A 204,255-nucleotide genomic window follows, 5' to 3' on the forward strand; every position below is an offset into this window, starting at 1 on the left:
AGATTGATAATTTACAAGGCTGGTAATCCATTGCCCCATAGTATACAGTACAAACTGTATAAACATTAACTCACTTTATCTGTTCTATAATACTACTTAAATCAGAATTCCTTTATTGTTCAGCAATTGGGGACATTTCTTTGCCACAGCAGCCAAAGGACAGTTATATTACATTAAACAATAATAATAGTAAAACATAAACAGTATAATAAAGTACATTTACTGTCAGATACTTTAATACTTTTACACAAGCAGGCTACCATTCATGTGGGTTATGTTACCAAAATAACATTTTAACCCAAATATCTTTAGTTTTATTGAAGTAATAAGAGCTAAAGTCATCCCCTCAAAACCTTACCTAAGTAAAAATATGTTAGTAATATCACCTAAATGTAATTAAAGGATCAAAAACATGCAAGATAAGATAAGATAAGATAAGCCTTTATTAGTCCCACAGCAAGGACATTTGCATTATTACAGCAGCAAAGGGGATAGCAAAACAATATATAAGTTAAAAAAAAAAGTAGTAAGAACAATATAAACAGTATAAATAGGAAACAGAAACTCCAAAATATTTGCACCATGATACTGAAATTGCCCATGATGTTTTTTTACTTAAGAACTATTCATATTGGTTACCTTTACTCAAATAAAACTTTAACACGAGATCTTTAGTTTTACCAAAGTATGACTTTTGGGTAGTTTTTACAATACTGCCTATGACTCATACAAACTACAAGTAAAAGTGATGCATTTAAAAACTTACCTAAGTAAAAGTATGTTAGTAATATCAGCAACATTTACAGGAGCAAAAAATCATGCAAGTTTTAGTATTAGATAACAATATAAACACTATAAATAGGAAACAAAAACTGTGAGCAGCATTGATTGAACAGTCTGAAGAAAGTACCTGCTTAGTATGATGCTGTTTCTTCAGGTTGAGCTCATTTGAACTGTTTCAAGATTTCATGCATTGCTTTGCTGTGAGAGCCATGTGTCTGCAAAAAATAAACTTTTAATGAGCTTAGAAAAACAGCCTGTTCTCAGCGTTGATGAATGCACCCAAAGATTCATTATCCTCTCACCCTCATGCTCATGGAAAGTCAGGTGTCCAGTTTCGCAAGTCCGCAAGACATTTCTGGAGTTGCGCAGTGAAACAGCATTGCAACGTTCTCCTAAACAACTGAAGTAGACATACAGCTCATTTGGCGTACTCCAAGTTTCCACGAGGCCCAAGATCACAAATTGATTTGAAAAATATGTTAATTACTCTCTTTTTTTATTCCCAAATTTTCACTGTGGCTGCCAAGCTTCATGGCCACACATTGAGGGTTTAAATAACATCTTTTCAAATCAGTTTGGGATCTTGGAGCTTCCAGAGACTTGGATTATGTGGGACGAGCTGTATGGAGCCATCTCATGTTTTTTTTTTCTGTTGTTTGTTTACAATTTAAAACAAGTCCCCATCTACTTCAGTTGTTCCGGAGAACGCTGCAGCGCTGGATAACTGTGAAGCTCCAGAAATGTCTTGTGGTCTATCAAACTGTGAAACAGCATGAGGGTGAGTAGATAAGTACAACATTTGCATTTTTGGGTGAACTCATCCTTTAATGCTTCACTTTGTTAGAAAAATTCCAAAGCACCACATCTTGGGATAAAATGGATTCACTGGATAAGAAATGTTTTTAAAAAATTGGAGTCTGAAAAGTAACTAGTAACTAGAGCTGTCAAATAAATGCAGTAAAGCAGAAACTGAAGTTAAGTACAAGTACCTTGAATGTGTTATGTAGTACATTTCTGGATGTTTACATACTTTCAATAAGTGCATGATATGTGGTGCACGTTGGAAAAAGCGATGGACGTTGGAAATTATGTTTTCCTATAATCTATTTCCTATAATGTGTGTCACTGATACAAAACAGTACCAACATCATTCAACCTAATTGTTCTCTTATAGGTTTTTGATAATAATATCAGTAAAACTCCTGATTCTCAGTTTCTAGTGTCCGTATGATCTATTCTCTCTATGTTGTCATATTACTGACTGGATCTTCTCTGGTATTAAATAGTTTTGGTTCTCTGTCAGCTCACATTCCTGCTTGGATATGCAATGTTTTTGACATTAATAACATACTTGCTATCATCCTCAGTATATAAAACTCTAACAAGTCTCACTGTAGCTCCTCATCTCTACAATACCTTCCAGAAAGAGGCTGAAGTTCCCTGAATGCACCACCAGAGGGAGCAGTTTTGCACTTTATCTGTGCTGCATAGGTCCTTAAAGGGGCAGGATGTAGTTTTTGGAAACTCCAAACTCAGAATATTTACAGTATATATGAAGTAATAAGACAAACTCATGTCTTTTGCCATAGCTGAATAAACAAGCTGTTCTCAGAGGAAAATAAGGTCCCCAGAATGCTGTTTGAAGCCAGAAAGGTGACAGGGTCCACCACATATAAACAGTAAAATGGTATGAAATTGTGTGGCTCTTCAAGTTCAGTCATGAAATCAGTTTGTTTATTTAGTTTGTTTAGGCACACAAATATCAGTCGATGAAGATCTTTCTCCTCTCATATTTTCTTTCACAAAACTACACAGTGCACCTTTAATAAAAACACCTTTTAAAGAATTAAACCCTCTCAGACAAGTTACTGATATTATGTATTAGTATTGTAAATACCTCCGATAAACATGGGTGGTAAATGAGTGAATTTAAGATGTATAGTTTCATAGTGTAAATCATTATTCCATGTCTGGGAGATAAAAAGATAGAAAATCACTGTGATATTCTGGTAAGTTCAGAAGGAGTTTGTAGTAATTTTTACTAGTTCTACCCTCTGGATGATGATGGTGTGATCAGATTGCATGAGATATAGGAAACATCCTTTTTTTTCTCCTCCTGTGTTTACAAGCTCAAACAAGTAAAACTTCTGTCTGCATTGCTGCTGTGTTTGTTCTTCAGAGGCGCCTGTAGCTGCTGAAGCATGCGGTCTGAACTGAGCTCCTCTGGCTCAATAACGGGGGCCGTGTGAACTGCTGCAGTTCAGGCTGAGGGGGGCGCACCAAGCCAAAGGATTGTGTCCGGGACCCTCAAAGGTCACCACGGGTCAGAGCGCAGCGCCTGACAACACACACACAGAGTCCACACAGGCTGCTGTCACAAATTAGGCTCGGCTGGAGGCCTGTTTATGTTCTCCTGTAACGGGGCGGCGTACAGACGATAAAGTGACACCACAGAGACAGAGAAGTCTTTAATCGTGCTCTAGTGAGTTGTTTGTCTTTGGGGTTGTACGCACTTGTGGAGGAGCTTGTAATAAGGTGTCAGCCTGATAAAAACTTTTGTTTTTGTTTGTTTGTTTTCATGCAGAACCAAACTTTTCTGTACCAACAGCACATGAGTTGGCTCCAACTGTTATATAGTTATATAAGCAATATATAGACGTGCAATATATTGATTTATTCTAATATTGTGATTTACAGTACAATCTATTAGTAGTCGACTGCAAGTATTTGGGAAATTTCACTCAGTTAAGAAAGATCTGATGGTGTACAGCTGTAGTATTTCCATGTTTATGCAGATCAGTTTCAGATTGATTTCATTGTATTTGTACTACAAGTCTGAACATGTAATGGGAATATTCATGTCCTATTTTCTACCGCTTTGTTTAAGCAATATCTGACTTTTCACATTTTCACAGTTTACATACAAAATATCTTCAAGACCTCAAGTGACATCATGCACCAATAACAGGACCAGTGAATGTGCAGCCGCATGTTCACTGTAAAATCTGACAAAGACAATGATAATCGAGGAAACAGATGACCTCAAAAAGTAAAGTAGACTTATATTTTTAAGTTATTACAACTTTTCAGCTCCTACAACTTAAAAGTAATATTCTGCTTTAAGGGCAACATCAGCTTTTAAAATTCAGTGCAGCAGAAAGAATACAGGTCATAAATGCCAAAATGTGAAATTCAGAGGGAGCAGATTTATCTGCAAGTTCTCCTCATTATATTTATATTGTATAACATTAGTATAAAATGAAACGTTGAAACTGTTTTTTCTGTTAATATTGTCACTTTTTTTTAGTTTTAGTTTTTATTTGTTTACACTTTTATTTTTTCTATCCTTTAGAACTTTTAGATGACTGTACTTATTTCCATTAACATCTATTTATTAACAGGTTGAGTATACAGCGGTGACTCATTGTGATATTAGATATTCTACTGTACCACACTGTGCATTAGTGCTTTAAAGGGCCAAAACATACATTCGATATCGATAAAAGATGCGAATATTGACTCATCTACACATGCGCAAAAATTGCAACCATTCCGAATAACTCCAACAAAGTCGAGCAGTATATTGATATATCTAATGTGTAAATATTTGGAATGGCGCTGCTGCAAAACAACTCTGCTAAACAACAAGCATTTTTTTTTTTTTTAAAATAAAATTAAAAAAATGCTGCAATAAGAACAACATTTTATAGCAGGTAGCCGGAAACATATAAATATAAATGTGTAAATGTCGTGGTTAGACAAAAACTTGCACCCAAAGGAACCTTTCTATATTAATTGATGTATTCATCTGTAAAATCAGATACTTGTCAGATCATTTAACTAAATATTTTTAACGCGTTAATACAGTTTTCACATCACAGCTGTACAATAAATCCTGACGCATCATCTGGCCTCACTGGCGCACTTGACGTTACAAAGTCGGTCAGCAAAAACTTCCAGTGTTTAATTCAGTTTTTAAAAAGAAGCCACGGCACACAAGTCCCTCGATATTTCAAAGGACAAACACATAAAAAAGTGTTAAAACTGCACAGTCAAGTAATTGGATTTTATGCCCCCGTCCCGTCTCGCTCGCGCTTTTCTCTCCATGGTGCTCTAAAAAGAAGAAAGAAAAAAAAAACTCTCCAAACGCTTCAGATGTCTTGTGAGCCTTTTATTTCTCGATCTCCGCTGCTTTTTTATTCTTCGACATTGCTCGCAGGATCAAATATATCCAAGCACGGAGAAAGTATCGAGATTAAAACGTTCTCAGTGGGGGAAAAAGAGAGAGAGAGAGAGAGAGAGAGAAAAGAATCGGAGCAAACTGTTTTGGCGCATGAGAGCAGTGTGAGTCTGTGTGGAGCGCACACAATAAACCTGTTGTTAACCTTGCTGTGAAAATATGTTTGAAGAAAACAGCCAATTGTTGTATGAAATGTATTCAAGTATAAAATAATGCCCTTTGTTTGGGGGGAAAAACTTGAGCAATGTGAGGGTACAAAAGTCCCCTGTGGCATTTACTAGCACCCTTTGTGCAGTTTGCGCTTTGGCGTCTCCACTTGGCGCATTACCCAGGCCCCTTTAAACGCGATTGTTTCTTTCTTTCTAATGACATTTACCGGATCAAAACATGCTGTTAATTCGATCAGAAAGCTTCACCCTTCATAACAATGGCAGTATAATTTCTCCCAAAGTTTGTTAAGTTGACCGAAATTAGGCAAATGAATAGGGGTCTCCAGGCTACCCATCTTGCAGGTGACGGGGAATAATGCGCGTTCACACCAGCTGCATTCTTCTTTATTTCTCCCTTTCTTTCACAGCATTATTAAAATTTAGGCCAATGAAACTATTCATTCGACTGAATAGACATTTTCTTATAGGATAATAGGATACAAATTGAGCCTCTCCAAAGAGTCTCCAGTGGTGGGTAACCCTCGTGTGCCAGAGGCTGCTGGAGACGCTGGCCTTGACGCAGACGACGCTCGTGTGCCAGGGCTAATCACACACCTGCCGAGGAGTCCAACAAAATAAAGAATGTAAACAAAAAGCTTGCCATCTCTCATAAAAGATGGACGTGTCACCAAGTCGTGTGAGAAACGCCGAGAACAAACGGGGGGACTCCGTCTCCAAAAGATCTCCCCTGAACTTGGCGGAACAGCCTATTAAAGGCTTACTTAATTACTCTAATGACACTGGACAGGCCTTAAAACTCGGACCGGGCTTGGATGAGAGTTAAGATCGCTTGCTGGGATTTGTAAACAGGCGATCGTGTGAGAAACGCGAGTTGGAAGAAAGAGGGTTTCTTTTTTCGCCGGCTTTGTTTTCAGTGCGCACAGTGCGCCCCGCCGGATCAGGCGATCCCAACGCTCACTTCTTATTTCCCGCCTGGGTTGTTACTATGCAAATAATATTCCGAAAGTAATCACGTGTCTTTTGAACAGCCACGTGGATTAACAAAGCAGGTTTGCCCCCCTGCCAGCCCATGGCTTTAGATTTTTACTATTTCTTTAACTGATCCTAAATGCACACATTTACCCAATGCATGGCTCTAATCCCATGGAATAATTTACACCGTGAATGCCGGAGTCCCTTGGATGATCCCTTTATAAGGACCCGTTTTCCCCTCGAACGTCAGTCTGCTTCATCTCCTGCCCGAGCAACACATCTCTGCAACCTGCAGCTGAACTGATTTTTTAACAAGATTGACAGAAATTCGTCGATGGCATCTAAGATGAAGGACAGGAAGGTACGCGCTCCTTGTGCGCTCTGACTTTATGAGGACTGAACTGTTCTGGCAACGAGGCGCTTTTTGACACTTTTGAGTCACTTTATGGACTTTGGTATTTCAGTATTTGCGTCGAATATTGTTTAACTACAACTTGGAGTAACTGCCATGCTAGAGGAGGAGAGATTTATTGTCTGCTGCCTCTGTGGCGCGCGTTTCAGGATCACTTCGGCGCGCACTGATTTAAAAGTAGCCTGTCTGACGCTTACTGGATATTTGTAAACTAAAATATGCTAAATTTGGCTAAGAACACTTGAATATGCAAAATTAATTTTAAGAGTTTTACAGCATTTCCAATCAGGCTTCAGAGTTATAAAAACTGGCCGGAGCGCAGATGCCCGCCGCGCGCTCTGGAGCTGCTCAGCGCGCAGCGCGCAAAAACTCTCCGGGATTATAAATACGCGGCAAACATTTTATTTCTTCTCATTCAAACCTTCCTGACTATTTTGTCTCATAGTGTTTTTGATAATTAGCTTTAAAATTGGTGTAAATATTATTGTGTGCTCATGTTTTCTTCTTTTCTTGTTTCCACAGAGAACTCCCATCTCTCACAAAGTCATTGAGAAACGGAGACGGGACCGTATTAACCGCTGCCTTAACGAATTAGGAAAAACTGTTCCTATGGCGCTAGCAAAACAGGTATCGTAAAAATTAAAGTGCATATTATGTGTTATAGATATCTCACTTATTATACGATATTTGATATTTGGAAACACAATGTCCTTGGAGCAATCTTCACCAGAGAACATGGTGGTGTATCCGCAGCCAAACCGTTTTTAATGTTGGTTTTCTTGACATTTTTGGCAGAACTCTGGAAAACTGGAGAAGGCTGAAATCTTGGAGATGACGGTTCAGTACTTGAGAGCACTCCACTCAGCGGATTTCCCCCGCGGGAGAGAAAAAGGTGAGTCAACTTTTCACCGAGCTCCGAAACTTTACGCATCCCGACAGCTCATTTCTGTTAATACATTGTGTGAAAATTTCCACAATGTTGATTAAATATAAATATCATTTATCCATGCATTTGTGTAATTTATAGTTTGACCTCACTTATGTGTGTACAAGTCCCGCTTTACGCGGCGGAATCAGACCGCAACACGCTGCGTCAGACTCGTTCATCGTCTCGTCTCTTCGGGGTTTTAACCGCTGCTCCTCTGTGACTCCTTCCAGGTGAATTGCTGGCCGAGTTCGCAAACTACTTCCACTACGGCTACCACGAGTGCATGAAGAACCTGGTGCACTACCTGACCACGGAGGACAGGGCTGAAACCAAAGACATCAAGTACGCACGGATCCTCGCCTTCCTACAGTCCAAGTCCCGTGTGGTCACAGAGCCCGTGTTCGGCTCCGTCGGCTCCATGCCGGAACCGTCCGACTACCTCAGCCAGCTGCACTCCTCCCCGGAGCACCAAAGCCACAGCCCGTCTGACTCCGTGTACCAGCAGAGTCCTCCGGGACACTTCTCCTGGCACAGCTCGGCGCGCAGCCCGGGCATCGGGTACCCAGCGGTGCCTCTGTCCGCGCACACGCAGCAGCACGGTGGATACTTGTCACCGGTGCAGGGACTCGATCACCACTACTTCAACTTCATCGGCCACACGCACGCAAACACGTTCAGTTTGCACAGTGCGCAGCACGCCATGTGAATACTTCTGCTGTGTGTTGTTGTTGTTGTTGTTTTTATTTATATATTTGTGAATGATGGAAAATAGATCCTGTACATGGTGTAAATAAATATTTCTGACTAAAATTCAGCTTGTTCTGTCATCGTTTACGCTCATTTTTAGATGGTCAGGCGACGCTTTATGTGCGTAAATCCACCGATAAGAAGCAGTTACAGTCCCCGTGATGGTAACAGTGCTTAGAAAAACATCTTCACATGCAACTATGTGAGAAGACTTTTCAAAATTTTAAATCTTTAGGAAATTATTAATCATTTTACTGAGTAGAAAATTAACCAACATCGAAACAAGTAAAATCATGTATTCAGTCAATTATTTTTATGACATCAAATGGACTAAAAGTAGCTCAGTAAATTATGACTGTTTGGAATAATGTGCACAAGTCAAAAGCTTCACTGTTTGTGGTGTTCATCACTCCACCTCATCCACAGGCCTGTTGCTGAGCTGAACTGCGAGTCTAATATCTAATATTTATGATTCAAAAGAGAGAAAGCGCACAGCTAAACAAGAGCTAACACACAGTTTTATATCATAACCCTAACCCAAATGAAAAAAAAGTAGTAAATTGACTGTTTGGAGTGAAGTGAACAAGTCAGACTGGGCTCAAAACTTGAGCTACAGCTCCAAAAGCTTCATTATTTGTGGCATGTACCACCGTGTTTCTTCAGTCTCTCTCTCAGGCCTGTTTATGAGCTGATCTGTGGGTCTAATGTCTAATATTTCTGACTAGAAATAGAGAACATGAACAGCTAAACAAGAGCTTACATCTATTTATGATATAAAATTACACAAAAAGCAGTTCAATCATGACTATTTGGAGCTCAAACTTGATCAAACGCCACAAAAGCTTCACTGTTTTTCACAACTTTTCTTCAGTTTGGTCCTCGTGAGCTGTTTATGGGCGGATCTGGGGGTTTAACGGGTCTCTCAGTGGGTTCCAGGGGGCAGACATGAGCCCGACTCCCACTGGGCCACCCGCTCCTGACTTAAACAAACCTGCAGTTAACAAATCCATTGACACTCTCAGCAGTCCTTCCTTAAAATTCAAACCTTTCACTCAATTAAAAAAAAAACAAAATAAACCAACAACACATTTTTGGACATGATGAGCGAAAACATTCATTTTTTTGTGAGTGAAAAGTTGCATTTCTACAGAAAACAGGATAAAAGACGTTCTGCTTCTGAGCTTTGGCCAAGTTTGACTTTTTCCACATGTTTCGGGAAATAAGTTTGACTGTCAATCAGGAGGCGAGACGGACAGGGAAGTAAAAGTTGGTGCTTATTTACATGTAAAACTTCTTCTTTCAGAGCAGCGTTACATTAAATCTGTCAGATCTCTGAGCCCTTAAGCCTTTTAAACTTCTCAAGGAAGCCATATTGGGTGTAGTTACTGATCGAAAAGGGCCTTTTACCTCCCACAGAATGAGGATCAAAAGGGAGAATTGTTTCTGCCAAGCTTGTGTCCTGCTATACGTGAACCACACAGTCTCAATAAATGCATTTAACTGCTTCCAGGCTCTTTCCTTCTGTGTTTCTTTAAGTAAGTTGTATAAAAGAGAGAAGTTAAAAAAAGAGAGCAGGGAGGAGGGGGGGGGGGACTCCTTGTTGTTTTCTTAACTAAGCAGCCCCATTGTGGTGCATGTGAAAGGGGAACAATCTCTGCGTCCTTGTGCTTTATCCTTGAGTGATTGCGAAGAAAAATAATCAACACCATGAAATCAAAGTTTCTCTCTGCGTGGAGTTCAAGAAAACAGGTTTTTTTTTTTAGTCCCCCCTCCCAGTTTCTTTAAGAATCAAAGCAAAAATCATTGCAAATATCTCTCCGTCTTGTGTCAAGTGAGTGGATACACCTGGACGTGCTGCTACAAGACAGCAAGAAAGGTGAGTTGTAGGTGAGTTGACAGATATGATGGATGGAGGGATGGTTTCTGGGTGGATGGGTAGATGACAGATTGCATGGATAAGTCCACATTAACCGCCTGGACGGTTGGATAAACCCACATTAAACAGCCCCTCAACCCAGAAAAAAAAAAAAAAAGACAAGCAACAAGAGAGCAAATGAAAGAAATGAAAGACAAGCGTCCACGCAGATGGAAGAGAGGAGTGACAATACGATAAAAGGAGAACGGGCTTTTTAAAGGAATACTTGGATCCAATATTGGTTTAAATCCTGACTCCAGCCAGGAAAAGAAGAAGAAAAAAAAAGACTCATGTTCAGCCAGATGAGAAAGATTTAGCCGCAGCACCTCACATGAATAATAATAAATTGAGCACGGATAAAAAAAAAAAAAAAAAAAAAAACACAAAACAAAAAAAAGTATTGTCATGTAAACGGAGCCGCAGCTTCGGTTTGAGAATGTTTGTCTTTCGCATTAATATCACACGCTGAACATCAACAATCAGCTCTTTGGAAATATTATTCATCACCGGAGTGTCAAAGGGAGAACTCACACTCCGAATTCATACCCTGATGAGCATGAAGCCGGCCGAGTTCATGAGGAAACGTGTCAGGGTGTGGAAAGAGGAGCAGTGGTGGGAAGTTAGTCAGTAAACCACAAAAGTAAAACACATCTCTGTTCAATAAGTGGCACTATTTTGAGAAGACAACAAAACAGTTCTGTGTCGATTTATTGTGATATGACTTTTTACAATATTGTCCTGCATTAAGTCAGATATCTGTTTTTTGACTCTGCAGTTTTCTGCACCCACTGGATTCTTCACAGCACCACACGCCTAATTTTGTTCCCTTATAGAAATGTTTGTATTTTATTCTTAAATGCAACATCTGAAACGCTGACTATCCTCTTCTTGTTATTACCTTTGTCTCAATTCACTTTATAGGTACTATTTTATTCTGGTGTATTAAGTATTAAGTATTGTTTATTCAGTCTATATTAGTAGATGATTCAGTGTGTAACCGTTTTCACAGTCACGCTTGAATTTCCCTACATGGGATCAATTAATGCTCCTCTTAACTGATCATGATGTCTCTTAAGGTGCTTTTTAAGAGGAGGAGAAGAAATGATAAAACATTTAATGAAAAATGCGTTTAGCTTTCTGTGAGATGTTGCTTTTAAACTTTTTGAGCAGACATTTTGTTATTTTGTGTAGGAAACCGTTCTGGGTTCAGTTTTTGCAGAGTTTAATTTGCTCATCAAGTTTCAGAGGTGACGAGGAAGAGAGATGGAATGTTTTGATACTTTAGGTTCATTTTGCTGATAACATTTTTGCATTTTTAACCTTTTTGTGTGAAAACAGCACGTGCACAGGCACATATTGCAGCACATGTGTGTTTGTGAATATATACACGTACTGTAGCCGAGCTGTTCTCAAATTAAGGGTCAGGCCCAAAACTGAATCAGAGGGGTCACAAAATCACTTTCTACAGTTCTCAACTCTCAAATCTTGCTTATCACCGTATTACATCTTGTTTGTTCAATCTGTACAGGAGGAAAGAGCGTAAAAGCGTCAAATTATCGTGTTTTGTGGCTGACTGTTACTCGGCTGGAAACACTAAGTTTGTGGGATCTCTTCTGGAAATTGTCAGAGAAGATTCCCCTGTAAAATCAATAATACAATCATCTTTTGTTTGCACAAAATAACACACATATACACAAAAAATGATAACATATTTATTTTCACATTAAAGATGTTAATTGGTGGCTTCTGAAACCTTTGGAAACAACCCAACTAGCTGTTTTTGCCCCATTTCCAGTCTTTATGCTAAGCTAAGCTGGCCACCTGCTGACTATAAACACAAAACTGGCACCAACCCTCTCGTTTACGTCTCGGCAAGATAACGAATTCTTCTTCCAGCCTATTTCACAAAATGTTGGGCTATTCCTGAATATGGGACACTCCGCTGTCACCCAAAGAGCGACCCATAAGTGTCTGTTGGCTCCTGGTTTGATCTACGCGCCCGCACGAGCATCGATGTCAGGCTTAGACGGTTAGCTAAGCTTCTGAGAGGACAACAGCAAATCTCCTGTCCTCTACCATGGTGTATAGTGTGTTTGTGTTGCCCGTGTGTGTGTGTGTGTGTGTGTGTGTGTGTGCACGCGCAATTGTGTGTGTGTATGTGTGTGTGAAGGAGGGGTACAGTTGAGCTTTGGGAGCGAAGCCAAAAGAAAGTACACAAGCTGTGAGAAATCCAACAGTCAGCAGCGCTGGTTGGTAATCAAAGTCCTCCAGTGGCATCGGATCTCCGCCGGCTCACCTCAGGATGGGTCGTCTGATCTCCGGCATTGAAAAGACAGAGACAGAGAGAGAGCGAGGGAGGGAGGGAGTGAAGGAGGGAGGGAGGGAGAGGAACACTGAGAGATGGAGGGAGTGTTAAGAAAAGGGGGGAAGAAGAGGGATGAAGATCATTCCCACAACAGATACCACTATCTCGCAGGGTTGAAAGGGCCCCCTTTCTGTACAGCCCTCACCCCCACCATCTCCTCCTCCTCCTCTCCTCCTCGCCTCCCCTCCCCCTCCCTCTCCTTCTCCCCCCCCCTCTTCCTCTTACCAATAATGCCAAAACTTGGCAGCCAACCCAACAGCACATGAGCAACAGTTTCCCATCAGAGAGAGGCAGCCATCCTACTGCCTTGGCACCGGCGACGTCTGAAGAATGACGGGCACTGTAAGGAGAGAGCAGACATGAATGGAGTCTGTTAGGAGCAGAAAAGACGGCACATATCAATGCCTTTTTGATCGTCTGGTGAGAGAGCACATCACCGAGCGGAGCGTGAAGGGACGGTATCTGGTCTGATTTCTGGAGGCAGGCAGAAAGTCATCACAATTTTTCTTTCCTAACTTTTTTTTTTTTTTCCCTTTCTTGGCCAAAAAGGCATCATCTGTGAGAGCTGCTGTACGAGGATTTATTGAATAGTCCCCTCTGCCCCCTGCCACGGGATGAGGGCTTCACCTTTCTGCACTTGGCACGACCCTCTATGTGCTCACCAGCGATGCCATCAGATTATGCAAATCCATGGAGATGTCCCATTCAGCGCCACCTCCATTTAGAAAACTGAGATATTCGAGCCAAAAAATGAATAGAGCGATAAAAGAGGCAGTGTTTTAAAGGAGCCGGAGCAGCGAGGGGTCAAAGACATCTCCGCCACAAATGGAAACATGATGAATACTGTACAGAGCGTCCCACTGTGGACCGTCGTTTCAGTCACACCCTCGCCTTTTCTTGCTAATTGTCTCCCTTTCTGTTGTTTTTTTTTTTTTTTAATGGTGACAATCGGAGAAATATGGAGGCGGCATGGGAACAGTCCAATAAGCGTGCGTCAACACACTAAAGAAAAGAGCCCAAAGAGTTAAAGAAACAAAAAAAGGAAAAAAAATAAATAAAAACAAGAAACAAAAAGAAGCAAACTGGGACCGAGCTCTTTGTTATTCATGGGAGAAAAAAAAGAGCAAGCTTGTTAACTTGCACAATTAAGGCATCATTTGCCAAGAGAAAGTGCACCTCTTTGTTTTTGGGGGGACAAAAGGTTGAGAGAGCGTGTTTCAGATCGCCGCCGCAAGTTTTTTCACGAGGGTGGGTTTGGTTATCTGGCGTGCCACAACAAGGGGCACTTTTGTCACGAGCACAGACAGTGTGACATCGGAAAGTGCTCAAGATAAATCAGGTGATTTTGCATGGTAGTTAGACAAAGAGCGCCATACATTCCTGTGTGTGTTTGTAAAGGGGGTGTGTGTTAAAAGGAGGCAAATAATAACACCGTGTGAGTAATTTCACAAGACGTCTCCAATAGAGTGGCATAATTTGTGATTTAAGGCCTTTTTGTTCGAGGCTAATGGCATTAAGTTGGACAACATCAATAAATTATTCAGATTTGGAAGAATATGTTAAATTAAAGAAGGCTTTATGAAGATATTTTGCACTCGTTGACACTGTATTAAAAAAATGATCAGCAGAAATCCAATCTCTTTACACCGTGCAACATTTTTGTCCTGACTCATCAGACTTTTTTTAATCGAGAACCTTTTTCGTTAAGAGGAATTTCTTTTACTGCTGTTGTCAGAACAGCAAACTGAAGAGATGAGACTATAATGGCACTCAGTAGAGCGTATACCTCCACTGAGGCCAAACAATCCCCTTTTGTGCTCACTCGTAGATACCAGCCACCTAAATTTGCCTGATTCATTTCATCAAGATGCATGAATTATTCACCCTATTTCAAAACTTTAAAGAAACTCAGAAAAAAATCCTGAATGTGTCCTTTTATATGGATCCGCACCAAAAGTTAATATGGTCTGTTCTGGGCCGAGACCCCTCCTCCACCCAAGTTTCATGGAAATCTGTTCACTGGTCTTCGTGTAATTCCACTGATAAACAAACAAACAAACAAACAAACTGACACAGGTGATGAAAACATAAGCTCCTTGTTGGAGGCAATAATTACCACAAATATAGCATGAATTTTAAAATGACCATATAACAAACTTTTCAAAATATTCTATATGCATGTACTCTTTAACACGCTTTACTTGCTATCTAAAACTTTGAACTTTCATTTTTCACAACAAAGCAGTACATTATTTATGCTGCTGTCAAAACAATATTTTTTATAGTATTCTTTCCTTAATCTTTATTAGTCATCATTAGAAAAAGAACCTGCTAATATTATTTAATATATTATTTTATCAGGACAGAACCAGAAATCCCAAATTCTAAAAAGCCAATAAACAAGTTTGCTCTACAGTTCTTTAAAGCTGCACTATGCAACTTTCCCCCCCAGGCCTTTAGAGGGAGACAGAGCTATTGACACAGTGATAACAGATCGCTACAGTTTTGACATATTTGAACATTTCAGTTTGACGCAACTGCAACTTCAGCTCCACAAATTCTAAATGGAGATTTTGTCATTTTTACTCCACTGCATGACTTTGTCGGCTACAGTGCAAATTTAAATGATCAACACTCCCATAAGAGTGTGAAGCTGTGAGCTGCAACACTTGACGTGTTGCTTACAAAAAATAAGCTTGTTTGTCAAATTTGGGCGAACTAGCCCTTTAGATTATACAGCAAACATTTTCCGTGTTCGTGGTCAAACTGATTTTGAGTGACATTCTGCAGGCCTTGACAAGACTTAGAGCTTTTATCCGGAAATAATTCAATCATCCTGTGGACTGCTGTCGTTTCTGTCGTCACTTCACTTTTCGTTTCCCGGCATCGTGCACACTTAACTCGCCTCTTTCTCCTCTTTTCTGCACGAGGAGCTCAAGATCTCCGGCAGCACTGGAATTCCCATCTTAGGATTCAATGAGGAGGGCCTTCCTTTCAGCTTCAATCACTCTCGTGCTTGTGAGGCTGCATTCACGTGTGAAGGTTTCTTTGGGAAAGCCTTTAGGTTGTACCGAGGCCGGTTTACCCCTGCCAGATATCGTTTCTTGAACATAACGCTTCAGTGGCGCAAGGAGAATATGAAAACCGACAACGTGAATCGGAAGAATGCAACATGAAGTTCTTTGGGAATGTGAAAGGCTGTGTGTGTGTGTATGTGTGTGTGTGTGTGTGTGATGTGGTCAGACGGTCACAGCTGAGGCACCTGACAAACTTGACGCCCCAGTCGACTCTTTGCGGGGCCAAAAAAAGAAAAGGGTAAATAAAACCCAGAGGTCCTAATGTGCTCCCTGTTCGCTTGGCTGGACTCATGAGGGGCGAGCATGCCATGGTCGCCCTTTTGTCCGGTGGAGTTGACGGCCGCTCCTCTGTGTTGAGCTGCGTCCGGGGCCAGCGTAGGGCCAGCGAGGGGGGACCCCGGGGCTCGACGGGTCACCCTCTGAGGTCGCGATCTGAGAAACCAATCCAGAGAAAGAAATAAAGCAGAAATAAAGATTGGCAGCCAGCGAGGGTCGCAGACTTCACCTCAAGTGACTGCATGTGGTCAGACTGAATGAGATCCTGCAGATATATTTTCTCGTGTGAATGTCGATAGTGTGACTGAAGGCTTTTAATTTAGCTGAAAGAGCTGTGTGTTGTTGTGGGGGGGGGGGGGGGGGGGGGGAAGCAGCTTTAGGATAAATGGAGATAAAGAAGGAACCAATGAAAGACTTTCACACACGAGGGCAAAGAAACTCAGAGAGAATGGTGGCTAATTACAAAACAAGAGAACGTATCATAAATTCAAAGACTTTCCTTTGGTGTTTCGAGCGTTTAGCAGGCCGACCCGGTCGTATTTGGCAGTGGTCATCGTGGTGGTCATACCCTCGCTGACCTCAGGGTGACCTTCACAGCAGGGCACCCATGTCCGACACCGAGAACAACCGCATGAGGCAGGAAATCAGTCAGAAACAACACGAGTCAATCGTCTAATGAGACTGACGGAGCTGCCACAAAACAAAACCTTTATATACATAGTAACTCCTGATTGATCACAGAACATTTTAAATATATGAATGTATTCTATGTATCTGTATGTTTTGGTAAACTGTCATAAGTGTGAGGGTTTTATAGCATATACACAATTGCAGGTAAAAAGACAGACCAACAGCGATGTGTGCCTGTGAGACTTCGGGGTGTACTTATGCCATTCTCTAAAATTACCAACACCAAGAAGGTTATGTTTCCAGCCAAGTCCGTTTGTCTGTTTGTTGACTTGTCAAGAAGATTAGACAAAAACTTCTAAAAGGATGTCCACAAAACTTGGATGGATGATGGGTCTCAGCCCAGAATAAACCCTATTAACTTTTAGTGTGGATCTGGAGTCTTCTACGTCGCAGTGCTTTCTCTGGTAACATCGCCTTGATCTAGATGAAAAGAATCAGGTGTAAGGCCTGTTAAGGTCACTGGTATCTTTTAGTCGGTACAATTTGATGCAGATCCCGATAAAAAATCTGGATCTAGCATCTAGATATAAACTGGTTTTCATTGAGAGTAGTCTCTTTTTAAGCAGTTCAATTTGGGAACAAATAGGATATTAGATTAGGTTTTATTGAATTAAAGGGGACTGTTGGGCGTTGGTGGAGGTATGCACTCTAGTGGGGCAATTTCAGTCTGAATTGTTTTGTTTTAAGTGTGCGTTGAGCTTATTTTGCAGACACCAGTGGAGATATGACAGGAAATGGTCAGAAAGAGGTAGAGATGAAACAAATTGGAATCCAATCACCTTGATGATGAGATAGATGTCAAACCTCTATGCCACCAGGGAGCTATCATGATCCGGAGTCCTGATAACAAAATAAATAAATAAATGAATAAATAAATAAGTAAATAAATAAATAAAATTATTTATTCAAGTTTACTGAGCTTACTGTGAGTTTGGTGCATTTTAGTGAACATCTTGCCTGTAACTTTATACATTTATTGAAATGACCAAACTGCAAACATTTTGAGTGTTTTTATAATTAACATTCGGCCGTGTATTATTGTTATTGTGTTATTTGTGCGCCTTATCTACATGTATGTATAAACAGTAGTTTAATTCACTGTGCAAAGTTCATTATTACTTTTACACCTACAGTACAAGAACAGAGTTTACACCAGCTGATTCTTATCTTGTAACATCTAAACATCTTATAACTATGATAAATTTAATGCAGATTAAAATGATTCAACATTTAGTTCCAGTTGTACATTTTAAATTGACTTTTGTTTTTTTGTTGTTGTTTTTTTTACAAACAGTAATTGTGTTGTTTATGCTTACTGTTCCTAATATTTCAGATAAATGTATGTTCTTTTTAGACTATTGTCATATGAGGGTGCAAAGTTAATTCAGGACCTTGTGAACTGTAATGCTACAAAACAATCTTAATGAAATAATTGAATTTTAAGCGGTGAGACGCAGCTGAACGCTCCGGTCCAAACACGTTTACTGTAGAAAATTAGTTCTACTCCCACTGTCAGCACGGAGCCAGCACACACACACAAAGGAGTGTTGTTTTATACCAACATTAATTCCCATTAGGAAAACAAACAGGGGCTTGAGAGTGCATCATTCAGAGGTATCTGCTGCTCTCAGTGTTGGCAGCTCTCCCTGCCAACGTGCCAACATCGGGGGTGACTCTCAGGGCTTCCCGAGGCAGAGCCGGGCTCCATTCAGACAACCATTAAACAAACTGCTGCTCTGAAGAGAATGATTACATTTTCACCATGTTTTGTAACAGACTTTAATTTAGATGAAGCTTTTAAAGACTTTAGTGTCACTACATAGTATCAATACAGAGTAAAAGTACAGTTTTATGTGCATTTGCTTGATAAAGACAGCACAGCAAAGTTCTGAGTATAGGGTTAAAATACTGAATATGAACAGAGGATTTACCAGACACATTTCTTAAGCTCTGTGTAATTTTCTCATTCACTTCGAATAAAGTTTGATAAGCTCCCATCATGTGATCAGTCTCAGAGAGATAAAAACAAATACCACATTTTTTTTTGTTGTTTTAAACTTTTTCAAGACAGCTGCATAATAAGGAGTGGCTCAAAATCTTTGCTCTAAAATAAGCGTAAAATATAATTCCATGGCTGCAAGAAAGTTGGGATGCTTTGGCTCTGTAGCATAATGGGACTTAAACTCAGTTCCGTTTTGTAACCCTTGTGTTATAAAATGACAAACTAATGAACATTTAACCTTTTTGCATGTTGCCTGGCATCACATTTATGAGAGTATATTTATAAAAAACACAATAAAGTTTAGTGTTTACACATAGAATATCTTGTCTTTGTAGTTTTTTTAATTGAATATAGGTGAAAAAGGACTACAAATCACTGCATCGTATTTATCCGAAGGTCCTACTTGTAAAAAACTTGATTTTTGAATCTCATTCCCAATTTATCAAATACTGACACTTTGGGATTTTAGGTCGGGTCAGCTGCCATCTGAAAGTGTCTGTATTTGACGAGCTAGGAAAGTGACTCAAAAATCTGCTTTCTTACATAAAGGAGCTTTAAGTTTCACAACTTTTTTGGGTTGTAAGAACAAATTCAAAAAGGAGAGAAAAAAGCACAAAGATAAACCCATTTAAAACTTTCTGTCTCCTGAAACGCTGAGCTGAGACGCCCGGTCTATAGGTTTCGATTGTGCATTCTCTGCTGAAATCCAGCGGTCGACTGCGAATATAGGGGGATTAAAAAAGGCACGTCGTTTGTGGGGAGAAGACACCCGCAGATAACTTTCTGAATGGCCGCTTACGCTTCTCCCTTTCTCTCCCCATCATGGGATGGGAGAGGAGAGAAAAAGGACTAACAAGATGCACATTTTACATTGAAAACTGTTATTGTTCCCCTCCTAATCTGGCCCACCATCTGAGAGGAGGGCTGCGCTAAAGAGCGGGGGGCTTTAATGGGAGGACGAGAGCCAACTCAGGGGACAGGGGAGAGAAGGAGGGGGAGGCGGGAGGTGTGTGGGGGGGGGAGGGTTGGTCTTTGGCTTTAAGGAGGGGATCAGTTGGGAAGTGTAGAATGGATGTTTCTTTTTCTCTATGGGGGGAACTTTGTATTTGACTGTTGTTTGTATCTGTCTTTCAGGGGCCTGATCCCCGTGGGCCTGGACAGAGAGATGCCTCTATATGTGTTTGTGGAGGAGTGAGTGTGTCTGTGTGTGTGTGTTTGTGTGTGTGTGTGTGTGTGTGTGTGAGAGAGAGAGAGGTAGAGAGAGAGGTAGAGAGAGAGAGAGAGAGAGAGAGAGACTGATGGTGGGATCTACCCCTCTTCTTTCCTACAGCTGCAGCTCAGCGGATTAGCCGTCATCCACAAGGCAACATTACACAAGTAGCCTTTGAACAAAAGTCATGGATACTATTAATGATATGGTAATCCGTAATGGAGCTACCTCCCAGTAGTGATTATACTGACATGGGAAGAATGTCCAAGAGTCCTGGACGCAACTACCCAAACAACACTGTGGCTATTGTTGGCAGGCCTGGTCTGAGGCCTGCACCTACATCCACTGGCATCAGTCGACGAACAATCCCTTCCTCCTACACACCCACGCACACACACACACACACACACACACACACACACACCCACGCACACACACACACACACACACACACACACACACACACTAACTGCCCCCTGCTTTCTTGACACCCTTCCCTCCACCCCGATCACCCTATGAATAAAAATGAAAACCCAAAAATGGATGTAGAGAAAGAGAGGGAGGGAAAAGGGTGGGAGCGGAGGGGAGAAAAACAAAGTGTCTTGGCCGGGATCAGCCGGGGATTTCTCCCTATGTGGTTCCCACACACTGACTCGAGCTGGATCCCTCCTCTCCTCTCTGTCTCTGTCCCCGGTCCCATCCTTTCTCCTCATAGTCCGGGGGAAGACCACACAACAACTGAATGATTTCATGATTTTAATCTGGGACGGTGGTGGCGAAGAGGATGAGAGTTGAGTCAGTGTGCTCCTCTTTTCATTCCTGGGGTGCTACAAGGCAGCGTAGTGGGGTGTGTGTGTGTGTGTGTGTGTGTGTGTGCTAGGGTGGAGGGTGGAGGTGGAGGTGGGGGTGGGGGTTGGGGGTGAGGCCACTGTTTGCCTGGATAAATGTTCCCCGTTGGACAGGCTGGGTCACAGCAGGGGTGTTTAACCCTAAAAACTTGCCTCTTTTAAATACAATTAACCAATTTCTCTGTTCAGCGCAGCCACTAATCCACTCTGATGTTACTGAGGTGAACACACTCAGGGGAATCGTAACAACTGTGCATAATGTTATGAACACATGAAGCATGTATGACGCGGTTATGAGTGTAAAGAAATGATGCCCTGGATAACTGAACCAATAACATGCATTTGTGTGTAAAAACCAACAGATTAGATCATTGTAGCCTCTCGTACTCCCAGAGGCCCTGAGTCGTCTTCAACTCCCCCCCAAAAAAACATACTTACCTACGTAAGTCGTGACTTTTTTTGTCATTTCATTTGCATTATTCGTAAACATGATTTTTTTTTTAAGCGATGAAACCTTTCAGACGCCAGCTTCGTTCCACATGAGGACTTTTGAATCCACATGTGAAGAAAAGCATGCGTTTTTCCAAAATGTAACCACTAGCGTCTTTTTCATCAGAGCCACCCCTCCACCGCCGCCGCAACATGTGAGCGCCGCCCACTCCGATTAATCATGCAGATATTATGCCTCCCAAATGCCACACACAAACAGAACACCCTCCACCACATATACACAGACAGACAGACAGACAGACAAGATAAGATAAGATAAGATAGACTCTAAAAATGAAAAGAACCACATTTCCCATTAACTACATAATGTTTCAATCTGACCTGCTACTATTTCTACCTGTATTACATTCAGACATGTAGAATATGATACATGAGATAAATATTGAGGCATTTTGCTTTAGATTTGCTCAGGATTTTGAATGTGTGTCTGTGTGAATGTGAGTTACGTTTGTCAACATGAGTTAATAGTGTATATTCCTCCAGGATTACAATAAAATGTCTAATTGGAAAAAGCAAACTTTTCAAAACAGAGTTTAAGTCTGGTTGCCATGTGACATGTTGTGTTGTAATAAAATGTTAGTGAAAGCAGTTGAAAGTTTAGTAATAATGGCGTTTTCATTAAGGTTTAAATGTCAGAGATAGTGTTCACACTGACAGCGCTTAAAGTGAAACTCAGTCAGTGAAAAGTCAAACCTTCATGTAAAAGCATAATCATGACAAAAAAAGGCACTTTTGATATTTAAGGTATTTTCGTTTTCGGATCAAACTCATTTTCAATGGAAGTGCCACGGGCAATAGCATCAAAATCGCTATTTTTAAAACAGTAAGAAGGCTCGACACAACATAAAACTTTGCTCGTAGTATCACCAGGGTCTCTACACATGAACACGAGCAATGAGAACACTGGTTGTGTACACAGAGTTTACTAAAAAGAAGGTTTTTGAACAGCTCACGTTAGCAGTTGCTTGTTCCGTTAGCCGCTGTCCTGCCAGCGGAGACGTGTTGATCTCCGAATGCAACATAACATGGAGGAGAGTTGAGGTGGACCGCTACTGTCTTCCGGCAAAAACTATCCACAAGATATCTCAAGTGACTTTTCCGGCTTTTTATTTTAGTATTGTTTCTCATATGAGGCTCCTTTTTCAACTTCAAAGTCAATGTTGTTTTTCGCTAACGACAAAACAATGAATTATCCTTGCATTTATATGGAATTAAGCTTTAGGAGCCGTCCACCTTAACTGTAGAATGAGAGCATTAAGTCTTTATCAAAGAGCAACTCCACAGATTTGACCCATTAAAGGTCCTGTTTGTAAGAAATGTTGGTTTTTAAACTGATGCATCGGGGTGGGGAAGTGGGGAATGAGACTCAAAAAACATTTTTTTTTACAAATAGCACCTTTAAAGTGAGTTTAATGTGTGTTGTAATCAGATAGTCGCCTCCAGTGATGTCACTCAAGTTGCAGTTGTGGGTAATGTAGTTGCAAAGTTTTTAAAGCAGTCCACCGGTCGAACATTGCGCTCCTCTGACACAGTTGGACTCATTATGGACAGTTTTAAAACAAATGATCAAAACTGATGCAGCAGAATCAGAGATATTCCTCTTCCTTTTCAAAACCTTGTGCCTACATTACCCACAATGCAACTTATCCACGAGTGACATCACTGGAGGTAGTTTATCAGATCACATGCAGTACTTCCCAAGACCTGTAAACACACTTTAGTGAGTGAAAGTGGTGGAGTTGCCCTTTAAACACTTAATTATATGATATTACTTCACACACACAATATTTGGATTTCATGCCCTTACACACTCTCGTCCACACACTGTCCGATTAAACGACGCTGTCGGACTTCGGTGAAAAAGTTCTGTAGCGTTTTGAAGTGGCTCGTTTCAAGAGGGCCCGTTAATTTATGCAAATTTACAAACAACATTTAAAATGCCACTTCTTAACCATTAGCCTGCCTCTGGATCAGCACTCTTTGTAACAGCTCTGTCCTTGCTTGACTGATATGTCAAAGTTGAGGACACCGTGGAAAAGAAGAGAATGAAAATACCACACAGGCACTGACACAGGGATCAATCCGATTGGAATGATTTAGCATTTCTACGTTTTGAATAAAAATGAGTGCGCTAGACGGTGGAGCAGTTTGATTAGTGGGATCCTTAAGTCCCCCGGAGCCTTCACGGCCCTTTCTCTCTTCCGTCACTGCCAGAAGAAAAGTCCTCTTTCTCTCTTTTCAGAAGTCCCTTGGTACCCCGGCTTTTTCCTCACTGTTGGTATTACAAAATCCCCATTCAAAACAACCCTTGTCACCTGTCAACTAAGCCAGGCTGGTTTGCTAGGTCTTTATCCTCAGCACATACACTCACACGTACACAGAGACTGACTCCCAGCCCCCACCCCCACATCCACGCACATATCCCCTACATTCATAGAAAATACATAGACACAGACACAACTGCAAATCCCAACCGCACACACACACACGCCCACCCACTCACCCATGCTCACACACTAAAACCACATGTCTGAGAGCTGTTACTATAGCAGTTTAAAATTCATTACCCTGTTCGCTTTAACAAAACGTCCACACTGGGATGGGCTGCATTCAGCTGCGGCGCCGGACTTCGTGTCCTCAGAGGAATGAGCCTGATCCATCGAGGGGACAAAAATCTGCTGACCGATAAGACTGATTCCTACAATCAGGAGACGTTTTAGAATTTTATTAAATGACTTCATGATGACAGAACAGATCCAAAATGTATTCGTTTCTGCATTTCTGCCACTGTAGTTATTATTACGGTATTTTTGTATCACGATTCTTTAAAAATTTTATCCAACTAATTGTAAGTATGTTATTTAATCCTTATGAATCTCGTGCTGTCATCAAAGCTGTGGAATCTGATATAATTGTACTGAATATAAATTCCAGACATAACAATTTTTTTTCACAGCATTAATATATTGTCCACATCACCACAGATCTGGTGTAACTTCCCAGGAACAAATATTTTAGAATGGGATGTTAGTATTAATAAGCTATACATGTTTATTACATTATTACATCATTTATAACATTTACACAAGCAGATCTGATGGCCTTTATAAGGAGGGAAACAAATGATTGATTAATTAATGATGGTTCTAACAAGCCATTAAGTCTGCTGTTATAAACATTAAGTTGTCAGTAAAATGTTGTGGATTTTTCAACTTAGAGAACCCATTAAGAGCAGAGTTGTACATGTTAATAAGATAAAGACAATTATCTTGAAGGATGAGTAAAACCAGCCGTTTGGATTTATCACAACCTGGCAACTCCACAGTTCGTACTGATAGAGGATTTATTGAACTTTAATCCTTACGTTACAGCATAGAAACCCTTGAATAAATTCACCATATTGGAAAGTGTTTCCACATTATTTGCACATTATTATCATGCATCATATTAGCAATTAGTATACAGTTTACAACACACTACGGTATAGTTGTTAGCAGATTTAAGGACATTATTAAGTGCTCTTGGTGCGCATGAAGGGTCCACAACAAATCTGGTATAGAAATAAACCACAAATGTCTGATAACTAAACAAATTTACAGTTTTGAACCCCCTAGGAAAGATTTGTACATGTGTACAACAGTTAATTAATTTATTTAATATGACATCACACTTGATTAAACCTGACATTACATATGATTAAAGCTGTTATACTCAGTAATCAGGTATCCATTGACTGTTTATGCCGAGGGGGACCAGACTTTTTCCCTTGAGGGGGCCAAACCTGAAACTTTATGGTGGGACATGGCCCAAACACTTATTTCATCTTATTTCATTTCACTTCATTTCATTTCATTGTCTAGAAGTAAAACAATACGAAAATTCCATTAACTTTGACCTTCTGCTCAAAAAGTGAAAATAAATTATGCCAATAAATAAGACGTGGGTATCCTATGTATCAAAAGAGCATTTTACCTCACAAAAAATAAAACAGCATGAACAGTGATTCACAGGATAATTATTGGTATTCAAATGTGTTTGTTAATTCAACCAAAAACATCAGGAGGGCCAAATTTGGCCCCACTGTGCACAGCCCTGGTTCACACACATGTCATCAGTTTTTCATGTGATGAGTTAAATCTGCTGACAAAAACATCAATAAATACTTAAAACATTTCTTTATCTGCTCACAGCTGCATTATAGTGTGTTATAAACCATGAATTAGGTTTTTACTGCATGTGCTACTTGTACATGGAAATAAGCGGTTTTGAATTCAGGGTATAATTATTGTGAGTTTATAATTTAAGTTGTGATGAAGCACATCGTCTGCATTTTGCATCGTGTGGCTTTTGTGTGTGCGCCCGTGTTGGGTGGAGCATCACAAAGTTGTGCAGCAGCTGAACAAACCTGAGCTTAAGTCCTGATTTCAGCCTCACTGGGAGGGGGAGGAAGGATCAGGGGTGTTGGGTTGGCGGTGTTGGTGGAGGAAGAGGAGAAGGAGGAGGAGGAGGGGCTGTTAACTGATGTCCGTAGAGTGGCGTAAGGGTCAGAGCAGAGGGTGGTCATCCGGCCCGGTCACTTAGCCAAGGCCCAGCGTGCCCCGAGCAGCCGTCGCTCATTAACCCGCTGACAGGAGCTCCGGACACCGAGCAGCGTCACCCCACACAGAAAGGTCGCGGGGTCAATCAGCCCTCTCACCGGCCATCAAACCAAGATGGACGCACAAGCTGCGACTTATCCCCCAATCAAAGGGTCAGCGATGCATTGTCCGGCACACCAACATACAAGCACAACTCACACACACACACATACACACGCCAGTGCTCACACACACTGACACAGGAACACACAATCAAAACCAATTGATTTATCAAAGGTGTGAAAGCTTTTTTTGGACTAATCTACTTTTAAGTTTTTCAGATCATCAACTGTGTTTCAAGAGAGAGGGGGAGAGTATGAAGACATTTCATTTGGCTGAACTTGTCTGACATTTAGAAGGTGAATTTGAAAGATTTATTAGCGGAGGGTGTAAACGTCTAGGACACAACGTGTCACCCAAATGTTCATGTGGTGAAAACGATCTGAAAAACAAAATCACACTCCTGTTTTGTAGATAATCGATCAGTGCTGGTCAAATTACACAAACTGTATTAATCATTTTGGGCTGCAACCAACAACATTGTCACAATTGCTTTATTAGTCAGCTATTTATTTGATTATTCAATTGATAGGATACTTAAATGCCAAAAAGGAACATCTTCAGATAGCTTGTTAGTCTGACCCACAGCCCAAAAACCAAAATAAATTGCTTGATTGATGACTTAGAAAATTAAAAATGATTGTCGATTAATTTCAGGGTTTCCCGTTGTGTTTTCCTATATATTTAATGAAATTGTTTAACAATTGTTTAAATCTTTGTCTAATTAACTGAAACATTAAGTACGAGGCTTCAAGATCTCAGGGGCTGACTCTGTCAGATAAACAATGTCAGGGGAAACTGACTAACAGATTGTTTCCAGTTGTGCAATTTTACATATCCTTGAAAGAAATCATAACTCATGAAAAATGTAATAAGTACATTTACTCAAGTACTATACTTACGCACAAGTTTGAGGTAACTGTACTTTACTTGACTGTTTCCATTTGTTGCTGCTTTATACTCCTGCTCTTGACATTTTGGAGACAAATATTGTACTTTTTACCACCTTTTTTTGACAAATTTAGCCAGATGTTACTAACAGATTACATGCTGTATAAAAGCCAAGGTAATGGATTTCAAAATTAATCTGATAGCAAAAAGGCTGGTTCCAAAAATACAGAAATTAGGAATGTCAGATCTGATAATCAGCCAGGCCAATAATTGGTCAACCAATAATGTATACTGTATGTAAATACATTGCTTTTACATTTGATATTGATTGCATTTAACATCAGATACTTTGAGACTTTTACTTTAACATGTTTTTACATGCAACTTTTACCAAAGTGATATTTTAACATGAAATCTTTACTTTGATTAAAGTATGGGTGTTGAGTACCTTTTACAACACTGTTGTTGACTTCCTTTTCTTGACTCAGTGCCTTTTATATATTTCTTGTTAAACACAGCATCAACTAAAGATACCGTCAAATAAATTTACAGGAGCAGGTTACATTAAATTGTTAGCCAAAACAAAAGCACTGTAAAACATGTTAACAAGGCCTCAATGATCAGTGTCTGTTGATAATGTGACAGAGAGGGATTAATTCAGCTGTTAAGTAACTGTATTAACTGCAACATGTTTTTATTATTTTCGTTCTTCTGTATTCATAGCATTCATGCTTACTCAAAAATGTTATTCCAAAGATTCAGTATCAGTATCATTACGCCTTAATGTTTAAAGACATTAATTTAGATTTTCTGAGTAATTTGTGTTATACAGATAAGAAGTGTGAGTCTGTGTGGTTGGGTGACGTCACCCTGCTTCTTCTTCGTGTTTGAAAGTTTTCGCTCTGAATACGACACGCAGACAAAAGGAAGGACAACCTCTCCACGACATTATGCTCACGGTAAAACCAATACATTAACATACATACCGGCAGTGTGGCACAATACAGACGCTACAGGTTAAACTCTTGACGAGCCTCGTGACAAAGTCTTCCTCATTACACACTCTAATTCCAGATTAAATTATTTCACGGCTAAAATGACCCCACTAATTTGGGACCGAGGGCCGTCGAGAGGGTTCGAAATCCGTCTTAAACGGCCCTGAGGTTTGAAGAGGTTGTTGTCCTCCTGAGGAGAGCGAAGAATGGATGAATGAAGTTCACACACTTTCGTGAGAGGGACCATCATCTTGAGGGTGCTACAAATATATCACTCCTCTGAATTATGTAGTTTGTCTTGAGCGCCCGCCGGCCCAAGTGGAATTCTTTTCTTGCGAGCGAGAGTTGAGTGCTGCTATTGAAAGTTTTCTACACTTTGGTGTAATGAAAAAAGGTAGTGAAGAAGGTAAAGAGGACCAAAACCACGCGGCAAAGGAATGAGAGTTTTTGTTCTGGCTCCATGTTGTGTCGTGGGGGGGGTAATGCTACAAAATCCCAAATTGTGCACCTGGTATGAATATTTAAGATACACAAGGATTAAATTATTTAGGTGGTGGAGGTGAATGATTCCCTGATATCCTGTTTGCCAAAACTCCAATCTGGATAAACCAAATCATTCTCAATACAACCTCTTCCAGCTTCTTTGAGTTATGTCCACAACAGTGAACAGTAATCAAAGATGTTTCTTCCCTCAACAGGTTGTTTTATTTAATTCATTAACAGACAAGAATAAAAACTAAACACACTTTAAATCTGAAGTTGAAATAACACAATGTAAAAATAATTGATGGAGACACTCCGGCACACAGACACACATGCACAACATCTCTCTCCTCCTTTTTAAACTAATCCCAGTTATACCAGTTCTCCAGCTTTCCTAAACCCTCAAAATGGACTGTGAGCAAAGTTTACTTTGTCTAATTTATCCAATTTGGGGAACTTAATCTGTGGAGGGGCTCCACGCTCTGCTGCCCCTGAGTCCCAACCTCACAGCTGAAGAATAAACAGTGTCGCACTTTCAGCACCGGAAACCACCAAACTTTATCAACAAAGGCTGGACGCGCAATGTATGTTATAGTCGACATTATTTCCACGGACATATCGAGGAAAAGTCAGATGCAGTGTTATGGAAGTTAATTGCCAAGCCAGAAAAAGAAAAAATGATCATCTATAGGGTGAAAAGTTTATTGTTACTTATTACACTGTGACAAGAAACCTATTTGTTGTAAGTTGTCAAGCTTTTCTTTTTATAACCTTGCTTGATAGATAGATAGATAGATAGATAGATAGATAGATAGATAGATAGATAGATAGATAGATAGATAGATAGATAGATAGACAGATAGATTGATAGATTGATAGATAGATCAGAGTTTTTATTTATTCATCTTGTCTCTCTCTCTCCTCCTCTCTGCTCTCATATTCCTTCGCTCCAAGTCTTCAAGCTCTTTCTCACGAACCTCCTTTCTTTCTGCCTGTCTCCCTCACCCTCTGTGTCTCTCACCCTCTGCCCCCACCCCCACCACGTCCATCTCTTCGTCCCCCACTGACTGCGTGTCTCCAGGTCTCCCTGATTGGTCATGGGGATTTCTCCTCGTCCTCCACCGCAGTGATCCTATGTGTGTGCGTCTGTCCACCTTGGCCGCTCTGCCGCGGGCACTGCCCTGACCGCGGGTGAGAAGCATCAGCTGCACGACGATGTCTCCCTTCCTCTCTCTTTAATGCACTGACTCACACAGACATGTACTTCTCATTCGTTATGTCCGCAGTCAGCCTCTTTAGCATGACAGAAAAACAGGCCAACAGCCAATAATGGCACCGCAGAGAAAGAGGGGAAACACGTAAATAATCTCCTTCCCCCTGAGCCCTGGAGAGCTCAGTTTTTCTAAGTCAGCTCAGTGTGCCTCCCCGGCCTGTTGGATCTGAGGCGAGAGGATTGTACCAACGTTGTGACTTTAAACAGGGAGGGAGTAAACAGCTGATATGATCTTCTTTTAGATCTTCTTTTATATAAGGAGCTGAGCTTTTGTTGAAACACAGCCCTGTTGTTCTGTGCTGGATAATGCCGTTTGTATAATTGTATACATCAGAAACACACAATTTAATATGAAACACGCAGAGTTTACTTTGATAAAACATCCTATAATTATCTAAATAACTAATTGTGTTTACTGACAGGAGAGGAGCTCAAAGAATCTTTTTCAACTTTTGGGATGAAAATGTTCACAGCTGTTTATTAACCTGACTGCAGCAACAGTCAGGAGGTTACAGTCTTGTAGTGTCTGTTAAAGGATACGAGTGGTGTCATTTCATATAGTCATTGTCTTTAAATCCAATTTAAAGACTAAAACCAGCAATAAATTGATCGTTCCAACAGATATTATGTATATATTTGTTAGTGTTGACCCATTCTCTTGGATAAGGTGACATTCTTCATTAAAGTGAGCATGGACAATGTAGCATATTTTAAGCCTGCTCTACTACATTGTTGTTTTGGGCAATAACAAAAATAATAGAATAGCAGCGGTCAACAGACTAGATATCCAACAAAATAAAAAATAAACTAATAGATCTGAATAAACAATAAATGCAATATTTTACGCTTTCACAGAGAATATTTTTTTAAAGCACCCATATAAACAATAGTAATAGTGGTTTGATTAAAAGTTCAGCATTTTGTTTTAAGGAACTTTACAGAGGAGACCAAACTGTGCTGCATCAACGTAAATCTAAACTTGACTCGTTTCTTTCTGAGTTTGCCTGTTAGTTTAATTTTCCATAGCGGAATGAAATCCCCACCAGAAATTCAGTTTAAATCTCGTGCTGCAGTCCGAAGCAACCAGTGGCTCCATGCTGGTGAGTTTTGACCCTAATATCTGTGGTTTTAACCCTGTCTGACATTCATAATCTCTATTATCTTTCAGCCTCTACTGGTCTGAGACCTCAGGTCTGAGACAGTAGGGGACCCGAGGCATAAAAAGATGCTCGTCACAGTCGCTTCTTAACAGATAAAATCAGTGACTGTATTGATGTTGGAGTTGCGCGTAACGGCTTTGTGTATGCGTGTGTGCGTGTTTATGTGTGTGGCGGGGGGTCTAACTGTCTGACACCTGCAGCTCTTCATACTCAAAATGCAAATCCGAGCCCCTCACCCCCTCAACGACCCCTCCCTCAATCCGAGGTTACTGAGCAACGACTTTCGTAAATCTAGATCAGATTTAAATAATACTACAAAAGTGAGTGTCGACAGCACGAAACACAGAATTTAAAGCTGTTTTCTGGAAAAAATACAAGAGGGAAATTTGATCCGGATTATGTGAAGGCTAAGATACTCCGCAAAGTCTCCTCCAACCATGGAAATGGTTACTAGATATATCATGTTTAGATGACAGCTTTACATGAGTGGCTGCTTGTGAGTTTTTAAGGCCTGCACAAATGATTATTTTCATTTTGAATTAATCTGTCGATATGTTCTAGATTAACTGATTTGTTGTTTGGCCTATAAAAGAGTCAGAAGACGGCAAAAAATGCTGATCAGTATTTGTCTAAAGCCCAAGATGACGTCCTCAAATGTCTTGTTTTTATCCACAACTCAAAGATATTTTGTTTACCGTCAAAAATGAGTAAAGAAACCAGAAAATATTGTTAACAAACTACAATATTACGTTATTTCTTTAAAAAAATACTGAAACTGGTTATCAAAATACGTTGTGATTTATATAACTGACAACTGATCGACCACTTTGAACGTTTTACGAAATAAAATGCTGATACAAAACTCCCTCAGTACATCATCGCTAGTAATTCTACAGATTATAATCACATTAATTTTAATGACAATCTGGAGAATTGGAGAAAATGCTCTTCTTCTTAATAATAACTATTTACTGTTTAGCATATAATCAAGCAATCTGTGACAGCTCAGAAAGAAAGATGCTTTAGGAGAGAAAGATGTCAACTGGCCTTGCCAAGCGTTGAGTAAATGTATGTTCAGTGAAACAAAAACAAAAGAAACCGCCGACTGCCTGAAAGCAGGTGCAAGCCGCCGTGTCAGCGAGCATCTGCCTGACACGGAGTGCTGACGTGAACGAGATGCTGAATCGTTAACCAGCTCTGAGGATGCGGCCGTGCAGCTGAGCCCGACCTCTGACCTCGCCGCTGGGGGCTACTTCACAATGTATCCCTGTGGGGAAACAAGTAAAGTGGTGCATTATTTGCATTGTTGTAAGTGGAGTGTGGAGTAAAGGAGGAAAAGCACCTGTTTCACTGGGTACCACATTTGCACTCTGGGGATGTTGGTGATGCCCTTTAATGTAACCCAGCTCTCCAGTGCCACCCACTGGCTGGTAAAGGGAGCACAACACAGCAGCAGAGCGAAGGAGAGCTACAGCCTGTGTGAGCGGTGAGATCACACACTCTATTATTATTATTAGTGACATTTTATCAGTACTTGTTGCTGGTTTGATGTCAAGGGAATCACTCTGTGTAAAAAGGTGGTGGGGACTTGAAGGTTCAGGTGGCACTGGATGAGGACAGAGTAGATAATCACAGCAGGAAAATAACTGCATCAAAATGTATTTCATCTTATTTGTTAGTTAGTTTCTTGGTGCATGCTAGTTTTTTTTTTGTTTTTTTTTTTTGTCTCCAGTGTAAATGACACCTACTATCCTCTCATGAAGCATCCTGACATTTTCAAACTTGCCTTTGAATCAACTCAGTCAAGCAGCGCCACCCAGTGGTCAAAAGCTGGTGTGGTCCTGAGGACACCGGGTGGATCAGACCTCAAAAACATTTTTATGTCGTTTTCATTAAAAAATCTTCGAGATATGATTAAGCTTAATTTTTCTTTCAAAAATATCTTGTATGAGACTCTGATATGATGATTTTTATAAGTATTTTGTTTGTAAAGACTCAGTTCTAAATGCCTACTATTAAAAACATGCTTTCTTGGAACTTGGCACAATGCAGCCTACTGAAAGCTTTAGTTTTGTATTTATATGAATGAAGTCGTCACGGCATCATTCCCATCTGTTGGAGCTGTAGTACGTTATGTCCAACGTCTCTCAAGCCAACTTGGCTTCGTTTTGGATCACGCAGCTTTGGATCGTGTTGCTTTTTCCGTGTCCGCACTGCGCGCGCGGTGCACTTGTGCCATCCCACACGTCAAGTCAGCCGACATTTTCATTTCCGGTGCGATATTTCACAACAAAATCGACCAGAACCAATGTTGTGGCTGTTGGGTGGCATCTTATTTTGAAAGACGAACACTCATCTCTGTGTTTGCTCTCCGCTCCACATCGAGCTTGACGAGGAGACTCAACAGGTGCCAAAAATGAGTGTGCAGCAGAAGTGACAGTGAGCTGAGAGGAAAAGGCCTGAGTGAAATAAAATGATATGAAAATAAGATAACAGTAAGTTCTGTGTGCTGCTGTAACTGAATGACGTATTCTTTTATTTTCCTTTTATCAGAAAAAAGTTGCCCAATCATCTGACCTCTGACCCACAATCAACATGCGGTATTTCAACCTAAAGTGAAATCCCCTCTCAGTCTAATGAACAAAGGCCTTCATTTGTGCACTGTCTTTAGGCGATGTGACATAAGAAGTCCTTTTACCTGTAACTGTCAGGGTCATACTGTTGCACTGATGCTGTGAGATGTTTTAAATGCTTTACAGCTGGGGAGTAATTGTAAAACGTATCCCATGATTAAACCAATTCAATAAACACTCCAGGGAACTGCTGTCTTTATTTTAAGGTTTTGGAAACTCAGTTGTCCCATAAGTGAATGTCTGGATTAGTGATGAGAAGGCTGAGAGCAGCTGGATTTAAGGTTAAACACTCGACCACGATCAGGATTAGATTAAGTTACTAATAAATCTGTGTCTTAATAACAACCATATCAAAATATTTTGTCCTTTAAACGTCCCCGGCTTGGCCCACCTTTGACTTCAGGAACATGGCGCACGTCTTGAACTTCAACCTCGGATATTTATTCAGCCTCGTTAATCTGTTTGACGAAATGCAAATCCATCACTCAAAACTCTCGCGATACATGGCGCCGATATATTAGGGCGGATGGCGTGGGCCTCGTCCACTTGGAGGGGCGTTGGGTTTCCTTGAGGACCGTGGTGAGGTTTTTGGAACAGTCAAGGGTCTCAAATCTGCAACCATGTCGGACGCGGTGATTAGTTTCATGAAGGACTTTTTGGCCGGTGGTGTCGCCGCTGCCATCTCCAAAACAGCTGTCGCTCCCATTGAGAGAGTCAAGTTGTTGCTGCAGGTAAAGTAATTGAGCAACGCATGGCCGCGTGATTACCGCTTTGTGCGTAAAGTGTGCGTAAAAGTTGGGCTACTGATGAACCAAACAGTCAAACGCAAATCTGGAGTTTAAAAAAAAGAATTGGAATGTGCAGTGTGTCAGTTAGGAATGCTTGGTGCGTAATGTCAAGGGGCAAGTGAGCGGTGCCGCGTCAACGTGGGGATGGTTTTACGCACCGGCTATGATGGCAATGACGACAAGGTCCTAATAGGCAGCCTGGCAATAAAAATGCCTTAATACAGGGTTATGAGCCACTGGTGCGTTTCTTTGGCTGATTGTCACTCCAGCATAACGGGTGACCGCGGTAATCTTTAGTGAAATTGAATTTCTAAATTTAACTCCAAGACTGTAATCTAATACACTGCTGATTCTCAAGTGACAGCAGTGTACATCTAGAGGGCGATCACACGCAGCTATGCCGCGCAGCAAAATGTCACACACTAAAGAATATTATTAAAGTTATTAAAATGGAATAAAAATGTGTATTCTGTTGGGACAAAAACAGGCATGACAGGTCCCCTCCCAGAACGTTTTACAAGAGAGTTCTTCACATTTTTGGATCGTTCCACGCGTCTTTTTTTGGGGGGGTTTCAACTGCCTTTGTTTACAGGTCCAGCATGCCAGCAAACAGATCACCGCAGAGATGCAGTACAAGGGAATCATTGACTGCGTGGTCAGGATCCCAAAGGAACAGGGCTTCATCTCCTTCTGGAGAGGCAACCTGGCCAACGTGATCCGTTACTTCCCCACTCAAGCCCTCAACTTCGCCTTCAAAGACAAGTACAAGAAGATCTTCCTCGGTGGTGTGGATCCAAAAACGCAGTTCTGGCGCCACTTCGCTGGCAATCTGGCCTCTGGCGGTGCCGCTGGTGCCACCTCCCTCTGCTTCGTGTATCCTCTGGACTTCGCCAGGACAAGACTCGCTGCCGACATCGGCAAAGGCGCGGCCGAGAGAGAGTTCACCGGTCTTGGAAACTGCCTCACCAAGATCTTCAAAACCGACGGCATCAAGGGTCTCTACCTCGGGTTCAACGTGTCAGTGCAGGGTATCATCATCTACAGAGCGGCCTACTTCGGATGCTTCGACACAGCTAAAGGTGCGCACACCTGCTCGGTGTGACTTGCGTGTTTCTCATCGTGAGTTTGTGTGTTTTCTCACGACTTAACTCCTTCTCCATCCAGGTATGCTGCCAGACCCCAAGAACACGCACATCGTCGTCAGCTGGATGATCGCCCAGACTGTCACCGCCGCTGCTGGCATCATCTCGTACCCCTTCGACACAGTCAGACGTCGCATGATGATGCAGTCTGGACGCAAAGGAGGTGAGCGTCACTCGTCGCGTTCTTATTGTCTGGCACAGATTGCGCATTTTACGCGTGTGTCCATGAACATTGCGCGTCACCATCCCCATCTGTCTCCCTCTCCGCAGCTGACATCATGTACAAGGGCACAATCGACTGCTGGAGGAAGATCTTCAAGGACGAGGGAGCAAAGGCCTTCTTCAAGGGGGCCTGGTCCAACGTCATCAGAGGCATGGGCGGTGCCTTTGTGTTGGTGCTGTACGACGAGATCAAGAAGTACACATAATAAACTTTCTCATCTCACAGTCCCCGAAGGAAAGCCTTCACGTTGTTTAAGTCTTAAGTCATGTGATCGAGTGATAACAGCTTGTGGTGTATTAAAATGTGGGCATGCACCCCTCTGGTAGGAGCCGGGTCGCCATGCCTCTTCAGAAATCTGTATATATCCCATCTACGACGTGTCAAAAAAAAAAAAAAAAAGCCCAGCCAGTGTTGCAGTGAAGATGTGATGATACAAAGGATGACATCACTACCCTTCATATGCTCTTCATGTTAGAGTCAGTTTGTGAAGCAGTCGCTGAGGCCCATGTGTTGTTATGTTGTGACCACTCCTGACCCATGTGTCCCACCTCGCACATTATTTTATTAAGAATAAAAATACTTATTAGTCTATCAGTCCTGTCTTTCTGATGCATGTACCCGTTGTCGTGGCAACCTGTCATCACCTGCAGTCAAACAGGCAACTTTTCCCAGCAGGCATTTTGAGTTCTGCTCTGTCCAAGTGTTGTGGTATGTCATGAATGACACAGTGTCACAGTGAGACAGTGTGCACAACAACTGAAGCACCTGAATGACATCCAGCCATCGTTCCATTAATTTTGGTTTCAGACTTCAATATGTCCAAATGTCTCCAGAGAAAATCTTTAAATTGGACAAATGACATCCAGGAATTCCAACCCAATTTCCACTTGACACAGATCTGAAATATAACAAAGCTGAGAGGCTCATAACACATTTTAAGAAAAATGTGCAAAAAAGTACCATTAAATATTTGGAGTAGTTTCATATACTCCCCTAAGTACAAACTAGCTGTGTAACCGCAGACTGTTAAGAGATGTAAAAAACAAAAACAATAACAGCTTTATTTCAGAAGGAACAAATAAAAACGGAATGCCACAATAATATTTCAAATATATTTATTTCTCATTGATTACAAACATAAACATAACAACTCTCTCTTGCATCATTAATTGTACAAATGTGAGAAAATGAGGGCAACAAAAGCAAATAAAGATTTGAAGACTTACTAGAAACATCGCTCACTGAAATATTAAACAACTAATTGTTCATTATGTCATCATGGCTTTTGAAGAATAAGCAATACGTTGTGCAACAATACAGCAAGCTAAGTACTGCTGAGAGTTATTGCAGTATTTAGAAGCCACAGTTCAACTGATTTGAATTGCATTACAATAGCTCTGAGCGTCATTTGCTATATTTCATCACCGAGCGGAAAACAATCCATTTTGTTTATATTGTATAAGCATGACAACACAAATGACTAGTATGTTGATGAAGTCAGTTTATTTTCAGCTTAGTACCTTCCAAACTGACCCCTCAGTGATGACCAGACACCAACGATGCCGCTAAAGGGAGCCAGCGACGTGCTTCTTTAAAACAGCAGTGTTCTCAGCACCAGGCTGGTCGGGCTGCACCCAGTTTTTTGGACCTGGGAACGGGTTTGCTGGCCGAGTCACTGGTGGTGGAAGACGAGCTGTGGTGTGCAGAGCTGACTGGCCTGGAACCTGCTGGTGTGGACAACAGAGAGATATTTCTATCTCTAGAAAAACAATTCAACAAGTACATTAATTCAAATAACATTTAAAAAGGATAAACAACAATAAGTCAATGGGTCAGTCTTGCCAGTATCAGTCATCCACAGCCACATTTAACAGTCTGAAAGTCTTCTGTTAATTAAGTCTCTGCAGCCATCTGATGGCAGCAGGTCAGACAGTCTCAAGTGATAAATCTGCAGCCTTCAGTCTGAGAGGAGCATCGCAGTGCGCTGCCACACTGATCCTCTTCATTTACCGCAATTAATCGTCACATGGAACACAGGTGCTTTTCTGTTGTGCTGCTACCTCTCAAAAAGGATAATCTCAGCCCTCAGAAGAAGGCACGTGTTTATCATTTTAATATTTTTCTAAAATGTTTGGTTGAGGACCTTCTATAAGCTTCAGCTATCATACTGTCGAGGGGATATAAGTGATATAAAACGTGCACGTTACCTGAGTGTGTCTTGCTGACAGACCTCCCTTTCTTAGTGGAGGACACACAGACTGGGTACGATGGAGCTCCTTGGTATCCAACTTGTCGCTGGTAGTCTGCCAGCTGTTCTGCGCGCTTTAGGCCAGGTGTAGGCTTGACGGACTCCAGCCTCTTAAGAAAAGCCTCAAAGAACCAGAACCAGAACATGTTTTACCTGGTAAGTAATGCTTACAAACATACTACAAACGCTTACTCTCCTAGCACATTGTTAAAGCCAACATGACGTGCATCACTGACATGATCAGTCATTTTAGCTTGGAATGATGTCAGTAGGGCCGTCAGGCATGTCTCCTTTTTTTACATTCAAAGCTTCTATTATTTTTCTAAAAAAGAACATTTCTAAATACTACAAAATTCTCAATTTGAATAAACTGACACATCAGATTAAATGTAACATGACCAAACAAATGCAGATACATAACATCTATCTGTTTGTTTTGGAATGACTTAAGTAATTTATTGTAATTGTGTTTGAACCATTGTACATTTCTTGTTTTGCGGTTGTTTAAATGTATTTTGTGTTGTTTAAATGTAATATGCTGTTATATTATTGCTAGATTGCCCCATTAAAACAGGTGTGTGTCTCCCTTTGTGAACAGCAAGCAGGAGAGGAAACAGATTTTTACCTACGGTGGAAAATTGTTGTTTTCGAAAGGCTAAATGACAACAAATGTGGGAGAATATTTCATGAGATACAATCATTTTGTGAATCTTTGGAAATGATCATATCCACCTTTATCAATCAGTTAAGAATTTTGGACTTTAAAATGCTCTGATGAGTTATTAGAAATTTTTGGATCACATAAGTCAGAAACTATCTTCAGCAGCCACCACAGTGCTCTAATTCTAATACTAATAATATTAACGATCTACTAATAATGTAGAAATGCAAAAAAAAAGAACATTCAAACGGCAATGTTATGAATGAAGCTTTGAACAACCAGTACAGCCCTGGATGTGGGCATACTATGAGGTCAGTGTCAAGAGCTTTCTTGAGAGAGCCATCCATCAATTTGAATTTGAAGTGCTTCATCATATGTACTCTTAATGCAGCAAGGCTCAATGATGAGCATTGTGTGAATGTTGAGTGTTGTGTGAATAATGTCCTTTCTAGCATTTCACTTATTATACCATTTGCTGAATTTTACTGTCTTTAAACCAACAAAAACACATAACATTTAAAAAAGTGCTTTATCATTGATAAATATTTGCACACATACTTGATTGGAACAGACAGTCCTCATTCTACATAATCCCAATTGAATATGTTCCTTTACAGCAAACACAACCAAACAGCATGTGGTGTAGACAAGTTCCTGAATGTCATACATGCAGTCAGACACCCACACGCATGCTGTGCAGAAACGCATCAGTAGGCAGAAACCCCTCATGAAGCAACACAACAGGCAAAAAGCTCCACAGTCAAGAGACTGTTCTACTAAAGTTCACAAGTGCTCCTGAGGTCACAAAAAGACACTGCATGCTTCTAATGGCAATCAGACTGGTCACCTACTGTATTTCCAACGTATGGGTGATTTAAAATCTTTTCAGAATAAATCTATCCCTCCCTATTAACATCACTTATTTGATGGAAAATTAATATTTAATATTTAATGGACCAATCTCGAAATACAGAGTTGTAGCTCTACTTGTGCAGGACTAACGGGGTGTCTTACATGCGTGATGTGTGGGGTGGATACACTGATCACACGGCAGATTCAGTTACTTCACTCTAAGAATAGAGAAGGCACAGAAAAAGCACCCCTGAAAACGCAGAGAGATTGACTCAAGAGAGCGAACAGTCTGTTCTAGGAATGACTGAGACACATTCCCACATAAAAAAAACCAAAACAACAACAATCAGGATCAATGTAAGATCTCTAATCAGCAATTACAGCAAAAATATGTGTGATGATAACAGTGACGAAAGGAATGCATTTTTTCTGTCAACACCTAAAACACCTGTCAGAGGAGTCAATTAATCTCTGCGGTAGTGCTATAGTTTCATCAAATCAACACAGCTGCTTTGGTCGCCCTGTGTTTCTATTGTGAAGTGGTCAAGCAGAGTTAATACATGGGGTGAGAAGCTAAAGCTGCAGATGCCGACCTGTCTCATAATGTCACTCTGTGGTGCTGCTGCAGGCCTGCCACCTGCTGCCATCTGTCCAAGTCCATCCGTGTCTGCTTTCAGGGGTGGCACTGTTACTTACTAGTACCTCTCAAACTATAGCGTCCTTCTATAGATGGCAACTTTAGAGGGAAATAGCTTCTAATACAATGAGTGATATAACAAACAGACCAAGAGATCAGAATATTCAAAGAGCCAGCAGCAGTTATGTATTTCAGCGCAAGTTTAGATGACTAATTACATAATCATGCAAATGAGAATTCTGGAAACTCTTCTACAAACACGACAGCCCCACGTGTACCTACCACCTGCTGCTAAATCAATTTACTTTTTCTTTTTTTTTTTTACAGCAGCAAATGAATAGATTTATTTTGAGGTTAATTAGTACTTTGCCCTTGTTTACAGCTCAATATAGTGACAGTCACAGAAGTAAATGCCATGTGGAAAAGGTCTCAGCTGAAGGTTTGACTTGGTCTCTATGGATGGATGATATAATGCTTGAGCATAGGAATCACTTAGACATGAGTTACATATTGATAACAGTGACCGGAGAAACCTTTAAGTTGAAGCAGCTACAAGGAACATGTGCTTTGATTTGGAAACGTGTAAAAGAGAGATCTATTTTTCTTTGTACAAACAGTTGTGAGATCCCTCTTCTTGCTGATGGCCTTGTGCGCTTATGTAGATCATAAAGAGGCATTAGTACTAAATTAAGACAGCTTCTTAACCTGCTAAAAGTTGCTTGTCGATGTTTAAAAACAGGGAATTAGAGTGACAGGAATACATATGTACTTTGAATATTGATCTACACAGGAGATCAAACTCACCAGGTTCTCCCGCTCGATGCGTTGCTGTTCCCGCTGCCTGTTGAGTGCACTGTGAGACAGGCGATTGAGTGGTGAGTTGCTTGTCATGTGGGCTTTTTTCCCTGCTTTACTCCCTGGTCGTGGCCCTGGAGAAAGACGTGAAAGTGCCCGAAGAAGTCGCTGGTTCTCATGATCTATGGATCGGACCTCTTCATTGGTGAATGAGTAGTTCTTCCTGTTTCTTCCTTCGGAACCATGGAAGACCAGTTTACCTCCAAGCTGGCTCACGGAACTGAGAGAGTCTGATAGGTAAAAGGGATACTTGTTACAGTATCTTAAGTCTGAGACTTACTGTGTTTGGTGCAATGTTTTTTTTTTTTTTTTTTGATTGAACCAAGTGTGGTGGATATGTTGTTTATGAAACCACTAAAATATGGGGAAAAAATAAACACACGCAAAAAAACATATCCCTAAACATTGTGATGCCAGCATTTATAACTTAAATGGATATCTAATTTATATCTTAATATCTGGTTAAAGCTTAAGAATCAACATGCTCAGCAGCACAATTTGCCTGTTATGTAAGGAAAGATCTGTTGATGTTTGGTGCAAACATACATTAAAAACTTATTGTCGCAAAAATGGAGAGTGTGTTCAAGTGCATCACCTGTGGCTATAGAAACACGCAGGTTTACCGGTCTCCCTAAAGAGAAAAGGCTGTTTGTTACATGATTCAATTAAGACTAAAGATGAAGTCTATTAATGTCTTGTTCCTCAATACTGAATGCCTATATGATATGATCATTTAAGGGGTACATTTTTTCGTAAAATGCTCGGCATTTCTTATGAGTTCTTGTGGATGCATTAGGGGTGGAAACAAATTAAAGTGTTTTAAAAACAAGTGTAGATGCACCATGATGCATCAAAATGTGTATCTTCCAATGCGCTTTTCTTAGTCCGACCACTTGCTACTTTCAAAACATGGCATATCTGTAATGATCCATAAATAAAATAAACAGAGGAATTGACTTCTTTTTTCTTTGCTCATGCTCACCAAAACTCAAGATGTATCTTAGAACATCCATCACGTTTGTACATCTAACTTGTTCCCCCTGGCAATCATTATTTTGAGAACACACAGTATTTTTTTTAAGTATTTTTCTAACTATTTTTTGACATTTTATATACCAAATGATTATTTGTTAAACCACAAATCTGTTCCCCAAAATCTGATTGATAATTAAATAATCATTGGTTGCAGCCCTAAAAAGACAAGAGCATAGCAAACATAACTAACAAACAAGAAGGCCACAAGTTTACATACACTCATCTTCATCTGGATCTGAATCCTCATCCTGATGTAAAGTGCCAAGGCCACTGGAGGGCACACTCTCCTCCTGCTGCTGCTCTTTAAGGCTTCCCTCTTCAGCCTCTGTGCGGTTCAGGTCCAGTGACTGGAGAAGGCTGGAGTCGGGAGAGGAGAGGGGGCTCACATCTGTTATTGTATCATCTGACTCCTCTTTATGGCTGGCAGGCACATCCCTAGTCCTTGCTGAGCCCACTGGGATCCTGCTCCCTCCAGGGGACAAAGAAGACTTGTTGGGCCTGGGAAGGTTGGCGGAGTCTAAACTGCTTCTCCTGTTGCTGCTGCTACAGGAGCTCTCTGAGTCTGCATCCATGCTGGCCTCGGTTGAAGTCGGGGATGGACTTCGGTTGTACCGACTTCTTATCCGTTTTTTAGGAGTTTGTTTATTTCTCCCTTTGGAGTGTTTGGCATTGGATGATAAGATTTCTTCCTCAGACTCATTTGGACTCTGGCTGTACACATCCTTATCATCTGCCTCTCTCGCCCCAGCCGACAAAGCCATAAATGTCCCCTTAGACATTTTCGAGTGCAAATCAAAGTCTTCTTCGCCATCACTACTATTATTGACGACTTTATCTGATGTACACGAAACAGATATGCTGGACTCCCTGTGCCGCTCTTCCTCACCTGAATGACAGCTGTTCTCTTTCCTTTCTGCTCTGCTGCTGCTATTGTTTTTGACCGGCTTCAGGTGTTTTTGCGTCCCATCCGTCCTCGGAGACCAAGCCCCTTTTGTATCTTTTGTCTGTTTTGCATGTAGCCACTCATGTCCTGGCTTGCTTTGCTTATCTTTCCCTATCTTTTTCCCATCACCTCTGCCGACGCTGCTATCATCACAATCACTATCGAAAAAGGAATGATCCACTTCGCCTTCGAGATCACTGGGGTTGAACATGGCAGTCTTCTTGAACACACTGAACCTGTAAGACAGTGGCAGGCAAGATTTAGTGTGGTGTTAAATTAAAAATCAAAGAAGTCATGTTAAATTACAGACATTTAACATTAGAAGCCGTGCCACGATGTTGTAATTGGGATACCTCCATTGGGTTTCATTTTGTTCCATACAACATCAAAATAACATCTGCATTGATGAGTGCAACTAATACTCATCTTTTGGGGGCAATGTTTTAGTGGATATTAGGGAGTAAAATATTCCAATATTGATACTGATGCATTTTTTGCAATAATCCTTCAAATGCAGTTATCTAACATTTGTGACAAATATGTGTAATGAAGAGAGATATTCTAGAGTTTAACAAAACTCTTTGCTTAAATAAACATATGCACTGAGATAAAGGTAAAATTCTCGTGGAGTTTAATACAAGTCTTTTTTTCTGCATTATAATCCCTGAATAATAAAAAAATAACTATCGATAGATCATTCAGAGGCCAAAATCGGATGACAATATCAACCATCAGATAAGTCATTTGGGCTTTAGCATTTATCTTTGTGTCATGATCTGGTGAGATATCAGTTTCTACTTTTCAAGCTGTTCTTATAGCCTGCTTTACCACATAAATTCATTGCATGTTGGCAAAAATGTATTCAAACTTGATGCAGATGGTCTCGGGGATAGATAACACATCTCAAAGTAGGTTGCAGGAACACTATTTTACAAACCAGGAAGCCTAATGGAAACCAATGGCTGCAGGGAAAGTGTAAATTGAAATATGAAAAAAAGGCACAATGAGATGCCTTTGATAATGCTTAGAAAATGTCAAGTTCATGATTTGTAGTAAGGGAGCTAAAGTTTAAATATATTTGTATTAGTCTATTCGTATTACTAAGTCTGGTCCTTTTAAGAAATCTAGCCCATCTTTAAATCATAACATACACATAGGCAAGGTGGTGTGTATTCAAACTGATAGCTAGCATAACATGGTCCAACTGTACGTGTAGCTAACTTTAACTAGCTGAATGGTTACAATTTCTTACCCGGCGGAGGGTCTCACGATTAGATAAGATGTTTCAGAGGAAGAGGAGCTGTGTGAACCTGTTTAAAGAGGGTGTATTCCTGCTGGGAAGACGAGCGCATAAATGGCAACGCTGAATTAGCGGTTCAAATTAAAATCTCCGTTAGCGGGCCACATAGCTGCAGCTGTCTGCTGTGAGCGTGACAGTACTTAGTAACTATGCAACGTCACTTCCTGACAACCGTTGCTGCGCTGTGGAGCTCTACTGTAGTGTCTCGTGCGTAAAAGCAACTCGACAACAACAACAACTACAAAAGCGGCATGTTAAAAATACTATTCTATACTATAAATATATATAATTATATATTATATATTCATTTTATGCATATAAAATCGATACATATATTTTTCTGTCTCGTTAAATTTACAAATATTGTGTAAGTACTTAGACGAAAAAAATAGACAATTATACTATACCTATATATATATATATATATATATATATATATATATATATATATATATATATATATATATATATATATATATATATATATATATATATACACACAACTATACTATACCTACTCAGGCTCCATTTACAACCACAATGCAATATTGGGGTTAATTTGACATATACCTTATAATACATGTGACTAGTTAGTCAGCTGAACAATTGTTTGTTTTTATTTCTATTGAAGGAATATCATTATCACAGTCTTATATTTTGACTAATTCTTGACTAATGAGCACCTTGTCAGCACTATATGCGAAGTGCAATAGCTTTACCATTACAATAGTAAACAGACGCCAATTAAAATTTGTTTGTCTTCAAACTACTACTACTGCTACTTAGACATATTCAGAATTAGAACTAGCAGAAGAATAGACATGAGGTCAGTGTAGTTTTTCTTGGGGATCTTTTATGCCTAAGTAACTGCTCCCCCTAGTGCATACTCATTAACAAGAAAGGGGATTATCTGAAGGCGCGTCCCCTGACATCGCAATTTGTCACGGGCTCTCTCTTAATAACATTGTTAGACCTAGAAGTGACACACACAAACGAAATACCAATGTCCTGGGACAATAGGACGAGGGTGAATCTATAGTATGAACCTGTGTCTGGTCACTGTCATACCATTTACATGCCAATGCAGGATGGATAGTGATGGGAATTGAATGGGGGTATTTCTGTCTCAGTCTCATGCTTACACAATCAGGCCATGGATGAGGGGGACAATACGTTTCAGCAGTCTGAGCTCTCAAGATTTTAAAAGAAAATTCGCATTTTATTATGCCTACTGGTGAGATGAGAAAAGCATCCATTTGACTCTGGTTGTGAAAACTCAATTACAGGCAGTGATTGTTTTCCAATAATGGGCTTCGTCAGAGGGATCATTACAGATCAGACAGCTTCTTCTCTACAAGCGGTTCTCAGAGTGGGAACAAGGGGCGACTGGGGGTCCTTGAAAAAGTTTCCAGGGGGTCCACAGCAAAATGAGGATTAGTGTAATTTCACTGTAATTTATTCAGTAGCAAATATAAAGTATGTATATTACAAAATGCATAAGAATGAGACTAAATGTATCTTTCTCTGCTCATAAAAAAGTAGGCAAGGTTCTCACCCATTTCATTTGTTGGTTTGTCAGCAGTATTACATAAAAACTTGGGTCTTGGCCTGGAATTGACCCGATTAACTTTTGGCGTGGCTCCTGATAAAGGGACGGATCCAGGAATTACTTTCCTCTTTTTTTAACACTGTGACACAGGATATTTTTGTTCATTTCTCACAGAATAAATCATGAATGTTGATGAAAAAGATCAGCTTTATTTAGCTGGCTGGTATCTATGAGTGAGAGTAATTTTATGTGCGTCCTAGATCTGGTGATCCTAAATTAGCGGTTTAGCAGGTAAATTTAGAGTGCTACAGGGCTATGAATTTTGATATCAGATCCGGCTTGATTGAATTAAAGGGGACTGTTGGGCTTTGGTTAGGATCTGTGTTATTTGGTTGTCTGTAATGGAGCTGCAAATAATAGTTATTTATTGTTTATAAAATATAAACTATAAAATAGTTTGAAAATTTCTGCAAAGCCAAAGTTGAGGTCTTCAAATGTCTTGTTTTATCTGATCAGCAGTCGAAAGCCCAAAGAAATAAAGTTTACTGCGAAAAAAGTATAAAATTGCTTACGGTATAATTTGAGCATCTGGAGTCCACTGGAGAAGATTTGGATTAATTTTCCTTTTTTTCCTTTTCAAAAAAATGGCCATAACAATGACAAAATGTTTTCTCATCAGCTATATGTCAATTATTTCAGTTACAGTCTGTAACTTTTAAACATTTGAATACAGAAAGAAGAAAAACTGAGGACACTTTAAAATTTGTCATTAAATAATGGCAAGTACAGAAAGTTCAGTACATGACATGATCAGTTTCTCTTTTCAGTACAGAATTACATCCATCTCGAGTCGCCTTTGTTGCTAAAACAATAATTTATGCAGGATTTGACCAAGCGGAACATTAACATTTAGCATTATTACAAAGCTTACTCAAATTTGCCACATTGGGTGCATTTCTATAAAACAACCACATTTGTAGATGCCTTTTAAATGCCAAATGACGTGTGTCCAAAAGGCTGTGAGAGCTCAGATGGTCTTTGGCCTCTGAGGCAGACACAGATTATAATATGCAGTCTGATCCCAAAAATCTGGTCCTTTCCAGCCGCACCAGCCCTGAAAAAGACAACAAACAAACATACATTCAGCACTGTGCAGGCCACGAAAGTGTACACAATACAGAGACACATTCAGGTGTTTTATTACAGTTACCTTGTCTGTGATAATCTGTAAATCCTCTGCTCCGGTGTAATGTGGATCTAAGATGAGATAGCGGATCTGCCCGGTGGTCTCGCTCCATGCTACACCGAGAATAGTGTGAGCCAAAACTCCCCCTCCTACAGACAGACACAAGTGACATGAAGACACCCCCTGCATTTATCTGAGGGAAAAGCTACTACTTATTATGTAAAAATACTCAAATGTTGTGGTTAGTTGTTGTAATTAAAAGACAAAAATGCTTGTAAAATATGAAAGAAAAGTTCTGAAAGAATCCCAGTTTACCAATCATGACAGGAGTCCCTTCAGTAAGGAAGTGGTTTGCCAGTTCTCTTCCTTTGGAGGCCAACTCAGAGCCTTGACTACAGAGTAGAAACATTCATCATCAGGTAAACCCAAACAATATGTACACCATCATCGCACAAGGTGCTCTCCACAGGAATCATACAACGCACCTCACAAACATGATCTTGGAGGTGACCTCGAGCAGCTGGTTCAGAACAGCCTGAACCTCGATGGATCCGATCCACTGTCGTGATCCGACAAAAGACTTCTGTTTGTCCCCGACATCCACCAAAGCCTGGAGAGGAGAGAATTGGACATTTCTATAGTATTGTGACTGTTACACAGTGCATCATATCTACAGAACCAGCACCACTGTTCTGTACCTGTTGGATCTCCTTATGTGTGGGCACAGGCCGCTCTGTGTAGCCTTGCTGCTCGAACCAGGAGCAGATGGTCTGGAGGGAGCGATAGGCACAGCCCCAGCCGTTATCATCCATGTGGTCCTGCATGTAGTGGTGGTAGCTGTAGATCCCCTGGACCATGTACACCTTGAGAAAGACATTTCAAGGTGACTAGTTCTCACAAAGTACATCTAAGTATCTACCTTTGAAATAGGAGCTAGAAAGGGGAATGTGAAACACTTTAAAGGCCCCCAAATTATGCTCATCTTCAGGTTCATACTTAATAATAATTATAATTGAATCAATTTTTAAAACCTCTATTCACTCGCTGTCTGAACGATCATTTTTCGCGCCTCTTGCTTTAAAGCTCCTCTTTCGAAAAGTCCAGTCTGCTCTGACTGGTCAGCTCTCACAAAGCCCAGCAGGCAACATCTTCCACATAGCTCTGCTGTTTTTTTTATTTTGCAACCACAGCCATGCTGTGGGATTTAGCTGAGGGTGTTGACTGTAAAGTTGTAACTTCACAATCTTACTGAAGTCCTAATGGCTCATCTAAAGGCACAGTTTCTGAATATGGGCTTTACGCATTTTCATTCTTTTACAGTACTAATGAAGCACATAGACCAACTTTATAATCAAAAAATACATGGAAATCTCACTTTCTACAATATGGGACCTTTAATTTGGTGGTAAGCCGTACCTTTCCGTTGTCCAGAGTGGGATGTGTAAGGGCCAGGTGAGGGTTTCGTAGGTAACCGTCTTTGTAGGGCTCGTTGGGAAAGTGGTAAGCATTGGCCTTTCTGAAATAGGGCCAGTCATCTTGCAGCTCAAACTGTTGATGCAGTTCCTAAAAAGACAGAGATTTTGTGTAAAATAACATATTGTAAAATAAGTCAGGGGCAAAAATAATGCATGTTTCTTGCACAGTTAATTGGATCCACTGTCCATTGGATAAACAAATACGAATCTGTGTGCCACATGTTTTGTTAAGAGATAATAACAAATTCACAACAAATTCAGTGTCTGGGGGCTATGTGTTGGCTGCCTTCAATTCTGGATTTGTTAGCCTCACCTTACGTTGTGTCTCTAGCTGGCTGTCAGGCACTCCTGCTGGGTAAACCACGGTCACAAGTCCTTTTGGCTCTGGCAGGAGGAAGTGAAGCGGTTCAGGCACCAGCAGCATCGTCCCCTTCATGTGCTGCAGGATCACTTTCTCCATCTCACACAGCTGATGAGTGAGCGCCTCCACCAGGCGTTCACAGGCACTACAGCGACAGATACAAATATTTCACAGTGAGCAGAACTATTTATGGTCACAGCTGGTGGTGAGTTTGGTTAGTAAGAGCAAATCTAACATTTTTAAGGTGAGACATACTCTTTGATTGTGTCGTTGCAGGCGGTGCGGATCACACAGTCCATGGGAAGAGTTGTAGAGAGGAAGTGGGATTTCTGGATGGCTCTGGTGAGGATTGGGGGTGGAAGTGGGCCAGTCGTTGTTGCCTCCATCATCAGGTGAAGGTTTATGATGCTCTGAATAACAAGTGTGAAATTACATTCAAGCACAAGCACACACAGACACCATAAAGACAACAAAGCATAGGTGAATATCCTTATTATATAATTAATATAACCACTAAGATGCTGTGGCAAAGAAAAGAGAATAAAAATGATTTTTAATTAGCATATTAGTTCAGAATAATACATACAATAACAATACACATACAATCTTAACATAAAAAAACATGTACCTACCACTGATGAACTTTTTTTGTTTTTCTTTCTTGCAGATCTCTTGCCTGTGCTCTCTTGTTCATCCGTCCTGAAATAAATGAAAACTTCATCACAAAAAAGCCAAAGATTTAGTACAATTAAGAAAATGTCTTGACAGGGTGAACTCACTGTATCCATTGCTGTAAGTCTTCACACAGTGTGTTTGGAGTTATTTCATCAGGTGTTGCATGAACACCTCTGTTCGGCCAGATAATAACAGGACTGTCGCAGACGGCGAGAACACAGGCTTCAGATTTCACCTGAGAGTGAAGCGTCCCGAACGTTCTCGAGATGACTTTGTGCATGAGTGGTGCTGCAAGAAGACAAAAGGACAATATTAGTGATTTATCATTACACTCTTAAACACTTTAAAATTACACCTGACTGATATCATATGACTCTTGCTATATCCTTTCATCAGCACTGCACTCAACCAACATTAATCTTTCTCTATAAGCAGGAGTTGGAGTTTGATTTAATTGTCTTTGCGATCTTTCGTTCCTCAGTGTCAATGCCCTGCACCAAGATTTTTACATTAAATGACCACCATGAAGCAGGCCTGTAGCTACGAAAGTGGACACCTTACTGACGCTCTTGGTTTGGTTGGAGAATTTTAACTTATTTACACACACACTCAGTTTGTACGATTACTTCATTGACATTGCACATATCAAAATTCTTTTGAATTCCTTTGAGTTTTGAATTTCTTATCCAAAACTACATAGTGCCCCTTTAAGGCAAAATAAGTAAACGATAATAATGGGATTTCCTCCACAAACATTACATTACTACGCTGAGGCAATCCTTTAGGTAAATAACATTTACTAAAACATTATTCTAGCAGTTTAAACAGATAAAGTATGTACAAAGTTAAATTAGGTTTATTGGTTTAATTTGTTTCTTAGACTGTGTTTAGGTTGCACTGAGGGATTTTGGACTCTTGACCACAGTATTTCTAGAAGTCTGACTATGGTCCTGCAGGTAGTAGGTAGGGAGATTTCCTCTAATGTACCTCCTAGTTAGTAATACATAAATGATGCATCATCAGATATGAACACACAGCAGTAAGGAAAGTGAACACTGTCGTCATAAAAGGCACATTAATCATTCTAGTACAGTTAAATTGTTGCCGGGATCCCTTTAAACACCATCTTATCCAACTACGTCCAAACTTATCGGAGTAAAACGTCCGTGAACGTACCATCTGTGCTGTCCAGCTGACATTTGAGCCCTAGCGGCCCTCTGACACGAAGGATTGTCCCGGTGTCGGAGGACTGGGAGTCAGAGACAACCTGGAACAACACAAGAGATGTAAGAAGCCCGACAGAGACTGAACGAGTTTAAAACGTTGACGTAGATAATCAGTGTGGTGACAGCCGTGAAGAAACTGAGGAGCCGCTGTCAGCTAGCAGTAAGCTAATCTGCTAACTAACAGCGAGTTGAGTTTAACGTAAAGCTGCACAGAAAGGGACATAAACGATAGTCCAACAATAAACTTACCATCGTGGCGTTTAGTACAATAATGTTTAATTGAATTACAGACGTGTGTGCAGTCTGTCTAAACACTGTAAGCTGACATGTTGTAGGAAATATTCAACGTGTCTCTGCCTGCTGCATTCTATTGGACCACACTGGCTCCGCCCATTTGCGGTGCATTCAAGGCAACTCGTAATTTGAACACTTTGGTAGGTTTGCGAGGACGGTCAAAAACTTTTAGGCTTGTGTCAACAGAGAGAAAGTGAAGGAAGTGTTTCAGTCTTTTCTTAAGCAAAGGCAAGAATACCACAGTGCAAAAATACTCTGTTGGAAGTAAAAGGCACTGCAATATATCTGGCTTCATTCTTAGCCAAGATGACTACAATACATATTTATTATACATTTTTAATATTATATATCATTCATAACTGTTCTTATACTTGTTTTTAAACATGACACTTCTCCAAAACTCCATAGTGCCCCTTGAAGTAGAAAAAGTAAAAGTAGCCCAGTCTTGAGTCAGAATGGATCATTTCATAATAATTTATATTATATAATTAAATTATGATCATTGATGTATTGATACATCCTTGAATGTAGCAACTGGAAAAGGTGGAGCTATTGTTTTTACTATATATACTGCTGGGTAGCTTGTAAATTTCACCTTGGAGATCATTTTGTCTTATCCATGAAATTACCATAGAATCATAAACTGTACAATTAGTCTGGAACTGCAAAATAATAAATGTAGTCAAATGAATATAGTGGAGAAAAAAAGCAGGGGAAATGTACTTAGTTACTTTCCACCACTGGTGTCAAATTATTTTAAACTGTTCCAGAGGAATGATCTTAAAAAAAATTGAGGCAGTGACTGCCTCTACACAAGAACAATGTAAAAGATTGCCAAAGAAATAAAACATAGTGTTTTGTATCAGAAATATAATGTAAAACAAAGCAGTAGAAACACAGCCATATAAGGAAAGAAGCAGGTGCAATTTAAAAAAAATAAAACCCTTGAGGCTTACAAAATAAACCTTATCTCAGTGTGCAAGCAAACATAGGATCAGAAAACATGCTTAAGTTCAGTAACACAAAATAGCAAAAAATAAAATAGTATAATGAGGGTTTATATTGTATTTGTGTAAATGTAGTCAGATGTGATCAGTACTTGAATCTATGGAGAGTCTATGGAGATACAGCACAAATATTCTGGGGACATTTCCGAAAAATCTACATTTAACTATTTTTGAAAAAATACTCATAATGAAATACTGTTTCGATACTAACAGACAATTTGTACATGCAGACTGAAAAATGAGCATCAAACATATGAGCAAAATAACAGAGGGGCTATTCTCCCTCTTGCTCCTCTATTGTGACATGATGTGAGTTTAAAGAGACAGAGAGGAAAGGAAAAGTGAAATGCCAGCAGCAAATATATAATAGAGATGAAACCTGTTACAGGCGCTTCAAATATTCTGCAGTCAATCACACCGCTCACTGCTAAAGAATATAGACTACTATGAACTCTCCTGCAGTGGTGCTGTTTCATACAGTATTATGTGCGCCTCTTCTGCTGGTTCTGCTTTACTAGGACTGAGTGATGCATACTATATCTAATTATCCCAGCATCAGTGCACATGTCACCCGTCTTATGCAACACTTGAAAACATGCGTCAACGTTGTTAAATCTTTGTCTTTTAATTCAACTCTTCATTTGGATTTCATACAGTGTCTACCTTTCTACGGGGAATGCAATGAGAGGGGAATAAAATCCTAACTAATACTTGACAAAAAAACAGTGAAAGCATTTTCTTGGTGCATTGCATGTTTGCCTGAGGCTAATACATGGCAGCCATGCGTGTGAGACCAGGCAGGGTGAGTGGACACATAGTTAGAGATACTGTGTGTCATTGTTACACATATAGAAAAGGAAGCCATGTAACTACCATGGCTTGAAGCAAAAATCACCACAAAATGTCCTTGAACTTAAGAGAAAGAGAGGCTGCATTTGTAGAGAAATTTAGATACCAATGACTGCTTTCTGCTAAACATAGACACTTTCTTGAGCACATTATATTATACATTATATCTGGAAATTAAATGAAACAGATTCACATTATGGTCCTGTTACACTTTGATATGTTCAAACTCATGAATGTTTCTACTTCACTTTTTGAAAGTCAAATAAAGCACACGCCTTGAGACAGATTTGAAAATTAGGTCAGTTTTAGGCCGGTCATGGTTAGTTCTAATGTTGCTTCTGTATGAAATTGTCAGGGGTTTGTTCGGATTAAATGGTGGTGAAAATGTCATTCAAACATTTTTAAATCAATTGTCTGACACCCTTTAACAAGATCAATGTACAGTACATATTGGCTTGTGGCATAGATTTTTTTTTTTTTTTTTTACATTTAGATAAAAAATGCTGTTTTATTGTACCTTTAATAACATTTTTGGACCAACTTTGACCCACAGTGCTCAAAGATCCACAGTTAAACCTACTACAGTGCATAAATGCAACATTACCCGAGAAGATTTACTGCAAGTATCTATTTAAGGTCTTTATGTGCCTGGATGTTGCAATCTGCCTGGAATAAGTGTCTTCTTCTTGGACTGAGTGCAGCTGGAGTGTATACATTGTCATCGTCTGACGTCATGGCTGTTAAGTTCATGTGAACTGAGTGTGCTGGCCTTGATTTGTGGTGAGATTAGCTATCTCTCTGCGTATCATAAACAGAGTATTAGGATCTTTGGACGGGTGTGTGCAGAGATTGAGTATATGGCAAGCTCCATGGAAACTCACATTAAAAGAGCACATTCATCACATGGACAGAAGCAAGTTTATTCTTGGATTCATTTGGTTGTGTAATATCTATGACAACATGACATGAAGGGATGTAACAATGGTAATAAGAAAGTAGTTAAATACCATACATAGTTGTACAAATAGTATTTATGCAAGCATAACAGCCAAGTGCATAATTACTAGGTGAAAAGTTCACAATTTTTTAAATATGTCTTAAAACAATAGCAAGGAGCTTATTCTGTACACTGGAAAATGATACAAAAATCAGTTATTTTGAAATAGTTACACTGCACTTAGTGTTTCAAGCAAGATGCCGCTTAACAACACATGTCCACGGAGGCTTTTAAAAGTTATGTAACAAAAGAGAAAAGGAAATATAGAAGAATAACAGTACAATTACAGGAAGTGGTCTTTTAATGGCCTGTATGAAGAAGAGGAATGGGAAGTGGACCTGTATTTCTATAGTGTTTTTGCAGTCTACTGACCACTCAAAGCGCTTAAAAACACTTGTTACATTCACCCATTCACACACATATTCATACACTGATGGCAGGCGCAGCCATGAAAGGTGCTGACCTGCTCATCTGAAGCTATTTAGGGTTCTGTATCTTACTCAAGGATACTTCAGCGTACAGCTGAGGGAAATTGAACAAGCCACCTTCTGATTACTGGATGACCCGCTCAACCTTCTGAGCTACAGTAGGTACAGAATGATTACAACAAGAAAAAAACTGTTTATGCACAGGTTTCTCACAGATATAAGAAGAATGTTTACGCTAATTATTTATCCATATCAGGCAATGAAAGCCAGTATATGCACTACCATCATTGGAACCTCATTTATTTTTTTGGTGCTCTAATGTTTTTGTATTAGTGGAAGGATTACGTGTTCCTGCACAGGATGAGGTTACGTTACCCTACAAACCTTTCAGAGCCCATTAGATGATTAAACTGCACTGTCTATTTTCAGGCTTTTCAAAAGTCCAGAAAGTTGCCATTTTGGATATATTTAATTCAATGCCGATGCCAGATGTGCTATTGATAATTATATTACCATTAAAGGAACAGTGTGTTGGGTTTAGGTGAATCTACTGGCATCATAATCATGTTTGCATTGTCGTACAATCACCGGAAACTAAGAAACTTGTTGTTGCTATTTTTACCTTAAATTGTGGTTTTTATGTCTATAGTGGGAGCAGGTCGCCATGTTTCTACAGAAGCCAAGAACTGACAAACCAAACACTTACTCTAGAGAGGGCTTTTCACGTTTCACCATTTTTAGCGGCTGCCATAGGGAGGATGAAAGGTGCTCACCACTAGATTCCGCTAAATCCTACATACTGGACCTTTAATAGTGCAAGACAAATAAAATACAAATATGAGACAGGGCGGGAAAACAGAGGAACAACAATAAGATATGATAAATACAGATTGCCTTAGGTAATTAACAATTATATGTAAAGTTAGACAGATACATTTAGATTTTACTGTTTCACCATGAATGCATGTAGTTGTATGTGTGTGCATGTGTTCTGTGTATAAGGATAATGTGGGAAGTGAGAGCAAAAAAAAATAATAAAAGTGTGGGCATTAACAATAATAACAGCTGCTGTGTGTGTTTATTAATATATTTTAAAGCAGCAGGGAGCTGGCAGTGTGACTAACTATTAGAAGTGGAACAGTTTGGCCAATGGAAATGAATCAATGTAACACACATCTCTTTTGCCTCTGGATATCAAATGACCTCAGCTTCACACTGTGGATGGTGGTTCTCAGTCATCACTAATGTGTTCACCCCAGGACAACATCTGAGAGACAAACAGATCGTAGAACGAGTGATTACGGTTTGAATGTACTTTTTGTAACTTTACTCTCAATTCATTCAAGTGGAGATGTTGTTTTAACTCCACTACATTTGTCTGACAGCTTTAGTGACTGGTTGAAGATTCAGACTTGGAGCACAATCACTTTATGAAATATGCATTCTTATAGATTAATCTTCCCAATATACATACAGGGGAAAAAATGAGGAACCAATTGCGAGTTAACGCTTAGTTAATGAATAACCCCAATCCAATTTATACAGTAGTTAATGATTAGTTAATAAGAAAGTAAATGAGTAACAAATCAAGAACAACTTGATAATTAATGATCCATCATTAAATCCTTCCTTAATTGTTCCTAAGGAGGAATATATAGTAGATATTGATGAAATACTGGAGAACAGAGAGTTATAATGATCAAGTAATGATTAGTTCATGAATATATGTGAATCAATCATACTGACTATCTTTGTCATGAATGGTTCCTGACAAACTCTGAACCAATAACAACTAATTTGTTACTAATTACTTGAAAAATAGTTACTGTTTTTGTGCTCCACAAGCACTGATACATAAAACTGAGTTGTTACTAAATGGGTCCTCGTCACTTCATCATTATCTTGCAACAACCCAATAGCTAGATAAAGGTCAGCCAGGTATATTTCTGCAAAATCACAGACAACTTAAAACACAGCATTTCTTTATGTTGCAACTTCCATTTGTTTAGGTTGCATTTCTGTTTCTCCCTTGTGACAACGCTGTGCTTATGCTTTGTTAGTTTTTAGACACCAAAAGCACTTGGTAAGTGTTAGGAGAGCATCATGATTTGGCTTAAAATATGCTTGGTTGTCATGATCACAGATGGAGACGGTCCAACTTCAAGTGAAAAAGTGAACAAATCTCCTTTCCCTCTTGTTCCTTTTCTTGTTTCTTCATTACATAAACCATTAATTAATGATTGACTAATCATTTGCTACTCTATGAAGTCCGATTAGGAGTTACTCATTAACTAATGGTTAATTAGCAGTTAGTTACTAATTATTTCCTAATCTGTTCCCTAATATCTACTCTACTAAAGCTACTAAAATTGTGCATCTTTAATCATGAAGTGCTACCATTTATAATAGTACATGATGCTTTGACGATGATGCCTTTAGTTTTAATCATTTTAGTTTTTCTCCTGATACTCTTCCACTTATGTAAGCTTTTTAAATGTAGGACTTTCAGTTGTAACAGCCTATTTTTAGATCATAGAGAAGCATTGCTACTTTAACTTGAATTAAAGATCTATACTTAAACTACTTCTTCATGACAGAACAGAGAAGCTGTCAGACTTTCTCTTCCTTCGCTCTTTGTGTTTTCTTTTTATGTTTCATCAAGGACATTTTCTTGTTTCCTTGCAGCCCCAGACGAGAGCCGCCTCCTCCTTCTTCACATTGAGACATTTAAACGTCTTGTGCATGCAACCAGAAGTGACCTCTACCAGCAACAATTCAAGGGCTAATCCAGTCATCAACTTCAGCTCAATTTAGTGAGCAGGAAGCTGATACAGATGTTGTGTTGACGTAGATCTTCACCCATTGCCTGTATAGGAGGAGGGTTACTGAGTGCTTTCTGTTCGTGTCCTGATACTCAGTGCTCCTCATTTTGCAGGAAGGATGCTTCAGAATCCATCGTCCTCTCCTTCAGCTCTCCTCTTTACCTCTGAGAAAATACAACAATTAGACACAAAGCAACCCAAAGCCTAGACAACCACTACAGCTCCTCTTCTGTCCTGAAACTAAATTCACTGTCTCATCTTGGCACAGATCAGAAGGTCCGTGTTGTAGATAATCACGACAAAGAGGTTTCTTCATGCCAGTGCAGTTGATGCCATCTCCTCTGGGTCCTGGTGAGAGGCGGCAACAACAGCTGTCACCTCTGTGGTGGCAGATGGCTCTCTAAGACCTGAGGACAGCTCGAAAGATTTGCTTCAAGACGTCACAGTGATTCATTTGTAATCGGAAAAGCACTGAAACATGAAATGAAATGAAATGTGTGTTTTTCAAAAAGACTGACTTTGTTTTCACATTGTTATCAAGAAGTGACTATCGTATTTTATTGTCATATAAGTAAATAAAAAAAATCTGATGTTGGTATTCTTCTTCGTCTTGTTCTTTGACGCAAATGTGCTTGTAAAACAATGACCTCTTTAAATTACCTTCAAAAACAAGAGATGTCAAACAACCTTTATCAGGTCAGTGAGTTTGGATTGTTTGACAGAACCCTTAGATTTGGACACAGCAGGTTTAAAGTTTTAATGTCAGCTCTCTCATCTCCTCAAGATGAGATCAAAGCATGTTGAGTTACTGTGAGATCCTAGAGCGATTGCTCAACGAACTTCCCCTTAAGTCCCTCCTCTAAAGTGTCTTAAGGAGATTGTATTCAGAGCAGTCATACATACACAGTTCTACAGTAACATTTCAGTGGAGGAAAGTATTCCAACATGGTTTCATTATGTCTATTTGCTGCAGTTCATTGAAGAATGAACTGATTTATAAAATTGTTTAAGCATTGTGCCTGAAGGTCGATGTTATTTCCTCCATTAGTAAGTTATGACTAACAGAGTTACAGTCGGTCATTCTAATGAGTCATGGTTAAATTAAAACATTGCTGTTCTCACTGTTAGGAGAAAACAATGTCTGATGAAGGCGACTTTGATATACAAAGGGTTCATTTATAGTCATGTTTCACCTGTGCCCCTTTATTGGTTTGTTGGTTTTTCAGGCTGATAATACAAGAATGGGTTTGGAGGATGAGTCTCATCCCAGAATAGACCCCATTAACTTTTGATTTTAACCCAGATAAAAAGATGGATCCAGGGATTCTGTCTTACTTTCTTCAAGATTGGAAGACATTTTGATTATTTTCTCAGGGAATAAAACATGAATACTGATGAAAAAAACAGGCGCATTAATATCTTGCCAAAATGCAACCTAGGCTTTTTCTGTGAACGTACCCAAGTCAAACCTTCGTGTAAAAGCATAATTACTACGATAGAAGTACTTTTAAGATTTATCATATTTTTCAGGTCAAACTCATTTTCAATGGGAGTGCTACGGGCACTTTTGCAATAGCTATTTTTAAAACACTAAGAAGGCTCAGCCCTCTACATGTTTTTATAAATATGCTTTTACACAAAGGTTTGACTTGGGTACATTCACAAAAAAGCCTAGGTTGCATCTTGACAAGAGTTTCGCTTTAAGGTTGTTGTTATCTTTGATTGAGTACAATTTGATATGCATCCTTATACAAATCTGGATCTAGCAGGTTTTAAATATGTTTTATTTGATACTGGATTAAACTTGAAGGGGACTGTTGGGTAGTGGCAGAGGTATGTGCTCTACTGAGTGCTATTCTAGGTTATGTCTGTTATTTATCCATTTATCTTACATTGTTATTTAGATTTTAATGCCATAAAAGTGTCACTGACAAAAAGTACATTTTAAAATGGCCACTTCTTCAGCTAACACAACAGTTAAATGAACTGCACTGGTGGCGGTGACCACCCTGGAGCCAAATAAAAAGGATTCCCCCCTTAATCTCTAACCTATAAACTTGTTGTTGTCATGTAATAGCAACATCCTGTGCCTTGTTCTTGAAAGATAGCCAATCTAAGCAGCATGCACATTCAGAGCTATCCCGCAAGAAACCACAAAATCCCCATATGACAAGGCTGTTCATTATTTAAACTCTGAGATGGATTTATTATGTTAGAAACAAAAAAAGAGCTCTTTTCAGACCAAACAAGGCCAACAAGCAGAGCTGCAGCCTCATCACGGCCAATAAAAAAATCTATTTTGACATGATTTTTATAAATGATCACTCAACATGCAGCTATATTCATCACTGAACCATTTCCCAAACTCTTCTCCCAAAGTCTTAATAAAAAGAGTATGGTTCACTTCTTGAACTCACAGGGAGTTTTGTGGGACTTATAAGAACACGTTATCATCCACCATTCAGTATATGTAGCAACGTGTGATATGAAGCAAACACTGAGATACTGTTAACAACCACATCCTGCACACGCAGCATGAAGCAGAAAGACATAAACAGAGAACAGGGTAAACGACCAAAATATTAATCTGAATAAAATGCTAATGCATAAATGAAGTTTGTAAAATGTTCTGTATCATACGCGAAACACACAAGTCATGTCGCACAGAGTTACGAGGCACTGCTGGGACATTAATGATTTGCCACTTAATCGTCTGTCCACAGTTTCAAAATAAAAAAATGATCAGAATCGATCGCAGCAGAATCAGAAATCTTTCTTAATTCCACACATTCTTGCTCCCGGTCAATACCAGGAGCCTATACATTACCCACAATGCAGCTAGAGCGCCAACAGTTTGGATGTTGAAGCGGCTAATGTAGCCTGGTAAGGTCTGGTAAGTTCACTTCTTTCTGACTCCAAACCCTCAAGATTTCTTTTATCTTGTAGTCTTCAGAACAAAACTGGCATTGACTCGAGTGACATCACTCAAGGCAATCTATCAGATTAGTGCACAGCTCCCTCTGGAGACAAAGGCCTTTATACCACACGTGTCACGTCTGCAGTAGGCCTAGTAGCTTCCTCCCCCAGGGTATTGCTATTTATTAAACATCACACCTCAAACTTCACATCAGTTTACATGTATTACATAAAAGAAACACACTCAGGAAACACACTCAGGAACTCACACTGTAGGAGAGAGGCGCAGACATAAACAGACAAAGTCAGTACTCAGATAAAATTATTTGAAATTGAACAGAACTATTCTGTAATCAATTTAACACAAAGCTGTCACACCACTGAGCCTCACACACACACACACACACACACACACACCTGAAGTCCTACATACATATAAGAGGAATATGACCGTTGTGTTAATGGTGGGACCAGTGACTTGTGATGGGAGCCAGTTCATGGGCTGCTGTGAATAATAAAAAAAATCGCATGCGAGGAGTCGCCTGGAAATAATGTCTCCTCGCTGATAGGTTGTTCGGCCACACCGCGCCACACTTGCGCATGGATTGGCCTACTGCTCTTTTTTCTCCCAGTTTCTCATTGGCTTTTGGCTCACCGACAGTTCCCTGCCATCATTTGCCCGTGCACTTTTCAATGAATATTGTATGTGCACTCTGGATTTTTTTTTTTTCTTTTGGAGAGAGGGGGGGCTGATCATTTGAATCCGCGCGTCGCGACGAGGAAGGCACCCTGGATGAGCAGCAGCGCACCAGATGATGGCATTTCTCCCAGCAGAGACCGCGGCAGCTGCTCCTCTTCTCCCAGGACCGTGTCCCTCCGAAATTAGATAAGAGAGAAGAGCCAGAGGGAGAGTGTTTTACGCGGGGAAGATGTTCTGCGCGAAGCTGAAGGAGCTGAAGATCGCAGGAGAGTGTCCTTTCTCCAGCAGCGCCAAAAATAATCATGAGCTCGGAGACTTTGAGGAGCGCTCGGCGGATTTGCTGCCTATTTCTAAGGACGTGCACGGAAAATCAGGTGAGGATCTACCTCAGCAGAAGAGCAGCAGAGCCAAAGTTAACCTGCATACACTTGGGGAGAGCATCCGCAAATTGGCATGTCCTGAGGTGAGTTAAAAAAAAAAAATAAAAAAAAATAAAACATGTTTACGCATTAATATTCAGCTCATGCAACTAAAAAAATGCAATTGCTGGCGTCGCACGTTTTCCTCCATTCCTCTTTATCCACTTGAGGTACTAGATACGGTAATCCTGTGTTTCTATGTTTCATCTGTAATTGAAGCTTTGCCAGACGGTGACCTTTAACTCGCTCAACACTTCTGTCATACAGTTTCAAAGGCTGCACACTGCCCTGCAAGGAATGATGAGACTATCAGATCAAATCAGGGACTCTGAAAGGTAACACGTGTCTGTGTGTTTGTGTGTTTTCATACAGCTGCAACCCAGGCATCAATAACAACCACTCTGCTCCTCCTAGACTGTTACAAATAGACTACAATTACAGGCCCTCAGTGCCACTGTCTGCATCCCAAAAACAATCATGATGTAACAGATGTTGCAGCCTCATCCGGAGCCTTGAACATCCCTCAAAGATGTCTTTTCCCACCCTCGCCATACACTGATGATTATGATGATGATGGTGACAACAATGTGGTGTGGTGTAGACTCACGCTGCTATGGATACCCGGACATTCTGCAAAAAAAACAAAAAAACAGCAGACGATGAGACAGCCTCCATGCTTTTCTCAGAGTGATCACAGTCCGATGCAGAGCTAAGAAAGTATAATAATCGTTTAATCATTTCAGCTGTTTTTCAAGCGGAAATTGCCAAACATTCGCTGGTTGCTGTCTCAAGACGGTGGGAATTTGCTGCAAACAAAACAAGACATTGGAAGACTTGGCACTCAGGCTTCCAATGGCTTGTTTTACACCTTTTTCGAGGCAAAATACTCAGTTCATTCAGGAAATTATTTGGAGATTAACCGAGAATGAAGATAACAGTTGCAGCTGCCTTAGTCCGAGTTGTTTCTGTGAAAATGTGGCCCACTGAGCTGTGGTTGATGTGGCTGACTTTGATGCGTGTCTTCACAGTCCAATGATCTGCTGTACGGACCATCAGGGTTGCAGTGACAAACCAGAGCATTTAGTGGAAATGATGAACATGTACTCAGCCAAAACAGGTAATGTCATATCTGAAGCTCAAAATATGAAGCATTTCCACTTTCAAAAAGTCTGGTGTTGTGGGATTTAGTGGCATCTAGTGGTGAGGCTACAGCTTGAAACCAACAAAATACCCCTCGCGTCATCGTTCCCCATGATGGCCACTGAAAGGAGTGAAAAACGTGATGGTTCTCTCTTGAGTCAGTGGTTGTTTACAGCGCAGTAGTCAGGAAAAAAAATAACCCAACCAACAATTTCCAGCCATGTGTGTGACAACAATAAAAAACATCTTTTTTTATAGGAAACCTTGACAAATTCCAGTTGAGTTTGTTGTGACAATAATTTTTTTTCTTCTTCTTCTTTTTTTTTTTTTCTGACAGGGAGTCTGCACATGTCCTGCTTCCCTTGTGGCAACCAAAACAGTTATTTGAGACCAAAACATGATCTTTTCCTAGACCTAACCAAGTGGTGTTTGTACCTAACCAGTGTCACAACATAAAATTTAAAATTCAACATAAATAAATGTAAAGTTTACAGAAACGTATCCTTCCAACGTTTATTCTGGCACCTGAACTGTGGTTTGTCTTTTCTTGGCTACGCTAGATACATGTCTGACTCCATGAAGGACCCGCTCCCTCTGTAGATATAAAAGACCCATTCCATTGTAACAAAGACAGTTTTTTTTTTCCATCAGGTGATTATACACAAATAAAAACAATTATTAAAGCAGGGGTTGGTAAGACTGTAGAAACCAGCAAAAGCTGAGGAAAATCTAATGGAAGGTTTCCAATTGGAAAAATCACATCACAAAAGCTCCACAGCACCAGAGTTACTCCAGGTTTGTGCATTATGCTAACATGAGCTGCAGAAGGAAGCTATTGCTGCCACCGCAGCTGTGCTTCTTTTCTGCTCCTAAATCCCACTCAATCCAACACACTGGACCTTTAAAAAAAAAAAAAGTGTATTTTGGGTTTCACATCTTCACCTGTTTCCCCTCATGTATCCGACAGCAATCCAGATGGAAGCCGTGAGAGTGGCTCTTGGCGAGGAGCTCTTCAACATGTGTTATGAGGAGGACGGACACATTTTGAGAGTGGTGGGGGGAGCCCTCCACGACTTCCTCAACAGCTTCAACGTCTTGTTGAAACAGAGCAGCCCGCTGCCCAACCCGGACAGAGAGGATTGTGTAAACGAACCGTCGGTGCTGTGCTTAGACAAGGATCTGGGTCTGCTTACTGTCTATTTCTTCAATCCCCGCCCAACCACTGAGCTCTTCTTCCCCGGAGTCATCAAAGCTGCTGCCCGTCTGCTGTATCACACCACTGTGGATGTGTTGATGGACCCCCCCGGTGCTAAAGACTGCATCTTGCAGTCCAGCCCGCAGCCCAGTCTGCTGTACACAGTTGTAGTTAAGGATGCTAAAAATCTGAGCCCCAGTCCGCTGCGGGCGACCTCAGCTGGGACTCTTCCTACCTCGCTGTTCTCCACCATCTTCCCTTTCCATCTGATCCTGGACCAGGACTTGGTCCTGGTACAAATAGGACACGGGCTCAGGAAGAGACTGACCAGGAAGGATGGACTGAGGCGGCCCGCCCACTTCCAGGAACACTTCTGTATAGTTTCCCCTCAGATCAAATGCACCTTTCAAGGTATTCTGACCATGCTGAACACGCAGTTTATCATCCGGATCAAGCATGGCGCCTGCACCACAGATAACACAGGGAAGGTACGTTGACGTATCTAACTTGAAAAGTGACGTCACCGCCTAATGAGGCGGAAAAGGTCTTCCAGTCATGGTATAAAATCGAGTAAGACAGAGAGAGAGAAAAAAATCCAGCTGCTTATAAGCAGTCGAGCTTATTAGTGGTGGACTCGGGTGCACTTGGCTTGAGGTGGAGATCAACATTATACCCCCAGCGGAGATCAGAAGCAAATGTCAAACCATTTCATCCATCAAAGGCACAGCCACGCTTGTGCTATTTATGTGAGGGTGCACCGCAATCGGTCGCCATGACAAGAGAAAAAAAAAGTATCAGTGAGTAAACACAGCAGTGGTAAAATGACTAATGACATTCAGCCAGAGATGCCTCCACTCAGGCTTCTAATGGTAGTGTTACCGTTAGCAGCCTGCGAGTCCAATTAAAACAGGCAAAAAGTGAGCTGAGAGCAAGAGTCCAAGTCTCTTTTTTCCATCTGGGCCATATGATGTATTATTCAGCTGACAAGTCCACTCTGCACAGCCATCACTAATATGTCAACAGAAGCGGCACCTTCAGCATTAATTATCGCACATTTCAAAATGATCCTTCAGCTGTATTGTGAGGCTGTAGTAAGAAAAACAAAGTATTAAAGGGATTTTAATATTTTTGAAGCTTTAGCAGTCATGGTGATGTAAATGTAATGATTGGCATGAGGATGGGAGGATATAGGATTTTATCGCAGATCGGGTTAAAATACTTGTGGGAATAACTGGGAATATCCTCCCATGAGTTACTTTAAAAACCTGTCTACCTCGACAATGTGCAGTCCTATATTGGTTGCCGGATTTCTTTTGAATTGCCTGAAGTGGGGGCGATTATCAATCCAGTCACTCAAAATTCAAGAAGTTCGTCAACATGACGGAGGGTTCAGCTCGCCCATTTTAATCCCATACAGAAAAAAAGTTTAATTGGACGTGTGCAGAAACCAAAGAAAGACAGCTCGCCATCTATCCATTATTTTTTTCAAAACTTTATTTCATCACTTGTCAGTGACAAAGTACAACACTGATACATAAACAAGGAACATGAGCATCATGACAACATACGTAGCATACAATACATGTCTCTGTAGTGTAATTATGAACATTAAATAAGGTCAACTTTAAATTGTTGACCATGTCAACCATCTTAGTTTAAGGTTAACGTTCTTATATTAGCTGTAGATACAAAGCACAGTTAAGGCCAAAGTAAAAGTAATTCATTTTGAAGGTATTTAGTGCTGAACAGGACAAAATTAAGATTTTGACCTCATGATGGTGCCTGAGTAAAAGTCATGGGAAGTTTGCCAGTTGTGGTGGCACCAAAAGTCAAAGGGGTTCCAGTGTCATTGGGTTTCATCCTCTGGGAACCATGAATGTCTGTACAAAGTGTCATGTGATCCGTCTAATAGTTGTTGGTATGATACAAATGTGGCTAGTAAAAAATGTACTCGACTTCGACGGGATAGTTAGTTTTTCCAGTTGTGCTGCTCAATTAATCAAAAATATTATCAAAATCACGTTATGGCCAGGTGCAATATCCAAATCGCGAGAGGCAAAATGTGTGACAGCCTTATAATGAAGGACTGTCACTGCAGAGTTGTCCTGGTCTGACAAATGTCCCATCATCGGCATTTTAATAGCCTATTTTCAGTGAAATTTTAAGTTCTAATGCAAAAATTATCATTCCTAATAACCGTGAATCTAATATCCATCATATTATCGGTCCGAGTAAAAGCAACAAGATTTTTATTTACCCTCTTGTGCAGCCCTATTTTCCAGTTACCATCCCAGTTTTTGGAAATATAAGCCTTCGGTCTGTGTTTACTGGTGTGGTATGACAGAAAGCTGCATACAGTCGCCCTTTCATAAATACCAAACAAATGGCAAGTCTGCGTTTCTTCATGTCAAATGTTTAACTTCCATATATGTCTTGAGACAGTTTATGTATGTATAAACTGTATATTTACAAACGTGCTGCTGCCACTGAGAGAAAAAACTGTATTTTTCTTTGTGTGACTGTGGAGGATTTACACTTCAAATAATAACTTTAACTCCAGGATATATCTAATAAAGTTATTTAAAAAAAAAAGTTATCAACTAGGACAGACTAGACAAAAACGATCTAATCTCATTATCTGATTATCCCTTCAGCTCATGGATCTCAAAGGTCAGATGATCTACGTTTCAGAGTCTGACGCCATCTTGTTCCTGGGCTCGCCATGTGTGGACAAGCTGGAGGAGCTCACAGGTCGCGGCCTCTACTTGTCAGACATCCCCATTCACAACGCGCTGCGGGACGTAGTGCTTGTGGGTGAACAAGCCAAAGCCCAGGACGGTTTGAAGAAGCGTCTGGGGAAAGCCAAGGCGGCTTTGGAGCATGCTCACCAAGCACTGGAGGAGGAGAAGAAGAGGACAGTGGACCTTCTCTTCTCCATCTTCCCTGGCACTGTGGCACAGCAGCTGTGGCAGGGCCAGACGGTCCGGGCCAAGAAGTTTGAGCGGGTTACGATGCTCTTCTCCGACATCGTGGGCTTCACGGCTGTTTGCTCACGCTGCACCCCGATGCAAGTGATCACCATGCTCAATGAGTTGTACACCAGGTTTGACCACCACTGTGGAGAGCTCGATGTTTATAAGGTAGGTTAAAGGATCAGGAGAGCACATAGTTTGGATTTTTGTTTGAAGTTGAACATTGAAGCCCATGATTAAATGAGTCCTTTTTTTTAGCCATAGCCACTGCTAAGTTAAAGGATGATAAAGTTGATCCGAAAAGGAAAATGTAGTCATTATCTACTCACACCCATGCTGATGACAAATGGAGTGAAGTTTTTGTACTTGAAAAAACATTTCTGTAGCTTCATTAAAAAAAAGACACCACTGCAGCATTCTCTTACAGCTGAAGTAAATGGGGACTTGATTTGAAATGTTAAAAAACAGCTGATATAAAACATGAAATGTCTCCATACACATCCTAAATTGATTTGAAAAGACATTATTTACCCCCTTTCGTAAAGCTAAAGCTATTAGCATGCACCTTATCTGGCAAAGTGCAAATTACATGATGCAGTACGAAGTAAAATTTACAAGAATTTTCACGCATTGAAACTAAATTCAAACCTTGTGAATGTGTTTTTCTGCTGATATATTCTTAGTTTTTAACAATTATAGTTAAAGTTAATCTCATTGAAACCTTATTTTAAAAAGATCAGAAAGTTTAAAATTTTACTGGTTTATTTGTAACGGTAAAATTGCATTTTTCTGTCAATTTGATTTTCCATAGTTGTGTTGTCATGCTAGGAGGTATGCCATATATATTGCAGAGATTGAAATAGGTGTATTAATCAATTGCTTAAAAGTTTGAGTCAAAATTATATTTATTTTATTATTCATTTTTCATCAACTGATATTCTGCAAAACTTTGAAATGCTGCCTAAAAATATTTACATCAGTGTCCCTGATGACACAGCAACTCTTGTTCTGCCTGTGGCTCAATAAAAACACCCACATTTGCCTTTTAATTTATATTTTTTCTCAGGTAAGTAATAAAAAAGAAAATATGAAAGCATTAAGAATTAAAAAAAAAAAATGAAACCTACTTCAAACAGACACTTTGTCCGTCTTATGATGACTTAATATTTGAGAACATCAGGTAGAATCACAAGGTTTATATAGTCAAATAATTTGCATCTCATGCCTTCACATATTAAACATGTTTAACAAAATCGCTATTCCCCACAAGTTCAGAAGACAGAGACTATTGCTTGACCAGCTCTCCTAGTGTCTGCCAAAGGCTGCTAATCTACAGGGAGGTTGGATAATGTAATCAAAGTGTCACCGAAGCATAACAGAGAGAGCAGCCTGTTTGACAAATATCTCGTAAAACGCTAGGAAGTCAGAGGTTTCTTCAGGACCCTGTTTCCACTCCACATGTATGGGCCTAAAAATAGTTTCACTTTGTCTCTGCCACATAGCTGCTGAGTGCTCTCCGGTCCAGATTTACACGTACGAAAGAATATGAAGAAAAAAGAGAAAAAACACTTTTTAAAAATGACGAGGGATCAAGTACTTTTACAATTTAAGTTTTATGACTCCTCCGTTGTGTCGTCTACTACAAGATGGAGAGCAAGTCAGATTGTGAAGACATTTTGATGAATACCCACTTCAAATGTCTTTTTGCTTTTTTGTCTTGACATTTTAAATAAAGTTTAATCTTTCAGGTCAAACACTGAGCACTAGCCCTGATAAGGAAACCCTTGACTCTGGGCAGGAGCACCATCAGCTTTTAAAGCCTTTCGTCTTGTCTCAGTTGACAGGTTAGAAATCATTTTAACGACCATTCAATGTATTCAGGTGGAGACCATCGGTGATGCGTACTGTGTAGCCGGTGGCTTACACAAGGAGAGCGAGACTCATGCCCTCCAAATAGCACTCATGGCCTTAAAGATGATGGAACTTTCAGACGAAGTTAGGACGCCAACTGGAGATCCAATACAGGTGAGGGTCAAGTATCACTTGTTGTAATACTCATTTTTCAACTTAATGATGAAGCCTCCAACAACACACGAGTGTTTTCATACGACAACTCTCTTTAGGTTTTTATTGACAAAGAAAAAACTCATTTACGTAGGAGTGACCCATCTCTCACAGAACAGAAGCTGTCAGTAACATGAAGTTCATCGTAAGTTTCCATCAAAGTTACGAGACATTGAAGGGTTTTGCTAGGAAAGCAGTTCTGTTTTTGACTTACCAGTCCTTCTTTTAAACTTTTGTATGACAATTCCTAGCCATAACATTATAAAGTCTTAGAATTGTCATCACACTGGAGGAATACAATAATTTTGTGTAAAGTTGTCAAGAACCAAAAGTAATACACTTAAAGAATTTAAACTGTTGACTACATAGAAATCAAAGATTAGTCTTGCCCCCCAGCAAACATAGAGCTGCATTAATACCAGAACAGATACAAGTGAACACAATTACTTGTGCAATTAATTGTGCAAATTGTAGGGGAAATTTTCCATTTGATATAAACGTGCAGCCATAAAAAGTACCTTGGTGAAAGATATTTGACTATCATGATATAACAATGCATTTTTTTCTGCCTTTTGAATATTCAGAATGTGTTTATAACAAAGGACACAACCTCAGCGTCCTCCGTGATTTGTGGCCTGGCCTGGCCACCAAAACTAAACTAATTAAAGCCACCAAAATCTATGCTTGTATTAATCTTTATTCTAGGGGTAGCAGCTGACAACACTGGAAAAAAAAGTCAGTTGATTAGACATCAAAGACACTAGCGAAGTACACAAATCAAGTGCAGTAGAAACGTCAAAGAGGTCAGCCCGCCCTGTTTTACCTTATGTCTTTAAATGTTACAGTTAGTAACATGTCCACACCAACTAAATAAGTTTGCCGATTTCACCTGCGTATCCACACAATGCAAATTAATGGCCAGTCTTCCTACGTGGAAGTCAGAATCACAGTGAGCGTCGATGTTTAGCTTCCAAACCCACTCTTGAAAACACTGCTCCATAGCGCCATGAGGGGTCAAAAACGGCACGGGGTTCCTTTAAGTTTGTCTTGACTACATTCAGGTGCACTAGCGAGTATCTACAGCAACAGGATCCTGAAAAACATTTGTTTTATTATGTGAAACCGAAAACAGCTGTGTTTATGTTTATGTTATAGTACCAAGACTACAATCATGTATGGTTGAGAAGTGGACACCGTTCATGCGCTCCAGTGATACTATTGATGAATAAAAGACAAGCAGAAGCCTGACTCCTGTTGAATGTTGCATTTTTCCCACAGATGCGTATCGGCCTCCACACCGGTTCAGTGCTGGCTGGTGTCGTCGGGGTGAGGATGCCACGCTACTGCCTTTTTGGGAACAATGTCACGCTGGCCAACAAGTTTGAATCCTGCAGTCAACCAAGAAAAATCAACATCAGCCCGACAACCCACAGGTGAGGTGAACACAGCCAGTGAAGGTTACTTCTTTTACTGAAAGACACGAAAGCAAGTAAATGTCAACCACATGAAATCACAGTTGTTAAGTTTTAATGAGCCATTACTGTATACGGTGTTATTTCCAGCAGTGATTATTGCAGAGAAAAAGATGTGCTCTCGACAGGAAACTTGACTTTCAGACGAGCGCTGTGTTTCCTCTCGTGTCAAATAATTTGCCACATTGTTTTTAGATTCATGCTTTATTTGCGCGCTCTTTGTCTCAGATTGCTGAAGGATCGCCCAGAGTTTGTCTTCGTTCCCAGGAGCAGACAGGAGCTTCCGGCCAACTTCCCAGAGGACATCCCTGGTGTTTGTTACTTTTTGGAGGCCCCCTTCAAAACTTCAAAACTGACTCTGAAATGAAGTCAAGCTGCCGTGGAGCCCGAGTAACACATAAGATCGGAGGAAACATAAATGTATCCAGTGAACACAGTGCGAACACCTTGTATAGTTTGGTTTGGGTTGTTTAGATATTGATGATATTGTCTTTCAGTCAAACTCTCACAGCTGTTCAATCACAGCGCTGTCAACATGAGTCTCGTCTCTGTACAATTATCCATTTGTACAACTGTAGCTTTTTCTCTGCAAATTTATTTGATACAAAAACTGTCTTTCTGTCCAAAGACTCATCAGAGATCCATACTTACATTCACTGTCAATCAGAGGTTTCAAGACTGTTTTGTTGAAACATTCATCACAACTAGTCAATACTAGCTTCCTGCTTCTTGTGAAGACATTTGAATATATCATCATGATGTCGATATGATGCTGAAATACATTTTGGATGTTGATCCTGAAGAGTGGTTCATTTCCATAAATATCTGTCTGGTACGCTGACATCTGTCCAAACTGGTACCTGCTAAAGCACCTTGGCCTGTTGGTATGACTGAGGAGATCAAAACTGAACTGGCTTTGTGTGTTTCAGTTTAGATCATGTGACAAAGATTTTGGAAAAGCTGAAACAAATGATTAAGATTTCAGAGAGCAGATTCAGGTGCCTTATAGGAAGTACACAGGCAGGATTACAGATGTTGAGACTTTCCCAAAAAATGTGTTTAGTTATATTTACTTTGCTTTTTTCTATTTAGATGTGGTGGGACATAAAATGATTTCTTCCGGAGGTTTGTGGCTCCAACGCAGTATATATTTGTAATAACATGTAACTTAGACTTCCATTTATTAGACATTAAGCATTCCAAGATTACATTTTCCTAATATGAGTAATGTAAATGTATTTTTTACTTTTTTTCCACTGTACACATGTTTATACTTTATTTATTACATTGGTTTTGTTGCACTTCTTTCCTATACAGCAGGAATATGACACAACAAGAATATAATGAATGTTCTGCCATCACTCATAATAACGTGCTTTTATCATTAATGTAATGTTATTAAAGCACAATAAACAGTGACATTAACAGACTGAAGTGACTGACTCTACAGTGTATAGAATATATTATTCGGTATAAAGGACTTGCAGTGTTTAGGCTATTGACACAACCATCATGGTATGATATGATATTAAATTATGAACAGTAACTAAGTAAATTTGCTCAAATTAGACTCCATATTTGTTCAATTATTTTTTGGTTTACCACACTTTGCTGTAGAATTTTCTTTACAAAGGCTATATTCCAGAGGTAATATTGTACTTAATACTTACCTGGCAGCTATAGTTACTAGTTACTTTGGAGATTAAGTTTTCACATAAAAAACTTATGATCAGGTTGCCCTGATATATTATTAGTGATTAAACAGCCAATAAGGAATATAAAGCTAACTTTTGACCCGCCAAATCATTAGATTGTTACTTACATGTTTAAGCATAGCTAACAGCAATGAAATAATAAATGGGCCTATTTATTGTACATATAAAGTCTTTATGTATATGCCTAATGAAAACTGGATACTACATTCAACCAATACTTCTGTTTTATATATATATATATATTTTTAAAAGGGTTAAGAAGTAAAACATAGTTTTACAGTATGTCATTGCTTGATGGAATGTAACCAAGTACATTTATGGAAGTACTATATTTTAGTAAAAATGTTTGATATTTCTATTATTTTGTATTTTTACTTTCACCCAAATACTCTTTACTTTCTAGCTACTTTGCAGATTACATGCTGCATTACATGAGCCAAATTAGTGCATTTTTAGATTAATTTATTTTTATCAGCTAGTGAGTAAATTGATAAATATAGCTGATTGCTGGCCAGGCTGAAAATTGATAGACCAGTATACAGTATATATAAGTACAGGTATATTTATAAATATGAATATATGTATAATTTACTTTTATTTGTACATTTGATTGTAAAATACATTTATTGCCAGAATATTATTTTTAATGCTTACTTATTTACTAACTACTACTTAATATACTATAAGCGTTTGCACAGGTACTAAACATGTGGGTGACTCACTTGTTAGTAATGTTCCACTTTTAATTTTAACTTCACTTTAACTCAAACTTGACCCTTTAGTTCAATCTTCTTATAACACCGGTTATGGTGCTTTTATTGCACCGCCACTATACTGATGGGAAAATGTTTTCTTTTGCTTTTGCAGTTATTTGCTAATTAAGTTCATATATGTGTTACAGTAAGTAGATGATATCAGTTGTAAAGTTCTGGGCGTAAAACATGATGAGAAATGGCAGAAAATCCAGCTTCTCTCCTGCGGCGACTTCAGCTTCACCAGCAACGACTGTACAACGCAGCTGCACTCTGATTCGTCAGGGACGGCTTACGTAAGCCCGTCTCTGCTCTACTATTGGACAGACTAGATGTCCGTCAGCAGCTGAGGAGAAACGGGGGAGGAATGGACGCAGATAACACTCAGCATCTGTACCAAACGATGAATGTTGTGTCACATTAAACGGATTTTTCCTCAAAAATAAGGAGAAATAGAAGCAGCTGCCATCATGGTACGTACACGAGGACTTTGTGTGATGGTTTAACGCTGGTGAAATTGTCTGTTTGTGACGCAACGTGGCGCATTTGTGTTTGACTTTTCCGGATAGGAAACCGCGATGTAACGCAGCCGTTAATAATAATAATTTCTGTGTTTATTGTGAACTAACAGATGAACAGAATATTAAATGTCTTGTGAGCATATGCTATGTCGTATAAAAACACGTATACGTAGCTAGGCACAGTAAAACTGTCAGTTGGTGTGAGATAATGTTGACGTTGCTCGTGTTTGTCCATATATTTGCAGTATGGGTTTGTGAATCACGCCTTGGAGCTCCTCGTTCTCAGGAATTACGGCCCGGAAGTGTGGGAAGACATCAAGTGAGTTTTCTGGATCAAGTGTTTACTATTGTCGGTGTCACAGGTTACACTGTGTGACCAACCAGACCTCAGGGACACCTCTACTACTGTAGTGGGGCTCACAATCAGCTCACACACTGTCACTGTGTGTCCAGTGGGGATAGACATTTGCTTTTACTGTAATTATTAACCTCCATCTTCTGTAGGCTCAAACTGAAAGCCAAAACATGAAGGCATGAAACATTTGTTTAATGCTGGATTGGTAAAAGATGTATTCAGAGCCCTTAAAGTGACACTGTATAGCTTTCGAGAAGAAATTCAAACACAGAATTTTAATATTTACAATCTGAATTTTTTTCTTCCAGAAGTTAACTTAACAAGCTGTTTTGTCCTTTTGGTTTTTTTTGGTTGTGTGATTTGTTTAGGCATAAAGAATCAGTCAGAGAAGATGTTTCTCCCCTGATAAAAATGTATTCCCCCAAACTACATGGTGCACCTTTTATTAAGTAAATATACAAAGGTATTACCACCAAAATGTACTTAATTGTAGTTTGTTTGAAACAACTGTGCACACATTGTGTAGTGTCCAGATGTCCAGATATATCATAAATTAAATTTCTATCTCTGTACATGTATATGATTGACATCTAGCAACATAAAATGAGAAACAGCACTAATAAATACACCTGCGGGACAGACCCGTGTGTTTTCATGTAGAGGGACATTATCAGAATATATACTGAATTTTTGGGGCTGACGCCGCTATGAAGGCGTACAACTATTCCGATATTGATATATTGGCTGATATCCATAAATCCATGAACTTGTGACAAAGACACATATGCGACAGAAGCAGGATATTTCAGTTTCACAACTAAACTGTATTGTCCAAAATTACATCAGTGCACTGAAATGATTAACTTCACTGGAAGTGTAATATAGATTAACAAAAGCATTTTTTATGGCATAATTAGAAATTTAAAAAATTCAGATAAATATCAGATACAGATGTATCTGTGATAGGGCAATATCAGCTGATATTATTGGCAAAGTGATTATTTAGTTTTGGTCATAAGTGATTAAAACTAATAAGTATCTTATTATTATTTAATTATAATTACTACTACTACTACTATTACTTATTACTAGTCAATATTTTTCTGGTAGTTTAGGCCATAACAATTTTACAAAAAAAAACATCTGCAAAATAATAAATATTTTCAGCTGTCAAATAAATGTAGTTGGGTAAAACATACAAATGTTCCCTCTGAAATGTGCAGCAGAAAGTACAAAGTAAATAGAAACACTCGCGTAAAGTACAAACACCTCAAAAAAGGGCCGTAACCAGGGTTTTACAAAACACTGAGGTCATAAATCCAAACCCCCCTTGCAATCAGACATCTGAAATAGACACCTGATATTTATTTTTCATGATTAAGATATTTAATATTTTATTTATTCAGTTAACTGTCAAAGTTTTGATAACTTTCCCGACATGACTTTTCAAAACAAGACAACCCTTTGTCAGCTTTGTTACAGTGCATTTTTATATATATTAAGTTAAATCATGGGTTGTTAATTGGTTTATTCAGGTATAGTAGGTAGTACATCTCTATCAACCCATTTGGTAAAGCTTCATCCCTGGATTTTTCAGAAAAATGGAGAGACATGTTTCTTTTCACTGGACAGGAACTCTGTGGTATGCAAGAAAGACAATTCTGGTGGGAAAATGAAAGAATCCTTTATTTATTTGTTATTTGTGGGACATGACCTCAGCTGCAGCCCTTCCTAAAAAAAAGCACAATACATTCCACCACTGACGGGTCCTGCCAACCTATGTAGTTTTTGTATGATACAAAGGTAGAATGCTGTACATATGTCCCATTCTAACAAATACCCTCGGTGAATGCAGTTCCCTGTCCACCATTATAGTATTAACATGCCATTTTTTCGGCATGTTGAATTGTTTGGCTCAGTCTTCGTTTATTTTTCATGTGTAGTCTCAACTGCCCTAGACTTGACCCAGCCTAAAAAAAGAGGCATTAGAAAAAACCCCAGCAGCAGCTGGCTCGTGTAAATGTTCTCAAAGTGATCAAAACTGGAGCTCCCTGCATCATCTCTGAAAATGTACCTCATTGTTATTTATTGCGCAATTTATCATGTTTTTTTTCTAAAACAATGAGCTCTTATTTTCTTTAGAAATGCTTTTAAGGTTTGGTATGTTGTCTCAGCTGTTACACGTTCTGATAAAATGGGGATTTCTGATCAGGCTTGTAAATCATTTCTGTTTTCTTAGTTAAACAGTTGTAATCAGAAACTCATTATGCTTTCTGACAATTTTGGGTAAAATGGATTGTCAGATGTATAAATAGCAAAGCACAATGTGAGCTGTGTATTTTTTGTCAAAGAACCTGCAGTAAAAGTAAACCTGGTTGTCTGTTCTTGTTTATAACCATATATCCACTTTATAGCAACATTTTTATGTTACTGTAATATAAATCAAGATGGCTTACACTTACAGGGCACAAATGAGACCTAACAGTTGTTATTGGATTATTCTTGTGAACAGAAGTTGCCCTGTGATTTAAGCAACATCGGAAAAGCAATTCCAAGAAGACAAAGCCATTGGATGCCTGAACACATTGCCTGCAATTATTGTTTACTTCTCCCTTAGACATTTGCTGTAGCTCATGAGTGATGACTTCACTTTGTTTTCAGGAGGGAAGCTCAGCTTGATATTGAGGGTCAATTCCTGGTTAGAATCATATACGAAGATGGCAAAACATACGATCTTGTTGCTGCTGCAAGCAAAGTTCTCAGTAAGTGATCTTGCTTTTGTTGAAATAGAATTGTTCCATATGTGGTTTGTGATTTAAAAAAAAACTGTAGCTTTAGAACATTATAAGAATGTGTGTCACTGATGTGACCCTTCCTGTATTTCAGAGATTGATGCAGGAGAAATCTTGCAGTTGTTCGGGAAGATGTTTTTTGAGTTTTGCCAAGAGTCGGGATATGACACTATCTTGCGAGTGTTAGGATCGAATGTTCGGGAGTTCCTGCAGGTAGGCTGTCTCACCTCTTTGCATGGAAGAAAACTTGATGGTAAAACAAACTAAAATATGAATGTTGAATATGTTTAAAGGGGTACTCCACTGATTCTACATGAATCAGTAAAGGATTATCACATCTTGTCTTATGAACATTAGTCTACCCATTTCAAGGAGCACTGCTCAGTCATTGCAATACAAAAAAATATAGGTCAAAAATAGGTCCTTTTTACAAAGAGAGTGTGCAGTAACGCCACAGTTAAGACTGCATGTAAAGCTGTCTTTGTTTTTTTATCCTGAATAAAACAGTGGTGTAATGCCGGTCCAGTGTATTATTTAACGGGGCAGTATGTAAGAACTGGCTCATCTATGGGATTCATACGCAAAACAAACAAGCGGGAATCACATTACCAGGTAACAGCTACTAAGTGTAACTGCCATTATTTTGCTTACTCAGCTCTACAGCTAGCAGCCCAGACTTGGCTTAGGGGAACCGGGATAGTGTTGGTGATTACACTGCTAGGAGAGGAGCGTTGGCAGCTAGGGGCTAGCTGGTTAGCATACAAACTTTTGCAACACAACACACAGTCATCATAATGTCAAAACTGTATTTGTACTTGTACTCATTAAGAATAGTACATATTGTGTATTTAAGATGGATGAAATGAAATATGCTTTTTTGTTACATTATGGGAAGTGTCGGATGCAGAATTTGTAGATAGTCAGGACTCAGAGTCTGGATATCTTAGCCTTTACTTCTTCAGTTTCAAAGAGCTAAAAGACTTCTTTAAGGTCTCATGTAAAATGTACAGCTTCATCATCCAATTAATTATACCCTCAGCCAGATTCAGTTAACTGGACAGTGATTGAATGTAGCATATTTAACGTTTCAGAATCTGGATGCTCTACATGACCACCTCGGTACCATCTATCCCGGGATGAGGGCTCCCTCGTTCCGCTGCACAGATGCTGAGAAGGGGAACAATCTGATTCTTCACTACTACTCAGAGAGAGAAGGCCTGCAAGACATTGTGATTGGCATCATTAAAACCGTCGCTCAACAAATCCACGGCACAGAGATAGAGATGAAGGTCTGCTCTGCTGTTTTTGTTCTGTCTTCATGCACACTGAACCCGCAGCTCTAATGGCCCGCTCTGCTGCTCGTGATGAATGAAGATGACTTCACAGTTTTCCCCCATTTCTCTCTAATTTATTCTTTTCAACATTCCATGAAGCCTTTTAGTCCCTGTAATGTTTTGACTCGAAATGTGTGCACTCATGTCTGAGAATATAATTGAAGAGGTTATAATGTGAAGATTAAACAACAGAAAGTTCCAAAATAACCAGACAGGAGCAGTGCTGCGCTGTGACAACTGTAGTTCAGCGCTGAGTTTTTGGCTAATGTCTGTGAGTCAGAGGATATTTTTAGATCTAAGTTATAGAGTCCCGAGCTTGGGAGTCTTTCAAGGAGTTTTTTTTCCTCTACAGTTTTATTTTCACTTTGTCAAACTGTCGATGAATTTAATTTGTTTGTCACAGATCCACATTTTTTGCCTTAGCTCATTCACTCCACCACACTAATCAGATTTTGTCTAAACCAGTATGAATAACTCGATATCATGAACTGCCATTGGTATTTCTATTTGTATGTTAATGTGCAGCCCACAAATCATGGCCTGTAGACGTCCCCTGCACTTTGGCTGGAGTTTACTCTTTGTTTCATAAGCGAGCAACATTTTCTCCTGAACCTAATCATATTGTACAGACAGGATAATTTTTTTTCAGAAATTGTCTGTGTAATGAAAGAACAGTAAATGGCAGACGCTCCAAATGTGACACCCAGTTTCTGGATATATTAGCCTCTGTTGCTGTGGTAACAGGGTGCAGAGACAGCAGCTCGACGTCAGCGTGCCTTATGCCCACAAACCCACTGAATGTCATTCACCACTTTTTAAATTCTATATTATTAGACTTGAGGTCAGGAATATTATGAATTGGTTTATTTTAATGACACTGATATTTCATGAGTGAAATATTTAATCAAAAACAATGTATTACTGTAACCTGCTGACACAATACAAGCATTTTTAATTCATTTCAACTTAATTACATCAGCTGTTCAACTTCATGTGATGCAGATGATCCAACCCAAAAGCGAAGAGTGCGACCACATCAAGTTTCTGATTGAGGAGAAGGACTCAGAGGAGGAGGCTTTCTACGAAGATCTGGATGGCTTCGAGGAAAATGGCACACAGGAGACTCGGATCAGCCCGTACACATTTTGCAAGGCTTTCCCGTTCCACCTCATGTTTGACAAAGACCTGATGCTCACACAGTGTGGGAATGCCATTTATCGAGTCTTGCCTCAGGTGTGCATTTTGGATACAAAATGTTTTCATGCAGCAAAGACAGCACTGTATCATGTTTTAGTAACTCAGTACATTACAACAGTTTAGTACATACACAAAGCAATAATTCCTGATGTAATGTAACTGCAATGTATATATTTTATTCCCCAGCTCCAGCCTGGCACCTGCATCCTGCCTTCAGTTTTTTCTCTGGTCCGTCCTCACATTGACTTCAGTTTTCATGGCATCCTCTCCCACATCAACACCGTCTTTGTTCTGCGCAGCAAGGTAGATTCAGTTTTTGTCACATGGCTGTTCACATCAGTACTTTTCAGATATTATCGTACCTTTCCTTGAGGTTTATAGTCTTATACATATTATATCATATATAATTATTATTATATATGATATAATGTTTATGAGTTCACAGATATTTTTAGCAGCTACCTAACATTTTTGACTCTTTGTGTCTCATTAAGGCTGTTAGTAAGGATAAAATTGTTTACATGCAGGGATCACAGAGCTTGTAAATAATGAATAATTTAAAAAAAAATTGATATTCAGCTTTTAATACTGCAGTTTATGCATGGAGTAAAGAGTTTAAGGGTCTTGATGTCCTGAACATAAAGAGCTTTACTGACGATAATTCTGGGAGAATTGAAAAATTGGACAGAGGACAGAGTGGAAAGGTAAAGATATGTTTTAGAGTACTGAGAAATGAGAAATCAAATGGAAACTCAGGAGGGAGGAGTACGTAGTAAGAATAGGAAACAGTGAAATTTGCATTTTGTGTGTACTCATGAAACAGTAAGTGCTGAGGTGTTCCTTGAAAATCCATGAAAACTGAACTGTCTCCAATTGTAAATGATGCATGTAACTATAGACACAGAAAAACCACAGCTTAAAAATAAAGCATGAGCTGAACTGATGCCCAGTTTTGAAGCAGATTTGGAGAAGAACATGTAATGAAATATTCATAAGTGTGATGTAATCCTGACAGGAGGGCCTGCTGAATGTGGAGACTGTGGAGAATGAGGACGAGCTGACTGGGGTGGAGATCAGCTGTCTGAGATTGAAAGGACAGATGATTTACTTGCCCGAGGCGGAGAACATCCTTTTTCTTTGCTCACCCAGGTAATCCTGCAGTGCAGTCTGTCCTGACGGAAGCTCAGACGGAATTTTATAAACGCCAAAACGCAGATTCTATTTTTTTCCACTGAACGTAAACACACCAGTTTCTGGCAATTTAAATTCTGAGGTGTTGGTTTATGTTGATTAATGTCATGTGCATAGAGGAAAATGACATATATATATATATATATATATATATATATATATATATATACACACACACATATAAATAATACTTGAACAGTACAGTATTTATATTTTGTTCTGGACAACTACATTAATAATATTCATGAAGCCTTGATACTGAAAAATCAAGACACAAACACATTCGCTAATTATTTCAAATTAATGATAAAATCACTTAAACACAAGGAAATAAGGGACCATGTAATTTATGATAGTAAACAAAGACTCTCTGGGTTTTGGTCTGTTTGCTAGTTGGGTAAAAAAGAGATGAGTTGAAGAAGTCCCCCAGGGCTGTCTTATAGACTAAAGGAAGAATCAATTAATCATGAAAATAATCAGCAGATAAATTGTTTATAAACTTAAAACCTTAGACCAGCCCTACAAGGCACTTTTTGTGAGATTAGAATTAGAATTACTAAAAGTGACCCTTTAGAAGTCCCTTTAGTCCTATATTGTGTGTGTGTGTGTGTGTGTGTGTGTGTGTGTGTGTGTGTGTAGAGGATTAATCCTTTATGGTATATTTTTTTAGTAATCACAATATTCTGTCTATGTAAATACTGTAACGGCAGCAGATAAAAGTAATAAAATGAAGATAAAATGGAGGAAAGAGTCAAATTTGCTCAAAAGGGCATTATGTTTTTCATGCAATTACACGGTCAGATAATTAACCAGTTAACAGGTCCGCTCAGCTGTATTTTGCTTCTGTGCTTTCAGAATAAAAATGTATAGACACACGCTTACAGAAAGAAAAAACACAGAGAAGCAAAGACACCTGTGAGCTGGTAATTACACTGGTTCTGCTGCTGTGACCTCCATTAGCCTCTGAGGCCCTTTTATAAGCAGTGTGAAATATCGGACACAGGGGAGCAGGGTTCAAGAGATGTCGTCCTGCGATGTGGAGACAGCAGACTCATCCCTGAAAGAACAATGGTGATCTCATTGCCGCTGCTTGTTCTGTTTGATTTAAGCTTATTCCTGATGTGAGAAGGACCAAAAGGAAAAAGTCTGCAGTTTCCCATCTACCCACGGAAACAAACATTTTCAGCAATTTCGCTGTGAAAATAACACTGTAACACAAACAGTAATCAATGAGTATTTCATTGTTTTCTCCCGTATCTGCTTTTGTAGTGTTATGAACCTGGATGATCTCACACGGAGGGGGCTATACCTGAGTGACATCCCACTACACGATGCCACTCGTGACCTGGTGCTGCTGGGTGAGCAGTTTCGTGAGGAGTACAAGCTGACCCAGGAGCTGGAAATCTTGACAGATCGACTGCAGCACACACTGAGGGCCCTAGAGGATGAGAAGAAAAAGACAGACAGGTTGGACTATTTTTTTCTAGGTTTTTCCACTATGCTTCATGAAAATAAATTCCAGTGTAAGCTGTATTTTCAGCTTTAATTAGTTCCCAACTCTTTACTTATCTTGTGACAATAACAGTAGAAGAATTATGACCACACATTAGTGTTTTGTGCACATTCTCAAGAAATGTAAGATATTCATATGATCTTACATCAGCAATGCAAGATCCACAAATATAATTCAAGGGCCTGATCAGACAGAATGCAGTTTTTGTGCTGAGAGGTGTCTTTTCTTGTTGTTTTCCATTGGCAGTAAGCTTTTTGCTTGCTGTTCTTAGACCCCAGGAGTGCCTCACATTTTTGCAGAGGTATATATATTTTTTCATTTACACACAAACTTTTCCCTCGAGTAAACGATCGAGAAATATTGTGCATTACAGTTGTAATTATGTGTAATCATATACCTCAGCCATGTCATTATCTGTAGGTTGTGGGTCAAACTACAATACATGTATCACAGTTCTGCTTTTATCTTTGTTTTATTTTCCTTTATTGGAAAAATAGGTAGCAGATTTTTAATTAGTTGAACTTTCAGTGAGATAAAAGAGATGTCTCATTAATTATTCTCCTTTAAGGATGGAATTGAGACAAGAAACACTGAAGACACTGACAGGTTTCAGTCCTCCACCGTTGTTGTGAGGCTACGTTACAGGAGGACCACCTAAGGTCAAAATCTATTGTTGTCCTCAAGACAGCTACTTGCCTAAGCTACTCCTCTGTCTCTGATGTGGTGAAGACACCAGCTTTCAGAAAAGGGCCTGTCATAGTAATTTAGCACAGCAGTGTGCGACAGCTGGAGGGGAGCACAGAGGTGGAGCATGGTCTTTATTAAGACTTCTGAAGCGGCCCTATATTCTCAGAGGAAAAGACTTCCACTCCACTGGTGGATAGCTTTATTATTATTCTTACCATTCTCCTGTACCAGAGTGCCTCGAGCTCCGAACAATGATTAGAATTCATGGCTCCTATCTAAATATTTAAGAAAACTGCAGCTGCACCGTCACAGCCTTTGAAGAGCTTGACATCAACGTACATTTTCATTGTTTTTGCTTCTGTTTATGTGTGCTCCTTACTAAGAGAAAAACACTGTACCCCATGTGTGAGGATTGTCATGGATAATTACAGATAAATACTCTATCTACGTGTATAGTGTTGTGTGTGGTGACCATTGTCTCTTCTGTATGTGTCATGTGTATTCAAATTATGATGCATCATGGAAAGTATTTTGCTTTGAACAAACAGCCATGATCTAACCAGTTACCATAGAAACACCACCCTCCCATCTGAGACCAGCTTGCAAAGCGAAATGACCAAAAAGGTGGTGGGTGAGCAAATAAAACGCTGATCCGAAGGATGGACTTCAGTCTGGCAGCACCGGCCCATTACTCTGCCGCTCGAGTGCACCCTAACTGCGCCTTCGCTCAAAGTGTCCATTCCTCTTCTTTCTTTCAGATTGCTTTATTCTGTTCTGCCGCCATCTGTTGCCAACGAGCTGCGACACAAACGGCCCGTCCCGGCTAAACGCTACGACAACGTGACCATCCTCTTTAGTGGCATTGTTGGATTCAATGTCTTCTGCAGCAAGCACGCCTCAGCCGAGGGAGCCATCAAGATAGTCAACCTGCTCAATGATGTTTACACACGTTTTGACATCTTGACAGACTCTCGGAATAACCCTTATGTATACAAGGTTGGGAGAACAAATTTTTCCATGACAGTGTATAATACATTTGTGTACATTTTTCTCAGTAAAGGAATAAAAAGAGAGGAATGAGTGCAGTAAAGTGATCCTGATAGAAAGTGAGTCCATGATCTAAATTAGAGAACTGTTTTTTTCTGTTCTTTGAGTGAGGCACACCGACTCTTTTTGCGAATAATGTTGTGCAGTTATGCACATACAAATCCATAAGAGAGTATTTATATCAATTGACTTGAGTTTTTTACCATAAGAAGGGTAGTACTAACTTCTAAACACAGTGTAGTTTTACAGAGGCTCTGCACCACTTTATAGGCCTCGTGCAACAGATTTACACTCCAGGCTTTCAGACAAGAATGCACTTTAAGAAGTCAAACAGACCTCGGCACTTCCAGGGGATCGGCCTCAGGCACTGGGTCACCAAAAGAAGTAATATTTACTCTACGAGCTGAATGGCTTGGTGGTCCTAGGGTTTTAGCATTGCTCAAAGAGGCCCTGAATATCTTATAGCTGATGTAAGTGTTTAAGTGTTTATTTCAGGGTGTTTCAGTTTATTTCTAGCTGCACTGTGTGCAAAAAATCTCTTTGTACACAGTGGGAGCAGATGATTTTACAAGAACCAGAGTAAAGAAAAGAAAAGAGTTGTGATATAATTTATGTAAAGACTGACAAAATGCTTTTCTTTATACAGGTGGAAACAGTGGGTGATAAGTACATGACGGTGAGCGGCCTGCCAGAGCCGTGCACACACCACGCCAAGTCCATCTGCCATCTCGCTCTGGATATGCTGGAGATTGCTGGACAGGTCAAAGTGGATGATGAACCAGTACAGGTGTGAGAAGATTTCAGTGAAGTTCCCTGTATTTTATGGATAAATATTTGAGTATTACAGCAAACACCTGCTAAGTACAGACAAAATTAGTTTGAATATATAGCATATTATATTTCTTTGTCATTTCTGCAAAAAACATCCCAAATTTAATGTTGACCATTCTTACACGTCACACTAATGAGAACAGCTGCATGGAGAGCACAGTTATCGTGCTGAGCGATGGAGACGAGATGGAGACACGGCACTTATGCCCACTTGAAATAATTCAGTCAATCAAAGTATGTTTACGCTTCAGGTTCAAAGAAGTTGCTGATGTTACCACAGAACTTTTGGTTTGATTGTGCACTCTCCTCCAGGTGTAGCTTATTATAGAGGTACCACATGGCTGTCTGCAGTCTGCCCCAGTTTAAGGCTGTTTTCACATAAAGTCCTTTTACAATGAAACAAACCCTGTCTTATTTTGGACAGAAAAGGGACCCAGTTCCTTTTGTGTTCACATGGTTCATTTGAAAGTGTACTCAGTTCCCTTTTGTGTCCACTTCAGTTGAGTTTGGTCCTCGATCCTCTTTCTGTTTGAACTTTATGTCCTCTGGAACACAGATCCCTCTTCTTTGGATTATTGGTATTTTTCGCTAGGAACAAGATGGCTGTTTGTTCTACCTTTATTCCCATTTAATCATTTGTCTTAATGTGTCAGTTTTGTTAACGTTAATGGCCTTGGATCACAGCTAAAATGCAGTGACTGAGGGCAAAGTATTCAGACTCCCTCCTGAGGAGGCCTGAGTAGAGGTATTTTATTTTTTCCTCACATATTTAGATATTGTGCAGGAATGCGCCTGTTATTATGGCACAGGCAATTTAGGCATTTTGGAGTTCTGTAAATTTTCTGAAATTGCTTTGAAAATTCAGACTGCTTGTGCAGCTGACAAATAGCGTTGCAAAGATCATAAACGCTAAACCACAGATGAAAAAATGTGTATTTTCTCCCCACGGAACTTCTTTGTGTTTTTTTTTTTTTTTTTTAAGTAGTTGCTGCCTTTTGAAAAACAAAAATAATATAGTGGTCAAAGAACACAATTCAAAATAATTAAGAAAAATAAACAAAAATGTCAGGTCAAAGTGCATGTTCCTTATTTATGTGTTTATTTCTGTGCGTGTTTACTTATCAAGATTGCAATGATCCTCCTCCTTCTGTGTAGGCGTTTACATTGGAATTAAAGCCAAACCCTTCTGTGAAAAGTAATTTACAGTAGTGTCGCCTTTTATGAAGTGTGATGGAAAGACCATAACATTTCAAACCAAGTTAATGGTGATATCGGTTGATTGCTACATCCCCATTGATACTGTCATCCAGCCTAATATGACCAACACTTAACCCTCAAGAATGTTTTGCTGATTGATTTTATAATAATCTGTGCATCTGGACATATTTCCAGGCTGAGGTAATGAGCAGTGAAAAGTTGGATAAAAAACAGCAGACTTTTGTTTAACTGACTGCTGGAGATTGTTATTGTATCGATGACTGTTGAGACTTAACTTTGGAAAATGATGTCTGTTTAACAAAACGCTGTTTATTTTTGGACATGGCACTGGCTGAAGAGGACTCCGTTTCAGCAGCAGAAACAGACTCAAATCATCTCACGATTCTGTGTCTAAAAATAGATTCTCATTTGTCCCAGACACTCACAGCGTGTTCAGGCTCCGAACACAACAAGCACTGAAGTGCCTACAAGTTCAAGTGTAAATATTAGTCTGTAGATTGCCTGGAGCTACTTTTGGAATCGCTGGTTTATTGCAAATCAAAAAAAAGAAAAAGAAAGGAAATCTAATTTTGTGCGTGGAGCGCTTTCTGGCTCACTTAATCTCATATCCACCCACCATCTGTTGCACCTTTTCGGTCGATAGCTTTAAAAATTTGTGCCAACCAACTAAGAGAAGCTTTCAGCTGGTTAGTTCTTGCTGTCAGTGGAGCACAAATCATTTATCGAGACATACAATTTTATATCTACACAGGTTTATTTAAATGCTAGGACAGTTTTTCTCACTCAGCTGTGCAATTCTTGTTAGTGTAGTACTTTTGAAGTAGAATAAATCTGGTGCATCTTGGTGCTGGAATCAGTTTACGGCGGATAACTAATGATTGGTGCTATTGATAGCTTACAATAAATATTTAAATTTGGTTTTGCCAGTATTTGACAAGAAATAACAATATCTTTGCCTGGTTTATTAACTTTGGTGAAATTAAAACTGACATGTATGAAGAGTCTCCTTTTTCATTCTCCTTTCTCTCCAGATTACTATTGGGATCCACACAGGGGAAGTGGTGACTGGGGTGATTGGACAGAGGATGCCCAGATATTGCCTTTTTGGAAATACGGTCAACCTCACAAGTCGTACAGAGACGACTGGCGAAAAGGGAAAAATAAATGTCTCAGAATATACTTACCGGTAAGAAGAAGGCAAAGCAAATGTATTAATAGAACACCATTCAGACACAAGGCATTTCAAATTGTTTTGCAAAGGCAATGAAATCTACTACAAAGAATATTTAACTGCTGATGAAACAGTCTCAATTTACTACTGATGCCCCTAAATTACCTACATAAGTAAGTTAGACCATCAGGAAGAAGATGAACTATTTCTGTTGAGTTTCTCTTAATACCAGGTCGCCGTGCAGACTGGAAGAGCCTGTGTTAACATTTTCCCAGGCAAAGTGACAGTGAGTAGTATGTTAAAAAAGTAAAAAAAAGAAGCAGGAGGAGATTTTTCCTCAGATCATTTTATTTTTTAAATTGTATTTTGTGGATTTGACAGTTGAAACACTGCCACTTTTGTCCAGAGGGGGCACCAAATCCAAAAAAATATCAAAAAATTAAGTTGTTAAAACCCTAAACAAGCAAGTAAATAGTTAAAGATGAAAAATAAATTGCATTCACAGGGCTCTAGACTACATTTCTTCACTGATAAGCATCACAGCACATAATATAGGCACAGCTAATAATACCACATTTAAGTATATTTTCTTACTACATTTCTTAACACTTGTAAATGGTTATAAACAGAAAGACAATGCAGTTAGTGTTTTTCTTTATATAAACACAAAACGCATGACGAGAAATTGCAAATAAGGGCAGAAGCACTTTACAAGCTCTTATACTTGTAGTGCTTGTGAAAGTATTTCAGGATTTGTTTTTGGTTTTTTTTTGCATTGTTTATTTAAAAAAAAAAAGTATGCATATTTTTGATCCGACCTGCTGAATATCAGTCACCCCTGTGTGACCGATGAAAAATGTTTAGTCACACATGTCAGATTTTTTTGGTGCATGTGCGACCATAATGGGTGCACCCTGAAGCCCTCATTTAGAGGACAATAAAAATAAAAGCAAGCCAATAATTAGTTGTAGTAAAATGTCATGTCTTATACATAGCAAACATTGATGGATCTGGAATCTTTTCTACAGCTGGGGGAGCATGGAAAGTTAAAGCTGCCCCACCTTGCTTTGATTTGATCATGGGACTGAGCAAATCTATCCAGGTTGATCTGAGGGGTATGGATACTCTGCAATGCCCTATAGAGAAATTATACGTTTTTTTTTTTATTTGACTCACAGGAAGCCAGTGCAATAATTTATTGAACAGTGTAAATTACCTCCTTATTTCATATGAGTGACATATTGTCACCTGTTTAGATTTGATCAGAGGCTGGAGAGAAATTGTAGAAAAAGCAGCTTTCTAAGTTGTTTAAACAAATTCAACTTTGTGATTGGTTAAGAAGGTGCCAGTATTATACATGAAGGACAAGTTGGAATTCATTTTAGGCATAAAACAGGAGACATGTTGTTTTGATTTGAGTGAGTATAAGATACCCCCATGCAGCATGAGTGATTTGTTATGGTGTTGGCATTGTATTCCAGGTGTTTGCAGTCCGCTGAGAACGCTGACCCTCAGTTCAATCTGGAGTACCGGGGCCCCATCACCATGAAAGGAAAGAAGGAACCGATGAAGGTGTGGTTTCTGTCCAGGAACCCCACCGACTCAGAGTCCACCATAGTTAAAGCTTAACAATCGAGATTCAACAATAATACACAATGAGTGACGTCTAGACATCTAATGAGCTTCAGTACGACACTGTCTACAGTCCAGATGTCTTTATAATTACACAGATGAGCAGGGATGAGAAAATATCTTACTATAGATATGATGATATTTTTAATATAACGTTAATTTGAATTCTCTCCCTGCTTGTTTCTTCCTGACCACAATCTATCATGACCTCACTATATTTTTGTAGCATAGACACAATAGTGGAGTGTTTCATGAATCGTAGAAGTGCGATCGTACATTAAAGTTTGATACATTTTGGACAGAATATTCTCACACTGTTGTTGTATATATTATCACTAAAGTTTTGATAAGCAAAACATCTGTCCATCTATGTTTTTAGCTGCTAATTTTGTCATGTACTGTATTTGTTCCACAGCTTGCCAAAAAAAGTGACAATTTAGTACTAACCAGTTGAAATAACTAGTTTTACTTAACATGAATAAAATATATTTTACCATCGTCTTTTTCACTTTTAAGGGTGATAATGACATTTAAATTTAAAATGAAAGATTTGACTTAAGATTGATGTCATGTTCGTGCCATTACATTACATTACATTACAGTTTTTTTGCTCATTGGATGTAAGAGTTTTTGCAAGAGTATGAGGTTTTACACTGAATATGTTCTTCTGGCATCAATACCATCAAAAGAAATATAAATTTAGATATTACAGCTGTTGTATTTATATAGATCTATGTCATCATGTCCAAAAGTTCTTTGGCACACAAGCGTCACCAGATGTATGTATTACAAGTTTTGTCACTTTTTAAAAGGCACAAATGATATAGGTTTTGCCATTAGTAAAGCCCTTTCATGTATCGATCACTGAATTACTGAACTATTATATATATTTATTGCACCCCTCTACTTATTGCACACTCACTTTTTGTATGTATGAGAGAGAATACTATTTACTAAATGTCTTCTAAATGTTGTTGAGATATTCTCACTGATCTATCAGAGCATATTTATTGTTAACAATATTTTGATTGATATTTATTCTTTTTTTTCCATTATAAATGTTACTATGACCTTTAGAAAACAGAATATACAGTGGAAAAAAATAAAAGTAAATAAGTAATTATGGATACAACTACAGTGTTTTGCCTGTATAAGCTAAACTATGTGCTGTATGTGTTTGATTTAGTTCACATGACTAAATGTACCACGCTTTTATTTTTTCCAACCTCATTATTATTAAATCTTGCATCATGTCCTCCATGCAGCTTCCTGTGTCGAAAACAAACAGGTGCCTCTTGTTCTGTATGAGTGCATTTCTGTGCTTTTAAGACATGACTGCTTTATGTTAACAATGTTTCTGTTGGGAGCTATCTAATAAAATAGTCAAGAAAAGTGTCGTTTACTTGATATTTAAATGTAGAAGGAAATAATGTATTGTCGTTGCCTTACCTGAGAAGGTGTCAAACATCAGAAACATCAGTGATATAGTTCAACATGTACAGCAGATTATTTTGTAAAGAGCACCCTCTGTTGGCCAGTCAGAAGACTACACATTACAAACTATCCATACTTTTCTGAGTATTGTTGACAGTGATGAAATGTAAATTAGTGCATTTACTGAGGTATTGTACTGTAAACATCATGTTCTGTACTTACAAATACTGCCTTTACTAAGCACTTCATTTTTGATACACCTGCTGCTTTTACTGTCACTAAAGCAGGATTGTTCTCTTGTACATATTACTTAAAATATACAGAAGGGTAGACTTGTATCATGCGTCTGGGATTATATACCCTACTATCGAACGTATACAACATTGTGTGGTGATACATTCAAAAAATTTTTACAATGGAGATTCAGAAAAGAAAAATAAGATTGTCTCTTTTTTTGTCTGGCACAATGATTCTGGACCCTGTGTGAGGAATATGACAGTTTAAACATAAATATTCATAATACAAGCTGTTTTGTACACAAATTAAATGCAATATTAAGTTAGAACTTGAGACATTTTGAGTCTCGGCGGCTCCCGTCATTAATTGTCGGCGCGGCAGGTAAACTCGCAGCAAACTAACTGCGAGATCCATTATTAGCAAGCGTTAGCATGAATTTCAGTCACAGGGTTAACTAGTGTCTCTGCTAATTTACGAAGAAGGACGTTCATAAAACATTTCATGCTACCAGCATTTTATTCCAAATGGACTCTTCTGTCCGCCTCGAAGAGAAGTGTGGGAGGAAAAAAAAAAATACTTAAATTAATTTTCGAAGATGACGCCCCGTCGGCAACATCCATGACGCAGATAAAAACAAGGTTAAGTGGGAGGTGTTTAGCCGTAGCACCGATGGCTGACGGCTAAGTTAGCAAGTGGATGGCGAAGAAACTTGAGCCTCCAGCAGCTAATGAACAAGGAGTATGAGGGAGAGAAGTAAAAGAAGAGATTGTCAGTCTATTTAACTTAATCACGAGCTGGAACAGAAAGGTGACAGATGTGCTATCTATCCACAAGGCACCAAAGAGCTAAACATGAACTTAGTTAGATGTTTACATTTAGCTAACTCAAGAATAATATTTTAAAACAATAAGACTTGGTGGAGCTCAAAGAGCAGTGAGATCTCATTCAATGACTATGAGGAAACTCCAAATGAACTCTAACCTAGTGCTGTTCTGCATCTGCTGGATGGGCATGGATGACGTGCCCTTTGTCATTCTTGGAAACTGCCAATTACTCGTGGATGAAACTCATTTAGGGCCAATAAACAAATTCCAGTTCCCTGCAATGATGCATGGTGAGTTATTGGGCCAAGTTGAATTGAGCCATAATTGTTATAAATTACATTTGTCATGATAAGTGAAAATGTCAAGGCCTTAGTAGTGGTGGTGGCACAGTATGTTCAGGTCAGGCTGTTTTGATGTTTTCTTCCCTATAGTGGCAAAAAATACAAAAGTTGCAAAGTCTGCGATATTGCAGGACCACAAACTACTGTATTTTTGGTTATTATTCCTTGATTTATCCGGATTTGTTGAGAGCTGTGTTTGTTTTCTTCTTCAGGATGACACCTTTTCATGGTTGAGTTTGTGAGGGTTTTGTCTGAGGACCTGAGCACGTGCACAGGTAAGTAAAAATCAACTATAACATTTAACTAAGAGCCTTAAAAGTACGCAATAAAAACTTCAGTCCTTAAATGCTAGCAATAAAATATTTGAAGTAGTCCTAATTCAAATGGGGAATGACTGTAGTGATTTAACCACAGGGGCACTGAGCTTTAAGGCTTCCAATCCAAGTTCACCCTTCCATTCAAAACTCCATATGTTTGGAGTAATGCTAAAAACATAATCCTTTACAGTTTGTAAAATGTTGGAACCACGGTGCACAACACCTTTTTGGACTCTCTGCATTGACCTATACCACTCCTCCTTTCACACACCATGTTATTAGTTCACACATTCTGTTTTATCTGTTACTACAACAATGAGATAAGATTGTAGGATGAAATGATGATAAAGATTAGCTTAATCAAATAAACCTCAAGCTCACAGTCACTTTCAGCACTACAGTCCTAGTAGAAAGGTCTCTGTGTGATAAGAGGCAGATTCTACGAGGGGGAAGTAACGGTCAGGCAAAGGTCTCTTGTGCTGCATAATAAGATGAGATGAAACTGATACGAAGGAGAATTGGCACACTGCCCATGTTTTATGATATTCTTAGTGAGACTCTGGTGGGATTATTCAAGCAGCACTGTTTTGTGTGCATTTTTTGCAGCTTTTTGCTTTGTTGTTGACATTCACGCTAGTAGTTTGTAGTCAGTTATTTGTCATTACCATTTATCACTCTTTTATTCCAAATTGACCTTAAATACAACATAGAGAATAGTCAAACAACCAAACAAATAAAACATAGCCGGCTAAAAAACATTTATCATGTATGCACAAGCTTTGTTAAATCACAGACCCTGTTAAATACATCATAATCATTTTAAGGACACAAATTGGCTGACAGTGACTGTGTTCACGGTTGTTTGTGTAATACTACCCTCAAATATCAAAGGTCACGTTTATCACAATTAAGGTCAAAGGCCTGATTGGATACCTCTGAAGCTGAACAAAGCAATTATTGTTATTGCAAGAACATTTTGGCTGAGATGTTTAGCAAAATTACATTGGAAGTAATCAAAGTTAAAGCAGTGCAACCTTTGTGTTCACAATATGCTGCAACAGTTGTTTTTAGTTATTTTTGTCTCAGTTTGAGGTTCAGGTACCCAAATATACATTCAAAACGTGAATGTGTTTCAAGTTACATAAAAAAAGATGTGCTGTAGTTGTATTTTTTTGTGCATTGAATGCTGTGTGCTTGCGTCCCGTAGTTCTGCAGCAAATACTGTTGACCAGTTATGACCAACACCCTACGTAAACAGAGTTACAAGTATAACAGGATGTCAACCATTCTGGCAGGTATTTTTTTTTTTTTTTATGCCAACACAGGCACCGTTCTGTTCACAACCATGGCATTGCCCAATCAGATGCAGCTCTGGACATTGCCTTGAGAAAATCTGAGCTTTAAACGGCCACATCAGCATTCAAACAGATTGCGAGATAAAAGGGGTGTGTGGTTTAAAAGGAGCGGCAGACTTTGAGTAAGACACTCCTCGCTGCAGAGTTGTCCAGTTCACCCCTCACAGCCACCATGACCTTCAACGGCAACTGGAAAGTTGATCGCAATGAGAACTATGAGAAGTTCATGGAAAAAATGGGTGAGTGATTTAAACTGCTGATAAAATGCTGAAGACTATGCAGAATAGATTTTAAAAAAGCGGAATTAGATGCATTGGTAGAAAAGTTACAGTGTCTCTCATTGTGTATGTATCATGTATGCTCTCTGTGTAAAAAATATCAATGTCAATAATATGATATTATAATGAATATGATAAAGTACAGGTAGTCATTCTTATTGTTTTAGTTCTTTAGTCTTAGATTACAGTTGTTGAATAAAATATCGGTTATGCCTAAAATCTGATAATCATGCAAATGTTTAGTTTTTTAGATTATTTAAAATGAGCACATTGCAATAATCTTTAACGTATTTAAACATTTTAATGGGAGACAGAACCACATACTAGAGCAAAGGTCTTACTTGGGAACACTTGATGGCACAATGACCACCTTAACATATTTGTGATTGGCTTTTCAGCCTACTTAACCTCTACACACACTCAAACTAAGGACCCACCTATGCATGAAAAGTGGTTAAATCCTGACCAACTTCCTCCGATTGTTCAGAGTTCTATTGAATATATTCCATGTGTCTCTTGATAGGAATTAACATGGTGAAGAGGAAGCTGGCTGCTCACGACAACCTGAAGATAACCATCGAACAGAATGGAGACTCTTTTCATGTCAAGGAGAGCAGCAATTTCCGCACCCTGGAAATAGATTTCACCCTGGGAGTCACCTTTGAATACAGCCTTGCTGATGGAACAGAACTATCGGTGAGCAGAAGTGGCATCTATTGGGACACCATGTAATGACTCAGAAGCTTACCTTTACAAGAAATTAGATCAACATATTGGCTGTTTTCTTTATTCATTCATTTAGTTGTAAATACTAAGATGGGCTGGGCATATCAGTCCCTTTAGACTTTGAACCTTTGTGCCGCGTAAAATAATTGATTTGCTTGCAAAGAAAACAATCCACACATCAAAACGTCTGGCTTTTTTGCACTGTGCCCAGCTGATTACAGCCTCTAACAGTTCAGCTATGACTGTGACTGCTTGTGGCTACTACTATAAACAGTCACAGCAATAAAATGGTCAGCCACTTGCACTTTGTTGATGAATGAGTTTCATGTTTTACTCTGCAGGGCTCGTGGAAGCTGGAGGGAGACGTGATGACGGGGACTTTCAGCAGGAAGGACAACGGAAATCAACTGATAACAACCAGGATCGTACAAGGAGATGAACTTATACAGGTAGGATGATTTTATGTCTATGCAAATAATGGCACCAGTCAATCCCAATTTTATTGCCGTACACTTGAAAAGCTGTAGAAGTAGGTGATGAAAGTTCTTCTCAGCTGTATCTCTGTAATTCTGAGTTCCAAGTTACTGTAATACGATTTAAATACACAGTCAATATGTCTATTTACATATGTTGATACGCAAACCCACGTGATAATCCAGCCAGATGCAGACGCTATGATGACTTTTGTTGAGTGTCTCTGATGTCATCTTTTGCCAACAGAGCTACAACTATGAAGGTGTGGACGCTAAGAGGATTTTCAAGAGGGCTTAGACCAAACTGATCACGAGTAATATGTTTGCCTTCTGCATTACATACATTATTGTGTTGAATCATCAACTACTTATACCAGTATATAACCTTTAAAAGGTGCACTACTTGTAATGCCTGTACAGCGTATGAAACAGGTGTGAATTGCACAAGATTTTGATACTTGTAGTAATAAAGCCATTCTATAACTGCCTGTTTTCTGTGTTTTGTGTTTTGTGTGAAAACATGCGGAGGTCTGTGTAAAGTTGACAATAAAACATACACAGCCAAGAGACTAAATTAAGAGTGATACAATAATTTAAACTTTATTCAACAATGAAAAAAATAAATATATATTATCTACAAAAATATAAAGTGTAGACAGATTTGTTATGTTCCTTTAAATTGATCTGTACTTACATAAATCATGAAGCATTCACTGAAGCACCAGCAACTCAATTCAACAGTAATATCAGGCCAAATCCTAACCACACACATGGGCATGACAATAGGATTTAGTGAGGCATACAGTTCCAACACATCAGGCCACATCAGCCATGAACTTATCAGATAAAATCAGTGAGATAATGTGGCAAGTTTTCTTTTGTTCCTCAGTGGTGATGTAATACAGTCTAATTATGTTCCCGTATAGTTAGCGCAAGATAAAAGATATGGACTGATGCAATGCCAATTGTGACGTTATGTGACACAGGACAGGAAGACCTATTGTCAAACAGGCCTCTTGAGCATATAAGGTACTGTGTACTGAGACTACAGATGATGGGTTCAGGAGGAAAATCAATTAGTGGCCTCCTTTTTCAAGCTCACACACACGGACACACAGGCATTTGCAATGTGTAATTCTTTACCACAAAAAAAACTTTCAGTTTCTATGCATTAAGGCTCTTTCAAACCAGGAAGCTTTGCAGCCTAGAAGATGGGAAGCACTTGCCACACAAGAGCCCAGATTTTCACATTTTCTGCAGATTAACATGTCAAACTTTTGTGAATTGAAGCTGAATGGAGAATGAACTGCTGAGGTTCTGGCTGTGGTTGTAGCTTCCAAGTCTGAAAGGGCTTTTAGGAATACTAACACACACACACACACGCACACACACACACACTCTCACAACGTATAGTAAAATGGTGCAAACAGAGGTGTGTCATCAGATATGTCACTATTAGCATTGCATATTATAAAAATGTGCATTACATCCCTTTCATTTATCGCCCTCATTGTCTAATCGTGGTTTCAATCACAAAAAAAAAACAAAAAAAACACTGAAAATGCCAAGGCACTCTTGATACAACTGAAGACACAAAATTAAGAATGTAAAATACAACTTGTGTGAAAACAATAGAATTTCTGTTTTTACAGATGAAGAAAATAATGAAATAACAGGTCAAATACTGTAACTAAATAATAAAAAACACAAAAACAAACTTTGCAGATGAGGGTTAGAACATTAAGATAATCTGGTTAATATACTTTGACCAAGTTTCATCTAATCCAAGAGTTCAGCCATTTGGATTTCTTTATCCAGTTAATATATTAGATATATTAAAAAGAAGTAAAATGAGTGATTTATATTTACTGAAGCACAATCACCATATACAAAGGCATCCTTATGTTATTTGAAACAGTATACTGCTTCGCTACATGTTATGCCTTCTTTTTCTTCAATTTGAACAGTGACAATAAATAAATCATGACAAATGCTCAAATTAGTGTTACTCTCATACATTTCTGAACACCATCCTTTGGTGTCAGACAGCACAAACACAACACATACAAACAGAGCAATTTAGTGACTAAATGTGTGTGGTTAGAATAGTCTAGAAATACCTGGAGAAGAGGTTATTGTGGTGAAAAATGAATAAGTGTCAGGATGTTTTGGAAAAAAACCTGCCAATCTAGTGAGCACCAAATAAATTGTATACTTATGATGACAATTGTACAACACGCTGATATTTATGTGCCTTTGGGAATGTCAAATGTACAGAATACAAAGCCATGAAATTACCCAAATCTGCTTTAAATTGATCTTAAAGTATTTTTTTCATGAATGCATAGTATGTCTTGTCTGTCCGCTGTTTTCTAGTTCATTGTTTGCATCATATGTTTGTATTTACAATGAATGCATAATCAAATGTATGTGTCCTTGCATGAGCAAGAGGAAGAGAACAACATTCAAGTGTTAAAAAAAAAAGAGTTTCCAAATCAACTGTAGATACAAATTGCTATTTAATGAATTGATTTTATTATTACAATTACATAAAATCCAATAGAATTTATGTTTGTTGGACTCAAAGTCAACTGTTATCATGCTCATGCTTACGCTGTACACACAGCTAGTAAAACTTTGTAAAGGCCACATGCAGGTTTCAGAACATTAGTCTTATGAACATGAATAGCTGTTGTGTTGTATGGTCAATATCAGATAGGCATATTATTTATATTGGCATCATTATGAAAATACCTGCAGGTACAGACCTGTTTAAATCTGTCTACTTGAAAAGGAAGACTGAAAAAATACAATTTGACATCACTGTGAATTACAAAAAAGGATTACAAGAACCAGCACAATCGAAGGTAGAATACATGAGGTGACATGGTTGTACAGTATATAGTGACCCATTGAATAACCTGAGGGCTGCCTCAACTACACAGCGTCTTAGTCAACTAATTATCAGATATGTAGACTGCCTGAAACCAAACGCAGTCAAGCAAAAGCACAGTTCTCGAAATTGTGTGTATATGTATTTATGAATGAATGCATGAAAACTGCCAATGATTTAATGAGAGTTAACAATTCTATTGAATCAATAAGTCATTAAGAATTTTACAGCCCAGGAGACTAACTGGTACGTGGCAGCCCTCAGTCATTCAGTAACACATTAATGTTGTAAAATAACGTACAAATGATAAGAGTTGGAGCAAATCAGTAACTGAATAACCGTAAATGTTGCAATGTCAGTTCCTTGGTGACCTAAAGCTCTCAATATGCATAAGTTGGTAAGCTGCCCAGATATTACTCCTCTGACAGACGTAAATAAATGAACTACCCTTCAACCTGCTGCTGATGGGACAAACCTTTGGCCCTTTGGGTTTTTATTTTGTTGTATAGAATGACATCATATTCTGACATCTTATCATTTGTAGTCACACCTCCGTGTTTCATCTTCATATAATAACTGTACAGACCAATGCATAATCAATCCAACTGGTGCTCATCACATTGTCTCATGCCTTAATTGCAGTACATTAAAATATCTTAATTTCTGCAACACTTCTGCAGAACTATTGCACAAATAAAAAGACATAGACATTTTAAAAATAAACATTTTTAAACTTGACATATGGTGACAAAGAATAATAAAGACTCAAAAACCCTTTGTGCAAACTGAAAACAGTCCAATCAGATTTTGGTTAAAACAAAATCTCCTTGCAGCAACACTGCGGGACAATGGAAGACGGTACAGTATACGTGATAGTTTAGAGTCCGTCAAACAATATGCAACAGCATTTAGAAATAGGTTTTACTTATGTGACAAGCTTGCATAAATATATTCCACTCAGTCTGGAGATATCGTGTGTCAGAGCATATTTCCATTCCATTCTCTAATCTTTGGCATCCAGTTAGTACTCTGCTGACCACTGTTCATCCATGTAAACAAACCTTGCCAAGTAACGCTCATAAAAAACCACGTTCATCCAGTCCCTTGGCTGTCACTGGATTCCATTTTGCAGTGGGTTTATTGCTATTATGGCCTGTAAGGAAACAAATAGAAAAATATTGTTTAAATTAGGTTTCATGGTTAACCCTGTCTGTATATTTACACCACTTCAAAGAAACCAAACTAAACCGTGTTATTTTGTCTTTTCAAATATTTTATATTGTGGCATTAATACATATGGGGAAATAGTAAATTGTCTAGAAAATGAATTGATAAGGGTGGGTGATCTGACGATTTTAGATCATGATCGAACTTGAAGGTGTTCACAATCTACTTTTCAGGTGAATCATAGAAGATTTTGTCAATAAATAGCAACTTACTTCTGTTTCCAAATAATCTCACTGACTAGCAGATCGATACCATTAGAGTCATGTGGCCATCTAGATTGCAATGCTCACTTCGCAAATAACTTCATGTGGCTCCTCCAATTGTTAGGGACTTTAAACAATGCAACCCAAGTTAAAGTAAGTGAAATGGCAGACTTTGCCGTTAAAAAAAACAAAAACTGTCTTCATTGCAATATTGTGTTTCAGTGATGCAAAGGAATACATTAATAGGCTATTTCAAGTCTAGTCTATATGTCATTTCAAAATTACCTTAACTTAGATTGTGGATCATGATTCAGTAGATCATGATAATGTATTTTGGCCAGATTGCCCACACCTATGGTTAGGCCTACATTGCGGTTTGCAAGTGTATTTAGAGAGGCTTACTTGTTTCAGGTCTGGGTTTTGGCACATCTTGTGAATATGTGTCAGTGGGGAGTGTGTGGCTTGTATCTCTGCGCTCAGTCACAACCACTGTCCGTGGCACCGTGGCAGAGAGCACAAGAGGCCTCTGGTTGTGGTACTTGAGACGGTATGTTTCCGTCATACAGTTATCCACATTGAAGTATGTTGTCAGAGAAACCTCTTGAGCTGGCACTGCCTGCTCCACTCTGCAACCAGTTAGTCTTTCCTCACTTTCACACGATGATGGGGTGCTCCTCTCTGGGTCAGAGCCCGACTTGGAGCTCGCATCTGAGAAGGTTCTAAGGCCTGAAATGTCAGGCTTCCTGTGAGGACTGACATAGGATGTGGATGAAAGACGAGGGCTTGATGGATAAGGTTCTTGAAGCATCCTAGGACGAAATGCTGCGTGGCTTGTTTCACCCTGGTGCTGGGGGACCCGCTGGGTTGGTCGAAGGTGAGGAGACACTGTCATGCCGAGCTGACGCTGATTGTTCAGTTGGAGAGGTTCGGCAGTCACGTTGCTGGGAGGGTGGTATGGCAGCGTAATGTGAGGACACTGGGATTCGGAGGTGACAGCCTCGCAGTTGCTGGAGCGGTATGCGTTATCTCTGTCTTCGGGCTCAGAGAGAGCAAGATCATCAGAGCTGTTCCACTCTGAGCTGCTGGTTTTTGTGATGTGCCTCAGGGCAGTACTTTCTCCAGTGTGACCTCTACAGTTTGACAGCTCCTGCTGCTCACCCTGCCTGTTATCTAAACCAGTTGAGTCCCTCTCTGAAGACACTGCTTTTCTGGAGTTACTAGAAGTGTACTTTGATTTCCGTCTACAAGAGAGAAGTGTTGTAGAGAATGTTGGGAATAATCATGAAATATAAAAGAAATCCAATTTACGAGTCCTTATTTTACAATACATATTAGAACAAATTATATATAATTTATAATTGTGGGCACTACCTCGAACTTGGACTGCACTTTAGATGTGAATGTGAAACTTGGTCATGGTTCTTTCCCTGAGGTTTGAGTTGATGTTTACCTATAAAATATAAAACAAAGGTGATCAAAACATAGAGATAGAGAGCAAACGATACAATGTTAAATAAGGGAAAACATAAATACAAATAGCAGTCTTACTCTATTGTGGGAAGTAACTCTAACATACTGTGATTAATGCAAAAGGTAACATATTTTTACCCTCTGACTTTTCCTTTTAAAAAAGGGAAGATTGAAATGTAAACTACACTATGTCAGAAGATAAAAATACCAAAATACAACAAACAAGTAGACATTAGGCATAAAGAAGATGCTTGGAGCCTTGAAGATTTGAGTCCTGAGATTAATAGTTAATAGTTATATAATAGTTTTCTCAGAATTCTTTAGTTGAATTCAGATTCCTGAGAATTCTGCTAAAAGATTTTAGACTTTAATCTCATAATTCAGATTTCTTTTTCTCTGAATTACGAGATTAATATCAGAGCTCAAACAATTTTTTCACTGAACCCCTGATCTTCTTCCCTAATTATAAACTAGGCAGATAAAGATGCAGACAAGTACAATAAAGCAAAATTAATCAAAAGTAGAGACCAAATGGAGGCATAATCATCTACACATCTGACCATGAATCTGTTGTCCCCTTATGGCACAAGGGGGCAGCATTAGAGTGTTAATCTCCCTAGACTTTCTCACAGCAGGATGAGCCAGTCCGCATGCTTGCTCTGTGCACCAGCGCAGTGAGAGGCAGTCTGGTGCTGGATTCCTTCCCTTTAAAAATAGATGTGTCATTTTTTTCTTTGCTGTTGCCCTGGAGAGGTCCATGCAAGGATAAAAGCTTTAACTGTTGGTTGGTAACACTGGCTCGAGATGCACATAGACTCGATAAAGTATCAAGTGCAGCACACTCAAACTAGTGCATGAAACAGAAAGATATTTATGACAATGCTGGCAGCCATGTCCAGCTGTGCTATCTGAGTGAGCTTTGTGGGATTATCATCAGATTAATGCCTGTGCAGGGCTGACTGGGTGAAGAGGTGAAAGAAGCCAGTCCAAGCTCAGAAATCAACCCAGGCATCAGTTTTCAATTACTCTCACATTATCAGAGACAGCTCACACTTCATCTGTTAACTAACAGAAATATAAAAAAAGAAAGAAAGAAAGAAAAAAGATAGAAAAAAAGAAAAGAAGGGAACTTTGGAGGGATGTGTGTTTTGTATTTACAAAGCTGATCTAATGTAGGACCTCATTTTTCCTTGTAAATCTTTTCCTTTAAGTATTGCAGATTAGATGTGAGATGTAATCGACCGTGTTACATGTTCCTTTATGCTCTTAATCATGTTTTGATTTTCACATCCATTTACTTTTGTCACTGGCTTTATGTTTTTACAATTGACTTGATGTAAAACATTTGCATACACATTATCAGGCTGTGTATTTACTCAGGCTGGGAGACATGTCATTGTCACAATATGAGACATTATTTAGTCTTAGAATTTGAATATGTTCTGATATGGCAGAAGTGACTTAATTTTCTAAACTTAGCAGACTGTTGTTCTAATATTTGCCTCTACCCACTTAATTCTACATTGCTGATGAGTATTTTTTCAAAAATCTCTTTGTGTTAATAAACACAATTTTGTTTGTTGGTCATATGGTTTATCAACCAGTCCTTTCAAAAGACTGAGAAATATATTATGTATCACAATTAAGACTAAAATTGTTGTGATAGTACTGAAAGGCCATATCGCCATGCCCTTATATATAAATAAACCGTACCAATAGGTTACATGTTATTTGTTAGCCTTTACCCTAACCTGATAGCTCAGATGATTTGTTACACAGAATCATTGAAGAAAGCCTCCTTGGGAACTATTTGGAGAAAGGATAGGTGCTATCATCACAATATTTGTCAAATGATTGGATGAACCATCTATCCACCACAGGTTTACTTCAACCAATCAACAAACTGTATGACAATGTTGAACAGCACTACCAGCAGTTGGTAAATAAACTGAGCAGAGTGAAAAAAGCCTTCAATGTCATTCTTTGTCTAGATAATATACCAGCATCTACACTAGCCTCGAGGAACAGCCATTTTCACCCTATCATCACACCAAAACTACACCCCCAGCTGCAACTAGTTCCTCACTGGAGGCTGACAGGTCTGAACCACTGTGGTTCAGCCAGAAGTGCATTACTTGAAGACTGGCAAAATGGATTTGAGCGTGCTCTTATGATTCCAGCTACCTCTCAAGGTAACCCTGACTGTGAAGTAAAAATATAATCTGTGTCATAAGATATTTTGTTACAGAGGCAGCTTGGTCTGGGATGTATTTCAGCAGCACAGATGCGACTAAATAATAATACAAATACTGAAGGAATATTATAGAACACTACAGGCAGCATATGTCTCCATGATCTTCTCACTTTTCTGTGACTGCGTATTGCTGCACTTTAATCATGAATGTGAAACTAATCTAGAGTATACAGTAAAGGATACTATATTGTATATAATTGAGTTTTAAAGTGTACAGTTTAGAGAATATTATAGATCCAAGACAAACTGGCAGAGGGCCAGTACTGAGAGAAAACAGGCCCTTGCAAGTCCATCTGCTACTTCAGTGCCATGGATTTAGCACAGTTAGACTAATGATATCTCAGAGCCATTGAAAAAGGATAAATGAGCAAGCCAGACTACAATAACATATCCAGCTGAAAAACTTTGCCCCTTCCCTCTGCTAGTGATGGAGAGGGAGGATGACAGATGAACAAGAGGGATGCTTTTTTGTCACTTTTTGTAACAAGTAGCAGCCTCCCTTGTCCTTCCTCAAATTGCCCACTGAACCATACTAAACGTATTACAGTATAAAGACTCATAAATACCCAGATTGTCGAAAGAAAGCTATAACCAGCCATTTAATTCTGTTCATTCCAAACACATTTATTACATTTATTAAAAGCAAAAGCATTTACTTTTCCTGGAAAACCTAACGAAACCTTCGAAATCTTGGAACTCACCATTGTGTGTTGGTGAGGATGAGATACTTGATTTGGCATCTCCTCCTTTTTGGTGCAGCTGACTGAAAATAAAATACTAAAATTATTCAAAGCAAGTTTTAAGTCATTCATGAGAATAATACCGAACACTTGACAAAAATGAAGACTTTTCACATTCACTGTCTGCTTATGTTCAACTGGATTTTAATGTCATTTTACTAGATAAAAAGTCTTGTGTGGAGCTCCATGTATTGGTTACTGATTTTGTTACAGATTGGCTTTAAATGCTTGTTGAAGTTATAGATATTTGGAAATTTTATTTTGATTAATTATATATATATATATATATACACACACACACACACACACTGACATACATAATCTGAAAACTACAATAGTATCTTGTCCTCCATACACAATCCTCTCACAGCCACATTTAACTTCTTTTAACTAATTACTTATAAATCCCACCTTAATTACCAATGAATACTCATGTATTCTCTTTAAACTTTATTTACTATACCATGGACACTTTTATATATGCCCTCAGTTCCAGTGAATCATGAGATATTACAACTTACCTGTGTGCACAGTTTGTTGAACGTGCAGTGTGTATTATCTGCCCTGTTGTCCCTTTTGGGGATTGACTTAGTAATTTAGTTTTCCTTGTAGTGCTCTAACTTATTTGATGTCAAAACTTAATTTGAAAATGGCAATTGAACAATAAAGTTGTTTCTTACCTTTGCAACTGTGCCTCAGGTGTTGACCTCTGGTCTTTAACAATGAAGCCATCAACACCAGGTGAGTCAGGATTGGTGGAGCCACTGCTGAGTCTATCGCTGCTCTCATAGCCAGACTCTGTTCTTTGAATTGTCCAGGTATCACTACGCAGCAGTGTCTTGGGACCACCCTTAAGTCTGCTGCCCCTCTGTTGGTTGGCCCTGCTTTCTGACTCTACAGAGCTATGGCTCTCAGTCTCAAGCCGCTGCTCGTCCTCATAAATCGTCATTAAACACTTCTGCTTCCTATCCTCTCTAGTTCGTACATGCTCCTGCTCCCGGTCTCGGCTTTGTTCTGTGTGTACTCTTTCCTGCAATGAAGGCTTATTGTGCCTTGGGCTGTCGTGCTGCTGTTGACGGCGCTGCTCCAGTTCGTTCAGCACAGTGTCCACATTTAACACCTCCCGAATGGGTCTCCAAGTAGACTTAGATTTATTGCGACTTCCTTCACCTCCACCCTTTTCCCATTGTTCCTGGCAGCTCTCCTGATCATGGCGATTCGGGGAAGTGTTGCTTCTCCGGCTATGCCCACCACTCTGTGTACCAAAGGAGTGTCCACGTGGCTCCTGGGATCCTCTGCTTGAGTGGTTTGATGACTTCTCTGTACGTGGATAGCTTTTGAATTTTTGGTCCACAGGAGGCCTCGGTCCATTTTCTGGTGGAGATGAAGATCTTGCATGTGCCATCACTACAGAGAGTGGAAATAGATCGTTTTTAGGACGACCATTTCAAATATGACATACAGTGGTTGTATACACCAGCTTGACCTTGCCTGTCTTTGTGTTTGCCTTGTTATTGTTTAGATTCTCTAATACCAATGATGCAGACACAGTGCTTTACCTTTGTGTTGCAATGGTTCCGTTTTCCGATACACACGATCCTTCTTTGATGTTTCACTTGGCCTCTGCAAATTCTCCATGAAAGGTTCCTGGTATTTGTTAGGACTGCCAAGGGGATGTTTCACTAAGGGGTTAAAAATTATAGATGGTATATGAGTGGTTGCTCTGCAATTGTGAATTATTTTGTGGTTTCTAAATAGCCTTAGACTGCTGACATCAGAGAAACAAATCAGAGAGGGGATAATTGTTAGTTGACCTTAAAATCCCCTTTACATTCATAATGCATCACTGGGTATGAACAGCCAATTAGGGTGTGACATAACAGTTTTTTGTTATGTAAGCAAATATCAACAGGTACAGCCTGCTTTTCTACCACATATGCGATTTACCAGAGGTGTTAGAGCATATGTGATACATCTACACTTTGTCCTCAAACACTGTCACTGTGCACTGGAGGTATTTAGCTTTATATAACATGTTCAGCTCTTAAACCATGAAGGCTACCAAGCTATATCAGCAGACTTTGCTGCAAGCAGGGAAAGAAACACACATTGTTTTTTTTTTGTTATTTTCTTTTTGCTAAAGAACAGATGCCAGCACATTATTAGCAAAGTTAAAATACACTGGTGCTGCTGCTTTTGCAAGCCCTATGCCTCTGTTTCAGGCAGGTCACAGTGAGAAACGATGAGATGCCGTTAACTGTGAACATCTGCCTCCAAATCAACACATTCAGCCAACAGCTGCACTTCCTTGCACATTTAGTCCTCAGCTTCTCCTTTCAGCATGTGAGTTCGACCACTTTGTAGCACATTGTTCTTTATATTTGTGTTTTGATGCAATAAGCACTGTACTTCAAAAAGATTCTCAGTATTTTTGTCAGGATTTAGAGCAAAACCTAACACAACACATATTCTCCCGCAAACGTGAGGCGAAATCGCGTAAAGCTGTGTCCATGTGCATGGCTCCTGGATGTTACACAGTGATGAGTAATTGCAGTGAGTAAGCTGTAGTATTATGGATTTCCAGATTTGTTATGTAGCCTAATGCTGATATTAAAGTAGTCCCACTGAAAAAAAGAATACTAGATTTAGATGAAGTGCACTTACACAACTACCAAGTAATTAACCATTACTCTCTTTATGATGTTGCCTGAAGTTATACTGAGATTCTCAGGCTTAGTAATGCAGTATTATACTGAAGGGCAGTTAGTAGATATGATCACATCCACTGTGTACTGCAAAACAGTACTTCAGTTGATCTCAATATAAAGTAATTTAACAAAATAGACAACAGTAAATAATACATACAATACATTTAATAGTTTAAAACCAGAGCCATATCTCATTCTAAAACAAAACTAATGGATTACTTACACATATTTTCATAAAAATAAGAATCCAGTCCCATGCCAGTCAAAGTATCTGGATACAACGCTAAAACAGAACAATCCATCTAAGCGAGCAAGGTGGCATTGCCAAAAAAAACCCAAGCAGATAAATTAATGGAGGCAAACATCGGAAATGTTTAGGGGTGGAGTGAGAACTGCGGGGCAGGAGCAGAGTGCGCTTGGCCACAGAATCAGGGATTAGAGAGGAGGCGTGGGTGGTAATCTGCGTGCAACAGAGGCATCATCCTCATGCCAAGTTCAAGCCAGCACACTGAGCAGGACAATCTTTCTGCCTGCGGTTTAACAGCACTCTCGCAATCCCACTGCAAACCATAACTGTAATTTGTGGAGTGAAACTGTTGTTGCCATAGGTAATGACATTGTTTGATGTTTAATTTTACTTTGTGATACTTTCATAAAAAATGTCCAGATGCTATAAAAGACTAGGATTGATGGAAATGAAATTATTTGACAAATCAAAATTCTAATCAAAATCTTCTGATCACTATTGTAATGTCTCATTATTAAAGACACTATGTTACATGTTACATACCCTACTGAATATGTATACGATAATAATGACCACTCATGGCACCATTTTTGTGTTATAGTAAGACTAAGGAAATCTGCTTGCATGCTCAAGAAAAAATATTGTTCTATGGCATACTGAACAAACTGTTTCAAATGCAGGCAGACAGACATGGGATAAACAATTTAATCCATTCTGAAAAAAAAAACAAAAACAAAAAAAAACCTTTATGGACATGTGTCTCATGATTGCACAGTTTACTGTGGATTATGCCTATGTTGATTCAGCTCAAATTCTACTTTCATTCATTAATTTCTTGTCATGTTTTGCATGCAGTCCAAAGCTTTCAACAAACATCAGTGATTTAGTGATTTATAAACATTTTTTAGCAGCTGACTATGGTCTAAGTGGGATAACAAAAAAATGAGACATGTTTATTGTTTACATGTTTGAGTCTCTGTCCAGTCTTTTTCAGAGTTAGATCAACTTGCTTGAAGGGGATTGTGGGTCAACTGGTAACATATAAACTAGTAACTAACTGTAATGTTTTGCTGCAGTGGTTATCTGTTGTGTAATACACAACATTCATTGATTTAAAGCCATGTTCAAGTTGCCCAAGTAATAGTAACATGTACTTTTCAACCAATTAGAACCAAATTATGAATTTATTAAAATGAATAGATGAACAAAGGGAACAGATATTGCTATTGCTTAAATATACAAATATAAAATATACAAATCTTGAATGTCTTACAGACGTGCAAGGGTTAGGTGTGCTGAGTGATGACTGGAGGATTGTCCTACCTGTCGTGTCACCATTTACTTGGGCTTTGTAGCGAGGACACATGGTAGTTTGTCGTGGTGCATCTTCATTAGACACTGGAGATCCCTCAGGATTGGTGTAAAATAAAAGAAGTGGCTGGAAATGTCCCCTGATACATTTAGAAGCAACATCTTTCCATTTGGATCCAATCTGAGGAAAAAGGTAAGACATAAGAGCATGTAACACACAGTAACAGGTAGTTGACTTTTGAACAGGGATAAAGCAGATTTATGGCAGATTTCCTAACCTCCTTTACAGTAGCATCATCAAAAAACATCCATTTTGAAGATTTGGTGTGATAGGCGAAGGCTGAGTAATGTTTACTCGAAAAGCAGATCATCCCCACCAGATGTAGCTCACTCCGTTTGGCATTTTCATCAGTGACACGGTTGAAAAGCTGAAAGAGAACAAATTGAGACAAGTTTGATCTCCACATATTGGTTTTTGACAGATGTGAAATTAAATACTATGAGAATCAAATCTGTTTTATAGATAACCCTGAAGTGTTTTATTTATTGATTTTTTTTGGAGAGAGATTACAGCTCACTGACCTTCATCATTATATGGACAAAAGTCATCAAACAGCTGTGATCATTGAAATGCTTTAAATTAGTACATGAATCCTTTGCAGATTTTTGTCATTGTGGGAGCAAATCTAGAACATTTAAACTAGCAATCCCTTGTGTTGCATATACTAAATAACATGTTTGTCATCTGGTGACATTTTGCTTTGGCTCTTACCCCACATAGGTTCAGATTTGGGCCAAGTGACCGAATTACTTCATCCGTAAGATCAGACTGCTCAGCATCCCACACAAATCCTATAGTGACAATCTCTGGACAGTTCATGAGCACACGGCGGATCTTGATACTTTGACCACAGTTGCTCTACAAAATATGAAGAAAAACATATGCAGGTTCATAACAACATTACAGAATCTGTTTTATTCTGTTTTTTTAGAAAAAAAAAAACTAGTTTAAGCATTATTGTAAGGTATTTTTATTTCAATTTCTGTTTTTTGACAAACAACAGCTTGGCCAGTTACTTTAAATCAAAATGTCTGGCTTTTGTAACACTGATCAAAAACCCAGCAGACTCATGGATTTGTTGGCGATGAGATAAACAAACTGTAACATTAAAGAGACACAAATAAAACAAGACAGAAACCAGTGCACCAGACTTATCTAAATCTGAAAAGTGCAGTGTATTAACTTGATAGGATGTCATTTTGTTGAACCACAATTATGCTATATTTTGTTGGAAGGCATATTTTGTTGTTCACTTTTGGCAGTGGATAACTGTTCTCCTGCCTTCAGTGTTTGTGCTAATGTCAGCTAAAAACCTGCTAGACTGATCTCACAACTGAGAACATGGAGATGAGATCTTTAATTTGAAGTCTCAGTGATAAATAAATGAGCAAATTTGCCAAAATGTCAGAGAAGTGGGCTATGGCTCTCTCGCTCTCTCTCTGTCTCACACACACACACACACACACACACACACACACACACACACACACACACACACACACCTAGACATGTGACTTGACACATTTAAAGGATGATTGAAGGAAAGAACCAAACAGCATGTATTATCAGCACATCAGTATGATAAAGTTAGCACTGGAGCTCATTTTATGGGTTAAGAATAGTGGGCTAAGGGAACAGAGCTTCACCACACAGATGCACACTGAAGAGGAAGACAGCGGTAGCAAATACAGATGAGAGAAAAACAGTGGATATGCCCTTACTGCTATTTATAACTCAACACTAGTCTGGCACTGTCTCCTTCCCGCTGCTTCAAGTGCAGTGTCACAGCACAAAGCACAGAGTGTACTCTGCATAACTACAGGAATCGTCTTAATCAACCATTTTACAGTAATGTTGTTGTTCAGTTAAATTATTCATCAATAGCTGCTTGCAACAAATCTGCATTTATTTAAGAAAACAACAGAATGGTTAAAGGTATTGAGCCACTGCTTAGTAAACATGCCTCATTGGTTAAGAAACACATCAAATCAAAATTACAATAAATGACATACCGGGCAGCTTCGGAGGTCACCTGTGTTGTTTGCTGCCTGCAGCAATTCTCCAAACATGTCTGACCTGAGCCGCTCGTTTTTCCCCAACATGCGATCAACCTGTTGGCTGTGAATAAAAGCAGGGAGAGTAATAAGCGTAGATAATTAGATTTACAACATGGTGACAAAGTCCTAAACATTATATTTTCACTTTGTGGAAATACAGTATTCCGTCATCGCAACCCTTTTTTATTTGATGTAGGAAATGGAACAACCAACATAAACTGCATAATATACACTAAACATACCTGTTTGATTTAATGCCAATCAGTACAACTAATCTGCCAATTATACCATTAGGATGGTTCATAATGTTTTTGTTGACACTGTCAATTCAACTAGATGTTTATTAATAAGTTGATTTTAAGTGGTGGTGTTATATGGGACTACATTATATTGATATAATTTTGACAGAGCTCATGCAAGAAGTGAGCTAAGAATACATGGTGACATTTGTTGCACTAAAGAGAAAAGTTGCCACATATTTGAATTTTTTATGAAATTATGAGGGGTGGCTGTAGCTCAGCGGGTAGAGCAGGTCGACTAGTGAGCTCCGGGCAGGGCTGAGCTGCATGTCGAAGTGTCCTTGAGCGAGATACTGAACCCCACATTGCTCACTAGTGAGGGCCCTGCGATGAACTGGCGACTTATCCAGGGAGTACCCTGCCCTCGCCCTGAGACAAGGCTGGGATTGGCTCCAGCAGCAACACCCCGCAACCCCATGGAAAGGGATAAGCGGTTTGGACAATGACATGACATGAAATTATGAAAAAACATAAACGACAATTCAGGAACCTTAGCAAGGGAAAGAAAGCATGATAGTACTCAACATTAGGTGTTAATGTTTTTGATGCTGTTCAAAGGCAATACAATGACTTATTTAAAATCTTGATTGAATTGATTACTGGCAAAACGTGATACAAAACTATTTACCACAGCGGAATTTGTCAGTAATGATGATTTCCTTCAGTGCTACTATTTGCTACTTTCTACTGTGTTGATCAGGTGTCCAAAAAATATACTACCCGTGTCAAGGTAAAATTCATTATTAAGAATGTTCACATTGTAAGGCACAAATAATGAACACTATTAACAATATTTATTAAGATACTCAAGCTGTGCCTGTTAAAGGACAGGAAGGAAATAGAGTAAAAATTCCAATCAAATAATTTTCTCGTAACCTTATTTAGTACTTTGACATTTAAATCAGGATTAGCACTCTGGCCTGATTTTTGTATCCCATTTTTAAAGCCATGGCAGAAAATCAAGTACTCACCATAAAGCAGTAGTTGAGACATAATGTACGAATTCTGTGAATGGGTGTGGGTCTGAAGATGCACCACAACAGCGACACACAAACTGCAAAGGGAAAGTTACACATTATTCTACAGATCAAATGTTTATATTTCAGTAGTAATTTAGAAATGTTAGTAATGTTGTCTTTATTATTTTTATTATTATTATTATTAGTAGTAGTAGTATACTTGCAGTAATTATTCTTTCTCCAGTTAAAAAAGCCACATTTTATTACTGGCCCAATATATGTCACATTGATACACATCTTATTTAAGTATTGCATTGTTTTTTTTAAACGCCATTAAGCAGTTACAATTATATCATAATAAAAATGTAGTTACCTGTTCATAAAGCATCATTGCAAATTTCTGATGGGTGATGCAGGATTTGGATGAACAAGAATCAGTCGAGGCGTCTGAAACTATGTGTAAATGAATTCGCTCCAGGATGTTCTCCTAACATATAAGAGACAAGATCAGATACAGTACTAACCGTGAATACACGCAAACAGCACTCTTAAAAACTTACAGTAAACACCTACATATCTGTTTAACTCTTTAACAACAATGCTGAGGCACAACAATTAACAATGATCAATTTGCATTTAAAAGAGTTGAAGATTGTAAAATGGTGTGCCCGTTTTAAAACTTTTATAGTTTGTCATGATAATTTCAACACAGACAACATAAAAATCCATACAAATATGAGAATTCTGGATCATCTGAGCATTATGAAGACCAAGACCACACCCACAGAACTCAGTCAAAAGGCAACCTTAATCAACTAAATCCTAAATACAATCCTAACAGGACTTAAATATGCTAAAAAGCAAGAGGTCACATCCATACTTTACATACAAAAGATGTAAGAGGTGGTTACACAGAGCCAAGGTATTTTGTCAGTCTTTTTACCTTCAGTGTCACAGAAGAGGAAGCACCATAACATAATTTAATGCACAGTTACCGTGGAAAGGGCTTCCTCTGAGTATTACTTTGATTAAAAGCCAAAGGCACAGTGTCAACGTACAAAGCACTCAGCAGCATCATCCATCAGGCCAAGTTGGAAACGCTGCTCATCCTTAAAAGTTTCAGCCAGAGCATTGCGCAGGCTGTCTGAGGGGAGCACACGCTCTCTGCTCTGTTGAAACTGGCTGAAGATACTCTGGAAAAGAATAACAAGGGTTTGTTACTGTATTAAAAATAACCTTTTTTCCTCATCAAATTATAATTTGTGACCATTTTTACTTTTGTGGACAGTTATTATAGCATCAAATATTAATATGCTTATGATTAGGGATTGAATAGAAAAAAAAAATCAACAGGACTACAAATAATTCCAGGTGCAGCTCAAACCTTTAAAGCGCAGAAAATGCAGGCATCACCAAGACAGAAGTGACCTGAGAGCTGCCTCAAACTTCTCCTGAAAATGTCCAGTTGCCAAAGCACCTGTAAAGGTGTAACAACAGTACATTTAACAAAATACTGACAGTAACTGAAACCTGTTTCAGAAGCTCAAATTCAAAGAAAGATGTTTTTTGTAAAACATTTTTTGATATAATCGTTTTATTTAATGTAAAAGAGTTAAAGTACTGCTGAACTCACTGAAAATTAATACTCAAAACTGCAGCTTTCCTCAGCTTTGTGTAATTTTCAGCTCAATGATTACAGCTATTTTAGATGAGACGAAGTCCATTTCTTTATAAAGAAAGTTAATGGCTGTGTTTCCATGGAAACCGCATTAACAAAGGTCCCGCAAAACACAGCAGCTACAGTAGCTTTAAAAAAAGAGATATGGGGCACTGAATTTGATTAATTTACTGCTAAAGGCAGCGAGCTAGCATGCTATTTCCTTTTGGTTGTCTGGTGTTAGGTAATGGAACATTTTGTTAGAGTAATTACAGTCAACTAGCTAGAGTCTAGGGGTGGGTATTGTCAAGGACTTCACGATACGATACGCATCACGATACATGGGTCACGATACGATTATATCACGATACATTGCGATACGATGCATGTTGTGATATATTGCGATATTCCACATAGTTAACTGAAAATGTAAAAACAGAACTATATTATATTGATAATTCAGCAGACAAATTGAGTCAAAACAATGTAATTCAAAATGTCCTTTTTCAATTTATTTATATTTGGCAAATTACCAGACACACAGATCTAGCTGCCATTACATCAAAATGAAAATAAAGTGCACAGTGAACTCACTGGGGATGGTGTGGGGCTACTAGAGGACTGAGCTGAAATGTAGACATGAAAATAAAGTGCATATGCACAAGTAGTCCTTATTGTCATTCAACACAGTAAACTGAAATGTATGAGGATAACATAGTGCATATAAAATATTCCTATAAACAAAATGAAAAGAACAATAGTCAGTATGGTGTAAATAAACCGTAAAGATACTATAGTCCAACTCAGATGTTATTTGCACATGTCCACTACTTTAGAGTCAGTCAAAAAAGTTATATTAGGTGTTGGTTGGAAAATAAGATATTGGGCACAGAATTTGATGAATTTACTGTATACCAGACTACACATGAAACAATGATCAGCTACCTAGAGTTGACATGACAGCTACTGAATTAATGTAATGGGAACAGAGAAAAGAATTAGCTAGCTAGTGTGCCATTACCTAACTGCAAGTTCAGTGCGTGTCAGCTGTTGAGTAATGGGAAACAAGGCTTGAATTAGGGAACTAGCGTGCTTTGACACTACATCAACTGAAGGGCTGTAGTAGGAATGCAGTAGACAAGGCTTTCCATCATACAGAAGTGGTGGAGGTTTCGTTCAAAACAGCTTAGGAAAATGAAAGACATTGGCAGGTGGCAAAAAAAAAATAAATCGAAGCATTAACGATGTTTCTGATGACGTCGTCATATTAGGATAATGTTTCCAAAAATGTTTGCCAAAACAATGAGATTTATTCAGGTATTTTTAAAACATGCTAATTTGGTTCGGGTCAACTTCTGCTCTCTGGTGTTCAAAAATGTTTTATTTAACGTCAAAAATGTTTTATTTAACGCATTCCATTTCAACAGAGCATCGATGGTAGAGTGAGAATAATTTTTTAGCATTAGCATTGAGATGTAATTTAGAGCTGGTAGGAAACGGTTCTTACCTGAACGGCGCTGTTTAGGAAGCAGCTGTTTTGCCCAGGCTCATTCAGCAGGCCTTTGGTGAGTGCGAGAGATAGCATGCTCCCAGGCTGGTAGGATTTTTTCAGGCCTCCTCCAGGTTTTTTGAACATCTTCACCCATGACATGGAGTTACCGCCTGCAACTGATAAAAAACATTCTCCAGTTGTGTCATGTGTCACTTATGTGGTATTTAAACTCAGAGGGTGCTTGTCAGTGTCTTATTTAAAAGCAATTCACACCTCATGTGTAACCTTTAAAATAATATATTATATATGACATGTTGTGGATGTTTTTATTAAGATCTAATGGTCTAAACAGAAAAAAATGCTACTTTTGATTACCCACTCAAAACATACTGAACATGCATACTTAGGACACTTAGGATTCTAAATATGATTATTATTGCATGGTGCGGTGGAGGCATAATAAACAACCCTGGATGAAAATTTAGTTCATCTTGGACACCATTTCCATTAAATCACTAATCCAAATGACTGATCTGGTTGGACGCCAGATGAATCACGCCATCTACCTTCTCCAGAGTTGGGGGGAGACTTGCTGCGGCTGGACATGCTGGGAGGTGGGAGCTGGTGCGTTGGTCTGGCCATGGGCTCCATCCATTTCATCCCCACGCGCCTCCAGAGCGGTTAGTTGAAAGCATTGTCAAGATCAGCCACAGGGCAGCCTCAGCCATGTGCGAATGGACATTGAATAGCAACTGGATGAAATCTGAGGACATAAATGTACAAGTCCACAGTGCAGTCAGCCAAGAGCAGCCAATTAACGCTAATGAAAGCACTGAAGTAGACATTTCCTGCAGACTAACATACAGCAAACAATTCACCACAGCTGATTCTCATGTAATACACTGTAAATACTGTTTTATATTTTAACTTGTTCCGAAATGTTAAGACCTAAATGGTGAGTTTGTACAACACTTCTATAATCTGAAACCTTCAAAATCTTAATTAAGATCATAACGATGCCAGAAAATCCTCACACTGTTTTTCATACTTCAACATACTTAACATCTGCTCAGAGAGAAAAAACAACCTAATTAACTTTCGGTCTGAAAACATCTCGACATTGTAATTAAAAAGAACTTCAAAATACAGTTCAATATACAAATAAGGGATAATAAGAAGGATAAGAATCATGATGCAAGGGACAGAAATTACCGTGACTTCATCCCAGTCATTATTGTTTATAATGTATCTTTTATCATGACTATTATTTATTTATTTATTTATTTATTTATTTATTTATTTATTTATTCACAAAACCTAAAATAGTGCTACCAGTGTATTGCTGAAAATTCAGATTTTCCAGGATAGTTTTCCCCTGGAGCACATCATTTTCCACTGCATATGAAAAATGTGTCATCATCAATAAATAGCTGCATTAGGCGAACACTGTAAACAACATGTGTTGTCCTTGATGCTCATTTACATGAAACTACATGCCAGCATTTTTGATACAAATGTAAACAGGGGACTCAACCCACCACCCAAAAAAAAACAAAAAAAAAAACAAACAAATCTGAACACCGAACTGAAGCCAACATCTTGAGATGTGCAACAAGGTCCCACATTAGAGGGCAGCTGAATTCATTTTGATTAAATCTTAAGTTCTGCTTTGTTTACATTCGCCATGATCATGCATGGGGAGGGGAAATCAATATTTTCATTAATGATTAAATGACAAAGACACGTGACTGTTATTTTGTCTACAGAACGTCAACTTCATCGGGGATAGTTTGTTTCATTTTGTTGCTTGTAAATATTTGTCAGTGTCTTATTTGTGTGCTAAAATGTATATATTCAAAGAAGAGCTGATCACAGACCTTTATATAAATCTCAGAGTGATTTTAGATCGCACAACGACTCGTTTCGTTATAATATTCTAACGTTTTCATCGTAGGAATCCACATGTCAAAGCCTTTATTTGGTATCGTAGCCCACATGTGTTTCTGCACCAACCTCTCTGACACCATGTGATGCCCATATAGGCCTATACGGTCTGACATAAGCGCCCATCTTTTGCAGTAGGTTTCATAAAGAGGGCATAAATCCTATAGTGGACGAGAGTGTATGACCATCCCGTGTTTCCCTGCATCAACGAAAATAACAACAACACACCAAAGCCTCGACAAAGCGCGCTCCCACAGCAGACACACACACACACACACACACGCTGCCGGCGCTGCACCAGCCTGACGGTGAACTGTACACGGGAACAGCGCCCGGTCAGCTACAGTAGCAGAAATATGCCGCAACTTGCATTCAGGCATGCAGAAAACAAGTGCCGTGCCGACTCACCTTAAAGGGAAGCGGACACTTCGGTCGCTCGCCCTCCAATGAAGGCGCGGGGCGGTCCAGCTGTCAACGCGCAAAAAAAAAAAAAAAAAATTAAAAAAAACCCGGACACTTCTCTCCGAAATCCTCGCGAATGTAAACTGCCTAGAAATGACTGCAGATATGTCCAGACGCATGTAACGCACTATCTGTCATAGTGCAGCACTGCCCCCCCCACCCCCCTCCCCACCCCCCCTCGATCCCTCCGACACGCAACACAGGCGGCAGTCCGAGCCCACAGTGTGATGGCACACGGACTCGGTCGGGACAGTGTTATTTTCGGTGAAAATTCGTCCCTTTCTCCGCACAAACGGGGCCAGTGATGGCCTGTGCCAGAATTTACGACGCGGATTAGTGATGTTTTCAGACTTGAGAGGTCAAACTCCGCCCCTAGTGTAGCCTCAAGTGCACTGCTGCTGTATTGCAATCTTCAATTCCTGCATGGGAAACTGTGCGCTGCCTGGCGGAAGGTCAGACTTCCAACTTGTCATGATGATGATGAGAGAAGACATCACATGACCGCACTGGTTTCATAATCATGCAGCACTGTGGGGACTAAACCCTGCCTGTTTTTATTTATTTATTTATTTATTTGTATTCATTTTAGTTCCCCTTTTTTGCTCCTCATCGTCCACATGAAATACTAAATAGGTGAAAATATGTCACAATTTCCATTACAAGCAACACTGGACAAAGAAGTTGTCAAGTGTTCATCTTCTTTGTTGTCATTTTGTGCAAATAACAGGTAATGTCAAGCGTTTGTTTTGATCAAATGACAACACAAATCTGCCATGTCTGTCTCCGCGGTAAACAGGACATGAAACCACAAAAATCAGGGCAGATGGAGGGGCCTGGAAGGGGAACAGCCCGCAGAGCTGAGCAGGTTTTAAGTGTAGACAGGACAACTGAAAGAGGCTGATGGTGCGCACAAGCCAGAGTCAGCAGAAATGACAGTCCTTGTCATTGGTGTGTCTCTTCCTGTTTTTTAGTGGATCTGTCCAAAATAGAACAAAGTTTTTTTTTTCTGTGCAGCCTGAGCACATAGCCTCGTTACACAATACACAAATAATTCTGAGCTAGATTTTCCACATTTATTCCACAGTTTGGAGCTAAAATGACACAGTGAACAAGGGCTTGGTGATATGACCTGAGAATGTCCTTTTTTTAAAGGCTATATCGGATACATCATATATGTCTGGATATGGCTGGCTTGGACTGATGACAGAACCAAATATCACATCATTACTGACAAATACCTTGATATTGATATTTTATTCATGTTTTAGGGATTGTTTTTAGTACTTTTACAAAAAAATCACTTCGCTACTAAAATCACTAAATCAGGAAAAGACAACTCCCACTTATGTCATATCATTATACTTAACAATATTCAAAAAATAAGGTGATATATAGTCTCAGAACACAATATCAATATATTAACGATATATTACCTGGCCTTACAGTTAACCCAGCCTCATGCCAAGTGCTCATCAGCTACTGCCCTTCTCATTCACTTCCTTTGAATATAGTGTGTCCTAGTATGTTGTGTTTAGTACTACATATGCGCTCATTTGTGTGTGTGTGTGTGTGTGTGTGTGTGTGTGTGTGTGTGTTCATGTGTGTGTGTGTGAATGTGTGAGAGTCCACAGCATGCCAGCCAGCCTGTGAAAAACAGTGTAAATTCACTCTTCATGAGTTGTTATTCTGAGAAGTCCTCACTGCTTTTCAGTCCAAGATTGAAATCTGTTTCCAAATGTTAAACGTCTATCACAATCACAGAAACAACTGTCAGTGACACACTGTGACTGTAGAGAGTTAAAATAAGACATTCTAGTCATACGTGTTCTGATATATTTAATATATAAAGCATGGACCTTGTGCAGTCTATAGAATGTGTATATGAATACAGTGTGTGTGTGTAGCATTTCTCTGATCCCATCTCTGCTCTGCTCCAGCAATAGCACTGAAACCTCCCTTGAGACACATGAAGCGTTTTTGGTATTATTTATAAAATAGCCTGGAAAAAAAGGCTTCAGATTTCTTCCTCTGAATGTTGCACAGCTGAGTTGTGTTGAGATGAGGTGTCAAACCAGACTCTATTTTATGTTATTTTTAGAGTCAATTTTTTTGTAACTGTTTTGTTCTTGCTCTTTTTTTAGTTTCCAGTCAGCAGTAGTTTAGCCTTTTCTTAAAAATAAGTCACTTAGATAGACTTAGAGCAACTATAAATATCATTGTGTTACCACCATATTCAGACAGGCTGTGAGGACATTTTGAGTTTATTCAGTAGATTTATTTCAGTTACTTCTATCATTATTTGTTTTTTTGTACTACCAACTTACAGTTAACCTTCTGTATAAGACAAGATGTGGATGTCAGTGTCACATACCGTCCACTGTATAGATACTCGGCCATGAAATTTAAACATCACCCACATTTGTTGTTAAGTTATGATAAAAGTCAGGGAACAATGTAATCAACTGCTGAGAATTTCTCACATCTTTTAGGCGTGGGTAAAAAAAAAAAAGAAAAAGAAAAAAAATCACAAATGCGCTTACTTATTAACTGTATTAATGCATTTAAAATGATACAGAATTAAACAGCTGAAAAAATCAAATCACTTTTGCACATCTCACTTGATGGATTGCCCACATATCATTCTTTGTGAATTCTTTGGCTTACTGAGGTTTTGGAGAAATGATATGCATGTTTTAAGTTGACTCATAAGATCCCACTGGCCTTGAATTCAATCCTGCCAGAATGTTCTCTCCTACATTTCCCTCTCTTGTTTCCCAGCTGTCTGAAAAGCAGATTTTGTAAATTGTTCCTTAATCCAGGGCGTATGGGCAGTCACATTCAGATGCATAAGGATGATGTGAGTTAAATTAGTTGTTAAACATACAATATACAGCATGTAATATATGTATGTATGTATGCAGAAGAAGGCAATACACTTAAACTGTTTAGAGGTGAAATACACTAAAGTACAGCAGAAACATCAAATATCACTTGCAGACATTCAGTGAATTTTGCAATCATTCACAGTATTACCACCATAGGTTTTGACATCATAAAGTTACATAAAGTTTTTACTTGATCTGCTCCTAGAAACAACACAGAACAAACTTTGACATTTTTTTCTTCAGCATGACTACATCCATTTTGTATTCATGTAAGAATTAAAATGTATTTTCTAAAAAATGAGTGTTTGTATGAAGTTAATTGGTGGCTTAATTTTAAAAGCATAATCTTTGTTTATCACACTGAATGATTTTTTTCGTTGGATTATATATTATATATGATGATAGATAAAAAGCAATGAACAATTTCAGTTTGTTTTTCTATAACATCAATTTTTACACTATATAGACTTGAAATACTTACCAATAATAACTAAACGTGATTTACTGCATGTTCCAGTTTTGTGCCACCAATAAATACGTTTCATTCTTTATTTACATTACATATTCATCAGTTCATTGACCATTTATAAAAGTTACAGTTTTGCTTTCAGTATCAGTTGAAACTCTTAGACTTTTTGAATTATGCATAGCAAATTCATTTTGTTATTTACATGATTTTCCTTTGAATACAATTTCAGTGTACACAAAACACTCTAGCCAACAACTGCATTAAACATTTTGTGTCCACTGGCAAGAAATGAAAATGGGGGGAAGGAATCGTGACTGAGCTACTAATTGACTGTTTTGCCGTCATCACAGGCAGGGCCAACACACTATAGCCCACAGCCAACACCATGTTGCTGGATTCTACTGCTGCATCTACAGGTCATCAGACTCTGGGACTTTGATGGGCTCCAAGGTAATCGTGGGTAGGATCAGATGGGTGCCCTCAGATATCCATCCCTGGGCTGTCCTGTTGAAGGTGGGCCGTTTCACGCCTGGGTCCTGTAGTTCTGGGTAACTGGGCGGGTTCAGGTCTACCTCTGGGAGCTTGAATGTGATTCCTCTGGGAGCTTTGTCAAAGCCACCAAAAGGAGTAGCCACCCTGTAAATGATATTGAGCATGAATGATGCTCTTCATTGTACTATTTCTCACGGTGACATCTTGATAAGGGTGTTGTATTCTCACCGGTTAAAGCATCTGTACTCAGGGAGATCTGGACGTGGGTCTGGTGCTGGCATTGTCAGTTTGAGGGATTCAGCGAGGTCAGGGTCACTGAGGATTGCCTGTTCCCACGGGGAGTGGTAGGACTTAAGCATAGCTGATGCATTCTCTGGAGCTGTTAAGAAGCAAACGAAAACAAAAAAGCACACATGAACTTCATGTTGTGGAGGATTGTCCCAGCATATCGTAGAACATCTTCTACACCTGAGCCATACATTTTGAACGCTGTTAAAAACTGACATTGTGTGACTATCAGCACTATTACACGTAGTTACAAAAAACGCTACACCCTGCCACTCATTAGTTTTACTTTACAGCTGCATCACTGTATTGATATACAGTATCTCTAATGTGATATAGCACTTTCAGCAAATGTGCAATATACAGAAGTGCAATACCCTAGCTACTATTGTAAAATTTCATGTATATCATATTGTTTTACAGGCTATAGCAAATATACTATTTTTATACTTATACTTACTTCATGATCTGACAGTATGGTTTATGCAGTCAGGGGTTTATGCTGAGCTGTTTTCTTTAGCCTTTTTTATTTTGGAGGCTAAAGTTTTAGAGTGGATAGGATTATGAATAGAGACTGTGCTTAGAGAACACTTACACGAGGCAGACTGAGTTGTCCATCATTGCGATCTGAGGCCTTAAAATAGCACATAGTTGAAGTGTGCACTCATCATATAAAGTGTCGACATGGGATGATACCCTACTGGAGCATTTAAGAACAAGCACAGGACTCTGTTGGCTATTAGAATAAATTAAAGGTAAAATAAAATAAAGCATTTAAAGCTGCTCATCCTGTATGATTAATCATAGTTCTGTTATGGTGTCAAGCTATTAAAATTAGTTGCCCTAAGAGGAGACTGGCTGTTAAGACTGTATGATACCAGTTGTCATTATTATGACAGCATTACATAATCAGTTGCTCTTATTTCACTGTGCAGCGCAAGAGCTTTATTTAAAAGACAGTTTGAAAGTGAAAGAAATAGTTGATAATGGATTCCTTTTTCACTGACTCAACAGTCAGTGCTAATGTTCCTACATTTATTATTACTTAGGATCATAAATTAGTTCATATCCTGAATAATGTTTTAAATCATGATGCTCCATATTTGATCAAATCAAAATCAGCCGCTCTAACTGAACAGCAATAGTACCTGAAGCAGTGTTTTCTTGATTAGCAGCATTTCCATCAGCTGGTGGATCCACTTTAATTTCCACAGTGTGTGTATTCTCAGTTAAAATATCATTCTGCAAAACGGAGCAAAGTACAGGACATGTATTGAGTTTTAGTTATTAACTGAGTGACAAACCTTGTCACAAAAGTTGTCACATTCATAGCTGCTCTTGTGTTTGATGTACTCTGATACATGTGTACACAAACACTCGTAACTACGCAAACACACCCACACGCAAGCACGCACACAAACACACACACACACACACACATGCAGGGAACACATCTACAGGCACTGATAAACTGGGGAGCAGCTTCTCAGCAAAGTGCCTGAGCAGCCTCTCAGGGGATTTGGCTGGAGGATGGATAAGACACGAGGCACATATCTCTGTTATCATCCATGTGGTGTAACACTTTTTTTTTCAGGAGCGTATGTCCTGATAAATTTCCTTGATGATTAATAGACAGACAATTTTACACATTTTCATGCAGGCAAAACTCCAAATAGTGACAGTTAACATTGTTCAAGAGCCTTTTAGTGTTTTACACATCCAGTTAATCAAACTTAAAGTGAGGTAATTACACACACAAGTTGACTTACATTTAGCTGTGCATTTGCCTCATTTTGGATACTTTCAAATGTATATTTTTCAGATCTCCTCTGGCGCATCTTGAAAAGCCGTGAACCTCTGTTGGAAAGCAACGATAACTCCTCCAACATAATGTCTTTAGGAGTGCTGAGTTTCTTTCCCAGATCCATTATGTCCCCTGTCAGGCAAAAAACATAGTGAAAAAGTACATTTATTCATATGTACAGTTTATGTTTATAACTTTATAGCAATATAACAATAGGCCTATATAATTCATTATAATTAATTCATAATTATAATTTGCTTGATAACCAAGCAAAAACAGTAATAAGTCATTGATGTTATTGGGTTGGCAGTAACAAGCAGAAGAGGACAGCTTCCTCAAGGGACGAAATGCTGGCATACATGGTGTGGCAATCATAATAATTTGTAAATTGTAAATTAGTTTGGCAAAACAAAAAAACAACGTAGACTGAATTGTTGAGCACCTCAACGTGGCTTTTTAACGTCATCCACAGATATGCGTTTCCAAGTGGCACTAATTTTGGCCTCGCTTTTGCAACGACTGCTGGACTGCTCCTTTTCCTCAGAGCACAACTCCCAACAACACAGGACTAAAACATGGGTTTATTCATTCATTTTAGTCTATAAGGGAGAGGTGAGAGCAGATAGATAGACATGGTGCCAGGCTGCCATATTTACTGGATCCCTAGTAAGCCATTATTTTGTGCTTGCAATGGCAGACAAAATTGCATAATAGAAGTAAAAAGGTTTATAGGGAAATTACATGAATGCCAATGGTATCAATACTCTATAGCCATTTTGCAAATCAACAGTTACTTTTTAATGAGAAAGTTAAAGCAAAAAAGCTTGTCTATGGCCAGTTTAAATAAACTGACTATAATGAAATAATGTCAAACCAATAGGTAAGTTGCTGAGGAAGAGTGGCAGGCTTTGTTTTTGCCCCAGGACCCAGTGAGTTACTCCAGCCCTGCATTTAGAACTTGAAAGTGCTGGATACAGAATATAAATATACACTCAGAAATGTCCCCTGATATCATTTCATCAGCTGAACAGGTTTCAGGGAGCATCCTTAAATTACATCAAAGGTGTCAAAAATTCATATTGTCCGTTTTGTAATCCATGTCATGGAAAATGGGTTATCGTTGTACTTGAAAATTAGTTTCAGATGCACACGCTGCTTCCTCATCCACCATACGGAATGTACCGCAGCTGTCATGGACCTTCACATAACAAACAGCTACACGGTCCTCACAACTTCCCGCCCCTCTCCAGAAATAGACTTTTGAAAAGGACAACGACAAAAGATCAGCCACCATAGGTAGTAAATCATCCCATTAGCTTATTTATGGTGAGTGCTAGAGAATAGCCCTGACATTTTGAACCCAGAACAGAATGGATATTCTCTTGCAACATTGTGATCGTCCTCTAAGCCTCAGCTATAACATCATACCATTGGTACCATGGATCTCTTGGCAAATAGCTGCTGCACACTTCTTCCTCTGTCCAATTGGCATTGTACAGAATTGTGACATTGTGGCTTTGGCAAGGTTGGCAGAGCTCAGGAATACTGGAAACACATACAGGACACAAGATGTAGTTGTTTTGCCCAAGTCATAAAACTGTGACCCCCAACATCAATGCTCATCATGTTGTCTTTCATCAGTCATAAAGGAAAAAAACCCTAAATCTGCAATGTTGAATTATTTTCAAAATTACACATTAAAAAGGTGACAAGGAAAGAATGAAAAACCAGATCCACAAGTGGCTTTCTTGTGATAATACCATATTAATTGCCCCATTATTTTCCGTTACGTAACACTTTTTTGAGACTATAAAGTCCATCTCCCATTTGTTGTCATCATCCATCTGTATTTGAAGACTATTTCAAACGTTCCCCATCAAATAAATCTGCCATATCAGTGTTTGTCATGTTACAATAATCTCTTTAGAGGTTACATTTCACAAATAACAATGGATTGCATAATCCTAAAGCCCCATTGTACTCACATTGGTACCACACTCATAATTCTTAAATCTGGACTTGTCAGTGGATCAATTTTTGCGTATGTGAGCTAATGTTAGTGGCATCTCCTGTTAATGTCACAAGATGAATCGCTAGTTTAAAGGTCATGGGTAAATATTGTGTCTGAAGTTTTTGTCAGTGACTAGACATAGCAAATGTCCAGCAATGCAAAAAAGTGCTCTAACATAATAACTGAAATATCTTACTCACATTTGCATTGGTCAGCACAATCATATATGTTTAGGCTTGTAGTTAAATGCTGAACATGATGGTACAACACTACATAAAAAAAATCCAACATAACTCAACTATGCCTATCTGCCAGCTCTATAGCTATATGTGTGACAATTTTAAGATTATTTCCATGCACTCTAAAGCGAAAGCAAATCAATATATTACTTAAGACAGAAAATGTATGTGATTTACTGATAATCTGGCAAAAGTTGCCATTCTTTTAAAGTCATTGGAAAGTGACATAAAAAATATTATTGTTAGATTTAGATTTAGATTAATTTATTTTATCGCAATACAGTGACTTGTATCTTCTAACATACAGGAATATAATTCAAACATAAAACATATTTACAGAATACACCTTGACAAGTCTCACACGTACCTGTGATGGTATCCCTAGTGTGCAACCTGTATCCTTGAAGGGGGGACACGGAGGCTCAGGGGTCAACCTACAGTCGGTAGTTTGATCTTCCCTGATCTTCACACTCCTGGACACTAAAGCCAAACTGTGAGTGTGTCTCTGTGTCTGTTGTGAATGGAATGCAGCTTACATCAATAGGCTAAATTTAACCTGCCAAACACTCAAAACCACTCTCAAACACCATGGGGCATGGATAGCTACCAGAGAGAGAGAGCGCAAGAGAGTGAGAGGATGGACAACACACACATGCCCACTGATGTTCCCTTAGGCAAGGACTCCCCTCGAGAGACATGTTCCCCTCCTTGTGTTAAATCTTCAAAGTCAGCTTGTCTCTGTAGGTTGATGTAACCTCCGAGCATTCAACTGAGGGAGGTCGTCAATTCTGGGCACAGCTGCAACCTGTAAACTCCTCTCTTCGACCGAGTTGTATTACTGTTCTTATGTGTGATTACAGACTGTGGATAATGATTTACAGACCAGTGAGGGGCAAGGGGAGTGTGGTCTCATCCCGGAGATGATGGTCAGCCAAAAAGATTTTTATGAAGTAACATCGAGGTCATTACCCTGGCTGTTGAACCTGTTCTCATACTTCAGGCGTACTGAACATTTAATCCCTTGTGAAAAAATACTCTTGATGCATGATAAGTTGTTCAAAGTTTAGTTACTGAAAGTTAGTCAAACATTTACGTACACTTGTAATGAACATGTATATCCTGGCAGTCAGTTCCGATGATTACTACAGTTGTCTCTTCATGGAGTTTGGTTCAATAATTCATTCATTATAGGTCTTGTGAAAATCTGCTTGGTCAAAACCAAATCTGCTAGGTCAAAAATGTACACACAGCAACTTAGATAAAGTTTGCAGACTGCTAGCTTACTTAGTTTTAGCAACCTCAGAAAAGACCACACGATAACAATAGAGTGCAGTAGAGTTCCGCAGTCTCCTCCAAATAGTTAGAAATGCTCAATTCCATTTTATCCCTGCCCGTGTATGAACTTTGATTGCATTTCCATGGAGTAATAATCATATAATAATAGTAATAGTAATCACTCGCCAGGCTCCCCCACAAGGGTTACTCTGTGTCACGTTGTGTGAGATCATGGATTGAATTTACATTGGTATATCTCTTTAAATGTTTAGTTCTGATTTATGTTCTTGACAGTCATGCAAATGCAAAAGTGTATTTGATCAGGTATTACCTCATTTGCATGTTTAAAAATAACATTTGAGAAAATGTGTAATGCAAAGAATCTTGTCTTAATGCAAGAAATCAACGGGAGAAGTTTTGTGGTGATATCTGTTTAACTGTTCCCTGTCCATTCAATTTTTAAACAGTAATATGCATTGTTATTGTTTTAGCATAATGTCAATGGACTTCAAGCTTTGACATAAAGCCACCCCAAAAAAACACTGTAAGATTTTCAGGTATTTTTAATTTTTCAATTTGTGTGTGAAAGGTGTGAAAAATAACATTTTACTCAAGAAACTGATCAACCACAAGTTAAAATGTCCAAACGTTTAGCCAGATAGGATAGACAAATGACAACATCAATGGCAGAAACACCACACAGTGTATGATGAAATGTGGGACACTGCAACTTCCTTAGTGCAGATAGAAATAGTATTTATGTAATTATTAAAGATAGATAAATAGAATTGTTCACTCTTTGAATATACTTGTCATCACTACTGCTATAGTAGTGAGAGAAAGAACAAATATATGTATTTTGTAATATTTGTAATGGTTATCATTGTATGAAACATTTAGATGTAAAAGAATATGCATAACTCCAACCTGAAAGAGTGATCACAAAGCCACAGTGAGTTACAGATACAGCAGCAGTTAATGACTGAAAAGCCACACATAAGATTTTTTGAAGTGCCTTATTTCTCACCAAATATTTATAGCCAACAATGTCAAAATTAACAGCATCTTCAGTGAGCAACACCACTCAACTCAAAAAAGGCAATCCGCCAAACATTTCTTTCGTCTACTTGTACTTCAACTCTCATAACACATTGCTTAAACTTTTCTTGACTGTAGTGGTCCACGTCTGTCCTAAATCTGTCTCTCGCTCTCTCTCTCTCAAAAAAAAAAAAGAAAATCACAAAAATTATTCTGAAATGATTGCTTACAAAAACTCCCATCAGTGCTTCACTGGGTAATATCTCACATTCAACAACACGGCACAATAGTAACAGTGTTCCAAAGTTACTGTGTCCTTCAAAACAGGTCACCACTCACACTATGAAGAGTGACTTTTTTTCATGCAAGACCAGTCACTGCCATTAATATAACATATTATCTAAAATAAAATGATCTAAAATATCTGAATAAGTCTGAAGCAAAACAAGCCAAAAAAAAATTTTCATTGCAGAAGATTGAACATATTCCGTCTCTTTTGGGCAAGTTTACTTTATCTTTCATCCTTAGCATACTTAGCATTATCTTCTTTCCCATATATTATTTATGTTGGTATAAATGTATATTTCTCTTAAACTGATATAGTGGTCTTAACTTCTCTAGATTGCACTATGCAAGGGAGAGTACTTTGTTGTACTCATGCCCTTTCCCATGTATCCAATACTCGCCCTGCTGGCAGGCCTTAAAGGCTGGGCAGGTCTGAAGGGAGGCCCGAAGAAGGCTTGTTTCTCAGGTGAAAATGTCCTGCTCATGGACGGTGCCTGAAAAGCTGGGGCCGCATGGTAATGACCCATGCCAACAGCTGCAGGATCAAGAGACACCCTGCGCTTCCATTCATCAGGAGGCTCTGGCAGAGACCTGCGGTGTCCTGCAGCTTTGACATTGGAGGCAATCGATGATGGGACAGTCTGAAACATAAAGGCCTCATCAATGGAACCAATGGGGCTTCTAGATGCTGCCTCCCATGGTGATGGTGCCTTGTAGACTTTTTCTTGAAAGGATGTTTGCCTCTGTGTAGGTAAAAATGATGATTGGATTCCAGGTGTGCTCACAGGGGACAGAAGTCCATGCGAAGACAGCGAATTCAATCGCTTGGGCAGGCTCAGGGAGCGGCTTCTACCAAATCCCTGAAAGAAAAGAACATCTCAGCTGACTGGTGTTACATCTGTGCAGACTTTGCTGCCACCCTCTGGCTTCATGGAAGCTTGGATAGTTAATAATGTTCTGAATTGTTTGTTTTATTTCAAATTAAATGTTGAGTTTTAGAGAACAAAGGGGTGCAAACAAATAATAGATAATTCTGCCATCATAAAATGTACAATTTCTTGGAAAGATTGCCTGCACAATGACTGAAAACGTAGAAAATCTTAAGATGCAAAAGTATACATTTACTTTACTTAAAAAGTGACACTGTTAGAAAATGTGACAAAAATAAAATGTTCAGAGAAAGGACTATTGTGTGTACCTCTTAGATAGACAGCCTCTTACTTCCCTTCTCCTGATTGATTAAGTATGGGAAATGGGATGAATATGAAATGGGACCGCTGATTTTTGCTACACATGTCTAATTTTCTAAACTCTGGTGTCAACAGCAGAAACCCTCTCACAAGTCATTGTGAAAAATATCTTCTAAAATGTCTGATTTCTAGACCAGAGTTTAGAGTGATAGAAATATATGGGGTCTTATGTAAATGTCTTGAAGCAACATTTGAGATCTCACGAAATATTGAAAATAAGTGAAGTTTTAAGTACTTACCTACAGTTGGTTCAAGAAACTTAAAGTATGTACAGCGGCAATGTTACTGCATTAAAGACATTTAAAAGATTGTAAAACATAGCTTGGAACCATATCTATGCCAGCTTGTCTCTGCTTCATCTGCTTCATCTGCTTCTGGGAAATCCACCCTAAAATAGAACATTTTTAAAGGCCCTTGACACCCACAAAGGTGTGTTCACTTTTTATGGCTGATTAGACCTCTTCTCATGCTGAAGGCAGGAAGGGCAGAGTTGGAAATTATTTGACATCTCAGAACTCCCTGTTCCAGTAATAAGTTTGGTAAAGGTTTATTTTTTCTCCCACTAACATGACCTCCAATCAGCCAAAAGACAATGAATCACCTGTGTGGGGTGTGGGTTTAATAATGTTTGAATAAATACTTGACAAATTGCTGTAGGCCTGTTAGTGTTGGTTGAAAGTTAGAAAATAGTGATAGTAGATACAGGCATGGTATAAAAAAGATTAGAATAGTGGAATGGAAATTCTGCTTAATGGTGGATTTCCCTAGGATGTGAGCGCTGTCCTAAAGCAGTGTCTTTTGAGTGCCAAGATCATAGTTCCAAACTTTTCAGAGCTAAAGGTTGAGGGAGATGCTTTGAAAACAAATACACAGTCCAGTCAAGTTGAAACAGTCATATTCGTCAGTGACAGACTTAACCTTCAGCAGTTTATCATTTTGGATTAATTCAAGCAATCAATGATTGAAAATGGCCAATAAGTGGATCTTCGAAAACTGCTATTGCTGAAGGTGAGTAAATTCTGTGACAGTGTGAGGCAGTGAGAGAGATGAAGGAGGAAATATGGGTGACTCAGAAAAAGTATAAAGACAGTACGTCTGTACAAAAAAATAGAAGTTCATGACACACATAAGAAGTACACGAGAAGAAGGAAAGAGAAGTTTAATAGCATGATTGTGCTGAGTACAAGAAGTGCAATCAACAGTGATATGTTCGAAAGACAGAGACAGACAAACAAGACAAGTGTTTCCTATTTCCATTTTGAGAAGCTTCTGGTAATGTGAATCAATAGCGGAATAGTCAAATCTATGCGATAAGTTGCTATAGTGTTATATCAAGGATGAGGTTACAGAATGTCTGATGACTTTGCTGACAAATAACTGGCCATGACTGACAATTGAATAAATCCACATAAAAAAGACATTTAAAGTCATCAGGGTTAAAGATCACAATTTGCTTGCTTTTAGCTGTTGTGATACCATCAAAGTTTGGAATGAGACTGAAGGAATTGCAAATTGAATGCATCCAAACAAAAGAAGTGCAGAGACAGTTTCTCCCCAGACACACTAAATGACAAAAATATAGTAGTTGTTGTTATCCCAGTTATTAATTTAAATTTAATAAATAAATCTGTAATAAATATTATTGTATGTAGTTTTTGGGGTTAGTGGATATTACGCACATAATCTTTTTTCTTACAAAAAAAGCTAAAGGAAAAAAAAACAACAAAATAGAGACCTTAGTTGAAGGCTCTTTGCACACATTATTGCACATGTAATAGCACTTCCTGAGAATCACTCAACAATATTTAGTCTCACATTTCCTTTTTCAAGCACACATGCACCTACAAAGTCAGAGGAAGATGATATAATGTGCTAAGTTATTTATTTTAGTTTATATCCCATTATTTTACAATTTTAAGCTAGCTTTGCCATCTCATGCGTTCCTCACCATGACAGATCAAAATATCCTTGTAGCAAACTGTAAATTATTTTGGTAGTGGCCTACATTTAGACAGTGCAAAAGTCTATACATTTCCACCTGTTGAGTAAGACATTTTAGATGCTATCAAGTTGCAGATGTGATTGTGCTCTACCATCTCCATGTTGACTACACCAAAGCATGACCATATACAGTATTAGAACTAATGAAACATAGCAACAGGCTTCCACTGTGTGCCTGTCACCATTGGCTTCTTAGCAGAAAATCTTGGCCTTGGTGCCATTTGACGTGCGCCTCTAGCAATAAGAGATGCAGGAGAATAAGCTGAAGCTATGCTGTCACCAACAGATGACTGCTGGGAGGATGTGCTTGCGGGTCGGGGGCTGGGTGCTTGCTTGTGATGAGCTGCAGGTGTGACAGTGTGCTTTTCATCCAAGCGCTCGCCCTTAGCAAGAGGCTCAGCTGAGCTTGTGTCTCGGTGGGCAGAACATTTTTGGGAACTTACCGAAACGGAAGACTTAGCAGGGACTTCTGCTTTGCTTTGAGCTGCAAGCTCAGGGGCAGTATAAGTAGAATGAGAAGGGGCAGATTTCTGTTTACGGCTTTTGGCAGCCTCAAACTTTGATGCTGGAGTTGGTTTGGGGCTGGGGCTGGGGCTTTTGGCTTCAGGGGCTGAGTCATACTTGAACAGTGATGAGTCCAACTGATAAGGCTGGTGCTTCATAATATCTAAGGCGTTAAGGTGCTTTGGGGGAGCTTTAGGTTTTTCTTTGGTCTTAGGCTTGATTTTGGGACTTGTGGAAGGGGGTTGCTTGGCTGCTGATGGAGGATAGAAAGGAGCAAGAAGGGGATTATATGATAAAGGAGGTGGGGCACGAATATTAGAAGAATACCTCCAACTGTTAGGGAGAGATGAGGTTGGGGAGGGTGATCTCGTTTTGTTAGCTTGCACTGTTTCAGCATCAACAACAAACTTCTCCATACGGGATTGTCTTTTGGCAAACAACTCTGCACCTTTTCCTGCCATTGTTGAACCTTGACCAGCTCGATCGATACCTCTGTCTGAGACTCGACCTTTAGGAGAAGCCTGTGGTGCTTTGGATGCTTGGATGTATGGCTTTCCTGCTTGTGGGGGGCAAGAGGTAACTGAGTGGGGTGCACTGTCTGGTTTACTTCTTGAGGGTGAAGGTGGATGATGTGGGCTGTAAGTAGGGCTGCGGGCGTGCATACTCACAGGGGACAGTTGTGGCTGTTGACTCCAGCTATTTGTGGTTGGCTGAAGATGAAGCTGAGAGGAGGAGTTGACAGGAGCCCAGGCATTGGCAGGTGTTTGAAGTGTTGCCTGAGTTTGATCTGGTGCCCAATGGTTGGCCATCTGTTGACGTTGAGCCCAATCTCGCTGCTGTAAGTAATGCTCACTATGAGGCCCTGCAGGACTGTGAGAAGGTTGTGAAACCGGACTTCTTGGGGGAATATAGGGTTCACCAGATGGGCTCCTCCTCATCCAAGGTGGACAGTTAGGATCAATAGTAGGTTTTGGGGCAACTGGAGGGGGATTCTTGAGTTTTATTGTTCTCGGTTGCATGAAGTTACAAGCTTCAGCACCAAGACTAAAACAGTCTTCCTCTGACTCAATATAGGACCTCCTATCCCCTTTGTTTTGAAGGTGAGCATCTTGTGCCATCATAGATGGCTGTTTATTAGCGACTTTCCGCTTTGACTCTGGTAGGATGCCGGTCTTGATTGCTGGCACGGATATTCGCTCATCTCTTGAGGCTATGATGTCACCAGTTGGGGACCAAACCTGTGGGTTAGTATTGATAGGCACAGGTACTCTGAATCTTGGTTCATGGGTCTTTGTCACTGGAGCAATGCCACCAGGCATGACAGGAGCAGTCATGCCATCTTGCAATCTTAGGAAAGGCCTTGCAGTTCTGTTTGGCACCAAGGGTCTTGACACATTGGATAGCTGGTTCATCGGTTCCAAATTTTCTTGGTATTCCATGTGCTGTTTGACATTTACATCCATGTAGTTAGCCTGGTCAGTATGCGCATACATTTCCTTAGTGTCATATATATTATGTGCTTCTTTAGATTCAGGTTCTGTTAAATTCTCCACAGGATTTCCTTTATTCCTCTGCTCTTCACGCTCCGACACAATTTCATCCATCCGTTTGCGGCGTTGGGCAAACATCAAAACACCCTTCCCTTTAGTTTCTGGTAAAGCTTCCATCTCTCGAACACTTCCCCAGTTCAGACTCAAATTATACTGCTGGTGATGAACAGAACACTCTTCTTCTAATTCAGAATCACTGAAGTTATACCCAGCTGATCTGACTTCCTCAGTTTCCTCCTCTATTTGGTCTTCACTGTCGAGCTTGTTATCACCAGTTCCGTAACTCACAAGTGTATACTTCTTGACCCTCTGGCGGCGTTTCTTAAACAGCAAGGCTCCCTTATTTTGAGGGTTTGGTGCATTTGTCAAAAGCCGAGCAATTCGCTTACATTTAGATTTGGTCTCCTTGACCTGTCTTTCTGATTGGCTCTCGTTGTGACAGAGCCCTGAGACAAGAGAAGAGAGTGAGAGAGGGATAGAGAGAAAGAGAGAGAGGGAGGAAGATGAAAACATTCAAATCTGTACTTAAGCAACCATTGTTTTATTTAGATATTTTGTCAGTCAGTTGAAATGTTAGAAACAGTTTTTAAGTAATTTATAAGTTAAATAACTGTGGGACAAATTACATTTGCTTAACATTTTGCAGTTTTCTTTGAAAGCAATCTAAACACAAGAAAAATAAATGTTGGAGCTGCCCCTGCTGAAGCAGGCACACTAATAAAAGCATCATATTTACTTACAGCTAACTTGGAGGGGGGGTCTATGAGGCAAGAAAAGTGATCAGCTCACTTTCCATTGCAAGTCTTACGATTGGAAAAGGGATCGGGTAACAGGCCAGGGTAACACATGCTGGTGTCCGTCAAGTTTGCTTCTGCCAGACTCATCATATGGTCATATTTTATTCTTATCCTGCTCTGACTATTAAAGCCATGGGAATTCTCCCTCTAAGTCCACCTCAAATAGAACATGCATTACAGCATGAAAATAACCAGCACCCATAGTGCTTTGCACAAGTTATTTTTCGATTTAAATAAAGTCTCTTGCTTCAAGTAACAACTGTAATGATTACAGGCAAAGTAAATGTAAGGTTATCATCAAAAGTTAATTTGTGCCATTGAAGCAAACATACATTTGTATCTCATCTATTAATGAATCACATATTTTCAATTTAGAAAAAAAAACAAACATTTACTATATTCTGTACAGTTTGATCTGCTAGCTTCATATGTCTATAAGTATAACAAGGGAGGGTACTTACGTGTGTGCCTTGCTCTGAGCCTGTCCGGTCTGCACAGATCTGTGTCAGACTCCGAGTTCCACTTCTCTGCCTGCTCAGCACCCTCGTTTGAAATTCCAAAGAAGACAGAAGCAGGAGGTGCTTCACTGCTCCCTCCTTCCTCTGAGGATTCGACCCTCCTGTTCCCAGTGCCCAGGCTGTGTCTATTACTGGCTCCCAGGGGTTGTTCTGTGGTCAGGGTCAAGGCCAGGGTCATATCAGCAGCATGGCCAAGAGAGGAGGAGGATGACTGGGAATGCGGCCTTGATATCTGGCCAGCTTTAGACTCTCCATCCGGGTGCAGTGGGTGTTGGGACAGTGATGTTCGTGGGGTTTGGATGTGAGGAGTTTCTGTGATGGACTCAATTGATTCATTAAGGTAGATGTCATCGTCTTCTTGGTATGCAACATCCTCTTCACTTCCACTGAACTCAGGCAGGGACTGTTGCTCACCTGCAGATTCCCAGTCATGTGATTGAAGGTGGTCTGTGGACCCAGAGTTGGAAATATGAGCAGGCTGATGGTCCAAAGGGTACTCTGCATCACTAGCATCATCTTCATAGAAGGACTCTGCCAAAGACTCAGAGACACACAGTTCCTGGGAACCATCTGAACCTGACCAAGGGACCAAGTTATCATTGTTGTCTGGGTCTTCAGCTTCTGGTTCCATCTCTTATGTTGTTTCACAATGTCTTGGGTATCACCAATATTACCTTTATTGAAACAAAGACAAAGAGAGTCAGGCCAGGGAGCCCTGGAATGTAACTGTAAACCCTTGATTTAAAGAAGTAAGCACTTCAGTGCTTTTACAAAAATTCTCAAATTATAACAATTGTCACTGTAAATCCTTTTGAATTTGAGTGTTTACTGTTCAGATCAAGACATTTCTGCATTAGTACACTTGGTAATCTTTCTAACTATCATGTAATTGTCTAAGTTATTCCTATCCCCAATAGGAAGCAGAGCTTTGCTTTGGCAGTTGCATCAGGGCTGCCATCGCTCTAAATGGAATGGTATGTAATATCAAGGGGGAAACAGCATGCACATCCAAGAGCATAAGCAAAACAATTGGGTGGCTGTTTTCCGAACTCCTGTTTATACAGCAAGCTTTCTTCCCCCCCTCCGCTCTCATCTATCACTGCAACAAATATCAGCCCTGCAAAGGCTGTCAGCATTTCCATTTAAGAACTAAATCTGTAAGACTACTTATTTTATACATTGTAGAAATATTAGGCCTTTACTCAAAGCCAGTGTTTGTTTTCCCCCCGGAGTTAAATTATATCAACATATCCAATTCTCTCAAATTATTCGTTGTGTCAAAGTCACTGATAGAATAATATTTATCCAATGCAAAATGGCTGTCAGCTTTTTCCCCCATCTAATCAATAATTTAGGGCATAAATGACAGTTTCAGCAGTTTTCCTGCATATGTCTTTTTAAGGTTGATGAATAGATATGAAATGAAATTATGAATTTGTAACCTAATATGAAACTGGTCAGCAGTTGGCAGCAGTCAGCAATATTCTTTTGTCTCACGAGCAGCACAAAGTTGAAAACATACAGATTTTGATGCAAACCAAAGCCCTTTTCTTTCAAACACTGCATTACCAAATAAACACCACAAGGTGGTGCCCTAATACAATACACCAAAGAGCACTCTCACATAAGTTCACCTCCTGATGGTTCACCAGATTATAACTTGAGACATGTAATATGCTGTCAGAACTTGACAATGTGTATTTTTGCTCTCTATATTGTATCTGTTCATATCATATTCCTTAATTTCAATTGTCTGCAATAAACAGATTTCATGTGTTTGCAGACATGTGTTATGTGTTATGTGTAGACATAAAGATCAGAGGCGATAATGCCGAAAGTAACTTTTGCTAATCAAAGATTTTTTGCTGTACTGTGAAAACACCATTTTCTTTCTGTGGTAGATTCCTACCACAGTTCTTAACACTCAACCCTGGAAGATAAAGGCATAATTCTTGCTGAAATCATGCAATCCAGAATTTCTTAATAGAACCTTGTAAACACACACAGCTAAATGGTTCAGTAAACTGATTTGTTGAGGAAATAAGCAACCCAAAAATTTCAAAATGGCTCAGGACCATGCCCACTATAATTATCTGAAATAGAGGATCATTTAACTAAAGGCATTCTGGTACAACACATTTGCCTTAATTTAGGAACATGAATGCATTCAGTCACCAGCAATCAAACGTCTAAAGCAATGCAAGCTGACCTTCCATCAGGTATACAAACTGAGCTGGCAGGTTCATATTTGCGAGTCATATATTTGATGAACTGATGTTATCCATTGGAACTGAAACTAGGGATCGACCAATTATCTGTTTGGCCGATAATATCGGCCGATATTTGGCATTTTTACGATCATCGGCATCGGCGGTTTTTTCACCGATAACCGATAAAATTAATTAATGTATTTTAAAATGCGCTCCTTCGGCTCTGATGCAGCCGTCTCCGCCTGAAGTCACCACTCTCTTGGTTGTGTAACAATGTCCTGCCCACATCCCTCACTGATTGGCTACTTGGCACAAGTGAGCCAGTGACAGCCAATCAATCAACACTGAAGGAGACACAGAGGAGAACAGAGGATTGCCCGGTGGCTGCTCCAGCAGAAAAGGTAAGGCAGTGTCAGTCGAAGTTTCAAAGCCCTTTGATGAAGTTTTAAAAATACCACAGCCTTGACCAATATTAGTGATAACATTCAGGCCCAGAGTCGACATTTCACCAACCTACTTGTCTAGTCGCATCAAGCATACGACTTTGCAAGATAGGACTAGCATCACTCACGACAAAAAAAAAAAAAAAAAAGTTGTTGAGATCAAACTTTTCACAACTTCAACACGGGATAGGCTATTTAATGATGGCTCACCGCTACATTATGATTGACACGACCGGCCGCTTTAGAGCTGGGGCCAGATGCACAATAATAATAGGAGACCCTTACGGTTATCATTACTTTGTGGGAATAATTAATCTCCTAACGTGTCTCAGCCCGTGGGGCGGCTCCTGGTTTGTCAATAAACAACACCCGAGGCCATTATAGCCTATAAGTTTAACACCACACACTAACGTGTCCTCTCCCTCGGTGCTCATGCTGCCACTACACAATGATCACACAGAATATGTGTTAAATATTCGTCTCTTTGCCGGTCACTCGTAAAGTCCAGGGAAATGATGGGCCATTTCAATGACTCAAGCAGAGAGCACAAGTTTTTTCAATCAATAAATTTACCGTCGCGTCTAGAACCCACGTGTGTAAAGTAGCCTTTATTGTTTGCATTTACAATTGCCAAGTGCCTTATTCTTATGTAATATGACATACAGTTCTAAGCACAATAGTGTACATTTAATGTTCTGAGATTCAGAATATGAATTCATTTCTCTAAATAAATAAATATAATAATAGATAAGGAACTGTAAGTGAAAAACTCTGGTGAGCACTGAAAGTTGTGTCTTTATTTACTCCTGCTGTTTTATGTAAAAATTTAATCTGAAAAGTAACTATTATATCTATAAAATAGGCATTTTAGTTAAGATTATGTGTTCATGTTCATGTTATGTGAAAAAATTAAAAATTAAAGGACATTTTTTCAGTGTAAACAAACAGTATACTGTATTCATTCTAATCCCAGGTGTGTTTCTGTAAATTCTGACGCCAAAATTTTCATTTTTACTGCAAATAAATATCGGTTATACATATCAGCTATTGGTTTCGCTTGGTTATCAATAATCGGTATCGGTATCGGCCCTGAAAAATCCATATCGGTCGATCCCTAACTGAAACAGTAGGATATTGTTGCTGTTGCTTAATACCATAATGGCTGGCTGTCTGTTGGATGCTTTTGCCAACACCACTTCTAATGCATTTCTACTATGCACTTATACAAAGGCCTTATGACACATGCAGATGCAGGCTTACTAAAAGTGGACTCTGGACACTTGGAAACTTGTCCCATGCTCACGCTTCTCTTCACACTTGGTTCCACTTCATTTCGACACTCAGCCGTCATTAATCCGTACTTTGGTGCTCTGGGAGTTTCTATTTCCTATTATGGCAATAACTTCAGCATGTTGACTGATTACCATGGAAACAGGCAGTCAGCATCCTTGACAGATGAGTGAACTCTTGGTCTGGGGGATGACCCCCGCGAGGACTGGGCTCTAGCGGATTAGATGTTTCCATGTTCCATGTTATTACATAATTAGTAATAATTTTTCCTCAACAGCTATTGAGAAGCATTCACAGGAGCCATAGAACAGAGCAAACATCAGCGGAATATATCCCAGATAGATGTTACAATCAATATTTATAAAAAGCCAGATTTTTTTTTTAAAATTTACATTATAATGTAATCTGTGCAACCTACTGTAGGATAGTTGCTCATACAGAAGATAACCATAAAACATGAAGAAGCAATCAAAGCTATTACCAACAAAATTAAACTATGATATTAAAATTTAACCCAGTCTTTTATTCCAATACATAGAGGAAACCATCAAATCCAATAGCGTGCAGACATTAAGAAAAACTCACTAACTAAAACTTTTAGGGTTGATAAAATAAAGAAATATGACTTCCCAGCAATGGAAATTTTACAAGAAAAATGCTGCTCTTGAAGGAAATATGGAAAAAGTTACACTACTCACAGTATTCATCCTTGAATCAAGTGTAAAAGATAGAATGTTTGTCCAGAAAATGCCTCATCGATATCCAGCATAGTCAACTACATATCCAGCTGGTTTCGGTGCACGACCATGGCAAAGACAATCTGAGCACTTGTTATGGGTTGCGAATGTTCAGGTTACCTACCAACTTGCTCAAAGGATGGCCTTGCTCATTCATGTCTGCCACTGTATTTAAAGAGAGACCAGAAAGGGTATTCCTGCCCCCAGCCCCTGTCAGACAGAGCTCAGTTAGCATCGTGCAGATGCAGCAGTTTGACATAATGAACCTGTCCTTAGAAAACTTTAAAGATATTTTTAGAGTGATTTGAAATGCTTGTTCTTTATGGAGGTAGTGTGCTTTTGATGGTAATTTAATGTTTTAACAACACAAATAAATACAAAGAAATGTACATACTACCTTACACAAACTCAATACAAATATACTTTTTCAACCACATTTGCATCAACAGATATTTTGCTAATTGCTGTCAAATTGGGCTATGAAACAGAGTCAATAAAATTCAAGGTAAAATTACACAAAGCTACGGTACAGTAAATAGATGAGGTAAGACTGCTGTTCTCTTTGACAGGATGCCCGTACATGGAACTATATCTGACTTTAGAAAAACCCTGGTCTGCAGAGATGATGGGAATGGGAATGATTAGGCCACTCTACAGTACAGACATTGATATTCACATTAGTCATTATTTCCAGTAGATACGATTTAGATTCATTGTTTATTTTACTAAAATGTGTCATTCATGTTCAGTCTTTGGGGCCATCTTGAAGTAGTGCTGAGCATGTAAGACAGAATTTAACTTAAAATTCCCACAGCCCATCCAAATATGAAGCGATATCTGAATATGAATGTATTAACCTCTGAGGCTCTTTGACAGGAACGGTGTGCCAAGGTCACAGCAGCACATGAAACCAAGACCAACAAATTATCCTGCATTCTTAGCATATTGTGAACTGGCTGCTACTTGACAAAGATTGCCAAAATAACATGCTGCAATCCAGAGTAGCTGCCAATACAAGCACTATCTGTGCTTTTCATGATATTTAGTATCCGTGCAATATTGAGCTTATTCCATACTCTCTCCCTCTTTGGAATCTCCCCCTCTGGAAATAATGTAAATGAATGTGAAATGTTGCTTTTGTTGGATCATAAACACAAATGTATGTGTATGTGTCTTGATTAATCAGGTTTTTCTGTGAAATAAACCTGAAAATAGGACACAATACTGATGATGATTCCAGAAGTTAAGTACTGTAGATAAAAGTGAGGTATTTTAAAACAAACATGAACTATTTGTCAACAGCGTTTTGCTTGGTTGCTTTCTGGCAAAAGTGGTGTTTTATTTTTAGGTCTTGAAGGGTTTCATGTAAAAAACATCATACATTCAAAACACCCTAACAATCACTCTGACAATTGAGTCATAGAAATAAAGATAAAAAATCTTGATATGAGTTGGAAGTACTGTCCTTGAGAACGCATTTATAAAAAGCTTAAGAATGTCATGTGATCTACTAGTTCAGTGCACGACAATAACAAATGTTACTGGGAACATGACAGAACATTGTAGATGACCATTTTATATATTATAATTCACTGTTCACAGCTAATGGCAGTAACTGAGTCCAGTGAAATGCAAATCTTTTTTTTGCTGAATAATGATTAACAATGGTGTGAGTAACTGTGTATGTTGTCCAGCTCCACTTCACTGTTGCAACATTTAGCTTCCTGTCAACTCTGGAGAGCAGAGCAAAATGAAATTCAGCAGCATACTGTCAGAAATCAATGGGTTTGGGAAATTCCAAATCCAGCTAGTTTTGATTCAGCTGTTCTCTCGAATTACTCTGCCATGCCACTTCCTGCTGAATAACTTCATGGCAGCCGTTCCCTCTCACCACTGTAACATCACTGCACTGGATGATGGTGGCGACTTCAGGAATTTAACTCTGGAACAGAGACTGGCTGTTGGTATACCGACAGAGTTAGATGGCACTCCAAGCTCCTGTCTAATGTTTTCTAAGCTGCAATATCAGCATCTTTCAGGCTCGAACAGTAGTGAGGATACATTTACTGTTCAGTGTCAGGATGGATGGGTGTATGACAACAGAACATTTAAATCTACCCTGGCAACAGAGGTATGTGTCTTCGATAACAACATTATTTCATGTTACGAAGCCTGTGTTTTATTTGAATGTTATGTTCTTATTTGATATTAAAGACAAAAGATCTATTTCTTGATATCATGTCAAGTAGTTGTCTGTAGCTGAAATGTTTGAATGAGATCAAAGTTAAATAAAATGGAAAAAGAAAATGTGATTCTGACACATTTCAACTTCAAGGACTGACAACTGCAAAATGAGTTACTTTAATGCTTTCCATGTTGTTTTTCTTTGCAGTGGGATCTGGTTTGCAGCAGAAAAGGGATGAATAAGGCAACAGCCACCATTTTCTTTATTGGTGTTATGTTAGGTGCCCCTTTATTTGGATACCTCAGTGACAGGTACGATTGTTAATGACAAAAGTCAGTATGTCTTCCATTAGTCTACGATGTCACTCCAATCTATATCAAATGAGAGATGAGATTGAATATTAAAGTAAAGTGTGTAAAAAAACAATAGTGTTGTGTTAATAAACCGTTTATGCCTGATGTTAATGTTAGTGATAATGAGCCAGAAAGTGTGCAATAAAAACTAAACAAAACATAAATTATAACATTTATTTACATAACGTTAAATTGTGACCGATAACGAGACCATATGTTTGCGAACTGAAAACATTTGTAAGATGTATCCCAATACTTTTGGACACAGTCACTGATTTGATCTTTTCTTCTCATGACTAGGTTTGGCCGTCGGCCGCTGCTCTTGGTGTCTTATTTGTCATCCATGACCTTTGCAATCCTAAGTGCATTCTCTACATCATATATAATGTTTGTCATCATGAGATTTTTCACAGGGATGTCACTCGCGGGAATAAGTATCATCTCTATTGTTTTAAGTAAGTATGCTAATGCCAAAACAATGCTCATCTCTGAGATGAGAAAAATAGAGTATGTTTAGTCTTTGATCACATTTGTTCTTACAAAAATTTCCCCAGATATTGAATGGTTCAGCGTTGAACACAGGACCTTTGCTGGTGTAATTATAAGCCTGGATTGGACAGTTGGAAACTGGCTTCTGGCAGGAATTGCGTATTGTATTAATGAATGGAGGATGCTCATTCTGGCAGTGACCTCACCCCTCATACTGTCTGTTATTGCTTGGAGGTATCTAAGTGTCACATTTTAAACACTGCAGCATTGAAGCTTCTATCAGAAGACAAGTGAGACATTGAACTCACTGTGTTTTTTGCTTCAGGTGGCTTCCAGAGTCTGCAAGGTGGCTCTTGGCAAATGGGAAAGCAGAGGCTGCTCATCATTACATCACGAAATGTGCTGAGATGAACAACAGAGCCAAGCGTATGGCCACAGTCACACCAAAGGTGCATTTAATTTATTTGTTGAGACTTTGGTTAACCGGAAATCCCACAGTCACGTAAGGACAGAAACTACTGTAATGTTAAGAAGTGTAATGAATGAACAGTTTGTCTTTTCTGCTTTCTCACAGGCATTACTGGACTCCACACAAGCTGAAACTAAAGATAAAAAGTACTCATTTGTAGATCTTTTCAAGACCCCAAATATTCGGAAACGTTCTGTTTGCTTAGGGATTGTATGGTAAGTATCAATTTCATGCCATGGGTTAGAGGGATACTTCAGGATTTTAATAAATGTGCTCAGCACACACCATATATCACACATACACACCCACATACCTTGCACACGGTCTTCTTCTTTTTCTGTGAATTCTTTTGTCATTATCTCTTATTTATATTTAATTCTTGTTTATAGTATGTAAAAAAAAATTTCTATTTAAATTGAAGTCTGTTATTTTATTCTCTTTTTAAGTCTTTTTAATTTTCTGTTTGCACTTTTTATTGTGCACAGTCGAGTGGTTGAAATTTCATTTCACTGCTGCTGTACTTGTATAATTGCATGTGATAAATATACCTTTGAATCTCTTTCAACTGGTTACGAAACAGTGTCAATTTAATACAAATGCTGCCATATGACCTACATTAGCAAACTAGTCACCAGTGAGTAGACAGTAGGCTGTTTCTGTATATTTATAGGTATTCTTATTGAAACCTTCCATTTTGCAGGTATGGAGTTGCATTTACGTACTATGGGATTAGTCTGAACATCACAGGGTTTGGATTAAACCCATACCTCACGCAATTAGTATTTGCGTCCATCGAAATGCCAATGAAGATCGGTGTATATTTCTTCCTGGAGAAAGTTGGTAGAAGGCCTGGAGAGATGGTAGCCCTGCTGTCAACTGGTCTCTGTATTTTCATCAACATTTTTGTCGCAAAAGGTTTGTTTCTTTTATAAAATCTAATAATTTAATTTGAGACCTTTTAGTCAACCTTTCTGAATATTTTTGATCAAATATCTAAAACTGTTTTCTCAGATAGGCTGGTTATTCGTACTGTTGTGGCAGTCCTTGGAAAAGCCTTGTCAGAGGCGTCTTTCACAATCGCATACCTCTACACAACTGAACTCTTTCCTACGGTCGTACGGTTAGTCAACAACAATCTTATGTTGCAAGATTGACCACAATGATCTTCTATTTAGTTGTGACTCCATGTACTAATTTATAGTTTTACATTAACCTCAGCCCTTTGATTTTCCAGACAGAATGCTGTAGGCTACACTTCGTTTGTGGCACGGCTGGGCGTGTCCGTATCTCCGCTTATCATGCTATTGGAGGACGTGTGGCATCTCCTCCCTGCAGCCATTTATTGCACAGTGGCAGTCGGATCTGGTTTAGTGACCTCACTCCTGCCCGAAACATCAAACACGAGATTGGCTGAGTTCATTGAGGATATTGAGAAACCAAGGTAGGGAGGAGATGTGTGAGAGAAAGATTACAGAGAACTCAATATTTAAGCTAAAGTAAACTGTCAGTAACCTTCACTGCTAAAGAATGATCTACTGAACCTTGCAAAACCAAGTTAACTTATTTCTGTACATCATACAGTTTGCATTACATCTTCCTGAATCATTTACGTGCTTAAATCATTTCTCCTAAAACAAAAATAAAAGGTTTTTTGTTTTGTTTTGTTTTTTGTTCTTGCCTGAATTTAGAAATCCATGGATGATAAAATGACTAATCTTTACTCTGTCTATATTTCAGGGAGCAGTCAACAAGAAAGAAGGAGATTCAATGAAAATCACACCTGTTGATACAGAGAGTGATATTTAACCGATCCACGGTATATTTGTTGCACAGTTTATAGACATTTTGATTTCAGCATTTAAACACTGCTGAAATCCAAATAAACTGCCTTTCAGTATTTTACAGATTTCACAGAAAGGTGTACTGTTGAAATCAGGTACAATGACAGGGAGGTGTAAATGTAGATGTGCCTGTGTTGACAATAAAGTTGAATTAAATGAGAATACAACTATTGATTGTATTGGAATTAGACTTTTTATAGTCACATGCATGATTAAGTGTTATGTCCTGCTTTCATGGTACAGGGTATACTGTATATCAGACTGTGCAGATACACACTGGTGGTCCGCAAAGGATAAGCATATATCGATAATGGATGGATGGAGGGGTTGATGTAATTTGCCTGATTATGTATGAATACAATTACAAACACATGACTGAAATTGTATGTTCTTATGACAGTTTCCCTAATATTTCAGAGTGAACAATCAGATCAGATTAAGAGTACATTGTGTAGCATTTAGGGGGTTAGGGTTATGTTGCAATACTACAGAACAGGCAAACTAAACTCTGGCTCTAGAGAGAGCCTGTCACACACAAACTGGATCTTTACACACACTGTGAGATATTCATATGTAATGACAAGAGGGCAAACAATGATTATGGAGAGAGTGAACAGTCCATAGACGCTGAATCTGTTTGTGTAGCCTGCTTGACTCGTTAATCCTTTATGAGGTTTGTGAAAGTCAGAATCTATGGCCCCAATGATGGCTCTGAAATATCAATAGCCCGACTGTGCTGTATATTGATAAATCCATTATACTGTCCAATGTGCTGAAGTAGCATCAGATTTGCAGTTGTTCCTTTTTCTAATAGTACCGCCCTTCTGTCAGTTTCATGTTAAACACATTTTCTGAAAGAGTTTTTGAGCAATTTTTCAGTACTCTAGTCAAAACTCCAAAGATTTCTTGCAGAATAAAATGCTGCTCTTAAAACCATGTTATCACTTGTCAAAACTGATTCTTTAACCCCAGAACGACACACACACAGCTATTACAAGAATATCTCTTATTGAGCACCAATTTAAACACTACCAGCATCATAATTCTGACATATATATGTTTTGACTTCATAAGGTCATGTCACATATTCAAATATATATAAAAAGAAAATTGTTTTCATCTTCTCCTTTTTCAACATTAGCGGGTCAGGGGTTCATCCCAAAAGGATGCAATTTCATGGCACAGATATAGTATAAAGACGGCTATTGTATTGTAATACAATTATGTGAATATATTCAATAAATATTACATAGACACAATCATAGCAAAATAGGCTATGATACTAATTTGCCTATCCAGTGAGCTCAAATAGGGATCAACTCACTCCTGCTTGCCAGAGTCACACTGTAAACTTATAGTGGATACTGCAACTTCATCTTTGTTGCTGGACTCCATGATGCTTTTTTTTTTTTTTTAATCAATTGAGGCCTCTTTTATAATCTGAAAGGTGTTAAGTGTTAGTGAGACCAATTGGTCATAAGGGTGTGGTATTTTGAAGGCCAGGTTTTTTGCTTCTAATTGAACAAAGTGTATTGAATTATGATGTGTGTTTAGAGGTTTGCAAAAGTATCTATATATCTCAAGTATAATTAAAAATTCTATGAGTCGGAACAGTGTGATGGAGAATTTTGTTTTTGATACATGAGATTTGATTTTTCAGGTGGTGTGCATAGTTCCCATTTTTTCCCAATGGAGAAAAACTGTAAGTTTGGTTACATGTTAAGGTAATGTCCCTGTTATAAATTAACAAAAGATTCCTTGTGAGACTGCACATGCAGCCATTCACTGAGCAGACCACTGACTAACAGCGTTTGACAGAGTACAAAAGTGGCTCCTTCTCAAACTAACATTTTGCACTTTTGTGCTTTGTGATACATATTTGTTGATATATTTATGTTTCTCTGCGCTTCACTCCAAATTGAAAGTGTTGCATTATTTTCAAGATGAAGTTTGATAATATCCTGGCTGATCTGAATGGCTTTGGGAGATTCCAATTAAGGACGATCCTGTTGATGTTAAGTTCTCGCATGACTTTGCCTTTAAACATGATGCTGAATAATTTGATAGCGGCTGTTCCCTCTCACCACTGTGACATCGCCTCTCTGGATTATGGAGACGCTTTTAGGAATTTATCACATGAAGAGAGACTTAATGTCAGTATTCCACTTCAGGAGGATGGGACTCTAAGCTCCTGTCAGATGTTTGCAGAGCCTCAGTATCATCTGCTGATAAACTCCTCCAACATCACTGACCTACACACAGTGCCGTGTCAGAATGGATGGATGTACGATAACACCACCTTCAAGTCTACTCTGGCCACAGAGGTGAGTTTATTTTCTTTAAAATTGCAATGAATTTAGTGATATCAATCCCAAGTTAATCACTTCATGCTTCACTTTTCTGTATTTTTCCTTTTTTGTGTGTGTGTGCTTACCTCATAGTGGGATCTTGTTTGTGATAAGAGAAGACTGAACAAAGCCACGGCCACTATTTTCTTCATTGGGGTCATGCTTGGAGCAGTCGTATTTGGTTATCTTAGTGACAGGTATTCATGCCTTTAACTTTAAGGCTCTCAAATCAGACTCATCTCCACTTTGGGGTGTTTGATTACATTAATTTATTCTATTTTTTATACAAAAGAGAAAAACCTATACACTGAAAGTATTTTTGGTATTGTATAGTTATTGTTGTTATAGTTTTAGATTGCATCAGTTGATATCCTTAAAAATTCACTTAATATGCAGACAGGTTGCTTATGAACAGATGAGCTTAATTTGGCCAGTGTGCTCAAAATTTAGATGCACCAAAGAAAGAAGCAAATTTAGTTCTTCTTATTTGGAAAGTCCAAAGTTAAAACTCATCAATTCACTGACTGACAGTTGATGGGCAGTAAAGTAAAATTGGTTGCAAAATCTGTGCGTATTTCTAACCTTTACCACAGCCATAAAATGAATCCTGACACACACATTTAATTACTTCTGTATGAACTACATTTGTTTTATACAGAGTAGACACTGTATAAACAGGGATGTATTGTCATATATCATGATAGAATGTTAATCACCTTCCTCTGAACAAGATATCTTGTCAGACTGTACATGACCTTTTCCATCGATTCATCTGTAATTTTCTCTCACAGGTTTGGCAGGAAAAGAGCACTTCTCATGTCCTACATAACAACCACCGTCTTTGGATTTGCGACTGCCTTTTCATCTAGTTTCGCCATGTTTGCTGCTATGAGATTCTTTGCTGGATTTGGACTTTCTGGAATAAGTATAATCACCGTGGTCCTTTGTGAGTTTTATGTCTTAGTATATATCTTTAGTATAATTGTCAGAAAACAAGGAAGATATGCATACAAACACATCCATCTTGTATTTTAACTTACATTAGTATTTATATTGTATTTGTAATAAGAAACAATATAACTTTTTGATGAAGTGTTAATTTATCTAGAATAAGTAATGTCAGGTATGTTTAAATAGACTTGATTCATGATTGTTGCTTTTTATAGGTATTGAATGGGTGGACATTAAGCATCGCACTGCAGTAGGATGTTTTATAAGCTTGGACTGGAGTATTTTTTCTGCTCTTCTACCTGTTGTGGCCTATTTTGTGAATGACTGGAGGTACCTGGTGGCCACAGTAACTTCTCCACTGTGTCTGGCCATTATATGTTGGTGGTAAGCAAAAATACATTTCCAGTCTTAGAGTTATTACAGTGTGAACATGCCAAAGATATATGTATTAAGTTGTTTAATGAGGAAGAGGTCTGACTCGGATTTTTCTATGTGATTTTCTATCACAGGTGGCTCCCTGAGTCTGCCAGATGGCTGATAAGTAACGGAAAGGTGGAGAGTGCTCATTTTTACCTGACCAAGTGTGCAAAAGTCAACGGCAGAGAGCAGTTCATGGCTGACCTAAAGCCTGAGGTATAAAACTTCACGGTTATTTCTAGTCAGATATTGATAGAAACTTCCATTCTGACAAAACGTTTGCGTTTTACTCTTCAGGTTCTGTCCAAAGTAATACTTGTAGAAAATGAAAACAGAAAATATTCCTATTTGGACCTCGTGAGGACCCCCAGAATGAGGATATTGACTCTGCTGACTGGCATTGTGTGGTATATACATTTGTTTGTTTTTGCTTTTAAACAGATGAGATTTTCACCTTTTAAACCTCTTAAACTTCATGTCAAAATAATGTATAATCTGAATTATCCACTGTCCATCCATCACTTGTTCAACCCAAGAACGGCACATTTTAACAAAGGGATGACAGCTTGAACACAGCTCCTCTGTGTTACAGTTACCATGTTATTATAATGTCAGACAGTATGATGGTACACTTCCAGATGTCCTCACAGAGAAAAATCTTAGCACTGTTATCATGCAGTATTAACTGACCCACTTGCAGTGACCTTGCACAATGATTTTGAACAAATGTTCAACTTTTAACGAGTGAAGTAATCGGTTACAAATACTGTAATCAGAAACAATAATTTTTTCAAGGCAATTAACTTCTGTAACTTCTCCTCTCTTTTTGTCTATAGGTTTGCGGTGGCCTGTACGTATTACGGAATCAGCTTGGATATTGACGGCTTTGGTGTGAACATTTATCTCACACAGTTCATCTATGGAGCAAGTGAAATACCAGCAAAAGCCTTCATCTATTTCAGCTTGAAAAAAATTGGCCGAAGGTTTAGTCAAGCTGGTTCACTCATTCTGACTGGACTTTGTCTCTTCTGTAACATGTTTATCCCTCAAGGTAAATTAGTACCGTATCGAGTATGTATATCTTTAACCATGTTTCCACTGCAGAAACTTTCTCCAAGGACAAGTAACTATTAGAGGAACTCAGGGTTATCCACCACAGGGACCACAGTCTAAATTAAATTTGTTTTACCCCTGAAACTTTTTGATTGGTCAAGTACTTGAAAACAGAAACATTTATTTCACTCACCATTTTATAAAATCTGCAGCGTGATGCCTTAACAGAAGAAAGAATATGACAGATGGACTGGCAAAAAGGTCCAGGCATTGAGTTTAGTGGTGAACAAGAATGGCAAGTGAAAACAGACATCAGGTGACTTAATTGCCTAAACTTTGCAGGTCTCAAAGGGATATTCCGATGTAAGTTTAATCCATGGTCTAACACACTGTGACACCGAGTAAGACCCCCCCCTCGAGAGATCAAGTTTGCAGACCTCTAGCTTACATAGTTTTAGCAACCTCAGAAATTACCGCATGATAACAGTACATTGTAGTATATGCCTCCAGCAAAAAGCCACAAATGATGCTCAGAACAGCACCAAACTTAGTTTTCCCCTAGTGGATATTTGGCATCATTGTTTGCACTTTGCCTCAGTGAATCGTTTGAAGCTATGGTCCTGAGTATCGTGCTGATCAAAGTTACGGTTACCAAAGATATGCATCACTCCCTCTTTCAACTGCTAGCTATGAGAAATATTTGCTTCATAACTCAGGGAACTTTAACTTGATTATAGCACCACCTGCTGGTTGGCATGTCTCATTTCTGTTGACTGAAATATGTGCATCTGCAGTTCAGACAGTTTGGCTTACGTAACAGTAACATGTGCAGTCTGCAGGATCAGTTTTATACATGGAGAAAGATAAAAATAATACAAATCAGAGTGATTTCAATGTCAGCTTGGACTCCTAAGAAGTTGAGGTTAAAATGTCCTTTCACAACTTTTTCTTTTCAGATAAAGGGTCATTTCGGACAGCTGTGGGAGCTTTGGGAAAAATGTTTGCAGAGGCAGCTTTTACAGCTGTATTTCTGTACACAACAGAGCTTTACCCCACAGTAATGAGGTCAGTAAGCTACAGAATATTAAGCTTAGATTATCTACATTCACAAACAGCATCTATACAGAGGACTTGTATAGAAGAGCCAAGTGTACTGAAACACCTGGATTACTCAACACCCCGATCAGGTCTTGATCCGATGGAGTCGAATTCTGAAAGTTGTGTTTCTGATTGTTACCGGAATGTGTTTCTGGTTACACAGGCAAAACGGACTGGGTTACTGCTCCTTTATGGCCCGTACAGGCGTGGCTTTGTCTCCCTTGATCATTCTTCTTGGAGAAGTATGGGGTCATTTACCAAGTACTGTTTTCACCCTGATTGCTTTTGCTGGAGGGCTGTCAGCTTCCCTCCTTAATGAAACCCGAAACGTCCGTCTGCCAGAGACTATTGAGGATGTGGAACAGACAAGGTACCAAGCCTTGTTTCTGATTGTATCCAAATATTTGAATAAGAGATTTGTTATAAAATAAAGATGTTTTTTTGTGTTTCAGAAGGAGATCAATCTCCACACCGGAGGATAAATCTCAACTCTGAATTTCGTTTGATTGCAATTAGAAGACTTGTCATTTGAGTTGCAGGGAATGTAAGAAGAAAAAAGTAAACAGTGTGACCTGGAAAAAAAAACAAACAAATGCCTATATAATTATTTTCAACTGTTAATGTCTGTCCTGTACAAAATACATTGTAAATGCTTAAATGCCCATTGCTTAAAATGCAGAAATTGCCTCGCAAGAATAGTCAAGATTCGAATCACTGATCTTGCAGTATGTCAGTATGTGTGTATAAAGCTGAATAAACATCATGATGTGTGAGTCATGTGGCCTTTCATGGTTTTATTGTGATAGGACAAGAAATAGTGACAGGACGTGGACAGAGGGAGAGAGTTTGTGGTTGAAATGGATTAAAGAGTTTCAGGATAGAGTGAAACTATTTATAGCTAATTTCAACATTCTGTGTCTTGATTACAAGTCGCCCATATTACATCTCACATCACCTGTGCTCTCTTGCTGCCTGACACATTCAATTTACATTTATATTTTTACATTTACATTCAAAATCACTTTCTGTGATTCACATCTAAACAACATGGCTGCCCACTAATTAGCGTGAATGCTGCAAGCACAAAATATTCAGCTTTTTCTACAAAGTTTTTCCCAGTCATCCTTATGGGGAATTTTTTAAATTTTGTTCTGCTCTTTATTCAGAATACGTTCAGCTAGAGAAACCATCCAACCATCAAAATGTTCAGCTTTTAAAGCTATGTCAGCCTTTTACATTTCAGCTATCTGACCTTTCAGCTTTTAACTCTCTATGGCACCGTGTTGCCCTTTGGAAGAGTGTGAGGTTTGAAGTCAGACACAAGGTGTTAAAAGATTTTTATTAAATTATCAAAAACAAAACCAAACCACTTGCTAAAAACCATTACCATTGCTGATCACTGGAAACCAAATACCATATAGCATTTCAGAAATGGTGTGTCAGGGCTTCTTGAAGTTGTTTAACTTGTGTACTTCATCTTTTCCTCCTGATTTTTGTATCTGTACTGTGGTTGAGTAGGCTACGTAGTTAAATATATGCTAAATAATGCCAAACAGTTATGTCTGTAACACTTCTGCCACCGGCTCATAAAATGTGGAATCACTTCACATGTTAATGAATAAATCATTAATCCCCATAAAACTCAAACACGTAATCATCTGGTAAAAGAGACATCTTTGTGTGAAAAAACTGTCCAGGGTAACTAATATGACTCTCACTCCCAAGTAAATACATTTAAACACTGTCAGGATTTCTCTTGGTTTTGCAAACCTTTATAAAATGTGAACACAAATATGGAAATGATATTATTAACTAAAACATCAAGCAATGAGACACAAACTGATTTTAAATTTCATTTTCAATTTTTATTTTCAGTTTTATTTTCAATTTTATTTTCAGTTTTATTTTCAATTTTATTTTCAAATTTGTTTCCAAATGTATTTCCAGATTTATTTCCAGATTTTTTTTCAAATTAATTTTCAAATTAATTTCCTCATTTTTTTCCAAATGTATTTCCAAATTCATTTCCAAATGTATTTTCAAATGTATTTTCAAATGTATTTCCATATTTATTTTCAATTTGTATTGGTTTTTGTGGTGGGAACTGGAACACCCAGATCGAAGGGGTCACTGTCGATGTTTTTGGGAGAGTCTCCTCAGGGACTTGATCTTCCTCTGGGAGTTCAGGGGCCAGTGTGTTATTGGTGGACTTCAGGGAGCGATTATTGCTGCTCCACTGGCTCGCCCTCGCACTTCTCCTCACGCCTGGCTCTCACATCACCTGTGGTCTCTTGCTGCCTGACACTGATCTCCTTTGCCATCTTTTGACAAAGGGTGTCTAGTAGAAGTAGAAACATTTTAAAATGCAACTGCTGCCTTGGGGCAACAACATACTATTATGGAAAATTGCATATGTTGCCTTGAGGCAACAGTGAACCATTATGGAATCAACTTGGCAGCATGAATTATTGGTAGAGTGTGCTCAGCTATATATAAGAGAGAAAATGTTCAACTATCAAAATGTTCAGCTTTTTAAGCCCATTCAACCTATTAATTTTCACCTTTTGAAAACTACAGCTTTTTCTGCAAAATCTTGACCATTCTTTCCTGTAGTTTTATGCAATTCAGGCAAGTATTTTTCAGTGTATTCAGCAAAATCCGTTCAGCCATCAGCATTCACACTGAGTTTGGCAACTTATATGAGGAAAAAAATATTGCAGTTATATGCGGAGAGGTGTCTGTGCCCTGTCTGTCCTACCGACTCTTAGTCACATGTCTGCCAATCTTGTTACATCCAGATAGCCGGTATCTGTTTGCATTTGCATTTAAAGGCCGGCGACTGGCCTGGACCCACTTGCCACAGGGTTATGTTGAAAGTATAGACAGTATACGTTGCAGCACTGAGACACAATCTGCAGGATTTGCACTTCTCTGGTGGAAGTACTCTGCTGCAGTGCACTGATGATTTGTTGATCGTGTCTCCATGTAAAGGGGCCCACCACATTGGCTCTGTTTTGTTGCTGAAAAGGCTGCCCGAGTGTGGCCACAAGGCTTCTTTACAGAAATTGCAGTATTGTCAGCCTGAGGTCACCTATCAGGGTCATGTGTTGAGAGACGGTCAACAACTGTTGTCTGCTGAGAGAGTGAAACTTCTGATCAACATGTTATTACCACGAATAAAAAAACAGCCCCTCCTTTTTATGTCTTGGCATGACTAACTACTGTCGACATTGGATTGGTGAATACGCTGCAGTGGGCTCTGTGTTATGAGCAGCCACAGTGCTAAACTGTTGTGCTGTGGAATGAGAAACATGAGCACTGCCTTCCAGGATCTGAGGGATCTGAATCTGAAGTCCGCTGTCCAGGTGGCACATCGAAATTTCACCTTCACGGCTATGAGAGGGGATGGCTTTGCCTCTGGCGTCTCGTGGTTTTCAGGGCATGCCGGGATGTCTCAGGTCGGTGGCTTCTGTTGCAATCATCATAGATAAATCTGCTCCTGTTAAACTGGCCAGTGACTGTGCGTTGCATGTTCCACATTCCGTGCAACACATTTTGAACACTTGCGCAACACGTGACAGCTGCACATCGTTCAGATGATGAAGCGACCATTTTGTCCAGCCCACACATTACTGTAACCTGCTCACCACCTCTACATCCAGCCATATTTCCTGTCCCTTACATAGAGAGTTTGAAGTTGAACAAGACTGTGATCTAGTGATTGAAACCAGCACATCTCCCAGACCAAATCTCATGCAGACACCAACATGTTTTGATGAGTTTGAGAGAAGCTTATACAGCTTTTAATTTTCATGTGCCACTATCAGGCTAGTGCCAAATGTTTGATTATGCATGACAGTGAAAATGCAGTGTGGGTTTCATTCTGTTTGTTGGCGCTCAAAACAGGAATTAGTTATCACCCTTACTGTCCTCTTAATCAGTAGAATGACCATACAAGAGTTGCCTTGACCACTGAATATGTTTATTGTCAACATGGGCAAGTCCACATTTGACACCTTCACAAAAACAACCCTGTTATGGGCTGATGAGTACATGACTGAGTTTGTGAAACAACTAACAGACATATTAAGGAGATTTCATTTGCAGGTATCTGGCAGGCTCCCAAAAGTCCAAACTCCTGTGTGATGATTATGTGTTAATAAAATCTCTGAAAAAAGAATCTCTCTCTCCTAGGTGGAAAGGTCCTTTCCAAGTTCTACTGGTCACACAGATGGCCCTAAAGGTTGAGGGCATAGCAGAATGGATACAGATGCCAGCTGGCTCCTTCATCGGGAGGGCTAAAAGGCTTCTTCTACTGCTGATCAGGCAAGAGGAGGTCAAGGCGACCCTGGAGCTTTAGGTCAGGGGACAGAGCGTGAGGAATCGGACGAGTCTCACGGCTAGTGTGAGGACTTTTGTACTCATTCCAGGGAACAGGATGCCAATCCAGCACCACATAGGGTTTTTGAAAACAAACCGTATCAAGATTACATTCTCGGAACACAGGGAGGATGTAAGATGCACCACACATACACACACACACACTCAACACCAGTTGACAACTCCACACACACAGAGAGAGGCCAGGAGAACACACACTGATACAGAAATGACTGGTAAACATGTTTTGGTCTCATCCCTTCACTGAGATAAGAGAGATGGTGGCAGAGTGGTCTTTGATTGTCTTATTCACAGATACGAAATGAATAGCTGTTTCATCATAACACAGGGGGAGGATGGACACATGGGATATTATTGATCCAAATCTAGTAGAACTGAGACATGCATCCGCAGAATCAACGCGAGGGATTTACGCTCCCAGACGCTCAACAGAGGAGGTACCTGATCTATGGTGCATCACCAAACAGCAGCAGCCAGAAAACCAGATTGAACTAAGTGGTCTTCAAGCTATCTAAGCGAATCTCGAAACATAAAAGCTGTGTTTCCCTTCTCATCAGTTAACCTACAGCACAGAAACCGCACTGCAAAAAAAAAAAAAAAGATTTCTAAGAATGTAAAAAGGCCTAGTTTCTAGAAGATTAGTATTACATTTTTGTCTTAATAGAAAAATAATCTTGTCAGGCATTTTTTTTCCATAAGAAAAATAGTCTTATTCAAGAACCATGTATCTGTCTTTTTCTTTTCCAGCTAATATCAAGCTGGATTTAACCAGTAACAAGTTATGGCAATATTTTGCCGCTGTTTTCCTTATTTTAGGACTAAGACTACTCAATTTCAGAATCTTAAGAAATTAATTCAAGGTTTTTCCATGTATTCACTGTTGTGAATTGTAAAAACATGACAAAAAAAAAGATAACATGGTTTAACATGAGCTTGGGCTGATTTTATATCTCTCCCTGTCTTTACTGTCTGCTACACATTTTCTTTCTATCCCTCACTTGACAAGAGGTGAGAAGCTCTGCAGTAACTTGTCCTTTCCTTGTTGTTAAACAGGTAGCCATGTAGAGATGGGATGCTTTCTGAGCTGTGGAAACATTGGAGAGGCTGGGGAGGATTAACATGGCATCACTCTGTGTAGACAGATGTGCTGCTATTCAGCTCCTCCATGATCATGTTTTATAAACTATGTCATAAACTAAGTCATCTGCATCTCTGAGTCACCAAGTACCACTATGTTTATTGCAGTGCCAAAAGAGTTAACTCAAACAACCATTTCATGGCAGTCTATCAAGTATTTCTCCCGACAAAACACAATATGTCAGTTTTTGAACCCTAAGATAATCATTTCTTCCCCAGTGTTAACTAAATTTCAACTAGACAGGTTTTTGGGTTTGTTTTTTTTTTGCGCTTTGGTGTAGTCGGCTCATTAGCAAATGATTTACCTTTCACAACCGGTCACAGTGACCTGCAGGTAGATGCAATCTCCCAGATGACCCCAAATAAAATACGTCATCTGTGTGAACCTGCAACTGCTAGTAGCAGAGACGGAGCAGGGGCAGAGACGTTATTCAGATGGATATATTTTCAGAGTTAGAGTGTATAGACCCCGTGGCTCTTAATTATAACTAGCCTAACTGTGCTTTGTATTGATAAATCCCCACAGATTTGTAATTGCCCCCTTTTCTCTCAGTCCTGACCCTCTGTCACTTTTGTCTCAACTCTAATATGACCTATATGGCGCAAATGCTCAATCCGTTACTATAGTATAGCATATATATATATATAAAGAGTACTATCATTTTCACTATCAGAGTGACAAGTAGCAAGGTGTAGTCGCACAAGAGGAAAAGAGACACACTGTCGCCTGCGGCATTCCTATAATATTCCTACGATGATCTGTAGCATCCCTGTGGCTGATAACACATCCCCAGGGCAATCCACCTCTGTTAGTAATAAACTTGGTTAAAGTTTGGGTCCTACCACTGTAATAAATTAACAAATAACCTGCTGCCAGTCAGACTTGAAAAGCACATGTTATATCAGCTGAACAGTGACTAACAGTATTTAACAGAGCACAAAAGAGGCTCATTTTCATCTGTAGTGGGAAAATACTGAACATGTGACAAAGAGTGAGAGTCTTTACATCAGGTATCAGGATTCGGTGCAATGTGGGACGCAAAACTCTGGATCCGTATGGACGTGGGTGAGGAGTTTTGTTCTGGATGAGCTGGTTGGGGTTGTTTTGCTTGTTTCTTATGTTACCACCCCCTCTTGGTTTGAAGCCACTTAAGGTATTTGTGTGGAGAGTGTTGATTTCCTTGTGTGAGTGAATGTGCCTGTATGAAAGAAAAAAAAAATACAAGAAGGCTTTTTCTCTCCTGTGTTTCGTTCTGTGTTTCTCAGAAAAGATCTGTGCCTCTATGTGAAATACAGCGTTTATAGTCCCTTATATATTGTTTGGCCGAACAGCTGATTGGTTTGGATGTTGACGGAGCCATGTGACGTTTTATAGAAGCAAGTTGACGTCGAAATCACAGGTCGCCTGTGTAGAGGCCCACTAGTCTGCGGTGTGGCGATGATCAACAGCTGAGGACAGTGTACAGCCTGATCAATGTGTCTGATAAGATTTAGATCGATCAGGGTGTGATGTGTGTGCGCAGCTTTTTTGGACAACCGCGTGGTCTCGTCCGCTGTCCAGTCGAGGCCAGTTCACCTCCAACGAGCCTTTTTTAAAGATTTTATTTTATTTTATTTTATCTATTTATGTATTTATTTTATCGAGGCTTCATTTACACCAAATCCGGCGCTGTATCAAAAACGCAGATTTCCCTCAGTGATTTTAATGAGGGCCGGCATGTTTTACCTCCTGTGGCAGAGGCATGACTGCAGGCCAGTGGCAGGACATGTTTATTTATTCAGCATATACAGCTGCGACGTCTCTGTGTGCCTTAAGTTTCACTTTCACTTCGGTTTGGTCCTTTGCCCCAGGTTTAACACACAGCAGTGATCTCCATCCCTTCCTGGCTGTTGACTGTAATTTTAAACCCGTTGATGAGGGATGGCAATCACTACTAGTACATCTCCGGGGAAGGGGGGGGGGGGGTCGGGTGTTGTCCTAGTCGGAGGGTGGAGCTGTGGGGGGGAAAAAACTGAGGGTCCGAGAGGTGCTGTTGGAATCAAAGGGCAGTCTTCTGCTACTGTACCCGACTCTGGACACATGGCACCAGCAGACTGAGCAAGCCCTGGGAGAAACATGCACCAAAAAATCTCGGTCAATCAATCATATCAGCGCTAATCAGTGATCCCTCCTATGAGGGACCGAGCTGCGATCGTGAAGGAGATAACTTCAGTCAAGTTATTTTTTGTTTCTGCTTTTGGAAGCTCTGGTGAGTTGAATCAACGTTCCTCTGTGGTTTTTGCTTGAGACTGTGAGTAGAACAGACCATTCATGCTGCTGAACTTCAGTGAGAATAGTGAGAAGGTTGTCTCATGTTTCCAGTGCACTTTGGTGCATTTTGTAGCTGATGCTGATCGATAAGATAGTTACGAATTCTGGTCTGAAGTCACCGCATTGCTCAATTCGGAGCGGAGGTCAGCGTGGTCAACTGGTTAGCTCCGCCCACTTTCTCCACAAGAGCACATGGACCTAAAAACATACAATGCCACAACATTGGAAATATAAACATTGCCTGCATATAAAAGAATAAGGATGCATTTTCACACTGACCTGTTAGGTGTATTTAATAAACTACTCAAAGATAAATGTTGAAACTTAAATCAGATGTATAAAGTGCCTTTATTGTATCAACTCTGTACTGATGTGTTCCAGTTATTATTGCGGGGGTCTCTGAAATGATTAATATCATGATATTGATATGACATGAGAAATTAAAAGAGACAAAGTCGAAAGATGTAAATTATAGATTAGATAGTCTAATTACAAGATAAAAATGTAAATTATAAAATAAGAGTCAACAATTTAAAGTGAAAAGTCTTTACATAAAAAAAAAAACTTTTTATGAGAAGAAAGCCAAAGTTAGGTGATAAAATTTCGAAATTATGAGATTAGATCATTAGATAATAAGACACATTTACAAGGCAAAAATCGAAATTATTTGGTAATAAAAATGTAAATTATGAAATTAAGTCATCATTTGAAAACAACATTGACAAGTGTACATTGAAGTCACTTCAAAATTAAAAGCTGACCTACACAATAACTGTACTGTATGTAATTTGTAATATTAATTTAATTCATAGTCGTGCTCTGAGTGTAAAGAATTACAAATGTGTATAGTATAAATAATTTTTTATTTTTTTTTGTTAGAATACCCAAACATATAGTAACTCATGGCAAGTAATTCAATTTCTTTTTGTTAAAACACTTTTTGTTGTGAAACATGGCAATTTATTTCATTGCACTAAAAGTATATTCTTTTTTGTTTTTGGTCGTACATTGTAAAATGCACTAAATGGAGAAAGAAGTTAATGAAAACATACAATTCTGCACTGTTTTTGAAGGTCGGTGTTTTGGAGGACCAGATTTAGTGACCAACTTGGTGGTGGCGAGCCCAGACCAGCGTGGATGTGGTGTGGCCTGACGTAGGACCTGCTGGCAGAGGACATCGGATTTGCTTTATTCATTCACTCTGATGCTAGATAAGAAGATGTAGATACTATTAACTCTACCTGGGTAGTAACAGTAACCAACACTGAACACACCTCAGGACACCAAGAACGGATCTTTTGAAGCTTTCATGACTAAGTCGAAGGAGTTTTTGAGTTTGAGGGTCTCACTCAGAGTGACTTGTTCTTTTATTTTTGTTTATTATTTTTAAAGCACTCAGTATTATTTTATTTTCATACAAACTACAGTACAGGGAATGTTTTGCTTATCGCTGAAGATGCTATAAGACTGTCAACTGTTCAGCCCAGTACCTACTTCCTTTGTGAGTTGTTTAAGGATTACTCCTAAAGGACCTAGACAGATGTTTGTATCTCCTGCCCCACCCAGTTAGGACTTGAGGTGCTACATGATATTTTCTATCATTTCTGCACAGTTGCATCATTTATTTTCAAGATGAAGTTTGACGATATTCTGGAAGAGTTGAATGGCATGGGGAGATTCCAGATAACGACGATCCTGTTGATGATAGCTGCTCGTATGACTTTGCCTTTTCACTATCTGCTGAATAATTTCATAGCGGCTGTTCCCTCTCACCACTGCGACATCACCTCTCTGGATTATGGAGACGCTTTTAGGAATTTATCACATGAAGAGAGACTTATTGTCAGTATTCCAGTTCAGGAGGATGGGACTCTGAGCTCCTGTCAGATGTTTGCAGAGCCTCAGTATCATCTGCTGATAGAATCCTCCAACATCACTGACCTACACACAGTGCCGTGTCAGAATGGATGGATGTACGATAACACCACCTTCGAGTCTACTCTGGCCACAGAGGTGCGTTTAATTTATTTCCATTTACAATGACTTTAGCTTTATCAATCCCAAGTTAACTTTCTTCTTTACTTTTCTGTGTGTTGTCTGTGTTTACGTCATAGTGGGATCTGGTTTGTGATAAGAGAGGACTGAACAAAGCCACGGCCACGATTTTCTTCATTGGCGTCATGCTTGGCGCAGCAGTATTTGGTTATCTGAGTGACAGGTATTCATGCTTTTAACTTTCAGACGTGGTGAAATTAAGCTAATTCATTCTGATTCGATTTACCGTGAAAAAAGAGAAACTTGTACACCGAAATACATTTTTGCTATACTATAATTGTTAGTATTGTTTTAGTTAAGTCTCTGTGCTTTCCTTAAAAACTCTTCTTACTATTATGACACTTACGATGGTGGATAGAAGCTTAATTTGTCCAATGTGCTAACCAAAGAAAAAAGCAAATCTAGGTCTTCTTATTTTTCAAAGTCCCAAGCTAAAACTCAACCATTGACAGACAGATAAGTTGATGGACAGCAAAGTATAACTGTGTTCATCTCCACAGACTGAACCTGAACATATTTCTAACCTTTACCCCAAGCATTAAGTGAACACTACCGCATGATTTTAATATCTCATGAACAGACTATTTTACAGTTTAGACGCTGTATAAGCGGAAATACATTGTTAGATATTATTATTAAGTGTCACTTCACCTGCGATTTTAACGGGATGTTTTATCAAACTGAGTGTTTTTACTCTTTTAATGGAGATCTGACATATTTCATAGATTTATCTGTAATTTGTCCTACAGGTTTGGCAGGAAAAGGGCACTTCTGGTGTCCTATGTGACATCCACCGTCTTTGGATTTACAAGTGCTTTCTCATCCAATTTCATCATGTTTGCTGCCCTGAGGTTCTTTACAGGATTTGGACTCTCTGGAATAGGTTTAATCACTGTGGCCCTTCGTAAGTTTTTTTTTGTCTTGGTATGTGCCTTGAAAAAAATTCAGAAAGCAAGGAAAAAAGTAATGGTAACCTTGCAAACAAATATATAACAAGTTTTTTTTAATAACCTCAGAGTCACTACAGTCACTACAAGCGATGTATGTAGTAAATACATGGTTCATCTAGGTGTGTATATTCCATAAGTTCCATATCAGGTATGTTTTAATCAATTTTATTCAGTATTATTGACTTTTTTTAAATTTTATAGGTGTTGAATGGGTGGACGTTAAGCATCGAAATGCAGTGGGCAATTTATTGGGCCTGGACTGGAGTATTTTTACTGCTCTGCTCCCTGTTGTGGCCTATTTTGTGAATGACTGGAGGTACCTGGTGGCCACAGTAACCTCTCCACTGTGTCTGGGCATTATCTGTTGGTGGTAAGCAAAAACAGATTTCCTGCCTTTTAGTTATTACAGTGTGAAGCTGCCCTTGCATCAGTCAGATGTATTTACCGTGTTTAAAGATGCTTCTTCTCCTTGATAGTATGACTTGTAGTTTTAAAGAAGCAGCCATCTGACTCACGAGTTTACTTGACAAAACACAGGTGGCTCCCTGAGTCTGCCAGATGGCTGATAAGTAACGGAAAGGTGGAGAGTGCTCATTTTTACCTGACCAAGTGTGCAAAAGTCAACGGCAGAGAGCAGTTCATGGCTGACCTAAATCTTGAGGTACACAATTTTACAGAGTCTGATCATTTCTACTAGGTATTGATATCAACTTCCGCTTTGACCAGGGTTTTCTTCTCATTCTCCAGGTACTGTCCAAAGAAATACCTGTGGAAAATGAAAACAGAAAATATTCCTATTTGGACCTCGTGAGGACCCCTAGAATGAGGAGACTGACTCTGCTCACTGGCACTGTGTGGTATATACAGTTCTTTTCTTTTGGTTTTTTTCACAGCTTAGATTTTTTTCCCGTTTTAACAAATCAAATAATGTGTAAACAGTCCATTATCCATATTATAATGAAGAAAGACAGATTGGTTCACCTCAAAGTGTCCTGGAATCAAAACATCGCTGCACTCTATTATCATGGGATATTAATCCACTTACCCACAGCCACCTTGCACAATGATTTAGAGCAGAGGTTGCCAGCCAATCAGAGTCTAGTATCTTTAGGGGCAAATGTGTAACTTCTCCTCTCTTTTTGTTTATAGGTTTGCAGCGGCCTGTACCTATTACGGAATCAGCTTGAATATTGACGGCTTTGGTGTGAACATTTATCTCACACAGTTCATCTACGGCGCAATTGAAGTGCCAGCAGTTGTCTTCGTGTTTTTCAGCTTTGACAAAATTGGTCGAAAGTTAACTCAGGCTGGAACACAGTTCCTGACTGGACTGTGTATACTCTGCAACATGTTTATCCCTCAAAGTAAATGGGCAGTAGTCAAGTGTGTCTCTAGCCACATTTCAACCACACGAACTTCCCCCAAAGACCTGGAAACTCTCCAGTGTACAGTGACTTGATTAAAATCCAGGTACATTAATTTATGCCCCAAAGTACAGGAACTTTAAGGGCTCGCAGTGCTCAGTATTTCTGATTGGCGGTGTACTCACAGCATTTGAATTCTGTCACCATCACTAAAAAAATCTGCAGCTGCAAAAAACAATTTATTTTTTGTTCATTGTGCTTTTACACATTAAAAAGTAAGTAAGGTGACTACTTGCCAAAAGGGTCTTTGAATACAGATATTAACATTTGAATTTTCTAATTTCCTCAACAAAAAGTAAATGAGATGATTTACGATTTCTCTTTTCAGATAAGGGGCCATTTCAGACGACTGTGGGAGCTTTGGGCAAAATGTTCGCAGAGGCAGCTTATGGGAGTGTATTTCTGTACACAACAGAGCTTTACCCCACAGTACTGAGGTCGGTAAACCATCTAAAATATAGTTTAGATTGTATTCCTAGACCCTGCTTAGGCAAGGTTAAGAACATGTTTTATAAATGAGGCTCCGGGTCTTTAGACATCAGGAGGTTGCAGCCATGTCCAGAAACCGATTGCCCCTAAATTTTACAAATTTGTTGTGTTTTTTTGGTTACGCAGGCAAAATGGAGTGGGTTTCTGCTACGTCTTGGGCCAAATCGGTGTGGCTGTGTCTCCCATTATTAGCCTTCTTGATGAAGTGTGGGGCCGTTTACCCAGTATTGTTTTCATCTTGTTGGCTTTTGCTGCTGGGCTGTCGACTTTGCTTCTCAGGGAGACACGAAACGTCCGTCTGCCAGAGACTATTGAGGATGTGGAACAGACAAGGTACTGGTCTTTGTTTTTGATTGCCTCCAAACATTTAAATGAGAGATATGTTATAAGATAAAGATGTTTTTTTGTGTGTTTCAGAAGACCAGTCTCCACACCTGAGGAGAAATCTCAACTCTGAATTTTGTTATTTTGTACATGAGCAGGACAGCTATTTTTATGTCCGTATGTGTGTATAAAGCTGAATAAACATCATAATGTGTGGGTGATGTGGCCTTTCATGGTTTTATTGTGATAGGACAAGAAAGAGTGACAGGAAGTGGAGAGAGAGAGAGAGAGGGAGATTTTGGTTGACATGCAGTAAAGAGTTTCAGGATGGATTCAAACCCTTTGTACCCTCTGTACATGGGGGACATGCCCTAGAAATCAAGCTACAGCACACTTTAAAATGTGAAATATTCAAACATGTATGTCAGCCCTGTAGTGTCTGTTGAACTGGCAAAGAGGGTCAGCTGAGGGTCTGACACAGGGCTTCTCCAGTTGTAGAAGTGCCACTAGCAGCAGTAATAGTACAAGTAATAGCAGAGGTATAATGTAGTAATGTAGTAAAAATAGTAGCGGAGTGTGAATGCTTCAACATGTAATAGCATCTTTTACCAAACACTGATTGATGATAATTATGTTTACATGACTGGATTAAACAGTGGAAGAGGTGCAAACGGGAAATTTCCTCTTGTTACTGAAGGGCAACACAATAATCAGCCATAAATCAAAATTTGTCGTCACATTTATTGAAAAAGTTATACATGTTGTACATATTTGAGTTACACTTGCATGTCCAGTCTTTTGTTGTCTAAACACATTACTACTACTTATATTTCCTGCAGCTCAACTCATAAGCCTTTTGGTTGAATTAAAGACAAAACTCAGGATGGAGATTTCTCCTCAGTAGTAGAGATTGACCTTCTTCTGAAAGACAAAAGACATCTTCATGTTATACCATAAGTCTCGTTTGACTGGATGCAAATCGAATTAAAGCCAAGTACCTTGTCTGTTCGACGTCCTCAATGGTCTCTGGCAGGCGGACGTTTTTTGTCTCAGGAAGAAAAGAAGCTGACAGTGCACCAGCAAAAGTCACAAGGGTGAAAATAGTGCTTGGTAATTTGCCCCACACTTCTTCAAGAAGCTGGATCAGGGGAGACAAAGCCACACCTATCCGGGCCAGGAAGGAGCAGTAACCCATTCCATTTTGCCTGTGGTACCAAAAATATAACATCACATTAACATTTAAGAAATAAGCATCTCCAGGAAAGAACCGCAACTCTTTTGTTTTCTCTGTATAAAGACCCGCTCAGTGTGTTCAGTTAGATGTGTCTTCTTGGGAAAAGTCCTCTGTATAGATGTTGATTGTAAATGTGCACTATCAAAGTATTAGTTGTTATATTAGTTTACCGACCTCATCACTGTGGGGTAAAGCTCAGTTGTGTACAGATATAGAGCCGTAAAAGCTGCCTCTGCCAACATTTTGCCCAAAGCTCCCACAGCTGTGCGAAACACCCCATTATCTGAAAAACAAAAAAGTTGCATGAGGACATTTTAACTCAAATCATAGTGTCTATATGTAAAACCCCTATGTGTAAAGGTAGTTTTTAACTTACCAGTTGTTGTTTTTTTAAGACATCAAAAAGTTTTTAGCTGACAGGTGCCAGAAGCTGATCTTGTTCCCTCAGTCCTGTCAAGTTTATAGCTAAGGCTTTTTGTATTTGTGCTTAAATGTGCCATGATGTTTGCTATGAGCATGGAAATGCTTAAAATGACTGAAAGCAGCCTCTCTGATTGTTGAAGCGGGGTGCATGCACGTTTTGAACCCATCTATGTGGGCACATCTTGCCCTTCAAATATGAGCTTTTTTACAAAGGATAAGTACTGCACCTTTGACCTCAGACAAGGTTTTTGTTGGTCTGTGGCGCAGTCGCTTTCAGCTGCCTCAAGATAGCAACGCGGCATCAATGTTTCTGACCGCACCTCTCATCGAGACCAACACATACAGGGGTGCACAGATGGGCACAAGTGCTTTTGATACTTGCATAGTGTGCACTGGGTGTGAAAATGACAACTGCATCAGTCTGAAACTAACAAAGACATTTGCCCCAGGTGTGAGATAGGGCCCTTACTGTTTCTAAAAGCCACATGTTTATGCAAGGCACCTGGAACTTTTAGTCTGAGAAACTACTTTTCAGTTAACTAAAAGGTTGCACTGTGGTCCAAAGACATGCATGGTTTAGCTCAATGAGTCGTCTGACGGCTGTTTTCACTTCATTTTGGTGCACAACTATACAAAAACGATGCCCTGGATTCAGTCTTGGGTCCATCTATCATATTCTTTCTTCTGTCATGGCATGTTGATGTGTCGAAGCACAATGAACCAAAACTGAACTGGCATGTGGCTGCAGATTTTGTAGAGGTGTTAACTGAAATAAATGCTACCCTTACTTGACCACCTTACTTGCTGATCACAAATGTTCAGCACTGCCCGAAAGTTCCAGTGCTACTCCCGAAAGTACTACTTGAGTAGGAAGATGTGGGGGGGTTAAAATACAACTTGATTAAGACTCTGGACCCTGCAGTGGAAACACCCTGAGCTACTCTAAAGGTCCCTGGAGAAAGGTCCTACAGTGGAAACACAGCTTATGAGCCACACACTGGAGCTGATTTACCTTGTGGGATGAAGATGTTGCAGAGTACACAAAGTCCAGTCAGAACGAGAGATCCAGCTTGACTGAACCTTCGGCCAATTTTTTTCACAGTGAAATAGATCAAGGCTTTTCCTGGCACTTCAATTGTGCCGAAGATGAACTGTGTGAGATAAATGTTCACCCCAAAGCCTTCAATATTCAAGCTGAGTCCGTAATATGTACAGGCCACTGCAAACCTGTAAACAAAATTAAAGTTTTTGTTTTTATTTTCAGTTAAAGATTCATCCCATGAGATCAGTTGGGTAAGTGGGTTCAGTACTATCATGTGATAATACAGTGTTGCACATTACCGGTAATCTAGAGTAGTAGTTAAAAACTTATAAACTGTATTGTTTCTAGTTTTTGCCTAATTTGACAAAAAGTACTCGTCAAATTAGGCAAAAATTATAAACAATACAGTCTTTATAAAACAGCAAACAAAGACAATCATAATCATCAATCATCAATAAACACATTTTCGATTTTTTTTCTTACACAAAGGTTTGACTCATATACAGTAACAAAAAAGCTTAGGTTTCTTTTTGGCTTTCTTTTTAGCCTAATTTGATACAAAGTGTGGCTTATTGCATCATACGAGTGTAAAATAAAATGCCAAACCAATTTAAGGAAATCTTGAAGTGTATAATCATACTGTCTCACTCAATGGTAATTTACTACTGCCACACAGAGGAGTTCATACTGTCATCCTGTTCTTAGGTTGAGTGAGTGATATGAAGCAGATGGATTGTACAGATGATATTTTATATGTATGATAGTATATAAAACAAAGAAATCTACTATATTTACCACACAATTCCAGTAAGTAGAGCCAGTCTCCTCATTCTGGGGGTCCTCACAAGGTCCAAAAATGAATATTTTTTGTTTTCATTTTCAGCAACTATTACTTTGGACAGAACCTGCAGAGGAAAAGGAAACTTTGGTCTGAATGGAAGTTGATATAAATAACTTACTAAAAGTGGTCAGACTGTGTACATTTTTGTACCTCAGGCTTTAGGTCAGCCATGAACTGCTCTCTGCCGTTGACTTTTGCACACTTGGTCAGGTAAAAATGAGCACTCTCCACCTTTCCGTTACTTATCAGCCATCTGGCAGACTCAGGGAGCCACCTGTGTTTTTTCATGCAAACTCATGAGTCAGACGGCTGCTTCCTTAAAATTCATAGTCATACTATCAAGGAGAAGAAGCATCACACACCATAAATACATCTGGCTGATGCTAGGGCAGTTTCATACCTTAAAAACTGAACAATCAATTGTTAATTCTTCCTTACCATAAACATATAATGGCAAGGCACATTGGACAGGTTACAGTGGCGGTCAGGTACCTCCAGTCATTCACACAATAGGCCACAAGAGAAAATAAAGCAGTAGAAATACTCCAGTCTATGCTCATTAAAATACCCACTGCAGTGCGATGCTTAATGTCCACCCATTCGACACCTATGAAAAATCAGCAATAACAGATATCTGTTTCAATCTTCCTACAAAAACATCACATTAACAAGAACAAGTCATTTCTTTATTTAAGTTAAAACACAATATACTGGCAAAGAAGAAGATTGTGTCACCTCAACTTAACTTTACAAGTGAATTTTATTTTGCTAAATTTCCCATCGTTTTAGTGACTTTTTTTCTCCTTCATTTTACTGAATTTCTTTAAGAAAAAGACTGGCATATAAAACTCACTAAGGACCACGGTGACCATACTTGATCCGGAAAGTCCCAGTCCCGTAAAGAATCTCATGACAGCAAACATTGTGAAATTAGATGAGAAAGTACTTGTAAATCCAAAGACGGTGGATGTCACATAGGACACCAGAAGTGCTTTTTTCCTGCCAAACCTGTAAGACAAATTATAGGTAAATCTATGGAATAGGTCATATAATTTATATGTCATATCATTTATAGTTTGATTTAAAAAAAAAAAAAAAAAGGTCAGAAGAAGGTGCAATGATACTTGATATTAACATATAACAATATAATCCTGCTTATACCGTTTCTACACTATGTAAAGTAGTCTGATCATGAGATATTAAAAGCATGCGTTAGGTTTTTACTTCATGGTTGGGGTTAAGGTTAGAAATATGTTCAGGTTCAGTCTGTGGAGATGAACCACTGTTAAACTTTGCTGTTGCTTATTTTCGGTCAGCTGAGTTTTAACTTTGGACTTTCCAAGTAAGAAGAACTACATTTGCTTCTTTCTTTAGTGCATCTACAATTTTGAGCACACTTGACAGACTAAGCTCCTCTATTTATAAACACACTGTCTGCAGACTTAGCAGATTTTTAAAGACCTAACCAAAGTAAAGTAAGACTATATTGACAACGATTATACTATTACTATTAAATACAAACACATCAGTGTTATTTAATGTACCATGTACCCAAAGGTTGGAATGTGTTTAAGAGTCTGAAAGTTAAAGGCATGAATACCTGTCACTCAGATAACCAAATACTGCTGCTCCAAGCATGACCCCAATGAAGAAGATAGTAGCCAATGTTTTATTCAGTCTTCTCTTATCGCAAACCAGATCCCACTGTGACGTAAACACAGACAACACACAGAAAAGTAAAGAATTAAGTGGTTAACTTGGGATTAATATAGCTAAAGTCATTGTAAATGGAAATTAAACTCACCTCTGTGGCCAGAGTAGACTTGAAGGTGGTGTTATCGTACATCCATCCATTCTGACACGGCACTGTGGGTAGGTCAGTGATGTTGGAGGATTCTATCAGCAGATGATACTGAGGCTCTGCAAACATCTGACAGGAGCTCAGAGTCCCATCCTCCTGAACTGGAATACTGACAATAAGTCTCTCTTCGTGTGATAAATTCCTAAAAGCGTCTCCATAATCCAGAGAGGTGATGTCGCAGTGGTGAGAGGGAACAGCCGCTATGAAATTATTCAGCAGATAGTGAAAAGGCAAAGTCATACGGGCAGCCGTCATCAACAGGATCGTCATTATTTGGAATCTTCCAAAGCCTGTCACCTCTGCCAGGATATCGTCAAACTTCATATTGAAAATGAATGATGCAACCTCGCAGAAGTTATAAAAAAAAAATCACAGAGCACAAAATATGAAAAGGAGCCACTTTTGTGCTCTGTTACATACTGTTGGTCAGTGGTAAGCTGAGAGAATATGTGCATTTGTAGTCTGACAAGCAGTACGTTATTTGTTAATTTATAACAGGGGATGACGCAAACTTTAACCCAACTTAATATTAACTCTAACCCCCGATCTGCAGTCAGAGGTGGTTTGCTCTGGGGCTGTATTTGCAGACGCGGGGATGCTTAGTATCATCATAGAAATATTATAGCGAATGATGGACAGGGAAAGTCACAGGCAACAGTGTTTCTCTTCTTACTCTTCTGTGACCTTGCTAGCAAAGGACTGAGCATTTGCACCATATAGTTCAGATCATATTGGGGTCACCTGGTTAACAAGGGTGATTGCATTTGCCCTCAAATCACTTACATCTTGATGTATTTTACAACAAAAATAAATCATTTGCTAATGAGCCCACTACACCACAGTGCAAAAAAGCCTGTCTAGTTAAAATTTTGTTAATGCTGACACAGAAATGATTGTCTTAGGGTTCAAAAACTGACATCTCATGTTTTCTTGTGAGAAATATTTGATGGACTACCATGAAATGGTTGTTTGAGCCAACAGTATTGGCATGGCAATCAACATTGTTGTACTTGTTAGAACTTGTTTTGGTACGTTCATAGTGCAGGACAGGCAACTTCAGATGAGCTACACACATTCGATTGAGACCCTCAAACTCAAATACTCTTTCGACTTAGGAGTCATGACTACCCAGGTAGAGTTAGTAGTATCTACATTTTCTTATCTGGGATCAGAGTGAATGAATCAAGTAAATCTGACGTCCTCTGCCTGCAGGTCCTACGTCAGGCCACACCACATCCACGACTGTCCACAGTCTTGCTGGTCTGGGCTCGCCACCACTAAGTCCGTCGGTAAATCTGGTCCTTCAAAACACCGACCTTCAAAATTTGTGCAGAATTGTATGTTTTCATCAACTTCTTTCTCCATTAAGTGTATCTTAAAATGTACAACCAAAAACTATGGATATACTGTTAATGCAATTAAATAAATTGCCATGATTCACAACAGTAACTATTTTAACAAAATAAAATGAATTACTTGCAATGAGTTACTACATGTTCAGGTATTCTAACAAACAAATGTATTATTTATATTTTTACACCTCCTTTACTCCTTTTTAACTCTTACATACACATTTGGAATACTTTACACTTAGAACACAACTATGAATTATATTATCGTTACAAATTCAATTAAGATGTGCATTTCACAACCAGAAAAAAAACTAAATCCCCATATAGCTATACTACAAACTATTACAAACTAATGTGAGTCAATTACACTAAAAACCCAGTGGTTTAAAGTCAGCAGAGTATGTGAACTACTCCTTTAATGTATCACCATAATATGTGCTGCTCTGCTTAAGTACCCCTGGCTTAACATGTCTTAATAACAAATGTAACCTTCAGGAGAGAACTATTATTATTATTATTATTATTATTATTATTATTATTATTATTATTATTATTATTATTATTATTATTATTATTATTTGAACAGGGACAGTGCACAATAAAACATTAAGAGAACTCAGTATTGCATTGTGGGTGATAAGTAATGTCCTAGTCCACCTCCTCTGTTCAAAGGCGGTCGTTCAAGTTCAACATAGATGTATTCCTTCACTCCTTTCTACTTTCAAACCATCTGTCTTCTCTGGCCAAGATGTTGACAATGTTGTCCTCTAAAGAATGATTTTTCTACTTCAGATTTAAGGTCGTCTGTTTAACAACATAGAAGGGAAAAGTTACTGCAGAGCGTCTCATCTCTGGCCTTCTTTTCATGTGATTACAGCATACCTGGCGCTCAAGAGCAAGAAAACTTTAGCCACTGACAACAAAGAGTCTGTTTATTGATGCAAGCAGAGTATTGTCACAGAATTAAGACATGGTAAGAATGTAGAATATCTTGGGAAAAAGTTTGCAGCTTGAGAATTGTGAATGAATTTTCTATATTATCAAGAAACTGGTGCCATCTTGTGTTTTCCATGTGTAAAAGTTGCAATAAGTGCATCCGTCAAGACACACTTCTTGAGTGTGTCAGCACGAAATATAATAGCAGCAATCTGAAGAGATTCAAATCCAGTCACAGGCCACAATAATAATTCCACCATTGAAGAAATGTACTTTCTATTTTGTTTTGGAAGATAAAATGCAGGCAGCATCATTGGTCAAGCTCTGTGTAATTTTCAACATTGTCTCCTGTTCATAACGATCAAGGTGTCTTGTATCCATTAAGAAATCAGCTAAAATGTGTCTGGATCTGGTGTGAACATTTATCAATTGCGCAATGAAAATTCTAGCAAAAACCTTCATCTATATAACTTTGGACAAAATAGTTAGAAGGTCAAATCAGGCTGGAGCACACGTTCAGACTGGGACTGTATAATTTGCTACATGTTTAATTCTACACGGTAGATGATCATTTTACCCTTGTACCTTTCGCAGTACATGTGCCACTCCCTAAAGATGTCTTACATAATTTTTTTCTTAAATCTTTTTGTCTGACCCAGGACCAGTTTTCCTTGGGGGACCCCTCAACAACCGACTCCTGGGGTCACCATAATGGTAGGTTATCTTCAATGGTAAAATGGAGGATATATTTTTCCAATTTACAAATGATACCCATGTCCAATATTATGTTTACTGAATTATCTATAAGCTTATATAAGCTGCTTCATTAAAACAAATCCCTGACTGGTTTGAATGTGTCTTTGTTTATTAATCATAAATGCTAAAGAAAAGCAACAATTCTTTACATTTAAAGGTAGGGAAGGCAAATGTGGGGAAAGGTAGTTGAAAGTTGAGTCTCATTCCCAGGTTGTCAAAAAACAACACATTGGGTCAATATACGGCCCAAAATTCTAACCCAAAGCATCAGTATTTGATGGCTGGGAATTCTTCAGAATCACCTTCCATAACTTTAAGAAACTGGAACCAGCAAATATTTTATATGGTTTGCTTCAAAAGTAAAAGAAAAAATTAACCAATTACCAAATAAGTTGGTGTTTTTTTGGTTTGTGTAACTCACTGTAATCAACTAATGGTTGCAGCTCTAATCGGCAGTGACATTCTCCATATGAATATCACAGAAACAACAAAACGTGAACGAAAAAATACATTTTTCCAATAAACTATTTTAAAAACAGATGTAAACAGAATATGCATCACACTGCAGTTGATTCATGGCTACTTTTTGTGCTGTAATGTGATACAAAGATGATATTTTTTAAATGAGGTGAACTAAAATGACGACTCATGTCACAAACAGAGAATCCTGCGCTAACTTTTACCACACTTTCATGCTGCTTCACATTCAAATAAAAGTTATTTTAGTGGTTAGGTGTAGTAAAATATTCACCAATTTCAGCTGTTAATATTCAGCCCCTGAAATGCCAACGGTTGCCTTGTGCAGGTCTCACAGTCAGATTTGCCATCTGTTTGTTTGTGGTATACGTGAGTGAAGACAGAGGAATTGTTTTTTCAATTTCAAGGAAAGACATTCAGCACATACTGGGAGGCCACAATGAAGTTCGAGAACGTGCTCGCCGATATTAATGGATTTGGAAGATTTCAGATAATGATTATTGTCATCAGCTTCATCGGGCGCTTCACTCTGCCCTGCCACTTCATGCTAAACAACTTTGTGGCGGCTGTTCCCTCCCACCACTGCGACATCAGCTCTATGGATGACGGGGGTCTTTTTGGGAATTTGTCCCACGAAGAGAGGCTTATTGTCAGTATTCCAGTCCAGAGGGATGGAACTCCAAGCTCCTGTCAGATGTTTGCAGGGCCTCAATATCATCTGCTGCTCAACTCCTCCAACATCTCTGAGCTACCGACCGTGCCGTGCCAGACCGGATGGGTGTACGATAACACCACCTTCAAGTCTACGCTGACCTCAGAGGTGAGCTAAATTTCTTATCATTTGTAAGACAAAAGAGTCAAATGAACTTGTTCACCATCATGACCACATGTCATAGAGAAGTCACTCTTGATCTCTTTATTGTTTTTTGTACCAGTGGGACCTGGTGTGTGACAGACGAGGGAAAAACAAAGCAACTGCTACCATCTTCTTTATCGGAGTGATGTTTGGAGCCATGACCTTTGGGAGTCTGAGTGACAGGTTTTTAACACTCTGCTTATAGCTTTGATTAAAAACTCTCAACTTCAAACAATCAAAACAAACATTTAGAGACTCTTGACTCTCTATAGGTTTGGCCGAAGGATCATGCTGCTGGTGTCGTATGTGTCAGGGATGCTTTTTGCTGTTGTAAGCGCCTTTTCTACAACCTACGTGATGTTTGCCGTGCTGAGGTTCTTCACGGGGTTTTGTATCACTGGCATCGTCATTGTCTCATCAGTCCTCAGTAATTATATATTTTATTTTACAAACTGCTGCCTCAGAAGGCTACCTAATGTAGGCCTACAGAGAATCAAACAAGATTTCAACTGTTTATCAATTTTTTGAGTGTTGATCCTCGCAGTCGTTGACGTGTTTGTCCTCTGCAGGCGTGGAGTGGGTGGACATCGAGCACAGGAAACTGGTGGGAGTGATCGACAGCTTATCCTGGACATTTGGAAACACAGTTTTTGCACTTATTGCCTACTTTGTTAATGACTGGCGGTGGCTAATTGTGAGCGTCACCTCACCTCTAATCTTGGCCATCATCACATGGAGGTACGACTCAAGTGGGCAACAACACAGGCCCAGTTGTGAGGGACTGCTTAATACAGGGATGCTTCAGTTGAGGCCCGTAGGTCAAACTCGGCCTGCCAAATGGTTTGATAATGGTCCACCAGATGTCCTGCTTAAAAAAAAAAAAAAAAACATAATCTCAATGAGTTCCCTGTTGCTGTTTAATTATTCATATTTTTTTTATAAGCCAGCATGGCTTTTGGAAGTGAGTCAATTAAGGACTGAACTTTGGATCCTGGTGATCAGAGAATGTGTCCTGAACTGAGATGAAGCACTGTCTAAAAAGAGTGCACAGTCTGCGCTATTTTTTTTTAAATTTTATTTTCTACATGTTGCCTTAAAGGAAGGACACCACTATGACTCATTAAAGTCTTCTGACTCTGTATTATTATTATTAAGTTTACAGAAGATGGCAAGAGTTATGGAAATGGACTCTGGTGGGTCATATTGCCAGGTGAATCTGTTCAGAGCACCTGCATTTTTGAAATGAAAATATCAATATTTGGTGCCAGTGTATCAGCGTTTGTATCGCAAGAGGATATGTTTTTTTTTTAAAAGTAAACATGCAATGGAATTCATTACCATCAAGAATACAGACTGTTTTTACTTTACAATCAGGTGGATGCCAGAATCTGCAAGGTGGCTCATTGCCAATGGAAAGCTGGAGCAAGCTCAGATGTATCTGAAGAAATGCGCCAAAATGAACCAAGCAGAGAAGTCTGTTGATAAACTCAAGACAGAGGTTAGCTTACATTCCAGATGACTCTTGGGTCCAGAAAACTAACGATGAGTTATGTGACTTATAATCAACACATTGTTTAAAGATTAATTCTTATTTGCATTCTTTCAGGTGTTATCAACCATTGTTGTGACTGAGAAAAGAGATCGGGCCTATTCATACCTCGATCTCATGCGCACACCCAAAATGAGGAAACTGGCCCTGTGCACTGGCACAGTGTGGTCTGTATTCCCAATGTGACTGTGCTCGAGCATTTTAGATTGTAAAATATCTTGTGTTTCGATCATTGAGTCAGTTTACCAGATGATCCAGATGAAAAGTCCTGACTGGATCTATTGTATCCACCCTCTCCACTTTTCCTCCAGGTTTTGTGTGGCAACCACATTTTATGGCATCAGCTTCAACATCACAGGCTTTGGGCTCAACATCTATCTCACACAGTTTACCTACGCTTTGATTGAGCTCCCAGCCAAGGTGTCTGTTTACTTCTTACTGGATAAGATCGGCAGACGATCCACTGAGGTGGGAGCTCTGCTGTTGGCTGCCATCTCTCTTGGAATCAACATTGTGGTACCTAAAGGTAAACAGCTGTTAACAGCAATTCCACATGGGAATATATAGAATTAAGAAGAGTATTTTCATTATTGGACAATAAGAAGTCACCCCTCAGTTACTGGTGTCCTGTTTTCAGACATGTCTGTTGTCAGAACTGTGGTAGCCGTCATTGGAAAAGGGTTTTCTTCAGCGTCCTTTGGAACTATCGTGCTCTACAGTTCTGAGCTCTATCCCACTGTAGTGAGGTAACACTGCATGCCATCCCTTCTATCCTTGCTGTTTTATCCTGTCTCTCCTAAAAGTAATAAAACTCCTCTCTGAGAGCCCTGAAGTGAGTACACGAATGAATGTTTGTCTTTAGGCAGAATGGTATGGGCTACAATTCCTTCATGGCTCGACTTGGCGTAGCCGTGGCTCCGATGATCCTCCTGCTGGACGAGGTGTGGAAGGACCTGCCTCAGGTCGTCCTGTGCTCTGCAGCTGTACTGGGGGGATTAGTGGCAAGGACGCTGGCAGAGACTCGCAAGCGGTGCCTCCCAGAGACCATAGAGGATGTTGAAGAGCATTGGTAGTGTAAACAGTTCCTGGCATCAGTGTGTGTTCAGTCATGTGGTTATTTCAAGTACTTCAGTTTGTGTCTGTTATTTGATCTGAGTATTGGTTAGTTTGAAGGATTTTTAAACTGTAAGGAACACTGTGCTCTTTCAGTAACACAGAAGTTTGTAAATAGTAAAACAGACTTTCAGTAAATAAGACCTAGGATAACATAATGCTTTATTAGTGCCACAACAGGGAAGTTAATATTGTTACAGGAACAAAGGGGATAGCAAATGGTGGTATAAGACAGTGGTTCCCTACCTTTTATTTTACCCTGTATAACAGACCACATGGTGCCTCATGGTCCAAATGCAGACCTTTGATCATTCTGTCAGTAGTTTGATCATTTGCCGTTAGTTATGACTGTTGTTTGTCCAAAAAATATTTGTGAGTATTTCTGAGAAAACTTTTTTTTTTTTAAAGTGCATTGTTTTAACTTTAAATTCTGAGCTTTACAGGTAAAATAGTCTCATAATCTGGCACTTTTGTTCAAATCTCGCCCTTCCAAAAGAAGTAGTTGGACAGACCAGCTTTCCAGTTGTATTTATGATAACTCGCAAACTTTTGTCAGAGGTTACAGTCAGTACATCTATGAGTATTTTAGCCTCAAGAGTGATGTTTTCTTTCAAGACAGTATATTTTTTTTATTTTCTGTCCCTTTGAATGCAACACTATCCAGTGTTACAAAATCCAAGAAAAATGTAAACACAATTTTGTACAGCAGTGAAGTTTTTCTCTTTCAACCACTTTTATCTTGTGATCTTTCAAGAGGGAACCTCCATTTTTAGTCCAACTGTGTACAATATGAGCTATTGTGATAAAGTAGTGTTTTAGAGAAAAGTGCTTCCGACCTGATTTCATTACCTGCCAAACTTGAACCAGAACACACTGTAAATTGTTTATCTGTACAATGTGTCATATACTGAGCTCCATGTTGGGCATTGTATAAAACTTGGGTTGAACTCTAACAAATTGACTGCTGAGAATCAAAGAACTACTCGAATGACGCACATAACTCCATCAGGGCCAACGGCCCCCACAATTCAATCAATATGAAATAAAACACTGAAAACCACTATGTCCAGATTTTCATTTGGATCTGCCTAAAATTGTACTCACTTTTAGATATGAGTCACCTAAACACAAAAGATTGCATTAATAGCTGGGACATTTTTGAAAATGTTGAGAAACACTTCACTTTGCAGTGGTATACAAAACAAGGAAAAAAATCTTTGATCAGTGAATTCATCTGATTATTATTTGGTCCATTCTGGGCTGAGACTCATCCTCCATTCAATTTTATCAAGACCTGTTCAATAGTTTTTGTGGAATCCTGCAGACAAATCAGTAACCGGACACACATATTTAGAAAATGTACTATTGTTTACTGACTCTACTGATAAACTAGTGTCTTTTCAAAATGTATTAATTTTCTTAATTTTCTTAATTAATCTAGCAGATTGTCAACTCTGACTCATTAAAAAAAATTCCCTCCAGATTCCTGGAGAGAAGACTCCAATAAGGAAACACGCTACTTTTGCAGTAACAGGCTTTACTAATTAATATGTACACAGAAATTAAGTCAAAGCTCCTTTATTAAAGAAACAAAGCAAGCACAAATCTTTTTTTTATGACTCAGCAATCCCCTAAAGGAAGTCAACCACATCTAAATGACATGTTTCTGATATTCCTTTTGAAAATCTTTATAACCAGTTTCTAATATTTACTGCTGATATTTCATATGACATAACACTTTAGTTACATAATTAACATTGATGGGGAAAAAGAAAACAAAAAAAGCAAACAGAATATAAAAATCAAGATGCCAAATTTGAAACATTAAGATACAATGATACAGAAAGATCTAAAACTATTGAACGCAGTTGTTTTCCAGGACACTTCTTGGCTATTGTTCAGTACTGGGAATACTCCTTGCTCTCTAGTTTGGCAACGATTCGCTCCAGCTGTCTTTTAGCTTCACATTGTGGGAAGTTACTCATTTCATAGTACTGGGGCGCAATCTTCACCAGCCTGTAACAGAGGAAAGAACAGGATGAATTTAACATGTCAAGGAATCATTTACAATCAGAGCTCTGTGATATTCTTTCATTCATCTTCATGACCCTGTATTTATTCATTTTCAAAACGTACCACTCTGGTTTGATGTCTGTGCAAGTGCGGATGTAGTTTTTGGTGGTGAGGACAAATTCGTTGTAGAGCACCCACTCAGGCTTGTGGTCCAGGACTGTAGATGGATGCAGTTGTACCACTTGGTTGTCTTTGACTGTGAGGTAATGACCTGTGCGCTCCAAATGTGCCACCTGGAGGACAAAACAATAAACACATTAATATAAAACAGCTGCAAACCTAAGTTGTGTCCTGTAAAAACATCTTGTACCTTGTCACTGGATTACTGTCTTACCAACTATTCAAACATTTACTGCCACGTGTTTACCTGCATGAAGAAGCCGGTGCAGAGCGCCCTGCGGATGTTGATGTAATAATCTCTACTGGTGAACTCTGTGCTCCGGCGGGGCAGATTGAAGCGGTCCATGATCCTGGACAGCTGCTGCCTCACGTTGTCAGCAGACATCAGTGAACGGTAGTTGACAAAGTTGTCATAGCACCACTGGTTGGACTCGTGGTCTGGAAAGGGTACAAAGAAGGATTTAGATACAGTTGGTTAAGTGTCAGGTTTATATACTTTCACATACAGGTTTGAGAGGTCCGATTTAGAGAACAGATTTAAAGCTGGATTTATCAATATTTTTTTCATATTAACAACGGATCAAATGATGAGGTAAAGTAGTGCGAGTTCGCCCCCTAGTGGGGCCCTGAAGTTACAGCAGCAGGGGCACTGCAAGGTCAAACAAAATTATGATGAGAGATATGACAAGATTCCCAGGTTAACTTAAAGCTGACAATGTATCCATACCAAACATGGCCAAAACAAAGACAAGAGAACAAGATGAAGCATTAATTTACATAAGGTCACTTATAATAACAAACCTGCTGAGAAGTAAATATGTGGTCATATTGTCTTCGGAGCATTTTAGTGTATTTGGGGGAGGGATGGGACAATGTCATATATTGTCTTAATAGTGGCTCGAAAAAGAGGTCTACACTGTCAGAAAGGCAACTCAACTTTTATTGTTGAAAAAACTTTTTTTTAAAGGATTTGATAATGTAAATGTTACCAGTGCATAAAACCCAATAATTTATTGATCTTTACAAATCCAGAGTCTAAAAAAATAGCAAAGCTGGCATTGCTGAAAAAAATACCAGTTACATTGAAAATATAATCAAATCGTTACCTTATGACTCAAAGTCAAATCCTATTTAAAGAATCTGAATCTAAAATTGAACACTCACTTTGTTTGAAGGCGTGGTAGACGTTGAGCAGCGTCAAGTGGTCTCCATCGATGTGAGCGAACCTCATCTTGGACTCGTCGGCTGCCTTCTTAGCCTCCGTGGGGCGGACAAAACACTGTGGGACTAAACAAGGTTGGTATGGGCCCCAACAAAGCCGCCCATAGGGATGAGTCAAACATTCAGAGAAAAATGGAGCAAAGCCTATGATGCTAGGGCACTCGACACTGCGTTGGGACAGGGCAGGACCACAAGCTCTATCAAAGGGGGGGGCTGCAGTCTTTTCTCATGGTCATTCCCAACTGTAATGGCTATTAGCTCGTAGAGAGGGGGGTCATTTAACCACATCTGTAAAACAAGAGTTTTCACACAACTACAGAGTGTTAGGGACATCAGCAATGCTTTAACTTTTCAATACTCAGAAAATTGTACTTGATTTTGCATCAACATGTAATGGTTAAGCCTTTAAGAGAGCAGATAACTCAGATACTTCCACACTACACATGAGAACTAACATTATGATAAAAGTTAAAAATTCACAATGCAATATTTCAATGAAAAAAAAAACTGTGATAAATGCGATGAATGTGAAGAAGTTTAAGTGGTGCCTGCCCTATCCACTTACTTTGGTTTCACTGACCATATAGTGCATGTTATGGCCCTAGACTGCCCCGAGCAACAGGGATTTCAGCTGAAAACTGAATTTGTGGATAATTGATCTTTTACAGAAGCCGATACGCCGTGGTTGCAATAACTGTCCCCCCCCCCAAGAAAATCCTTGAGTTGATTATTCTCTCATCTTTAGATAACAGAAAATGCCCTCAAAAAGTTTGGAGAATCAACCAAATTATGTTCACGAGTTTTGCTACTCAACTTTTTTTTTTTTTAAAAGTTCTATGAAAGCTGCAACTCTGTGTGTATTCCCAATCAGGAAAAAAAATCTCATATTTGACATTTTCTCATATCTGGATATAACTACAATTAAGATTGTCTCTTGATATAATGAAGGATTGTCACTTACTGGTTCAAAGTAATATAAATAAGCTAATTTTTTTTTGCTATATTTTGTTCGTTTGCTAATTGTTTTGTTTTTAATGGGAATCAAACACAGGAAAATAAATTACAATTACATGAAATTAAACATGAATGATTAATAGTCCTGCCTTCATTTGTTCCATGATGCTGTGCACAAGCTATGATCTTGGTGGGACATTTTTTTTTCTTTCTTCCAAATACCACCCGCGAGTAGTGGTGTGTTTAACCCTCAAGAGATTTGGCCCACAGAAGGCAAGGAAGATGTCAGCCCAGTCCTGGGCATTACCTGACAACATGGCAGTAATGGAAAGGATCTCATTAGAGCAGTTAAACTCGCAGCTGGCAATGACCATCTTAGCCAGCTGGGGGTCCAAAGGGAACTCTGCCATCATGGAGCCCAACTCTGTCAGGTCGCCGTCGTCGTTGAGAGCCGCCAGGTAATTCAGCAGCTCGAGGGCCCTCATCAGTGTCTCAGGAGCTGCAGAGGGAGAGAGGGAGAAGACAGAAAGGCCAGAAAGTCACACCTCAGCAGAGATTCATAAATTCAGAGCTCTAACAATTAGTCGATTAATCAGTCAATCAAAAGAAATGTAATCAAAAACCATTCTGATAATCAACTAATCATTAATTTTTCAAAAAAATTTGCTGATTCAGGATGGGTGGTTTGATAAAAGCAGTGATCTGAAGATGTCACTTTGGATTTTTGGAAATTGCGATGTGCGCTGTTCATGATTTTAATTTTACAATTCAGAAACTTAGTTGACGCTTCAAAAAACATTTTATCGCTCAATTTAACAAGCGCAAAACAACTCACCTGGTGGATCCATGAAGTCAAAGTGCACAAGATCATCAATACCCAGCTTTTTCAGCTGCAGCACAACAGATCCCAGGTTGGATCGAAGAATCTCAGGGTATGTGTTATCCTAAGATGAGGATGTTTACAATGTTCATAAGCAATAAAAAGACAATCATGATTGTGCAGTTATCTTTAAAACAAACTAACAACCTCCATATCTCATTACTTTAAAGATGACGAGAAGCCTTTCTAACTGTCACTTGCCTGCATCTCTGTTTTGTAGGCCTTCTCTGTGTAGAGGCGGAAACATTTCCCTGGACGTGTTCTGCCGGCTCTTCCCGCCCTCTGCTGGGCAGAAGCTTTACTGATGGCCGTGACGAGCAAGGACTCAACTCTGATACGTGGATTGTAAACCTGAACACAGATTTAAAAGCATGGTTTGTTGAAACATCTGAGCATTTTGTACCAGCATTTATATGAATGAGTTTTACAGGATTGTCCAACTGCAAGCATTTTACAGACAGGAGTAAATGCTCCAGAATTCCAGTGAAGTGAGTTATGCTTCGCCCACCTTTTGCTTTGCAAATCCAGGATCGATGACAAACACAACACCATCAATTGTCAGAGAGGTCTCAGCAATGTTTGTTGAAACCACAACCTGAGGATGAAGCAACAGGCAGTCAGATACCCATCATCAATGGACACATGTTGCCATCTACAGAGCAAGATGCATTTAATCTAGTCTATTAAAAGTTATTTAAAAATTTCTCTTTTCCATTATTTACAACATACCTTTCTTCCTATTGCACCATTGGGCTTTCTTGGAGGAGGCGGCTCAAAGATCCGTTGCTGCTGCTGGGGTGGCAATGTGGAATACAGTGGAATGATTTTGATGTCTCCAACCTCAGGTCCAAGGTCATCGACCTCACGCTTGATCCGTTTGCAGGCCTCATCAATTTCCTGATGGAAAAATTAAGATTTCAGTTTGTGTATTCAGGAGAAAGAACAATGCAGCCATAATGAAAAATCCACTGTCCACAAGTTGCTTACCTCTTGTCCAGTGAGGAAGAGAAGGCAGTCACCTTCTTCTTCCTCACACATGTGTATCTGGATGACGGTGCGGATCGCTGCCTCAAGGTAGTCTCGCTCTGGTTCGGGTGTGTAGAAAATCTCGACAGGGTGTGTACGTCCAGGAATCGTCAGGAGAGGACAGTTGTCAAAGTAAACCTGGAACTTCCCGGCATCTAGCGTGGCGCTCATGACGATCACCTGCGCACAAAGGAAAAAACTTTTCTGTATATATTGTGTTTCCAAGCATGAAGCAAAGCACCTGTTTCTAGCAAATTAACATATAAACTGTGATAAAAGCAAGCAAATAAATAACAGCTCTTAATGGAAAAAAGAATACCTTGAGATCCGGTCTTTGGCGCACCACCTCCTTGAGTACTCCCATCAAGATATCTGTGGCCAGAGTACGCTCGTGGGCCTCGTCCAGAATGATCACACCATACCGTTCCAGCAGCGGGTCGTTCATAGCTTCTCTTAGCAACATACCGTCTGTCATGTACCTAAACAAATGACAGACATGCTTTGTAAGTTCATCATTCTAGACTGATAGCACTGTACCTATTAAAAAGCCATTTTTGTGCATTAGAATACCACTTGACCACAATCACTTACTTGAGAATAGTCTTGGCAGAGCTACAGTCCTCAAATCGGATGGAATAACCAACTTCCTGTCCAAGCATGACGTCCATTTCATCGGCCACCCTCTGAGCCACGCTCATAGCTGCCACTCTCCTGGGCTGAGTACAGGCAACCGCCCGCTTAGGACCAGGCTGGCCCCGCACCATGTCCACACACCACTGTGGGATCTGGTGGTAAAAGCAAAATTTGCAGTTTATTCAGATAAAATTGTTTAAGTGGAGGGCATCAAATCATTCCCATTTTGGGCCACAGCAACATTCTGCCATCATACTGATTGTGATGAAACTTCAAAAGTTTTAACATGCACTACACAAGTATTCAGTCAACACATTAGAGATGGGTGGATTTTAAGTTTTCACACCTGTGTTGTCTTTCCAGAACCGGTCTCTCCGACAAGGACAAAGCTCTGATGACGCGTGATGATATCACTGAAGCTTTCCTTGTACTCCCACACTGGAAGCTGTAACCTCTTCTTCAGGATCTCGTAGTAGCGTGGTGTGTGCGGCAGGTTGGTGAACGGGTTGATCTGCTGCTGCATGGCCATCTGCTTGATTGTTGGCATGCATGGCACTGCTGCCGTGCTGTTCGACGGGGCAGGAGTAGGCTTCGGGTCTCTGTCCCGGTCTCTGTCCCTGTCCCGGTCCCTATCTCGGTCCCTGTCCCTGGAGCGGTCCTCACGGTCCCTGTCACGGTCCCTGTCCCTCCTGTCAACATCAGAGTAGGGCATTAAAATAAATATATAACAATGCAGAGTAAATCCTGTTTTGTGATTTTCTGCCTATATTACTATGACATGGACAACACTACCATGTCCACTTTAGCCCATCTGATAATAGTTCTTGGAGGCTAACACTGATACTGATATGACTTTTTCTAAAGTTCCCATAATAATAACGCTGTCTATCACATTCTTCTTTTAAAAAGTGTGTTTTTTAAGGATTAAGACCATACTGTCACTTGGAATTATTGTAAATTTGATGTGCAGGTGAGAGGATGTCACAGCAAGAAGAACACCCAGAGAAAACACATTGTTATAATAATTATCATTATAATACGAGGAGGTCATTGTGCAACAACACATATTTTTTTTAATTACATTACATTACATTAATAGTAAAAAGATTCATCCTGTGCTAGCTTTGGTAAGAACTGCTAAATCTGCAGGTATGAACGTTTATCTGTATTCACTTCTTCTCCCTTCAAGGGTCACTGACTCGACAGTGCTTTCTGTTGGAAACATTATTCAATGGTGGCACTGATTCTAGACTACCTTAAAATCTAATGAGCAACATAATTAGAGATGTTGGCATATCTGCATTGCTAATCTTAACTAATACATACACACATCTCAAATACGATGCGACACCCCCAAAACAACAGCAAGACTGAATCAACACCTTATTAAAAAAAACTGTTTCAACTAAAGCCTCCAAAGGATAGTATTAATTGCAAGACAGTAGTTCTAGCTGAAATGTTGATTAACCCAACAGGATAAAAGTTACACTTAAAGTTTTGGTAAGCATGCAGGCTAGCGCAATGCTAAGCACAAGGTCTGGTGGGTGCCGATTGTATGATAATGACTTGAATATAAGAATTGCAGAACATTATTTCTGTTAAAAGTTTGCTTTTACACATGATATGTCTGCCTTTCAGAGTGTAGCAAAGGTTAGCTGGCTACGTCAACTTCAGCTCGCTAGCAAAGGTTGTTAGCATTTCGCTGAGTTAACGTTAGCCACACACGTGCCTCAATAGTGAGGGTAACGTAGACGCTTCGTTAGCCAGAGTCGTCCCCAATGGCTAAATGAGGTTATTATCAAAATGTGGCTGAACGTTTTACATTTATAGTGATGTATCAGAGGACACTCGGGTGCAGTTGAGGAACACCGGCTGGAAGCAGAACCACAGCTTATGATTATATTGTCTCGGTTCATCTAATACATCCGTAGTGGCTGTTAGCCAAAATGGCTAGCACCAGCTAGCAGTTAGCCAGCCAGTATCTAACGGTTAAAGCAGACACGTTCACTTCAGAGCTTCACCTACCCGTCAGATCTCTTCTTACTGGTGGAATAGTCATCACCCAAATCCAGGCGATGTCTTTTGGACATCTTTAGGAGGAAATGTAGCTTATTTTTAATCTATTAACGTGAACACTGTTCTACCGGGTAATATGGAAGTAACTTGGTTTCCAGTTTCCTGTCAGGATCTTCTGTTTTCCTCCGTTCAAATCTGTTTCACAGCGGCTGCGCAGAACGCGTCACCGCCCCCTGCTGGCCTGGAGGGCGTGATGACATTAACACCCACAGGTGCTGCAGAGGAGCAGGCTGTGTTAGTGATCAGATCAATGAAAATGTGCAGAATTTGAATTATTCAACACATAATATGTTTACCCATCCTGCATACGTTTACAAGATACCTAAAATTCTTAAAGACCATGCCCAAAATGTGGCATATTTGGAGTGTGAATCACAGAGTAACTCACAATACAATGATTTTGATTCTGCAACAATTGAAACATTGCAAGATTATCATCTAACACCTCTTTATCATACACACACTGACTACACTCCACTTATCCATGTCCATGTGTGTTGTCATTCCAACATTAGCTCTGAGGAGGAAGGAATTGTTCTCCTCCCATCTGGTTGGAGATACAAAAAATGTTCCATGTCAAAAACTGCCTAAACTACCTAACTGTATAAAAATACATCACATTAATATTACTTTCAGCTTTCACTGGGTTACATCTTTCAACCAACATCGAACATAATAACAACCAAATATTCATTCATTTTCAGGATTTTTACCCTTCAAACACCAAGTGGTTTACATGATACCACTGCTTTTATAATGAAATAAAACAAAAAATATTAATTTCCATATCATAGTATATATCATTTTATGGCAGTTTTTGGCATGGCCATGGCCAATATACAGGTAAACTGCCCCATCTGGTGTAAAACACTAAAGGACCACAGAATGAATGTCTGATGACATGGGATGCATAATTTCATACTGCAATAATAATAATAATAATAATAATAATAATAATAATAATAATAATAATAATAATAAAGTTTGAATGGGTTTTGATTGTACATAATATTATACATTTATTTTTACTGCTCTTAATCTTAGTCTATTTGTCTGTTTTTAATTCCCCCTTAACCCTCTTTTACTTCCTTTATTTATTACTTTTTATCAATGTGTTGTCCCTCATTCTTTTAAATAGGTAGTTTCCTGCTTTGGCCTGATTGTCAGAGCACTTTGTAAACTCTGCTTTTGAAAGGCGCTGTATGAACAAAGTTTATTATAACATATATGAGCTGAGGTTGAAATTTAAAAGAAAAAGAAAGGGCTTTGACAAAATGTATGTATGCATGTTTGCGACATGCATTAGTACAGCCAAAATGATCCAAACACAAGGTGAATCAACAGCTGCATTAAGGTTAAACTAACTAACTAAACTGAGCTTTCAGTGTTACTAGCTGGCCTTTATATATAACACAACATTTGCATTTTACCAGGATATTGTGGAGGGGAACGACCTGAGGGCTAACAATAGAGCAAACAAAGTCCTCGTAGTTTGTGGACGCATCAGCTGTTTGGAGAGTGTCTGTGCGTCAGATGGAGCCTGATCAACAACACGACGGCTTGTTTGTTGCATGTTTTTGGGACTGAATCGAGGATTCAAGTGCGACAAGGGGCTGAACATAATAAGATTTAGCTGTTAAAAAAACAAAACAAAACAAACAAAAAAAACAAAACAAGAAACAGCAGCTGACGTTTTAAACCATGAAATTATAACCAGCTGACATCCCCAGTAAACCTTGTGTGTGATCATCTCAGCTCCACCCTCTTGAAACGACGCCTCCAGACACGCTTATACAAGACTTTATGAAACATCTCAGCTCCACTCCGTCAGACGATCCGCAGGGAGAGAGAAGTGGTGATCATGCGTCCACACGGGTGAGTGCGCCTCTGCTCTGCGTCCGCGCTGTTTCACTTTGTTTTGCAGGATGACAATACTGCGACATCACGTTTGTGCAGTGATGAGAACAGACTGTGCTCTTCTTTATCCCCCCCTATTCTTCTCCAAGGAGGTAAACGCGCTATGGCCACTGCGTAACGTTGTGTGCGTAACGGGAGTTTGTTTTTTCACTCCTTTGTGACAACGGAAGGACAATTACAGCTGGAAAACCAACTCAGTCACTGCGCCGCGGGCCATTTCTGAGGCAGCATTACATAACACTTGTGCAACTTTATGTTTACAGTTGAGGGAAAGTCGCAGACCACATTTGACTGATTGGCTTGAAGTTGATAATTGTTGTTGTGCTGCTCCACACTTCTCGGATGAATAATATACGTAAAACACACAACTAGATTATGATGATCTTCACAAACGGACCCTCTCAGATGATAACAACACACCCTGGAGAGAGTTATTCGGTGTAATGATAACGTCTGCACGTTTTTCTGATGATGCCTCCAATGCAGCGCTTCACTTCACGATTGTTACGATGTCTATAGAAATACAATAAGAGCTGGCGATCAAATTCCTCTTAAAATGTGTTGTAGTGTGGGTGTGTGTCTCTTTCTATATCTTGAATATTGTGAGATTCCAACACCTCTAACCTGTAACAAGGTAGTATTTGGGTGTAGTGTTAATTTTACCTAAACTACCTGTAACTTTTAGGTTATACAAGTGTGGCTCCAGAGGAAACTTAGCTAGTGATGTCACTCCGTGGCTGTGTTGCATTGTGGGTAATGTAGGTGGCAGGGTTTTTTTTTTTTTAATAAAGGCGATTTGTCTGCCATGTCGATTTTTTGATCATCTGTTTTGAAACTGTCCCTAATGAGTCCAACAGTGTCACAGCTGTGCAAGGATAGAGCAGCGGACTGCTTTTAAAAAAAACTGTGTGCCTACCCATCATGCAATTCAGCCATTGATTGACATCACTCGAGGCAATCTATCAGATTAGGTGCAGCACCATTTGGAGTGGCTTTATACTATGTTTTTTCACATACGTAGAAGTACTTTTAAACAGCTGAAAACACACTTTGATGTGAAAAATTTACCATTTTGTGTAAAAGAAATAAATAAAGAACTGTCCTAATAAGTCTTATATCTTTCAGGTCAATGAGTATATTGGGAGCACTGTTGGTTCTGCTGGCAGCAGGTCAACAATGCGTCTCGGCTACCACTGACACTTTGGCTCCACCAGAGGTCTCGCAGCACAATGGCACTCTGTATGCAGCCTGCAAAATGAGACCCAGCACCTCACTAGCTGAGGGTCTGCCCAAAGTGTACGGTCAGGCGCTGTTTAAGCAGGATTATCCTCAGGGAAAACTCAAAGTCCTGCTCCGGTTCAACGGCTTCCCCACAGAAGGTGATCCTCAGCCCAGAGCGGTGCACATCCATCAGTACGGAGACCTGAGCCAGGGCTGTGACTCCACCGGGGGCCACTACAACCCACATAATGTGCATCACCCCAACCACCCCGGAGACTTTGGTAACTTTGAGGCCCAGCAAGGGAAAATCAACGCCATGATGGAATCAGAGGCAACAATGTTTGGAGGGATGTCTGTGATTGGACGAGCAGTGGTGATCCATGAGAAGATAGATGACTTAGGGCGCGGTGGGGATGCCGGGAGTCTGCTGCACGGGAACGCAGGAAGGAGGCTCGGCTGCTGCATCATTGGGATTTCATCCCCCAAACTCTGGAATACACACCAGAAACTGTATACCAGGAGGCTGAGGAGTAACTAATCTCACAACAGTGGTCTAACTGCAGGCCAGGGAAAAGATTTTTCCTTTGATTTCATTCATTCATTGTACACATTGTATTTCTTAACATAACAAGAAATACAAAATCAGCAATTCAATCAAATAGCTGTCTCAAACATTCAACAGAGGTTTCTCAAAAGTAAGTTAAAAATTACATAAAAATTGACGGCCCAGTCGCCAGGATAAAATGTTGGCATCTAATAAGTGCAAGTGACAGATACTTTCACATTTGTAGGTGTCATATGTACCGCATTTATATTTCTACAGAATGTGTCATAATCACGTTGACGCTACATGTTTATGACCTGACTTCCATATCAGAAGGTTTAAGGGAAGCCAGTGTCTGCAGCTGTTTCTACATTTTGTTAAGTGTGACACCACTGGATATTTTTAAGGAGATCGCGTCACCATTGTGGCAACAAAAACAGGTATTTTAAGACTTATCATGATCATTTCTGACCCCTAACCAAGTGATTTTAATGCCTAAACTGAACCAGAACATAAGCACAGCTTACTCAAAAGAAAAAATTTAAAGTTGCCACAAAAAGAAAAGTTTGAATGTATCTGAGGTTTCCGAGACATACTGTGCATTGTCAACAAGTACTCTGGCGACTGGGTTCAAGTTTTTTACAACTTTTTTCCAGACTCACTATCTCAACATCTATCTGCATACGTTTGTGTAGAAAACTATGATTCCTAGAGGATGATTGCTACTGACTTACTGAGTCACTGATTCTTCTATAGCGCTACTAAGGGTCAAAAGTTAAAGCAACATTTTGTAGAAATAGGGATTTTGTGTGACTTAGTGCCCCCCACAGTCCCTGATCGCAGCACATACCAGTGTGATTCTACTCTCTCAGTTACACAAAGCAGAAACAAGTGACAGCTGCGACAAACACTGTTCACCCTGTTACAAGACACTGTACCATCAACATGATTTTTAATCTGTTATTTTAATTAAAAAGGCACATAATGTTACTTTGAATTCGACCAATACTTAGTTTAGGACCAAATACCTGCAAAAATGTAATTTTCCATCAGCCTCAGCTGTAGACTTGCTGCTAACTTAAAGTACTACATATGCACGCATCATCAGAATGTGACCATTGTTGCATGTTAGCACGCTGATATTAGCATTTAGCTTCAAGAACCTGCATCCCATACAACAAAACCAGTAGTTGAAAATTATTTATTTTGCAGAAATAAATACATTTTTTACACACTGAACACAGAAACACACATGGCTCTATGTCATTTCTATCTGGTGAGCAGATAATATTTTTCACCACAAACACACATCAGTGCTGGTAAATCTAGAGGCTGTGGCCTTGTTGTGTGACAGACTAATAGCTGGAGCTGTAGATGTATTCTTAACTAAGATCTTTTGGTTCAACTGACAAATTCTTGTAAAGTGCCAAATGTTTGTCCGCCTGTCAAAAAATGAAATAAAAGCATGGAATAAACGCAATAATTTCTCAGTGATCAATGATCAGTACAATCGTCATGCAGCATATTATACATTTTTTGTAATATTGTGTTGTTGTGATTGAAAATAAAAAAAACTCTCAACAGGTTGTGTAGTCTTAAACTAAATGACAGCAGCTCCTGGACAAAATCTTCTGGCAAACAAAAGCAGGATGGGTAAATTTACCATGCATAAAAGAAGCTGTTTGGAAAAGTTGGCACTATAAAGCTGCTGCTTACCTTAGAGGATATTTACAACAACTGAATGTCTATTTGTTGATGTAGTGATCAATACAGTATGGTTGGTAGGTTTCTTTAAAGTCAAAGGGGGGGGTGTGGACAGAGGTAGAAAGATAAAGGACAATGTTTCTGCCGGCATCAACTGCACTTTGTCCTTCTTAATCTTGAATTCATTTCTGTATGAAACAGAGCTGGAAGGAGTGTCTTTCTCAAGAGTCAACAGCAGAAATATAACGCTTATCACATTCTCCTTCACTGTTAGGTTGTGGGAAAAGATCGAAGACTGACAGGAAGAAAAACCTAATCACCACAGCCACATCAGCTACAGTCCAAAGCCCTTTTCTGCTACTTTTAAATCAATGTAAACCACCGTGTCTACACCTCTTACACATCCACAGTGTTTGGTGTCCAGCGGTTTGTGTTTGACCCTCTCCTGTTTTTAACATGACAGTGAAGGAAATGTTTACCAGTCTGGTTTGGAAGAACTTGACTGACCTGCACAGACGTCTGACTTCTTACCATTTTTTTGTGTATGAACAATCCCAGCAGAGAGCCGGCTGTTGTAGCAGCATATTCATGTTGAACAATCACATTATTTTACATTGTGCTATGTTCTGGTGTCCACACACTTTGGGCCGTTTATCCGATAACAGGTTAATCTACACGAAGCTCTTAAAAAGTGAGGGCACAAGTTAGAAACCCAGTTATCAGTCGGTTAACACTAAGATTTTTTTAGGCATGTTACGAGTCATTCTTCCTACTTTAACATGCTTGATTAATGAGAATAATCCCACTAAAGCATAAATAAACTGTCCCAATGACTGGTTTTCATATTTGCTGGATTTACAGTACATTATTGTGTAAAGTAGTGTCCATTTCTCCAGATAATTTTCATTATACCTAAAACGAATAAAGTGGCATCATATTGTAAATGTGTCGTTCATCCCTTTATTCTGTCTCCTCCGAAAGCTCTGTCTCCTGGTGTGACTGGACGTCCTCTTGCTCTTCAGGAGAACTCACGGCAGCAGCAGCAGCAGCAGCAGCAGCAGCAGTGATATCAGTATCTTCCTCTGTAATAACATACTCCCTCTCGACAGTTTCCCCCCCATCAGTGCATTTGTCTGACTCACCCTCTCCTCCCCCTGAGTTCTCTAAAGTTTCCTGTAAGTGGCTGAGGTCTGACAGTTGTTGTGTGCTCACGTCGGGCGCTGGGGGAGGACAATCGCTCAGACACTCCTCTTCTTTCAACTGGTGACTCGTTAAAGCCGTTGAACCGATCATGACCTGTGATCGATCGCTGTCGTTGCACACTTCGCTGTCTGGCGTCTCCGGCTCTTCCTCAGCTGACGGGTACGAGGAGCTCTGCTGGCACGTCCCCTCACTGGACGGTGACGGCTCCTCCTCGCTCAGTTCCTCTCCGCCACCTGACACAGCTGCCGGTCCGGTCTCTTGGTTTGGGACTTCTGTGGAGCTCTGCTGATCGACAGCTACTTTTTCAGTCCCTTCGCCACCTGTAAGAATGGAAGATTTTAATGTCCAATTTTTCTGGTTCGTACTTTTATTCAAGGTGAGGGAATAGAAGAATAGAAAATGCCCAGTGAAAACGCCTGGTTTCAATCCAGTGGAAGATCACATTTTAAACAAATATTCAGAGAATTTCTCAAAGAATTTATATTCATTTCCAATTACTACTGTTATCTTTTTTGCAAATTGTAGGATTTGGTTCTTCGAGACAACAAGTAGGCAGCGCTAATACTCCAGTGCAGATCACCCAATAGACTACTGCAGAGGAAGATGATGCGGTTAAAGAGCCCCAACAAAACCTCAAATGCAGGGGAAAAAACACAGAAGAAAAAAAGAAAACATGATGTAAATAAGGTATATATGTATGTATGTATGTATGTATGTATGTATGTATGTATGTATGCTTGCAGTGTGTATTAATTTGAAGAAGACATCTTAAGTGGAGCTCAACCTGAAGTCAAATGCTTCATGTAAAGACAGGATAAATTCGCTGTTTCAGTTGAACTCTGTTGCAATTTTTTTGTCAGCAACTTTTCCACTTCCTCAAGCGAGTAATCTTTCATGCACAAATCTAAAAATTTGCATTAAAAACAGGTGAAATTAAAACCCACCTTTTGAATATTCACCTTCTTGTCCCGGTGATGGTGTTGACTCCTCCAGCTGAGGATTCAGGATGATGCTGTCTTTTCCCCCTAATGTGACAAACATTATCCAAAGTCAGTCTAAATGTTGTTGTGTCACGACACCAATGCTAAAAACTGCTGGATGGGATAGAAATGATTAAATGAAACTTGTGCCGATATGAGAGGTGATGGAAGAAGGTTAAAAAGTGGACGATTATGTGAGGAACATACTTCCATATATTCCCAAAGACACATTATAAGTCAGGCCTCCAGGTAGCAAGAAAGAAAAGGACAGAAGAAGAAAAGCATACAGATGTCAAGTTATTGTAAACAGTATGTAGAAAACAGGCTTCAATGAAAAGCACTGGATTCAGTCAATTCCTTTATTTTTACCTGGCAGGCTCCATAATCCGGACATTTCTAATGTTTTTAATTTCTTCTCCAGCTCTGCTACTCGAGTTCCCAGAATCCTAAAAAGACAAATAAACAATGAGCGTCCGCCCTCTCACTGATGCGCCCAAAATCAGAGCCAAGAAAAAAGCGAGTCTACAGAAAGAGCGTGAGTTATGAGAGGGAGTACTTGTTGATCTGGCGTTGGTGCTGAATCACCATGTTCTTCTCGTGGATGGTTTCCAGCAGAGCTGTGGCGAGAGACTTGAGGTCCGAGATGGACTGAGGAGTCACCGGCAGACTGCAGCCGTTTTCTTCAGACAGCAGCAGCTCCTTCACTGCAGACACACCATCAGTCACAGTGTAAGTACAGACATCGCACTCTTTTCCTCCACCACAATAAACTGTAAGAGCTTTTAAACCCTCTGACCTTGTTTAGCGGAGAGCACACCAGTCAGTGCACTACTGTTGGCTTTCCCTCCGATTTTAGAGTTTTTCCTGCACTCCAGGGCGCTCTGAAAAAAACATTAATGAGCATCAGAGGTTTCTGTTTCAGGAAATCTAAAAATGCAACCGTCTTTACAATAAATCCACATTCTCAAACATTTACAAAAAAACTATAAGTGGTAATGTTTTCATGGAATTGAAAAAGGAATACAGTTAAAAAGAAAAAAATTGCAAAAAAAATATTAAAAATGTAGCTACCTTGTACTTCATGAGATTCGTCTTGAGTAGGTTGATTTCTTCTTGCAGCTGACTGAACCGCTGATGCAAATACCTGAAAGATTGTTAAACTTCATCACTTCCAAGCCTTCGCAGTTATGACTCCATAAAGTTAAAATACGAAGTGATCTCTTTTATGTTATAGCTATAAACAGTACTTGAATACTGACATGAATATATCAGTTATTTTATTGAGCATCATGTCGTAGAGGGACAAGTGTTCAACTGCATACGCAGAACTTAGAAATTGTTCCTTTAGCTTAGGCATTGCTGCAGACACTCTGATATTTCAAAAACTGACGGACCTGTTCTCCATGCAGAGAGCGTCGATGTCTAATACCCGTGTCTCATCGTTGCCCACGATGTGGTTCATCTCCACGTTGAGGCGATGAGCCTTCTGCTGGAACACGTCTCGCTCTGCCCGAACGTCCTGCAGCTCGTCTGTGAGCGACTTCACGCTGTGCTCCAGAACCTCGTTCTACAGCAACGCAAAGCACACCACGTTAGTACACAAGCTGCGATTTTAACAACTAATGATACAGGTTCGTCTCGATCATTATCGAACAGAAATTTCTTTCTACATCTTTGTGACAATTTTGAAGAAAAATATCACCTGAATTGCTTGTGGTTTCATTCTTTTCTCCATACAATGTGACCTAACACAATATTTGACACGCTTTTCACTTAGAAGTCATTAATAAGTCATACATCACAAGTTCTGAGAGAGCCTTTCTGTACTTATCTCAGAAATAGGGAATCTTTCAAGGCTGGCACAGCATTTTACTTAAATAGGTTTTGAGTTTGATGTAAAAACAGATGCCTGAAACACAAATTAACTTGGAAAAAAATATGGTCAATATGACAAATTCTCTGAAAAAAGTTTAAATCAAAACAATGTGATCATCCCGATCGTCATACAAACCTCAAATGTAGAGAACACGATGTAAGTTACTTACTCCAAATATATATTATTTAATATGGTGTTTTATTACAATTTCAAATGTGTAACAGTCTATAAAATTAAAGCAAAAGTTGTATATTAACAGGAATCTGTTCTGACCTGCTCCCGAGCTCTCTCCAACTGTTTGACCAGATCCTCCCGCTCGTGTGCAGGAAAGTGTCGAGCGCCGACCTCCTCGTCTCCCAGCCTCTGTTTGGTGATGGTCATTCGTAGAAGCTGTTGGGAGAAACATACAGCACATCATAAACATACAACCTAATTCAGCTGTATTCAGAATGATGCACAGCGTGACACGGTACCTTGTTATCACCCTGAGCTTCTGCCAGTCGCTGTTTCAGCTCCCTCACCTCCTCAGAAAGTTGACTGCTTTTCTCTCTGGAGTCTCTCAGCAGCTGAGCTAAATTCACCTGAACGACACACAGATATGAGGTCACATATGGCGAGACCACACAGGCTTAATGGCTGACATTTAAAGCTGCAAACAACAAGGGCTTTGTGTAAATATGCTCCCCCTGTCTTTTAATCTAAAAAAAAAAACAAAAAACAAAAAACAAACATCTGCAGGTTAAAATCCACCTACCTGATTCCTTTTCTCGGGAGGCAGCGAGGGATCTCCATCCTGTTAGTTGTACAAACAAGGGAAACTGTCATTAAATGTGGACAACAGACAAAGACAATTCATATCCTTTGTTCTGCTTCTCCTATTATAACGGCAACAAAGCATCTTTAAGAGGCACAGGGGTGGCTTACAATGAGTTCTCTGTACTTCTTCTTGAGTCCTTGGTGTCGCTCTCGGAGCTGGTTGGCCATCAGTTTGTACTGATCTCTCTCCTGCTGGCAGGTGTCCAGCTCTTTGGACAGAATCAGCAGAGCTTCTTTCTTACTCTCCAACTTACGCTTACATATTACAAACTGCGTGTAAGAAGGAGAAAAAAAAGAAGAACATTAAAAGGGGATTGTTAGAAGAATATACAGGCAAAGAAATCTCCCAAAGCCCAGAAACTTCATGTTAATTTGTCTGTTGTTTATTAACCCTCTGGCATCTAAGGCAGATTTTTACACATCTTGTTTTGAACGGTAACTGCATGTAACGTGACAGCCGTGTGTTCTGTATCTAAAGTCGCAGGACAATCTGAGCTGTCTGTGCAGTGAGGCATGCATTAGTCCTGGAGCAGTAGGAGAGAAGAGATAACTTGGCTGTGAAACTGAAAAGCTGAAGCCTAGTTTTGTTGAAATTGCTCCACTCATTGTGAAAACACCTTTACTCGTGTGGACCAAAGGTTTTTTTGATGCTAGTAATGGGTTAACTGTTGTCTTCACAGATGATTCACAAGATTCACAAAAGCAGACAAATAAAACAGACAAATTAGAAGAATTTATGAAAGTGTTGTCTGTCGCTTTACTTTCACCAAAGAGAGATTCATATCAAGCCTCATGGGATGTGCGCAAATAGAAATGGGCATAGAATTTTTTTTTTTAAATGTATATAACAAATACACAGATAAAAGTTATATACATAATTTACAAAAAAGCCTTTGATAAATCTTGACATATGGTCTTGATCAACCTGTTAAACCTGAGCGGAGCATGACAGTCGGCAGAGGTAATGTTCAGATGTTTTGCTAGCGTTCACTCGAGATCTGGTGCTGCAACCGCATCATTCCTCAGGGATATTCATTCCAAAGCTGTAATTGTTTTTCAGCTGAAACAAAATCATTTGTTTATGCTTTGTGCCAACTTCACTCAGACCAAGTGAAGTATGTACTTATACTGACACATCTGAACATATCGCTCAAGTAAGTGTTCCCTTTATTATGATACCTTGATTATTCAGATAGACCTTGTAGTTGCAGAGATATTCCCTGTTAATTATGGGCAAGTCGTTTTCCAGCAGCGACCCCAAACAGAGGCTAATTCTTGTCAGGTTCAAGTGGCAACCGCTGATTATTTTCTTACTGATTAATGTTTAAACCATGTATTTTTTTAGTTGTGAAGCCTGACAAGTGTTGGAAACATTTAGAAAAACTCCACATGCTCTCACTGTATATAAAATAAAGGAAAACACAGCTGATCCTCACATCTGAAAACCTGAAACAAGTGGAGGCTTGGCCATTTTGCGCCATAAACTAATTACAGGATTAATCAAATTATCAGGGCTGGTGTCAATCAAGTGTCCACTTATTGATTAATCATGTGTGACTTACACCTGAGCAGTAGGCCTAGTTTAAGAATCATTCTGGTAGAAAAAAAAAGGCGTTTAATTCAGATAATAAAACGTTGTGCTTTGCTTTTATTACACTATATTGGATCTATGTTGTTAACATATCATCGGTTGTCGTCTAAATGTATTGATTGTGACATATTATCAGTAACACGCAGTGAACAGACAGCACACCTGCAGTGTGTTACACATTGTTATTGTTTCACAGGTCTCTGCTGCAGGTGCAAGGGGGGGGGGAAAGGAAAGAAAAACAAACCTACTTCCTCATCTACATTCCCTTCAGGCTGTTGACACCAAAGCAGGTTTAACAGTTAATCCTGTTGACTTTGTCTCATCTGAACCACACTGTAAACTCGTCTGCAGCTCCAGACTGGAGGCCGAAACAGGAGATTTGTAGACAAGCACATCTACAGCTGATGGAGCACAACCTGAGCAGGGCGATAGTGATGATAATTATCCTCTGTAAAGGTCTCCACAGTCTCACCTCGTTGAGCAGCCCCTGCCAGTCACTCTCGCTCCTCCTGGTCGGATCCATCTCCGCACGAACAATTAAAAAAAATAAATAATGTTTTATTAAAAATCACGCAAAGTGAGTCTCAAACAAGCATCTCCATGTAGGTTTTCGCTGGCCAGGTTTCCAGACATTTCGCATCATCAAAACGGATTAGCCGATGGAGGAAAACACCGTCTGCATCACTTCCGCCCGTCATGACGCCAGAGACGCGTCATGACGCATTTGGGAACCCTCGTTAAACTGGGAACTCTTTTTTTTGGGATTCATTTATATGAAGTCTTTCTTTTTTTCTTTTTTGTATGTGTTTGTTGTATTTCACTGTAGATGTGTAAGGTTTAGCTCTCTTTAATAATATTACATACAACTGAAAGGTTTAATCAACAGCACCGCATCATATATTATAGAACAATCATATGTTGGTCGTGTCACTGTGCTGTGAGAATTACCTGCGTACTGTGTGTCACGTGCAGCCATGAGACAGTGTGCATGTCCGAGCATTAAGTGCTTCATTGTCTCGTGGTGTGCGTGAGAATGAACAACAAGCTGTAACATTTGGCCTTTTCCATTACATTCATATTTGACAGTGGATACAATCATGCTGTTTGTGCATTAGACGTTCTCCCAGAATGTGGTGAAACTTGAGAGTATACACATCCTGCCTGCTCTGTAAAGAATTGCTACTGTCGATGGGACACAATGGATGGTAAATACAGGCAGGCATATTTACCAAGGCTTTACCTCAAGAGGCTTTTACTTTGACATCGATCACTTTATAGTTCAGCACTGAATGACAACAACAGACTCTGTCTTAAAAGTGTCAGGAACATCCCCTCTCGACAGACTGAATCACAACAAACTGTGTAACCAGCGAGTAAAAACCTTACTCTCCCGTTCTCTTAAATAAGCCATATAATTACGTCTGTTGTTGCAGCTGAAAGAAATTGCTGTCTCAGACGCCAGATGCTGACATGACTATCAATTTCAGACCTGCTGGCTGAGGCACTTTGTCTTTGCTTTATGGTCACGTTTCACAGCATGTGCATGTGCCAAGACTGGAAGACAGAGTGAAGAACAAGACAACACATGTAGTTTAATCGTCTTTAATGCAATTGAACAAACCCATTCAATTATAAGCCTTAAGGTTGACGGTGAAGCGTTTTTGTAAAAGTTCAGCTCTTAATGATTAGTTTATGTTAGCAGAGTGGAAAAGATTTACAGCATTGCTAGGCAGGACACACGGACAGATATAAGTGCAATACTGTATTTTGTTTTTAAAGAAATCTGACATGGTAACGAAAACATATTGCCGATGCTAGCTCTTGTTAGCATTTTGTTATGTTCAGCCGATAAAAAAGCCAATCATGCCATTGTTATGTGTGTGAGAAAAGTTCATTTCAAGACTCTGACTGAACAGACTGTGATTAAATGTGTACAATACATGAAAAATATCCAAAGAACAGTAACAAAAAGAGCACACATTTGTGTCCTAGGACCAAGTAAAGGTCATTCCAAAGTCAGATAGCAGCACACAATTAACCTCATGATTGTAATTCAGAGCAACAATCAGTATTACATAGTTTGCATAGGAATCAGGAGAAAATTACATTTTGTTTTGCCACTAATCAGGCACTCTGTTCATCCAGTAGCTAGCTACAAATATTGTACAGTTAGGCTTAAAGCTCACGATAGTAAGTCAGCTAATACATTCTGCTGTAAAAGAAATTTGAAGAAAACCTGTTTCATGCACATTTAAATCACCAGTTGTGACAGTTACGGAGATGAAATGTCATCATAATCTTTACTGGCTGCTCAGAAAGACAAAATCCCAGTTCTCTTAAAGGAGACCGATTATGCTTTTTCCTTTTTTTAGTGTGTTATATAGATTTTTTCATGTCAAAGTTGTTGTTTTTTTTAAGTTTAAAAGAGCCCCTCTCTCTCACGGAAAACACTGTTCCTGAAACGCCTCACCAGTAGACCCGCCTTAAATTCTGGGACTCTGTGACATCACTACCTCACCATGTCAAACATTTGCATAATATTTGTTGATATTCACGATACAAGTGAAGCAAACTAGAAGCTGAAAACAAGACAGAACTGACTGGATACATTGTTAGCAGTGCTGGCTCAGACTTGTGTGAGCCGACCAATCAGAGCACTCTGACTGAGTATTGAGGTTTAGGCCTTGAAGACACAGGAGTTTAGACAGAGCATTTCAGACTAATGAGGAATACAGCGCTGCAGCACTGGGCAGTATGAGGGAACTGATGTGTTTTTTGAGCAGTAAGACATGTAAATCTGTCCTAGAAGTAACCTTAAAATAAAATCATGAACCTGTAAATCAGCTTAGTATGTTGCCTTTAAAAAAATCATTTTGGATTTCATTTTGGACCGCCAGGCTGAGCGTCTGAAACCTCAACCTCCCAACATCTCATCAACACCCATTTTTTGCTTTACATCTGTCAATTTCTGTAATTTTCCAAAGCTGACAATCCAACAATCACCTTCTCCACTTTGGCAAGGTGTGGGGAAATGTGAATGTCAGAGGAGCTTGAGCTCTCTTTTTTCGTTTTCACACAACTACTTCAGTCACTCTTCTGTATCTTTACATTTCAGGCCAGGCCACAGTCTACTGTGGGGCGATGGACATCCCTCGGCATGGCCGTAGTTTGCTTGACAGAATTAGCCAACAATTCTTTAAAGATAATATCTAGCATTAAATTAAAGCCTTGTCATGCTGTACATTAATAAGTTTGACATTGTTTTATATTTCTGTCAACATTCAGTTTTGAGCAAACATCTTGGGGTCTGTCATAAACCATACCTCCATAATTTCTAGAAAAGCATGAGTTGCAGAGAGGAGTTTATCTCAAAACAAGAAAAGTATATCTACTTGCATAAGGAAGATATACAGCATTGAGACTCCTTTGTAGCATACACGCAATAGTGATGGAAATGACCCACTGATGATTTGATTAGTCATCATTTTGCGATGCATTATAAGCTTAAATCTACAATAATATGCTCGAAAACCATGGATTTGCCCTTGAAGCTGGAGGAGAAGATGAAATTCCTCCGGTCGGTGGTCACTGCTGTAAATGTACGGGGCGACTGCACATAAATGTCCTTGAACTTGTGAAACTCTTTGGTCTCCACATCCCACAGGTAGATCTGTGTGAAGGAATAATCGCTGCCCAGAGCAAGGTAGTGCCTGTCTGTGAAGGTGAAAGGCTGGAGGATCATCGCTCCTCGAGAGGGCAGAGCCTGCACCTCAGTGAACACCTTATTGGCCCACTTGAGGACTTTGGAGTCACCGATGTAGCACGTCATGGCCAGATACAGCTCGTTCTCCACCCGGAACGCTTTGACCGCCACCACGTCGTCGACTTGCGGGATTTCACCGTGAAGTATGAACTTCAGGGTGCTCTTGTTCCACAGGAAGATGACAGGTGGCTGAGAGCGACTGGCTATGATGAGGTAGGACTTCCCATCCACCTCGACAAACTCAGCATCTGTATCCCGAAACCACTCGTGGAGGAACTGGTACGAGTAGAAACCAGTTTCATTGCGGTCTGGTTGGTCAGTCCACTTGTACAGAGTAGACAAACCTGCCTTGGAGCTGTCCACAATCACAAAGTACCATCCACCGTCCATTTGGAAGACCTCAATGTCATTTGGCTTTGAGATGTTGAAGACCTCGATAGTTTGAAACTTTGTGAACTTGTTTTGCTGATCGTCAAACTTGTAAATATGGGAGCCTCCAAAGAGCTGCGTGACAATTATCAAGACGTGGTTGTCGATCAGAACCGACTTACATCCAACAACAGACTTCCCTGCGAGGATAAAAAAAAAAGTTGTCACAACACAAAAAATCGAACTTGAGTGGATCATTAAAGGAATGCTTCACCCAAAACTGACAACTCAATCTACTCACAGCCATGCTGGAATGGAAAGTAAGGTGAAATTTCATCCCTATGTATACCTACGCATTATCGAACTGGCCAACAGGTGATCTGCGAGTGGCGAAATACAGTGCGAGGCCCAGCTGCTGGACGACGGGTTTACTTTCGATACAAATGAAATGTAACTCTCCGTATCCCTCCACATTAGCGCAACTGCGTAGGGATATGGAGGTTCTACGGTTGAGAAAATGTAGTGAGTTTATGACTTCATTTAAAGAAGCAAAAAGGGTTAAATTACTTCCATAAACAGCTTAAGCAATACTTTAGTAGGGGACAGTATTTACAGCACCAGGACCTTGTTTTTGGGATCTGCTCAAAAAAAAAAAGTTAATTCAGTTCATTTTAATGAAGCGTTATGTGTTTTTGGTAATGACTAAGGGGAATAACCTGCATCAGGCAGTCTGAAGGATAAACTCATTGCTAGATTATCTGATTGTAAGAAAAAAAAATATATCACCAGGCTTGTTTTTTTAAAAGAAGTGTGTTATCAAACCTGTGATATTGTCAAATTTCCTGAAATTCATTTCGATGTGATCCCACTCCATCACCACACAGCTGTTAGAGTTGGGGGCAGCCATCGCCACGTAGATGTCCTCTTTAAACGAGAAGATGTCCGCTGACATGGACTGAATGGGAATGGACTGATGACGCACAAAGTCTGTGAAACGCAGACAAAAACAGAAACTGCTAGACCTGCTGACAAAGTGAAAGAGGTGACGTTTAGATGCTCGCTGCTAAGATTACAGTTTTCCTGCTGTGAAAAGCTTCTGGATGACTCTGTGTAGAGTTATGAATATCGTATTTTCTGTTTAATAACTGCTTTTTCGTACAGCATACCTTTTAATGCTGTTCTTGTGAGCTAAGTCAGTGTAATGGAAAGGTGTTCCTTGTCTGTTCACAGTGCATTGATCATTGTTCTGTCCATGATGATAAAATAAACAGAGATGTGACAACTGTGAAAATAACACTTGTTTTGTAATATGTGTGTTTTTCTCAATTTCTGACATTCATTGCTTCTACAGAAATAAACTATTTTTGATCCTCATAGCTTTTTACAACAAAGTAATAATACGTTTTATTTTATATGACACATACATGGAAATATACTCTGTTTTCTATTTACTAATAACAATATTATGCTGAAGATTAACAACTGAGATTTCTTTCGTTTTCATAACTTAGTATACATTTCTTTAGCCGTATTAGCAGCAATCTTGTCCATACAGAAAAATCTTGATATTTTTTAGTTGATTAAGATGATGTTTGTTCCAGATATCTGATGATGCTCAAAGGACAAATCCTATTGACACTGGTGACTTTTCCTCAGCCTCACCATGAGGATGAGATTTGTTATTTTGGTTGCCATGACATTTGCTGCACACATTCATATTCACCTGCAGGACAAACTGAATTAACATCAGTCATCCTCTGACATCTCCTCACGTGCCCCTCATCAGGTCCAAGTGTAGCTGTCCAATCATTTATGACGTACCCGCAGAACTAATGGCATTCCCATCAGCCTCAGCTGTACTTCCTGTTTAGTGCTAATTAGCAGATGTTGGCATGATACCTGCAAAACTAAGATGGTGAACGTAGTTTATATGACACCTACTCAATATTTCCTGTCAGAGTTAGCTTGGTGATGTTAGCGCTTAGCTCAAAGCCCTCCTGTGTCTCACAGAGGCGCTGGTGTGGATGCTTATTGTGTTTCAGTTTTGTTGTTTGTGAGTGTGTGTAGCTTAATTATGCATGGGTGTCTTCAGAAGTAAACATGTAACGTTTGTTTCTGAGTGCAGAGCAGCACATGTCAGTGCCTTGTTGAATTATTTAACAGTTTTACTGATTTCTTTCTTTCTTCCTTTCCTCCGTTTTTTTTTTCTTTATCAACATGACACGTTCGGCGTTCAGCCTGTGGCTCGTGATAATTGATTTTGAATAGCACGCTTCTCATTTCACCTGTGGAGATGCAGCCGCCCGGCGGAATAGGAAGGTCATTGAGCCGCTTGCCCTTCATGTCACTGGGGCCTGCGCAGAAGACATCTGATACTGTGGCGTTTGTGTTTTTCAGCCATGTCATCAGCCACTTGTTCTCGCAGTTGCACTGGAAAGAGTTGCCTCGCAGATCCCTTAATATAAGACAGAGGGGGTCATCAGTGTCTGCAATATCAGCTTGGACACATCAAGTGCACAAAAAAAAAAAGTAATATGGTTTATTTAGAGCTTGAGGCGGGGCAGTGAGTCATGGTGTTCATGTGTCTCCATATGGAGAACACAATGGTCTGAACACATTACGCTGGTCTAAATTATATAAGTTTTAGTTCTGCAGAAAAAGTATATATTGGTTCAGCCTGATTATAAAGCGTTACAGTTTAGAGTTTATTCCCGACTATTTTTAACAGGCATCAACTTGTGCCGTTTCTTAATAAAATGTATCTTAAGTGACAAATGAAACAACAATTCTATCAGCAAATAAAAATAATTAGTAGACGTGAGGGGGAGAGAGACACAATCTTAATATTAATGAAATCCACTGTATCACTCTTGTGGGGTTTAATGCTGCCAAACACAAAACACAGCCTGAGTCAGCTTCACTTAGGAATGCAGTATGGAAAAAGACACACACATACACACACACACACACACACTGCTGACACCACAACTGCTTACTCACAGTTCCAGCAACGAATCCAAGTCAAAAAACAGATCTCTTGGCAGAAACCTCATCTTGTTGTTGGCAAGTGATCTAAACCAGAGAGAGAGAGACCAGAGAGACGCACATTACTGTCTTCTTTTAGCCTTGTTTTGATCTTCCAACTTGTAACAGGAGTCTGTTTCTGTGATATTAAGGTGTCGATGCTGCAGATTGCTGCGTGGACGGTGGAGAGGATGACAGCAGACTCACAGATGAGTCAAATCTCGCAGACCGCGGAAGGCGTTCTTGGTGATTGTCTCGATCTTGTTCCCTTCAATGAATCTGTTCAGTGAGTCAACAAACAGGATCGTCAATACGAATACATGTCACATACACTTTATCAACTCAGGTGGATGTATATCTGTATCTGTTGTTAGTTGGGCATGTCAGAATATTGTGCTTGTCACTGTCATTTCAGGCCCACTGATGGGGCTGGTGGGGTCAGACTGAGATAAACAACATGATGTAATGCATTTATTCAACATACTTATTAGGTATTATATGGTGTAATCAAGTCAGCTGTCTTGCAGTGAATTGTAAACATATTTATGCTAAATGATTATGAAGAGAAGCACAAAACATTATTTAATTATGTAATTATGTTGCATTATGTTACATAAAGAATGCAGAAAAGTAATCAGACAATACTCACAGATATTCCAGATGTGGAAGGCCAGAGAAGGCGTCATCTTTGATTGTGGTCAAAGAATTTGCATTTAGAAGTCTGTAAAAGAAAAAAAAGAAAAAAAGAAAAAAAAACAACCTTGACAAGTGATTAAACTGAACATTCAAACTTCTATCTTTGGCACTTTAGCCTTTTTTTCTGACTGAGAATCTGTGCATGATTGACTTCACTTGAAGTTTTCATCTGTACAACCCAGCCCTGAAATGTCAGCTGCTGATCAACCGATTTGATTAACGAGAGTTTCACGTGCACTTACAGCAGCTGAAGAGAGGGCATGAGTGCAAACATTCCCTCAGTGACTTCAGAGATAGATCCATTTACCATGCTCCTGTTGGAAGAAACACATAAATCAGAGTCTTAACTAGGAGCGGGACATGCACACACTCTGTACCAGACACATCAAGTGCCAACTCTGCAGGGAGGCACGGGAGCAGCAAGGAGAAAAAAAACAAAAAAAACGTCTCCTTGAACGCAGCATTGATTGCCCTGTGCTTTATTGATGAGATATTCCAAAAACAGACACCGACTGGTTACTCACAGGGAGTTGATCTCGTTCGGTATAGTCCGCGGGATGTGTGAGGTGCCGACGCAGATGATGGTCTCCTTGGTACAGGAGCATCCTGAAGGGCATTTGAAAATCCTTTTGGATTCAGCCGCTCCAGAAATGAACAGAAGCGCGATCCCGGCCAGAAGCCACTGCTGTGTATGTGCCATGTTGCGTCTTGGACATTAATAATTGTAAATGAGACGGAGGTCGGCGCCGGCAGCAGCTTTAACCCGCCTGGGCGACATCAAAATGCAGCAGTACAGAGGAAAGCCCTGACACAGGCTGATACGGCTGCAGCTGCGTCCCGGAAGGCTGCTTCAGTTTCGGACAGGGGAGGGAAAAAAACAAAAAACAAAACATCGACTGATCAATAATCACAGTGGTAAGGGGGGATGGCTCTGAAATACATTCACGTATGGACATGTATTTAATAACTATTTGTGTTTATAACACAAAACGTCACTTTAAAAAATAAAGTAAAAGTGATTTTCGGGCTGGTGGAGGTCAACACAAACAGCGCAGAGCAGACTGAAACACAGATTTGAGGTTATTTCAGCACCATGGAGAGTTAACGTTGTCTCCAA

At 39.3% G+C, this 204,255-nt stretch overlaps 19 protein-coding genes across 40 annotated transcripts; 10 read left to right on the forward strand and 9 right to left on the reverse strand.

Annotated features, from left to right (window-relative positions):
* Positions 1-4,912: 4,912 nt before the first annotated feature.
* Positions 4,913-8,211, forward strand: helt (helt bHLH transcription factor). Its single transcript, XM_037107629.1, has 4 exons — positions 4,913-6,526; positions 7,100-7,204; positions 7,373-7,469; positions 7,736-8,211. The coding sequence occupies exons 1-4, from the start codon at positions 6,500-6,502 to the stop codon at positions 8,209-8,211; spliced, it is 705 nt and encodes a 234-aa protein (XP_036963524.1). The 5' UTR covers positions 4,913-6,499.
* Positions 8,212-33,809: 25,598 nt separating this feature from the next.
* On the forward strand, positions 33,810-36,024 carry slc25a4 (solute carrier family 25 member 4). The gene is made up of 4 exons (XM_037105086.1): positions 33,810-34,008; positions 34,658-35,144; positions 35,230-35,370; positions 35,478-36,024. The coding sequence occupies exons 1-4, from the start codon at positions 33,898-33,900 to the stop codon at positions 35,633-35,635; spliced, it is 897 nt and encodes a 298-aa protein (XP_036960981.1). The 5' UTR covers positions 33,810-33,897; the 3' UTR covers positions 35,636-36,024.
* An 887-nt stretch (positions 36,025-36,911) lies between these two features.
* Positions 36,912-44,119, reverse strand: cfap97 (cilia and flagella associated protein 97). Of its 7 annotated transcripts, none has more exons than XM_037105041.1 (6): positions 43,914-44,119; positions 41,936-42,897; positions 41,279-41,284; positions 40,633-40,913; positions 37,638-37,800; positions 36,912-37,189 (listed from the first exon to the last, which is right to left on the reverse strand). In XM_037105041.1, the coding sequence occupies exons 2-6, from the start codon at positions 42,870-42,872 to the stop codon at positions 36,996-36,998; spliced, it is 1,581 nt and encodes a 526-aa protein (XP_036960936.1). In that variant the 5' UTR covers positions 42,873-42,897; positions 43,914-44,119; the 3' UTR covers positions 36,912-36,995. The 7 variants fall into 7 exon arrangements, with proteins under 7 accessions (XP_036960936.1, XP_036960922.1, XP_036960960.1 ...); XM_037105027.1 differs by having other exon boundaries at positions 41,279-41,314; XM_037105065.1 differs by having other exon boundaries at positions 36,912-37,154; positions 41,279-41,314; positions 43,914-44,118.
* Positions 44,120-46,069: 1,950 nt separating this feature from the next.
* On the reverse strand, positions 46,070-50,826 carry ufsp2 (ufm1-specific peptidase 2). The gene is made up of 12 exons (XM_037099639.1): positions 50,683-50,826; positions 50,384-50,474; positions 49,312-49,495; positions 49,165-49,231; positions 48,788-48,942; positions 48,485-48,677; positions 48,113-48,259; positions 47,395-47,559; positions 47,182-47,306; positions 47,012-47,088; positions 46,721-46,845; positions 46,070-46,624 (listed from the first exon to the last, which is right to left on the reverse strand). The coding sequence occupies exons 1-12, from the start codon at positions 50,683-50,685 to the stop codon at positions 46,538-46,540; spliced, it is 1,419 nt and encodes a 472-aa protein (XP_036955534.1). The 5' UTR covers positions 50,686-50,826; the 3' UTR covers positions 46,070-46,537.
* Positions 50,827-59,954: 9,128 nt separating this feature from the next.
* Positions 59,955-71,131, forward strand: gucy1a1 (guanylate cyclase 1 soluble subunit alpha 1). Its single transcript, XM_037099616.1, has 8 exons — positions 59,955-60,909; positions 61,133-61,200; positions 61,894-61,982; positions 62,973-63,688; positions 65,855-66,340; positions 68,054-68,197; positions 69,515-69,669; positions 69,937-71,131. Exons 1-8 carry the CDS (start codon positions 60,676-60,678, stop codon positions 70,073-70,075), a joined length of 2,031 nt encoding a protein of 676 aa, XP_036955511.1. The 5' UTR covers positions 59,955-60,675; the 3' UTR covers positions 70,076-71,131.
* A 1,357-nt stretch (positions 71,132-72,488) lies between these two features.
* gucy1b1 (guanylate cyclase 1 soluble subunit beta 1) lies at positions 72,489-89,056 on the forward strand. The gene is made up of 13 exons (XM_037099627.1): positions 72,489-72,648; positions 72,942-73,015; positions 75,713-75,813; positions 75,938-76,056; positions 76,935-77,132; positions 78,180-78,410; positions 78,561-78,677; positions 79,390-79,523; positions 80,835-81,032; positions 82,524-82,761; positions 83,459-83,599; positions 85,893-86,047; positions 87,514-89,056. The coding sequence occupies exons 1-13, from the start codon at positions 72,646-72,648 to the stop codon at positions 87,659-87,661; spliced, it is 1,857 nt and encodes a 618-aa protein (XP_036955522.1). The 5' UTR covers positions 72,489-72,645; the 3' UTR covers positions 87,662-89,056.
* A 3,197-nt stretch (positions 89,057-92,253) lies between these two features.
* fabp2 (fatty acid binding protein 2, intestinal) lies at positions 92,254-94,137 on the forward strand. The gene is made up of 4 exons (XM_037108209.1): positions 92,254-92,411; positions 92,974-93,146; positions 93,518-93,625; positions 93,897-94,137. Exons 1-4 carry the CDS (start codon positions 92,345-92,347, stop codon positions 93,945-93,947), a joined length of 399 nt encoding a protein of 132 aa, XP_036964104.1. The 5' UTR covers positions 92,254-92,344; the 3' UTR covers positions 93,948-94,137.
* Positions 94,138-94,255: 118 nt separating this feature from the next.
* Positions 94,256-115,814, reverse strand: usp53b (ubiquitin specific peptidase 53b). Of its 2 annotated transcripts, none has more exons than XM_037108026.1 (17): positions 115,580-115,814; positions 113,794-113,990; positions 113,243-113,397; positions 111,463-111,555; positions 111,137-111,271; positions 110,452-110,565; positions 110,091-110,173; positions 108,776-108,881; positions 107,475-107,621; positions 106,981-107,130; positions 106,715-106,883; positions 103,996-104,118; positions 103,117-103,843; positions 102,398-102,459; positions 99,344-99,422; positions 98,375-99,213; positions 94,256-97,695 (listed from the first exon to the last, which is right to left on the reverse strand). In XM_037108026.1, the coding sequence occupies exons 2-17, from the start codon at positions 113,885-113,887 to the stop codon at positions 97,619-97,621; spliced, it is 3,153 nt and encodes a 1,050-aa protein (XP_036963921.1). In that variant the 5' UTR covers positions 113,888-113,990; positions 115,580-115,814; the 3' UTR covers positions 94,256-97,618. The 2 variants fall into 2 exon arrangements, with proteins under 2 accessions (XP_036963921.1, XP_036963910.1); XM_037108015.1 differs by having other exon boundaries at positions 113,243-113,403.
* A 2,072-nt stretch (positions 115,815-117,886) lies between these two features.
* Positions 117,887-124,400, reverse strand: myoz2b (myozenin 2b). Of its 2 annotated transcripts, XM_037108191.1 has the most exons (6): positions 124,186-124,400; positions 122,997-123,113; positions 121,534-121,700; positions 120,913-121,006; positions 119,708-119,858; positions 117,887-119,623 (listed from the first exon to the last, which is right to left on the reverse strand). In XM_037108191.1, exons 2-6 carry the CDS (start codon positions 123,076-123,078, stop codon positions 119,398-119,400), a joined length of 720 nt encoding a protein of 239 aa, XP_036964086.1. In that variant the 5' UTR covers positions 123,079-123,113; positions 124,186-124,400; the 3' UTR covers positions 117,887-119,397. The 2 variants fall into 2 exon arrangements, with proteins under 2 accessions (XP_036964086.1, XP_036964091.1); XM_037108196.1 differs by lacking the exon at positions 122,997-123,113 and having other exon boundaries at positions 124,186-124,397.
* An 820-nt stretch (positions 124,401-125,220) lies between these two features.
* Positions 125,221-135,184, reverse strand: synpo2b (synaptopodin 2b). Of its 3 annotated transcripts, XM_037107991.1 has the most exons (4): positions 134,661-135,176; positions 132,980-133,710; positions 130,111-132,167; positions 125,222-127,276 (listed from the first exon to the last, which is right to left on the reverse strand). In XM_037107991.1, exons 2-4 carry the CDS (start codon positions 133,665-133,667, stop codon positions 126,749-126,751), a joined length of 3,273 nt encoding a protein of 1,090 aa, XP_036963886.1. In that variant the 5' UTR covers positions 133,668-133,710; positions 134,661-135,176; the 3' UTR covers positions 125,222-126,748. The 3 variants fall into 3 exon arrangements, with proteins under 3 accessions (XP_036963894.1, XP_036963886.1, XP_036963877.1); XM_037107999.1 differs by having other exon boundaries at positions 125,221-127,276; positions 130,840-132,167; positions 132,980-135,184; XM_037107982.1 differs by having other exon boundaries at positions 132,980-135,175.
* Positions 135,185-136,824: 1,640 nt separating this feature from the next.
* LOC119024917 (solute carrier family 22 member 7-like) lies at positions 136,825-144,007 on the forward strand. 5 transcript variants are annotated; one of them, XM_037108157.1, is made up of 11 exons: positions 136,825-138,846; positions 139,048-139,847; positions 140,109-140,212; positions 140,555-140,709; positions 140,809-140,977; positions 141,069-141,192; positions 141,318-141,427; positions 141,913-142,127; positions 142,224-142,332; positions 142,447-142,653; positions 142,950-144,002. In XM_037108157.1, the coding sequence occupies exons 2-11, from the start codon at positions 139,467-139,469 to the stop codon at positions 142,981-142,983; spliced, it is 1,608 nt and encodes a 535-aa protein (XP_036964052.1). In that variant the 5' UTR covers positions 136,825-138,846; positions 139,048-139,466; the 3' UTR covers positions 142,984-144,002. The 5 variants fall into 5 exon arrangements, with proteins under 5 accessions (XP_036964052.1, XP_036964061.1, XP_036964044.1 ...); XM_037108166.1 differs by having other exon boundaries at positions 136,825-139,847; positions 142,228-142,332; positions 142,451-142,653; positions 142,950-144,007; XM_037108149.1 differs by having other exon boundaries at positions 136,825-139,847.
* Positions 144,008-144,850: 843 nt separating this feature from the next.
* On the forward strand, positions 144,851-149,693 carry LOC119024888 (solute carrier family 22 member 7-like). Its single transcript, XM_037108091.1, has 10 exons — positions 144,851-145,377; positions 145,495-145,598; positions 146,193-146,347; positions 146,568-146,736; positions 146,862-146,985; positions 147,067-147,176; positions 147,606-147,820; positions 148,779-148,887; positions 149,084-149,290; positions 149,373-149,693. Exons 1-10 carry the CDS (start codon positions 144,997-144,999, stop codon positions 149,413-149,415), a joined length of 1,617 nt encoding a protein of 538 aa, XP_036963986.1. The 5' UTR covers positions 144,851-144,996; the 3' UTR covers positions 149,416-149,693.
* Positions 149,694-153,115: 3,422 nt separating this feature from the next.
* LOC119024895 (solute carrier family 22 member 7-like) lies at positions 153,116-162,255 on the forward strand. 5 transcript variants are annotated; one of them, XM_037108120.1, is made up of 11 exons: positions 153,116-153,433; positions 157,843-158,782; positions 158,884-158,987; positions 159,574-159,728; positions 159,976-160,144; positions 160,312-160,435; positions 160,522-160,631; positions 160,924-161,138; positions 161,527-161,635; positions 161,814-162,020; positions 162,105-162,232. In XM_037108120.1, the coding sequence occupies exons 2-11, from the start codon at positions 158,402-158,404 to the stop codon at positions 162,142-162,144; spliced, it is 1,614 nt and encodes a 537-aa protein (XP_036964015.1). In that variant the 5' UTR covers positions 153,116-153,433; positions 157,843-158,401; the 3' UTR covers positions 162,145-162,232. The 5 variants fall into 5 exon arrangements, with proteins under 5 accessions (XP_036964015.1, XP_036964008.1, XP_036964024.1 ...); XM_037108113.1 differs by lacking the exon at positions 153,116-153,433 and adding an exon at positions 154,131-155,524; XM_037108129.1 differs by lacking the exon at positions 153,116-153,433 and adding an exon at positions 156,448-156,707 and having other exon boundaries at positions 162,108-162,255.
* Positions 162,256-162,735: 480 nt separating this feature from the next.
* On the reverse strand, positions 162,736-168,001 carry LOC119024874 (solute carrier family 22 member 7-like). 3 transcript variants are annotated; one of them, XM_037108081.1, is made up of 10 exons: positions 167,356-168,001; positions 167,152-167,255; positions 166,405-166,559; positions 165,990-166,158; positions 165,702-165,825; positions 165,506-165,615; positions 164,681-164,895; positions 163,420-163,528; positions 163,010-163,216; positions 162,736-162,929 (listed from the first exon to the last, which is right to left on the reverse strand). In XM_037108081.1, exons 1-10 carry the CDS (start codon positions 167,734-167,736, stop codon positions 162,890-162,892), a joined length of 1,614 nt encoding a protein of 537 aa, XP_036963976.1. In that variant the 5' UTR covers positions 167,737-168,001; the 3' UTR covers positions 162,736-162,889. The 3 variants fall into 3 exon arrangements, with proteins under 3 accessions (XP_036963976.1, XP_036963968.1, XP_036963959.1); XM_037108073.1 differs by having other exon boundaries at positions 162,737-162,932; positions 167,356-167,999; XM_037108064.1 differs by having other exon boundaries at positions 162,814-163,216.
* Positions 168,002-169,658: 1,657 nt separating this feature from the next.
* Positions 169,659-175,511, forward strand: LOC119024865 (solute carrier family 22 member 7-like). Its single transcript, XM_037108052.1, has 11 exons — positions 169,659-169,737; positions 170,360-170,414; positions 171,341-171,753; positions 171,869-171,972; positions 172,062-172,216; positions 172,359-172,527; positions 173,164-173,287; positions 173,396-173,505; positions 173,650-173,864; positions 173,976-174,084; positions 174,201-175,511. Exons 1-11 carry the CDS (start codon positions 169,735-169,737, stop codon positions 174,409-174,411), a joined length of 1,668 nt encoding a protein of 555 aa, XP_036963947.1. The 5' UTR covers positions 169,659-169,734; the 3' UTR covers positions 174,412-175,511.
* Positions 175,512-176,013: 502 nt separating this feature from the next.
* On the reverse strand, positions 176,014-183,560 carry LOC119024858 (pre-mRNA-splicing factor ATP-dependent RNA helicase DHX15). The gene is made up of 14 exons (XM_037108039.1): positions 183,384-183,560; positions 181,705-182,047; positions 181,317-181,510; positions 181,045-181,204; positions 180,687-180,905; positions 180,429-180,596; positions 180,208-180,294; positions 179,901-180,050; positions 179,655-179,763; positions 179,127-179,318; positions 177,809-177,931; positions 176,892-177,082; positions 176,588-176,757; positions 176,014-176,467 (listed from the first exon to the last, which is right to left on the reverse strand). The coding sequence occupies exons 1-14, from the start codon at positions 183,446-183,448 to the stop codon at positions 176,350-176,352; spliced, it is 2,289 nt and encodes a 762-aa protein (XP_036963934.1). The 5' UTR covers positions 183,449-183,560; the 3' UTR covers positions 176,014-176,349.
* Positions 183,561-184,919: 1,359 nt separating this feature from the next.
* On the forward strand, positions 184,920-188,596 carry LOC119022957 (extracellular superoxide dismutase [Cu-Zn]-like). The gene is made up of 2 exons (XM_037104463.1): positions 184,920-185,309; positions 186,477-188,596. The coding sequence occupies exons 1-2, from the start codon at positions 185,296-185,298 to the stop codon at positions 187,108-187,110; spliced, it is 648 nt and encodes a 215-aa protein (XP_036960358.1). The 5' UTR covers positions 184,920-185,295; the 3' UTR covers positions 187,111-188,596.
* On the reverse strand, positions 188,304-196,001 carry LOC119022941 (coiled-coil domain-containing protein 149-like). Of its 2 annotated transcripts, XM_037104426.1 has the most exons (13): positions 195,759-196,001; positions 193,804-193,965; positions 193,634-193,672; positions 193,353-193,460; positions 193,153-193,269; positions 192,398-192,570; positions 192,075-192,147; positions 191,800-191,884; positions 191,560-191,707; positions 191,373-191,449; positions 191,211-191,246; positions 190,968-191,048; positions 188,304-190,343 (listed from the first exon to the last, which is right to left on the reverse strand). In XM_037104426.1, exons 1-13 carry the CDS (start codon positions 195,807-195,809, stop codon positions 189,781-189,783), a joined length of 1,713 nt encoding a protein of 570 aa, XP_036960321.1. In that variant the 5' UTR covers positions 195,810-196,001; the 3' UTR covers positions 188,304-189,780. The 2 variants fall into 2 exon arrangements, with proteins under 2 accessions (XP_036960321.1, XP_036960330.1); XM_037104435.1 differs by lacking the exon at positions 191,211-191,246 and having other exon boundaries at positions 195,759-195,999.
* Positions 196,002-196,716: 715 nt separating this feature from the next.
* Positions 196,717-203,838, reverse strand: LOC119022951 (leucine-rich repeat LGI family member 2-like). Its single transcript, XM_037104448.1, has 8 exons — positions 203,663-203,838; positions 203,381-203,452; positions 203,092-203,163; positions 202,650-202,721; positions 202,419-202,490; positions 201,704-201,873; positions 200,241-200,405; positions 196,717-199,618 (listed from the first exon to the last, which is right to left on the reverse strand). The coding sequence occupies exons 1-8, from the start codon at positions 203,836-203,838 to the stop codon at positions 198,783-198,785; spliced, it is 1,635 nt and encodes a 544-aa protein (XP_036960343.1). The 3' UTR covers positions 196,717-198,782.
* Positions 203,839-204,255: the final 417 nt, after the last annotated feature.

Source organism: Acanthopagrus latus, chromosome 1 (assembly GCF_904848185.1).
Source record: "Acanthopagrus latus isolate v.2019 chromosome 1, fAcaLat1.1, whole genome shotgun sequence".
Classification (NCBI taxonomy): Eukaryota; Metazoa; Chordata; class Actinopteri; order Spariformes; family Sparidae; genus Acanthopagrus; species Acanthopagrus latus.

Excerpts from the sequence above, each read along its gene's own strand:
- gucy1b1 (XM_037099627.1), top strand. Across the intron at positions 76,057-76,934 it reads ATGTTCGGGAGTTCCTGCAG|AATCTGGATGCTCTACATGA; the intron begins GTAGGCTGTCTC and ends TTAACGTTTCAG. Across the intron at positions 83,600-85,892 it reads TGGATGATGAACCAGTACAG|ATTACTATTGGGATCCACAC; the intron begins GTGTGAGAAGAT and ends CTTTCTCTCCAG.
- LOC119022941 (XM_037104426.1), bottom strand. The coding sequence starts at position 195,809 with ATGGATCCGACCAGGAGGAGCGAGAGTGACTGGCAGGGGCTGCTCAAC. Across the intron at positions 193,461-193,633 it reads CTCCCGAGAAAAGGAATCAG|GTGAATTTAGCTCAGCTGCT; the intron begins GTAGGTGGATTT and ends TGTGTCGTTCAG. Across the intron at positions 192,571-193,152 it reads TGGAGAGAGCTCGGGAGCAG|AACGAGGTTCTGGAGCACAG; the intron begins GTCAGAACAGAT and ends GCGTTGCTGTAG.
- LOC119024865 (XM_037108052.1), top strand. Across the intron at positions 171,973-172,061 it reads TTTGGGAGTCTGAGTGACAG|GTTTGGCCGAAGGATCATGC; the intron begins GTTTTTAACACT and ends GACTCTCTATAG. Across the intron at positions 173,865-173,975 it reads CAACATTGTGGTACCTAAAG|ACATGTCTGTTGTCAGAACT; the intron begins GTAAACAGCTGT and ends TCCTGTTTTCAG.
- LOC119024874 (XM_037108064.1), bottom strand. The coding sequence starts at position 167,736 with ATGAAGTTTGACGATATCCTGGCAGAGGTGACAGGCTTTGGAAGATTC. Across the intron at positions 166,560-167,151 it reads TTTGGTTATCTGAGTGACAG|GTTTGGCAGGAAAAAAGCAC; the intron begins GTATTCATGCCT and ends TTTGTCTTACAG. Across the intron at positions 165,616-165,701 it reads TGGCTGACCTAAAGCCTGAG|GTTCTGTCCAAAGTAATAGT; the intron begins GTACAAAAATGT and ends TTTCCTCTGCAG.
- LOC119024888 (XM_037108091.1), top strand. The coding sequence starts at position 144,997 with ATGAAGTTTGATAATATCCTGGCTGATCTGAATGGCTTTGGGAGATTC. Across the intron at positions 146,986-147,066 it reads TGGCTGACCTAAAGCCTGAG|GTTCTGTCCAAAGTAATACT; the intron begins GTATAAAACTTC and ends TTTACTCTTCAG. Across the intron at positions 147,821-148,778 it reads TAACATGTTTATCCCTCAAG|ATAAAGGGTCATTTCGGACA; the intron begins GTAAATTAGTAC and ends TTTTCTTTTCAG.
- gucy1a1 (XM_037099616.1), top strand. The coding sequence starts at position 60,676 with ATGTTCTGCGCGAAGCTGAAGGAGCTGAAGATCGCAGGAGAGTGTCCT. Across the intron at positions 68,198-69,514 it reads CAACTGGAGATCCAATACAG|ATGCGTATCGGCCTCCACAC; the intron begins GTGAGGGTCAAG and ends TTTTTCCCACAG. Across the intron at positions 69,670-69,936 it reads ATCAGCCCGACAACCCACAG|ATTGCTGAAGGATCGCCCAG; the intron begins GTGAGGTGAACA and ends TCTTTGTCTCAG.
- synpo2b (XM_037107991.1), bottom strand. The coding sequence starts at position 133,667 with ATGGAACCAGAAGCTGAAGACCCAGACAACAATGATAACTTGGTCCCT. Across the intron at positions 132,168-132,979 it reads GCTCAGAGCAAGGCACACAC|GGCTCTGTCACAACGAGAGC; the intron begins GTAAGTACCCTC and ends CTCTTGTCTCAG. Across the intron at positions 127,277-130,110 it reads CTGCTAAGTCTTCCGTTTCG|GGATTTGGTAGAAGCCGCTC; the intron begins GTAAGTTCCCAA and ends CTTTTCTTTCAG.
- LOC119024858 (XM_037108039.1), bottom strand. The coding sequence starts at position 183,448 with ATGTCCAAAAGACATCGCCTGGATTTGGGTGATGACTATTCCACCAGT. Across the intron at positions 180,295-180,428 it reads ATGGTGCAATAGGAAGAAAG|GTTGTGGTTTCAACAAACAT; the intron begins GTATGTTGTAAA and ends CTTCATCCTCAG. Across the intron at positions 176,468-176,587 it reads ACAGACATCAAACCAGAGTG|GCTGGTGAAGATTGCGCCCC; the intron begins GTACGTTTTGAA and ends CCTCTGTTACAG.
- ufsp2 (XM_037099639.1), bottom strand. Across the intron at positions 46,846-47,011 it reads AGGGACTCCTGTCATGATTG|GAGGGGGAGTTTTGGCTCAC; the intron begins GTAAACTGGGAT and ends GTCTGTCTGTAG. Across the intron at positions 46,625-46,720 it reads TACAGATTATCACAGACAAG|GGCTGGTGCGGCTGGAAAGG; the intron begins GTAACTGTAATA and ends TGTCTTTTTCAG.
- usp53b (XM_037108015.1), bottom strand. The coding sequence starts at position 113,887 with ATGAAATGGATGGAGCCCATGGCCAGACCAACGCACCAGCTCCCACCT. Across the intron at positions 108,882-110,090 it reads GTCTCAACTACTGCTTTATG|CCAACAGGTTGATCGCATGT; the intron begins GTGAGTACTTGA and ends TTTTATTCACAG. Across the intron at positions 107,131-107,474 it reads CAAATCTGAACCTATGTGGG|CTTTTCAACCGTGTCACTGA; the intron begins GTAAGAGCCAAA and ends GTTCTCTTTCAG.
- helt (XM_037107629.1), top strand. The coding sequence starts at position 6,500 with ATGGCATCTAAGATGAAGGACAGGAAG. Across the intron at positions 6,527-7,099 it reads CTAAGATGAAGGACAGGAAG|AGAACTCCCATCTCTCACAA; the intron begins GTACGCGCTCCT and ends TTGTTTCCACAG. Across the intron at positions 7,470-7,735 it reads CCCCCGCGGGAGAGAAAAAG|GTGAATTGCTGGCCGAGTTC; the intron begins GTGAGTCAACTT and ends GACTCCTTCCAG.
- fabp2 (XM_037108209.1), top strand. The coding sequence starts at position 92,345 with ATGACCTTCAACGGCAACTGGAAAGTTGATCGCAATGAGAACTATGAG. Across the intron at positions 92,412-92,973 it reads GAAGTTCATGGAAAAAATGG|GAATTAACATGGTGAAGAGG; the intron begins GTGAGTGATTTA and ends GTCTCTTGATAG. Across the intron at positions 93,626-93,896 it reads AAGGAGATGAACTTATACAG|AGCTACAACTATGAAGGTGT; the intron begins GTAGGATGATTT and ends TTTTGCCAACAG.
- slc25a4 (XM_037105086.1), top strand. The coding sequence starts at position 33,898 with ATGTCGGACGCGGTGATTAGTTTCATGAAGGACTTTTTGGCCGGTGGT. Across the intron at positions 34,009-34,657 it reads GAGTCAAGTTGTTGCTGCAG|GTCCAGCATGCCAGCAAACA; the intron begins GTAAAGTAATTG and ends CTTTGTTTACAG. Across the intron at positions 35,145-35,229 it reads ATGCTTCGACACAGCTAAAG|GTATGCTGCCAGACCCCAAG; the intron begins GTGCGCACACCT and ends TTCTCCATCCAG.
- LOC119022951 (XM_037104448.1), bottom strand. The coding sequence starts at position 203,838 with ATGGCACATACACAGCAGTGGCTTCTGGCCGGGATCGCGCTTCTGTTC. Across the intron at positions 203,453-203,662 it reads CCGAACGAGATCAACTCCCT|GAGCATGGTAAATGGATCTA; the intron begins GTGAGTAACCAG and ends TTCTTCCAACAG. Across the intron at positions 200,406-201,703 it reads GGGCGGCTGCATCTCCACAG|ACTTTGTGCGTCATCAGTCC; the intron begins GTGAAATGAGAA and ends TGCGTTTCACAG.
- LOC119024917 (XM_037108149.1), top strand. The coding sequence starts at position 139,467 with ATGAAATTCAGCAGCATACTGTCAGAAATCAATGGGTTTGGGAAATTC. Across the intron at positions 140,710-140,808 it reads TATCATCTCTATTGTTTTAA|ATATTGAATGGTTCAGCGTT; the intron begins GTAAGTATGCTA and ends AAATTTCCCCAG. Across the intron at positions 141,193-141,317 it reads TGGCCACAGTCACACCAAAG|GCATTACTGGACTCCACACA; the intron begins GTGCATTTAATT and ends GCTTTCTCACAG.
- myoz2b (XM_037108191.1), bottom strand. The coding sequence starts at position 123,078 with ATGTCACAATTCTGTACAATGCCAATTGGACAGAGGAAGAAGTGTGCA. Across the intron at positions 119,859-120,912 it reads TCAAGAAAACACTGCTTCAG|CTCCAGAGAATGCATCAGCT; the intron begins GTACTATTGCTG and ends GCTTCTTAACAG. Across the intron at positions 119,624-119,707 it reads GAGTACAGATGCTTTAACCG|GGTGGCTACTCCTTTTGGTG; the intron begins GTGAGAATACAA and ends TATCATTTACAG.
- cfap97 (XM_037105027.1), bottom strand. The coding sequence starts at position 42,872 with ATGTTCAACCCCAGTGATCTCGAAGGCGAAGTGGATCATTCCTTTTTC. Across the intron at positions 40,914-41,278 it reads GCGTGTTTCTATAGCCACAG|ACTCTCTCAGTTCCGTGAGC; the intron begins GTGATGCACTTG and ends TTTACCTATCAG. Across the intron at positions 37,190-37,637 it reads TGTCAGCAAGACACACTCAG|AGATAGAAATATCTCTCTGT; the intron begins GTAACGTGCACG and ends TTGTTTTTCTAG.
- LOC119024895 (XM_037108120.1), top strand. The coding sequence starts at position 158,402 with ATGAAGTTTGACGATATTCTGGAAGAGTTGAATGGCATGGGGAGATTC. Across the intron at positions 159,729-159,975 it reads TTTAATCACTGTGGCCCTTC|GTGTTGAATGGGTGGACGTT; the intron begins GTAAGTTTTTTT and ends TAAATTTTATAG. Across the intron at positions 161,636-161,813 it reads CTTTACCCCACAGTACTGAG|GCAAAATGGAGTGGGTTTCT; the intron begins GTCGGTAAACCA and ends TTGGTTACGCAG.